The 249,057-nt window shown below is 44.1% G+C and overlaps 2 protein-coding genes across 5 annotated transcripts in view; both read right to left on the reverse strand.

Annotated features, from left to right (window-relative positions):
• Positions 1-59,403, reverse strand: part of LOC111154629 (kinesin family member 1B) — a 142,252-nt gene extending 82,849 nt beyond the window's left edge. For all 3 annotated transcript variants that reach the window (XM_022514365.1, XM_022514364.1, XM_022514366.1), the window contains exons 1-12: positions 59,347-59,403; positions 42,645-42,837; positions 18,732-18,808; positions 17,807-17,986; positions 14,993-15,058; positions 10,441-10,619; positions 9,784-9,895; positions 7,390-7,467; positions 6,629-6,694; positions 2,199-2,274; positions 1,429-1,507; positions 202-344 (exon numbers count right to left, since the gene is read on the reverse strand). In XM_022514365.1, coding sequence (XP_022370073.1) covers positions 202-344; positions 1,429-1,507; positions 2,199-2,274; positions 6,629-6,694; positions 7,390-7,467; positions 9,784-9,895; positions 10,441-10,619; positions 14,993-15,058; positions 17,807-17,986; positions 18,732-18,808; positions 42,645-42,750 — 1,162 coding nt within the window. In that variant the 5' untranslated portion in view covers positions 42,751-42,837; positions 59,347-59,403. The remainder of the gene's footprint in view (positions 1-201; positions 345-1,428; positions 1,508-2,198; positions 2,275-6,628; positions 6,695-7,389; positions 7,468-9,783; positions 9,896-10,440; positions 10,620-14,992; positions 15,059-17,806; positions 17,987-18,731; positions 18,809-42,644; positions 42,838-59,346) is intronic.
• A 23,746-nt stretch (positions 59,404-83,149) lies between these two features.
• LOC111154619 (ubiquitination factor E4B) lies at positions 83,150-206,122 on the reverse strand. Of its 2 annotated transcripts, XM_022514338.1 has the most exons (28): positions 205,785-206,122; positions 167,522-167,708; positions 148,722-148,857; positions 142,254-142,341; positions 141,092-141,236; positions 138,775-139,003; positions 137,927-138,340; positions 129,860-130,001; positions 128,875-128,975; positions 127,609-127,723; positions 123,848-123,931; positions 120,715-120,771; positions 120,024-120,140; positions 119,826-119,924; positions 119,105-119,218; positions 117,309-117,507; positions 114,793-114,931; positions 110,434-110,533; positions 109,076-109,203; positions 108,127-108,225; positions 106,980-107,215; positions 98,944-99,070; positions 97,082-97,226; positions 93,120-93,254; positions 91,342-91,533; positions 85,562-85,736; positions 84,853-84,999; positions 83,150-84,528 (listed from the first exon to the last, which is right to left on the reverse strand). In XM_022514338.1, exons 1-28 carry the CDS (start codon positions 205,806-205,808, stop codon positions 84,467-84,469), a joined length of 3,936 nt encoding a protein of 1,311 aa, XP_022370046.1. In that variant the 5' UTR covers positions 205,809-206,122; the 3' UTR covers positions 83,150-84,466. The 2 variants fall into 2 exon arrangements, with proteins under 2 accessions (XP_022370046.1, XP_022370047.1); XM_022514339.1 differs by lacking the exon at positions 137,927-138,340.
• Positions 206,123-249,057: the final 42,935 nt, after the last annotated feature.

The raw sequence follows: 249,057 nt of genomic DNA on the forward strand, positions 1-249,057 counted from the left end.
GATAGACTACTAGTCTATCTATATTACCTAAAGGAAGATTCTGAGATCATTTTCACTGGATTTTTTTTTTAAATAAAAAACAAAAACAAAAAAAAACATTTTCCACCATCTGACTTCATCATGTGCTTTGAATCTAAGTTTAAATACAAGCACCCTGAAGAGGAACAGATCAGAGTTTGTGCTGACCCTTAATTCACTTACTATCAATAATATCTCCCAGGCCCTGAGCACGGAGAAGGTCCTTCAGCCGCGTCACCTCCTCCTTCAATTCGCGGACCAGTTTGGCATTGGGGTCCTCATTGATAACAGCGTTGCACTTAATTTGTTTTGCACGGTCTGCATATCTATATCCAGAAAGAACATTCATTTTTGCCATTCCTCAGATACTCCACTTCTCCTAAGTAACGTACCATTACTTCTATCTCTAAATCAAACGGCTTGAGCATTTGCACACTTCATGAGCCTTACTAACAGTAGGTGCATCAGAAAGTTTTATAGTATCTTATCGATTTGAGGAAAAAGGCTCAGATGAATTTTAGTGATTTACCCCAAATCATAAAAGAAATAAACACCAGAAAGAGAACCTAAAATGCATTTGTCAGACTGTACAGGATTCTTTCCATCACCAGGAGAAGAGTAGAAAGTTCTAGATTAAAGTAATGAAAACTATTCATATATAGAAATACAGCTGACCCTTGAACGATATGGGTTAGAGCTACATGGGTCCACTTATAATCAGATTTTTTTTTTTATAAATATAGTCCAGTACTGTAAATGTGTTGTCTCTTCCTTATGGTTTTCTTAATAACATGTTCTCTCCCATCACTCACTTTATTGTAAGAATACAGTATGGCATTATATACATATACCTATGTACACGTACAACATACAAAATATGGCTTAGTCAACTGTTTATGTTATGAGTAAGGCTTCTGGTCAACAGCAGGCTGTTAGTAATTCGAGTTTTTGGGGAGTCAAGTTATATGCGGTTTTCCAACTGTGCAGAGGTTTGGTACCCCTAACCACTGTGTTGTTCAACAGCCAACTATATTCTACTAGTGAACAGCCTGTAATTTTTTAACACTACGTACACTCATAGCTGTGTTACTTGTTAAGAGCTGAGCATCTCTATAATGACAACCACCGCAAGGGAACTTCTTTTTACAGAAATGAAAATTGTAACAAACTGAAAGTGAAACTGAAAACCATAAACAGGTCAATTCTATTACAATAATAATCTCCCCCACCCAAAAAAATAAAATAAATAAAAATGAAAATCTCCCCCAACCCATGTTTTCCCTGTTATGAGAGGGATGGATCATTACTTACATAAAAAATTACCCAGATAGCATAAGAAAACCAACGGTGTAACAAAATGACTTATGTGGCACGGTAATCTACTTAGCCATCAAGATCAACTGGGAGTACCTCAGAGTGCTCAAAGTTTCGTCATAGTTGATATCTGCTGGGCTCAGAGCAGCAACCATTGCAGTTCGAGAATTGCCACCTAAGAAGATGAATCATGGTTATCGCAAATCATACACATTTTAGAAAGAAGAATTTTATTAAATTTATGTCCAATTAGACAACACCACCTCGGATCCCAAGATTTAATCAAGAGTCAACAAATGTCTTGCATGCTCCCATGTCGGGCACTGTTACACCGTTAATCTTGGTGTTTGGATCTACTGTGACAGTTTCCCTCTCCCACCCCAATGGAGACTTCAGCCACTCCACCAAAATGCCTTTAGTGAGTCCAAGTCACAGTGATGAGGACAGGCCAGTGGGCCATTCTCAAGCCTCTTCCTCCTATCAGCGACATCTGACATAGCTCATCACTCCCTTCTCATAAGGAGAGAAAGAGGCGAACAGAACAGAGAATAAAGAGAATGACCTGGAGGTCAAAAACCATCAGCAAAAAGGTAACACGGAGTTTCCAAAAGAGGTTTGAAGAAGGAGCGATAGTTTTGAAGCAGATGTGGTTAGGAAGACCACCACACCAGTCCCTGTTCTGAGGTCAACACGATGCGGGAGAGAACCCTGATTAAAGAGTGAGCAAATCCAACCAACTTAAATCAAGAGTAACATGGGTATCTGGAGATTAATTTTCTCCAAAACAAACATAAAAGACAAATAACCACAAAAGATAATCAGTAAACAGCGTTAAACAGATAACTACACACCAGTGATCGACATACCTAGATTTTCTCGAAGGAGCCAAGTAAGTACAGAATCCCTGTAAGGAATAAAATCAGTCTTCTTCTTCTTCTTACTCTATTAAACAGAAAGAAATGGTCTTAGCATTGTTAGGGAGGAAAAATTCACAGGAAAGGCAAACCAGTCTAAAATTCCTAAGTAAACTACAGTAGAACCCCATCACTGTAGAAATTTAACATTCAGGCTTCAATTCTTCACAATACCCAAAGTTCATGCAATAAAACAATTTTTTTCTTTTTATATTTTATTTTGAAAAATTTAGAACATACACAACAGCTTAGAGAGTAGCATAATGACCTACCATACATCCATCATGCAACTCCAACCATTGCAATCATGTTTCTATTATCCCTCAAACACTTTACACTTTTTCTTCCTGAACCATTTTGAATAAATTGCAGGCACCATGCCTTTTAATCCCTAAATATTTCAGCAGATAAGGACATTCTCTTACTTATTAGTCACATTTTAATGACCGAATTCAGGAAATTTAACTCAATATACTATTATCCAATATCGTGTCTATATCATATCTTTTACAGCTGGTAGTGTTTTAAAGCAAATCCAATATTTCACCTATAAATAAATACTTTAGATACATATTTCCAACAGAGAAGAACTTTTTTCTTTTAAGCAGAACCGTAAGACCATATCACACATAACAAAATCAACAGTAATTCCTTAACATCGTTCTCATTTCCAAGCCTCAAACAATGGTATTTCACTTTTGCAGAGGGGCAAATATGAATCCTGGGCATTGCAGGTTAGATGTGTAGGAGCCAAGTCATTTAGTTAACGAATTTACTTGGCCAACCACCAAATCATCAAGTGGACTGCTGCATCTCTAACAACTCTTGTAAAAGTAATATACATTTGGTTTCTTTAGAAGGAAATTATACCCCAAATAAATCCAACTGACAGAGTTAGGACTCAAGGTGAAAAGGTCTAAGACAATGATGTGATTTACTAATCTGAAGATCTGTAAAGGCTGCGAGATGAATTGTCCGCATATACGTATTAAGCGTTTACTTATACAGCTGTGACCCTTCGCATTATCATGAGATAGAGCAAAAGGCACCAATACAAAGCCAGTACTAAAATGGAATTATATCCTTTGAAAGTAAAAATTAATGCAAATCTTTTGCAGATAATAGCTACTGCAGTTTGTTCTGACTGACGACTAAGTCGTAACAATTTAAGAAGCCACTAAAGGAAGCCAGGGTTCACTGATAAAACATCTCTCCCCAGTCCTGGTATAATCTGAGGTTAAAGTTTAAACTAAGGATGATCTAGTTCTTACAAAAGCATGGGTATTCAGAAAAAGAGTACTAAGTAGCTGACCTCTGGTCTGTTGAGGAGGAAAGGAAGTAGGCAAGTAGCACTTTAATTCCATCTCTTATCAAAAACATCCCCTCCAATTCATCCTAGTCCACCCACAGACACACTTTCCACCAATGAGAAAGTCACTTCCCACAGCAGGATCTATTTCTAAATGACACAGACCTGTAAGGAGAATTACCCCTCTGTCTTCCACAGCTTAGTGGGAGAATCCGTGCACTGCAAAATTCCTGAGGCCTGAGACCTCAATTCTTCCTTCTCTAGCCCCTCACCACACCTAAACACTCCACTATGCCTACGGTTAGTACTGAAAATGCTGCAAGAGCTAATTTATCAGTTACAAGGACGGCAAGCAGTACTATAAAAATAAGCAGTGTCTCTTTGCCAAACAATGTTCTATTTTCATTTTGGTCAATTAGACTAAATTAAGAAGGAGTAGCTAAATAAAGAACCATTAACAGAACTTCTACCTTTTCCATTTGAAAATATCTCAGAATTTTAGCCACTTCTTTTCTAGTTGCTCTCTTACATTATTAATCTCATATATTCTCACAAATAAGGGCCTCAGTAATTACCTAAAAATGTTTACTTACTGACATCACTAGCCTCTCTAAAAAGAAGTACTATCAAATACGGACAGTGTAATCCTGTTTCCCTCCCCAGTAGAAATAACAGTATATTTTAATTCACCCAAAATTATACTTATTACATAAAAACTAAAATTTGTCTTTGATCTATTATAGTTATGGCACAGATGCGAAGTTCTAAACTGGATTTTCCAAAACTAATCCTAAAAAAATCATTTGCAAACGATTGTGACACAGAGCAATATGGGAAATATGCAGGTAAATACTTTGTAAACTTATCCTCTGGTTGATAATGAATGTTAAAAATGAGCACATGGACAAGTTAGAAAAACCACTAAATTTTAACAGTTTTCATGTCTGGGGACTCAGATTAGGTATCTGAAGAATATCCACACATACATAAAATCAAACAACAGACTTTTTAAATCTAAGGCAGCTTTTCCAATAAACCAAAAGAAACAAAGCATTACTTTCTATTAAGTAATTTGTGTACAAGTAGAAAACAAACCTATATATTTTAAAATATGAGTATAAAATATTTCTTTGCAGGGACACCTGGGTGGCTCAGGCAGTTAAAGTGTCTGCCTCTGCTCCTTCCTGTCTCTCTCACTCTCAAATATTAAGTAACATCTTTTTAAAAATAAAATAATTCATTGCAGATACTCCCTTTATCTCCAATGTTATTCATGTGACTCAAAACTGTTGAGTGCTCTACTATTAATGCAAAATAGTACTAAGAAATTCTAGAGTATGTGTATAGAAATATAAGGAAAAGTCTATTGTATTTGGATTAAGAGGATGCAAAAGAACTTTTTTCTTTAAAGATTTTATTTATTTGGGGCACCTGGGTGGCTTAGCCATTAAGCGGCTGCCTTTGGCTCAGGTCATGATCCCAGCGTTCTGGGATAGAGCCCCACATTGGGCTCCCTGCTCCGTGGGAAGCCTGCTTCTCCCTCTCCCACTCCCCTTGCTTGTATACCCTCTATCGCTGTCTCTCTCTGTCAAATAAATAAAATCTTAAAGAAAAAGGACTTTATTTATTTATGACAGAAATATAGCGAGAGACAGAACACAAGCACAGGGGATCTGGGGAGAGAGAGAAGCAGGCTCCCCGTTGAGCAGGGAACCCGATATGGGGCTCAATCCCAGAAGCTGGGATCATGACCTGAGCCAAAAGCAGACACTTAAATGCTGAGCCACCCAGGCGCCCCAAAGAGCATGTGTTCTAGAGATGGAGTTTAACTTGATTCTATAGCCTTCACTTTATATATAACCAAAGAGTAGGAAAAAAAAATTTTTTTAACAATTTAAATAATCCATGACTTTTCATGATAGGAAACAAGATTATACAAAGAGGTTTAAGAAAAATATCCTAATACTTTCAAGAAGGCAGTTATGTTTTAGAAGAGTACCCATAAGAAATATCTTCATTGCCCTTTCAAGAGCTTTAAAGGTGACTTCTTCAAGTGACAGTCCCACAGATCACTAGGAGAAACATTAAAAAAAACACAATGCAGACGCTTCCTCATTTTCCCTCTTGTTCCTTTATTCTGCATTCCCTCTCCAAAGCAAATCATGTTCCCTAAATTAGGTTTGGTGTGCAGTCTCATGATTCGTGGTCACTGTGAACAGCAATTCAAAATTCCAGAGCCAGAAAGCAAGTAACAAAAAGTTGTTTTTCAAGGCTCCATTCCTCCTTATGCCTCCATACATCCTGCTGAGGATTCACAATCATCACAATTGATTCTACAGCTAGTTCATTCCTACCAAACCCCTCCGTACCTTGCTGGTGCAGTTGTCCTACAGATGAAGCATTTAAAAGAAAGAACACAGGATTAAGCCTTCAAAAAGAAAGTACTTTAATCAATTGAGTATGACTTTTCAGAAACAAGCAAGGAAGCATCTAATTCTTTTTAGGGATTCAAACGATGTACTAAACTAGAGTATACAATGACTAGTACCTCCTTAGCCTTTAATCTAAAAAATGAAGCCCATGACACAAAACTGTTACAGTTACAGTATCCCACTGTTAAAGAATAGGAAAGAATAACACAACTTTAAAAAATACATTATTGGCCCCCAAATCAACAGCATTCACCAAGGCAAATGCTTAAAAAAACTCCAAAAGGTACTGTAACCTACTTTAAAAAGATTGTATAGGAAAAGATTATGCAACAAAATCCTTGGTTTTGATGAGAGAGCTGAAGGAAGGCTCAAAAAGCAACCAAACCCTAGGTCTTCGTAAATAGTTTTCAGTCTGGCCTCTACAGATCTATGTTTACTTTCACTCTCCTTGATCTCTTTTGTGTTCGGTAGAAAGTCAAAGTGTGTTATACCTAGTATCTTATCTGAAAAGCTCTAAAAGGAGAAAGCAAGATTACACAAAAGGGCCAAAAAAGGTCAGTCTTCATAAACACATAAAATATCATCAAGTACATTTGCTGAACAGACAAGTTTTCCCATGTAATCAAGTATATAATACTTACCACCTCTGCCAAGGCTGAAATGACTTTGCCCAGAGTTGTGAGAGACTTATTAATATTCGCTCCTTCCTGAAATCAATACCAAACATGAAAGAATTATGATGAAGAGTATCTTCTATGGCCACATAATCTATAACGCACAGGATACAACTGAGCTAGCACTCTTTGTTGACTTACGACCACAAATCCTAAAAACCTCTTTTAGTCCACAATCTCCCCTGTTCACATTAATGCCATGCCAGGACCACACGCCTAACTCACAGTCCTGAGTATGGGCAAGATGGCTTGCCCCAAAAGCTTACGGACGCTGCCTTCTTCCCCCAACTCACCAACATGCGATTTCTGCTCTTGTTAAATAGCCATCCCTCTGGAGAGGGCTGCGTGTGTTCTCACATTTGGATTTTGTGTGTCCCTGTCCCTTCAGGGATGCTTCCATCTAGCCTGTTCCTCAGAACACCTTTCAGCTCTCACCTTGACCATCAAGTCCTCCTTAACTATCACCTTACGTTACTTATCTTCCATCGAATTTACAGATCAGGCGTCAGCAAAATGTCTGTAAAGGTTTTGCAGGCCACGTGTTCTCTGTCACAAGCTCTCAGCCTCACCGTTAGAGACAACACACGAACAAATAGAGGGGACTGTGTCCCAGTAAAACTTCATTTACAGCAACAGGTGCGGGTCAGATTTGACCCGCTGGCCACAGTTTGCTGGCCTGTGCTACAGAGCGTTTACTGACTAGGTCAGCTGCTTGATAAAATCAGTACCTTCAATCGCGTCCCTTTGGCGCCAGTTGAGTCGGCTCGCTCGCTGCCCGCCAGATCCACCAAGCTGATTTTACTGACCTGGTCAAGAACAAGGACATTGGGGCAATTCAAAAACCAGCCAGGTAGAACCAGGAAACACCAAGAGGCAGGAAATTAAAAATTAGGCGTGCAGAAGACTACAAATACTTGTTAGAGCTCTTACATACGGCACAGGGAGACACAGCAGGCACAAAAGTTCACAGCAATTACCTTGGTTCAAAATAAGTCATTTTAAGATACACAGGACATATGTTATAACAGTGTGTCATAAAACTCATTAACCCAATAAATGGCACATTAAATATGAAGCCTCCAGCAACTGGAACCCTCACACACTGCTGGTGGGAATGGAAAAGGATACAATCACTCTGGAAGGCAGTTCAGCAAAGTTGTAGACCTACAGAGCTTAACATATGCTACCATAGCCTCAACCACTCCACTCCCAGGTATTTACCAAGAGAAACAAGAGCAAACAGCCACACAGACTTGTACACAAATGTTCATGGCTTTTTCATTTTCATGCTCAAAAACTGTCAACAATTTAAATGCCCCCCAACAGGCGAGTTAATGCACTAACTGTGATCTAGCTATATAATGGAATACTAATCAGCAATGAAAACAAGTGAACTACTGTTGCACAAAACAACACAGGTGAATTTCAGAATTATGCTAAGAAAGAAGCAAGGCAAGAAAACAGTACATTCTATTCATTCCATTCTTATAAATTCTGGAAAGTGTAAACTAATCTGTAGTGACAAAAAGCAGATCAGAACTGCCTAGTAAGTACGAGGGTGGAAGGAGTGACACGGTTATTATAAGGTGGCATGAGGCAGCTTTTCAGGGGAATGGACGTGGCTACGATTTGGACTATGATATTGATTTTACAGGTGCATACACACTAATCCGATTTTATACTTTATGTGTGGTCTATTGTACTTCAACAAATCAATAAAAGTTGTTAAAAAAAATAAAGCTTTGGGAAAGTTAGACAAAAGTATCCAAAATGGATTGTCAAAGGAACTGTGGTTATAGGATTAACATAATTATTTTTGTAGACGGGACATCATAGAAGAAAGGAAAAAATGTTTTCACTCAAGATGTAAATAGCATTAATATTGTAACTAGCTAAGCAATGTCAAGTTATCTGATCACCTATATGAAGGGTGTTTTTTTTTTTTTTAATAATTTTCAGCTAGGGAGGCAAACCATAAGAGACTTAACTCTAGGAAACAAACAGGGCTGCTGGAGGGGAGGTGGGTGTGGGAATGGGTACCTGGAGGACGGGCACTAAGGAGGGCCCTTGATGGAATGAGCACTGGGTGTTCTACATAACTTATGAATCACTAAATTCTACATCTGAAACTAATAACATGGTATATGTTAACTAAATTGAATTTAAATAAAAAAATTTTTAAAAATAAAATAATTTTCAGCTAAAAACAAGTCACCAAGTAAAAGGTGATCCTAGTTTTTAGTGACGTCAGTCTCACAAATTACTCAGTTTGTAAGGCAAAGGATCTTTCATCACTACCAGTATAATAAATCTAACTTCAGGTTTAAAAATCCAGTGGCATGCTACTTAGATACATAGGCAGAGAAGAATTCAACATAAATTTATTACACAGTAAATTCACATTTACTGAATGGTTACTCTGAGACAGGCAGTTACATGCACTAACCTGTATCAATATTTAATCATCTTAACAATCCCATGAGGTTGGGAAAACTGAGGCACAAAGAGGTAAGTAACTTGCCCAAGGTAACAGTGCTGTAAAGTGGCAGAGGCACGATCTAAAGAAAGCAGTTTAACTCCAAAGTCTACTGCATTTAACTACTGTAGAAAAGGAGACAGGAACAAGCAAGGTATTCAAAGAGCATCACAGGCGCTGTGCAGTCCTTTGCTTTCCAAGGAAAAACACACCTTGTCTGCTTAATTGTTGCTTAAATATTTAACCCCCAATAACATTATCAGGGCTCAAAACAAATAAACAAACAAACAAAAATCTACATACCAAACAAGTAATTAAGAGATTCTAGTCAAGAAATAAAAAAGGAAAGATTTTCTCCCCACAGAACTGCTTAATTCTTTTGAACAGAGTAGTTTCTGAGAGAGACCCAAAGTCTCTGTTTTCTCTTAACCCTATTTTCTATCTTGCAATTTCACTCAAAAACCCAAAAAATTTCACTAAAAATTGCTTTTGGATGGGAATAAAAATGACAAGCAAAAGATACAAAATATTCTCTTAAGAAAAAAGGGTAACTTTCTCCGCTCCATAAGCTGCAGAGAGTAGCCAGAGAGACTTCTGAAAATCCCCATTCCATACAACTCAAGCCCGGACACTGACATTGTCCTACCTTCTCAGTGGAAAGGTTGGTCTCAGTATCATGTTTCTTCTGGGTGAAAACAATGGTAAACACAGCATGGGAACGGCTACTTGTTTCATTCATGTTGGTAGCCGCCACCGTCCTAAATAAACATAAAGGTGACATGTGACAATGGAATTCTTAGATGAAAGTTAAAATGGATAGCATAACTATATCAGAAACAATAGCTTTATTCATAGATCACGAGACTGTCACTTGCACAAATTGTTCTCAATACACCTTATTTGTAAGCTTATCAAGTTATCCCCAAATCCAAAGGTCTCCCATCAGAATCATTTTTATACCTCAGTTGTCCCTTTAGAAACCACCGGGGCATTTAATTTGTATTCTTTATTCCACAATTAATTCCACAGGCATATGATTATCCAACATTTTACCACAACCTAATCAAAACCTGATATTTTAACTTAACCAACGTTCTGCCATGTTTCAGCACTGCATTATTTTGATGAGAAGATGCTGAATATGCTGAAGCCCTTTCTTTTTACCCCAGCACAGCCAAGGGATCAGAGGATCTACAATTAAAGCAACTTTCATAAGTATAAAGGTGGTCTCAAATCCTTAACTGGGAACAAAGGACCTGAAAAGGTGCCAAAGCCTTCAGTCATTAGTCTATTTCTACCATACCTGGCTTTGTTCCCAGCATCCATGAGGTCAGCAATGTCTGTGTAGGAAGTGACTGCCAGCTTGGACAGATCCTCCACATAAGGGCCAAGAAGTGGGTGTTCGCGCACACGCAAATGACCCTTGTTTTTTGGATTCAGCAGGTCTCGTACTCTTTCACAGTAAATTTCCATGTAGCTCACCTAAAAATAAATTATTAAGTGAACTGGAGGACTTGGAAAAAGAAATCCTATATATTAAAAATTCTTTTTATACTTTTATTCAAAGCTCTACAGTTGGGGCGCATGGGTGGCTCAGTTAGTTAAGCATCTGCCTTCAGCTCAGGTCATGATCCCAGCGTATTGGGATCGAATTCCGCATCAGGCTCCCTGCTCAGTGGGGAGCCTACTTCTCCCTCTCCCTCTGTAGCTCCCCTGCTGTGTACTCTGTCTCTGTCAAAAAATAAAATATTAAAAACAAAACAAAACAAAAAACCCAACTCTACAATTAGGGGTACCTGGCTGCTCAGCCAGTGGAGCACACAACTCTTGATCTTGGGGTTGTGAGTTCAAGACCCACACCAGGCACAGAGATTACTTGTAAAAAACAGCTCTACAGGGGCACCTGGGTGGCTCAGTGGGTTAAAACCTCTGCCTTCGGGTCAGGTCGTGATCCTAGGATCCTGGGATCGAGCCCCACATCGGGCTCTCTGCTCAGCAGGGAGCCTACTTTCCCTTCTCTCTCTGCCTGCCTCTCTGCCTACTTGTGATCTCTGTCTGTCAAATAAATAAATAAAATCTTTAAAAAAAAAAAAAACAAAACAGCTCTACAACGAGAGATCAGCAATCTTTACAAAGAGAAATGCCATAGGTCTAGTCCATTTCATTCTATTAACAGTCGTACAGACATCACTGTCTAGCTTAAAACCAGCCTTCTGATGGACTCAGGAAAGAAAAGGAGCTAAGAAGGCTACCTCGGCAGTCAGCAGCCACTACCTAAGTCAGAAAAAAATACCATTTTTAGTAGCAACTTACCAGTTACTAATACACTTCTAAAAATGTATGCTGTTGTCAGTAATTGAGGGTTACAGTGAGGTTACTCTAAAAGCTTGGAAATAAAAATTCTATTAGTGTTAACATGAAGAAATACTACCAATGTTCCAGAGCAGGGAAGACAAAAAAGAGACCAGCAACCCCAGTATGGTAACACTAACCACACACAAACCATGTATCTACCACAAGGAGTGAGGACTCGTCAGCATGGAGTCTGACGGCATGGCAAGACCTGTCCACGACTGGTGAGGGGAGAGGAAGCCTCAGCTAATACATTGCTGGAACTCTCGTCCTACCAGCAGGACCATTCCTATCGTGGAGATGAAGGTCTCAGACTGTCCTTTCTTTACCTGAAGCAAGCCAACATCTCACTCATCTAGGAAACTCCTCCCTCTCTAACTCCATGCTCACTAAAAAACCAGCAGGGTTCCAACATAAGTCTGTCCACAGGAAGATAAGATAATATACCAGGCTTGTTAATGTTTAATGTTCTGGTCTAGGGAAGAATAACAAATAAAAGGGAAAGTAACAAATAAAAGTAGTGGTTTCATAAGTCAAATGAGCTTCACTCAAGAGTCTGGCTTTGAAGGTTGCTTCTGGTCCTGATTTATCTGTAAGATCAAACTTCTAGGCAAATAAGGCTCTGGAGTGGGGAATTCACCACAGGAAGACTCATTATGCTCTTCTCTTGTGTATCCTGAGCTATTCAAGCACACGACAGAATTTGGCACTTGTATACTTCACATTTCTATAGACACATTTCCAAGTGTCTGAAACAACAGAACCGCCGTTTCTATTGCTTTTTTCTTTCACTCAGTCTCAGATCTGACTGTATACTTTTCATTTTTATTTTTAAAAAAAGAGTTTATTTATTGGGGCACCTGGGTGGCTCAGTGGGTTAAGCCTCTGCCTTCGGCTCAGGTCATGGTCTCAGGGTCCTGGGATGGAGCCCCACATCATGCTCTCTGCTCAGCACGGAGCCTGCTTCCCCCTCCCTCTCTCTGCCTGCCTCTCTGCCTACTTGTGATCTTTGTCAAATAAATAAATAAAATCTTTAAAAAAAAAAAGATTTTATTTATTTATTTGACAAAGACAGACAGAGGAAGAAAGGAAATACAAGCAGGGGGAGTGGGAGAGGGAGAAGCAGGCTTCCCACCGAGCCGGGAGCCTGATGCGGGACTCCATCCCAGGACCCTGGGATCATGACCTGAGTCAAAGGCAGAGGCTTAACGACTGAGCCACCCAGGTGTCCCACTGACTGTATATTTATACTGCATTTTAGAATCAGTTTTTTAAAATATGGAGAACCCTTGAGTAACTGATCCCCTACGAGATTAAAACAATAGGACAACAAGTACACCTTCTTAAAGCAGGTCTTCCTATAAAGTGAAACGGCACTTTAACATTCCTGTGTAGTACTTAAACTTGGACATACACTCTGGAGTCCCAGAAAGATACTACATCTTTTTGAATGATTTGTTGTCCCTTTTCACCCAGGTGTGGGAGTATGAGGACCCAAGTAACCTAGGTAGGGCTGCTGAGCTCTGCTACTTATTCTCTAACATGCAAACCCACCTAAAGCCAGCACTAGTTCCTTTACTTCCAAGCCAGCCACTACAGCCCCCACGCGGCAAATTCAATTCACTGAACAGCAGCATCTTCCAGGCATTTTCTAGGCACTTGGCACACATCAGTAAATAAAAGAGACAAAAATCTCTGCCCCAGCGAGTTTATGATTCTAAATAAAAATAAGTGACAAATACATAAATAAACAGAATTCTAAAGTAGGTTAGAACATGAAGAGAACTGGAGTGGGGTGGAGGGGAAGGGAGAACAGGACGAGAGAGACCAGGAGTGCTGGGCTGGAGGGCCAGCTGCAGGGTTAAATAAGGTGGTCAAAGTAAGTTTCGTTGAGAGGGTAAGCCTTGGGCAAATGACTTGAAGGAGCTGAAATACTTAGACAAGAAGATATACAAAGGAAGAAAATTTCAGGCAGAAAAAAAAGTAAATGTAAAGGCCCTGAGGTAGGAAAAGTTCCTATTGTTCCAGAAACGGCCAAAAAGCCAGTGTGGCTGGAGAAAATAAAGGAGAGAAGCAGGAGAGAGGGTAGAGGTCCCAACGTAAGGAAGTACAGTATCAACTACACCGCACTCCAAGCAAGCTGTGAACTCCAATATGAAAGGACATGGCATCTTCTTTTATTATCTACAAGCTCAAAAAATTGTCACATTCTATCACTCTGTCTATCCTTTGAATTTATTTAAAATATGTGATATTTTAATAAGAATAAAATCTACTGAATTTTCATTTGTTATACATTTAGTTGTCAAAAAGAATATAGGATGAGACAAGTTATTTAGAGAATTAATTTTAACAAAAATATTTTTAGAGCAGCACATTCCCATTTTGGTGTATGATAGTCACAAGGCAGACTTCTCTAAAATTTATAGATTTATGCAACACTTTATAGGTAAAGAAAAGTTGACCAGCTATGTGGGTCAACTTGGAATTGTGTAAGTCCTATAGAAAATCACAACACATACATTAAAAAAAAGTTTGCTTAAAAACAGCTTCATGTCTCAGAACAACAGGCTCATGTTAACAGAACACTTAATTTCAGTTACTACAGAACTGAGTAGCAAAGCAGGAGGTAAGTGAAACAGCTTCAAAGAGCACATATCAATTAGCAGAAATGTTAATCAAATAAATGAATATATGTATACAATGTAATTCTACAGACCTCTTCTTCAAAAAGCTGGAGTATACACTGGGTGAAGAATAACTAAGATTGTAGGCAATTAAAAAGGGGGAAGGGGAGATCTGATTATACAGAATTTAAAAACTAATGTCTGGGGGGCGCCTAGGTGGCTCAGTCGTTAAGCCTCTGCCTTCGGCTCAGGTCATGATCCCGAGGTCCTGGAATCAAGGCCCGCATTGGGCTCCCTGCTGGGCGAGAAGCCTGCTTTTCCCTCTCCCACTCCCCCTGCTTGTGTTCCCTTTCTCACTGTCTCTGTCAAATAAATAAATAAAATCTTCAAAAACAAACAAACAAACACCAATGCCTGTCACAAATCACTATTAATAAATATGAAAGGGGGAAAGAATTCACACAAACGATTAAGATAAACACTGCAATCTCAAAATGTAAATAGGCATATGTATAATTTACAAAAACAAAAATACTACAAGTTGGCAATGACACAATGGGTACTTACACCCTCCTGATGGGACTGGAAATTGGTACAGTGTTTCCTTCTTAAAAGCTATTTGGCAATTCACATGTATTGTTTGACAACCTGATACGTAAAGGAAATAACTAAAAATAAAGCTTATGAACAAGCTTCTGACTTATGAACAAGGATTTAATTGCAACATTATTCATGATGACCAAAACTCAGAAGTAGCCTAAGAATACAAAACTGGGAGAGTGGTTAAATGATCCACAGTCATCACTTGGGCCCACTGGAATGGAGGCAATGGAGCCCAGAGGCCTGTGGCTTTATTTAACCCACGGTTGTACTCACCTCTACAGAATAAGACATTTCTTCATTACAGTTGTCATTGATTTTCTCAAATAGTTCTTCACATAACTACAGAGGCAGAAGGAGAGAGGTGTGAACAGCATAAACGAGAGAAGTATAAAGATACCCACGAGTGCTAAATGAATTAGCGAGATCCCTTTTCTCTTTCTCAAAATATTAATGGTAACAACATCAAAGGAGAATGCATTGAATGAAATAAAAGGACAGTTGTGAATTTTTATTCTCCCTTGATGACAGCATCTCAGAAATGTTTCCTTAGAAAGCAAGCCACATTTAGGGGAAAAGTTCTGTCTCTTCCTGTGTTAGGTCCCTAGCACATTAAATTTATGTAGAATCCAATTCTTCACACTATCCTAGAGTAACAGTGAATCTACTACTATTATGTAGCAGTCAAACTACTATTAAACTACATTTTGGGGACGCCTGCGTGGCTCAGTCAGTTAAGCATCTGCCTTCAGCTCAGGTCATGATCCTAGAGGCCTGGGATCAAGTCCCACTTTGGGTCCTTGCTTAGGGGGAGTCTGCTTCTCCCTCCGCCTGCCACTCCCTCTGCTTCTGTTCACATATGCTTTCTTTCTCTCTGACGAAAACAAAACAAACAAAAAACCCTACATTTTGTACACATTTTATTATGCTATATAAATTTTATTTTATATTGTCAGTTACCATACACATTACAAATCATACATACGTATGTATAAAGAGAGAATGCATACTATTTCAAGGGAGTAAATGAAGGTATTTAAGAATTAATTTTGATAGTACGGAGGTGCCTGGCTGGCTCAGTCAGTGGAACATGCAACTCTTGATCCCAGGGTTGTGAGTTCAAACCCTACGCTTGGTATAAAGATTACTTCAAATAAATAAATAAAAGAATAATTCTGTCTGTATAAAATTTTCCCCTTTACCTTTGTCTTAAGATTCCAAGCCCTTTATAAGAGGCTATTCTACCTCACAGTGACATTTCCAACAGAAAACATTAACTTTTCTAGATCAGGAAAATCACAAAATTTCACTCTCCCCATCCTTTGAATTTATTCAAAATGTGATATTTTAATGGGAATACTTAATAAAATTCTATTAAATTTTCATCTGCTACACATTTAATGTTTAGGCAATCAGTACAGATTTGGAAAATGAACTCTATGTTGGTGATTCTCTAGAAGTCTAAACAGAATTTAAAAATTTATTATAAATGGAAGTTTCTAAATGATAATCTTGTTTTTAAAAATTAATGCTTTTGCATTAAAATTAAAAATTTCAAAATTCTACAAGAGATATATATGTAATTATATAAAAACAGATTAGGGGCACCTGGGTGGCTCAGTCATTAAGTGTCTGCCTTCGGCTCGGGTCATGATCCCAGGGTCCTGGGATCGAGCCCTGCATCGGGCTCCCTGCTCAGTGGGAAATATGCTTCTCCCTCTCCCACTCCCCCTGCTTATGTTCCCTCTCTCACTGTTTCTCTCTGTCAAAATAAATGAATAAAATCTTTTTTAAAAAAAGATTAAAGGAGAAGGATGGAGAAACTAAGTGTATGATGGAGTAAACAGACTGTTTAGTATAATTTGCTATAATCTACAAAAAATTATTTCATTGCTAAAGAAGTATACATAGTAGTAGAAGTAAGGCCTCCAGAACCACCGTGCCTGCATTGGGATTCTAGCTCTACCCCTCCATTGGGCAAGTGATATGACCTTCCTATGCTTCAGTTTCCTCGTCTTTAAAATGAGGGAAATAAAATAAAGGTAACAACTGCATCTACTTCTTAGGGTCAAACTAGGAGGATGAGCTGAGTGAGTATCTCTGAAACACTTGGACCAGTGCTCGCACATCATGAGTGCTACACAGTATTTTCTCTAATTATTATTATAATTTTTGCTACTCCTATATACAAAGGACAATTCCTAATAGATGTTTTAATATTGACATATATTTTTAACAGAAGAAAATACGTTAGTATGTTCAGTTTTTTCTGAAAAATTCTTAGTCTTTACTGATAGTTAAGCATTTCAATTATACAGCTGAATTTAAAATTATAGTCCAATAATCCATTAGAAAAAGTAGCTGTTGCTCTCTTATGTAACTTATTCTCAGAATACAGAGGTTACACTAGGCCTATAGTAAAAAAAAAAAAAAAAAAAAAACTTTAAAATTAATTCCAAATATCATCAATAAAAGCAAACCACACTTCTGTCATTAATGAGAGAAGTTCCTTCTAAATTCCTAAGTTTCTATGTTACAACTCCTCTCCATTCCAAACATAAAAGGTCAAAAGACACTGCTCTTAAGAATTCTCAGACTATTCAAGCTTACTGTGATAATATTAAATTAGTAAGATAAAAGGAAAATCTCTCTCATAAGGCAATTAAAAAACTAAAAAATAATCATATGCTTAAAAGGTGATCTATATTATGGGATTTGGGAAACAATCTGATCAACAACATCGATCAGGTGTCCCAGGATTCAGAACAAAGCCTGGCACACGCTACCATTTTTTAAAGAAGCTGGTAGCACTGTTCAAAAGATAAAATACCCAGACAGGGGTATGCAGCACAACTTTTACAAAATGCCAACTTCCCACATTTAAAGACAGACATGTATACGTGTCGGTGTTTTCCATTAGACTACTAGATCCTTTGAAGAAAGGAAAAAGTGATTTTTTTTTTGTCCCTTGCATATGATAGTCCCTGTATAAATGTTTGCTAAATAAAAGAAAAATATATATCGTTAAAGCAACTGAAAACTAAAAGTAATATTAAACAGAGGTCTTTTGTTGTTTTTTGTTTTTTTTACCTGTGGAATGATGCCAGCCTGGCTTTCTTCTTGTTTACCCATCATTGTATAAGATTTCCCAGCACCAGTCTGCCCATAGGCAAAAATACAGACATTATATCCCTCAAAGGCATGTAAGAGCATTTCCTTTCCAATGTCATTGTACACACGGTTTTGAGATGCAAAACAGGGATCTTCAGGCTATAGAGATTAAAAGGAGAAATAAATGGCATTTTATTCGTATTCTTTCCTAGGCTTATTTGATTACTGCTATAATAAATTTAAATGTTTGGAATCTCAACAGTCACCTATTAAAATATAAAATTTTTAAATACTTTCTACACATAGCTTATTCTTCTCTTATTTCACACACATACACACAAACACAGTCATCCAGCTCAGCCATACATAAAAATATCTGCAAGAAATTATCTCACTTAATTACATGTCACTTTCCATAACCTTAAAAGTATCACTCTTCCATCCACAGAAAGGTACAAGAAAATTTTCTTAAATGGAAAATGGTACTAAAAGTTCAAAGGTCAAGTCCACATATAAAAATACTTCCCAGCACTCACTCTAGGTAGTATGGCTATTTCTCAATAAACCTAGCTTTTAGTGACAAATGTCCAACCCCTTTCACATGTCTTTCTGTTGGTCATCAGGTTCTGTCAGTAGTTTAAAACCTCTCCTACTCTAGCACAAAACAGAAAAAAAAAAAAGTGTAATGAAGAGAAACAAATGCAAGCTGTAGTTCACGAAAAATCCCTAGAAGCCAGCAAGATTTGGGTCCTTTACTAATAAGAAGAGTACTGCAAAGGGCCCCACTCTCTCCATTTTCCTAGGTGTTAGTCATCTCTGTACTCTTTCTGGACCTTCAAGCTCTTTCAAAACTGTTCACAACCAGCACTGCTCTATTATTACACTGCACCGTAAGGATACTCACCGAGGTGTGAGACCAGTAGGAGTAGTCGAAACTAAAGGACTTTGGAGCTTCCTTTGGGTTCTTTGGGTTAATAATACCTAGAAAATGAAAATGATTTGGTTTTGTAAGTCACTCAGTTACATGTTCTTTAGTTCAACATGATGTTGTTTTAAGTTCAAAACATCCAAATCAGTAAATTCATACCACTGAATCTGAAGAAGGCAATCGAAAAACAAAAATAATCACATTTTTAATAGGCAGGATCTGTACATAGAATTTAGAAGAATCGGACCATCAACATCCACTGGGTGCCACCAGGATTCAGAACACAGCCTGGTACATAGAAGGTGCTCAGTAAATGGTAAGTAAGAACCCAAAATTCAGAAATGGGCCACATAATTATTTGCATATATATTTCAATACATTAGAAATAAAAATCAGGGCCCCCTAAGTGGTTTAGTTGGTTAAGCAACTGCCTTCAGTTCAGGTCATGATCCCAGGGTCCTGAGATTGAGTCCCACATCAGGCTCCCCCTGCTTCTCCTTCTCCCTCTGCCTGCCACTCCTCCTGCTTGTGCCCTCTCTCTCTCTCTGTCAAACAAATAAATAAAATCTTCTATAAATAAATAAATAAATAAAAATTAGAAAATTACTGGATACAACTACCTGAAATAAATCCTTTTTAAAGATCTTATTACCTACTTTAGAAAAGCATTTGATAATTAAGTATTCATTGGAAAGACAGTCTTATTTCTGAAATCCACATTTGATAATAACATTTTATATATATATACACATACACACACACACACACGTGTACTGTGTATGTCTACAGTGGAATCACAGACCACAAATCATCTGCCGAATGTTGTAGGCAACAAAATTGGTTTAAGGATTTTATTTATTTATTTATATGAGAGAGCATACCCATGAGTACAAGCAGGGAGGAGGGGCAAAGGGAAAGGGAGCAGGGAGTCTGACTTGGGCTCGATCCCAGGACCTGAGCCACCCAGGTGCCCTTAGACAGCAAAATTACTTTTTGACAGAAAAGCAAGAAGCCTTACTGCCCCAACTGAAAGTATTTCAGGTGTGACAAACCCAGGCGTACCATACTTCAGGGACCGTCTGAACCCGAGGCTTAGTCTCCCTTCCTTCCTCACACACGGAAAGCCTTAGCGCCTCCAACTGCACATGGAAGAGAATCTTTACAACACGGGGTCATGAAATCTCTTCAAAGACCAGACGTCTCAGCCAATCCACTTCTCTAAGGCACGGCCACATCCCAGGCGATCCGTGAGATCACGATGAAAAAATAACCGTCCAGGGCAGCTGCCGCCCGGGACACAAACAGCAACGGTCGCTACGGCGCTCAGTTCTCCCTCCCGCCGGGCTCCACGGCCGCGCCACACACTTCTGCTCAAACCTCAACTGCTGACAGTGTCAACAGGCTCGCACTGCACACAATCATGTGACGAGGAGACATGGTTCTAGAAAGAACATCTCCCCACACACAAACCGCAACCTAAGCAATGAACCAAAAGGCACCAGGGATGAGATTTACATAATGGCCAACCTCGAGCAGCGCTAGAAGCACGGTAAGCCCTGAGCTCCGGGAACGTCCTGCGGACCAGCCCTCCCGCCACTAAGGCAGACAGAGGTGGTACTACCGTCACTGTACAGAGACACCGTCACAAAGAGGTTCAGTAGCGTCAGCAAGGCTACAGAGCTAGCTAGTGGCAACCCAGGAATGCGGACTCCGCCGGCTCGGCTACAGAGCCCCCACTCGTAGCCAAGGCACCCATCTACAGGCTTACTCTGCCTCTATGTAGCGACTGCCAGGGCAAACACAGTAAGGCATTTTATGCGTATGGATACATATGTGTGCATGTATGCACATGTCTACGACCACCCCCTAAAATTACATCATAGGTGTTGTTTAAAACCTTCTTATCCAGGGGCACCTGGGTGGCTCAGTGGGTTAAAGCCTCTGCCTTCAACTCAGGTCATGATCCCAGGGTCGTGGGATCGAGCCCCGCATCGGGCTCTCTGCTCCTCAGGGAGCCTGCTTCCCCTTCTCTCTCTGCCTGCCTCTCTGCCCACTTGTGATCTCCGTCAAATAAATATGATGAAATCTTAAAAAAAAAAAAAACAAAAACCTCCTTACCCATTGAAAACTAAGAGCTAGGAGGATTACAGTTCCTAAAAGATGAAAGACTACCCACAAACTCTACCAAGCAAATGAAACTTAGTGTCACACTATGTGCACCAGATTCAGGCTTCAGTAGCTCAGCGACAGAGACCAGGACAAGACGCTGGACGTGACCCCTCAAGTAGTCTTCACTGCTCAAAAACATGGTTAATATAAACACTCTCGAACCTCTAGGAAATTTGCTGTTATAAGACCTTGAAGCCATACTTCACTCCATCTTTTAGCTACTCTGGTACCAATTCTGCCAAGAACAACTTAAGATAGTTTCCAGTTGCCACCTCTTTGTTCCCTTTTCCCTAGGACTAAGCATTAGAAACACTACACCAGCAAGCAATTTTCTTGATCCACAGGAAATCCTTTTCCCCTTCCTCAAGATTCCCTCCTTCCAGATCTTTGCAGCTTCTGAATCTAAGTCTCCTAATGTACAGATTTGAACCCAAGCTGCCTTCTAAGTGACTGCCTGCATGTAGACAAAACTTTTTATTTTAACATAAATAAGTAAATCAAAATATAATTCTGAAGAGCTACTTTCATAATAGTTATGTCAAACAAGATGAAATTTACCCACAATATTTAAAAGGTTTTAATTCTTATATGAAGGATATTTTACAGAAAACACATTAGAACAATGTAAAACTCAATACTGTTGTTACCTGTTTGAGGGGGTAGTGTAAGCCCCGGAAGGCATGCATAATTTTTTTTTTTGAAGATTTTATTTATTTGACAGACAGAGATCACAAGTAGGCAGAGAGGCAGGCAGAGAGAGAGTGGGGGGAAGCAGACTCTCTGCTGAGCAGAGAGCCCAATATGGGGCTCGATCCCATGAACAGAGCCAAAGGCAGAGGCTTTAACCCACTGAGCCACCTAGGCGCCCTGGCATGGATAATTTCTATATGTTAGCTGAAGAGTATTTAATAGGATAGTTTGTTTTATATAATTCTTTACATTTATATATGTCTTGTACTATATTGAATATACGAAATGTTTCCTAATAAAAAAATTCGAAACTTTCCAACTCTGCAAACGAAAGCACTGTTATAAAAATAAAATATCAGCAACAGCCCTTCACCTCATCAGAAGCCCACGATCTCTACCATTACTTCCAAGGACAACGAACTAATGTTTTCTAATGTGCAAAGGTTTTCTCTTTCTGAATTAGTAACAGTTGAGATCTAACTTACTTCCTTTAACCTAACTAAGAAACAGGATGTTTCCAACTATGACTAAAACGCGGCGGGGGGCGGGGGCGGGACACAGTACATGTAATGGGAAGGAAATGGGATTTGGATCAAAGGATCATCCAGAATATGTTATTATTCTAAACAGATGATGAACACTTAGTAAATATATTCAAAATTTTTTGTCATCTGGGGTACCACTGCACTGAGTCCTCCCTAAAACTGAGATAATACCTAGCTCACAGGATTAAATGAGTAAAGCACTACACAAATGCTAATTTTCAAAAACAGGTATTTTTTGTTTTTAACTTTCTCAGTGTTTTGGTGGATATGTTAACCCTATTCCATGGTCCTTAAACCAAAGTGAGGAAAGTTCATCCACTAACTGGTAAAATAAGAATTCTATTTCTTGGGGCACCTGGGTGGCCAGTGGGTTAAAGCCTCTGCCTTCGGCTCAGGTCATGATCCCAGGGTTCTGGGATAGAGCCCTGCATTGGGCTCTCTGCTCCGTGGGGAGCCTGCTTCCTCCTCCCTCTCTCTGCCTGCCTCTCTGCCTACTTGTGATCTCTGTCTGTCAAATAAATAAATAAAATCTTAAAAAAAAAAAAAAAGAATTCTATTTCTTGGCAAGAATCAAAGTACTGCATTGAGGTCCTACAGCTGTGTCACCGAATCTCTGGTGTTCCTACCACATTATAAATCCCTTCAGTATATGGAGCATGTCTTGGGGATCCCTCTACAATGCCCTGCACCAAACAGGCACTCAGATGCATGTCCTTCTTTTGTCATGTATAATTCTAATATCATTAAATCCTATACCATTTACAGGAGCATAGAAAGAAAAATGAAAACACTGCATACCTATGCAATATACACGTAAAATATCAGTTCATTTCATCAACTTTCAGAGAAAGAATATAGAGAGAATTGTATTACCATAAGATGTGGCAATATTTGATATGATGGTTCTCTGTATCACAGTCAACTGAACGAAGAAAGCATTAAGAACGAAATAACAGTAATTAATGAATATCTTCAACATATAAACTATTTTCATAACATAAAAGCTGTTACAAATGCAGCATGCCTCCCAGGGCCATGTGTCATCAGTATGCAAGCTTTGTTTAGGATAAATCACCACTTTTTCTGCAACGAATGGACTCCAGGCATATTTTGAGGATTGGAGTCAGAACATAACTCTGTTTTAAATGCTCTACCCCTCATATTGCTTTATTTCCTATAAAACCACCCTTCATGCCACTTTTTAAGGCTCCTTTTAAGCATCTTCCAGACCTAAGGCCTCCCCACTCCTAGTGAGACTCCTCTGGACACACAGTATACTCCAGACCTAGACCCATCTCCGCAAGCAACTTTTAACAGATGATCTTAAGAGTCATCTCTGACTTTCTTCTCTCACACCCCACATCTGACTTATCCTGTCAACTCTACTTTTGAAATGAATCTAGAATCCCATGACTTCTTCACCACCACCACCATTGTCGCCCTGGTCCAAGCCTCCACCTCTCTCACCTGGAAGATGGCACTGCAAACCACAGTCCTCTTCCCACAATAACCCAAATCGTATCCACATCATGCCTCCAGTGAACATTCCAACAAGTTCCCAACATAAACTGAAGACAACTCTATTCCCTCTCTGACCTCCTACCCAGTTATCAGAGTGATTCACCCCTTATTCCAGCCCCACTGCCCTTCTCATGCAGATATATACTCTCATTTCGGGGCCTTTGCACTCTGGCCCTACCAGGAATGCTCCTGTCCCGGCCTTACCTCCCTAACCTCACACAGGTCTCTGCTCAAACATCACTAGAGGGAGCAGATGGTCCTGTTCTGACCATCTTACTTAAACAGTATGCCTTCACTCTCCATCTGGTTACCCTGCTTTGTCTGCACTGCACTCCGGACCACCTGACTTATTCTGTGAGTCACTGGAATATAGTTCCATGATATGAGAACTTCTGTTTCATCTATTGTTATATCCCAGCTCCAAGGAGAGCACCTGCCACATGGTAGATGCATACCAACACATACCCAAAGAACCAATGACTATATTAGTTTTCTCTTTCCTTACAGATTGTTACTTCTTTGTAGCTGGAAACCATGACTCCTCTTTCTGCAGCACTCACAGTGTTGACTTCATAAGTAGGTGACACTGATTTGTGGACTGGTACTTAGATCTCCCAGCACAACCTGCCTCTTGAGTCTTTTCTCCCTGAGCAGCCAACTTACTCAACTTCTGGCCAAGACAGTTCATCAATGGGACAGGAGGAGTCTAAATTTCTATTTCAGTGGTAGAAATACAACTTCTAGGAAACAGCAGTAATGGGTAAACAGGGGACATAAGGAAAGATGACCAGGTTTTAAATCGGAAGATGTTCTAATGGGGGTCACCAGAAAAGATAAGGACAAAGGAAAATATAATGGGAGGCAGAAGAGTGGGATAGCTCTTGGAAATCTCTCTTTTTCCCCAGGTGTTTAGAACTATCTCTTACTGTATACATTTCATAGGAAATATGGACTCTCAGATCAGACACACCTACCACTTTACCACTCAAATTTATTGCTGTGAAGTGTTCTCCAGTATTCTAGATATAACAAGCTTGACCTGCATAAGGATTCTTTTTTTTTTTTTTTTTTTTAAAGAACAAGTCCATCTTCCTGATCTTTCTGCCTGTCTTCCAGCGGTCCCTGACCCTCTGCCTTCTGTATCTTTACTCATTGTGCTTTACTCACTGTATCTTTACTCATTCTGTATCTTTACTCATTGTGCTCAGCTTTCCAAGCCTCCCAAGTTGGAAATAAAGCTAGTTTCCATGCTAGCATTCATCTTTCTCAAAAGAAGCATTCCTGGGGCACCTGGGTGGCTCAGTCTGTTAAGCATCCAACTCCTGATTTTTGGTTTAGGTCATGATTTTATCATCATGAGATCAAGCCCCACGGTGGGCTCCACTGTGGGCATGGAGTCTGCTTAAGATTCTCTCCACCTCTGCTCCCTCCATCCCCTGCAAAAAAGCAGCAGCAGCACTACTGCAAAAGATCCCAAGATCCTATTTTAAGAAAGGAAAAGTTAAACAGCACTTTCATTCATTGGGCACATTTATTAAGCACAAACTATGTGCCAGCAATGTGCTGGGAATACAATGGCAAGCAAACAAGTTATTTTTGCCCTTCTAGAGCTAATAGCCAATGGAGGAGGCAGACATATAATCACACAAAATAAGTAAACACTTTCAAATTGTGATAAGAGCCATGCTAGATAAGCATGGAGTTCTAGAAGAACACAGAAACAGGTATGTATAAAAAGAAACTTTGAAGAGAGGTGATTTCTGAGTCAATAAACTCTGATTTGATAAAACATAAAAGGCTGGCTGAGGATAAATAGAAGACAGCTAGGGAAAGTGGAGATAACCACAGCTAACACTTATTAAATGCCTACTATGTTCCAAGCACTGCGTTAAAGCATTACATGTATTCGCTCACTTAGTCCTTATAATAACGTTATGAGGTGGGTACTATTATCACCTCCATTTTACATTTGAGGCACCACAGAAGAACGCACCTGCCCAAGGCAAGAGGCTGGACTAAAGTTTGGAATATGGGGCTCCAAGGCTCCAAACCACTAGGCAGTGTGCATCCCAAGCCAGGAAGGGAGCCCTGGGGCAAAAAGACACATGTGGCATCCAGATACTGGGCTGGCAGGTGTGCCTCAAGTACAAGGAAAAACAAAGTGCTTAGAAAATCATTTAAAAATCTCAGAGTCAAATCACCGACAGACCTTAAGGAGTTAGTGAACCCTTGGGCAATGAGAAGCCACTGGAATGACTTGATTCTATTTATAGACTACAGTATGGAGAGTGGATTGGAAGAAGGCTTGAGTGGAAGTATAGAGACCAATTACATAGAACACAGCAACCACTGCAGAATGTTTGGGAAATTTTGCTTGCCATTTATAGAATGACTCCCATGACAACTGGATTTGGCATCAGAAATCCATGAGTTCCACTATGTAGCATTCGTGGGGGCAGGGAGAGAGAAAGGCCCATTCCTATAACAAAAACATTGTGTCTCTTGATCCATAACTGAATTTTGTCTTACAGTGTGACTCAATATTCAATGACCAAAATACAAGTTGACCTAGAAATAGAAAATACTTTTAGAAGACATTTTCAAGGACTTTAGCAATGAAGGAAATAGAATACTACAGAGGCTTTAATCTAACCCCCCCACTTAAGTATCCACTATTACCTTAGCATCCATCTATAACTTGAGCATATAACAAGCCTCAATTTTCTTATCTGCAAAATAGGTACAATAATATTACCACCTAATTTTATAAAACTGTTACGGGAATTAATGACTAGTCCACATCAAGAATTCTAACACAAAGCATATGTTCAAAATATTCTTTTATTTAACAAATATCTGATGGGGTGCCCGTGTAGCTCAGTCCTTGGGTGTCTGTCTTCAGCTCAGGTCATAATCCCACGGCCCTGGGATAGAGCCCTGCATCGGGCTCTCTGCTCTGTGGGAAGCCTGCTTCTCCCTCTACCACTCCCCCTGCTGTGTCTGTCTCTTGTCAAATAAATAAATACAATCTTTAACAGCAACAACAAAAAAATTATGTGAGTGTCTACCATTGCCCCAGACCTGAAGTATCTAGTGAAAAACAGTCTCTTGGGGCGCCTGGGTGGCTCAGTGGGTTAAGCCGCTGCCTTCGGCTCAGGTCATGATCTCAGAGTCCTGGGATCGAGCCCTGCATCGGGCTCTCTGCTCAGCGGGGAGCCTGCTTCCTCCTCTCTCTCTCTCTGCCTGCCTCTCTGCCTGCTTGTGATCTCTCTCTGTCAAATAAATAAATAAAATCTTTAAAAAAAAAAAAAAACAAAAAACAGTCTCTTATCTTCAAGGAGATTACGTTCTCATCTGGAAGTCAGATAATTAACTAATACAGATAGTATCGCCTGGAGAAGACAGATAAAGGAGAGTTAGGAGATATAAGATGACAGTGGAGGTGGCAGGGGTGGCTTTCGTTTATTATTTATTTATTTATTTAATATTTTATTTATTTATTTGTCAGAGAGGGAGAGAGGGAGAGAGAGCGAGCACAGGTAGACAGAATGGCAGGAAGAGGCAGAGGGAGAAGCAGGCTCCCTGCCGAGCAAGGAGCCGATGTGGGACTCAATCCCAGGACACCGGGATCATGACCTGAGCCGAAAGCAGCCGCTTAACCAACTGAGCCACCGAGGCATCCCTCATTTACTTTTTTTTAAAGATTTTATGTATTTATTTGACAGAGACAGTGAGAGAGGGAACATAAGCAGGGGGAGTGGGAGCGGGAAAAGGAGGCCTCCCACCAAGCAGGGAGCCAGACATGGGGCTCGATCCCAGGACCCTGGGACCACAACCTGAGCCAAAGGCCGACATTTGACAACTGAGCCACTCGGGCTTTTGAAAGTGAGCAGACTGCCACCCCGAGGGCGCCTGGGTCCTGCAGCTGGTTAAGCATCTGACTCGGCTTTCGCTTTGGTCATGTGCCCAGGGTTGTGAGATCAGATGCGGCCTCGCTTAGAAATCCACACTCAGTGTGGAGTTGGCTTCGGATTCTCTCTCTCTCTACGCACCTCGACCTCTTCCCCACCTGAAATAAATAAATAAATCTTTTCCTTTTTCTTTTTTTTTTAAGGTGGGCTTACTGTTAACTCTGAGAAGGTAATTCAAGCACAGACCTTAGTAATATTTAAAGAAAAGCAAGACCACAACTATAGAAAGAAAAAAAAAATAATGAGGAGATGTAGGACCCCTGGGTGGCTCAGCCAGGTTAAGCATCTGCCTTTGGCTCAGGTCATGATCCCGGAATCCCGGAATCGAATCCCACATCAGGCTGCCTGCTTCTCCCTCTGCCCCTCACCCTGCTCTAATAAATAAATAAAATCTTTAAAAAAAAAAATGATGAGCTGTCAATCAGCTAATTAATCAGAGACCAAATTCTGTGGGGCCCTGCGCCCAAGGTGAGGGTTTTTTGATTTATTCTAGTGACATTAGTCACAGAGGATTTGAAGCACCGAGGTGACAATAATCTGATTTACCTTTCCAAATAGGACTCTGCTGCTGTATAGGAAGAGAGGCAGAAGCAGAAAGACAGAAGCTACTGAGCACTGACTCAGGCTAGAGCAGAAATGGTAAAAAAGCAACTGGAGTCAGGACATACTATGAAGGCAGAGGGGACTGGCCTTACTGATGGACTGTCCTATAAGAGAGACAGACAACCAGAGTGACTCCAGTATTTGGTCTGAGAAACTAAAAAGAATGGGTGAGAATAAAGGAAGGTCCACTTTAGGTACCCAGGAAGGAGAAAACAACAGTTCTACTGAGGACATGTTAAGTTTAAGATACTTCTTAGGCTTTCAAGTAGTGTTAGGTTAGCAGCTGGTGGACAATTCTAGAGATCTACAAAGAGGTCAGTCCAGGCTGGAGAAATTAATCTGGGAGTCATTGCCACTTAAAGTCACGACCCTTTAAGCCTTGAGCCTGAATGAAATAACCTAAGGGATCTGTCTTCTCTGGAGACAGAGGAGAGATGGAAGAAAAGAGGCAAAATCCTGGTGCATTTTTATCCTAGGAGGTGAGGACCAACGGAGTGAGAATGGCCTGTGAGGGAGGAAGGCAATCGGGAGAGCGCAGGGACTGGACAGCCAAGAGAGGAGACAGAAATGTCTCACGGAGGAAGTCAAGCTTTGCTACATATTATTATGACGATGCTGATTAACACAAGCTTCTCTGGCCCCCTGGAGGAATGAGCCTTTGTTCTAGGGATCTCCTGACTTCCGGGCAAACAACTCCGTTCACCCTCACCTCCGTGCCTTGGCTCCCATCACCATTCAGATCTCATCTAGCTTCAAAGCTGTTTTCTTAAGTCCCCTTCACAAATCAGAAAGGCAGCTTCAGCACTGAAAGTCTGACCAGACTTTTTCCCCAGTCCACAGGGAAGAGAATCTTGGTTTCTCTCTTCCTATGCCCTACACGTCTTTCCCCCCTTGTCTTAAAGGTTTTATTCCTCGTGCTGTAGCTGACACTCATTACCTTCAGAGAGCGGAAGAACAGTGAGGAACAGGACAGCCGCTTTCACGTGAGGGCTTACCTGAAGACCCTTATCCAAGGTAAATGGAAATGCCTTGAAAATGATTATCACAAAATGTTCCACAGCTGTTAGTTTACTGATGGACCACAAGACCATCTTCTCTCTCTTAGAGACCCTTCTAGTCAAAATTGGCCTTACAAAGTCTGTTAAGCACCCCAATTTTACCACCTTTTTTCTTTGCCTTCTTCCCAACTTTGTTACTTCAGTATAAAGATGCAGAAATAATGTTTTAATTACTAAGCCCCAGAAAACATGGCAGTCAAAACAAGATTTGTACTTAAAAACCTTTTTATTCTCCAGAATGAATTTGTTTATCTAATTTCTCAAAGTCTCTATGTAGCAATTATACTGCTGTTGGCAAACTATGAAAGATTTTGCCCTCAACTACAATTAACTTATCATTGTGCAACACTGTAACTTTATATTAACTTTTCTAACAGCAATGTTTGCGGCTTGTTAAAAATCCCAGTGACAGCTTCAACGAACTTCCTCTTCCAAAAGCTTCTATACCCAAAATTTTTTTTTAAATTGCACACACTAAAGCCATTCTGTACACCTATTCCAAAACCATAAAACCAAAACCCATAAGCAGTTCCTTCCCCTACTCAGAATAACATATTTCTAGAAACATATGAAAATGATATAAAAGCATATTGCCATGAAGTATAACCGAGCAGAAGAACTATAACCATAAAGTTTCTTCATCATTTAAAATAACAAACTTACATTCCAAATCCTATAAACAATATAAATGTACTATATGTGCTCACTATATACTCAATCCCAAAGTATTAAAAATAAATATACACACTGGGGGAAAAAAAAAACCCTACTAACTGTATAACGCCACAATGCATCAACTGGGTATAAAATATGCTAGCTATAACAAACATTTTGTTTGAAAGATTTCATTTTCTTTAGTAATCTCTACACCCGACATGGGGCTCGAACTTACAACCCTAAGATTAAGAGTCATATACTCTACCAACTGAGCCAGTCAGGTGCCCCAAGCTATAATAAACACTGAACAAACCCCCAGTTAATAACTATTCCTAAGCAAATGTTGAGTGACTGGGAAGGGAGATGCTCTGGAAGGCCTAGATCTCCCCTCAGTCCAGTGGCACAAAGATGGTGGAACTAGTAATAATGCCCTCGTTATTCATAATTACCCTGCATCAAGAAGCGTCATCAAAATAAATTTCAACCTAACAGTTAAGTTCAAATTACACACAGAGTGTACTTCTACACAGAAGAGTAAAACTCACTATTTTGAGAGGCAAGACATACTGGACAGGTATTAGGAGAGAGGTTCTGGAGTCAGCCAGCACAAGTTCATTTTCTAGTTCTCCTAAACCTGTGACCCCAGACAAGTCATCTGTGAAATGGGGAAAATAGGAGTATCTGCCCTAGGATTATTGTGAGGACTAAGTGAGTTAAAATCTGCAAGTGCCTGACTGTGGCTGGCGGAGCTTAAGTGTTTATTACTGTTTTTGTTGTTGTTAATTACTAATCATGGTTTGGTTTCCCCCCACTAACAGGCATTTAAAAAGCTGCTTTTGTTTCTTCCTTCATCCATTCTGCCTCCTCAAGTTTATTCAGAGTTACAAAATGAACTCTTGGTATCAGAGCAGAACAACGTCACAAGGAAACAGTAAATGTGACAGTCAGTCATTCACACAGAGCTTCTGCTAATTCTGGCCACACGGTTTTTTATTCTGCCAAAGCAAAAAGGCTCCCCAGACATTCCCCTACCTTTCCTGGCCTTATCCCTCAATCCTTCAGATGTCTCTCCTAGATGCTTTCATGAGTCACCACACTGCTGTGATTCTTTCTCTCTAAGGCTCTGAGAGCCTAGGGGCCTCCCAGCTTATGTCTGCTGAATAACAAAAATCTAATTTCTTATAGATGCTCTCAAAAACCTGATTTCATATTTCTTATTCTCACCATCTGTATGTACAGAGCATTCATCCCTAAGCAATGCAACTAAGAACTGTTTTTAGCTCACTGGAAATAATTTTGACAAAATAAGCAACTGTTAATATACTACCAAGAATGAAATCTAATTACGCACCTTGCCTACCATATAACCAGATGCTGCAGGCCCTTTTCTGGTCTCACTAACAGCTCTCCGACTCTGCTAGCTCAGTTACAGCACTTCACACTTCACTAGGCAACTACCAAGAGCAATCATCACCATGTTATCAGCATGGACTTTTAAAAATCAACTCCAATACGTCTCAAGGAAAGGAAAGGAAAGGAAGAAAGAAAAGACTGCAGGTGGTTGCTTTCCCTTCGGGTAAACAAAAACAAAAACAAAAAAATCCCGCATATATAAAACCCCCATGAAGTACAGTTTGAATTTAATCAAGACAACCTCAAAAGACTAGAACAATATGATGCAAATCAGCACAGAGAGAGGACTAGGTTTCCTACGAGATTTTAGCTGGGCTTCTTCTCTGTTTCAGAATCTAGATGGCAGATTTTTTAGGTATTTGAAGAAGTTTAAATTATAAAATGTAATAGAAAGCAGTTGTAAATACACAATACCAAAGGTCTCCTCCAACTTGGGAAGAGGTATAATTGTTTCTGCCTTTAAATTTACATTCCCATTGAAAATAACAATTTACATACCAAAACTCACCACGAAAAAAAATGTTGAGTAACTTTTCAAATACCATCCTCTGCAGTATACCTGATTCCATTTGATGCTCACTAGCAACCCTGGGGTATGGGCTAGGCAGGCACTAGCAACATTTCCACTGAATAAACAAAAGACTTAAGGTCAAATGTCTGATCACAGAAGAGGAGCTAAAAAACGCACGCTTCATAAATATAACAGAGGACCATGTAGCCTCTAATATCACATTCTTAAAGAATACATGGGGGAATGTACCCAATACACCATTTAGTAAAAGGCTGCAGGCTTTACAAAGGGAGAGGAGGGGTCAAAGAACAAACTCTAACTTTTATTCTTAAAGAAATGGGAACCATCTTAGAGTTTTGTGGGGAGAAAACAAACAAAAAACAATCTGATTTCCATTCTAAAAGGATTGCTCTAGCTGTTCTGTCAGAGAGGGAGTCCTAGAAAATAAGGGGTGAAGCCCAAAGACTTGCTAGGAGGTGACTGCGGGTAATGGCAGTGGAGGAAAGAGTGGTCAGATTCTGAGTATCTTCTGAGGCAGAGCTCACAGGCCTTTCTGACGGAGGCAAGAAAGGAGAGAAGTCAAGGGCGATTATATGATTTTTGCCCTGAGCAACCACAAAAACAGAATTTCCATTGAGTTGAGGGAGAGCTCAGGCGGAGACTGAAGAGGACATATCAGGAACTAAGTTTTGCACACGCTGAGTTCGACATGTTTATCAGCAGACAGAGATGCCAAGTAGACAGCTGCATATAAACTGCCTTCTAGAAACAATTCCTTGCCTTCCTGTGTGGGCTTACAGTCTTCTTTACAGCAGGCCTAAGAAGCAGTTTTAAAGCTCAATTATTTGATAATAGGGGATTAGATAAATTATGCTTTATTAATATAACAGAACACTATATATCCATGACAATCACGTCCTTGAAGAATACTTAAGAAAAGATGTGCTAGGGGCGCCTGGGTGGCTCAGTCGTTAGATGTCTGTGTTTGGCTCGGGTGGTGACCCCAGGGTTCTGGGATGGAGCCCCACATCAGGCTCCCTGCTCAGTGGGTAACCTGCTTCTCCCTCTCCCACTTCCCCTGCTTGTGTGCCCTCTCTCACCGTCTCTGTCAAATAAATAAAATCTTTAAAAAAAAGATGTGCTCAATAAGTTAATGATAATTTATCTCATCTAAAAGAGGGTACATTCAGGGATACATTGCAGAAGATCAGCTTAGAAGGCAGCCACGTGAGACACCGTTGTGCCAGATGTAGAAGAAAATACAAAGTCTGTTTTGGGCCCGAGGAAAAGGAGGCAAAAGCTGCTCTGAAGGCTGACGGGGGACAGCAGAAGGTCAGGATGTAAAAAGGTACACAGCAAAGTCAGGGGCCAGCAGACGGTGCTAAACTGAGAAGGCCAGCGTCAAAGACCATCTAAAGGTCATTCTAAAGGACAAACTCAACTTTAGTCAACTCCAACTGAGTAAATGCAGTGTCATTTCTGGGGCCCCTCTATTCCCCAACCTTAATCCCCCCCCACACACACATACACACAACCCTCACTGCTGTAACTCCAAGTCTTGATTAGAGCAAAAGTGTTTCATTTCAAATTTTTTTTAAAAAGTTTAATGCCACTGGTACCCACGTGGATTTCAGTAGATTTTACTGAGTTCCTCCAGGGCCACAAGAAGCTTCTCGTTGCTGCTTATCTTCTTCCATGCCAATGACCAAATGAGTGTCATTTAATCAATATGTACATGCCACTTAAAGAGTAAACATGCCTCTCTTTGGAAAAAGGACTGAAAAGTATCTAGAAGGATTCAGAAAGAGGGGGCAGGAGAAAAATTTCATGGGCTTGTCCCCATCACATGAGAAGCCCTGGTCACTGATATAAATAGGCATTGTACATGGTAGCTCTATTTGCAGGGTGAAAACTTCATTTTCTCACTTTGTTTGTATACTTTTCAAATTAAGTACTTAGTATACAAATACTAGATAGATTCATAACGTTTATAATTTATAGGGGCACCTGGGTGGCTCAGTTGGTTGAGCGTCTGACCCGTGGTTTCGGCTCAGGTCATGAGATCAAGTCCCATGTTGGGGGTCTATGCTTAGCGCAGAGTCTGCTTGGGACGCTCCCTTCTCCCCCTTAACCTCCATCCCCGACTCGTGCACATGCACACGCTCTAAAATAAATAAATAAATCTTAATATATACTTATTTAATAAAATGCACAAGCTGTGACAAGAAGACAAAACCCCAGGTACCCACCAGACAGTTACAGAATAGGATTCTCACCTCTGCAGCTCCCCTATCCGACCCTCCCAGATCTCTCTGCCGTCTCATCTCTGAAGCATGCTGAATTTTTTTTTTTTTTAAAGATCTTATTTAGTTATTTGACAGAGATCACAAGCAGGCAGACGGGCAGGCAGAGAGAGAGAGGAAGGGAAGCAGGCTCTCTGCTGAGCAGAGAGCCCAACACGGGGCTCGATCCCAGGACCCTGAGACCACGACCCGAGCCGAAGGCAGAGGCTTAACCCACTGAGCCACCCAGGCGCCCCAGCATGCTGAATTTTGTCATTACTGCCTTACTTTTCCTCATAGTTTTACCCGTGTGTTTGTACAGCATAGAGAATACAGAGAACAGCTTTGCATGCTTTGAAATTTATATAAATACACTGGTTTCTTTTTTTAGTTGCTTATACAGCTACAATTTGTTTATAATTTGTGTGTGTGCACATAGTAATTCTTCTCTACTGTATTCTATTTTATGTAAATCTACCATGATTTATTTATCCATTCCCCTGTTGATGGATACTGGGGTTGTTTCCAGTTTTTTGCTCTAAGAAAAAATCATGCAGGGCACTTGGTGGCTCAATCATTGGGCGTCTGCCTTCGGCTTGGTCATGATCTCAGGGTCTTTGGATCAAGCCCTGTACCGGGCTCCCTGCTCAGCAGGAAGCTGCTTCTTCCTCTCCCACTCCCCCTGCTTGTGTTCCCTCTCTCGCTGTGTCTCTCTGTCAGATAAATAAAATCTCTTAAAAAAAGTAAAAAATAAAATAAATAAAAATTTTAAAAAAGAAAGACTAAGAAAAAATCATGCTGCTAAGACTTTAAATGCCTGGGTATTTGGCGCCTGGGTAGCTCAGTCAGTTAAGCATCTGACTCTTGATCTCAGCTCAGGTCTTGATCTCAAGAGTCGTGAGTTCAAGGCCCATACTGTGCTCCATGCCAGGCATGGATCCTACTTACAAAAAAAAAAAAAAAAAAAAAAAAGTCTAACTGCCTAAATCTTCATCAGCAGTTTTAGTGACTCAGTGAAATGGTGGCAGGTTATAGAGACACATGACTGCGCGGGAGTCAGATATGCAGCTCCCAGAATGCATCCTGAGAAAATGCAGGTTAACAACTACTGAGCAGTCCACCTCTACAGTTAGAGCACATGGTGTGGAGGTGGAGAAGTCCTGCTGAAGATCTGGCCTTATCCTACATCTCCAGCCACACGAAAGCACTCTGGATGCTGTTTTATGAAGTTTACACCTCAGTCTGATCGAACTAATTATGGCTTATCCCAGAAGAGACTTAAGAAGACCTCATTCTGATTATTGGTTAGAAAACACATTCTGATTTAAAAGAATTCCTTTCAAAAGTCTTTCTTTCCAAACCTCCACTTTGTTCCTTCCTCCATTCCAAATTTTCATTAATGGACATGAAGTCATTCTTTGTATCAGTTATGATGTGCAGCATTTCATTTAGAAATGTACATGCGTGAATAAAAAAGCCTTTAAAAATGTACCATGTTAGTAATTAACAGGGGGAAAAATCTGGGTCCCTTCTATTCCACTAAGTTTGGGGCAATAAAACAACAAAAGACCTTGGACAAGAGAAGACTGATAAATACATGAAGGAGACTTAGCAAAAGGCCAGCTAGAGACACATTCCTGTGGTTAAAGGCGAAGCAAACACTTACAATTTAATCACCTAAAGGACCATGTGGGAGCCAGCTTTACCTACCCTCTTGTTTTTCTGAGGGGAATTCATGCGGTTTCAAAGTCTCCACATTTACCATTAATGTGAACAGTTCAACCATTAATTCTGCCCCACTTTCCTTTTTAAGAGTAATTAGACAATAAAAAAAAAATGCTTCCAAAGTGGGAGAAACTTGGAATATAACGGGATTTTTTTTTTTTAATTTATTTTATTTAACAGACAGAGATCACAAGTAGACAGAGAGGCAGGCAGAGAGAGAGGAAGGGAAGCAGGCTCCCTGCTGAGCAGAGAGCCCGACGCAGGGCTCGATCCCAGGACGTGAGCTGAAGGCAGAGGCTTCAACCCACTGAGCCACCCAGGCGCCCCATAATGGGATATTTTTAAACGAAGACATTTGTATGCACGTGGGTCTCCAAAATGTCAAGGCAGTAACATTTATCTGTGCCATGGAAAATATTCTATCTGAGACCAGAAAGTACTTAAATAAAACTGCTACTACTCGGTTTTCAGATCTGGCACGTTTCCTAAAGTACTCTTCACCCCCTTCTGCTTTTTTGTAAGAGACCTTATGGCAGGAACATTCCACTGCATTCCATGTGCAATCAGTTATAATCCCTGTGAGCAACAGTCCAGGCCAGCTTGCCGGCACAGCAGTCTTTTAATACAGCTAACACATGTGGCTACAGCAAATTCATTTCATTTTTTGCAACAAAATGCATGCTTTCTCCCAATCTTGAGCCCAACTTTTTTTAGTAAGCCATTAATACTTTCTAACAAAGCAGTTTGTTTAAAGTCTCTTATATAAAATTATTTGGATTATATTTTAGTCAAATTGCTAAGAAATTGCCATATAAAATTGAAAAGAGAAAAAGAAAACATTAGTAGAAAACTGAAACCACCAAAAAAATCTAGAGGAAAAAGTCTCTCATACAATTAATTAGTTTTCCAAGAACAATACCTTTTAAAGGAACCAAAATTACCGCAAAATTTCTGAGCCGTAATAAAGTAGTTAGCTAAGAAACCAACCCTACTTTTTCCAAAGCTAATTCATCAAATGAGGATTTTTCTTTCAGTACACTAATGTTAATTTAAGAGTCACAAAATTCTGGGGGTGCCTGGCTGACTAAGTTGGTAGAGCATGCAACTCTTGGTCTTGGGATCATGAGTTCAAGCCCCACACTGGGGGTGGAGTCTACTTTCAAAAAATGTTAATAAATCAATTAAATAGAAAAAAAACAAGTGTTGGGGAGCCTGGATGGCTCAGTCATTAAGCATCTGCCTTTGACTCAGGTCATGATCCCAGGATCCTAGGACCGAGCCTAGGATCCTCTCTCGCTGTCTCTCTGTCAAATAAATAATCTGGCTCAGGTTGTGATCTCAGGGTACTGGGACAGAACCCCACATCGGATTCTCTGCTCAGTGGGGAGCCTGCTTCCCCCTCTCTCTCTGCCTACCTCTCTACCTACTTGTGATCTCTCTGTCAAATAAAAAAATCTTTTAAAAGAATTAAAAATTAAAAATTAAACAAGTAAATAAATAAATAAATAAGTGTCACAAATTTCTCCTAAATGTTTATGTGCACAGAGGCAATGTGGTATAGCCAGATGGTCAGGAATACCATATCTAGTCATAACACTAGCAAGTTCTAAAAAGTTGCAATTCAGAAATTTTCCAAAATATACTAGATATTTACTTTAAATCCTCCTGCTCCACAAGGTCCAGCTGAAATGCCCTATCATCTACACATCTTACATGTGTCCTTTGCCAAACTCACACCTGCACTTTTAAAAAACCCTTGTTTTTGGCAATTATCACTTTGATCACTTTTCCTTCGTATTGGGTTTATTTCAGTATATCTTGTATCTTCTTCCACACACTTTTAAAACTCCTTAAAGGCAGGATCCTATAATATACACAACTCTGTGATTCCTACAGACTAACGATAGAGCAAACTCTCGAAAGAGAAAGGAAAATGGTAAGGCAGAGCAGAACCACCCAGCCCGTTTTCTACAACAGTTTTGAACAAAATATGATAGAAAAAACATTTGGTAGTTCAGCATTGTGCTTCACATGGTCCAAAGACTGGTTGTCATATGATCAGTACAATATCCCCAGGCCTAGTGTAACCAAATTACTACATTTAATAAAAACTAGGTATTTCTTTATTAATATTTCATAAAAAGATAACTCAATACATCCAATAATTCTGGAGAGATTTTTGTGGGAGATAAGATTGGTGAAAAGAACTTACATCTTCACAAACTATGAAATTTACAGCCCTATCCTCAAAAGGTATACAATTAGTTTGCTACCTACTATCAATGGAAACATCTGACATTCTTCATCCAGAGTGAGTATCATATTTGGATAATTTTACTTTTTTCCCCTAAATCGACAGTATATTCTCTATAATCAAAACAAAAAGGTCAAAAAAATATCTATATGTCTTAGAAAGAATGCGCTCTAACATCTTTTTTGTAATCCATTAATAACTTCTTAGTGAGTTTTTAATCCGTATGATCAAAAAAATAGCAAAGTCAGAAAATCTAGCAGACTCAGATCCATTTTTCAAACTATCCAGAACTACAGGAAAACTTCCAGTTTTACTACATGCTATAATAGTTTTCTTCTTCTAGATGGTCAGTTATTTTTCTTAATGTTCTATTTAGTACTCAGCATATCATTATATATATAGTAGACATAATTAACTTACACATATATTCTTTCATGCTAAAACCTCAAAGGAAACAACTATTACAAATTATAAACATGAACTATATTATTCAGGTAAAACATACACTGCTGGGGAAAGGGATAAGAAAATAAATAAATAAAACATACGAATTAGTCAAGACTGGAAAATAAGCTAATATTGTAACTTACCACTAATTAAAATGGTAAAAAACTATCTTAGAAAAAGATGTTGCTCTTACATGGTCTCTGGAGGGAAATGAAACACAAGTTGCTTCCGAGAAGAGGAACGGGTTGGTTACATGATAGATAAGAAGAAGTGTTTTAACTGTATATTTTTTGCAACTTTTGAATTTTATACTATGTGAATGAAGGTTCCACTTAATCACAAAAACAAAAACTGTAGCAGGGCACCTGGGTGGCTCAGTCCTTAAGTGTCTGCCTTCGGCTCAGGTCATGATCCCAGGGTCCTGGGATCCAGCCCTGAGTCTGGCTCCCTGCTCAGTGGGAAGCCGGCTTCTCCCTCTCCCACTCCCCCTGCTTGTATTTGCCCTCTCATTGTCTGTCACATAAATAAATAAAATCTTAAAAAAAAAAAACAAAACAAAAAAAAAAAAAAACCATGGGCACCTGGGTGGCTCAGTGGGTTAAGCCTCTGCCTTCGGCTCAGTTCATGATCTCGGGGTCCTGGGATTGAGCCCCACACCGGGCTCTCTGCTCAGCAGGGAGCCTGCTTCCTCATCTCTCTGCCTGCCTCTCTGCCTACTTGTGATCTCTGTCAAATAAATAAAAATCTTTAAAACAAAACAAAACTGTGGGGAAATGAACATAATGTGATTTGACTTTGACAATGAATATAAACTTATAGCCAATTTAAGATGTGGGCGTCTGCCTTTATAAAATCTAAAATGATTTGTCGTCAAGGAAAAAAAACTAGTATCATTTTATATATATATATATTTTTTTTTTTTTTTTTTTTTTTTTTTAGATATAAAATGGGATCATGACCTGAGCCGAAGGCAGAGGCTTTAACCCACTGATCCACCCAGGTGCCCTGTATCATTATTTATATTAACAAAACTTTTCCGTTTGTTTTTGTTACATAATAAATTGGTTTTTGCATTTCATGAATGTGGCCTTTTAATATTTATTTTCTACTTACAAGTTTTTAGTAAGATTAGCAACCCTATAAGGAAAGTTGCAACAGATACCTGTCACACCGGGGATTTCTCCTGGGTAGTTCAGTATGCAAAACATATCACTGAGAAAAGTAGTTCTTTTAGGATTAATTCTGACTCCTAATCCAGGATTTTCTAAAGTCTACCTTTTAAAAGAACTTGTGATATATACCAGCATTTTTAGAGGCAATGTCAATAGCCAAAATGCCTCTAAACTAAGTTATGATTAAACACATTTTGCAGAGAGAAACAAGAGCTCAATAATCAGGATTTACTGGGTTCACTTCAGCAGCACATATACTAAAATTGGAAGGCCACAAATTAGCATGGCCCCTGTGCAAAGATTTGGTTACATACTCTGTAAAATGTAACCATTAAAATGAAGCACAAATAATAACACAGTTTAAATGAGTGACATTTAAGAGCCTAAACATTTATTCTCAGGGCACCTGGGTGGCTCAGTTGGTTAAGCGTGTTCAGCATCTAACTTCAGCTCAGGTCATGATCTTGGGGACTCCAGTGGGGAGTCTGCTTGTCTCTCCCCCTTCCCACCCCCACCCCCCACTCCTGCTCTCTTTCAAATAAATAAAACTGTTTATAAACAAACAAACATTTGTTCTCTAGTTCAATTACAAATCTAGCTCAAACTTTAAGGAGTAAATGATCAATATTGACCTTTCTTAAAACACAATTGTTTTCCTTTTTTTTTTTTTTTTTAAGATTTTATTCATTGATTTGACAAGAGATCAGAAGTAGACAGAGAGGCAGGCGGTGGGGGAGTGGGGGGGAGGAGCATAATCTCCGCTGAGCAGAGAGCCTGATGCGGGGCTCAATCCCAGGTCCCTGCAATCATGACCTGAGCCGAAGGCAGAGGCTTTAACCCTCTGAGCCACCCAGGAGTCCCAAAAAACTTACAATTTTCATACCCTATAAAGTTCACCTTTCACCCATTTGAAGCATACAATTCAATACTAAACTTTGCATCTTTTTCTTTTACAATTACTCATAGGATATAATTCATGGATTCATATTTTTATTAAAAAAAAAAAAAAACTCTAATAAAGAGGCAAAATCATAGTAACAGAGAACAGAAGGCTGGTTACCAGAGGGTAGGGATGGGGGCAATGGGGAGATACTGATCGAAGGATACAAACTTACAGACCGGAGATGAGTAAGTTCTAGAGACCTGATGTACAGCATAGTGACTACAGTTAATATTAAGTATTGTGTTCTTAAAATCTGCTAAGAAATAGATCTCCAGTGTGGTTTTTTAAAGATTTTATTTATTTATTTTTTGGTCAGAGAGAGAGAAAGCACAAGCATGGGGAGCAACAGGCACAGGAAGAAGCAGGCTCCCCGCTGAGCAAGGAGCCCAATGCAGGACTTGATCCCAGGACCCCGGGATCATGACCCGAGCCAAAGGCAGACACTTAACTGCCACCCACATGTCCCAGATGTCCAGTGTTTTCACCACGCACACACAAAAAAGGGTAACTATGAGAGACGACAGATACATTAATTAGTATGGACTGTAGTAATCATTTTGCAATGTATACATACATCATAACATCACACTGTACATCTTAAATATATACAATTTTATTTCCCACTGATAGAATCCTCTACAGAGAACACTGGCAAATGGCCCACAAATAGATAAAATCAGAATGATTTCTCCAACAACTCAGAATTAACTTGTGTGTCTGGAAGAGCAAGGATTCTGCTTTATCATAAAGTTGTAGGTTTCAAGATAATACTACTTTAATAATTTGCCTACAATACTTTAATAATGTAATAATTTAATAATACCACTACTCTAATAATTTGCCTACAGAGGGCACCCGGGTGGCTCAGGCGGTTAAATGACTGCCTTTGGCTCAGGTCATGATCTCAAGAGTCCTGGGATGGAGTCCTGCATCGGGCTCCCTCCTGCATCGGGCTCCCTGGTCAGCAGGGAGTCCTGTTTCTCTGCCCCTCCCCTGGCTTGTGCGCTTTCTCTCTCTCCCTCTTGCTCGCTCTCTCCCTCAGTAAATAAAATCTTTTAAAAAAATAATAATAATTTGACTACAGATCCATATCAAGGCATTATTAATGCAAATACAAAATAAACCAGGTTGGGGCACCTGGGTGACTCAGTCGTTAAGCATCTGCCTTCTGCTCAGGTCATGATCCCAGGGTCCTGGGATCGAGCCCTGCATTGGGCTCCCTGCTCAGCAGGAAGCCTGCTTCTCCCTCTCACTCTCTCCCTGCTTGTGTTCCCTCTCTCGCTGTGTCTCTGTCAAATAAATAAAATCTTTAAAAAAAAAATTAAAAATAATAAACCAGCTTGTCATTTTCACCTAAGCAATTATATATGAAGAAAGATGCTAGAAACCACTGACTTAATTTCAATAATAAATCATCTTATTTGTAAAAAAAAGATAAGCAAATTATTACTTATAATTTTAGTAATAAATTTACAAGTTTATTATCAATTATAGCTATATCTGCTGTTCAACTCGAAGAACCATCGTAAGGGAAGACAGTAAGTTAAAATCGTCTTGGCAAGCCCAAGTACCATATAAAATCAAGAAAGGAAAATAATCTAAGAGCCTCAATAGATACATTTCATATCATGATTAAGTAAAAAAAGAAAACCCTGCTTACACCTTTATTATCATTAAGATTCAACATAATAATTCTAGGTAAATTAGTGCAGTTCTCCAGAGATTTCTCACTCGTAAAGAACAAAATAAACAGTCCATATTTCAATATGCTACAGCAAATATCACAGGGGGAAGCATTCAGTGGATCATTCAGAGCAGCAAAGTTCACAATTTGACTATCCAAATGTTTATTTATTCTGCTCACAGTAAGGGAAAAGAGAAAGGACAGGAAGATGAGATATAACTGACAGAAAATAACATGTACTCACTGGTCGAGTTGCCTTGCATCTGAATGATGCACTTGGACTCTTTGCTGGTCTCCCGAGAATTGAAGGGCCGAACCCGCACAGCCACCTTCACTGAGGCTCCCGACATTCTGATGGTCTTGCTATATATATATGTATATATATGCAGTCCAGAAAGAAAGAATCAAATCTTCTTTTGAAGTTATGTTCAAGTTTCCTTTAAAAAGAAAGCAATCCCACACAGGTAGTCAGAATTAAAGAAAGCATGGGCTACCATGAGCATAAAGGCTACTCTCTTGCCTCAGGACTATTTCTATTTCCATTTTGAAAAACCTAATCCCTATTCTTCTCATAGATCTTACATTCTCAAAATTTCCAAATAGAAAATTAAAGACTGAAACTTATTTTCCTATTCTCTCTTTCCCATACCTAAAAAGTACCTAAGCTTAATAATAAAATAATAATAACAACAATAATAAATATAACTGCAAAGTATCAGGAATCTTTCTTGTTCTCTGTTTTTCTGGATTAATCTTCAGTAATATATGAAAAACACCGTATGTTTATCTGTTAACTTCCCAACTGCAAAACCCCTTATTACCTTCCTTTAAAGAAATGCTCTGAATTTCCTATACTTCAACTGCAGTTTGAAACATTCAGTTACATGATATATAATTAAACAGCAAAGGACACAGATAAGTTTAAGCAGCTCCTTCCACTTCTAAGTACCCAGGGGTTCCTTGAATTTCCACATGTACCTCATGTGACCCTCACAACCATCCTTTACAATGAGCGGAGAAGTTTCCAGAGAAGGTTCTACCCTCAGATGTGCCACTGACTCATGGCAAAATCAAATCATGACATTTCACTACTGAATGAAGCCACAGGAAGAAATGTGAACATTTTTCAGAGGAACGGTTTCCTTCCCAACAGAACAAAACAAACACTCTTTGGTGAAAAGAACCCGTCTACGTAATCTCCACCAGAAACAACAGATCTCAATCTGCACTCTATCCATTATAGAAACGTTTTCAAGAGGAACCAAATGAAAGAAAAAAGTGAAAAAGAAAACCACACATAAGTCCAATTGTCAGGGAACCCCAATAAAACTTCAATTTCATTTTCTCCCACGTAATGCAATAGAGACCTGCAATCCTACACCACAGCTGCACAACTACTAACGCTTTTCCAGTAAGAAAAGGGCAAAAATCAACCAAAACAAAACAAAGTAAAAACCAAAAGCCACTCCCTACCTCATTACCCTTGTTTTCTTAAGGGCACTATTTAAAATTCTTGTTTTTGGGCACACGCCTCTTGTCCATCTATCACACCTCCATCCAAATGCTCAGAGTTCTTGTTCGCTACCACTGAGGCGAGAGCCCAATGGAAGGGCTCAGGAGATGTCTGCTGAGGGAGAGAATTAATGCACCGCAGCTGACCGCTGAACAATATGGGCTCGAAAAGCACAGGTCCATTTGCACGTGGATTTTTTCAACAAATATATTTTCTCTTTGTTATGATTTTCTTAACATTTTCTTTTCTCGTTTTTGTAAGAAAATGGTATGTAACACGTGTATACCATACAAAATCTCTGTTGATCAACTCATTATGTTATCAGTAAGGCTGATACTAGACTAACAGTGGGCTGTTAGCAGTTAAATTTTGGGGAGTCAGGAGTTATATATGGATTTTCCCCTACATGGGAGGAGGGGAAAGGCACCCCTAAGCCCTAAGTTGTTCAAGGGTTAACTGTATATTTCCCAGTTTGAGAAGTATCTGTTCAAGTCCTTTGCCTGGTTTGCTGACATTTTTTGGTTTTGTTTCAAATAACTGTAATATTTATTGGTATTAATCTTTTTGATATTTGCTGTGATGTTTTTCCAGTCTGTTTCCCATTTTATTTAGCATTAAACAGATGGCTCTTGTTTAACATATCAAACATTTATTATAATCACATTTATCAAATGAAGCTTGGAGTTATTAACTCTCCCAGTCAATAGAGCGTCACCCATAGTCACTAGCTGAGTACCCTGCCAAGAGTGAACAGTATTCTGAAAAAGCAACACAGAACACACTTCAATCCCCCCGCCGCAGGGCTCACAGTGATATACAGCCACATCCGAACACTTAACACGCTCCATTATCTTCTCCCCAAACTAACAATCTCTGTCAATCTTCCCATTTCTATCTGACCTCATACCATAAACCTTGCAGTCAGGTGTGGCTTTTTTCTTCTTTGAATCCTTTTATTAGTATTACATCATTGATATACCATATCAAAACTTTTAAAACACAAATTTGCATATTTCTATCAATTCTTTCCTCCCATTCCCATCCCCATTAGCATTACCCCAACCCACTGCCACTGCCTAACCTAGTCCTCACTACCTCATGCCTAGCATACTTGTAATAGTGGAACTGATCTTTGAGCTTTTCATTTGAATCCAACAGTCCTTACACAGGGCTGCACAAAACAACCACACAGGGGTCTTGTGAAAAGCAAATAAGCCTGGTATTTAACAGTTCTGAAATAGGAATTCTGGGTTTTTGCTGCAAATCTCTTAACCTTGCTGCAATATTAACCTTTCTAAAGCATGAATTTCAATTTCACTTCCAAACTCAAGAATCTTCTCTTACTCCCCATGATTACAACATTAAGACCAAAGTCAAGGCACTCTATGTTCTAATCAGGCTCCTTGACCATCCCCCACACATGCTCTTTCACATTTTCTAATAATTTCTCCCTACAGTGGGCATAGGAATTTTCATTTTTCTCCTATCTGATGGGCCAGCTGTAGCCCTACCTCTTCCTAAAGGACTACCCAAATACTCCAGGAATCACTGGTATTTCCTACAGCACGTATAGCCCCAAACACACGATGAGAACCCTGCTATCATTTCATGTGGCTACAGTCTATATTGTACTGTTATAGCTTCCCAAAGTGAAATTCTTATTGCCTTGAAAAATTCTTTGAACTTGGGTTCCTTGAAAAAATGGCTAATTCCAAGGCTGGGCAAGAAATTTCAAAATTATCCTGGGACATATTATTTTGATCACAAGCAAGAAATCTATCAAAGATGAATAGAGTCATGGCAAAAGGACATAAAAGTGCCAACTTAAAGGGCTCCCAAACATGGAGTAATCAGTGCATAAGAGTAAATACATTCATACAAACCACAGATGGATGGAGAACATCAAATATATAAATTCACAAGTTTATAATACTTTTAAAGAGCCTCATTATTCTGAAAACTGGCAAATAAAAGAGATAAGCATGCACCCAGTCTGTATATCCTGAATAAACTATACTCCAGGATAGCCAAATAGCTGGACAGTCAATGAGGGCAAGTTCTTCACACACGCACACACACACACACACACACACACACAACACACACACACACACACACACACAGTCTGGCTAATAATTGCAGAAGAGAGAACAACTGGAATGTCACCATCCTCCAGCCCTACTGAGAGAAAAGCTGTCTGCAACAGTCGTCACTAGCTGCCACGGGGGGGGGGGGGGGGGGGGGGGGGGGGGGGGAGGGGGGTGGGGGCGGGGGGCGGGTTTGGGGGCTTGGATGATGAATGGTTGGTTGATGTGGGAACATTTTATTGCTTGGATTAGGCTGACAGTAACTGAGCCAAATAATCTTAACGTCACTAAAAGTGGGACACGTAGGTGGTCTATGCTTGCACGTGTACTGCTATGGGAAACACACAGCACCACCTAGGAAGCATTCTTATCCTACCCTCTTAAAAAAAAAAAAAAAAAAAAAAAAAGAAGAGCCTAAGCTTCAGCTCGGACTACCAGTTACAGGACACATGGGGAGCAAATGAAAAATTTAAATGACACTTGAAAGATACAATCAGCCAATCCCAGGATATAGAAAAATCTACAGGTCAATACACCCAATAAATAAATAGCATGGGGGAGAGGGGGTAAATAAAAGAAACTTGTGTTAGTTACCAACCAAATGCATGATTTTTTTAATCAAGAAACTCCACCAAAAAAAAATTTTTTTTCTTAGGTATCAGATTAATCTGAACATAGACTGGTATCAGATAATGTCAGGAAATTTGTTAGGGGAAGAGAGAAGAAGTAAGTTTGCGAAAATGACAGTCATTGAATACTGTAGATATTTAAGTTAAAAAAAAACAAAACCTTCGGTGCCTGGGTGGCTCAGATGGTTAAGGACCTGCCTTCGGCTCCGGTCATGATTCCAAAATCCTGGGATGGAGTCCCGTATCAGGCTTCCTGCTCCTTGAAAAGCCTGCATCACCCTCTGCCTCCCTCTCTCTCTCTCTCTCTCTCTGTCTCTCATGAATAAATAAAATCTTTTTTAAAAAATGACTTAAAACAGGGACGCCTGGGTGGCTCAGTTGGTTAAGCAGCTGCCTTCAGCTCAGGTCATGATCCCAGCATCCTGGGATCGAGTCCCACATCAGGCTCCTTGCTCATCAGGGAACCTGCTTCTCCCTCTGCCTCTGCCTGCCATTCTGTCTGCCTGTGCTCGCTCTCTCTCCCTCTCTCTCTCTGACAAATAAATAAATAAAATCTTTTAAAAAAATAAATAAATAAAAATAAAAAAATAAAAATGACTTAAAACAAAAACAAAAACAAACCGTTCTTCTTTTGTATTCTATTCAAGGCCTGCCAAAGTGTTGAATGCTGCTGACTGATTTACAGAGAGACAACAAAGGCTGAAAACGCCCTTGCAGGAATTTAGATACAAAGAATCACGCACTCTTAACTGGGAACCAAAATGCTAAAATCTCTAACACCTGCCTGCTTCTTCTATCCATCTAATCTACTGACAAATTAAACAGCTTCTACCTATAAAATTTCTTTCCATTTCTACCCCTGCCATCCCTTTTAGATCTGCAGTATTTCTTACCCAAGACTGTTAACCTCACCGCTTTCTCTTGCTTCCTTCCACCCCAACTCTACTGCCCATACTGCCACGTTCATCTGCTCCGTCCATACCACGCAGTACTGACACACTGGTCTTCCTGAAGCACAGGTCTGTTCATGTCTGTGTCCACTTAAAAATCCTCAAAGTTCATCTACTCTCTCCCAGGCAATGACTGCACTTCCCACACTGGCATTCAATGTGTCCTTTTAACATAAACCACCTATTTTGACAAGCCCACAAAACACTGCCTTCCATCCACATTCCCTAACAACCACCCACCAGAGGGCTTCCTGAAAGTTTATCATGCTTTTCTGTGTCTTTGCTCCAATGCTCCAGAAGGAACACTGTGCCCTTCTTCCTCTACCATTCTTCTCAAAATCCAACTTATTCTTCTAAGATCTTCTTGTACGCCACCTGTGTCCATAGCCCTCACAGACTCTCCCTACCTCCCACACTAAATTCTAATGCTTCTCCAGTTACTACGACTCAACTCACCGACCTTACCGAGGCCAAAGAAATTACTTACTTTTCTTATCTCTACTATATATTTTAAGTTCCTTGTGGACAAAAACTTAATTTTCATCATGTTTCTAAGCCCCCAGATACAAGGTCTTGAATATGGGAGCTAAGATATTTTGGTTGAACTCCTGGTTATTGTGTCTACAGGCTGATGCCTGAATGGCATGAATAAACCCCGTAAGTTGTTCCAAAATAGACAAGTCATCCGATCAAAAGGAAAAAGGATAAAATTAATTTCAAATTCTTTCCTAACTAAAAAAGCTAACAGGGGAGGATGGGTGGCTCAGTCAGTTAAGCAGCTGCCTTTGGCTCAGGTCATGGTCCCACTGTCCTGGGATCAAGCCCTGCATCAGGCTCTCTGCTCAGCAGGGAGCCTGCTTCTCCCTCTCCCTCTGCCTGCCTCTCTGCCTACTTGTGCTCTCTCTCTGTCAAATAAATAAATAAAATCTATTAAAAAAGGGGGGGGGCGCCTGGGTGGCTCAGTGGGTTAAAGCCTCTGCCTTCGGCTCGGGTCGTGATCCCAGGGTCCTGGGATCGAGCCCCGCATCGGGCTCTCTGCTCAGCAGGGAGGCTGCTTCCTCCTCTCTCTCTGCCTGCCTCTCTGCCTACTTGTGATCTGTCAAATAAATAATAAATCTTAAAAAAAAAAAAAGCTAACAGTAATTCTTTTTTGGAAGTGATAAGTACATTTTTAAAATTACTTTCCCCCCGGGGCGCCTGGGTGGCTCAGTGGGTTAGGCCGCTGCCTTCGGCTCGGGTCATGATCTCAGGGTGCTGGGATCGAGCCCCGCATCGGGCTCTCTGCTCAGCAGGGAGCCTGCTTCCTCCTCTCTCTCTGCCTGCCTCTCTGCCTGCTTGTGATCTCTCTGTCAAATAAATAAATAAAATCTTTAAAAAAAAAAAAAAATTACTTTCCCCCCCAAACAAATAAAATTACTTTTCTCAAACAATTTGAACCTAAATATATATATATATATTTTTAATTTAACTGTCTTAAGTTAAAACTGCAACCATCTTAGGGCACCTGGGTGGCTCATTCAGTTAAGTGTCTGCCTTGGGCTCAGGTCATGACTCCAGGGTCCTAGCATCGAGTCCCACGCTGGGCCCTCTGATCAGTGCAGAGCCTACTCCCACCTCTCCCTCTGCCTGCCCCTCTGCCTCCTTGTGCTCTGTCTCTGTCAAATAAATAAAATCTTAAATAAACAAACAAAAACCAGCCTGCAACCATCTTCACAAGCAAGTTAAAATTTTACACAGGGGCGCCTGGGTGGCTCAGTCAGTTAAGCGTCTGCCTTTAGCTCAGGTTCTGATCCTGGGGTCCTGGGATGGAGCCCAGCATCACATCAGGCTTCCTGCTCTGGGGGGAGTCAGCTTCTCCCTCTGACCCTCCCCCTCTGCTCATGCTTATGCCTCCTCCCTCTTTCTCTCTCAAATAAATAAACAAAATCTTTTAAAAAATCTTTTACACAGTAATAGGAAGCTACAGTTAAATGAACTACAGAAAGTGTTACTTTGCTACTTCTCTACTACTATAAACAGTATCTCTTTAGACCAAAGAATTACAGCTTCAAAATCCCCTGGCTCTTTAAGAAAAATTACAAATTACATAAGCCTGAAATCAAGCTTAAATTCCAGTTGGAAACAGTAGTTACAGAATACTTTCAGGAAGTTATAGGAAAACAATACTTCTTCTAATTAGCATAAAAATTACTCTCCAAGCTTTGAGCAGCCAAAGGAAGAAAGGCTGGTAGGAAACACAATCACACATACTCCAAATCACTTACACAGCCTCAGTTCTAGACTGTTCCTCTGACTGGTTTTCCTTCCTATGACACACAATTAGAAGCATCAGAAAAGCGGAATGGAGCAAAAATTCCAAAGCATTCACTAACAATAAAGGGATAATAAAACAGGCCAAATTTATTTGAATTTTTCTGAATTTTTGCCCAATTGCTTAACTTTGACCTTGTGCAACTGAACTTGCCCTCAGAGGTTCCCTGGACTGTTAGGAACCTAAGGAGAACATTAATTCTCAAACTGACCTTTCAGCAAAGTGAATAAATAGGAATAAAATAATACTAGTTTCTGGTTGGCTTGTTTTTATATTCCTTTTCTATAGAAAACAGCCAGGATTATATTCCTAAAACAGAAGTCAGTTCATGTCATTTCCTCTACTTAAAAAGTGTCCATTGGGGGTGCCTGGGTGGCTCAGCGGGTTAAGCCTCTGCCTTCGGCTCAGGTCGTGATCTCAGGGTCCTGGGATCGAGCCCCACATTGGGCTCTCTGCTCGGCGGGGAGCCTGCTTCCCCCTCTCTCTCTGCCTGCCTCTCTGCCTACTTGTGACCTCTCTCTGTCAAATAAATTAAAAAAAGAAAAAAAAAAAAACTGTCCATTGGTTTCTGCGTCCTCAGAACATAACCTAAAAATTCAAGGGCCTCCACAATCCAACCTCCTTCCCCAGCCTCCATTTTCACTGACCAGCTTCAAGCCTTCTTCTCCACCAAGCACCCTCTTACTGCACCAAACACACTGCTCCTGGAAGCTCAAGCTCCCTTCTCAACCTATCAGAAGTCCACATCTTTTAAGGACAAGGTCAAATACCACCATGAAGCAGGAAGTGTAAAGTCACACATTCCAGCTCCTTTCTGAGCCAAAACTGATACCTTCCCTTTGCTCCTTAAAAATGTTGTGTTGGTTCTTTCTTTCTTTTTTTTTTTAAGATTTTATTTATTTATTTGACCAAGAGAGATCACAAGTAGGCAAAGAGGCAGGAAGAGAGAGAGAAGGGGGGAAGCAGGCTCCCTACTGAGCAGAGAGCCCGATGCGGGACTCGATCCCAGGACCCTGAGATCATGACCTGAGCCGAAGACAGAGGCTTAACCCACTGAGCCACCCAGGCGCCCCTATTGTGTTGATTCTTCATGTTCCTGCTTCTTCCACCTGCCCTGTGTTGTAGCCAGTAGTTCACTTACCTCTCATGCACTGATAAGTATTCAGTACATGTTTGTCACAAGTGAAAATAGAATTTAACCAAGAAATTCAGTCTTTTATATTCAATATTCACACGATTTGCTATACAGCAGCAAATTTATAATAGCAACAAGCAGTCTACTTAAAAGATCATCTTTTCCAATGAATTATGGCTTAAAAAATGAATTATAACTTAAAAAATGAATGGGTTCCCAAAAGTAAGTCTCTGTAGCTAGTGCGCCCGTTCTAAGATGCTATAAAAACTTTGTTATTATAAATTTTGCATCTCTCAGGCCAATAATTTCCACGAGGACCAAGCAGATTTTAGGACCCAACACTGTTTCACTGGCCACGGCTATACTGCTAAAATGCCCCCCACCAAGGTAAGAATTTATTTTTCTATGTGTATGAATTACTTGTCTATTCTCGGTCTTTGACTCAATGAATAAAAACCAGCCATGAGCCAAGCTGTGAAAGCTCAAAATGAATCACATGTTGGAAAAGCTTTTTTCTGCATTCTAACCCAATGCCAAGAATCAGACTGCACAGAGCCTCCTGACAGCTCAGATTTTCAATCTCTAATGGGGTTAAACTAGCTCACCCAGACTCTCCAACTGTTTTCTCTTCACCATTATCTAAAATAAGTTTTAAAATACGGTTTTAGATTTATCAGACACATGTCTTCCTGTCACTGCAATTAATAAATCAAGGATCCTCCTTTTCACCAGTAACATGATTTTACTCATAAACCAAGAGGTACATCAAGAGATAACAGCCGGGTGCCTGAGTGGTTCAGTGGGTTAAGCCTGTCTTCAGCTTGGATCATGGTTTCAGAGTCCTGGGATCAAGCCCCACATCAGGCTCTCTGCTCGGCAGGGATCCTGCTTCTTCCCTCTCTCTCTGCCTGCTGCTCTGCCTACTTGTGATCTCTATCTCTGTCAAATAAATAAATAAAAATCTTTAAAAAAAGAAAGAAAGAAAGAAAGAAAGAAAGGGATAACAGCTCCTAGGCGCACCTGGCTGGCTCCGTTTGTAAAGCAAGTCACTCTTGATCTCAGGATGATGTGTTTGAAGCCCTCACTGGGCACAGAGCTTAAAGAAAATAATAATTAAAAAAGAGAAACAGCTCCTATGGCATAAAATCAACTATTCTAAAAGAAAGTAATTTTTTTCTTTTTTCTTCCAAAATCTGGATAGTTAATACTTAACTCTATCTAGTAAGTCAATTCCGTTCTAATATCTGAAGCTATGTCTCATAACTTTATTCTAGCAGATCTGCTGGGAATTCTGGCATTCAAATCCCACATTCCACTGACACTCTTCTACTGTCAAAGTGGATGACAGACAACACCTTCTTCTGGAATTGTCCAGGCTAAAATGAACTCAGCTCGGCTACAGTGTAGAAATGGTAAGTTTAAATCAGAGGCTAATTAAAATTTGGTAGAAGTTGAGTCCCTGCCCTTAAAGAAACAGCAAGCAAGCAAGAAAGAAGGAACGAATGAATAAATTGGTATGAGCCAAGGTTCCCTCCTTCTGAAACCTTCCCATGACCACACCTCTGCAGCTACCAGCCTGGGACGTAGCTCACTATCTGGGCAAGAATTCAGGTCAGACTTTTCCATGTGTTAACAACATGTCAATCCTGCCACATGATAAAAAGATACAGAAAGTTTAATAGGTATGTTTTCATTTAGGTGACAACACAAGTATCCCAGACTCTCACAAGGGAGACGCTTAACTGACTGAGCCCCCCGGGTGCCCCTACTGTGTAATTTCCCTGATGCTTCTCCATTTATTATGACTCAACTCACCGACCTTACCGAGGCCAAGGAAATTACTTCCTTTTCTTATCTCTACTATATATTTTAAGTTCCTTGTGGACAAAAACTTAATTTTCATCATGTTTCTAAGCCCCCAGATACAAGGTCTTGAATATGGGAGCTAAGATATTTTGGTTGAACTCCTGGTTATTGTGTCTACAGGCTGATGCCTGAATGGCATGAATAAACCCTGTAAGTTGTTCCAAAATAGACAAGTCATCCGATCAAAAGGAAAAAGGATAAAATTAATTTCAAATTCCTTCCTAATTAAAAAAGCTAACAGGGTGCCTGGGTGGCTCAGTGGGTTGAGGCCTCTGCCTTCAGCTCAGGTCATGATCCCAGGGCTTCCCCACCACCGCCCACCCCCCTCCCAGCCTGCCTCTCTGCCTACCTGTGATCTCTGTCAAATAAATAAATAAAATCTTTAAAAAAAAAAAAAAAAAAAAAAAGCTAACAGGGGTGCCTGGGTGGCTAAGTCAGTTAAGCAGAATATTATAATATTCTGCTGATAAATTCAGGTGTATCTTTATATAAAATTACATATCTGAACCATATCAGTCATATCCTGCATAAAAAAGACTTTGGTTATGGTTTAGTGTTGTATTTTCAGTTTGGAAAGCAGGTGGATTACTTTTTTTAAAATGGTCTTTGAAGAATATTTTTTCCTTTTTCTTAAAGACCTGTTGAATACACTTAGTGAGTACATCCTTATATCAGGATGTCTATAACACTTTTCTCTTAGTTTTAGAATTTATTACCAAAAAAAATACTTGATGAACCCATATATATTTTTTCTTTCCCTTTTTACCTTGACTTCTGAAAGTTCCAAAACTAAATTATAATAACCACATTACACAAATTGCTGTAATCTATTTATTTAGTTTTTCCTCCTGTTACACAGAGTTTTCTTATCTATACTTTAACAGCCCCCCTTATATTTATGGTATTTGTGGCAGGCTACGTAAAACCTTTTTAGAAGTGGTAAGTGGTAGAAATTACAAACAAAAAAAAAAGTTCCCGTAACAAACCTATTCTGCTATTTAACATCAGAAATATGTCAAAATCTAGCTCCTCAAAACAAAAGACTTTAAGAATTATATAAAAATTTGTGCTGAATTAATTTGGTAACTGTGAGTGGCCAGAAAGGCCGGCCAAGATCTGAAACCAGATCCACCAAACAGAAGCAGACAAAAGTTCAATGAAGGAGGGAGTGTGAAATAAGGACTTCCACTGCAGCAAAGGCATGAAGTGTGTCCCCTGGTTTCAGCAGTAACAGGCTGGAAACCAGCCGCCAGGCAGGGGTCGGGAAGCAAGGGCCACTGAAGCCAATCTATGGTGGGCTGGAGAGTAGCTAGGAGGCTAGAAAATGGAAATATCAGTATCCTCCTTGCTTCCAGAACTTGGCTGTGGGGAGCAGGAGAGTGAGAGCTAGGAGGCAACAGGAATGAAGGGAGGATTTTTCCCCTGCTTCCCCGTTTTTATTAGGAGAGACAAGCATGTCTCTACACTTTATTCAACAGCTATTTATTAGGGGCCTACCATACGACAGGCAGTTCCAGGAGTCTGGGATAAATCGATGAATGAAACAGATAAACATCCCTGCCACAGAGGAGCTTACATTCCAATTCTAGTACGGGAAGTGGGGACATGAAAATAATAATTTCTACAGAATGCTATGTGATGACAAGCATTACCAGGGAGAGAAAGTGCAGAAAAGCAGGTGGTTCAGGAGTATGGTGGGGAAGGACGCCGTGCACGTGCATTAAGGAGGTCAGGACAGGCCTACTGAGGTGGTGAAGTTTAAGCGAAGACCTGAAGGAGGTGAAGTAGTTAGCCAAGTAGCTTTCAGAGGAAGACCATTCTAGGTAGAAGAGTCAGAGCAAAGGCCCTAAGGTGGGACTGCAGGGAAACAGCGAAAGGGGAAAGAGTAACCAACACAGCAAGTCCCTAAAGACTACAAAACGATGACATCCAGAACACAGGCCAAGGGATTATTAGCCGAAATCTGGAAGAGTAACCTTTTCTCTAAGACTGCAGGAAAGAAGGTAAGAAAGAAGGCAGAGAATTCTTTAAATAGAGAAAGAGGAGGGGGGGAAGTTCATGCCTTTTTTTCCCTATGAGGTGGTAGGTAAGGTTTTAAGCCAAGCATGGGACAGCGGAGAGGCTTGAGTAAAGCAGTCAAAATCTAACTTAGAAGTCACTGTGTAGAACAGGGGAAGGAATGAAAGAGAACTACTTCAACAGATACCAAAGAACCAAAGACAGATTCAGAGGAGACCTAAGGTTACACATTAATTGTGGCACTAAACCCCAGCACTGTGTGAGATTTCTCCAAGGCAGACTTAAAATAGAAGGTATGGCGGGTAGGAAGGATGCAAGGCTGGCATCTGCATAATGGGTCTTGTGGGATAATAAAGGACTAAAGACTGCAAGTGCTGGTAAGAAAAGAGCTGAAGCAGTGCACCCCAGAAGTCAAGTGTACTAAAGGGAGACAAAAAAGTAAAGTCTGGAAGAGGCTGATGGCGCAGGAGACAATGTGGAAGAGCACTTGGAAGGAGACTACAATAGTGAGAGCCTTAAATGATCAGAGCTTCAGATCTGAGGCACAATCTGACATTAAGACAGATCTGAAGGGGCGCCTGGGTGGCTCAGTCGTTAGGCGTCTGCCTTCAGCTCAGGTTATGATCCTGGGGTCCTGGGATCGTGTCCTACATCAGGCTCCCTGCTCTGCGGGACACCTGCTTCTCCCTTTCCCACTCCCCTGCTTGTGTTCCCTTCTCTTGCTGTCTCTCTCTGTCAAATAAGACAAAAAACAAAAAAAAGACAGATCCGAAAGTGATGACAAAGTAGAAGGCAGCACCACAATACCGTTACTGGAACGGCAAGAAGCTCATGTTTGCTTGAGCTGAAGTCAAGGAATTTTATGGTTAAAGGTAATTACAAAAGAAGTTTAGTACAGTGGTTATGCACTTATTTCTAGTAGGAAATTTCTAGAGGAAGTCATTTAGCCTCTGCTTCTTCATCTGTAAAATAGGGGGTAACAGTATCTATTTCATAAGGTTGTTACAAGGATTAAATTACTGAACAATGTAAAGTGCTTGGAAAAGAGCCTAGCACATAGAAAGGGCTCAGTCTGAGCGAGCTATGTTGCCATTATTGTTGTGGTTATTGTTTATACAGTCATTGACATCTGCCGGGATGATGTCAGAAATTCAGACAGAGGGGGAAGTAAGCCAAGTATCAAAGACATCACACAGAACAATGGTGGAGGATGGTATAGCTGAATGATACGCTTTGGAATAAGCGTGATATTACATCTGTGATATTAAATATAAAAAATTTTCTTTAATCCATCAGACATTTACAATCTCGTTGACTTCAAACACATATATGAACAACCACAAAGCAATCATGAAAGTACCGACTGAGCACTAGGTAAGCATTACATGGCAACACAAAAGGGAAAAGGCTCTGACTATAAAAACCATAGAAGCTACCACGATATGGACTAAGTTGTACTAAACCACTAAGTAGTACTAAAGCTTTAAAGACCTAGAGTTAACTTTATCTTACCATGTCTGTATACAAACGGTAAAGTGTAAAGAGAACTAAATCTCTACACGCACTGTCAATAAACTGGTAATGAACATCATAAAAGTAAGCATCAATGAATCACTGGGCCATTAACCAAAAAAATCCACCTCAAAGAGAAGTCCCAGGACAGTCACCTCTGCTTCATTTATCTTCTATTCTAACGAGCTGCACGAAGAAAAGCTCTGAAAGCATGTGTATTTATCCACACTTTCATGAACTCCAGAATTCATCAATTTGTTCCAACAAGGCCATCTTTCAAAGAGAACGACATGAAGTAGACAGGCTATACGTTTCAAATCAGAGCTTTGGAAAATTATATCCGTTTACAAGATCAAAAGGATATGCTTCACCCCTGGGAAAGACCTGCTGTGATTAGCAGCCCAGGAAGGGGTTTATAAACTACAATGCAGGGCCCCATTGTTGTCCTTTACTTTGTACCCAGAACAAGACCATGGCAGGGAAGTGAGCTAAAGAGTTCTGGGCTGGGAGAGACCATTGGCACTCTTCTTGAGAGTTTATTCCCTGAACAAATTCAAAATGAGAAAGAGAAAAAAGGAAAGCTGCATTCATATCTGGTCTTGGAAGGAAAAATGGTCTGTTTAAAGCCTTCAAAGCTGTACTTAATGGATAAATTTTGGAAAAACATTCGATAGAGCAGAGCTGCACAGATCTTAAAATTCTGCCACCAAATCAGGTTCACAACCAGGTCTGATTTTATCAAATGCTGAAATTATATTTAACCACAATTCTTCAGATCTTTTTTTGCTAATAAAGTAACTGTAAATATTTAAAACTTAGAAATAGTTCTTAATCGGGCCATGGAGTTTTAAAACAGACATTCTGTATTTCCCTCATGTCAAAGTAATACAAAAAGCACCAGTTTCCATTGACACCATTTTTGATCAACTAAGTTTTAAAAGGAAAGCTTGACGATAAAAATACAAAAATAAAGTATTAAGACTAATCTTAGAGAACCCTGACTGAAAATTTTCAGATAGCTCAACTTGAGAAGTTACAGGAATTTTTTTTCATTAAGAAATGGAGTTTGGGGCTGCCTGGGTGGCTCAGTGGGTTAAGCCTCTGCCTTTAGCTCAGGTCATGATCTCAGGGTCCTGGGATCGAGTCCCACATCAGGCTCTCTGCTCGGCAGAGAGTCTGCTTCCTCCTCTCTCTCTCTCTACTTGTGATCTCTGTCTCTGTCAAATAAATGAAATCTTATAAAAAAAAAAAAAAAAGAAATGGAGTTTGAAAGCAAAGGGCACAAAGACAGGAATGCCACCCTCCAGGTCCTGTCCACATCACGCATGTAGGAGAAGCCTGATTCACAGGCTCACACTGAATTCAGTTATTGATCATCTCCAGATCTGCTTTACAATCGCAAGGTGTGTGTAATCCTCATACTCCGTCCCCACACAGTACATTTAACTCCACCTGCCCCATAATCCAACAGCCACACCAAGTTAATGAGAAAGCACCACCTCGCTCAAGAGAACACAAGCTAAGATTTTGTTATGACTAAGCTAAGCTCACAAAATGCCAGCCTTTATGTAAAATATCCACCATGATATCACTTAAGAGCTATTCAAATCCAATCGCCACACTTTCGTGGGGCTCAGACAGACCCATCTACGACACAAAGCAGCATATTCAGTGTCGGCAGAGCAGCTGCCTAGAGCAGTGAGAGATATGTGAGCAAGGGATCTGTTGACAATCTAATTCCAGCAACCTCCAGATTCCACAAGGATGACAACCTGCACCCTCAGAAACACTGCTGCGTGCCTCTCCCACTGTCGGAATATGCCAGGCTACTAAACCCTGCACGGTGAGCTACTCTGAAAATCCACCCATCCAACGCAATACACTAACTCGAAGCCTCCGTCGCGGTAAACCGGCCTTAGCAACCCTCGGGTCTGCCTGTGTGCTTGTAAGGGATCACCATCAGGCCTCCACGTCCAGAGCCCCGGCCGCACAAGATGAACAGAGAAACACCGGATTTCACCCCAACAGGAACGGAATCTTGAAGGCACTTGAGCACAGAAGCTCATTTAGCAACTGACCAAGGACAAAAAGTGATTCGGGAGTTCAATCCTGGTTTTAGGGCCGGACTGAGTTGTGTTGTATGAACAATGACTGGCTTGCTCGAGCAGGCTCCCAACCCCCACAACTTGGCTTCTGGCGCGGCCAGTCACCCTGAAAGCTGCCAGGGCTGTCACTCGGTGCCTTCCAGCAACCGGGCTTGGCTGCTAAAGGATTTGTCAGATCATCCTCCCAATATGGCTGCCAGAGTAATCCCGGGCTGCTCCACGCCGAGACCAGAGCAGCCTTCCCCGCGGCTGGCCGGCATCCCACACGCCCCCTCCCTTCGCATCGCGCCCCCCTCCCCGGTCCTCGCGCCGTCGGCTTCCCCTCGGCCCCGCCAAGCCCCTGCCTACCTTCATCTGGCAAAAGGGCACAACCCCGTTCCCAGGCTCGGCTCCGACGCCGACCACAGCGGGGGCGAGGGGGTGGGGGACCCGGGAACCCGGGGCTTCAAAGCGCCCCGGCGTCCGCCGCCCGGAGCTGCAGAGTGCGCGCCCGGCGCCCGCAGCCCACAGCCGCCGCCCGGCCGCCCGCCGGCCGCGGCCCGAGTCCGGAGGCTCAGGGAAGCCGAGGGCTGGTGCGGGGCACTGCGGGCGACCCAGCAGGCCACTGCACCCGAGGCCCGGGCTCGCCCTCCCGGGAGGGTCCCCCGCCCCGCCCCGCGCCCCGGTGGGGCGGCGCGACTCTCGCCCGGCCCGGAGCTTCCTCCGCTCGGACCCCGCCCGGCCCCGGACCGGTCTCCCCTCCCCCCAGGGACCCCCCCTCCTAGCCCCGGCGGCCGCGGCGCCAACGGCCGCCCGCCCCCCCCCCCGCCCCCGCCTTACCTCAGCCGCGCTGCGGACCGACGGGCGGACGGACGGGCCGGGTCAGCAGGCGCCGCGGCGCGCGGGGGGGCGGGGGGCCCGACACCGACGCTCCTCAGCGCGAGCAGCGGCAGCCGCGAGCCATAGGGCGCCGCTCCGCAGCCCCATCACGCAGCGGCCCGGCCCCGCATCGAGGGCCGCGGCGCGGGGAGGGCGGGAGCGCGGGAGGCCGGGCCGCGAAGACGACCCGACGGTGGCAGCTGCGGCGGACGGGGAACGACTCGGACTCGCGCTGGCGCCTCCCAAGGCTGCCGCCGTCTGACTGACCCGCGTCGGTCCTCGCGAAGCTCCGCCCGCAGCCGCCTGCGCCGGACACCGCCCCGAGCCCGGCCGCCGCTCGTCACCTCGGCCCGCCCCGACGCCTGCGATTGACGCGGGAGGCGACCAATCGGAGCTTAGAGTTCGGGGCGGCCGGCCAATCGCAGGATGAGCCAGAGAGGGGACGGGGCGAGGAGCTGCGGAGATGCCGGGGCGCCTCCTGGTGGCACGGACGCCCGCTCAGCTGCGGGGGTGCGGGGCTGCGGGGCTGCGGGGCTGGGGAGGCCGGCGACCAGAGTCCCCTCCGGGGTGACCCGCGAAGGACGTGATTCGGCAGCGGTCGCGCTCGGCCCACCTGATGATCCGCCTTGCAGGGGAACAAAGCTTGGCCAAGTGGGGCGGGGCGGGACTGGGGGGCCTGGCGCCTGCGGAGGGGCTGAGAGGGATATGGGAGGCGGCCGGGTGTGCAGTCATTGTGCGTTTGGAAAGCTGCTCGCTCGGTGAAGCCGCCAAACACGGCGCAGTCAGGACTGAAACACGCAAGGGGATGAGTGTATTATCCCGCAGCAAGCGTCCCTGCCTATTCTTACCGAGCCCGATCACAACACCTCCCACACGCCACCTTGGGAGAAAGGGAGGAATGAGTAATGGAAAAGCATGACTTAGTGGGCATTCAACTCGTCTCTTTGGGAGACCGGGTAAGGACCGTGAGTAAAAGAGCAAAACGCTTTGTATCGTCCCTGAGCTAATGACCCGAGCTCCCCTCCGGGACATGCCCTTGAAGGAGGGTTGTTGGGATTCAGCAGCCCGAGCAACACGAGCACTCTAGTAGCGATTTTCCGAAAATCAGATTTAGATTCAGCTCAGAAGGAAAAGCCCACGACTGTTCACGAGCGGTCCAGTTCAGTACCTAGTGAAATAAAATACTCAACGGCATATATGTGCAATTATCAATGTCAAATGCCGTTACTTTATAAGGTGTGAGATGCTTTTTTATTTCCTAACAGTAAACTTGGATTTCCCCCCCTGAATTCAATATGGGTTTGGTGTTTTACTTATAAGCAGATACTAAAACATCAAAATTAATTTCTGACACTAATGATTTTGGAAAATCTGCATCCCCACTAAAGTCGTCATACGCTCCATCCAGTCAACATTTATCGAACATTTCTCATTTTATTTAGAATTTAAACTCCACCCACCCACAAAAGGATTTGACATAACTTCCATGGAAGCATACACGGAATAAAATTGTATAGCATTAACATAGGAGTAAGATTAATATTAAAAAAATAATAATAAGAGGCTATAGGGTGGGAGAGAAAGGCTGTATGAATAAGCCCAGTGCATAGAAAGGAAATGAATATTAAAAACCAGAGTCAGGGAATGTGCTACCACCGAGCACAAAACTCAGCTCCCAGCTCCCTGAAATCCAGAACAAAAATGAAATTCCAATGGGTTAATGAAGAGAAGCTCATCAAGTCATCAATAGATACCAAGTTGTTCCTAGGTTGGAACTCTTTGTATAAGCACTATGATAAGCACCATGGAGAGTTACAAAAACCTGGATGGTAGGTAGTAGTATTGTTTGAGCTCCCAGAGCTCAGTCTAAAAAGAATCTAAAACTGAGTGAAGGGAATGTGGTGGTAATTGTCACTGAAATTAAGCAAAAGCATACCGAGAAGGGTCAGTAGAGGCAGGTAAAGGCTGTTCTAGGTTTGAAGGCCCAAATAGCCAGCTCTGCATAAGCCTTTGACCCTTTGATAGATGAAGTTACTCTGCAGGGTCATTCAATTTCTCTGTAATATAAATGACAGATTTTGAACAAAGGCACCTTTTAAGAGCTGTCAAGTTCTTGAAAATTGAATTTAGCCATGGCCCCATTAGGTTATCCCTGGAACGCAAGAAAATAATGACATCAAAAGATCTATTAATGTGATGCATGTGCCCACGCTACTACAACTAATAAGGTTTCTGGATACAAGACCAATATACAAAAATCCAAAGTCAGTAAGAATAGCAAATTAGAAAATGTGATTTTAAAAGATCCCATTAAATCATTAAATTTGGCAATAAAATTATAAAATATGGAAGGTTCAGTTGACAAAAAATGAGCAAGACCCTTATGGAAAAAATTTTATAGCTATATTGGTGAAACACTTCAAGAATACCTACGTATCATAGCAACATTATCCTAGATCTCCTGAGACAGGGGAAACAAAAGTAAAAATAAACTATCAGGACAACATAAAAATAAAAAGCTTCTTCATAGCAAAGGAAACAATCAACAAAACTGAAAGACAACCTCTGAATGGGAGAGATATACCTGATAAGGAGTTAGTGTCCAAAATACATTAAGAACTTAAATAAAATGGGCAGAAGCCATGAACAGACATTTCTCCAAAAAAGACATATATAGGGGCACCTGGCTGGCTTAGTTAGTAGAGCTTTTGACTCTTGATCTCAAGACTGTGATCTCATGCCCCATGATGCATGTGGAGATTGCTTAAAAATAAAATCTCTTAAAAAAAAATTTAGAGGGGCGCCTGGGTGGCTCAGTGGGTTAAGCCGCTGCCTTCGGCTCAGGTCATGATCTCAGGGTCCTGGGATCGAGTCCCACATCGGGCTCTCTGCTCAGCAGGAAGCCTGCTTCCCTCTCTCTCTCTCTCTGCCTGCCTCTCCGTCTACTTGTGATCTCTCTCTGTCAAATAAATAAATAAAATCTTAAAAAAAAAAAATTTAGAAAAAGAAGACATCCAGATGGCCACCAACACATGAGAAGATGTTCAACATCACTCATCATCAGGGAAATACAACTAAGAACTACAGTGACATAGGGGCCACTCGGGTGGCTCAGTTGGTTGAGCAACTGCCTTCGGCTCAGGTCATGATCCCGGAGTCCTGGGATCGAGTCCCACATCGGGCTCCCAGCTCCATGGGGAGTCTGCTTCTCCCTCTGACCTTCTCCCTTCTCACTCTCTCTCTCTTTCTCTCTCAAATAAATAAATAAAACGTTAAAAAAGAAAAAAAAGAACTACAATGAGATATCTCACACCTGTCAGGATGGTTAAATAAAAAAAACACAAGAAACAAAAAGTACTGGCAAGGTTGTAGGGAAAAAGGTTCCCTCATGTGATATTGGTGGGAAAGCAAACTGGTGCAGCCACTGTGGAAGACAGTATGGAGTTTCCCCCAAAATTAAAAATAGGATTACCATAGGATCTAGTTATCCCACTACTGGGTATTTACCCAAAGAATACACAAACACTAATTCAAAAGGATATATGTACCCCTATGTTTATTGCAGCATTCTTTATAACAGCCAAATTATGGAAGCAGCCCACATGTCTATCAACTGACGGATGAATAAAGAATACATATATGTATATACACATACATGCATACACACAATGGAACATTACTCAGCCATAAAAAAGAGTGAAATCTTGCCATTTACAACAACATGGCCAGATCTAGAGAATATAATGCGAAGTGACAGAACTCAGTCAGAGAAAGACAAATCCCACATGATTTCACGCATATGCAGAATTTAAGAAACAAAACCAACAGCGGCGGCTGGCTGGTTCAGTCAGCAGGGCATGCAGCTCTTGATCTTGGGGTCATGAGTTCAAGCCCTAGGCTGGGGGTAGAGTTTACAAGAAAGAAAGAAAGGAAGATAAAGGAAAGAAAAGAAGGAAGAAAAAGAAAAGACTCTTAACTGTAGAGAACAAACTGATAGTTACCAGAGAGGAGGGGAGTGGAGGGATGGGGGACATAGATGAAGGAGATTAATAGTGCACTTCCTGCGAGAAGTACTGAGTAATGTATAGAATTGTTGAATCACTACATTGTACACTTGAAGCAAATGTAACAGTGTATATTAATTATACTGGAATTCAAATAAAATGAAATAAAAATAAAATAAAATCAGGGCACCTGGATGGCTGCCTTCCGCTTGGGTCATGATCCCTGGGGCCTGAGATCCTGTCCCACATTGGGCTCCTTGCTCAGCGGGGAGCCTGCTTCTCCCTTTCCCTCTGCCCCTCCCCCCACCTTGTGATTTCTCTCTCAAATAAATAAATAAATAAATCTTTTTAAAAATAAATTAATTAAAATAAAAATTCATTTATCACCAGAAAGTCAAGGCAGAGATAGTCCTTATTTTTGGACAGGAAGAAAATATGAAGCTGTCAATCCTCTCCAGGTTTAATCTATAAATTTAATGTAATTTCAATGAATACTGCAACAGGACTTTTCATGGAATTTGACAAGGTGATGTTAAAACTAAATAATAAGTCTATTCCATGTCCATTTAAAAAAATTCGTATGCTAGAATGAAGCCAGGATTATCCATGACAATTTTTAAGAACGAGATGTGGGGACTTGCCCATAAGTTAGCAAGATTTTCTGTAACATCATTCTAATTAGAATTCTCTTGCATTGGCACAAGAATATACAAGTCCAGAAATGGAACAGAATAAAGTCCAGACCACACGCATGTGGTAACACAACATATGACAGCATTGGTATTACAAATGTCTGTTCAGTGGGAAAATGGTAAACCATACATGATAATAAATGATGCCGGAATAATTATTTAACTATATGGTTTAAAATGTGCTCCTTATACCATATAAAAAATAAATTTCAGGTGGAATACAAACCTGAATCAGAAAAACAAAGCTTTAAATATTTTAGTAGAAGATATAAAATATTTTATGATGTTGAGATAAAGAAATACATTTTTTAAAAGTTTTATTGAGGGGCAGCTCTGGGTGGTTCAGTGGGTTAAAGCCTCTGCCTTCGGCTCAGGTCATGATCCCAGGGTCCTGGGGTCAAGTCCTGAGTTGGGCTCTCTGCTCAGCAGGGAGCCTGCTTTGTCCTCTCTCTCTTCCTGCCTCTCTGCCTACTTGTGATCTCTCTCTCTGTCAAATAAATAAATAAAAATAAAAATAAAATAAAAATAGAAGTTTTATGGATTTACTCTATTGTCTTAAGTAAACTCTACACCATCATGGGCCTCAAAATCACGACCCCAAGATCAAGAGTCACATGCTCCACCAACTGAGCCAGCTAGGTGGCCCCAATGAAGAAGAATATTTTTTTTCTGAAGATTTTATTTATTTATTTATTTGACAGACAGAGATCACAAGTAGGCAGAGAGGCAGGCAGAGAGGGAGGGGGAGGCAGGCTCCCCGCCGAGCAGAGAGCCCAACGTGGGGCCCGATCCCAGGACCCTGGGATCATGACCTGAGCCGAAGGCAGAGGTCCGAGCCCACTGAGCCACCCAGGTGCCCCAAAGAAAAATATTTTAAAGAAGAAACAAAAACCACTAAACAAAAAAGACTGATGAACTTGACTATAATTAAACACACACACACACACACACACTTCTATACAATAAAAGATCCCATGAAACAAAGCAAACAATAAGCCATAGGTTAGACAAATATATTTACAACACATATAACCAGTGTTCAGAATATATAAAGAAATCCAATCAATTTACAGTAATATAAACCAATATGAAAAATACAAGCAACCTAACGAAAAACAGGGCTCAAAAGACCATGAGTAGGCAAATTCAAAGAAGAAAGAATGGAAAGACACTTAAATCATGGAAATGAGAGACCATGCCAAATGCATCAAATTGCCAGCAACGGCAAGCATGACAGCACCCGGTGATGGAAGAGAAGGCAACGGAACAGCGATTTTGGAAAATCTGTTAACAGCCAGAAAAACAGAAGATGAGGACAGCTCTGTAAGCCAGGATGCCAGTACATACTCTAGGGAAACTCTTGCACAGGTGAGTGAGGAAACAGTTCCAAGAATGCGATCTTTCCGTTGTTTGCGATAGGGAAAAATCAAAACGCCCATGGACCAAAGAACGGATGAATCGGTTGTGAGAGGGTCATAGGAGGGAATACTGGGCAACAACTAAAATTAATGCAGCAGTCAGGGCCCAGTTAGAAACCACAGTAGTCATGACAAACACAGGTTTAATGGAGGAATTGGTTATGCAGATGTCCCAAGCTTGGAGAGAAAAAAATAAAAAAGGAAGAAGGGATGATAATTCTGAGACTAGAAACTGCAGGAAGGTGCTAAGCTCCTAGCACTGGGAGAAAAATGAGGATGGAGTGTTCTGGAAGGGAGGAGACTGAAGTAGGGGCCAGGATTGGAGCTGGGGGGCTTGGTGTGGGGTGGGGGGGTTGGGGGAGTAGGGGGCTTGGGGCAGGGAGGAGAGGGGGCAGTATTAGGAAAAAGCACCAGAAGATGGGACGCCTGGGTGGCTCAGTTGGTTGGGCCACTGCCTTCCGCTCAGGTCATGGTCCCAGGGTCCTGGGATCGAGTCCCACATTGGGCTACTTCCTTGGCGGGGAGCCTGCTTCTCTCTCTGCCTCTGCCTGCCACTCTGCCTGCTTGTGCTTTCTCTCTCTGACAAATATATAAATGGATAAAATCTTAAAAAAAAAAAAAAAAAAGCACCAGAAGAAGGGAAAGAGCAAGACAAAGGAAAACTAAGACTTCCCTCCTCCTTTCCATGTCTCCTACTGGAAGAACCCAAAGGGAAACTGACTGGCAAAGGAGCTTGAGGAATAAAACAATATCAAGGTGGGGGGGGGGGCACAGGGCCGAGGAAGAGTAAGCAAACAGCTAGCGCAATGACTAAATCTCAAAAATATAAAGCTGGGCAAAAAAAAAAAAAAAGGTAAGAGTTGCAGAATAATTTGTGCATAAAGTTTGAAAACATGTGCAGAGGAACAGTGGAGCACCCAGGACCACATCCCTGCAGAGTCAAGTAGGAAAACCCGCACGGACAATGATCATCAACAAATTCAAGACAGAGGTTCCCCTAGGAGAGGGGAAAGAAAGGAAGCAGCAAACAAGACACAGAAAGCTTCAACGGTCTCTGTAATATTTTATTTCGGCGGGGGGGGGGGGGGGGGCGTGGGGAGACACTGGATGGAAATGGTCAGAGAAAGGGGAGGGAGCGGTGGGATGAGTGCATCGGTGGGTGCCCGTGATGTTCGTCTCTAGAAGGCCTGTTAGAAAATATTTCATCATTTAAAAATGGTCCAAAGGCATCCCAGCTGCGCTCCCACCAGTAATCCTCTGCGAAGCTGGATCCGAGGGGCCAGGACTCACCCGTGGCAGCTGGGCCAGCCGGAGGGGCTGAGTGAGTGGGAGGCCAGAAGCCATAATCCTCTCTCTGACCTGGTTTTAAGACGCTCTCATCCCCACAGCCTGCCCTGCGAAAGGTCTACCTCTTGGCCATTTGACTCAGAGAGGCCGTATTCCTTTAAAGCTGCCACATGCCGCCACTTGCGCTGATGAAAATGTAGGGAGAATGAAGACCGCAGTCCCCCGCAGGACTGTCCTTGCCCATAAAGAGAATTATCTGCTGGGTATTTTCACCCAGGTCGGGTAGCACATGTACTTAAGTCTTGGCTCATGTTTCGCATTTAAAAATAGGAATTGCTTATATGTTTGGACCTGCGAGGCTACTGTGCTGAAGCTGGAAAGTATCTGTTTTTTAATACAAAGTCCTTGTAAATATTAATGAATGTCCCTTTGATAGACGTGTGTGTGTGTACAGGTTGTATTGAACACTGTATTAAGTAACAAAGATGCGGAGCTGGAGACAAATCAATAAAGGCTCTGGGTTTTTTGGGTTTTTTTTAGTGAATACTTAGGAGGCAATCTGACCTAACTCATTAATATTAAGTTACAGTGACACGACTTCTGCTGAGGTTATGTGGAATCGGAGAATCAAAAGGGGAAGATACTTTAGCACGGGTTCGTCCTCCGGGTCAGGAAACTGATGAGCACAGCAAAGTCTCCAGTTCGCTGAGGACTGATTTTTTTTATTTGGTGGCTTCAACGACCCAGAATCCAGAAGGGAAAAGAAAGGAAAATCAGCCAAAAGAGATGTCATAAAACTCATGCTTCTTACTCATTTGAAACGTTCCTCAAGCCTGTCTTGTTCCTTTTCACCACGAATTCTAACAAGCCCGAGTGCCTGAATTCTTTGCTAATGAGATTGATAGGCACAAATAGGAAAGGGGAAAGTAGGGGAATGAGCTGCTGGGAGAAGCGAGCCTTAGTCCAACAGAGATTAAAAAGTTAAAAAACATGTGTAGGATCTCAGAAAACATAGCCACCTGACAACGTTCGGATCCAAATGACTTCTGGCTATCTCCCAAAGCCAGATGAATACAAAAAGTGAATCCTGAGACTGCCCAGAAGAGTCTGCAGGATAGAAATGCAAATCTGGAAAGGTAATTTCAAAAATGTGTGGAGTAGGACAAAGCTTACACTTTTGAAAAGGAGTTTCTAGTCTTCTCGGGAAGCCTTGAAGAAAAAAAAAAAAGTTTCAGCCTGGATCACATTTTCTGAAGTCCCTAAAGCCAGTAGCAAAATCAATGGGTGTCACTTTCTTTTCTTTGCCTCCTATGTTCAATTATACTGAACTGAGTATCAGTTTATAAGGAATATATACATCACCATGAAATTAAAAAAAAAATGCTGAGGTCCCTGTGGCGAATATCAAACACGGTAACATGCAGAAATAATGAATCAAGAACCAAACACTGATATTTGATATTTTTGTAAAGACTAAGAAAATGAGAAATTTTAATTTTGTGTGTTCCCTTAGTTCCCAGCGATTAGTGCAAGGTTTTGTTTTAATCAGCTGTTGGCGCTTTGCAAACACAGTCAGCTATAATCAGCCTGTCTGGCTGTTTCCCCTGGTCATGACTGGGGACCTATCATTTCAGCCAGATAAGAATACTCCGCATGGGTTCCCCTCTTCTGAATTGCAGTTTATGTATATATCATTTTTCTGTAACAGGCATTTTTTACTAATCAGGAACAACCTTGTATCAATTAACTTTGGTCTTCAAGCCATGATTAAAGAAACCAAATTGTTGTTTCTGGGAATTGCAGTGACAGATGGCCCCGGAACACATGGGCAGAACATGGTGCCTGAAATGGGCTTCCTACGGCTGTGGAGAGTCCAGACGCCAGGAGCGATGCCTGGGACATGAGAATAGGGAGGATCTGGGCAAAACGGAGAGCTGGGAGCACAGTGCCCGCAGCTGACCAGTGCTCAGGAGGGTCAGGGTATCTTAAATAACCCCGCCATTTCCACCATTCCCAAATCCCCAGTCCAAGGAGACGGTCCTGAAGACATAGCCCTCTCCAAAGCTCCAGCTCTCAGCCAGTGTCTCAGGGAAATTGTATTTTCTTACTCCCGCTTACAGGATAACCACTTGAGATGAACACATAACTCAGGCTGAGAAAGCATCTACTGGGAAGAGGGAGTAGAGCGGGGTGGGCGCACCTGGTCTTTATAGTCCAACTGTCTGGATTCTGAGTCTATCACTTGCTGTGTGCCTTGAGCACATAACCCGCCCCCACCCCTGCGGTGTCCTCATGTCTACAGTGGGAATGAAGATACTACCTAGTTCACGCTTCACATTGACTCTTTATTCTCGCTCTCCTTCTCTCTCCCCAAGTGATCCCTGTCATCCCTTTCCTTTGGTTTCCCTATCTACTGATTATAGAATCATAGTAACTGAAATGTTACAATGAGGGGCACCTGGGATTGGGATGTCAGATAAGCGTCTACCTTCGGCTCAGGTCATGATCTGAGAGTCCTGGGATCGCGCCCCGCATTGGGCTCCCCACTCAGTGGGGAGTCTACTTCTCCCTCTCTCTCTTTTTCTCTCTCTCTCAAATAAATAAGTAAATTCTTTAAAAAAATAAAAAATAAAATAAAATGTTACAATGAGGGTGCCTCAGTTGATTGGGCATCCAGCTCTTGGTCTCAGTTCAGGTCTTGATCTCAGGGTCATGAGCTCAAGCCACACACTGGGCTTCATGCTGGGTGTGCAGCCTACTTTAAATGAATGAATGAATAAATAAATAAAATGCTACAACCCAATAAATCTGCTTCATTCTAGCGAGGGATCCTGGGCAATTCAATGCCTCTAGACTTCAGTTTTTAACCCGTATGTCAGATTAGATGAATTCTAAAGTGTGAGCAGGTCCCACTATCTCATCTCAGCATTCTGTGCTTACTGGACTTTTTCATCCTCTCCAAGAGAGGGGAAGAAACCAAGTAGATGATGATGGTAGGGGTAGGGATGATGGCAGCTGATTATTTACCGAGAATGCATGCTAAACCAAGAACTACGGGAAGCATTCCATGTTCATTGCCTCATTTAATCCTTGCCCTGGTCCTGTAAAAGTGGCACTTTTATTGCTCCCATATGAGGAAACTTAGGTTGTGGGGGGCTGAAAAATGGCCGCCCGGTGATACCAGGTCCTTATCCCTGGAAACTGTCAATGTTACCTATAAGGAAACAGGGTTTTTGTAGATGTGTTAAGGATTTTAAGATACGGGGATTATCCTGACTAACCCGATTGGCCCTCACTGCAATCCTATGTATCCTTATAAAAGGGAGGTAGAGGGAGATTTGATGGCATGCACACACGCACGTGCACACACACGTGACGATGGCAGTGTGACCACAGGAGGCAGAGCCTGGAGGGATGCAACCTGGAGCCTAGGAACACCAGCAGCCTCCAGAAGCTGGAAGAGGGAAGAAACACATTTTCCCCTGGAGCCTCTGGAAGGTCAGACAGCCCAGGGGCCCCAGTGATACCGATTATGGATTTCTGGCCTCTAGACATGAGAAAGAATATGAAATTTCTGTAGTTCTAAGTCACCTGGTTTATTATTATTATTATGATTTTTAAGATTTCTCTTTATTTATTCGACAGAGATCACAAGCAGGCAGAGAGGCAGGCAGAGAGAGAGGGGGAAGCAGGCTCCCTGCCAAGCAGAGAGCCCGATGCCGGGCTTGATCCCAGGACCCTGAGATCATGACCTGAGCCGAAGGCAGAGGCTTAACCCACTGAGACACCCAGACGCCCCTTATTATTATTATTTTAAGATTTGTTTATTTTAGAGAGAGAAAAAGAGATCGCACACGCGAGCTGGGGAAGAGGCAGAGGAAGAGGGAGAAAGAGAGAGAACATCCCAAGCAGATTCCCCACTGAACGCAGAGCCTGACCCGGGGCTCCAACACAGGACCCTGAGATCATGACCTGAGTTGAAATCAAGAGTCGGCAACTTCGCGGACTGAGCCCCCCAGGTACCCTGCAAGTGACCTGGTTTATTTTACAGTCGCCCCAGGAAACTCACACAGAGATGACGTAATTCATTCAAGGTCACAGTCATTAAGTTGGGGTGGCGTCGGGATTCAAATCCATGAACATCTGGCTCCAAATGCCATGTTCTTCAGCACAGGACTCTGGGCCCCTTAGAACACCTAAAACAAACAGAAAGGGGACTAAGAATTAACAAAAAAAAAAAAAGAAAAAAAAAAGAAAAAGAAAAAGAAAGGAAGAAAGAAAGAAAGAAAAAGCACTGGGATCCTCTCGACGGCCGGGGAGCATTCTGAGCGGTGGGTTCAACCAGATTCATGCTCCCAGCTGCGAACAGGTCAGCTTCTGAAGCCCGGCTTTGAAAGCTGATTCTCCTACACGCTTGACATCAAAATTAGGTCATACCTGCGTCCCGGCCAAGAATGTGTGCACTTCCACGAGAAGATACACTTTGTGAAAAGAGAAAAGATGATATACTTAGTGTATAGCAGCAATTAGAAACGCAGTCCCCTCCGGGCAATCAGAGAAGCAGAAGCCGCTTATCTTTTCAAAGGGTTTGTTTCCTTTTTTTTCCCTTTCAATTGGGACTCTTGTCTTCCATTTTCTCAAAAGGGAAGTGAGTAAGAGCTAAGAACTTGATTTTTATTCCCCTCACTTGCTACCTTCCTGACTATTTGCGTTCCCAGGCAAAGCATCTCATGGGAAAGTTAGGATTTGGGGTTTGAATTTTATCCTAATCTGCAAATGAGCCCACATTTTTCTCTATAGGAATGGGACTTTCTGTTCATACTCTTAACACTCATTAAACCTTCTAGTTTATACCCTGAGCCTGTGATAGTCAGCAGTCTACCAACTTCATTCATTTTATCCACTTCCCCTCCCCCTTTGGCCATTTAAATGAATATTTGAAAATGAGTGGCCATAATGGGCAATGCTCTTAAATTCAATGTTCTCCTCCCAAATGTAAGGGCATAAGGCAGTAAGTGGCCGGAGAACTGAGGATGGGACCCCCTTGGCTGCCGTAGTATTTCTCAATCATCCTAAAGAAATCGACTGGAAAAGAAAAATGTTTTCACATCACTGATGGCCCCAGTAGGCTGTGGTTTGAAAGGACAATAAAGCAGCCTTCTAAGACAAGGAGTCAGCCTCCACAGAAGAAGCTAAGCATTTAAATCTATAATATTTATATAAACAGCTGACTCTGGTTTTGGCTAGAAATTAACCCTATTTATTTATAATGCGCTTTTCTTTATAGAGCTTGATTTTTTTTTTCTTTAAGAAAAAATCCATTACATCAGCAGTTTCCTTCCAGCCATATAATGTTGACAGGTAACATGGTCACTTTTTTCTCTCTCTCTTTCTCTCACATGGACACACACACACACACACACACATAGAGCCTACACCAAAAGAACCTCAGGGTACCAGGGTCAGAGATAACATGTTTTGTTTTTTCCCTAAATCACAGTCCAGTCTGCCTGTCCACTTTCTACCCTCCAATGAGCAGCAATTTACCCAACATGCTTAGCTTTCAACAAAACAGTATAAATAATTTAAACCTCCATAAAAAGTGATACATGAGACCGAAGGGTGAAGGACTTAAAGGGGACTGTCTCCTGGAGATCGGCAACAACCCCTTTCCTTTGTCCGTCCCAGGATCCCACGGGTTTTGAAATGGCTGAAGCAAAGCCCTCGTCCACACGTCTTTATCTGGGGTACAAACGACTCCGAAGAGCGGGTTCTAGCCTTGCCAGGTGGAGAGGAAGCGATGAGCCTCAGATTTTTGACTTAGCATCTGTGTGGTTGCAGGCAAATCCTGTAACCCGTCTGCATTTCAGTTTCAATCTGGAGAAAGACATGGGGAATAGGATCCTCCACGAGGGTTCTTGGGCGATGGCATGTGGCTGTCATGTACAGCAAGGAACCCAGGCACGGAGCGGCCAGAGTCGAGAGGGAGGCAGGTGAGCCTGCGGAAGTAGAAACGGAGAAATGCAAGAGGCGAGAGATGGTGGTTGGGCTGGAGGAGGCGTGGGGTGGTGATGACAGGAGGGAGCAGATCGGGGTGTCGGCCCCAGGGAGAAGCAAGGCTGGGCAGGGCTGTTGTGTTCCCTTTTCTCCCCGTGTTGTCTCTCCTGGCCCTGCTTGGGCGCAGGAGCTGTTTGCAGGAGGCTGTGGGATGGAGCGGGTCGCTCATGCCGGAGGACTGCCACATGCAAGCCGTTCCCTTCTCCAGTAATCTCAGGACCAGGAGATGACATCCAAGCAAAGAGGCGTCTAAAGAGAAGAACTGCTCGTTGGGACATCAGGCTGGCTCTGTTGGTAGAGCGTTAAGAGAGCATCTTAATCTCAGGATCGTGAGTTCAAGTGTGTGTGAGTTCAAGCCCTATGTTGGGCTGGGAGCCTACGTCAAACCAAGCCAAACCAAACAACTGCTCAAAAGAGACACGGGAAGGTTTCTTGAAGGGCACGGCGACCTGTAGGGAAGGCCCATGGGGACTTATAAGACCTATAATTTAATGCCACCAACTCTACCCTCTGACAGCCCCCCCGGGGGCAGACACTGGGGCCCGAGCTTTAGCCTTGCTTACTACATATTACCACTATCTCCCGGGTAGTTTCCGACCCCCCAGAGCAATATGAGCTCGTGTGAAAATAATTGCACATCTAAGGAGCAAAATGGCCATATTCTAAATCAGAGAAATAAAGGGAAAAACTAATAGCTGAGGAAGCAGAACTAATGGGGAAGGCCCAATAAGAACTTCAGATGTCTTCAAAGAGGTGGCCTGAGAGGCTCAGTCAGGTAAGTGTCTGACGCCTGATCTCAGCTCAGGTCTCAAGCTCACGGTTGTGAGTTCAAGCCCTGCACTGGGCTCCACATTGGGGATGGAACCTACTTAAAAAAAAAAAAAAAAAAAAAAAAATCAAAGGGATAGGCTAGGGGCGCCTGGGTGGCTCAGTGGGTTAAAGCCTCTGCCTTCGGCTCAGGTCATGATCTCAGGGTGCTGGAATTGAGCCCCACATCAGGCTCTCTGCTCAGCGGGGAGCCTGCTTCCCCCTCTCTCTCTGCCTGCCTCTCTCCCTACTTGTGCTCGCTCTCTGTCAAAAAAATAAATAAAATCTTTAAAAAAAAAAAAGATAGGGGCACCTGGGTGGCTCAGTGGGTTAAAGCCTCTGCCTTCGGCTCAGGTCATGATCCCAGGGTCCTGGGATCGAGCCCCGTATCAGGCTCTCTGCTCAGCAGGGAGTCTGCTTCCCCCTCTCTCTCTGCCTGCCTTTCTGCCTCCTTGTGATCTCTGTCTGTCAAATAAATAAATAAAAAATTTAAAAAAAAAAAGAAAAGATGTCCTGTGGAATTTATTAAAAAAAATAAAATAAAATAAAAAATAAAAAAACCCCAAACAGCTAATTGAAGAGAAAGGGTTCGATAGGAAAATGCATACGAAGGAGGAATTCATGACCTGGAAAACCAGATCGAGAAACTCCATCAGAAGACACCAGGAAGGGAACCCTTAACACATGTGTGGAAATGGCATCACAGGTTATAATGCTGAGTCACTGTGTTATGCAACATAGGGATCTGAAAATTGGCATCTTCCCTATGAGATAAGTAAATGGGGAAGCTACTAAAACCAGAAAGAGATACTACAAGAAAAGATAATTATAAACCAATATCCCGTAGGACACAAATGGTAGATATACAGACAGGTAAAAATTCTTCAAAAAATTTTAGCAAATTGAGGGCGCCTAGGTGGCTCAATCAGTCGAGCTTCTGTCTTGGGCTCAGGTCGTGATCCTGGGGTCCTGGGATCGAGTCCCATGTTCGGCTCCCTGCTCCATGGGGAGTTTCCTTCTCCCTCTGCCTCTCCCCGACTTGTCCTCTCAATCTCTCTCTCTCTCTCTCTATCAAATAAATAAATATATATTTTTAATTTTAGCAAATTGATTCCAACAATATAGAAATAGAATAATATATGATATTCTAGTGGGATGTCTCCCAGGATTGCAAGGTTTGTTTAACTTTCAAAAATTAATTGCTGTTATTTCACCATAGTAGCCTAAAATTTAAAAACCATATTACCATTTCAACAGATGCAGAAAATGCATTTGACAAAAATCCAAAATCCAACATCAGATGGATCCTGAAACATATTCAAGAATGTTCACAGCCATGTTAGCTGTGATAATCCCAAGCTGGTAACAACCCAAGGTCCCTCCACAGTGAAAGGGCTACATGATATTCTGGTATATTCAAACAATGAAGTCTATCTAGCAATGAAAGTGAAAGACCCACACAGGTCATGCAGAAATACTGGTTACTCTTATGACATAAGATCAAAACAAGAAAAGCCAGATTTAAATTATTACCTTTAGGGGGGCGCCTGGGTGGCTCAGTGGTTTAAGCCTCTGCCTTTGGCTCAGGCCATGATCTCAGGGTCCTGGGATCGAGCCCCGCATCGGGCTCTCTGCTCAGCAAGGAGCCTGCTTCTCCCTCTCTCCTCTGCCTGCTTTTCTGCCTACTTGTGATCTCTCTCTCTCTGTGAAATAAATAAATAAAGTCTTTAAAAATATATATATATTACCTTTAAATACGTATATATATTTTTAAAGTTTTTATTTAAATAATCTCTACAATGTTGGCCTTGAACTCACAACCCCAAGATCAAGAGCTGCACACCCTTCCAACTTAGCCAGCCAAGTGCCGTACCTTTGTTTATTTTTTTTTTTAAGATTTATTTATTTATTTACTTGACAGACAGAGATCACAAGGAGGCAGAGAGGCAGGCAGAGAGAGAGGAGGAAGCAGGCTCCCTGCTGAGCAGAGAGCCCCATGCTGGGCTCGATCCCAGGACTCTGGGATCAAAACCTGAGCCAAGGGCAGAGGCTTAACCCACTGATCCACCCAGGCATCCTGTGCTGTACCTTTAAATATATTAATGTAACATTTCAAAAAAGGCAAAATTAAACTATGGTGTTTAGGAATATATACCTAAGTGACAAAACCATACAGAAAGGTTCTGGTTATCGTAAAAATCAGGGTAATGCTTACCTGTGGATGGGGCTGGGCATGGGAAGAACAGTAAATGGGCTTCTGGGATAAGGAAATGTTCTGTTTCTTTGCCTAAGTGGTATTACACCAATTTAAGCTTTATAGTAATTAATACATTTGTATGTCTATGTTTTACGCATTTTCTAAATAGGTATAATATTTCATAATAAACAGGCAGGGGGGAAACAAGGACAAAGAAATATATACTAGGCAAATATCAACCAAAGTAACACCAAAGTAGCAATTTTATTTTATTTTTTTTAAAGATTTTATTTATTTATTTATTTGACAGACAGAGATCACAAGTAGGCAGAGAGAGAGAGGGGGAAGCAGGCTCCCCGCTGAGCAAAGAGCCCGATGAGGGGCTCGATCCCAGAACCCCGGGATCACGACCCGCGCCAAAGGCAGAGGCTTTAACCCACTGAACCACCCAGGCGCCCCCAAAGGAGCAATTTTAATATGAAAAACTTCATCACAGACAGAGAGATGGCAAAAGGAAAGGTAATCAAGAAAATATAATTACAGGTGCCTGGGTGGCTCAGTGGGTTAAGCCTCTGCCTTGGGCTTAGGTCATGGTCTTTCTCAGGGTCCTGGGATCGAGCCCCGCATCGGGCTCTCTGCTCAGCGGGGACCCTGCTTCCCTTCCTCTCTCTGCCTGTCTCTCTGCCTACTTGTGATCTCTGTCAAATAAATACATTTTAAAAATCTTAAAAAAAAAAAAGAAAATATAATCATGAGTGTATCCTTTACCGCATCGGTTCAGAAGACACAAAGCCATTAGTGATAAAACCACAGGGAGAAGGACGAAAGTGAACAGCTGTGATCGACATTTGTCGTGGAGTCTTGAAATAAACAGATCAAGGCGAGGCCAGACAAAGAAGTAAGCAAAAATAGAGGGGATTTCAGTAATACAATCAATAAGCTGTAAATAATAAATGCAAGTAAAATTCTATACCTCATAAACAGAGGACACACACTGAGCTACGAGGGTCACAAAACTTAATCACATGCCAGATAGATTCCCAAGGAACACCACCACCTGGACAATTGTCCTCAGAGCGTGGTGCCGTAACCCGGCAAATACTTCTCAAATGGACTGAAATACAAGTACAGACGCGTGTATACTCTTGGATCCTCCAAATCCATGGCTACGGGTTTAACTTCACGCATGTTTGCACGCGCGCCGAGATGATATGTTCGCGAGTTTGCTGGCCGTGGAGTTGCGGGAGCCAGTCCCAGCAGCAATCAGCTGACGTCTTACCAGTAAATGGCGTGGTAATAAGAGGGTAGAGGTACCGCTGGGAGAGTGGATCCTGAGGGGTATTTTACGTGAAAAGAAGCGAGGTGCAGCCGGGCGTGGGACTGCCATTTCCCCTGAGAAAGGAAACCAGGAACAGGGCAAGGGCATGGGAGGCCGGGGTGGGGTGGGGTAGAAAAGAGGAGGCAGTCTTTTCCCTCAGTCTTCTTTAGGTTTTGGGTTTTTTTTTTTTTTTTTTTTTTTTTCATCTTGAACTATGTGTACCTGTTTCTTGTTCAAAATATTAAATTAGGGCGCCTGGGTGGCTCAGTTGTTAAACGTCTGCCTTCGGCTCAGGTCATGATCTCAGGGTCCTGGGATCGAGCTGCATAGGGCTCCCTGCTTAGCGGGGAGCCTGCTTCCTCTTCTCTCTCTCTCTGCCTGTCTCTCTGCCTACTTGTGAACTCTGACTGTCAAATAAATAAATTAAAAAAAAAAAAAGCAAAAAACAGATCACAACAAAGTTATCCGAGAGAGAACAGATGGCAAGAGGATATTCCCAACATCTAAAATGGACTAGGGAGTAAGTTCTAGAAAAATACACAAGAATGCCTGTAAAACAGCAAGAAAAGGGGCAGGAAAACAAAAAGGTAAGAATTGCCCATTTACAGAAGGGAGGGAGAAACCCTGTGGCTGATGCCTGTTTTCTAAGACTCTGCAACGAGATCTCTCATCCACTTGCTGCTCTTGAAACGTGATGCTGACATTCCTCCCTGGAGCGCTGGGGTCTCTGCTCCCTCCCCCAGAACCTGGGCGGGCCTGTGTCTGCCCCTGGGCTGTCAAGACCAGCTTCTGCCTGGCCCTCTTGCGGCGCTCGCTCTTAGAACCTGGACACCAGGCCGCGTCGGGAAGCCAAAGAGCCCAGAGAGGCCCCAAGTAGACGTTCCAGCCGAGGGCCAGATGGAAGGAAGCGTTTCAGGTGACTCAGTATGGAGTCCCGGAGTGAGAATTGGCCGCTGAGCGTAATTTACCCCAGAACCATGACAATTGATAATGAATTAATAGTGGGTGTTTTAAGCCATTAAATTTGGGTGATCGTTTAGCAGCAGGAATTAGGTCCTGGAAGCAGGTGAAACAAAGCTGAACACATGTGGCCTTGGCTTTGAGACTGAACACTGGACAGAAGACGGGGGTGCCTTGAGGCTGCTGGTAGTTGGCCTAAAGGGCATCAAAGAGGCTTTAAAGGAAAGTGAGTAAAAGTTATTGGAAGCCAAAGGAAGGAGGCCCCTTCTCATGCGATGGTGGAAATCTTGGCAATGCCGTCGTCCAGGCCAGAGGAAGAGTATACGTGGAGGAGGGAACTCAACGATCGAGGTCAGGAGATTGCCAGGCAAAACCCTGAAAGTGTCGCTTGGCTTCTTCTTGTTGCCTCCAGAAGCCACTTAGATCTTTAGAAACCATCACATACACGGACAAGAACGTGACTACAAACCCCTGTAACATCTCAGCAAGATTTAAGGACTTCACGAGAAATCCAAAATAGGGAAGAGTTGATCCGGAAGAGGTCTGTGGGTGTAGCTTTTAATAGAGTCAACTCCAAGGAGATTCATACCAAACCCACCAAATCCTAAGGGAATTGTTTTGGAGAATGTACCTCTGACTTAGAGGGAGGGCGGCAGAGAAAGCGCGATGTAGAAAGAGACTTCTGAACCCAATCTCTGTTTACGGACAGGAAACAGACTGAGACGTGTACTGCATACTTGGTCGCAATTTGGTTTTGTTATGGACAAGGGAGGAAAGGTTCAGGGGCAAAACCCAAGAGCCCAGAGGGCGGAGCTGAGAGGCTCGGTGAATAAATAGTAGGTTGTAGGACGGATTCCTCTCTAAGGAACTGCGACAGGTGCCAGCGGGATTTCAGAATTACGACGGACCAGTGACTCTGGGGTTCCCATTTTCCAATGTTTGGAATAGGAGCATCTATAAGGATTTTTCCATATCTGTCCCATCATTGTGTGGTGTGTGCGTGCGTGTGTGCGTGTGTGTGTGCGCATGTGTGTAGATAACTTGTATCTTTAGTTCACAGAACTTTAAATCAAGAGGAGTAGCCCTCCAGGGACTGGACCTAAAGAATCACATCAGAGAGACTCCCCTGCCCTTGGACTTGTTCTGGATGATGAGACGTCGGACGTCAAGGGGATGCCATAATGGGATGAAGTCTGGGAGTCTTTGGGGGGAAGAGATGGATGTATTTTGCACATATGGAGACTGTAAATTGTCGGGGGGAGGGAAATGTGGTCGATCTCATTTTGCAAGGAGACCAGAACAGTATCTCCCATTTCAGAAGCTGTTCTTACAGTGTGAGGCTAACAACCTTCCTGTCACGTAGTGGCTTCTACATTCCTTCCCTTTACATCCAGGCCGGCTTATGACTAAGGCAGAAGTCACACTGTGTGACTTCCAAGCCTCCATTGTAAAAGGTGTCACAGCTCCTGTCGGGTCCTCTTGGACGCTTGTTCCTGGGACCTCCAGAACCAACGGAGATAAAATCACCGTTACCACATCCCGCTACTAAATTTGGGGTGATCTGGTTCTGCAGCAGCAAATAAATGGTACAACTGGAATGACAACTACGTGAAGAGATCATTCATGCAACACACGGACTGAGCACTGACCCTGTGCACCAGGCGTCCTTCCAGGTACTAAAATCCTGCCCTCCTGGTAGTGGTAGTGGGAGGAAATAGATTGTAAAGAAGTCATATCTTAATTTAGTGAATGATAAATGTTAAGGTGAAAATGCAAAGAAAGGGAATAGCAAGGGACAGCAAATAGTGCAATTTTATTTTATTTTTAAAGATTTTTTTTATTTATTGGACAGACAGAGATCACAAGTAGGCAGAGAGGCAGGCAGAGAGAGAGGAGGAAGCAGGCTCCCTGCTGAGCAGAGAGCCCGATGTGGGGCTCGATCCCAGGACCCTGGGATCATGACCTGAGGCCGAAGGCAGAGGCTTAACCCACTGAGTCACCCAGGTGCCCCAAATAGTGCAATTTTAAACAGGAAGGACAAGGAAGGACTCACGGAGGTGATAGTTGTGCAAAGACCTAAAGCCATAAGGGGTTTGTGTACTAGGTGGCTATCCATGGGAAGAGGATTCCTTGCAGAGGGAGCAAATACAAGGGCCCTCGCAGTGTGGGGGGCATGCCTTCCGGTTAGGGAGAGCAGGAGGCCAGGGAGGCTTGGCAGCTGGAGGAAGGGGGAGCTGTAGGATGTATGTTCAGAGAGATGATGGAGAGGGAGCGTGCCGCCTTCTAGGTTACTATAAAATCTTTTTTATTTCTAGGGGACTGGGAAGCCATGGGAGGTTTGAGCATGGACACTTAGTCAAGTGGCTTTTGTTTGTTTGCTTCTTGGTTTTAGTAATCTCCACGCCCAATGGGGGGCTTGAACTCATGACCCGGAGATCAAGAGTTGCATGGCCCACCAACTGAGCCAGCCCTGATCTTAGGCAAGTTTTAACAAGACCGCTCCAGCTGCTGTTACGAGAGAGGAGAACAAGGGGGGAACAGGAAGAGCAGTCAGCAGGCTATCGCGGCAAGCCAGGTCACTGCTAATGCCTCAGACCAGTCACACCCGTGGGCCTGGTGAAAAGTAGCTGAATTCTGGGTCCATTCCGCAGGTAGAGCTGAGAAATCTGTGGGCAGAATGGGTAGGAGAAGAGCACAAGAGAGGAATCAAGATGACTCCCAAGGTTTTGGTCCAAGTGATCGAGAAGGATGGAGTTGCCATTTAGCATGATGGGGAGACAAAGAGGAGGGGGTTGGGGGTGAAACAGGAACTTAGTTCAGAACTCGGAGGGCATCAGAGAGGACTGGTGTATGCAGCACGGGAGAGAGGCCTGGGCTGGAGATACAAACTGGGGCTCGGCGGTGAGTGGCTGGCAAGCCAAGCACTGGGACTGACGTTATCTCACCAGTTCCCATGAGGGTTAGGTCTGGAGCTGACCCCAAGGCCAAAGCCCCTTGCAGAAGGGCATGCTGCTTCTCTGTAGGTCCTTGGGCATTCTGAGGCTGGGCCATTCTGGGATACTGCCACACAGCAGGAGTGTTGGAGGGACCAGCCTCTGAAGTCACGTGGCTTGGTGCCGCGTGCCCGTCTCACTGACACCATCTCCGCCGGACAGTTGTTGAGGATTAAGTGAATTATTACATGGAAGACTGCCTTGTGCCTAGAATATGCCCACAAAAGACAAGTTATCTACAACCAACGTGGTTTCCTTTGGCCCAACACCAGTGGATATCAAAGCCAAGTTCACAGGCCACTGCGGAGGTCTCCTTCTACTGAAAACTTAACCTCGTCAGACCAGGCCTCTTTATGTCTCCTTTCCACGCCAAACAAAACACGGTTAAATCCACTTCTTTCTGCATCAAATCCAAAGGCTGCAAAACGTGCACAAAATAACGTGCTCGGCTATCTTTTTCAAAAGGTATTTCATCAACTCTTTTTAAAATCCCACAGAAGAGTGAGTCACAAAACGAGTAAGAAGTTATTTTAATCATCTGTCAAGGATTATTTCTCTTCGGCTCATCTGATACTTGGATCTTCCTTCATATCTGACCATCTTTCTTGTAGCCAAGGCCTGCTTTTTAAAATATTTCGGAATTTATCTTAATATCCGTAATTAACCGATTGCATCAAACACAAGTTTCTATAAAATAGTAACCTTGCAACTCTGAAAAATAGAAACATGAATTATCTTGCCCCTAGAAATCGTACAGACAGAAAATATGTCCTACCCAGTGGAAGATCCTTGAAACCTCTGAATTCTGAGTATTCAAAATGCTGAGGGTACACGGAGGGATACAGCAGTGTCTTATCACATTCACTGGGACGTGCAAACAACAGAAACTGTGCTGTGAAGACTTTATAATCTGGTTAGAGAGGATATAATAATACATATTCGTAAGATGGATAAACGATTAGGCATAGAAGCCCCCAAAATATAGTTGTTGTTGTTGTTTTTTAAGATTTTATTTATTTATTTGGCAGACAGAGATCACAAGTAGGCAGAGAGTCAGGCAGAGAGAGAGGAGGAAGCAGGCTCCCCACTGAGCAGAGAACCCGATGTGGGACTCAATCCCAGGACCCTGGGACCATGACCTGAGCCGAAGGCAGAGGCTTTAACCCACTGAGCCACCGAGGCGCCCCAAAACCCAGCTTTATAGATGTATACATATGTAAGTTTAGTAAAAAGTGAACTAAATTAGTGGAAGTATCTGCATGGAGGGATAACGAATGCATTATATATTTTGATTTACTATCCGTCTGCTCAAGAGAAGTCATACGGGGCTGGGGGCACGGACTTTGGAGCCTGGACATTTACTCTTCCACTAACTGACCGGGTGACCTTGAGCCAGTTACCGAACCTCTCTGCACCTCACACCCTGATGCGCTTATAAACCACCCAAGACAATACTTTCGTCTTATTTTTTGAAGATTTATTTTAGAGAGAGTGTGCACGCGAGCAGGGGAGGGGCAGAGAGAGAGGGAGAAACTCCTCAAGCAGACTCCCCCGCAGAGCTTGGGGCTTGATCCCAGGACCCTGTGGTCATGAGCTGAGCCAAAATCAAGAGTCAGCGGCTCAAGCCTTGGAGCCATCCAGGCACCCCAAGAGAATCGCCTTCTTAGAGGGCGAAGCCATATGTGGGCAGAAGCCTCTGTGTGGCGAAGGTAAGGCTCTGCAGGTGCCCACTTTCTGCATTGCACAGGTGCCACGGGCTGGCCTTGAGGGAGTACTGGAGAAGTCAGGGGAAAGGTACTGGCGATGGGGACCACGCTGGGGACAGCAGAGACCAAACTCGACACAGCTCAGCCCCTCGCACACGCAATCGGCGAAATGAGAACCGAGACTGATACAAACGCGAGAAAGTTTTATTTTAAAAATAGTGACTCTTAATTGGCTGCAGACGGGATTCACCACGGGCAGGCTCGCTTGGCTCTGGTTCCTCACCCACCCCTCTGCTTTCCACAAAAAGAAGAGACTCAAAGAAGGTTCCTTCTGAATGCGTATCACCATTTATTGTAGTTTGCGTTAGGAATCGAACAGAGGACATTGTCTGTGGAGGGGGAGGAAAAAGGAAAAAAAGAAAGTCTGTTCTCGTAGCTTAATTTCCTCAAAACACTTTATGGTTTCAGATCCTTTTTTAACCCACAGGAAATGCGAGAATTCAAGTATGTTGAAGTCGGGAGCAGTAATACAAAAAGTCTTATGGTTCTGTGCGTGTGTGGGTGTGTCTGTGTGTGTTTACAGGGAGACACGCGTCCCCGTTTCCTGTGCCCCATTTTTGCTTTGGTAAGGGCAAGCCCCAAAGGATACGTCTTATAGATGACCCCCTTCCTCGAACTCACAGACTCCGGAGTTGAGGAATTTCTTTTCCCTCTTAGGATAACTGTAACGGTTTGGAACTGCCACCCCCCCCCGGCGTGCGCCTCCCCCCAAAACCGTAAGTCTTGTAAAAATCCTGATATATGTGAATACTTTTTCCTGCCCTGCAGCTGCTCCTCGGGCTCCTACGAGAGGCCTATGCCAAGGACCAGAGCAACAGGTTCTCTTCATTTTGTTTAGAATAAAAAAACTTTAAAGGGACATTTCAAAAGAAAAAAAAAATAAAAACTGAAATTCGAATTCTGAAAATATCTTGCCTTTTTTATTAATCATGTCATCTAACACCAATTAAAAAAAACAAATATGTGAATATGATATAAAAATACGATCCCAGGATTAACACTTTGTCGCAGGCACGGTTCTCTCACAGAGTATATGTCTGGAGGGCCGGGGGGAAGGAGTATATTTTTTGTTTTTGCTTCTCTTAAAAAAATCCACAGCAGTGCAAGTCGGGTCAGGAAGGGAGGAGGAGGGGGAAGGATTCTTTAGCAGCAAAATGTCCAAGGTTCTCTAATCACAATCAAATCAATGGATATTGGGCTTGGGGTGGGGGTGGGGGGAGATGAACTTGGGATGCTGCCCAGACCCACTGGTCATCAATCGCTAAAAGACTTCCGTTGCAAAAGCCCCAAATGGTGACATAGGAAGACGAGCTTTATTACACAAGCAATCGTAAAGTGTGTCCCTCAAGCTTTTGACCACGTGTGTCACTTAAATATATGTACAGGAATGGGGTTCCTCTTGCCGTCCATGTCCTCGAAGGTCTCCACCGTCTGGTCACTCTGGGGGAGGGGGGTGGGGGCTCTTGGCGTCTCCTGCCCGGCGGGGCTGAAAAGCATCGAAGGGCGTCTCCACCGCCGATGCTGCTCCCGCCTGCCTGGCCGGCCTTGGCTGTGTCTCGCGGAGGGTGGGCACGGGGACGGTTTAGTGATCACTGTTTTGTTTCTCTCTCATCCAGGCGTGAATCTGTTCTTTCAATTCTGGCACTGGGAGAGAAAAGGAGAGGATCAATGGCCCCGGCTGGAGGCCTCCAGCTAGGAGATGGAGCCCGAGGTTCTATACAAACGGAGAGAAAAGGCCATTCACTCCCCCGGACAGGAAGGCGGAGGAAGAAGCGGGACATAAGGACCAGCCTCCCACAGTGAATCAGAGCCAAGCATGCTTTGTGTCTTTTCCATGAAGTGCCGTAAGCTATGGAAGCTTCTGGATTTGGTACATCGGCCCCTTCTGATGGCTCTCTGACAAGGGACTCGGGCGCCACGGCTGGGCCAGGACGTGGGCCCGGAGCCCGAGGCTGCGCCCTCCTCTACCTGGTTCCAGCATGCTCTCGGTCAGCGTCTGCCGGTTGAAGGGGTCTGTGGGGGAGTTGAGCAAGTGCCGCAGGATGATGGAGCGGTCCATGATGGTGCCGGACGGCAGCCGCACGGGGTCGGTCATCAGGGTGTCCATCAGAGGGTCTGCGGAGACAGAGCAGAGCGAACTGTCATCTCAGCGCCCAGAACTGAAGGTGACAATGAGACAAAGACCCTCCTGTCAGGGAAAGGTCTAGATCCACAGACACAACAATCACCTGGCCCAACCAGGCCCCCAAGGGCAGCCAGACGTGGGCATAAGACAAAGACACCCACGGTGCCTCCGGGGGAGGGACGCACCCTTGGCCAGCTAGAGCTGGGACTGGGAGGAACAGAGGCAAAGGACCAGGGCTCTGCAGGAGAGACAGCGGCCGGAGCCCCTCATCTCAGAACCTCCAGGATTCTCCTTTGGAAGTACAAACCCCCTCTCCCAAAGGCAAGGCTGGTCTTGGCACGTTCGTGGTCGTTACTTGGTTTGATATCAAGATAAGGACCCACCCTTTTAATTTATAATGGAACTAAAAGTAGGCAAACGTAATTTCAGACACTGCGTCTCCAGGAGTAACTCTAGCACACACGAAAGTGAAAAGCACAGACCGCTGTCTCTTCATGTTACGTGTCTCCAGGTCATTCAAAGAATTCAGCAGGAGGAGAGCGGCCCACTTGCCTCTGAACTCGTCGGGGGCGTCGCTGTAGTCGATTTCCGCGCGTGCGTTCTTGGCCACGATCTCCTCCACCTTCTCCGCCAGGAGCTTAAACTTCTCGATTGCTATGGTCGATTTGATCCCGGCCTTCCGCATCTTCGAGATCACTTCTTCAAACAACTCTTTGCTGTAGGATCTCTGCCAACGAGGAAAGACAATGTGAGCCATCAGTGTATTTTAAGTAGGAAAAAAGCGGCAGAAAATGCCCGGAGTACGGAGTACGGTCCATTTGCGTCTTTCTAAAAAAGCCCAGAGAAGGTACCGTGTATCTAAACACTCTCACGTGGCTACAAACACAGGCTATACAAACCGGAATAAACCGGACCAGACCGCGCAAGGTCAGTACCGCGGAGCAGGACTTCAGGGTTGAGGCAAAGGAGGGGCATTTTTAAATTCTGGAATTACTTTTACAGCAAACATAGATTCTTTTAAAATTTAAATTTCTTTATGAGACAGGGAGAGAGAGAATGAATGGGCAGGGGAGGGGCAGAGGGAGAGGGAGAAGCAGACTCCCTGCCGAGCACGAAGCCCGACCCAGGACTCGAACCCAGGGCCCTGAAATTATGATGCACTGAAATCGAGAGTCACACACTGAACTGACTGAGCCACCCAGGCGCCCCTAAAATTTAAATATTAAAAAGAGAACGAAAATCGCGTCTGTTTGAGGCTTTGAAAGGCACTGTGGCCTGCGACAAGTGTCAGCTCTTTCCCCTAAAGGTCAACACGGGAAAACAACCCAACACGGCTCGTAATCAAAAGGAGCTTTATCCTGTTCATGGTCAGTCTTTCTTCCAGAGCTCTCAGCTCCACACTGTTAAATGTCAGGTGCTCTGCTGAGAGGAGCACAGGGGCTGGTGGAGGACAAGTGCCCATGAAGACCCAGATGAACGGGGACTTGAATTCTGGCTCCACTGTCTACCTACTGGGCGGTCTCAGGCAAACCCCTCTGGGTCCCGGTTTCCTCCGGCATAAAACGGGGGTGTAACACCCACCTCACAAGTGCCTAGTTCAGACACATCGCTGCCGTTCGGAAATACCACAGCACACCCTAATCTGCATTTACAGCGAAAACGCTGGCCACCTGTTAATTCAGTGACAGTGATGCAAACAGAGGAGGAGATGGACCGAGCTTAAGACTCCGCACGAAGGCCTGGTCACCCCTGAGCGGCGCTTCCCATCCAAGGATTCAGACGAATGTCTATGGGGTGAATTCATGTCAATACCCGTATTCTTTCAGAGCACGGGGTTGAAATTCCTCAACCTTTCTTCTTTAACTTCAGTTTCTAAGTAAGCGTACACGCTCGCTTTCTCTCTGTACGCACCCACGCGCAGAGAGAGGAAAGGGCATGCGCTAGTCTCGGCCTGGCAGAAATCCTAAAAGCCATCCTGTCCAATCCTGGAAAGTTCAGAGAGCCTCCAGTATAGTTTTCTGAAACTAAATTACTACACGGATTCAGCAAATACCTTCCTTGACATCTCTCCTTCTTATAAGCCGGGAAGCCAAAGCCTCCATCCATCCCTTTGGGGGAGAGGCACAGGGGTAAGTGGCCAAAAGATTATAGGAAGATGTTGGGAGGCCAAAATTAAAATACTGTGCACAGGCATGTATTGTGGATTGGGCATTGCGACTGAGACAACTTCACCTTGAGCTTCTCTTTGTAACAAGGGGCCACTTGCTATCCTCATGAAACATCACCTACCCTATTTCGCAAATGACGACGATGAGTTTTTAACCAACTGACTTGTGCTTACTTCTAAGTCAACTTCTAAGAGCAGTGTGGTGGGCATTATCAGAAATCAAAGGCAACCCATGATGAGGGGACATGGCATTCAGCCTCCTGGAGCAATGGCATCAATGCATGGAGCAAAGGCACATTACTGAGCTGCTGCTTCGAGTCTCATGTGGGTTGGGTCAGAGATGCAGTAAAGATGCTGTTCTTGTCCTCAAGGATCTTACAAAATCATTCTAAAATTAAACACGGAAATACCTACAATCATGTATCTGATAAAGGTCTTGTATCCAGAATATATGAAGAGCTCCTACAATTCAACAACAAAATACAAACAACCCATTTAAAAAACGGTGAAGGACGTGAACAGCCATTTCTCCAAAAAAGACATACAGATGGCCAAGAAGCACATAAAATTTGTTATGAAAATGTGAATCAGAACCACAGTGAAGTACCACTTCATTCCCACTAGGGTGGCTGTTAAAAAAGAAAAGAAAAGAAAAGAAAAAATAACAAGTGTTGGTGAGGATGTGAAGAAATTGAAACGAGACCCCTTGTCCACTGCTGGTGGGAATGGAAAATGGTGCAGCCACTGTGGCAGACAGTGGGGCAGGTCCTTGAAAAGTTCAACATCGTATTACTGCTAGGATTCAGCAATTCTACTCCTGAGTGGATAGCCCAAAGAATCAAAGACAGGTATACAAATACTTGGTCACCAATGTTCAGCAAAGCACCATTTCTAACAGCCAAAAAGTGGGAAGTACTCAAAGGACCACCGATGGATGAAGAGAGAAACCCATCAGGGGAGCTCCACATAATGAGACCATCCAGCCGTAAGAAAGGAACGAGGTACGGGACACTGATGAAACTCAAAATATTATGCTAAATGAAAGAAGCTAGACACAAAAAGTAACATATTGTATTATTCCATTTATAGGAAATACCCAGAAGAGGCAAATAGGTAAATCCCGAATTAGGTAAAATGAAGAGACCAAGCAGATCAGTGGCTGCCCAGGGCTGGGGTGATGGGGGGCGGGGGATGGACGATGCCTGCTTCGTGAGTGTGGCATTTCCTCCCGGGGGTGGTATTTGGATGAGCTGTTAGAACTGGAGAGCGGTGGAGGTTGCATAACACTGGGAATGCACTAAATACCACCAAACTGCATGCTTCAACGTTAGGTGAATTTCACCTCAATTAAAAAAAAGAAACAAAAAACAAAAAAACAAAAAGGAAAGATGGACAGCAGAAGTGTGACTTCAGATGGGCTTTTTATTCTTTATTTTCATTATTTTACTTTTTAAAGATTTTATTTATTTATTTTAGAGCGAGGGCCCTCGCGTGTGAGCAGGGGGAGGTGCGGAGGGGAAGGGAGAGAATCTTAAGGAGACTCCGCACCAAGTATGGAACCCAACACAGGGCTCCATCTCATGACTGGGAGATCATGACTTGAGCCGGTTCAAGAGTCACGCGCTCACTTGACTGAGCCACCCACATGCCCCTCTTTATTCTTTATTTTTTAACAGACCCCAGTGCTAACGGACGGCAGTAGCAGTCCACACAGAGTGCCCGTGAGAGCCCGTCCTGCGTGGCCATCAGTGTGGTGCACGGTCTCCCTAGGGCCCCCCTGTCCCGGGCTCCCTCAGCTCCAGGATAGCTGCCCTCCAGTCCTGCTCTGGCGACGGGCTCTCTCCTCCAGTTTGTGAGTATAAGACTCAGCGGCTCTTCACGCCGGTCCCCCTGTCCCCTTTTCCGGACAGTTGTCTTTAGCCCATTCTTGGCTGACTGGGAGAGAAGCTTCTGAGTTTCTTTCCCTGCTGGGCCGCCATTTTCTTCTTCCTTGGTCTTCCCGGACATCCCAGATCAAACCAAGACCACTGCTCCCAAAGGAGAAAACAAAATTCCCCTACTGTTCCTCTGGAGCTCTCTGGACTTCCAACCTTCCTTCCCAGCCCCCCAAACCCTCTTCTGAGACGATCATCAGGACCCGAATCAGCTTACAGCCACTATATATGGGAAATGCCCAACAATCAGAACAAACATCACACTTAATACGTTTTCCTGTCCATGGTGACAATGGCACATGCGTATTTGCTTTCCGAGTCTAGCAGAGCGGGGCTCTTTAGAAATTCAAGAAAAGGGGCGCCTGGGTGGCTCAGTGGGTTAAAGCCTCTGCCTTCAGCTCAGGTCACGATCCCAGGGTCCTGGGATCGAGCCCCACATCGTGCTCTCTGCTCCGCGGGGAGCCTGCTTCCTCCTCTCTCTCTGCCTGCCTCTCTGCCTACTTGTGATCTCTGTCAAATAAATAAATAAAATATTAAAAAAAAAAAAAAAAAAAAAAAGAAATTCAAGAAAAGCTATGGGCCACGGTGCAGAAGCTGCGGTCTACGATTCAAGCCTGGTGCCACCACAGGCCCCACCACACTCCACGGGCATCACCGGGCGCTGTCCCCCACTGGGTCTTCACCATCTCACGGCCGTGCTGTGTTTATCCACACGGCAGGACGGTCCTGTTCCCCACGCCTGAGCCGGCAGCCACAGCAAGGCCTACCAGCAACGCCCCGCGACTCGACTCTTCCAAGCCTTTTATGGTAAAGAGTGGAAGTGTCTGGGGACTTCTCACACCCCGGCCTCTGGGCGGACTAGTGCAGGCTGGCTCTATGCGGCCTACCGTCCAAGCAGACACCCCCACCCAGATGGGGGCATGTCTTCGTCTTTCTCCATCGGACTACAGACTGCCACTTACCGTCCATAGGTCAGGATGTGCAGTATTGCGGAGCTGTAGTCGAGAAAAACATCTTTGCAACCCCCCACGGTAACTGCAAACTCCTAACCCCTCCTATACCACCACTTTTTACGGAAAACCCACTTTAGACCTATGTGGTGTTTCCCCTTGTAGGCACTCTGCCAAGACCGACTCTCTTGCTTACATCCAGAAGTACCCACATATGTGAATTATATCTCAGTAAAACTATTACTAAAAAAATAGTACCTAAAACTCCTCTACTTTACTATCATTCCTTTGGATGAGAGATGGGTAAAGAACCTCCTAGAAGCCCTACTGCTGGTTAACCTGAAACGTGAGAGATATCTGGACAGATAGGGTGAACCAAGATGGAGAGACAGATGAGCATGGGACTTTTTGGGTATTTTAAGTAGAGGGCAGAGAGGCTGGGGGAGCACCTACTCCGGGTCAGACAGCCCGGTATGAACCCTGCCTCTATTCCATACTCCCTGTGCCACCTGGAGCAAGCTGCTTCAACGCTCTGTGCCTCAGTTTCCTCATGTGAAAATGAGGAACCTAACAGAACCTATACCAGAGGATTTTGTGAGGATTAAGTCAACAAAAACAAGCCAAGTGGCTAAAACTTGGTATTCAACGGATAAGCGTCAGCTCTGAGGACACCGCCATGATGCAGGCCAGAAGCACATGGCGGATGGGGGAGCCCTTTATGAGACCTCCAGAAGTCAGGGGTGGGGAGGTGCTTGGACTAGCTGTGGAAATGACAAAGAATGGGTGTCATCACAGCCGACATGCAGAACAGAGCAGAGAGAAGCCTGGGAAGACCACGTGAGGTTTGAAACTGGGAGTCACAGTAACAGCAGCACTGATGCGGGGCGCTTGGGAAGCAGACCTGGTCCCCTGCGAAGGCTGGACCCTGGTGGGAAGGTGACGGATCTGTTGCGTGAGGCCCTTGGCAGGATAGGCTAGGACCCCGCTGCAGACGGATCTGGGAGCCAAAGCAGCGTTTTTACACCCAAAGGAAAGAGCTGATTCAGCTTCATTTATACCAGACCAGTTCCCCCGGCCCACGCAGTGATTATTTCCATTTATGTACTAAAAACTTCCCAAACCGCAAGCTGGAAAGTGTCGCCTTCCCTGACTCCAAGTGGGGAAAACCCTGGGACAGATGGGTCTGCCGGGAAGTCCAGAGAGACACGAGCTCCGGCCAGCTGGGTCGGCAGTCCGAGGCCCAGGGTCCCCCCAAAACGGCCTGCTCGCCCGGGCACTGACCTGGTCGTCGGCAATGGCTTTGGCAAACCGGGCACAGTCCAGCTGCAGGTAAATATCCGTCAGTTGGTCCAACAGCTTCTTTGGTTCAAAGCCGTACTTCTCGGGGTTTTCAACTTTCAGGTCACGGCACTTGGGGCCACAGAGTTGCTGAAGATTAAAGTTCAGCATTGCGGCCAATCGGGGTCCAAGTTCCTAGGGAATCACAGGGTAAGAGGACATTTCATGCTGTTGAGACAAGCGGGAAGGACCAAAACTCCCATTTCAGTGGAGGAACAGGAATTGGCTGGATTAATCTTTAAAGAATCCCTGAGAAGTTCTGTGAGTCATAACGCTGAAGGACATTTATATTCAAAACTTTCTTTATTCTCCATCTCTAATCTAGTAATTCTAACACTTAATAATGTCACAGGTTGGTGGAATATCTATAAATATGAGCAGAACACAACCTTTTCTTTAAATTCATGCTTTCCATGAGAAAAACAAGCATCACTCCAAATTCACCGAGAAGCAGGTAAGAGGGAAATCACTCACAATTCCATCTCAAATAATTTATCATAGTTTCCTAATAATCAAAGCCTCACTGAATTAGGAATTCCTGAACAGAAAATAAGACATGTTTTTAAGTGCAGGGATTGGCCAACTGTTACCTGCAGGCCGAACCTGGCCTGACGCTTGGTTTTATAAAGTTTTATTGAAAAAGCCACACTTAGTTGTTTACATACATTGTCTGTAACTGCCTTCGTGCTACAACAGCCAAGTTAAGGAGCCGTGCCAGACGGTGCGGCCCACCATGCCTAAGTGTTTACTATCAGGGCTTTGTAGGAAAAGTTTAAAGAAATTCCATTTGCGAGCCCCAGGGAAGCAAGGGTCTGAACTGTCTTGTTTAAATTAGTTGTGGTGTTTGCATGCTTTCAATAATGAGCCCGGTTCTGTTTCACGTTCCACCGCTCTTTCACGAAGAGCTGTGAAATGGAAAATAGACAGAGGAGAGAGGCATCGCTGAGAGGCACCCAGGCCAGGGTGTGGTGAGAATGGGGGGCAGAAGGCTGAACGTGGACACTGGAAGAAATGAGAAATAAAATGACGTTCCACTGTAAACCTGTCTCCGTATCTCCAGGCAATTAACAACCAGCTCCCTGGCCCCTTCCTTGCCTTCCTCCCCACCCTTGTCCTGGCCACACCATGAAGCACCCACCCTGTGCGGCATTGGGAGAGCAGGGGGCCAATGCAAAGCAGCAGTCTTCCGTCAGGACACTCGGTTTCTATTTCAGAAGCAGGACCCAGGTCTCACTAATAGCACAAGGCCAAATATCCTGACTACCTTCAATCTGTCATAAACCCGAATCATGGCTCTCATTACCCTCTGGCTTCTTGAGCGTAACAAAGCTACAACCAGGAGAACCAAAGCTCTTCCCATTATCAATGATTTCTACTTACTATACTCTAATTTCCAACGGATGCTACTTTCTACTTTTCCTACGAAAAAAATACAGGCATCAATAATGATAAAAATATGTCACAGCTTCGGCATTAATAATCCCATGTGCTATGTAGGCAGAAAGCGAATTACGTTATCTTGGAAGAAAGCGTTAGCAGACTTCGGTCTCTCCCCAGAGCGCCAGAGCACTCAGAACTGGGAACAAAATCAGCATCGAGCTTTCACTTAGCAACTTGGAGCTGAAACGTCCAGGCTCTCAACGACTACTTTTCGCGACAGAGGCCGGAACCTGACCATGAAATCTGATACCCAAAATAAACACCTCGAAGTTTCTACTCACCGGCCTGAGGAAGGGCTTCTGGACCTGCTTCGTGAGGATATGGAACATGTCCACGGTTTCTGTTGCCAGGGCAAGATAGGAGCGGGACACACGCTCGTCCTGAGCCAGCTGGGACTGACGGGCTTGCTGCTGATCCTAGGAAACACGGAGCAGAGGCCAGGCCAAGGTCAGCCCCAGCCGGGAGCTCACCAGCATGCCAAGTGTGAAGGAAAACAGGACAAGTGCACAGCAAAACCCACACGCTGAGGGAATGAGAAGAACCCAAACCAGAGAATTTTCCAGGTAACTGAGGTTTATTCTTTTCAGCATGAGAACTCTCAGGAATCTGGGTAAGGTGACCCTGGCACATTGTTTCACTTACATGAGCCCCGGTTTCCCCAGTGATAAAAGAAGTCACCTTCAGCTTCCGTGTGGGATGAAGTAAGTGGACCTTCCCTCTGCCCGATACACGCGGTTGCTTATCAAGGATAGTCCGTCTCCCTGAGTAACAACTTGTAGGCACTATTATTTTAAAAACATGAGTTGTGCTATGCTAGGATCCCAAGGCCCAGAGGTTTTGCCTCTACACCAAGTGCCTACAGAGTGCTAAGATTTTGAGTTTCGTCTCGCCCTGCTCTCAAGGCTGTCTCCCCCGACAACGGTCAGCATGCTTGCCTCTGGCACCGTCCTCCTCCTCCAATTCTGCCCTGGGCTGGGAAACAAGATAATAAGGTGTGTTTGACTCCTGGGTAAAGCCAGGTGGAGCACTGAAGGCTCTGAGATGGAGAAATCCCCAGAAACAGCAGTAAAGATGGAAATTCTTTTATCCCGGCTCAGAAAGTAACTAGAGCAGCTGACTCCCTGCATGGGGACCCTGGGGTAGGGCCGTCTGAGTGGCTGCGTGGGGGGAGGTGGTGCAGCGATGCTGGGTAACCTGCCCACTGCCCCGTTGGCCCAGAACGCGCCTACAGAACACATGTCTAAGCAGGAAGACACAAGAACAAGGTGAGAAGTAGTGCAGTGCGTGTCTGCGCATCACACGCATTCCTCCGCACATGGTCTCCAGGCCCCGGTCCAGGCCAGGCCCCCCTTCAGACGCTGGAGCGCGGAACACGACCAGTGAGCTCGCGGGCCTCGTGGAGCCTGGATCGCAGGCCCGGAGAGAAGCAATCAGCAAACAGCCACACGGACACATAACAAGTCTGACAGCGACAGAGAAAAAGAAAGCAGGAAAAGAAGAGAGAAAGAGTGGCCAGGGACAGCCTCCAAGGAGGTGACACGCAGGTGGTTGGTCTGAAGGAGGAGACTCGGCAGAAATCTGGGGCGACAGTGCTCCCAGCCAAGGGACGAGCACGCGGGTCAACAGAAGGGCGAGGAGGCCCACGTGGTTCGGAGAGTGACAGGGAAAATGGTGGGCCAGGGGCCCGCTCTAATTCGGGACCGGACTCAGTGAGAAGGGAAGCGTGGCCAAGTTCGGAGTCAAGTGGTGATAATAAGCAGACACGTTTTAACAGCGTCCCTGCGGTATGGACCCGGACAGCAGTGGAGGCCGCGGGGCCAGTCAGAGAGGCTACAGCAGGCCCCGTGAGAGACGCTGTGGGACAAGAGTCAGACACGGGTATCTGAAGATCGAGTCTTGAGGCGTTTGTTGAGGGAGAAGAATCAGGAAGACTCCAAAGTGTCGAGTCCAAGCATCTAACAGAGTGTGGCTGTCCCTCAGTGAGGCGGGCAGACCCGAGGAGATGTGGAGGACACCATCAAGGGACCCTACTGGACCACCGGGCAGAGGGGCAGGTCAATGGCGGGTGGGTGCGGCAGGTCTGGAGTCAGGAGAGATAGGAGCTGAGGAGACACATTCTGGAAGCTTTAAGACACAGACCGTTAAACAGATGAGATCCCCTCGCAGTGACTTTGAGCCGGGGGCATCAGGTGTGTGGGAGTGTTTCTGGCTGCCTGATGACTCTCGGGAGGAGGGAACCTCATTGGCCAAAGATGTCAAATGTCCTGCCACGGATGGTGCAGTCTCTCAGGATAAAGAAGGCCTGCCACCGCCGAGTCCCAACCAGCACCCTCGCCGAGAGACCCCAGCCTCAGCAGCGAGCGTCGGGAGGGGAGGGGGCGCCGGAGCGGAATGCTCCAGCGTTCGGAGCACAGGGCAGTGAGGAGCAGGCAAGGCAGGGAGGTGGACGGCAGAAAGGGACTTCAAGGTCTACATGACTTTGGGAACAGCAATCGTGCAGGACTATTTATGACGTCTCTCATCCATGAACATGGAGAAGTCAAGAGGAATTGTTCGGTTGTCTCATGAGCAAATGCTAGCGTGCACGGACTGTGGGTAAGGTATCAAGCCACAGGCCTGTCTCCCACTGTCTCTGGCATGAGCCGGTCTGAGCCGAGCATCACGACTAGCATAAAGAGGGTACAGAGGTACCGAGAAAGGTGAGGCCCTCAGCTGCACCGACTGGGGTAGTCCTACCCTGAGGGACGATCAAGCCAAGACCTTACTCAAAGAATGGGCAGGATTTCAATACAGAAAAATGGAGAGTAGAGAATTGTGGACAGGAGTGTCTCAAGGCACACAGAAAAACAGGGGCTGAACAATCCCGAACTACATGGTAACTTTCAACAATCCTCCTCACTGCTCTTCCGCAAAGCAGGGATTGTCTCTGGTTCACGGACAAGGATACAGAACTCTGAGGGCATGGCAGTGTCCGTTTTCAAACCCGGGTAGCCTGGACTCCAAATCTGGAGCTCTTTCAACCGGCCTCATCTGTTTCCCAGACGGTTCTGCAAGGGCCTGGGGACTGGTCCCGGCAGGATCCAACGGACCGGAATGCGAGGTAAGCTTGGAAGGCTCTCTTAAAGCTACTGTGTGTAGGGAGGCCACGGAGCATTGAGCCTGGGCTGCCTCCTGCCTGTGGGACGTGGGGAGGCACGGGAGGGAGGTTTTGGAGGCATAGTAGCAAAACAATTCAATGGGTGTTTAGACATAAATACGAGGGTAGAGGGTAGGCCGGACTCGGGCAGGTGCCAGAGCAGTACAGAGGACAGAGAGGACAACGACCACGTTGTCTCAAGAATGTGATGAGAGGGGTTCCAGCAGCGTGGAAGCTCGGACTCAGGGAATCCAGCACTCACGGGCCCTGGGCAAAGCCCCCAGGAGGTTTCAGTCTATGGTGTAAGATGTGAGCTACAGCAAGATGTAAACTTCCCATCAAAGCCGCAGGAATACTGGGAATGAAAACCTTTCCGAAACGTGCTTTCTTATGTGCTTACCTTATCTTAAGCGTTAGAAGCTCGATAGCATTTTTGTTTTGAGGATGCTATTGCTAGTCAAGAAAAAAACAGTCCTCCCTACTTTTCCAAGAGAACTCTTTCTGGAAAGCAGTTCTGATCCTGAGCCCGAGAACACCAGGCACAGAACAGACCGTCTACACGGCTGCAGTAAATGTCAGAAAAGCGTGTCAGCGTGCCATCACCGGTGCGGCAGGAGTTTCTCACGCAAACTGGCAAGACGACCCTCTCTTCCATTAATAACTGAACACAAAAACCAAGATCAACTGGAAGGAAAAACCTCCCACGGGAGGCACACCGTTGTCCAAAGGAAACCACACGAGCAGATCAAGCGCCTGGTCGGCACCGCATCCTAGGGATTCACTTCCTACTTTCGGAAATTGACATCAACACATTCAGACAACAAAAGCGCTTCTCCAAGAAAGCCCTTTGACATCAAGGAGGCAAGAAAGTTTTCAGGACGCATTTGACAAGCCTTCTCAGTTCATTTCTTGGCTTTAGACCAGGTGTCTACGTTTATCCCTCCCGCAACCCTCGGAGGGAACCTCTCGGAAGCCCACAGGTGGGAGGGGACAGGTAGCGACAAGTCAGATCTAGGTCACCAGGGCCCCACGAGTGCAGCCCAGGAGCAGAGCTCTGCCCGGGGCCCGAGGCAGCTCCCCGGCCACAGCTGCCCCCCGCGTCCTCACCCGGGGCAGCTGGTCCCACTGGTCTTTGTTCTTCATCTCTTCCTGCACTTCGTGGATTCGCTTCAGAGACTCCAGACTTTCATCGAGCAGAAACGTCGTGTCATTTATCAGCATGTTTATGTAGCGGACGAACTGCTTCCCCGAACTGAAAAGGCAATTACGGTAGACACGGTCATACAGCGCCCTGAGGCCAAAGGTGGCGGCAGACCCCAAAGAAAACGGGCCCCGCCCAATGTACCCACCACGTGGCCCCGGAAGCTTGCCCACTGCCCTGGCACCACTCCAATATGGCGGAGGTCAAGGTCTGTGAAGTCTCTCCTTGGATGTTACCCCTTTTAGCTAACTGTGAGACGCTCACTGCAGCGGTGCACTGGGGGGGACCCTGCCTGGTCAAGAGAGCCAGTTGCTAGTACTTCACGATTCTGTGAGCAGATTCCCATGAGAGCTTCAATCTGGCACCAATGTGAGTATGTACAGCCTGAAAAGCCAGCAAATGCTGAATTTCTCCCCCCCTTCTTCAGAGAGCAGGTTTGCCAGCACGTCCCTGGCTCATTGTCTCAATGACTTTAAGTAGAAAAGACACTCCTCCAGACTAGAAAATAGGTTTAAACTCACCAAGAAAGCACAATTACCCACATATAAGAGACAAGAGAATTACCAATACAGTGATTCCTTATTATAAAGTCGCAGTGAAGGAAAGCTAGAAGCTGCGATACTGATACAGGAGATTATTAACTCACTTTCTAGAACCTGAAGCTTCCAGCCTATAAAACTGTCCTGCATCTCTCGTCACAGTGGAGGGCTCACTGGCGCACTCAGATGCTGGTGCACCATGAGGCTTTGTAACCGTAAGATTAGTAGAGCAAAGATCTCCATACACTTTAGGATCTACTGCTGTGTAATCAGGGGCGGGAAGCCCATGCCTGGGGAGGAGAAGTTCCTGCGAACAAGGGTGGGAAGCTTGGATCTCAAGAACAAGCAAAGTTCAGGGCGAGCACTCCCACTCAGCACCAAGCAGACCAAGACATGGGCCTGTGTGGTCTAAGCTGGTGCCAGGGTTTGTGGGAACGTAATTCTGACCATAACAGAAATTCTCAGAAAGAGAATTAACTTGAAGAGCTTACTTTACAGAAACCTATCTAACAAATGGTTCTCCACTGGTAACACGAAATCATACTGACTAGTAACTCAGCTAACAAGTGACAGCGAGACTTGCTCAGTCATCTAGCAGGAATGGCAAAAGATCCAACCAGACAGGATAAAATTTCTCCTGAAGAACAATTCAAGAGTTCAACGTTTTCATCTCCCTTCTTTTTAAAAGCATCTTTCTTTTTACGGTAACTTAGATGAAATGACTAATGTCCAGATTTAAGGAGCCACTAAAATTTCAGGTAGGTAATAAAAAATCCTTAATCAAGATTTAGGGCCTTATTACAAAGAATGACATTTGAAATAACCCCAACCTTCCTTCCAAATCTAAAGTCTTCCTAACATTTTGCATCTAAAGCTTGACATCATATTCCAGAACACTCTACAATCTCATTCCAGTCCTCTGACAACTTCACTTAACACTGTAATCGCAGAAACACCAAAAAACACTTCATGGATCATCTCAGAATATTTATAGATTCTTTATGTATACAAACCATCCCCAAAGTGTCTTGACAGCTCTAAAGCTTGGCGATATCTTGCAAGCACAGACATTTAGTTAACCCGCTCACATGTAGCAGAATGATCTAGAAAACTTAAAGGAGGCTGAGACCAAGCCAACGGTCCAGAAGAACCAGCTCAGAAAGATTTAAGCGTCACCCTACCCGTGATTCGCAAGCGACAAGCGGTGACATCGGGCGCCCAATACTCACTTGAACTCCTCCATGAAGGTGCCATGGTGAGCTATGTTTTGCCAAAGGCTTTTAAAAATGGTGCTGATGTGATAGCGGATGGTGAACTTGTCGTAGAACTCACTGGTGGCTCCGGTGTGCTCAACGTCTAGAGAAGAGAGAGAGAGGGACTGAAGCATGGGGACCATCTACCTTTCTAAAAGCAGTCACTGCGCCCAGGATATTACCGAGTGCATGCAAATCTGTAAATACAGGACGTGACAAGACTGTGCCCCTATCTCTCACACGTAAGGCAGGACAGAAATGAGGAGGCGGTTCTGGAGAAACAGGCTTCACAGTGAAGGTCTGGCAAAGACACACCACCAGATGAACTGGGCTCGCAAAGCGGCTTAGCACCCCTGGCACAGCGCCCACTCATCAATGACCAGGAAAAAAAAAAACGGGTGGAATTTTCTTAAGGGTCACATACCTATTAAATGTGACTACCAGCCTACCTCATTTTACTGCGTTGTTTTTTCTTTTCTTTCTTTTTTTTTTTTTTAACGAATTGAAGGTTTGTGGTAACTTTGCTTCAAGCAAGTCTATCGGCCCCATTTTTCCAACAGCGCTTGCTCACTTCGTGTCTCTGGGTCACATCTTGGTAATCCCCGCAATATCTCAAACTTGCTCATTATCATTGTATTTGTTACGGTGATCTGCGATCAGTGATGATGACTCGCTAAAAGCTCAGATGATGCAGCAATAAAATACTTATTTAAAAGATTTTGAGAGTGAGCAAGTGAGCGAGCATGAGCGAGGGGAGGGGCAGAGGGAGAGGGAGAAGCAGCCGGGGAGCCTGACGCGGGGCTCGATCCCGGGACCCTGGGACCATGACCTGAGCCGAAGGCAGATGCTTAACTGATCCAGCCACCCAGGTGCCCCAATAAAATACTTTCAAAATAAGATATATACATCATTATTTTGGACAGAACGATAATGTACACTTAACAGACCACAGAGCAGTGTAACCGTAACTTTCATATGCATCGGGAAAGAGAAGAATCCATCTGACTTCCTTCATTCTTGTATTTGCTTTATGACAGAGGTCTGGGTCTGCATCTGCAACATCTCTGAAATATGCCTGTATTATTTTAAATACTTTTGTATAATTAACATTTTCGAACATGTACCAAAATAGAGACAAGCTCAGTAAAATCCCATGTGCTCGTCACTAATTTACCCATCACCGACATTCCCGTCCTGCTAATTAAAATGGAACAAAGGTTAGACTTAGGTATCCGAAAGACAAAGGGCTGAAGTGTGAGAAGTTCCTGAGTTTACGACAAGTTTTAAAAAGAGGGAGGGGCGCCTGGGTGGCTCAGTGGGTTAAAGCCTCTGCCTTTAGCCCAGGTCATGGTCTCGGGGTCCTGGGGTCGAGCCCCGCATCGTGCTTCCCTTCCTCTCTCTGCCTGCCTCTCTGCCTACTTGTGATCTCTCTTTGTCAAAAAAATAAAATCTTTAAAAAAATAAAAAAAAATTAAAAATAAAAAGAGGGAAAGTTGTCAAATTAAGACAATAAGGCTCAAGAAAAAGATAAAAATGTAAATTAAAATAAGATACCATTTTTACTTCGCAGGTTTTACAAAAATGACCAAACTGCGTGTGAGAATCTGGGTGAGAGGTACCTTCTGACTGCTCATGAGAATGAACAGGGACACAAACTCTTGAAGGCAATGTGACAATTTGGATCACAAACCACCAACGAGCCCATCTCTCTGACCCACCAATTCTATTCCAGAAAACACACGCAGGCAGGTTCGAAGACTGATCTCCCAGGATACTCTCTACACTACTATTTGTATTAGAGAAAAAACATAAATGCAAGTGCCCAATGGAGAACATGAAAAAATATTTGTCATACAGGAAGTGAAAAACACAGGTTACTGAATGGGGCCAATCATATTTAAAACCACACACACACACACACACACACACACCATATACATACATACATACACATACATACTGGCTGGCAAAAATACAGACCAAAATGTTAACAGAGACTCTGAGTGCAGAGACTATCAATAACTTCTTTTTTCTTCTTGGTATTTCCTACATTTTGCAGTGAACATATTGTTTTGGTGACAAGAAAGGTTATTTAAAAATGAGAGGCATAAGATAATTAACACCTATCGCACAAAGACCTAAAAGCACACGTGCGTATTCATCAAGTCAAGCTTTCTTTACAACGAACTAAGCATCACTTTGTTAACTGCAGGAAAAAGTGTGAACCGGGGCGTCTGGGAGGCCCAGTCAGTTAAGCGTCTGACTCTTGGTTTCGGCTCAGGTCGTGGTCTCACGGGTGGTGAGACTGAGTCCTGCATCAGGCTCTGCGCTCAGTGGATAGTCAGCTTGAAGATTCTCTCCCTGCTCGGGTGTGCCCTTTCACTCTCTCAAATAAATAAATCTTTAATGAAAAATAGTGTGAACTGAAGTGTGGAGAGCCGATGCAAACGGAGTCTACTTGGGAAAGACACTGGGGGGCTGATACAGAGCCTCTCATATCCTCAATATCGCCCATAATACCTCTACCACTTCCTGGGCACAGCAGAAGCCAAGTACTGCCAACATTTAAAAAACTTCACTCCTCATGCTCCCTCGAAACTGTGGCAGCCCGAGTTCGACTTCCCAAGTCCGAGTTCTAGAAGGCCTGAAATGAACTAGATCCTGGGGGGCCTGATGCCCTGCTACTCGCTGTGCTCCCTCCTGTAGGTCTTCTTGTTCGATTTCACTAAGCTGCCCAGGCCTCAAGGCCTTTACACTTGCTGTCCCGGTTGCCTGCCCATGCTGTGGCTCAGATCTTCATATGATTCACTCTTCCGTCTCATGTTACTCCAAAGTCACCGTCTCAGAGACCTTCCCTGACTGCGCTCCTTAAAGCAGCATCGTGCCCCTCCCACACCCACCGTCTGAAAGTTATCTTATTTATTGATTCCATGTCTATTTCTCAACGAGAACACTGGGCTCACGAGCCATCTGCACCACCTTAGCATCAAAACCAGGGCTGACACACAGTAGGAGCGTTGTAAATAATTGCAGTCAGAGACTCAATCTACTTGGGTTAATGCTGGCTTTGTTGATTCAGAGCTCAGTGTTCTTCTAAGTTCTGAGTAGCCAGGTTGGGAAAGCTGTTCTTTAGGGAACTGACTGCTGGTATAAATAAAGTACTCTGATTTTGGAACTTAATTTTATTTTTGAAACAAAAATTTGATCTTAAGTATTTCCAAAGCTAGGATATTCTCTAGGGGTAGAAAAGAGGAGCCTGGTCCTTATGCCCATCTCTAGTTCACGTCTGAGACTCTGGACCTCAATCAGCAGGACTTTTTTTTTTTTTTTTTAAGATTTTATTTATTTATTTGACAGAGATCACAAGCAGGCAGAGAGGCAGGCAGAGAGGGGGAAGTAGGCTCCCTTCTGAGCGGAGAGCCTGATATGGGGCTCGATCCCAGGACCATGAGATCATGACCTGAGCCAAAGGCAGAGGCTTAACCCACTGAGCCACCCAGGAGCCCCTCAGCAGGACTTATTATGGGGTTGATGCACGAGTGGCGGGCTGTTTGTGGTGTCCCACTGGAGGGCTCTCTGGGGACTGGTCCCCTGCTACCACAGCAGTAACAATGCATCAGTCAAGAGCACGTACGCTAAGGCCCACCTGCTGAAGTTGCTGCCATGCACTAGCTGTTGACCTTCAGCAAGCTTCTGGACCTTTCTAAGCTTCAGGCTCCTCATTTGGAAAACGGGATTTATTCATAGCACCCATCTTGATGATGGCTGTGCCGATTAAGTGAAAGGATTAGTGAGGATTCAATGAGTGGTGGCTATTATTAGTATGGTATCATCTCTCTAGGACTGCAGACGTGGTCCAGGGCCAGAGGGTACACCGCTTGGTGGCAAAGGGGAAAAGGAGCTTCTCAGATCTTACTAGTGGGGCTCTGCCAGACCCAGCACGCATTTGCCAAGAGGCCCACCCCCCTGCACCCCCATGCTTTATTCCAAAGCCACAGTGACAGGCCCAGGGCACTTACTGAGTATAAAATACATTTAATTAGGGGCGCCTGGTGGCTCAGTGGGTTAAAGCCTCTGCTTTCAGCTCAGGTCATGATCCCAGGGTCGTGGGATTGAGCCCCACATCGGGTTCTCTGCTCAGCAGGAAGCCTGTTTCTCCCCCAACCCCCGCCAGCCTCTCTGCCTACTTGTGATCTCTGTCTGTCAAATAAATAAATAAAAACTTTTAAAAAACACATTTAACTAAACACTTTTTACTTTTAATACTAACAATACATGTTTACTGCAGAGTAACTAAGTTCAGATTTTTTTTTTTTTTTTTAGATTTTATTTATTTATTCATGAGAGACTGAGAGAGAGAGAGGCAGAGGGAAAAGCAGGCTCCCCAGTCCTCTGATACGGGACTCGATCCCAGGACCCTGGGATTATGACCTGAGCCGGAGACAGACACTCAACTGACTGAGCCACCCAGGTGCCCCAGTTAGATAATTTTTTAAAAAGGAAAAGAAATAAATCCATTCACAGTTCTACCATTCAAAACGAACCGTCTCTCTGTTACTATTGTGGTATACGTTCTATCGTACAGATGTCTACCAACACGAGGTCCTACTGTATATACTGCTTCATTACTTGGCATTTTCTTTACTTCTGATGATTTAACCATTTAATGTAAATAACATTATTCTTCACAGCTCATATAGACCCACTTTATGGATAAACTGTAATTTACTTAATTCATCCACAGCTGGAAGAAATTTAGGCTGTTTTTAGCATTCCCCGCACTGCATTATAAATGATGCTGCAGCATCACTGCAAACATGCGCACGCATTCGTAATTACCCCCACGGAACAGATGACTAGAGATTAAGTTTGCATGCACAAGGGTGAGCTATTTATTTAGTTGCTGTCTCTCGGCCCCCAATCCGCCCTTTTTACTCAGCTTCGCCAGGCTGGGGCTGGGGCTCTGCAGGCTTCCCCTTGCCAGCAGGCCCTCCGTTGGGTTCACCAATAGGGGGCGCTGCAGGAGAACTGGAAAACTACAGGCGAGCAGGGACCTGGTCCCTGGCCAGAGGCTGGCTGCTCCTGTCTGCAACAGTGGTTCTTTCTCCCCGTAGCACCAGCCGCTTCCAGTTTCCAGCTCAGGTCCACCATGGCAGAACCAGTAAGCCTGCGCTCCTCGGAGACACCAGCTGCCCAGCGCCCTTCCTTGGAGACCTAGGTCCCCGTTCTGTCCTGGTCCTCATTTGAGCTAGTTTACTAACTCCAGCCTCTTCCTTGGGTTCCCCCAGCTCTGGAGACAGATGATGGCAGCTTCCTGAACTCGTAACCTGCCTTATGCCAAAGCTCTCATTTGCCTTTCTGTCCTCCAATATCTACTTGACTAGTTCTTTATATGGCTGCTCCCTGAGCAACACAGGCTTGAACTCCACGGGGCCACTTACACATTTTTTTCAATAAATATATACACGGGACCATAAATGTATTTACTCTTCCTTTTTTTTTTTTTTAAAGATTTTATTTTTATTTATTTGAGAGCGAGCAAGTGAGCACGAGTAGGAGCAGAGGGAGAGGGAGAAGCAGATACCCCACTGAGCAGGGAGCCTGATGTGGGGCTCGATCCCAGGACCCTGGAATCATGACCTGAGCTGAAGGCAGAGGCTTAACTGACTTTAGCCATCCAGGTGTCCCTCTTCCTTAAGGTTTTCTTCATAACGATTTCCTTCCTCTAGCTTACTTTCTCTTAAGAATATAGTGTGTAATACACATAACGTACAAGGGATGTGTTAACTGATGGCTGATGTTACCGATAAGGCGCTACACAGCAAATCTAACATTCTGGTCAAGAGCAGGCTGTTAATAAATCTGGGGGAGTCAAAAAGTGAAAGTGGATTTTTGGCTGCACGGTGGGGGGGAGGGGTCTCTAACTCCTACATTGCTCAAGGGTCAACTATTTTCCTTACTGGACCTTGATTGATACATAGGATATATACATTTTTAGGGCTTTTGGTGTGGACTGCCAAACTGCCCTTCAGAAGGGTTTTAGCGGGTGCCTGGGTGGTTCAGTGGTTGGGCATCTGCCTTCGGCTCAGGTGATTCTAGGGTCCTGGGATCGAGGCTCCCTGCTAGGTGGGAGGCCTGCTTCTCCCTCTCCCTCTCCCACTCCTACTGCTTATGTTCCCTTTCTTACTGTCTCTGTCTGTCAAATAATAAATAAAGTTTAAAAAGAAAAAAGGTTTTACCAATTTACATTCTCAGAGAATTTCATAGCGCTGATTCCGCACACCAGCTAATGGGGAGATGAAACAGTATTTGTAGATTAGTGTAGTTCGCTACAACTATGTTATAAGCACTAGGTATTCTCATCTTAAAAAATAAGTTTAAAAAGAAAGAAACAGGACGCCTGGGTAGCTCAGTCGGTTAAGCCGCTGCCTTCGGCTCAGGTCATGATCCCAGGGTCCTGGGATCAAACCCCGCATCGGGCTCCTTGCTTGGCGGGGAGCCTGCTTTCTCTCCGCCTCTGCCTGGCACTCTGCCTGCTTGTGCGCTCTCTCTCTCTCTGACAAATAAATAAAATCTTAAAAAAGAAAGAAAGAAAGAGAGAGAAAGAAAGAAATGGGTAAAAAGAGATAACCTTACTGTTATTTTAAGAAATGCAGAGTTATCTCCAACTAAGCCTGATATGTGCAAGACACTGAATGAGGTCGTGTCCCGTACACATGTGACTCATCATTTGTACCTGAATGGCTCTCTCTACCAGGGAGGGAGGTCCTCCCTACCAGGACTAAGGGGAGCGAAGAAGAGGTTTTTTACCCAGGAGTGTTCCCTCTGCTGTTGCCAAAGCAAGGATGTTAACGAAACTTCAAGCGCTTGTCTACTTGCTTTAGCATTAAGAGGAAATTGGTAGGCTGGGAAGAAAGAAAAACTTTTTTTTTTCCTCATTTTTTAAAGTAATTTCTATACTGAACGTGGGGCCTGAACTCAGAACCTACAGATCAAGGGTCACATGATCTCCCAACGGAGCCAGCCAGCCAGCCAAACTCTTACTAGACGTTACAAAGCAGTGGTGACAAAGGACAAAGGAGGCAGACGGACCATTGGAACCCTCAGTAGTGCAGAGAGAGGGGATGGCACCAGCTCCAAAGGAGCAGGAGCAGGTCTTGGTCAACAGGGAAAGGATGGTTAACACTGAGGGCTGTCATGACACAGTGGAATCCTCAAACTTCTGCGGCTGCAGGAACAGCGAGCAGCCGCACTCACGGACAGCCAGTGTTTCTCCCAAGAGTATGGCAAGTACACTCTACTAAATGCTAAAGACACCGAGTGCCCAGAATGTGCTAGGTTCGACAGAGGACAGACAAGGCGTACTTCCTTTCCTGCAACACGTACCAGCTGGAAGGAAAATGTGCCATTAGTACAATCCTATGCCTTTGCTGGCAGACAGGTCAACGGGTCTCAAAGTCATCACCTTGATGAAAGCAAACTGGTAGTTCAAAAGCCAAACGAAGCATAACAATTCGGAATCCGATTCATCCAGCAGTGGAGGACCTCCCTGCAGAGAGTCTGATGCGTGCTCTGTCTGCTCGCCAATGGGACCCAGCGCCTGGCCATCGGCAGGTGCTCAATAAACCTTCATAGATTTAGTGAATGAGAGAAGACTCCCTGATATCCTGATTCCACTGATCTGAGTGGGGCTCAAAAATAAACATTTTTAACAAGCTCCTTGTTTTACTCGTGCTCTAGAAACTCTGAGTTAATATGACAGATTTTTAAAAGTAGCTACAAGTGCATCTGACTTACAGTGGATCCTGCCCCATCATCAGGGACCAGCTCGTAGAATGGTCCACGGGATACGTCCACTGATCTAAACTAAGCAACAGTGACCTGCTTTGCCAGTGGCAGGGTTAAACAGGTTACACTTGGAAGAGACCATCAGGATATTAGCTACCAGATTTAGAGCAACTCCCACCCACTGGCTTTAGAGGGCCTTGCCTACCCAAATACCCGGAACCTACCTGTATAAAACTTCATCAGTGAAGGGACCAACAATTTGGTGGAGAGAGGATGGTTTTCGATCATTTCAAAAAACTTCTGGGTTCGTGGCTGAACAGCAGGGTTGGTCATAAACATGACTTCTACCAGTTTGGCCACCAGATATGGATTTCGGATGTAGTTCTGGTTACACAACATCACAACAAGGAACGTCACAATGTCCTGAGTACAGGGTTCATAAAGCACCTGAGGAGAGTATCTGGAGAAAGGCAAAAAGAGTAAGAAATGAAGCTCCCAGAAGCTCTAGCCGGGTAGATGCTGGGGTCATCAAGAAGGGAAGGGGCCAATAGGTCTACAAGCCAAGATGCTGAATTCCCTTGAACTTGCTGAGTTTCAAATGACTGTTGACTTTACAACTAGACAGACTTTAAATCTACTGTGTCTATTGGCTAAAGCATGCTACAGTAACTTACATTATTTTAGGAAATAAACCAAAGCCACCATGATTAAATTATGGGGTAAGGTTCATAAAAGAGGTTTTTTTTTTTAAACAAACAAAAAAAAACTTAAAAAATTTTTTTTAAAAAGATTTTATTTTTAAGTACTCCCTACACTCAGTGTGGGGCTCAGACTCACGACCTTGAGATCAAGATCACATGCTCCACTGACTGCGCTAGCCAGGGGCCCCTAAAAATTTTTTCTGGTAGTTGTTTTAATTAAACAAGCAAGCAAACAAACAAACTTCAAATGCCAGTTATAAACTCAAGCCATTTCCTTGTAAGCTTTCTCCAGTGTTATAATTGAGAAAAATTTCAGTACAAAATATAGATGTGGGTATTTCTGGCTTCTGAATGTTCACTTAGATATTTATAAACTGTTTGCTCCTTCTGTTTCTCAGAAACACATACTCAATTATTAGAAATTCAACTCAATTTTCAGAGAGTACATTCTTATCGGCATTGTTAATCCTGCTCCTGTCTTGAAGATATTATTGGAACTGGCTTAGTGCCAGAGCTGGATTTATTTTTCCAGTCTCCAGGCAGCATTCGCTTACAGCAGTTACACAGAATTTCAGGCATAAAATGGAGGGCTGCAATGTAGTTCGTAATACAATGTACAAGCCATGTACAAAAACAAATTAGAACCATGTAGTATGTCAAAGGCACTTACTGTACAATAAAAAATAAAAATTCAGCAACATCTTCTACATAAAACTCAGGCAATGCTGCAAATACCTTGGGGACATCTGAGTTTAAAGGCAGTGTTATACTGTCAAAGAGAATAAAAGCACAAGTTACAGAACAAAACCATGGCACCTGGAAACCACCCTCTAACCCCCCGCAGAAAACCCCAACTAACCAACCGACCAACCAAAAAAACACAAAATCCTGGCACCTGAAACCCAAAGGACTATGACACGGCCATTACAAGTTAAATATTTTATTGGGGGGAAACGCCTCCTAGAACACAAATACGGAGAAGGTACATGAGCCAGGAGACCAGAGCCTGAAACGAACAGGGAAGAATGAAGACAGTGGATGGATTAGGGTGTGCAGGAGATGTTTCTCCTCTTACTGCTTTTCCGTTAAGGTTAATATAGCAAAATAGGAAGGAAACAGAAGGGTCATATTTGGTCCTTTTATGCAATTCAATCTGTTTTGAGACAACAGAGCTGCACAATATTTTCGGCTCCTGCAGAGGGCGCTGGGCCAAACTTACCAACATCAGTCGATCCAGAGACTTCAAAGAAACAATAAACTAGTAAAACTGGCTGGGTATCTTCCTGCGCCCAGTCCCTGAAAGGACCTAATACTCTGTTATCTCCAGGTTTTAGTTTCCAACTTATAGATTTCCTTTTCTATCAATCTAGCCGATTTGTAAAAAAAGGACCAGGTCAGAATTAAACTAGGAGGTGCTGACATTCCTTTCTTAACTGTAACCACTGGGAAAACACTTATTAATATTATGGATTTTGTAGTCTATACAGGTACAACCTAGAAACTGAAGAACAGATTCTTGATAAAGTAAGGGTTTGGGTTTCATCTATCGACTGAGGGACAGTGAAGACAACACAGCCGAGACAGGGAGGGCAGAGGGGAGGAGGGGGGGGCACACTCACTCGGGATAGGCGGGGTCCAGGATGCGGAGCAGCAGCTGGATGAGAAGGCCATAAAAATTCAAACATCTTCTCAGAAAGCTCTCATCAAGTAAACCAGCGTCAGCACAGGCCTTGCACCGTACCAGTTTCTGCAGAAGGAGGTACGCCCCCACCCACAGATTAGTCGGTGGCCAAGTGCTGGCAGTGTCGACTGGCCAGGGAACGGGCCAGGAGATTTGAGGATCTAGGGTTTTCGCGAACTTCGTCTCTAATTAACTACAATATGCTGGTCACGTCCCCAAAGCTTTCCTTGTTCTGAGAGATACAGAAGTACGCCATGCAAACCACTGGGCGGAAGGCTAAGCACATAGTTCAGGTTCAAAGAGGAGTTCTTCCTGTCAGATTGAAATAGCTTGACTGGGGGACAGGGTTGATGGGCGTCAGACAGAGATGGTTAGTGGACAGAAGCCAGACAGATCTGCATCTGAATTCCAGGTCACCACTTCTGCCCCTGGACAAAATGCTTGTCCACTGATGGTCCCGCACCCGCCTCAGAGGACAGCTGTGAGAAGGAAACCCAGGCATGCATGCGCATCAGCGTGTCCATTTCAACAGTTTCCAGGCTCCTTCTGATAGGTCTGTGGGGTGCTCACGGGGGTCTACAGACACCAGAAAAGGGCTCCTGGTGTACTGTGCACCTCAGCAGGTCTTGTGTATTAGTAAATAAAGCAAATCTACCTTAACTTGCACCAGAAATCAAAGTTTAAATGTCCACATATCCTCCTACTAACCAACAGAAACCAGAATCCGCTAATACTCAGTTTTAGAATTTGAACAAAAACACAAGATAAATGCGTAAGTAAGCGGTCTACACTCCCTTGTACAGCCTTTGCTCAGCATCCGTCTCACCGGCAGAAATCTTCCTGTCCACAGTTAGGTTCTGTGCAGTGGATCATTTTTAATGACAAATGAAGGAGGGACAAGGCGGGGGGGGGGGTCCTTCCCACGGCCACAAATCCACTCGGTTACACACTGTGAAAATGCATGGCTGGGACACTGGGTCACAGAGCTGGGGGGCAGTGGAGGGGGAGAACCTCGCAGAAGGGTTAAGTGAGGCAGGTGGAGGCCAACCGAGGACGATAAAACCAGGAAGAATTCACACTGCCACTGGCAAAGCACCTGCAGATTCTGTCCTGATTTAAATCCTGCAGGGAGACCGGGGTGAGATCATCAACTGGTTTGAAAGTCCTGTGTTTTATCTTCAGGGGAAAGAACGACAGAGGCAGAGGGACACTAGTGGCTCAGCCCAGGCACACATTCTGGTAGAAAAACGGCTGCTGCGCAGCTGGGCTGTGACGATTCCGATCAGCCGTACAAACCTTAAGCTGAGTTTTGCAGCGCTTCAGCATCTCGCGGTGTCTAGTTGCCAGCGGGGAATCTTTCCATTGGCTTTCATTGTTTTTCAGGTCTTCCACGGTTCTGAAACCAAGGACTAAAGGTCAAACACAAGAAGACACGCGGATCCTTATCTACTTGTTCTGACCATGTCGAGGACCGTCAGACATCTCCTCCCACCCTTCAGCACCTTGAAAGTCAGAGTATTTCCTGTCATTCGTTGGCAGAACCTTTCTTAGGGTTCCTGATCTAATGAATGTCTTAAAATTGATGGTACTTTACATTTAATGACATTTAGTCTTTTCTTTTGGAAAGAAATACATTATTTACATCGTTCCCTTATTTTCCTAGGAAGGAGAAAAAGAAGTCCCACCTGAAGGTTCACGGTTACTAGGCCTGGTCAGTTACCCCAAACCAAAGGCTGGTTCAACACTGCCAGTGCCCTTCCCTCTTCTGCGAGCCTTCCCTCCGCGTGGAATGCTCTCCTCTGAAATGATCTTTACGGCATGCTCCTTCACTTCCCTCCTATGCCCACCCAAATATCAGCTGCCAGTCGGGCCATATGCGGCATATTTTAGAGATTGGCTCACCTAATGCTCTATCAACCCCTCTCTGTTAAGACAATTATAGAAAACTGGAGGTTGGCAAATTTTTGGGAACTACACTTTCCCTGACTCCCTTGCTGCTGGTGAATCTGCCCACGACCTAAGCTTCCATCGAGAGGTGACCCCTCGGTGGAGGCAGAAGAGCATGCTGGGGGTGGCAGCCACACAGTGTTTCTGGAAGCACAGTGGTGGAGGAGTTCTGCCTGAGGCAGTGACAGAGGCTCTACAGTCAGGATGAACCGTGCAGCAGCTTCCTGCCAGGTCAGGTTCAAAGGCGAACTCTGGGTACATACCTGAGCCCTCCCCAGCACTGCGACGGTCTGACAGACTGACTGCAGCCACGGACACTGCTACATGGCACCTGTCTCTGCAGCCTAGGGTGAGGGAGGTGGGGCTTGAAGACGCTCAGAAGCCCCGTGGACGGCTGACTGGTCTCAGCCCGCCTCTAGGGAGCCGCACGGGACAGGCTTGTGACAAAGTGCAAGGAAGCCTTGTTTAGCTTCCAAGTGAGTGGTAACGACAACCAGTGTGGAGACAAATCTGTTTTTTCCAAACAAGCCGCTACAGATTTCAAAGCACTTGGACATACTACTTCCCTTTCTTACCCTTGGCTCCTTACCATGGAAGGTAACAGATCTACAGGTTTAATGGGCTGGGACGCGAGCATCTCTGGGACATCGTTGTTCTACCTACCACATTTGTGGGGAGAGAATGCGGGAGTGTGTGGGGAACAGATCCTGGAGATGCTTGATCCGCAACAGTGAACTATCCGAACACCCTTCTGTGTAGGACTAAATTCACCGACACCACTACATCCACCAGAGACCCTGGATTCAAGATAGTCGTTGAGTAGCTGGGAGGGGTTTGAAATGTGCACCCAGCTAGTGGACTCAAACTTGGCAATGACGGGGACCTATGCTGAGTGAAGCTGGGCTATCTGGTATCCCTTGACAGAATTCAGAGGAAGGAATCTAAAGTTTAAGAAGCTGAGAATATTCAGATAGATACACCACGGGTGACTGGCTCAGACAACCCCTCCTCCCAAACCTGCCTCTCGCCCCCCGTATCCTAGAGGACATCTCTACTATCACAGTGTTGGAAAGCACACAGGTGAGGGGAACATCTTTGAGCACAAGAGTGACCATCCACAGTCGCCTGGGAGTGAACGCAGTCGATGGTACCATTGAAACGGATCAACCAAAGTCAGTAAAGAGATGGGATCCCAGGGCTCCAAGAAGAAGAAACAGACAAATTCAGGATCACAGCTTGACACCGCATAAGCCTTTCCCAATAACTGATATTATAAGCTGATAAAATCAGCAGATAGGAAGAAAATTTGAATAAAAGATGAACAAGCCTGACCTAACCGACAAATGGAGTGTGCAAGAAGTGACACAGAAAGCACATTCTTTTCAGGTCCCCACGGAACATTTACTCATGTTCCTGTTGGGCTATAAAGCAAATTTCAATGAAGTTCGAAGGACACAAATCAGACCATGTCCTCTGACCACCGTGAAATTGAACTAGGAATCAATAACAAATGATAAACAGACAAATCCCCCAAGAATCTGGAATTTCAACAATGTATTTTTTTTTTTTAAGATTTTATTTATTTATTTGACAGAGAGAGATCACAAGTAGACAGAGAGGCAGGCAGAGAGAGAGAGAGGGAAGCAGGCTCCCTGCCGAGCAGAGAGCCCGATGCGGGACTCGATCCCAGGACCCTGAGATCATGACCTGAGCTGAAGGCAGCGGCTTAACCCACTGAGCCACCCAGGCGCCCCAACAATGTATTTTTTAATAACCCACGGGTCAAATAAGAAATAATAAAAATTAGAAAATATTTTGAACTGATCAGTAAAATGTGACATACCAAAACTGAGAGCTGCAGCTAGAAATGGGCTTTGAGGGAAAGGAACAGCCTTAAATACACTTATATAAGGGCTGAAAATGGATGATATATGTACCAATCTTAAGAGGCAACAGAAATATCAACAAACAGCAAATTTAAACTAAAAGTATATAGAAGGAAATAATGAAGACCCTGCAGACATTAAAACGATAAAAAGATGTTATGAACAACTTCAAGCCTAGAAATTTTGAAGCTTTAGATGTCACAGAAATACTGACACAAGATGAAATAAAAGTGTAAATAGTCATATATCTAATAACAGAATAAAACACATAATCAAAAACTTTCCCATAAAGAAAACTCTAAGCCCAGATAGCTTTATCAATGAATGTTTCCAAACATTTAAGAAAGAACTAACTGTTATAATATAAACTCTTTTTTTGAGAAGATTTTATCTGTTTGAGAGAGAAAGAGAGACAGACAAGCAGGGGGAGGGGAAGGGAGCCCAACGCAGGGCTCCATCCCAGGAACCTGGGATCATGACCTGAGCAGAAGGCAGATGCTTAACAACTGAGCCACTCAGGTGCCCCTAATAAACTCTTCCAAAGAACATAAAAAGAGAGAATACTCCCCAACTCATCATTGGCAAGCATGATACTAAAACCTGAGGAAGACGTACCAAGAAATGAAAATGGTAGGCCCATCTTTCTTTTGAACATAGACTCAAAAATCCTAAACAGAGTATTAACAAACTGAATATCCAATGAGTTATAAAAGCAATAATATAAAAACTGAGTTTATTCCAGGAATGAAAGACTGGTTTAGCATCAGAAAACTAGTTGATATAATTCAACCACATTAACCGAATAGAGGAGAAAAAAATTTCTGATCTCTTCAATAGCTTTGGAAAAAGCATTTAGTAAAATTCAACTTTTGTTAGGAATAAAAAACTTTTAAAATACTAGAAATAATGGGAAATGTTCTTCATCTGATAACAGAGGACATACAAAAAAAACCCTCTCCCCTATTGAATTAGAATAGAAAAATTAGAAGAAAGCTGCCTCTAGTCAAGATTTTACTAGAAATTATAGCCAGTATGCTAAGGCACAGAAAAAAAGTGTAGGAAAGAAAACTGACATCATTTACCAACGACACAAATAAGTGTAGAAAGAAAATCTTAAAGCATCTACAGAGTAACCATGAGCATTAACAGGTGATTAGCAAGATAGATACACAGAGATACAGAGTTACAGATAGAGATATGACATACTTTTTCTCATAGCCAGACATGTACATAGGTCCTGGACCAAATGCAGTGGCCACACTATTATTATTCCAAAGGACCTGCTCGAAACGTGTTTGGTTCTTATTTCTGTGATTTGGAGGCATTGGCACATGGGGAAAAATGCTTAGGTCAAGAAACACAGCAATGGTGCTAATGAATGGGAAACTGATGGCTACTACCTGGCCATTCTGGGTTCCTTATGCCACAGGCCAACATGCAAAAAAGGGAATTCCATGATGGCAGGAGTCAATGATCTTTTTTATCAAGGGAAACTAGAGTTACTGTTTCAGAGTCCAGAGAAGGAGGAGAATGACTGGAACTCAGGAGATCCTTTAAAGGGCCTCCTGGTCAACACCACACTCAGTAAAAAAAAGTTAAGGGAAGTCTAAAACCACATACTGAGTATTGAGATCTCTCTGAAACCAAGGCTGGGTCACTCTGCCACATAAAGAACTCTGGTGGACTGAGGACCGTGGACAGGGAACCAGAAGCAGATGGTTCACTGCAACATATTCACTCCCGGCATTCGAATCCACTGGTCACAACAGAACTGCTTGCTTTGTACCTCGGGCAATCCCAGGACATGGGGTCACGCACGTACCTATTGAGCTCCCGGATGGCCCGGAGTCTGCGGATGTAGCGACGGCAGCTTGGCAGAATGGAGAGGTGGTGGGCGTGCAGGGTAAGAAAAAAGCATTCTGTAGGGAATTTCGGCTCAGAAAATGGAGGCTGATCTCCATCTAGGAAAAATAACATGATTCCCTAAATAAAGGCTTTACCAAGACTAAATCAGGGGAAAAGCACAATTAAGTCAGAATTACACTTGAATTTTCAAGAAGCTTAAGGATGCTTTTTAAAAAATATAGACTAAGTTATAAGCAGCACGAGCTCCATTGAATGATTAGGTATTCTGCCCCGTCTGATTAAATGTTTGCATAGACGTACATCAACAACCTGTCGTTACGAGTCTTCCTGATGTATTTTATATAACCATTCCCATAATTCAACACAGGCCATGAAACATCACCTTGAATCTCAAAATACTGATAGACTATGTTAATCTACAGATTCCAAAGCCGTTTCCGTACCGTGGGCATGTCTGCCACTTCTAATTCTTCTCTATTATAAATAGTGTTTGGAAGATCTGTATGAAAAATCACTCCTTCACCCCACTCCCAGAATTGGCAGTATATTCTAAAATGTAAAATTATTGAGAATGACAGTATTATAATTTTTGGTATAAATTAGAATTCATTAAATAAATTGATTAAATTCCATCTATTTCTTCACAAACTTACATTCTATCTTATCACTTTGTTTTTTGGATTATCTATTTATTTTTAAAGACTTTATTTTTAAGTAATCTCTACACCAAACAATGTAGGGGCTCAAACTCACAACCCTGAGATCGAAAGCCCCAAGCTTCACCGACTGAACCAGCCAGACGCCCCTGTTTTGGATAATTTACAGATACACAACAATAACCTGAATTTCTTTCAATTTGTATCTAATTCCTATTAGTATGTGTATTTTTTCCAGCAAGTATCTTTTATTTTCTATGATATATACTGCTTACATTTTTGTCCCCCAAAAGAAAACTGTCTCTTGGTAGAATTCAGTTTGGGCCTTATACATTTATAACGGGTTTACATTGTAAAAGACATGATTCTATCAAACATAAGACATACTTTGCTTCATTCTTTAATTTTGCATACTCATTTCATCTCACTCTACAAAAAGCATATTTATCTAAGATACTGTATATACGTATCATCTCTGATGAGATGCTTCATTTATTAAATCATTATAAATTTCTGTTTCCTTCATGGCTGGGTCAAATCCTCTGTTCAGTTTTTTCATGTTTTCTTTATTTTTATATTATACGTATAAAATATAAAAATACATATAAAATAAAGGATATATATGAAGAATATATATACTATATATATATATTTTAAATGTTTAACCCTTTGATTCTTCTGGAATTTACTAGTCCATGATATGATTCCAAGACGATACTAGTTACTACTTATTCAAGTGGTACTAATCAAACACTAACTTTATTGCTCATCAGATATTTAGTTCTTATCATAGTTTACATGTTTCTCTAGAATGTGTGCACCCAGCTGATCACGATGCTGCCAGGCAGGCATGGAACCCTCATCCTACTCCGTGAAGGATTTTATAATATTTAAAAAATAAATGCCATAGGGTTCTGATATCCATCAGTAATATGTCTTATCACATAGAAAGGAAAAAGATCAACAACTTAACACTTTAAAATATTCATATTTTAATACCAACGATGCATCAAGATCTATAAAATATTTCAGGAGAACTTTAATTGGTATATATAAAATCTATATTATAATTAAGTCTCTGCTACCATTTTTACTATATGAGTATTTTTAAAGATTTTATTTATTTATTTGACAGAGAGAGAGAGAGAGAGAGCACAAGCAGGGAAGTGGCAGGCAGAGGGAGAGGAAGAAGCAGGGTCTCCACTGAGCAAGGAGCCCAATGAAGGACTCGATCCCAGGACCCTGGGATCATGACCCGAGCCCAAGGCAGCTGCTTAACCAATTGAGCCACCCAGGCATCCCTATTACATTTCTTTTTCTTTTCTTGTTTTTTTTTTTTTTTTTTTTTTTTTTTTGGTTTTAGTCTGAATAGTGTATTTCCTTCCACTTGTTCTATATATCTATTTGACTTTGGCTAAGCCAAGTAAGAAGTTTTTTTTTTTTTTTTTTAAAGATTTTATTTATTTATTTGACAGCGAGAAAGAGAGGACAAGTAGGCAGAGAGGCAGGCAAAGGCGGAGAGGGGAAGCAGGCCCCCACTGAGAAGAGAGCCCGATGAGGGGCTCAGTTCCAGGACCCCGAGATCATGACCTGAGCTGAAGGCAGAGGCTCAACCCACTGAGCCACCCAGGCGCCCAAATAAGAAGTTTTTAATGCGTTAATTTTTATTGTGTATCTCTGGCTCTTAAATTAATTTTCTGGAGAGAAAACAACAATTTGTGAGCAATCACTAGCATCCAAACAAAATAAATCTACGAGACGTGTTTAAATAAAAGGGCAGCGTTTTAATGATCTCACAATGAGCAACGTCACTCACACAGCTCCGCCAGCCAGTCGTTCACGTCCTCCATTGTCGCGTTCACTCTCGTCTCATCATTAGGGAGAGTGATCCGGCACCTTGGGTGGAGTACATACGCGGGGTCCACCGTCTCTAACTTGATCTTTGTACTTAGCTGCTGCAGCACCCAAAGGAAATTCAGCATGAATCCGTCCGTAGATACCAATCTATCATCTGTCTGTGGAGTACGGAAAAAGGAATTTAAAATAATGATTTAAAAAGAAATTTGGGCACAAGTGTGTAAGAAAGGCAACCAGACATTCACCCTAGAGTCAATGAGAGGAAATATATCATCACCATTGTCATTCTATCAGAGGGGGCTCTTTACGGAGTCTTAATCCCATGTGAAGCATTTTATACATTCCCTGAATCTTCAGAAGAGCCCATGGAAGTCAGTGATACTGCTATTCACATTTTACAAAGGGGGAAACTGAGGCTCAGAGAGCTAAACGACTTGCCTAAGATCCTCAAAATGAATTACGTAGAAACACAATTAATGTTGCTTCCTTTCTCTTATTTCCCCTCAAGAGCATCAAACCCTAGTTTCACTCAGCACTGTTTGACTAACAGCCGTTTTTTTTTTTTTTAAGATTTTATTTATTTATTTGTCAGAGAGAGAACGAGAGTGAGAGAGTGAGGGAGCACAAGCAGGGGGAGCGGCAGGCAGAGGGAGAAGCAGGCTCCCGCTGAGCAGGGAGCCCGATGTGGGACTCGATCCCAGAACCCTGGGATCACGACCTGAGCCTAAGGCAAACGCTTTACCGAATGAGCCACCCGGGCGCCCCTGACTAATAGTTTTTCTGGTTGACGTCACTACAGAAGTCCTGTGTTAATGACATAACAATTATAATAATGGTAGTTCCCATCAATTGTGTGTCCATGCCACACCAGGCACTGTTCTAATAGCTTTATGGATAGAAACCCCACAGTTAGGAACTATTATTACCCCCATTTAGCACTTAGGAAACTGAGGCACAAAGAAATAAACGGCAAAGGTCCCACCGTTAGTAAATCGTGGGACCAGAGAAGGAAACCCAGGCAGTCTGATGCAGGGCCACACTTTTCTCTATACACTTTTCTTCTTCTCAATAGAAAGGTCACATCATTCATTCATTACTTATTAGTAATATAGGAAAGATGCCCTTTTAACTTCTCTTCCCTTGCAAGGTAGTCCAGGCCACCAGGCTCCCCACCAGATCTCCTCGGGTCTGCTTCTGTCGCTCCTCCCACCTTAGCCCGTTTTCCACACAGCTACATCTGGCGGTTTTCTTGCTGCAAAACCCCCAGGGGCGTCCCATTCTAGTTCTTACCATGTCAGCCGTAGCCTGATGGGAGTCCCCGACCCGCCATCCTCCTTCCTGCACACTATTTTCAAGCCACTGAACTCTGCATATGGGGCTGTTCCAAAGCTAGATCATTCCCACTTTGGGTCCTTACAAGAGTCTAGAAAATTCTTTTCCCAGCCTTGTCATGGTTGACTTTCACATCAGTCGGTCTCTGATCAACCGTCACCTCCTTAAAGGTGTCTTCCCCACCACGTGATCGAAACTCACTCCCGTACCCTCCTTCGGGTACCTCCACGGCTACTTCCAGGTTCTCTACGTGCTTTATTTGCGTCATAGCCTGTGGAACATAGCTGCACAGCAGTAGGAAGATTCTCTCCTGCTCAACACCGTGTCTCCATTTCCTAGAACAAGGCCTGGCAGATGCCGAGTGAAGACAAGCCAGATGAGTGACATTAGCCAATCAGTGAACGCGGGCTTCTTGAACCCTACCTGCATCTGTGCTTTCTTCATGTTGGCGTTGACGACGGCTGCCATGTAACTGAGAGCAGCCTCACGGGTTTCGCCGTTTAACAGAATACTGTGCAGAATCTTGAAAAGCTCTTGCTGGAATTGATTTTAGAAAGGGAGAAGAAAAAAATTAAGACTTGACTTTAAAAATGATTCCTTTTGACTTCAAGAACAGCTGGGCTTCCTCTCCCTTCCTCTCCTCTCCTCCTTCCACTCGTTTGAAGAGAGCCCGACCACCAGAGGAACAGGGGTGTCCACATTCAACTGTGTCAAGACCATTTGCACGCAAGCAGTTTTAAAACTACATTTAGTTTTAAACTACCGTAGTTTAAAACTACTACAAATACATAAAACTGTATTAAAACTACAGTTTTAATAAAATAACCGTTTCTATTCCCTTTTTGGGACAGGATCAAAATTACCTTAATTATGCTACCGTTAGCCTTTAATTTTGCTCCCGAGAAGTCTCAGAACGGAGGGCATGCCAATCCACACCTGAGAGGCACGAGTGTGCAAACGAACGGTGCTCGCTCACTCTCAGGTTTTAAAGGCCTACGAGTGGGCTGGAACCGTAGCTTCCAGGCCGAACCAGTTCTCAGGGAGGCCACATACTACTGTTACGGCAGTTGTTACTCAAGACACCGGTTACTCATACCCAGCCCCTCCACTACTCATCCTCTGAACTCACTCCCTGAACACCTACCCTTCCCAGCTCCAGGTAATGCTGCAGTGACTGGCTGACCACACGAGTGTTCTCCAGGGTAATGGCGGGCCCTGAGAAATATTTTTCAACCACCTTAGCCTGGGAAGAGAAGGGGAAAATTCCATCAATATACAATGTTCATTTAAGGAAGGAATCTGAACGTCAGAGCAGCAAAGTACAAATGGCCACTGTACTTACATCGTCTTCTGCAAAGACCGAGAAGCTGAAGAAAGCCCCCAGGTAGGACAGTCTCTGCAGCTCCCGCCCAGAGCCGGGGCTTAAGGATTTAGGCAACCACAACGGCAAAGAAGCCACCTGGGCAAGAAACGGCAGAGGCAGGTCAGGCTGCTACGCCGGTAAGTGAGGGGGAAGCGTGATGAGCAGAGTTCTGGACAGCCAACCTGTTCTCAGCGGGGTCTCAGCCCCCAGGACCGGGCAGACAGTTAACACACAAGACCCCAAAGCTCACGAACATGTTAGGACCCCTATTGCCTTTTCTTATCTCAGATAGAGGCGGAAAACCCTCCAGACTCCTCTATGCTTTCACAGGACGGTCTTTTGATTTTTTATGTTTCGAGAAGCTATTTGATAGCGCTCGGACCAACTATTTTTACACTATCAAAGGACTCAAGTACATTTTTCCACAGGACTTGTTTTCCTCCTTGCACGATATTTATACAAAGATCATGGAAGGACGTAAGTAAGTCTATCCCAGGCAATCACGTGTAGGGTTAAGCAATTTCACTACTGAGAGTCACCCAGACGTGTTACCTGCATCTAACCTAAATGTCCTCTAGGAGATGTTTTTTTCACACAATGTTACTTAAGGGGTATCTTCAGAGTTACACATCCCTAGAACCGGTGCCAAGTCCATCAGGGAGTCACTCACCAAATTGCACACAGGGTGGGTCTTCCCAAACTTGGTTTCACAAAGCTCACCTAAAGCCTAGAAATAAGATCAGAAAGTGTCATTTTAAATTTTATTTTTAAATATTTTTTATTTATTTATCTGACAGTGAGATACAAAGAGAGCACACGTAGACAGAACAACAGGGAGAGGGAGAGGGAGAAGCAGGCTCTCCGCTGAGCAGGGAGCCCATGCAGGGTTCAATCCTAGGACTCTGGGATCATGACCTGAGCTGAAGGTGGCCGCCCAATGGACTGAGCCACCCAGGCACCCCCAAAAGTGTCATTTTAAAAAAAAAGATTTTATTTATTTATTTGAGACAGGGGCAGAGGGAGAGGGAGAAGCAGACCCCTTGCCGAGCAAGAAGCCTGATACAGGGCTCGATCTCAGGACCCTGGGATCATGACCTGAGCTGAAGGCAGATGCTTCACCAACTGAGCCCCCCAAGCACCCGGCAGAAAGTGGCATTGAAATGTATTCCATCTTTTTTTTTTTTTTCAAAGATTTTATTTATTTATTTGACAGAGAGAGATCACAAGTAGGCAGAGAGGCAGGCAGAGAGAGAGGGGGAAGCAGGCTCCCTGCTGAGCAGAGAGCCCGACGCGGGGCCCGAACCCAGGACCCCGAGACCATAACCCGAGCCAAAGGCAGAGGTTTTAACCCAATGAGCCCCCCAGGTGCCCCTAAAGGTATTCCATCTTGAACTGACCGCCACATGTAATACCAAGAAGCAGCTCTGATGCTGCCATAAGTACATGAGCGTTCCTTCCAAAACACTGAGAGCCTCACTACTCTTTGGATGTACCTGCACGTTGTTAAAAAACTCAAATGAAACAGAAATATAAAATGAAACTAAGAATCACTCATAAACCTCACCCGAAGAGATGACCTCTGCTGGTATTTTAGTTAACAGCTTTCCAGCCATATTTTTGTGCTGATCCACACTGAAATACATGTGTTTAGTTTTACAAAAAGTGATTTTTTCACTTAACATCTTTCCATGTCAAAAAAAAGATATGCTTCATCAACTTGGGACGGCTCGTCTTGCCAGTGCTGAAACAGGACTATTTATCATTGCAATCTAATAAGCTACCACATTCAGAACATATTTAAAAGCCTTACTTGGCTTCAAGATCTCGGATATTTCTGAGAACTCCAGGGTTTTCTCCTTTGGAGCTGCAATCATTCTCAGAGAATCAGGAAAAGTAGGTTTAAGGGACATAAACACAGTTTAACATAGCCGGCGTGTTCCAATCAAACACTGTTTGAACAGTGAGCTCCATTTTCTGTGATTTGAACATAGCTACCAAAGTTCCCGAGCTGGCCCGCGGAAGCTGCTTGTGAGTCATGCAGGGAGGCCCTGACAGGTCTCTGGGGTGCACCGAGAAGGAAAAGTTCTCACCGCACAGGGCAGGAGTTCCCAACCAGTGCTGCACACCGGGATCACCGGGGGAGCTGGAAAAACCCAATGCTAGGCCCCATCCTCACCATACCCGTGACCAGTGGAACCACAGTGTGTGGGAGGCAGGCACCAGGTGTTTAATTTTAAAGATCCCCAGGTGATTCGAGGGTATGGCAACGTGAGGAGGCACTGGGCCAGAGAACAATCACAATTGTTTCTGGTTCCAGCTCCGGTGGTCTTCCTCTTCCTGCTCCCATTATCTCTCCTCGCACTGCACCCTCCCCGCTGGACAAGCATCAGTGATGGTATAAAATAAAGCTATTGTCTGCCATAATGGAGGTCTTTGTCTTTTGACCGAGAAGAACATTTTGTTGCTATCTGACACTGAAAGCTCCTTCCTGAAACATCGAGCCGTTCATACCGCCACAGAAAAGCTAACAGTACCGCGAAGGAACATTTACATCATTCGTTGAGAACAAATGTGCACTCGAATATTTCATCACTGGACTCAAACAATCAGATGGTTTCACTTCCTCTTATCTGGCACAGACAGAATAACGCGCCAAAGGATTAACAGAATTTTATTAGAAACCCGAACGGCAGGGGCAGTAGAAAGAGCCCTGACATAAATCCATTCAAAGCTGTTTTTTAAAAAGAATCCCATTTCGCTCTCTAATTTCCCAACACTATCTTTGCCTCTTAGCTCCATTTTGATTGATTAAAACAGAGACAGGCCCCCTTCATGTTCACCCGTGTTAGCATTTATCACGGTGTGGTCATTTGCACTGTTGTGGACTTGAGTTCTGTAGTGGGTCAGGGGCAATTAGTAGAAAGGTGCCTTGTCTAATTAGCCAAGTATCTGGCACAGAAGAGGTCCTCAGTGAGCACTGACTTAATGTAAGACGGAATCAAGTCCGTAAAAAGATCGATTTAATCAGGGCCTCAATTTATACAAGATTGTATTCATTCACTGAGTTAGCTAATTTCGTATTTTGTTATTTTTTTCCTTCACATCCTAGACTGAAAAATATTTAGTCATATGTCCGAGTATTTTTCTCTCCAAATTTCCAAGGAGCCAATTCAGAAAGAAAAGGGCCTTTTCCTTTCTTTCTGGTTCCAGTGTGTTCACAGCAGTCAGGGCCCTCCATGAGCATCTAGGGAAAGGTCTGTCCGATTTATGCTTGCTGTAGGTGCGTGAATGAGCTAAGCAGTCTGTTTCCCACAGGAAGCCTGAAGGAAATGGGGAGGGCGAACAAGAAAACTACTCTGAGATTTTTCTATAGAAAGTCACTTCATAAAGCTGGGTTACTCTTCCTAGTATAACTCTGTCCTTCTCCTTGTATTTGTAATAGTTTTGTTTTTTTTTTTTTTTAAATAACAAAATTTCATCCCGATTACAGCATGCCTGTTGCCAGGAGGAGAAGGATCCACCAAGAATCGTCTTTTTCCTAAGCTACAACGTCAGGCCAAGTGCATTCCGGCGCTTGTGTCACTGACTCCTGCCTAAGCTCGCATGCATGGAATATGTCCTGGGCTGCTACCTCCCTGTCTTCACCGACGCATCCCTGCACACCAAACACTATGCGGCCAGCACAGTGCTTTAAGGTTTTAAGTGTGAAAACAAGGCTGATAACCTGAAAGAAAAGTCCATGTTAAAATCATCTGGGAGAAAGCGTTTACTGAACGGCTTAAAGAGAAAGAACAAAGGTTTACCATGAGGGGGTACTTGAAGTAGTCACTATCGAGGGAGCACTCTTTGGCAGCGAGGGCCAGGCCTTGTAAAATGGGGATAAAGATCTGTAAGAAAAAAAAATCAGAAATGTAAGTTTAGGAAAACGTAAGAACAGGAGGCGTGCTAAAATAAAGTGCTGAGTCTGAATGTCTAAGCATTTCCACCTTCCCCAAGGAAAAGCTGTTTTGTTTAGAAAGGAGTCTGGTATCCGGCCACAGAGTGCGGCTCTGTCCTTCCACAAGGCTAATGATAAAGAAATATATATAGCTGGATTTTCCGGAGGTAACAGGATCTGGGGAGCCCCGATTCTCTGGCAGGACGCCGAGTGACTCAACAGAAACTCACAATTTTTGAGCCCGCTATAGGAGTCCCCAAGGGTCCTTACTCTAGTCTACTGAATTCTCCACATCTCGACAATGACTATGTTTCTGATAACGAAGCACCTACAATCTATAAAGAAACTGGACTAAATGTTCCAGTATCTTCTCAATTCTATCAGTATTTAAAAATACTCTTCCACTTCCTTCTGATTCTTTCCATCATTCCCTATTTTGAAGAGAACAGGAAAAACACACCAGTAATGGATATTATCATCATTTCGTTAACTTTAATTACACAGAGCAAAGAGGTAGCTGGTAAATGTGGAGTATGCAGAAGAAAACTTGACTGGAATGACTTATCTCCATTTGTGGTAAAATGTATGCACGGACATGACGCCAGAGCTCGAGGGCACCCGGATTTATTTTCCCAAGTTTACCATCAACACCAGGGCACGCTGTCACCATGCACAATTTGCTCAGCATAGCTCATCTACAAATGCCACCATGCACTCACTGACCAACTCACTTAGGGAGTTGGTTGGGATTCCAGACCAGTAACATTAAGGAGAAGATGGTATAAACAACAGGTGAAAACCCAAATGTCAACAAGTTGACATGGGAGTGCTCTATAAAGCCCCTAGGAAATCTGAAAAATTCCCTTTCCTACTAATTTCATCCCACTGTACTGTGCAGCCTGGTCATTTAAGGAGCCCAGGATTTAAAAAAAAAAAAAAAAAAAAAAAAAAAGTGCCCTGGATTACAAAGTGTCTGTGGAGTGTCTTGAGATAAAAAGATAGCTCTGGAAGAGATCACCCCAGTTTTTGCAACTCAAAACCATCAGGATAGAAGTAATGTGCTGTCAGAAGTTAACTAAAAATGGACAGGTAAAGCTTAGGTGTGGTGATGGGGGAGTGACAGTATTACAATCAAGAAACACAAAACTGAACTTCCCAAATCACCAAAATAAATTTCACAATTGGTCAATCTAGAAAAATCTTAATACATTTTTCCAGAATGCTATGAAGAAAACATCTTAGTGTTTTCTAGAAGACTTATCCTCTTTGCAGGTAGGATTTAATTTATAATAGACAAGATTAGCTATAATATTTTTCAAATAGTCAAGCATTATAATATTCATGTGACTTAATTTTTTTTAAAGATTTTTGTTTATTTATTTGAGACAGAGATGAGCAGGAGGAGGGGCAGAAGGAGAGGGAGAAGCAGACTCCCCGCTGAGCAGAGAGCCCGATGTGGGGCTTGATCTCAGGACCCCGAGATCATGATGTGAGCTAAAGGCAGATGCTTAACCACCTGAGCCACCCAGACGCCCCTGACTTATGTATTTTAAACGATTCTCTTGTTTTCAAATAAACGCTTTTGAGCAATGACAAAAAACACAAATGTTCATCTCCAATCCTAAATTCTAGCTACTGTTCTATTTATCTGTGAACATTTCCAACATTAAAAGAAGACTGAAGTTTCAGTCAAAGATTTAAGAGTTCAAATCTGCCCAACTCTTCAGACAAAAAGGTGAAGTGCTATTTGCCACTCACTCATCACTTTTCTCTAGAAAAAAGCACATGGTAATACGAAGATAGACAAGGAGTGTTCAGGACTGAGTGGCAGAAGAGGAATCAGAATGCCCTGATTAAAAAGAAACAGTGGGGGGCACCTGGGTGGCTCGGTGGGTTAAGCGTCTGACTCTTCGATTTTGGCTCAGGGCATGATCTCAGGGTTGTGAGATCGAGCCCCACACCCGGCTCCACACTCCCTGTGGGGCCTTGCTTAAGCTTCTCTTTGCCCCACTCCCATCTGCCCCAGCCACCGGAGGAAAATAAAAACAAACAGCTGGTGCACAACACTGTGAATGCACTAAAAGCCACTGGATTGGTTCGTTTTATGTTATGTGCAAAGGGGTCACTTCACAACATTTGTGTCAGTTCCTTTATGAATAAGATAAGCATAACACAGCCCTTTCAGCTGATCACTGGTCCGATTTTATAGAGCTAAAGCTACTCTGGGTTCCTCAAATGATGTCTTGTACAACAGGGAGAGTGTTCTCATTTTTTTTTTAAGATTATTTTTTAAGTTATTTCTACCCAATGTGGGGGTCGAACTCACAACCCCAAGATCAAGAGTTGTACGCTCCACTGACTGAGCCAGCCGGGTGCCGCAGAAAAGTACTCTAATTAATGCACATCACGTACACAACAGACGGCTCCCCTTAAACCTTCCAAGATGGTTATTTATTCTCTGTTTTCTTTTTCTTTTTTTAAGTAGGCTCCATGCCAGAGTGGAGGCCGACCTGGGGCTCGATCCCACAACTCTGAGAGCAAGACCTGAGTTGAGACTGAGTCAGACGCTTAACTGACTGAGCCACTCAGGAGCCTAATGGTTGTTTATTTTCATCAGAATTCACTTTTCTCTCTGCACATAGGAAAAGCTCACTATGCTGCCTTGAGTATTCCTGCAGTCAACAAGACCATCATCTAAGAGAAGGAGTCGATGAATTCCTAACACGGTCATGACACTTAACTAGGAGTTTTGCTTCTGGATTCTTCTTTTACTAACATTTTAGAAACTGCTAAAAACACAATTCCTGAGATTTCAAATTAATAGTTACAAATAATATTAGGTATAAAAAAATTAATCATATCACTTAGAGCTACTGCCTCTGTTCTGTGTAGAAAGAAACAATCATATGGTAAATTATAAGAAAGTGTCATAAAAATCCTTCCGTCACCGGAAACAGCTTGTGTGAGAGCTGCTGTGGCCAAGTGCTCATGTCATGACACAGGCCGGAACACAGCGACCAAGCGTGATGCCAAAGTTTCACCTCAGAAGAAACCTTTCAGACTAAATAAATAGCTTTATTCCTAAATATCCCAAATCTGCATTTTCACTTGACTTCACACAGTGAGATATAAAAACTGCATGAATACTTAATGAAAGAAGTAATTAGCAAGATATGAGACATCGTTCCCAGTTGAGTGGCGAGAAGACAAAAGATCCTGTGTGGTACGCAGACTGCACTGAGCTAATTCGGTCGCTGGTTTACTAATCTCCTTTTTGCAAACTTGGAGAACTAATTTTCGACATGACTCAACTGGCGAATGCATGTCATGTCGCGTGCCATCTCTTAGCATGCCTGTGTTGAAAGCACCTTGAAATCAGGGACAGAGCCTCAGGTGACTTCTTACCTCTCAGGGCACTCAGCACTGCTTACAACACTCGATGCCTGACGGCTTGAAATGGACAAACGATCTGAACCATGCAGCTGTCAATCTGGTTATCTCAAGAGAGAAATCTCAGGTAGATCTCTCCGAGCAAAGAACAAAGTGTGTTCAAATTCTGAAACCAAAGTTTTCAGTAGAGGGTGTCTTGAGAAATCAGCCTTGGCACAGAAGCTCCCAAAGCCTCACCTGCTTGAACACTTCTTCATCCTGGTGAGTGGTCCGCACCAGCTCCTGCATGAAGCCATACGGGAGATTCCTGCACAGCATATACGGCACCAGGAAGGACGGCTGCTGCATGGACCTGCGAACCCACAAGAGGCAAACCGCGATGGCTCAGCTCATCAGTGTGCGACAATACGGCGCACGGGCTGTCACGCCGGCAGAAGTGTCCAGTCAAACGTCAAACTTTAAATCTCTCAAATATTCTACACAACAATTCTGGCAAAAGACCAACCTTCTTAAATTGTTCATCATCGCTTTTTGGTCTTTTGAATGAAGAGACTACAGAAAGTTTCAAAGAAGCCATCTTTTCCTACAGTCAAGCCCTTCAAAAATAAAGCATTACCCCAAAAATGAAGCATTATAGGTCTCTTTTACTTATTTGTTTATGGCGCAGCCAACTGAAAAGAAAAAGATCAGCGATGGGTGAGGACTTTTAAATAAAACTCTTGTTAATTTTAACCACAGAATATTTCTTGAGGTTTTGATCCATGTTTATCCTTTCTTTCTTCTTCTTCTTCTTCTTTTTTTTTCCTTTTTAAGGTTCATTTATTTATGTAATCTCTATACCCAACTCGAACTCGAACTTGGCAGATCAAGAGTCCCCCGCTCCCCTGACTGAGGCAGCCAGGTGCCCCCACCTTTTCCTTCTTTTTGACAAGTTTCACACACAGATGGTTCTGGAACAGAGAGTAATATAAGAGCACCAGAACAAATAAATGTTGTGACTTTGCCATTTCTTCCTTAGGTGTTTTCGCATCACTTTTCCTTCAGATATTTAAGTAAAAGAAATGGAATACATAAATACTCTTTCATTGAACTCGAAACCTTGGTGGGACCCTCCGAAACAATCAATAACGTAGTCTGTACTTTGGGGGATTCCAGAACGAACTGCTCTCCCACTATTATTTATCACTGAGTAACAGAAACAGACTGTAGGGCACATGGAAAGTGAGAACCTGCACATTCTTTTCAAAGCTCTCCCCTGATTTCAAGGAGCCTTGGTGCTGACCTATGTCAACAGTGGTCTAGAGGTAAAGCAGACAGAGAGTGTTTCATTTTCCTAGTGTTACAGAGAAGGAACGGGACCTCCTGGGTCATCCAGTCAACCCCTTTCATCTTGCAGGTGAGAACGTGCATTATCCAAGGTGAGGCAAGTCGGCCGGACGCCCGACGTCTGCTGACAGACAGAGTCCTCTCCCGGCTACCCCGGGCGCACCCGGTTCCTCCTACCTTGGCTGCGTGAGGGAACCTTGCAGGACTAGCGCAGTATGGGATATGCACTGCGAGCGGATGTTGCTCAGAAGCTGGCTGACCGCCGGCTGGCTGCACGTCTGAAAGAGAAGGCCAAGGTCAGGACGGCAAAAACCAACAGAATAAGCTTGCGCTGTTGAAAACGGACAAGAATCAGGAGACGTCCATCTCCAGGACGCGGCACGCTTTTCTCTTGCTTGACTCGTGACAAACAAACTAGAGTAACTATATCGTCCACGTGTGCTGCCTCCGCCCAACTCCACAGTCAGAGCAGAGAGAGCGGGAGAGTGAGGCGCCCATGTTCCGCTTCCGCTAAGGTTCAGTGCGACAAACCCCGGAGAGGCCCGTCACAAATACGTGACTAACAGGGGGACAAGTGGACTAGTCTGGGAAACCAGAAGTGGACAACGAACAGGGAATGAAATAACAATAAAGTCGGCATGAAACAGGAGAAAAAGCATAGCTTCTGGAGTTTAAATCCCGTTTTTGTGACTTTCATGTGACTGCAGACAATCACTCAGTGTCTCCGAGATGCATTTGCTCCTTCGTACAATAAAAACAATTCCTGCCTACACTAGGTCAACCGAACAACCGTGAGATCTGAGCTCCTACAGACGGAGCCCAGGGTCGGCGGTCCCTCCGTGAGCAGTTATTACCACGCTTGTCACAGTCTACCGGAAACTGTGAGGGCCATGTAAGACCCTGGTGGCAATGGCACTTGCCCCCATCACTTCTTCCTGCCACGAGGACGTGCGTTCTGTGAGGGTTCTGTGAGTTCTTTGTGTGTTTTGATTCACTGCTAATGCCCTGAGCTCCCAGCACGGCGCCTGGCACATAACACATGCTGGAGAACCACTTTCCTCACTGAATAAGGGAAGAAATGTTGCCAAAGGGGGCAAATGATCATTTATCAAAAAATAACCAGGTTCTGATGGGTTTTTTAACTGGATCTGTTTCGTATTACCTTTGGTGCTTTTTTTTCCTCTATCCCAACTCGGTCAAAACACTCGATGAGGTAGTTCAGCATGTCTGTCTCCTTGCAGGTCTCAATGGTGAAATGGTCACTGTAGGAATCCCAGGTACTTGCCCCACCAGAGGCTCCCAAACTTCGGAGAAGAGAAAAGAAAATTGGTGATTCTTACCTCTTCTCAATGAATCATTTTGACAGAGTTTGCATTTCTGCAGCAGAAAGCCCGTTAGGATCCCTGCACCCACGACAAAGCACAGACACCCATGCAGCCGAGGCCGGAGCGGACTGCTCACCGCACCTGCTCCAAGTCCAGCAACAGGAACTCCTGCTAAACACCGTACTGACCTAAGAAGAGAGTTGGATCAGAGACCCAACACCTTATCTTACTGGGAATGGCCACTGACAAAGCCAGGAGGACTAGGAACTGTTACTGGGCTTGGCATTAGAAGGGCTAGTACATGGATTTAAATCAAACCGGCCAGCTTCACTCAAGCTGACTCGGAGGTGGAGAAAGACGATGCTACTGCTGTCACTGAACTCAGGAGGCGTAAAGTAATGAAGGCGAACAAGAAGACCCCTTCTCACGACTTCTGGCATAACCTCAAAAGCCTTCAGCCAGCCTTTGGCAATAGGACCAGAGGAGGAGAACCGTCCAGTTATAGAAAGAAACATAAACCTACTTGTATTAACGTAAAAATTTCCAAAACTCTCCATGAAAAAGGCAAAGTTGTACAGTAAACACAAACAAAACAAAAATCCTGTGTAGGGTTATCCCAACTCGGGTTCTATTCCGGCTGTGCTGCTTGCCTGTCACCTGACCCTAGAACCTTCTCTTCTCCTCTGCAGGGAGGCTTAAAGGAAACCTAACTGAAGTGCTTTGTAAAACAGAATCAGGACATGGCACGAAGCACTGTTATGATTAGCAATTAACTATTCACCGAGACCAAAGCCAAACGTTCTCTCAAGGGCTAGGTGTGAGGAAATCAAAGTGGAGATCAGCCATCAAGAAGTCACATACCAAATCTGATGTTTAGCTCACAAATTTATTTGATACACACGAAAGATACGAAGAGAGTAATCATGGCAACCAGAGAGGCTAGGAATTTTGAAATGAAAAGGAAATGAGAAAGCATAAACTTAACAAAAAAAATTACCTGTGAAAGATGACAAAGGATGGGAAGAACAGCATGACCTTGAAAAACCCACCCATGCCCACTTCGACTGGGGCAGACAATTAAAGGCTAGAAACCAACAGGACTAATAGGGATTGAGGTATTAACAACACATTATGCAGGTAGATGCATAGATATACATGACTAATTCTGGAATATATGCATAACTGACCTCAGAATTTTAAAAAAATACAGCTGACCCTTGAACAACACAGGGTTTAGGAGTGCCAACTCCATGCAACTGAAAATTGCATTTAACTTCTGATTCCCCAAAAACTTAATGACTAACAGCCTACTTTGCCTTACTAATAACGTAACAGTCTATTACCATGTATTTTGTATGTGTATTATATACTGTATTCTTACAGTATATTCTTAAATATTATTCTTAAGCTAAAAAAACCAAAATACTGTTAAGAAAACCAGGGGCGCCTGGGTGGCTCAGTGGTTTAAGCCTCTGCCTTCGGCTCAGGTCATGATCTCAGGATCCCAGGATCGAGCCCCACATTGGGCTCTCTGTTCAGTGGGGAGCCTGCTTCCCCCCTCTCTCTCTGCCTGCCTCTCTGCCTACTTGTAATCTGTCTGTCAAATAAATAAATAAAATCTTTAAAAAAAAAGAAAAGAAAAGAAAACCATAAAGGAGGGGCGCCTGGGTGGCTCAGTGGGTTAAAGCTTCTGCCTTCGGCTCGGGTCATGATCCTGGGGTCCTGGGATCGAGCCCTGTGTTGGGTTCTCTGCTTCATGGGGAGTCTGCTTCCTCCTCTCTCTCTGCCTGCCTCTCTGCCTACTTGTGATCTCTGTCAAATAAATAAAATAAAAAATCTTAAAAAACAAAAACCATAAAGGAGAGAAAATACATTTACAGTACTGCACCATATTTATTGAAAAAATCCACATATATGTGGATCTGTGCAGCTCAAACCCCTGGTGCTCAGAGGTTTGACCTTGGATGAAAGTATGGTATTAAAACTATAAAGATGAAAACAATGCCAGTTTTAAATCCAAGGCTTTCAGGCCAGAGTCTAGTAAATCTGAATTCCAACAATCTGCTCTACAGGTCTGATAGAACGGAAGAGAGAAGAAAGCATTGTTGGGGGGGGTGGGGTGGGACAAAAAAGCAACCATCAGAAAGAAACAGCAAAACTCACCCACAAATATGAGAAGTGTGGTGAATCCCCAAAAGTAGAAAGGGGAATGGGAGATATTTTCTTACTGCACCATCTCAGTTTTAAGCTCTCTGTGATTCTTTCCTCTTCTGTCTGATGTCAGCCCATTATTCACTGCACTTCCAAAGATGAACTTGACCAACACAGGCTTTCCCCAGACCCAACTAAGGTTAATTTTCCTTTGAGTGCTTCTTGCAGAAAACAATGAAAACCGATCTGCCTCATGTTTAAAATGAAAATTTCAACCATACATTTCCTTGATAATAAGACCCAAATTTTTCACATTTTTACACTTCTGATGAAAAGCGTCTTACATTTGATGCCGGTAAGTCCTTGCCAGCTGGGTCAGTACCCACAGCCAGCACGCAAACACCTGCGTGAAGTCAGCGGGCTTACGCAGTGGCCACTGAAACTAGGGTCCATCCTCAGCTGACACATTCCACTGAATTTTAACTTAAAACACTTCAAAGCCAGGGCGCCTGGGTGGCTCAGTGGGTTGAGCCACTGCCTTCGGCTCGGGTCATGATCTCAGGGTCCTGGGATCGAGTCCCGCATCGGGCTCTCTGCTTGGCGGGGAGCCTGCTTCCCTCCCTCTCTCTGCCTACCTCTCTGTCTACTTGTGATCTCTGTCAAATAAATAAATAAAATCTTTAAAAAAAAAAAAACAACAAAAAAAAAAACACCTCAAAGCCAACTGAGGTATCTTCACAGCTGTTTCACTGAGATATGAAAAGTGACAATGTATGTAGAAGATTGTCTCATTCCAGGCAATGCAATGAAAGGCACCCAGAATATATTAGAGAATTTTCATAGCTAAAAGAAGTTGGTATATTTTGGGGATCATCTGTCAGACACCAAAAAACACTTCAGCTAACTCTCAAGAACTGAAGACGACGAAAAAAATGAAATAAAATTTAACCAAATAGGAAATGCAGACTAAACTCCAGCATTTGTCCACAAATTACCGATTTTAAGATTGGCCCTAAAGGTGGGGAAGTAAACCACGATCCCCTGGCATGAACAGTGGCCGGTCTCAACAACACTTCACACAGGTCTCAACGATCAAAACGCACAACGATCTTCAGGTTGAAGGTGAGAGCACCGGACTCCAATTTTGAAAGCCACGCGGAAGGAGGCAGCGGCGTAGTGTTCGTGTGCGTGTGTTCATGCTAGAGATAAACATCCTTAAAGTTTTAAAATAACATTTCATTTTTCCCTAAACAACTTATTCTGAAAGTCATGATGCTTTTAACAACTGTGACACATGGAATACCACATTGGAAATATGTCACATTCCAGTCCTGTGAGTCTCTACAAACTTATACCTCCTTCTGGGACAATGTGAGAGCCGTTTTCTGGTAACCACATTGACAGTCCAATTTAACAAAGTGATTACGTCCCATAATAGAAATATACCTGAATCCTTTTGGAAACACAATGCAAATCCTTCTGGGGAGCCAACATGCATGAGATCTGTGCAAGCCGAATCCCATTTGAAATGCAGCGAGAAAACATGTTCCTTGGTAATTTCTTCTATAATGGCATGAATAATCTCTCTCCTATGTAACCCACTTTTTTGAATGCAGACTTGAAAGTGTTTTCTCAGTGCAAGGCAAAGTCAGAACAGTGGGATTCGAGCAGTGTGAATTCATTGAACAAAGGTTCACGGCGTGCCGTGTATTCCAGGCGCTGTTGTAGGCTCTGGGGCCAGCACACAGAATGGAACAGAGCCTGCTGGTACGGCGATTACACTCTAGAGCGGGGGACAGTCCAAAACAATACAGGAATGCTATGAAAACAACGAAAGCGGAGCATGGGGACAGAGAAGGGCAGTAAGTGTGCGTGTGTGCTTTATATAACGTGTAATATGACCCTCTGGGAGGATGGTCTGTAGACAGGGACCTGAGGGCGTCAGGGGCACAAGCCATGCAGCCATCTTGGGGACAGCTGTCCAAAGTGAGGAAGTAAGCGCAAAGGCCTAAGGCATCAGGGATGATGCTAAGTGATGTCAAGAACAGGGTGGCAAGGGGCACCTGGATTGCTCAGTTGGTTGGGCAAGCCTTCGGCTCAGGTCACTATCCCAGAATCCCAGGACTGAGTCCCGCACTGGGCTCCCAGCTCCGTGGGAAGTCTGCTTCTCCTTCTGACCTTCTCCCATCTCATGCTCTCTCTCTCACTCACTCTAATAAATAAATAAAATCTTAAAAAAAAAAAAAAGAACAGGGTGGCGAGCAGCAGAAGGTGTAGGCGAGGGGAGGCATGTGAGGTCGGAAAGGAGGAATGCACGCGCGTGTGGTGTGTGCACGTGTGTGTATGTGAGACCAAGGGTCTGGTGGGTCTGGGCAAGGCTCTGTGTTTTATTCTGTGTGAGCAGGGACGTCACTGGAGGGTTTGGAGACACACATGGTGGGAGTGTGTCCATGTTTCATCTCCAAGCAGTGACGGGCAGCAGAAACGAGAGGGTAAATGTGACCATCTTTTACCATTTGCTAATTGTCCCTTTCTCTATTCACACGGGTTCCCGACCCTCCTTTGCTGAAATATCTGAGCAATTACAAATAGATTTCTTTCCCAGCAAACACTTGGAAAAACTTTCCTCAGAGCAAATGCTATGTTATCTTCATTACAAGACGATTCTCTCACTCTGCTCGTTTCGCTCCGGCATCAGGTCGATCCTCAGAATTCAAAAAGCTCCTCTCACAGAGGGCTATAGGACGTCACAGGAGCCATGTTCTGCCTTTCTTAAGTTAATCCTCCTCGTCCCCACCATAGATAATTAACATATGAACGTGTGTCCCAACCACTTCCAAAAACATCTGTAACCTGTCAACGTCACCAGGCGAGCAGGATGGGGGGCCGGAGGGGGACAGACGCGGCCCCTGTTGCTCCTTCTACAACACTCATCTCACCGGGTAAGGCGCAGGTGCAGAAACTGCTCACCTGAATGTGAATGAAATTCTGGGAAGATCGATTGGCAAGAAAATACCTGGTACTTCCTGATCACTCAAATTAACAAGTGTTTTTGTGACCTCCTCTTGGTTTTGGCCCTACGCACTCTTGAGTGCCTATTTGCTTAATCAGTTATGTATTTTTCTACATCCTCTCACATTCTGCTTGAAAGCGATTCAGAAAGTTATGAAGTTGCCAAAATCTGGAGAGATCAGATTCCATTTTAACAGCCAGCAAAGGACCTGCCAACTGAATGGAATTTTGTAATTACCGAGTAAAAGGCTGGCATTTCCTTGCCAAGAACAGAGTAAAAGCATAAACACTCAGGAGTGAGGTAGCCAGTGAGGGACGAGAACAGCACGAGCGCTACCGCGAGCACAGCGTGGTGGTGCGGAGACTCTGGCCTTGCCGCATACTTAGTTACGCGACTGACCTCCCTGTCCCCCAGGTTCCTTATGGTAGCTGGGAGGGCCGCTGTGAGGACAGAGGGATAATGTGTGCAGGGTGCTGGCACGGGGTCTGGCCTGCGATGCTCAGTATTTAGAGCTATCATTACACAGTTATCTCTCCATGTAACTGCAGAATCTAGATCAGAGACGAGGCCGGGATGCTAGGAGCGTAGTGCTAGTAAAAGCAGCACACAATCTGGTATCTTCGTGAGCGCAAGCTGGAGATAGGGAGAGAGGGAGAGAGAGCATTTCTCTCACCATTTACAGTAAAACCAATTAACAAAGCACTTCCATCATGTACGGAAACAGATTCCTAAAAAGGATGCCGTCTGCATTACCGTAATCACGCAGTAGGATTTTATCCATGTGAAAAAGACACTTCCACCTTCGGGAAATTTACTTGAGAAACAGTAACACAACATTCAACCCAATACAAATATCAACCTTCCTGAATCGATATCCAACCTTGCACGAACATTCCTTTCTCTCTTTATGTACTCTCTCTAATGATTCTTCTGAACGCTGTCAAATTTAATGAAGTGTACCTAAGGCCTAGTGCCGGCTCTATTTATAACCTGGAGTTATTTTTGAACAGTGCTGAGCACAAATACCAAATCAATCCAGTGGAAACTTCAATTTAAGAGCAAAATCGTAAGACAATGAGTCAGAGGTTCAGAAAGAAGGTGCTATTATATCTTCTTGCCCAAAGTCACCTAGAGAACCCAAGCAGTCTTTTTTCACACGGCTTCCGGGGGTTGGGGGGAACATTCAGCAGCATCATGAACTAAGTGTCAGCCTTGACTGTCATTCCAGAGGCTGTCTAAACAAGGGTCTAGCTTCACTGTGGTCAAGGAGGTGATCAGTGAAATTTAAGGTTAGAAGTGAAAGCAGAATCAGTTATACCAGACGGGATGGCCCCACACACTCTTAAACAGATTGTCACACCGGGCTGGGGCAGGAGAGGGGGAAACACACACACACACACACACACACACACACACACCCGTTGCCATTCCTAAGTAGCAGCAGTCCATGCAACCGCACGTAAGGAAACATGCCCCCGCTGTGTACGGTTTGCTCACATCTGGCAGTTCAAAAGAAAACCCGCCATAGATGAACGAAGGGTCCCTCATTTCAGACCTTAGGCTTGATGACTCATCTTTAATCCGCTGTTTGTGTCTCTGACAAATGATTACACATAAGTGTTCCTCCAAACTTACCAGGCAACAATGAGGAAGACTTCCCTAGGTGCCACTTTACCCCGGGATAAGGTCCTAACGCCTCACTCCATGCAAGCTCTCCACATCCTGCCTCTCCAGCCGTCTCATTTCACCTGCCCTGTTTAGATTCGAAGCATGCCCGTAGTGAGGGCTTATAAAAGTTAGTTCCTAAGCACCTATGCACATGCAGGGGTGAGACTCCATTCCTCCGATACCTGGACCCAAACTGGACACAAGAAAACTCATCACCACCACCACCACCTTCATCATCACCATCACCATCTTCTTCTTCATCTTCATCACTACTGTCGCCAGAAAGCGCGAGGAAGAGGAAGGAGAAAGGACTGTCGTACATACTACCACAACAGAAGCAAAAAAGGTCATCAGGGAACAAAGGAAAAAACAAGAAGTGGAAATCTTTTGTAACTGCTATCCCTTTTTAATTAAATGTTATGCTAAAAGTTCTGGTTACGGACATGCAGAAAAACAATTCACCTCAATGACAGAAGCACGCAGGTACATGGCGGGGGGGCCGGGCACATTGGATTAGTGGCATTCTGTTAGGGCTCCTCTCCAACAGGCTCAAATCAGAGGGTCAAGGTACAAGCACGGGCCCAGACCAGTGGTCAGAAGTAAGAGGCACAGGCCCAGACTTGCTCCCACCACCCCCGGGGCTAACTGTATTCCAACTATGATCGACCATAGTACGGAGGGCTAAAAAGTGCTCTGTGAGCCCCAACTCTCAAGTCGAACTGCCCACAGCCTCTGCGCTTCATCTGTAATGAGCAATGACACATGAACTAGATAGATTTCAAAAACCGGAAAGTGACTCCTTTTTTTTTGGACAGGAAGGAGGAAGAGTGAGGGGTAAGAACAGACTAAGGGACGCACAACGGACACCCACAACTTCTAGGGTTATCGAAGCCTGGCAGAAGCACGGACTCGGGCGCGAGCCTACCAGACTGGTTACACACACAGGTTAATAACCCCAAACAGGGAAACACACGTAACTGAGGTCAGCGTCACACACCAGTCCTTCCAAAGCGAGTTAATCGCCTCTCCCTGCACTGCAAACACGCACCCAGCTCTCCTGCTGAATAAATACCTAGGAGAGATCCTTAGAGCTGAGGGACGTCTGCTTGCGGCACTGGGCGATGCGGCCAGGGAAGGTGGCCCTAGGCTGCTGGGTCTCTGTCTGGGAGAGCTGGCGGGCACCGCTTGAAGGCTACTAGCGAGGGCGGGGAGGCTGGGCGAGCTGGACAGAATGGAGATGCCGGGGGACCGCGGGATAGGAGAAGTTGAAGACCCCCACGGGTGGGTGACGGTGTAGGGGCGATACCGTGGAGATGAGGGCTGGCTTCCTGCGGCAGACCCAGGAGCCGCGGCATGGGGGCCGAGGGAAGTGGCAGGCCCAGCCATCAGGCTGGCTGCACGGGCAGGGGAGGAGGCAAAGGACGGACTCATCACTGGCGCCGCGCTCCAGAAACTTGAACTGGGAGCTGGGCTAGTTTCATAGAGGCTGAATCGGTTGGGAAAGAGAGGAAAGAAGAGAAAATTGAAGACACACTTGAGGTAAATCACGAAAATGGAAACTACTCACGCTTTTCAAGAACAGTACGGTGACACTTCGTATCTCTAAGCATTCAGGTGTACGAATCTCTCAGATACTCATCTAAATGGTTATAACCCGACCACCGTGCCCATCTTGAGGCTACATTTACAGTACACGAAAGCCTTCTTTCCAAAGAATAATGTGCTATATCCAGCCATTTGCCTAACCACGGGAAGCCAGACAACCCCATCTGGAAAAGGCACAGCCACGGAGTGCCCCCGCCCGAACACAACCCACGCCGCCATGTGACTGAAAGGCCCGTGAGGGAGCGGTCCCTGCCCTCACGCGCTTCCTGGCTGTTCTACTACCGAGCTCTGCGCTGCACAAGGAACCGCACTGACCTCGAGAAAGAGCTGGCGCCGAAGGACCCCGCGCCGCAGAACATGGGGCTAGTTCCTGGGTTGGAGCCGGTAGCGAGCATGAGATTTCTGTCTGGTGACCAAGCTGCCGCTGCAATTGGCTGAGACGTGGCCGTCAGACTGGCAAAGGGGTTTTCATCTCTGGTCTGAGCAGACATCATTAGCACTTCCATTAAAATCTGGCCAATCAAGTCCTTAAAATCAGAGAACACTGTTGGAAAGGCAGAATAAAGAAGAGGTTACAATGCTTCTTCATACACACAGTCCTTGAATCAGCCAAATGGAACCAGAGGGTCAGTGTGGCGTCCGGATTGGATTCTGGAACAGTAAGAGGACACTGCGGGAAAACCGGTGAAATCCAAACGAAGCCCGAGTTCAGATAATAGTAATATCTTAGTTCTGACAACTAAACTATGGTTACATAAGATGGAAACATTAGGGAAACTGGGTGAAGGGTGTATGGGAACTCCTGCCACGATCTCCAAAACTCTTCTGTAAATCTAAAATCATGCCGAAATACAAAACATACTTAAAAAAAGAAAAAAGAAAATTGGAGCGCACCCAATGAGAATCGCTGCTCATATATATTAACTGTGTGACTACAGAGATTTGTTTATCGTACTAGAAACAAAGCTGGGTTCACATTTCTTCACCAACCTGTGTATTACGCACAGTAAAACTACTAAATGCCATGTTCAAAATCTTTTATGAAGGTTCTAATATTTAGTCACCATCTGGCCTTCTGGAACAAATTCTATTTTCTAACTCCTTCCTTATTCTTTGAAGCTCCCAAATGTTTTACGGCAGGTCTTCAGATACATTTTAAATATCACTAAATACACGAGAGCTGTAACACTGTAAACCTTATCTGATCTGGCTATTAAAAATAGTCACTTATATATGTACAAGACAGATTTAAGAATCTTAAGGTTTACAATAAGAAAAATAACAAGGGGGGGGCGCCTGGGTGGCTCAGTGGGTTAAGCCTCTGCCTTCGGCTCAGGTCATGATCCCAGGGTTCTGGGATCAAGTCCCACATCGGGCTCCCTGCTCAGCGGGGAGCCTGCTTCCCTTCCTCTCTCTCTGCCTGCCTCTCTGTCTACTTGTGATCTCTGTCTGTCAAATAAATAAATAAAATCTTTAAAAAAAAAAAAAAAAGGAAGAAAAAAAAAAAGGAAAAATAACAAGGGGACGCCTGGGAGGCTCAGCCAGCTGAGCGCCTGACTCTTGATTTTGGCTGTGATCATGATCACGGGGTTGTGAGATCGAGCTCTGTGTCAGGCTCCTTGCTCAGCAGGGAGTCTGGTAGAGAGTCGTGCTCTCCCTCTCCCTCTTCCCACCCTCTTCACTCCTCAAATTGCTCACTCTCTTGCTCTCTCTGGAATAAAAATTTTCTTAAAAAGTAGCTGTTACTCCCCAAAAAAAAAAAAAAAAAGAAGAAGAAGAAGAAGAAGTGGCAGGCTTTTGAAACACACAGGTGCCAGACTCACATCTACAGCCATAATAATAATAAGATCCTAGTAAAATCAGAAGTGAACTATCCATCTCCCAGAACATGAGGGACTTTTCCTGCCAGGGAAGATGCGCAGCACAAAAAAGGGAAAGACAATCTTCTTTTCATTTCACTCATTTAAAGTACCTCTATAGAGGGATTATTAAGTGCAAGGCACACTTCTAGGCACCGGGAATACATCAGGGAGCAGGGTCATGGTCGAGTGACACGAAAGGAACACACAGCACACCACTCCATCTCTTCCACATTCCAAATGACTTCTGTAAAGAAGAGTGTCAGTGCCCGAAATGCTGCCATCTTGCTAGACGTTTTATTGCTTTGTTATAGAAGTACGGTTTAGGGTAGCCTCTTAAAATAGAATCCTGGAAACACAGCAAAATATCAATGTTTTAGCCCGCTAAGCAATTTGATCGAGATTTACTCTACGGTCTGCACATGACCTGATCGGCACTTCAAGCAAGTACAGGTCATCCAAGCACCTCTCCCAGCATCCCTGGAGACCGTCCAGTGGACTCTTATTTATTAGAGACATTAACTTCAACTTAAATAATGGAGAACGTTAACTTATTTATATAGTTTTCTGCTAGAGAAATGATGAAAGTTGAAAAAAAAATAGTCTACAGTAAGATCTGTGGACAGTGGCCAAACAGCAGTGTCCTCATCAAGAACTGTATCTATAGTCAAAACATTTAACCCCAAAGCAAGAGAAAGTGAGTGTGGGTAACAGAAGGGCAAAGATCTGACTGACACTCTTGTTTTCTCTTAACAGTGAAGCTAGATTCCTACCTTCTTTTGGGTTCTGCTTAAATTGTGCAGAAAGAGAAGAAAGAAAGATGACATCTCTGTCCCGGTCCTTCCAGGAGACACGGAAGATCTTACAGACCAGCTGCAAGGCCTGCTCTTCGGACACTTCTGAACCCGAGGAAGGCTCCTTGTGAGGGAGAAGATTTGCAGGTTAAGTTCAAGTCGCTCATTTATTAATCGGGATATTTTAGAAATGCATACGACTGTTCACCCACTGACTAAGGGGAAAATAAGCTTGTTACTCTGACTTCAGCACCACATGGAGGTTTCATCCGCTTACAACTATCTACGGGGGTGGACAAAGGAGCAGGGACATTACTGCAATCACCAAGGGAGGAATTAGATAAAGGATGCATATACATCCTGTTTGTTTACTTTCCCGAACGCCAAAGAACCAGGATAACATCAGCACAGAACTCATTTTCATCCAAAAACTTTTCCAGAATTTAATGTTACTCACTAGTTTCTGTCACAGATAAAATATCACGTATATAAAAGAATTCTGGAAACACGTAAGAACTCTACAAAATAAAGCATCGTGCCACTAGAAGGCCCACAGTCCAACAGGTGACCACCCCGTGCTACGGAACACTCCTGATCACCACACCGGAAGTGACGCAACGGTCTCTGCCAGGTCTACCCCCAGGACACCCGCCAAAACAGAACAGGTCTTTTTGTCTAACTATAGGGAATTAAGCTCAGACGGTAACAAAATATGAAGACCTCATATTTTATATGAGCTTCTAAGTGCTACTGGACTTCACGTATTCTTGCTTCAATTCCCAGCCATTTTCCTCCGAATACTACGGAAGATCTGATGACATACTTGCATAAGCAAAAGACCAACAGAAAAAGTTCAAATTAGCGCTAAATTCCTTCTCATTACCAACTCCATCTACTGACAGAAATATGGATCTGAAACCAAGCTAACTTCAGGATCTGCCCGGATGAAAGAAGTGAGCTCTCCTTCCATTAGAGCAGTCTTAGCTACCCATTTTTCCTCCCCCCAAAACAAAGAGTCACCTCAACGAAATTTGCTGACCTGGGGCAGCTCACTCTGATCAACCGTGCAGATGGGAGAACCAAAAGGGCATTTATATCACCTGTTCTACAAACAGAAGCAAGGGCTTCGTCTCTTACCAACCTTATCGCTGAGGCTCCTCTTTTCTCTTCGATCGTTTTCATCAACCTCCATGTTTTCAATTCCTGAATCCACATCCACCTGGGACATGCTTTAAGTATAAAAAACAAATAAGGCTTTTACCTTTCATAAACCCACCCAATGTCATAGCTCCTGGTTGAGGAGAAGTTCTTAACTACCGGTCAAAATCAGTCAAGAAGACAAAATAACAAAGCAAAGAAGTCAAAATCAGTCAAGAAGGCAAAATAATAATAAATATTTTCTCTGATTGACTTTTAAGGGCTCTTCATATACTAGGATGTAAACATTCTGTTTTTACACTTGCTGGAAAAACTTTTCCTAAGTTGGCATTTTCTTAGGCTCACTTTCAAAAGCAAATTAGAGGTTATTTTCTGTACATATCATTTTTAAATGACACACATACAATCAGAGCCTGATTACAAAAATCTGGTTAAGCACATATATTAATTTTTCCCACATTAAATAAATAATTTTCCCAGCACCATTTACTGAAAAGAGCATCCTTTTTAAGCTCATATGAAATCACCTCTCCCAGGTCCAGTGGCCATGTAAACACGTATGGGTCTTTTTCTGGATATTCATTTCTGTTCCATTAGATAATCTGCCTGTCCCGGAACAAAAATCACTCTATCTTACTTCTGATACTTCACAGTCAATCTTGATATCTGCTGGGTCAATGTCACCACCTCACTCTCCTACTTCAGGAGAGTCTTAGCAATTCTTGGCCTCTGGCTCATCCACACATACTTAAGAATCAGCTTCACAGATTTCCTAAAAATCCTGTTGGTATTTTCACTAGAATTTTACGGACTCTTGAGATCAAACTGGGAGAAAGGATATCATTACGTTATTGAGTCCATAATAAGCATCTCTCTCCAAGTTTTTAGATCTTCTTCGAGGTCTTTCAATAAATCTTTTCTTTGAAGCAGGGTCCACACCTAGCACGGAGCCCAGTGCAGGGCTTGAACTCACAACCCTGAGATCAAGACCTGAGCAGAGATCAAGAGCCAGCCATTCAACTGACTGAGCCACCCAGGCACCCCTGGTCTTTCAATAAACTTTCACTGTTTTCTCTCCAAGTCTTTCACTTCTTTTGCTAAATTTATACCTAGGTACCATATGTTTTTAAATGAAATTGGGAATGGTACCTCTTAAAAGTTAAGTTTTCTAATTTCTTGTTGCTAGTCCATAGTAATACAACTCTGAGATCTCTGAGAAACAACTTATTTACTTACACGTAGGATTTACTAGGTAGAAAACCATTTCTTCTCCAAATAGTAACTACTTCATTTCTTCCACTCTAACCCTTATTTGATTGCACTGGGTAGGATCCCCGTGTTGATGAGACATAAAAAGAGCGAGCAGCCACCTTTGTTCTTTTTCCTGATTTTAAAGGGAGTGTTTCTAATTTCTCACCCCAGACTATGAGAGTTGCTGTAGTTTCTTGAGAGACATCCTTTATATTAGTCAGAATACGGTAGGCTATGCTGTGGTTACACACACACATTTGGAAATCTTAGAGGCTTAACACTATAATGGTTATTTCTTGCTTACGCAAAGTCTGGTGAGAGTGAAGCATCCTTACTCCATCTTTAATCTATGCCATCTGCAATACACAGCCTCCAAGGTCACTGGAGCAAGAGAAGAGAGGGATGGAGGAGGCATCGGCTCAACTGCCTTCACCTGAAAGTGACACATGTCACTTCCACTCACAGTCTACCGGACAAAACTAGTCGCTTGGCCCCCGTCTACTCGCTGAACTCTGTCTCTGCCATATTGCTAATTCAGGAGGCACCTTTCTGTTTCCTGTTTGCGAAGATTCTTATCACGGACTGAGGCTTTTATAAAACTTTTCCAACTACCAAGATTATACGGCTTTTCTCTTCCATATACAATGTGTGGAATAATATTCATAGATTCACTAATGCTGTACCCTTGCATTCTTGAGATAAACCCAAGTTGCTCACGTTATGTTATTACTTTAAACTTACAACTGAAATATCCGTACAGACCTATCCATGGATGACGTTGCGTGTTTGGCTGAATAAAGCTTCACAAAAGAAACATACTGATGTAATCAGCACTCGCATCAAGAAACAGAGCATTACCAGCACTCCAAGAGCACCCGGATGACCCTTCCACAACCAAGCAAGCCCACAGTAACCACTATCCTGGCATCCAGCCCCACAGAAGCTTTGTCTGCTGTTTATGTGTTATAATATTTGATTTATCAGTATTTCAAGATTTTTGCAAGTACGTTCATGAACCTGATTACCATGTAATTTTTTTCTTTTATATTATTCTTGTCTGGTTTTGATATTAAGGTCCTACAAGCTTTGTAAATTGGGTTGGTAACTATTCCCTATTTTTTAAGATGATCAGGAAAAATTTGTGTATAACTAGAATGGCAGAATCTGCCCATAAAATTATATGAGCGAAGGGCTTACTTTGGAAAATTTAAAAATACTGATTCAATTTATTTCATTGGTTTTTGATCATTCAGGTTTTCTCTTTCTTCTTGAGTCAATTTTGGGAGAACGTTTTTCCAGGAATTTGATTTTCATCCAGATTTTCATGTTTATTTGCATGTTGCGCATTTATATTTTTTTCACGGAATTCTTTTTTAATAACGAACATTACCGAGATCCCCTTTCTATGCAGACATTGTTCTAGCTGTCAGAGAGGTTGAGGGGCCAACAAAAGGGACAAAACGACCCCTGTGTCATGGAGCTTACCTTCTAGTTAGGGGGAGAAAGACACCAATGAACATAATAAGTGAAACATATCATACAATGATAACTGCTATGGAAAAATTAAGGAAAGGGCAACTGAGGGTGCAGGCCTTTCCATTTTTTTTAAAGATTTATTTTTTTATTTATTTGACAGAGAGAGACATCAGAAGTAGGCAGAGAGGCAGGCAGAGAGAGAGAGGCGGAAGCAGGCTCCCTGCCGAGCAGAGAGCCCGATGCAGGGCTCGATCCCAGGACCCTGAGATCATGACCCGAGCCGAAGGCAGAGGCTTAACCCACTGAGCCACTCAGGCGCCCTGGGCCTTTCCATTTTAAATGGGGTGAGCCACCCTAAGAAATGCCGCATGAATACAGACCAGAGAGGGGTCGGCCATGCACATATGCAGGGAAAGAGTCTTCCCAGAAAAGGGCTTTTATTTCTGAGACTTATTTATATTCTCTTTTTCCCTGTTTCATTTATAATATATTACAGCTTTCTATTTTCTTCTGAGGACCACTTTAGCTACGACATACAGCTTATAACATGGAATATCTCTTACTGTTCAGTTCTAGATCCTTTCAAATTCCCATGATTTCTTCTTTGATCTGTATTTAGAAGCGTGCTCTGTTTTAAAAATTGCCAACTGTGTGAGGAAATTTTTAGGATTTTTCCTTCTATTAATCACCTAATTTAATGTCCTCGTCAGAAAACATGATCTATGTGACGCATCACACAGAAACTCTCCGGTCGTTGGGGATTAGGGAAGAATGTGTGTTCTCCAACTGTAGAGTGCCAAGTTCTGTATCTGTCAATTACATCAAGCTTTTAGCTGTGTGGTTTAATTTGTTCATATGCTTACTGATGCTCATTCTTTCTGATTTATTGATGGATGAAAGGAATGTTAAAATCTCCCATTATGATTATGTGTTGCTTTCTCCTAGTTTTACTGTTGTGTGCTTTACTGCTGTTGCTGTCCTCTTACCAAGTGCATATATTTTGGAAACTGTTAAACAGTACACAGTGCTTATTTCTAATATACTTTGTGCCTTAAAATCTAATCTATGAATATGTTTACCCCAGTCTTCTCTTGTTTAGTATCTGTGTGGGATAGGCTTTTCCCTTTCTTTTGCTTTCAGTGAAAGGTTGAAGATCTAACCTAATGTTTCAGGTGTGCCTTCTGTAAACAAGGATAAAGCTGAGTTCTGTTTTGTTTTTACCCCAATCTAAGCCTTTTCACTGTGATGCATTATGAGACTGACCAATTTTCATTTCTTTTGATCTTCTATTCATTTGTCCCTTTTTAAAAACTTGTGTTTCTTTCTTCCCTCCTTTTGAATTGACTTAAATTCTCCCAAGCTCCCAACTCCCATTCCATATTTTCCCTTGACTGGCTTGGAAGACATACTCCATTCCCGTTCTTTTAGTGGCTACCCTTGAAGTTTTACCAAGTATCCTTACATCAAAATGTAAAAGTTGGCCAAGTACCTTCACCCCTCTCCTAAGTGCCCAGGGACATCAGAGCTTGTTCTAACCACCCCGCTCCTGGCTTCCCTGCTATGCTGTGCAGCACATTCCGTCTAACTCACTGTTTTCCTTCTCTCCCCCAGTGTTATTTTCTGTACTGTGACTCCTGTTTTACACTGCTGGTCTTTGTTTCGATTCACATTTATTGTCCTCATTCGCTCTTCCGGCTTGCATCGCAGATATCAGTCCTGGGGCCACTCTCCTTCCTTTTCAACTACATGTGCTAAAAGCTGGGCTCTTCTGGGGGCAGACTATCAGGTTGTTTTTGTTTGTGCATTTGTTTTTATTTTGAATCGATAAATGTCTTTATTTCACCCTTGCACCTGAAACACAGGTGCACGAGGGCACACAAGTCCCAGCGGGCAGCTGATTTACTTTTCAGCGTTTGGATACTATTATGCCTCCATGTGACCTCCGTCGTTCAGGCATCTATCATTCCTTGGTAGCTAAACTCTTTGCTCTCTCTGACTGCTTTAAAGCTCTTTTGTCTTCAATATTTGGAAATTTTACTATAGAATGTCCAGATATGAGCTTCCCTTGGTTTAATCAGCATGGGAGTTTCTGGGCTTTTTGAATCAGAGAAGTCATATCATTTATCAACTCTAGAAAAATTCGTAGCCATTTAGCTTTTTGAAAATGGCTTCCCAACCAATAGAGGAAAAAAAGCATAGAATAAAGCAAGGTGTGGGGAGTTGCTCTAAGTCTCCCTACTCTCTCCTTCTGAATTTCCATGAGGTCTAGCTTGGCTGTGTGTCCATTATGTCTCTAAATACACTGCACAAGTTTCATCATTTTTTTTTTGTGGCACACTCTGGGTAATTTCTTCAGCTCTACCAGTCGGTACGTTAATTCTCTAGCTATGTCTAATCTAGCTATGTCTAACTCTTGCATCAGGTTTTCAATCTGAGTGATCTTTTCATTTCTAAAGATTCAACACGATTCTTTTTCAACTGTGCTTGATTGTTTTTATGGTTGCTTTCCCCTTATTCATGTTTTCAGTTCCCTTTGTAATTTATTTAAACATGTGTGTTTTGTATTCCACACCTAGTAATTCCAAACCCCCAAAATCTCCAGGTGAATACTTCTGTCATTTCTGCTCTGGGTCCCTTACTCATGCTGGCTTTTATCTAGTGCATTCTGTGATTTCTGACCATGAGCTCACACTTCTTGGCAATTTTTCTAAGGAAATTCTCTGAAGACATGGATGATTTATGTTTGCTTCTGCTAGGTGCCTTTCAGACAGCATAGGCCTGGCTCCACTGTATATGACAGTAGTTCTCATCTTGAGGCTTTTCAGACTATAGCAAGAGCATAAATCCAGGTGCTCAACCCAGTGAAGTCACCCACTGGCCATGAAACTGCAGAGATGACTTGGCTTTTTAACAATTTATCTACTCAGAGCTACGGTAATAAGAACACGATTGTTTTTACTCTGTGGGGTTGGATTTTTTTCCTACTTGATCTTTTTCCTGAGAATGCAGTCCTTTCTGAATTCTTACCTAATGTAAGGTGATCTCTGATCTGGTTCCTCAAACCAAGCCCACCAAGTGCCAAAGCCCTATGCCACTGCTTCTTAACCTTTTCTACCTCATAATGCACATAGAAAATAGTATTTGTCGGTCCACTGACATGAACTGTGGGAGCTGCTTCAGGGCAGAGGAGCTGGGTCCTGGGGTGGGAGGTGGGGGGTTCTGGCCTTCCCGAGCAATAAAGGACTCAGTACCCAGCCACTCTGTCACCCACTCATGGCACTATGACAGCACAGACAGACCCTATTCCTGGACATCCTGACCCTTATGGAGCTCCTAAGGTACGTGGCTTACCTGTCTGTACCCTTCGAAATTTAAAAATTTCACTAGTCAGTAAAACTTTGAAGAAATTTTTAGGGACTGACATACGCCCACCAACACAGTGTGTACAAAATACGGACATTAGAAAAAATTTAAAATAATTTTTTTTACCACTTATACCATTATTTCATAAAAGACATTTCAATGCCAAAACCAAAAAAACTTCCATAAAGACTATTTCCGAATAATACGAAGACCTATAAACCTCACAGATCTCGCACTAATTTGCTAAGGACTGGCATAAATCTCTGGGCTGGCACTTGGGACTAGCGGACTAGAGACCAAAGTGACTGAATCTCTCCCTTTCCGTAAACCCGACAGCTTATTGGAAAATGGCTTACTTTACCTTTTTTCACAAGAGACGCCATCGATATCCATGCTCTGGGAACGTGAGAGAGACTGAGACTGGGTTTCAAGGCTATTGGAGGGCGAGCTGCTGAGAGAACTGACTCCTTCACTGCTCTGGCTTCGATGCGCTACTCCTGGCCAGAAAAGACATGAAAAGTTAAGTTTCCCACAAAGTAACATTAGAGCCATCTGTAATGGCGTCAGTAAACAAACACAATCAGCACTCCTACCATCACGACAGTCAGCAGATAAGGAATCTCCATCGGGAGATCATGCTCATGTTTAATATTAAAATCACGAAAACATTAGCAAGAAATCATAGTTTATCCATGTATGTCATACGAGGTCAGTGACACAGCTACATCTGAGAGCCGAGCCCGACTCCGCATCACTTTCTCTTTCACTGATTCAAACATGGCCCCTGATACAAATTAGCTTCTGTGACGGTCCAGAAAAATCCTTGAAATGCACCAAAAATAAGGTAAATTAATAAATGGCTGTAGAAATACACAGATAGATATGTGCCACAGTAAATACACCAAAATGTTAATGGTAGGATCTTTGGTGTATATACAGGTGTTCATTGAAAAATTCTTTCACCTTTGGTTTAGGCTTAAGATTTTTACAACAAAATGTTGAAAACATGCCAACAGAGCCAATCTAAGCAATGTCCTTAAATACAGATCAACTCATTTGTTGACTGAACATCTCATCAGATGATCTGGGGAAAATAAAAGCCCTGACACTGAAACCGTCCTTGCCTTCGCAGAGCCTACAGTATAGAGAATAACATCCATGAGTACAGGGCAGATTATTTCTTACTCATGTCTTTGAAACCATGTTTTTCTCATAAAATTAAAAAAATACTCCAACTCCACAAATACCTTTCCATGAAAAAACAATGTTTTACCCAGGCATTTGTAAGTACTTTAAAAAATACATACTTACGTTGCGGAAAAGAAAATGAGATTGATACTAATAACACATTATATGTTAATTAACTGAATTTAAATTTAAAAATGAGACATTAAAAACAAAAACAAAAAACACAACAGCAACTTGAATTACCATTTGTAGCTGAAACAAGAACCCAGCGGATAAACTTGAACAGTCCCAGAATCACAAGAAAGTAGACTTGCCGCCCTTTTCTGTCGCTCACTGAAGAGTATCAGAAAACATTCACCCATTCCTGATAGTGGGTTTTAACACGTTTCTGTTTGTTAAAGCCTCTGCAGGACTCATGCAAGAAAAGAGAAACTAAATCCTCTATTCTGAAATAGATTCAAGGAGAATACAGAAAGAACCTAACATGGCAGAAACTCAGAAATAAATCTAGAGAAGACAGAAAAACTTTCAATTCCCAAATTTAAGAATGTAACCCAAAGTAAGTTCTCAATAACTATTTACTGAAGGAATCAATAATACAGCCTCAATAAGGTCCTTAGGAGAATATTATTTTACCTAGCACGATGAAAGGTCTAACAATTTTTTTAAAGAATTTATTTCTTTACAGAGAGAGAGTGTGCACATGAGTGAGCGAGCGTGAGCGGGGGATGGGGGGCAGAGGGAGAAAGAGAGAGAGAAGCTCAAGTTGACTCTACACTGAACCCAACGTGGGACTCCATCTCACAACCCTGAGCTCATAACCTGACCTGAAACCAAGGGTTGGATGCTTAACGACTGAGTCCCACACAGCTGTAAATAAAATTAATCAGTAATAATAAAGTCCAACAATTTTTATGGAATAGCAATTAAGCAACTTTAAAACTTCTACCTTGTAAAACCAATTTTAAAATTAAATAGAGTGGGACGCCTGGGTGGCTCAGTTGGTTAAGCAGCTGCCTTTGGCTCAGGTCATGATCCCAGTGTCCTGAGATCGAGTCCCACATCGGGCTCCTTGCTCATCAGGGAGCCTGCTTCTTCCTCTGCCTGTGCCTGCCACTCTGTCTGCCTGTGCTTGCTCTCTCTCCCTCTCTCTCTCTGACAAATAAATAAATAAAATCTTTAAAAAAAATAAAATAAAATTAAATTAAATTAAATAGAGTAAGTTGTTTAAAAAAACCTGTATTTGTAACACAGCATACTAAACTACACTGCAAGTACAATGATCCTACAGTAATACAATCCCAGAGTACACCAGACAGTACAGAATACTGTTTGTAATATTTTTTTTAAGATTATTTATTTATTTATTTGGCAGACAGAGATCACAAGTAGGCAGAGAGGCAGGCAGAGAGAGAGGAGGAAGCAGGCTCCCTGCCGCTCAGACAGCCCGATGGGGGGCTGGGTCCCAGGACCCTGGGATCATGACCTGAGCCGAAGGCAGAGGCTTTAACCCACTGAGCTACCCAGGCGCCCCTGTGTTTGTAATATTTTAATAAAACATCAAGGATATCATCCGAATTCTTTTTTTCCAGAACCCTCCATGTGATCTTTAGTGGGGCAATTCGCCCTGGAATTTATTATGTATCACAGCCTTCCTCAATCCCATCTAGGATCTGGAGTGACCCCTCTGCTTTCTTAAACTTAAAAAAATGGATGGGGTCTTTGAGTTTATTTAGAATCAATATAAATTAAATATTGTGGCTAAAACCTAATCCAAGCAACAGCACAAAACATCACTTTGTTTCCAAAGCGCGCCCTCTCTCCAGCTCCTAACTTGGGAAACTGTTGTCAGGAAGCCAAGTTTCAAGGAACAGAGATTTCCCCCACTTCATCTCCATAAAGGCAGGTATTAAAGAATTAAAACAGACATAATCTCCTCTAATCCTCCTTTACAAGATGAGAAATTCTGTGCATTATCAATTTAAAAATGAGTCTTCGGGGTGCCTGGGTGGCTCAGTCGTTAAGCGTCTGCCTTTGGCTCGGATCATGATCCCAGGGTTCTGGGATCGAGCCCTGCGTTGGGCTCCCTGCTCGGCAGAGCCCTGCTTCTCCCTCTTCCACTCCCTCTGCTTGTGTTCCCTCTCTTGCTGTTTCTCTCTGTCAAATAAATAAATAAAATCTAAAAAAGATAAAATAAAATAAAAACAAGTCTTCAAAAAGTGAGGGTGTATGTAACAAAGAATGGAGAAAGCCATGTCTGCTTAATAGAAGATGAACCACTAACTTTCAAGATGGCCGCTGTCCAAACTTTTATCACTAATAAGAGCTTGTTAAAGGAAAATTATACATTCTGTGTGGGAAGGCCATAATTTTAAAGGAAATAATAAGGAGGGTTTTAAATCTCTAAGATTTTCCTCCCAGTACCACAGTATTTTCCTGAATGCTGTAACACTAGATCTAGTCCGGTATTTTACACACACACACACACACACACACACACACACACACACACACACAGAGTGGCTTGCTAAATTCTAGTATAAAAAGAAAGAGAATTGCCAAATGGAACCTTAAAACCCCAATAAAGCTGTTAAAAAGGTTTGTGTGTGTGGTGGGGGGTGACTTTAAAGGTCTTGGCCAATCCTCTTCTCCTTTACAGATGAGAATACTGAGATCTATGAAGTCTAAGAATTTCTCTTATTAGCAAGTTAAAAACAGAGGCAAGATTAAAATACATGTCTCTTGACTCCAAAGAAAATGCTATTTCCACCATCCCAAACTGTGGAACACTTCTGTGATCACAGCTATTTTACACCAAAGCTATATGTTTCATGTATTCTACAATTATAAAAGCAAACCTTAAAAAGATATTAGTGTTATAAAAAGAACCATCGTTCTACTACTAATTAAAATTCTAAGGCTAATTTACACAGATCTTGACAATGAACTAAGCTGAAGGGTTAACTAACATTCCCAGAAAACACAAAGTACGCTCGTAGTTTATCTGGCCAATACCAAACGTGAGCCCTCAGAAGTGCTTCTAATGAGCATATCCTACTCCATAAAGCCGACGGATACATTCAGTCAGCAGCTCACTTCCTAGTGAAAACATTTTGTTCTTGTGAATTAACACAAATAGAAGAGCATTTCAAACCTGCAAAGAAATACAGTGGTACCTAAAATATTAAGAGAAGAAAACCAATGACACAAATTAGAAAAATGATTTAATCTTCTTATTTATTTATTTTTTAAGATTTTATTTATTTTACAGACAGAGGTCACAAGTAGGCAAGAGAGGTAGGCAGGGAGAGAGAGGAGGAAGCAGGCTCTCCGCAGAGCAGAGAGCCCGATGTGGGGCTCGATCAGAGGATCCTGGGATCACGACCTGAGCCGAAAGCAGAGGCTTTAACCCACTGAGCCACCCAGGCGCCCCTAATCTTATTTAAGAGATAGTTTCCCTTCCTTCATATCAAAAGGGTGAATCATGCAAAGAATCAAAAGACCTTGACAGCTCCTTAGAGAACTGGTTGAGTGGAGGGCCAGTGCAAGAAAAAACAGGTTGAGCCTGTAGCATTTTACAGCGCCGAAGAGACAATATTCAAAAAAATGAAAAGATAAGCATGTCAAACACAGGAGTCAACCCAAAAGAGCTCCCAATGGCCAACGCTAGAATGATTTGTGTAAAATAATAATGCAAAAAGAAATACAGCAATTTGAATTAAAACTCAAAATACAAAATAAACATACATGAGTTCTTACTGCTGTAAGTAAGGAGAAGAGACAAATGTCCCTTACAGAAGAATTCCACCTAAACTTATCTCCATGTACCCATTCCCCATTCCAAAAGGTAAAGCTTAATTCTCACTGCCTGGGTGGGGTGGGCTGGATTTAGGAACTCGATTTCGAAGAACTGAGTCTGGAAGGGGAAAAAAGTCATTAACTTCACGGTGGAGAGACCCCAAAATCACCAGCTTAACCAGGTGGTGAAGGTGACCACCAGCAGGGGTGCGGTATGGACAGTGTGCACACAGAGAGGAAGTGATGAGAGGGCCCTTGGCATGTGTGATTTTCTTCCCTCAAAACCCCAAACCCCAGTCTAATCATGAGAAAAACATCAGACAAAGCCAAATTAAGAGAAAATTCTACAAAGCTCTTCAAAGCTGTCAAGATAATGAAAACCACGGAAAGACTAACAAACTGTCAGAGACCAAAGGAGACTCATATTTAGTTAACAGAAGTACCCCAAAGATTTTTTTTAAAAAGATTTTATTTATTTATTTGACAGAGAGAGACACAGCGAGAGAGGGAACACAGCAGAGGGAGTGGGAGAAGGAGGAGAAGCAGGCTTCCTGCTGAGCAGGGAGCCCGATTCAGGGCTCGATCCCAGAACCCTGGGATCATGACTTGAGCTAAAGGCAGCCACTTAACAACTGAGCCACCCAGGCGCCCCAAACCCCAAAGATTTTTATGGTTTCAGGTCTCACAGTTAGGTCTAGTTCTTCATATATTTTAAATATTAACTGCTTATGAGATACATGATTCACAAATATTTTCTCTTATTCTCTAGGTTGCCTTTTCATTTTGTTAATGATTTCCTTTGCTCTGCAGAAGCTTTTTTACTTTGATGTGGTCCCACGTGTTCATTTTTGCCTTTGTTCCTTGCTTTTGGAGTCAAATCCAAAAAACCATCGCCAGGACTGACATCGACGAACTTACCGCCTATGTATTCTGCTTGGAGTTTCATGGTTTCTCGTCTTACAGTCAAGTCTTTATCCATTTTGCGTTTTCATGTATGGTGTAAGACAGTCGAGTCTCATTCTTTCACACGTGGGTGTCCGGTTTTCCCAGCATGGTTTACTGAAGAGACTGTCCTTTCCCCATTGTACATTCTTGGCTCCTTTACTGTAAATTAACCGACCGTATACAGACAGGTCTATTTCTGGGCTCTCTGTTCTGTTCCACTGATCTATGTGAATGTCCTTATACCAGGCCATATGACTTTGACAACTATGGTTTTATAAGAGTTTGAAACCAGGTAATGTGATACCTCCAGCTTTGTTCTTCCTCCTCAGGACTGTTCTGGCCTTCTGTGGTTCCCTACAAATGATAGGATTCTTTGTCCTGTGAAAAACGACATTGAAATTTTCACAGGGACTGCGCTGAATCTAGATTGCTTTCGCTTAGTATGGACATTTTATCAGTACTGATTCTTCTAATCCATGACCACAGATCGTCCCATTTATTTATGTCTTCTTTAAATTCTGTCATCAATATCTTGTAGTTTTCCGCGTACATATCTCCCACCTCCTTGGTTAAATTTATTCCTCGGTATTTTCTTCTTTTTGATACAACTGTAAATGGGATTAGTTTATTCCTTTTTCCCACAGTTTGTTATAACTGTATAGAAACACAAGAGATTTTTGTTGGAGCGCCTGGGTGGCTCACTCCGTTAAGCATCTGCCTTCAGCTCAGGTCACGATCCCAGGGTCCTGGGATCGAGCCCCATCTTGGGCTCCCCGCTTAGTAAGGGTACTTCTCCCTCTCCTTTTGCCCCTCCCCACTGCTTGTGTGCTCTTTCTCAAAAACAAATAAGTAAAATCTCAAAAAAAAAAAAAAAAAAAACCAAAACAAGAATTTTTTTAAAGAATTTATTTATTTGATAGAAAAAGAGATCACAAGTAAGCAGAGAGGCAGGCGGCGGGGGGGGGGGGGGGGGGGGGGGGGGGGCAAGCAGGATCCCTGCTGAGCAGAGCTCAATCCCAGGACCCTGAGATCATGGCCTGAGCCAAAAGCAGAGGCTTAACCCACTAAGCCACCTAGGCACCCCCAAATCAAGAAATTTTTGTATATTAATTTTATATCCTATAACCTTCCTGAATTCATTTATCAGTTTTTTTTTTTAAGATTTTATTATTTGACAGACAGAGATCACAAGCAGACAGAGAGGCAGGCAGAGAGAGAGTGGGAAGCAGGCTCCCCGCTGAGCAGAGAGCCCGATGTGGGACTCGATCCCAGGACCCTGAGATCATGACCTGAGCCGAAGGCAGCGGCTTAACCCACTGAGCCACCCAGGTGCCCTCATTTATCAGTTTTAACAGTATTTTAGTGGAGTCATTAGGGTTTTATACATACAGTATCAAGTCATCTTCAAATCTGAAAATAGTGACAGTTCTACTTCTTTTTTCCAATTTGGATTTTTTTTTTTTTTTTGGTGCCTAATTGCTCTTATAGGACAGACTTCCAAAACCATATTGAATAAAAACAGCAACAGTGGGGACCTTCTTTTGTTCATAATCTTGGAGAAGAAGCTTTTGGCTTTTCACCAGCGGGTGGAACATTAGCTGTGGACTTACTGAACTCGGCCTTCATTATACTGAGGTCCATTTCCTCTACACCCACTTCCATTGGGAGTTTTTCTCATACATGGACATTGAGCACTTGTTCTAAAAGCTCATGATTTTTATCCTTCGTTTTGCTAATGTGGCCATCACCCTGACTGGTGTGGCTATCACCCTGACTGGTGTGCCCACAATGAACCTTCTCTGACTCCCTGAAATAAATCCCACGTGATGACAGTGTACGGATGTTCCTTTTATGTACCGTTGATTTTGGTCAGCTAATATTTTGTCAAGGATTTTTGCACCTATATTCATTAGGGATACTGGTCTATAATTTTCTTTTCTTTTATTAAAGATTTTATTTATTTGAGAGGGAGAGAGACTGAGAGAGAGCATGAGAGGAGAGAAAGTCAGAGGGAGAAGCAGACTCCCTGCGGAGCTGGGAGCCCGATGCGGGACTCGATCCCAGGACTCCAGGACCATGACCTGAGCCGAAGGCAGCAGTGGCTTAACCAACTGAGCCACCCAGGTGCGTGGTCTACAATTTTCTTTTCCTGTGGTGTCCTTTTCTGATTTTGGCACCAGGGTAGTGGTTGGCCTCATAAAATGGAGTTTGGAAATGTTCCCTCCTCCATTTTTTTTTTAATTAAAGATTTTATTTATTTCCTTATTCGTCAGAGAGAGAGACAGAGAGCGAGCGAGCACGCACAAGCAGGCAAAGTGGCAGGCAGAGGCAGAGAGAGAAGCAGGCTCCTCACCAAGCAAGGAGCCTGATGCAGGACTCGATCCCAGCACCCTGGGATCATGACCTGAGCTGAAGGCAGTGGCTAAACCGACTGAGCCACCCAGGCACCCCTCTTTTTTTTTGTGGTGGGGGGAGACTTTGAGATGGATCAGTATTAATTCTTTGAATTCACCAGTGAAGCTGTCTGGTTCTGGACTTCTGTTTGTTGGAGATTTTTGATTAATTACTCAATCTCTTTACTAGTAATCAGTCTATTCAGATTTTCTATTTTTTTTCATGGTTCAGTCTTAGAAGGGTGTATGTCAAAACATTAATTTTTCTTAAACGCACTCCCTCAGACTCCATTTGGGGGACTGGAGACAGATGGTGAGAAAAAGTGCCAGCATATTCCCAAATCAAAACCAGAGAATGACTTCCTGGACACATACCTACTATGAGCTCAACAGAGAGAAGGGAAAATAGAAGACAGCTCCATCTAGTTAGGAAAACAAGATAAATGCACACGAAACTAAGAATGGCTTGTGCAGCACAATTCCTAAGGGTTCTCCGTGTCTCCATTGTGATGGCGACGAGAATAGGAGCAGAAATGCTCTGAAAACAGAATGTGGAGTTAAATGAAGGGGGACTTGATCACAGAGGAGCCAGAAAGCTCCCGGACTACACTGCAGTTGCAAACACGGAGACAAGACTTCTGAGCAGGTGACGTGTCTGATCTCTCCAACACGACTGACCTCTGTGCCCTCCCCAGACTTGCAAGCCTGACTTCAGCAGGGAGAGCAGGAGTGCCACAATGTTCGTGTCCCACCGTGTGGGCGGAGTGCTAGTGGGTAGTTTGGAGTCCGATGCAACAGAAGTTCAAGGACCAGGTTAGCCTAAATGGGGACAGAGAAGGAGAAGAGAGGGACCGATCCCAGGCTGAAACAGGAAGTTGTTTCCCAGCGCTACATATCTCTCACTGACAAGCTGTCAGCACTTTTTCCAGACTCACAAAGTAAGGATCAGGACCCTAGGAATGATGCTACATAACGCAGCCCATTATAATAACAAAGCCAGCCCAATGTAGAGAACATTCTGCCCCCCTTGGTAGCCAAAATACATCTAAAATATCCCCCCTTGGGTGACCAAAAAGCCGCTCCAGTGAGATGAGCTATCCATGCCAGTAAAGGATACACCTGTTACAACAAAAGCGAAAAGGATTTCAACCACCACCAGGAGCCTCCTGAGCTGGGCAGTCTGCAGGGGTCTCACTGCAGCCCACTGGCCTTGAACTTCTGCCTGAGCCTCTGCCTCCAGTTTGCTTCTGACTCACCCTCAAGCCCTCTTCCCTGCTCTCTCCCAAGCTGTAGACTGAGCAGGAACAATAGTGCTTCTTTCTGAAGAAGGAGGGAAAAAAAAAATGATTTAAATACCAGATCGGCAATCAAGGATAGGATGAAAGGTTCTATCATTGCTAACAGCATTCTTAGGCAAAGACAATTAACTATAAAAGTGTGATTTTGTTGGAATTTCTACCAATGTACTGTTATTTAATAATATGTTCTGTATCAGAACTGGAGGAGGAAGTTGAGGGGAACTGAAGATGACTGTGCCATCCCAAGCCTTACATCAATCACCACCAAGCCCATTTCTGCCCCAGGACCTTTGCATTTGTTTTTCCTTCTGTCAGGAAAGAACGCCTAATAGATAACCACTTGGTCTGCTCCCCAGCTTCATTCAGGCTTCTTTCGAAATGTCATCTTCTTAATGAGGCCTACCATCGACTCTCTAACTGAAAATAGCAACGCCTTCCTCCCTTGGCAACATAACTCTCTAGTTTCTCCACAATAATTCTCACCACCTGACAGATTTTATAGTTCTTAAAAATCGTCTGTCTTCTCTCACTAGACCATAAGCGATGTGACCTAGCACAGAACCAAACAGACACATGAGAGGATTTAAATAAACAGGTAGTAAAGGAAGGCTACATGAATTTACAGCGTTCAGTAGATCACTGATAACAACTGATAAAAAACGAAATGTAAAACAGATCATAATTAGCACATTGAACCAATCTGGGGGGTTTAGAATAACAATTGTAATGGGATATGGAAGGAAGTTCCCTACTTTCAGAAGTAATAATCCTGTGTTGGTGTTGTTGTTTTTAAGGCACAATTTTCAATCAGATAAATCCTTGGGGGAAAATTCTCCCAAAGAGTTGACCACCACAGGCCGGAGTTTGGGGCAGACAGAGACGACTGCAGGCGTGCGGTGTCAGGGGTGGTGCGCGAGCCTCCGTGAGGACGTCCCCTCCTGCCGGACCAGGGGCCCTCTGAAATGCCCCCATCTTGGCTGGCAGTCCTGGCTCCTAACCCAGTGCCTAGCACACAGAAGGCATTAAACAAGTGTCCAAATGCATAAATGGAAGCAGGACAAAGACCATTTTCAAACACAAGAATTTAGGTTAAATTATTATTAAGTATATTAAAGACCAGCAGGGAGACCGAGGAAATGGCTTTTGTGTTTCTAATCCAAACCCTGGAACTAGCCCAGAGGCCAAACATATCATTTGGCTTCTGTCTCATTCCAAACAGCCCCCCCCCACCCCGCTTCACTTCTGATCCCAGAGGAGAGGCTCGTCACAGCAGATGAAAACAGAATTCAGAGGGGTCAAAATTATAGTAGCTGTTTGATTAGCTGCTAGATCTTTTATTTAAAGCATTTAACACAGATGCACATAAATTACTATGTCACAATCTTTAAAAATATTGTGATCACTATATTTCTATATAACTAGTTTCCTCTGTAATCTTGTGTTTTATTATCTGCATTTAAAAATATACTTTGAGATGCCGACCCAAGGCTTCATCGGTTTGCCAGAAGAGCTCATGAAAAGACCAGGAAGGGAGACAAACCGTAAGAGACTTTTAATCTCAGGGAACAAACTGAGGTTTGCTGGAGGAGAGGAAGGTGGGAGGGATGGGATGGGAGGGCTGGTGATAGACACTGCTGAGGATATGTGCTATGCTGAGTGCTATGAATTGTGTAAGACTGATGATTCACAGACCTGTACCCCTGAAACAAACAATTATATATTAATTAAAAAAAAAAAAAAAAAAAAAAAGACAACAGTCTTAAGAACTCCAGCTCAAGGGCACCTGAGTGGCTCAGACAGTTAAGCATCTGCCTTCAGCTCAGGTCACGATCCCAGGGTCCTGGGTTCGAGCCCTCCATCGGGCTCCCTGCTCAGCGGGAAGCCTGCTTCTCCCTCTCCGTCTGCCACTTCCCCTGCTTGTGTGCTCCTGCTCTCTCTCCGTTAAATAAATAAATAAAAATCTTTAAAAAAAAAAATTAAAAAAAAAAAGGGAACTCCAGCTCCAGAGGGTAAAAAAGGCATCCAAGGAACTTGCTCCACTAGACCTAAGAACTCTGTTAAGATAAAACCAGCTGATAAAGGATTCACTGAGGAACTCTTGTGCAAGAGTGGCCACATCTTTGGAGAGGTCAGGACATCCAGGAAGGCTATACGCACGATGTCAGAGGGGTGGACATCAAAGGGAACAGAAGGAAGAGAAGTATAATTTCAAAAGAAGACTGTAAAATAAAAATCATCCAAGGGGGTTAAGAATTTCTGAAGGCTGGGCAATCATGAACCAATCTAAGGTTGGGCAGCGGGGGGAGAACTAAAAACCAGTTTGTCCTCCTGGGAATTGAATGAGCACAGATTCTTAAAAGAAAATGAAAGAAGACCTTCTCCGGTACTAGATGGTAAGCTCTTCCAAGAAAGAAACTGAGCCTCACTCGCTCGTCTTTGCATTTCCATGACCTAGCACTGGGCCCAGCCTGCCACAGGCCCTAAATAAACACAGGCCGAACTGACACGTAAAAGCAACGTAATCAATGACGACTGTAAAAAAAGAGGCAATCAGCTGGAGGAAATTACTCATACTTACAACGTTTTCAGGCAGGCAAAAGCAATGTCATATTAACAGTGCACAAAAAAAAAAAATTAGAAATATCTGAGGATAATAAATGCAAAATTCAGAACAGTGATGGCCTGCTGGTATGGAAAAGAGGTGTAGAGAGCCAGAGATCCTATCAGGGGTTCACAGGTGGTGCTAGGTCTCGTGAAAGTTATCGATCATGTATGTCCAGAATGTTCTATAAAAACTTCTTGGTAACATTTTAGTAAAAAATAGGCTTAGGGATTTTTAAAATTTTGTTCAGGGTGCCAGGAGAAGCAAAGAGACAGCTAGAGCTGGTTATGGTGAAAGAGTAATGTTATAGTAAATGTTCTCTAGACTCGAGGGGTGCCACGCTGGCTCCGTCCATGGAGCATGCCACTCTTGATCTCGGGGTTGTCAGTTCGAGCTTCACATTGGGTACAGAGATTAGTTAAAAGTAAAATCAATCAATCAATCAATAGAACTGGAGTTTTATTTTACATCTGACATTCCCAACACAAAATATTTTTTCACCCATTCAGTCGTTTAACTAGTGGCATTAACTAGTAGTACCTACTACCTACCAGCATGGTTCTGGGGATAAGGGAATGAACAGCACTGACGAGGTCCCTGCTCTGACCTTATGTTTTAAAGGGAGGACGGGATGGTGATGGGGGGGGGGATAAAAAGTCCATAAATGATATTTCCCCTGGGAAGCAGGGTCTTTGCAGACGTCACAAAGTTAAGATGGGGTCATGTTGGCTTAGAGTGGTGCCTAGTCCAATGACTGGTGTCCTAGCAAGAAGAGGGAAACTTGAGCACAGACACACACAGAGGGAAGGCCATAAAAAGACAGAGGACACTGGAGTGGTGTGGCCACAAGCCAAAAAACACCAAGAACAGCCAGAAACCAACAGAACGAGGCAAGGAGTTTTCACTGGAGCCTTCTGAAGAAGCGCAGCCCTGCCTACACCTTGACTTTGGACGTCGACCCTCCGGAATTGTGAGAGAATACAATTCTTGTTCCAAGCCTCCAGGTCTGCAATACTTTGCTATGGTGGCCCTAGGAAAGGGGCTGTTGCAAGAAGCTGGGACCGCCCGATGGGAGAAGCAACTAGAAGAACGCGCTGCTGCTCCCTAACCCTTGCTCCAGTTACCTGTAGCGGCAAAGAGCTTAACTAAGGAGGGGGCCGCCACGCCACTCCTGGGCCAGGAACTCCTCAACGTGGTGCCAGTCTACCCAGGATTTGCGTCTGCAGAAAGCACTTCTTGATTCTGGAACAGAAGTCTCTCCTTCATATTCAGCAGACAATCAATCTACCCACTGGCCCTCCATCTACCAGCAAGGAGCACAGAAAACAAGCACTAGCCTTCATCTTCATGGCAACGCCTTGCATTTTTTTTTTTTTTTTAAGATTTTATTTGTTTATTTGACAGAGAGAGACAGCAAGAGAGGGAACACAGGCAGGGGGACTGGGAGAGGGAGAAGCAGGCTTCCTGCAGAGCAGGGAGCCCGATACGGGGCTCGATCCCAGGACCCCAGGATCATGACCTGAGCCGAAGACAGATGCTCAATGACCAAGCCACCCAGGTGGCCCTTAAAAGATTTTATTTATTTATTTGACAAAGAGAGAGAGATCATAAGTAGCCAGAGAGGCAGGCGCGGGAGGGGGACCGGGCTCCCCGCTGAGCAGAGAGCCCGAGGCGGGGCTCGATCCTGGGACCCTGAGATCATGACCTGAGCCGAAGGCAGAGGCTTAACCCACTGAGCCATCCAGGCACCCCACTTTGCATTTTTTTTTAATAGAAAGCTATCAAGTCTTCTTGAGATTTTCTTTTAAGTTATGTATGCTTATGTTGTTTTGGCATTTTCTCTTGTGAGTCACTTACTAATTCACTAGATGCACAGATTTAACATGCCCGGCACTATTAAAGGCACGAAGATACAGCAGTCGGTAAAATGGATCCAAGTCCCTGCCCTGTGGCTCACACATCTTAAGGGCAAGTGGAGAAAAAGGGATCTACAAGTCGTGTAGGTCCTGCATCAGCTGGGAACAGAGCTCAAAGTAGTAGCATCCATGTCAGACAGAGGCGGCACCTTCACAGACCATGGCCAAAGAAGGTGCCCCTTGCACAAACATCTGAAGAGTTGAACAAAAAAGCCATGTGGATTTTTAGGGTCCGGGCCTTCCAGGCAGAGATAGCAAAAAGGCAGGTTCCAATAGGGCTCATGGCCGGAATGTTCCAGAAAGAGCAAGGAAGCCAGTATGGCTGGAGCCAAGGCAACAAGGAGGAGGCTCGCAATGGGAAAGGAGGTCAGAGACAAAACATGGCCATGTCACACAGAGCCCCAGGTCAGGGTGAGGACCGTGACTTTCATTCTTGATGAGGCAGGCAGCCAATCGAGGGAGCCAACAAAAGACAGATGCGGCCTACCTTATGAGGTGCTTGTTTTTGGTTTCTTTTAAACTGTTTCTTTAATAAATTCGTGAAAATCTGTTTATCCAACCCGCCAGGCACACAGCTAAGAATATCTACCTCACTGTGATTATGAATAATGGTGATTATGTGAGAAACACAAGGACTTCACAGCACAGAGGTGCGCTGCCCGGAACTAACCATCTGGAGCTGTCCAAGTCTTCCGGCAGTTTGTGATGGCAACATCAAGAGCTCACTGTGACAAATAACCCTGCTGGAACACAACGTTGTACTTGCGCTTCAGGGGGACCCAGTCTGGTGCTACCCTAAGAGACTGAAGTGAAGTGAGGGTAGACACGGAGACAGTAGTCAGGAGGCCATTTCAATAATCCAGGTGAGCTGTGGTGGTGCCCTGGGCCCCGCATTTGGCCCTCTATCTGTTTTTGCAAATAAAGTTTTATTGAAACACAGCCATGCTCATTATATATTGTCTACGGCTGCTTTTGTGCTACGGGGGCTGAAACAAATAGTTGTTGACGGAGACTGTACGGCCTGCAAAACCGGAAATATTTACTACCCGGCCCTTTACAGAACATTTACTGACCCCTGATCTAGAAGATGAGATCAAAAGAAGAGGTACTGTTGTAGGCTTAAGCAACTAGAAAGAAATGAGGTGCCATTTATTGAGATGGGATTCTAGGAGATCAGATGAGAGAAAATACCAGACACTCAATTTCAGACGTGGTAACTGTGAGATGCTTCTCAGACGATGTAGGAGTCTGAGGCTCAGGGAACAGTTCCGGGCTGGAGAAATCAACCTTGGAACCAGCAGCATAGAGACAGTAATTAAAGCTGAGAAACCAGATAAAATCAGTAAGGGAATTAACACAGATGGAGGGGGCAACAGCGTGAAATACTGAGCCCTAGACCCCTGACACTTACACGTCAGAGAAATGAAACAGAACCATACGAGCAGCAAGAAGAAACAGAGACAGGATGAAAGCCATGAGAATGCAGAGCTCTGGAAGCCAAGAGAAGAAAGTGTTTCAAGAAGAGGACCAGGGGCGCCTGGGTGGCTCAGTGGGTTAAGCTGCTGCCTTTGGCTTAGGTCATGATCCCAGGGTCCTGGGATCGAGCCCCGCATCGGGCTCTCTGCACAGCGGGGAGCCTGCTTCCCTTCCTCTCTCTCTGCCTGCCTTTCTGCCTACTTGTGATCTCTCTGTCAAATAAATAAATAAAATCTTTGAAAAAAAAAAAAAGAAGAGGACCAAAGCCCCATCCATTGAGGCTGAGACGATGACTCAGAGCAGACCGCAGGAGGCCTCACTCGGCTGGATTCGAATCAGCAGTGGGTGCAAGGACAGACGAAGGAGACAGAGGCTAGACAAGTCGCTCCGGAAGTTCTGTTGTGATGCAGAGCCAGTGGGGTGGAAGCTGGCAGGGGAAATGAGATCGGAAGAGTTCCTTTTTATGTATTCCCATGATGGGAGAAGGAACAGCATGTATAATGACTGCTAAAAAAAAATAAAAGTTTTCCACTTGAGGTAGAAAACCTGACGAAGCAGGAAAGATGGGAAGTGCTGGAGCAATGGCTCTGAGTAGGACAGAGGAGGTGGGATCTGGGGACAGAATTCAGTAAGGGGGGGGGGGGACAGTTCAAGCTTAACAAGAACTGGCCACTCATACAAGCAGGTAGGAGGATGCGACGATGGGGATCTTACGGAGATTCTCGTTCACCTGTGTCTGTTTTCTCCATGAAACAGGAAGGCAGGCCCTGAGCCCAGAGCTGCACGGAGAACGAGGTGCTGCCCACCGAAGGAGGGCAGACCTGGGAGGGGGAGAGTAAACTGGAAATATGCTCTAACTCCCTGTGAGAGTGCGTGACCACAAATCTGAAATGAGACAAACAGCATGGTTCTGGATTTTTCTCTAGTCTTGTTCCACGGCATGAGACAGCAAGAAGCCAGGAAATGGGATCTGAAACCAGAAGCACAGACTGGGGCGCCTGGCTGGCTCAGTCAGTAGAGCATGGAACTCTTGATCTCAGGGTTGTGAGTTCAAGCCCCACATTGGGTGCAGAGTTTGATTAAAAATAATATCTTTACAGGCACTTGGGTTCCTCAGTCAGTTAAGCATCTGACTCTTGATTTCAGCTCAGGTCATGGTCTCAAGGTCGTGAGGTAGAGCCCTGCATTGGGCTCTGCACTCAACAAGGAATCTACTTGGGATTCTCTCTCTCTCTCCCTCCGCCCCTCCCTCTGCCTATGTATGCACCTGCAGTCTCTCTCTCAAATAAATAAATAAATCTTATAAATAAATAAATGGATGAATTAATGAATAAAATCTTTATAGAGAAAACCTAACAACTAGGAGCATGGTTTAACCAAGGAAATAAGACAAAACGAGAGGGAGGCAAGAGAGAGGAGTGCAATGAGTGACCGTGGAATTTAAATGGGGCAAGGAGGGAAGTGGGGACCCCAGGGGAGAAGAAGTGAAGAAAGTGGCATAGAGGGGGGAGCCAAAAAGCTGAAGGTGGGGCTCAGGAAGTCACTGAGATGGAAGGTCTAGAGCACGACCATGGCCATAAGTGGCTGTTGTCAGATGTAAGGCAATGTCACTAAGGGAAAGCAGTGCAAAAAAGTGAGAGGGCAGAGTCCTGGAAGGTCATCCACATGGCTACTAAAGTCACCATGAATCACGATACAGGCAGTGCTGAGGAGAGAGTGGACCACACAAGGCAGGGAGAGTGGGGTCAGGGGACAGCTGTGACAAGGACAGGAGTGGGGAACACAGTCTGATGACACAAGGTTCAAATCAATGTGTTCTTAGAGTGGAGGAAGACTGGTCTAGAAGAAGAAATGAGAAAGCAACAGAGGAGGGGTATAAATTCAGGAGAGCCCCAAGGGGAAGGACTGTCCACAGAGAAGGAATCTGCCAGGGACTGACCGTGAGCATTTCAGAGCTGGAGGTGGGGGAAGAGAGGTGTATATAGCAAGCCATACAGAAAGGAGAGACCGAGAAGCAAGGGATGAGGACCTGGGAGTCTCGGTGGCTGACAAGCAGGACAGGGCACAGGTCGTGATGATTCCTGGTAGTCCCAAAGGGGCATGGTGCTGTGAGCAGATGCAGTGAGCAAGACACACACGAGCTCGGGTCTCCGGTCTGCCCACCACTGATGCGGTGCGCTCTAGGCCCCTCCCCACCCCACTAGCTCTCCCCCAACAATCTCCAGCATTCCAGGTGGGATCTGGCCATGGTAAGACAAACGACACTGATGGAAGCACTGTTTCTAAGGAAAAGGTAAAAACCCAACCAGAATCCCAAGCCCATCCCCTACCAGAAGACCATCACAGCTTCTCAGAGGTGTACAGGAAGACCCTTCAGGCAAAGGCATTTTTTAATTACTAACTGATGATGTGGCCTAAACATCTCTCACTTTTACAATCAACAGAAGGATGGATAAGCATTTATATTTACATGGAGGAACGGTCCACAGTGGCGCCTCACAAGAGCTATGGCAACAGAAACTCGGCAAATGCTTTTAAATGACGAGTTACCCGGTTCAGAAAGACGGATTATGCAGAAGGCAATGAAGGGAGTGCATTACATGACTGTAAGAACGAACAATCATATTAAATAATAAATAAAATAATAATAATAATAATAATAATATTTTAAAATATAAAATAAAATAATAAAACAATCATGTCAACAATCATCATTATTCAATGACATGGTGATGAATGCAGATCTGAACGCACCTGCTTTTTCAAAATTAGAATCCCAATTATAATACTCATTATAATGGTAATAATTCTTAGGCTCAGTAGAAAAGTTCACTTGATAAAAGACAGATATTTTCAAATATACAGTATGCATCAATATCACTGTTTTCCAACAAAGGCAGTCGTGGATATCAACTGTGAGCCCATTAATTATAAAGAAAGAAGTTTTCACATTAATTAACTGTCAATGAGATAGCTCTAAAACATCCCGCCATGTAAACTTTTATACCCTGAAAGTTCAGAGAAAGACTTACAAGACAATGTAAAATGGAGCCAAAGTAATGAAATGTAAAATGAAGTAAAATGAAGACAAAGTAAATAAGAAGGAAATTCATATTTCGAGGTTTGTTATTTTGGCTGTTATTCTAATCTTGCATTTTCAGATGATTTTATCATAAAAGAAAAGCACCAACCAAACTCATAAAATCAGCTGAGCCAAATTAAGCCTTAATGGCTTTGCCATCAGAGACGAAGACCTGAGCCGCCTGTATGAAACAAATGACAAAAGTTATGGAAAGGAAAACAATTAGTTTTAACAGATGACCATCAAAATGAACAGAGATGAACAAAACACGATATAATGATCTTAATCTTTTAAACTACTCCTTGCAGAATTTTTGTTTTGTTTTGTTTTTTGCTTGCAGGATATTAAAAAGTTGCTGTCCTCAATTCATTTCACCCTGCTGTGAAAATGTCACCATCGCAAGCTTCCTAGAAAGCTATGACGGAGATTATAAACGTGGCCCATGTAAGAGAGTAAGGCTTACCTGATGCACCTATTGGGGAGGTAGCTGGGGTCATGTTGTGGACACTGAGACCAAGGCTCTGGGAGGGGCCTGGGGCTGATGCTGCTATGGGAGGCCCCAGAGGGTTCTCCCTCTGGGGCGAGGTGAGCGGGGTGGTCGGCTGGGAGGTCTGTCCACCAGCAAGTCGTGCAAGGCGCCTCCGTCGGATCTACAAGAGGGGAGAAAAGACATTCTGTAACTCAACCGTAGAAACGTAGTTCTGCCCCAGGACAACATTAAGGCTGTCAGTAAGCATCGAAAACCAGGCTGGCGCTTAGCGGCCAAACAGGTCTTGAGAAAAAAGGGCTCATTCAAAACAAGTAATAACTTGGCATACCAGTACCTTCACTGACTACCACCTCGCTTTTTAAAAACTGCATTTCATTGCCTTATGATCCCCATTTATCACACTTTCTTAAGTGATAGCGTGAATCTGCCACAAGCATACTACACTTTTAAACACACCGAAGCTTGTTATTTAAATAAAACCACGTAACTCGATTATTTCAAAATAGGTCAGTTGTTTGGGGGGAGGTTTTTTGGGTTTGTTTTTGTTTTTTAAGAGAGGGAGAGAGAAAGAGAGAAGGGGGAGGGGGAAAGGGCAAAGGGAGAAGGAGATAGAATTCCAAAAAAGCGCCACACCAATGCAGAGGCCAATGCAGGGCTTGATTTCATGGCCCTTGAGATCATGACCTGAGCAGAAGTCAAGAGTCAGATACTCAACCGACTGAGCCACCCAGGCTCCCCTAAACAGGTGAGATTTTAAATAAATACCCAATTTATTTATTATTATTATTTTTGAGAGAGAGACACAGTGACAGAGGGAACAGAAGCAGGGGAACCAGGAGAGGAAGAAGCAGGCTTCCCACGGAGCAGGGAGCCTGATGCGGGGCTCGATCCCAGGACTCTGGAATCAGGCCCTGATCTGAAGGCAGACGCTTTAATGACTGAACCACCCAGGCGCCTCATAAATACCCAATTTAATTTACTAAAGCAAAAGTAACAAACATTACACTAAGACACAAATTTTGTCCTCACTTTCAGGAGCAAAACAATTCAATTTTTCTTACTTAATTGCAATAAAAATATAATCCGCTACTTCTTCCCTATAATAATATCCCAGAGTTATCCAGCGATTAAAATATTTGCCACAAAATCCCAGTGGGTTCCGAAAATGCTTCCCTCACATTTTGATAATCATTAATTTACAACCAGGCAATAAACTCTCACTGACCACCTGCTGTCCCATGCAGTGAGGACATCTAACTACTGTGATAAGCTTCTGGCTCTACGCAGCCATCCAAGAAGCAAACCAACTAGGCTGCTACACTCATTTCATCACTAAAAAGGGAGATGAAAAGGTCAACCTACGACAGTGCTGACCGGGACGGACCGCACCTGAGCTAAGTATCTGTCATCCTGACACTGCAGACAACCTGCTCCTTCTGTTGTTCAGACAACCGAGGACACCCTGATTCTTTTTTTTTTTTTTAAGATTTTATTTATTTATTTGACAGAGATCACAAGAAGGCAGAGAGGCAGGCAGAGAGAGAGGGGGAAACAGGCTCCCTGCTGAGCAGACAGCCCGATGCGGGGCTCGATCCCAGGACCCTGAGATCATGACCTGAGCCAAAGGCTGAGGCTTAACCCGCTGAGCCACTCAGGCACCCCAGACATTCTGATTCTTGACCCCAAAGTTGAGGAGCCCATTCCTATGTCCCAGCTGCAAATACACCTATCAATGAACTTCCACAAAATCCTGAAGTTGTCTGGTTGTTCATCTATCTACTTCATTATATTAAATCCCTTGAAGGAAAGATTAGGTCTTACTGATTAAAAATAAACATTGAGAGACGCCCGGATGGCTCCGTTGGTTAGGCATGCGACTTGATCTCAGAGTTGGGAGTTCAAGCCCCATGCTGGGGGAAGAGATTACAAATCAAAAAAATAAATAAAAAATCGGGGCACCTGGGTGGCTCAGTGGGTTAAGCCTCTGCCTTCGGCTCAGGTCATGATCTCAGGGTCCTGGGATCGAGCCCCGCTTCGGGCTCTCTGCTCAGTGGGGAGCCTGCTTCCCCCTCTTTCTCTGCCTACCTCTCTGCCTACTTGTGACCTCTCTCTCTGTCAAATAAATAAATAAAATCTTTAAGAAAAATTAATAAAAAATAAAAAATAAACTGAAAAAATAAAATTAAAATAAACACTGACATAGCACTTTGTCTTCTGGCAATGTTCTCAACACTTTATAAAGCCAAACTCATTTAATCCTTATAATGAGCTTTTGTGTGCACTTATGCCCATTTTACATCTGGGCAAACTGAGGCACAGAGGTTACATCCTTGCTTAATTAGTAAGTGGCAGAGCTGGAATGTGAGCCCACACTATGTGGCTGCACAGCCTGTGCCCTCACCACTACTCCAATAGTCTGGGGATTTCTGGGGATCTCCGAGACCCTTACAAGAGGGCATTCTGAGGCCAAAGCTATTTTTACAATATCACTAAGACATCTGCCTCTTTTGCTCTCATTCTCAATGGTCCAGTGGAGTTTTCCAGAGACCATGTGACATGTCATATTGCAACAACTTAAATACAGAATTTAATATGAGAATTCAGCTGTATTCTAGTAAACTGGACATTTAAAAGACTTGCAGAAGTGAGGATAACATCAACCTTTCTCACTAAATATGTTTGTTTAGGGGTGCCTGGGTGGCTCAGTTGGCTAAGTGACTGGCTTCAGCTCAGGTGATGATCCTGGAGTCCCCAGACCAAGTCCCGCATTGGGCTCCCAGCTCCACGGGAAGTCTGCTTCTCCCTCTGACCTTCTCCCCTCTCATGCTCTCTCTCTCTCAAATAAATAAATAAAATCATTTAAAAAAAATATGCTTGTTTTGGAAAATGTGGTCTTTTCATTAGAGATACATTATTTACATTAACATACAATGTTTTTATTATTTTTTAGTTTTCTCACTTTTTATTTCTATTATGGCAAATTCAATGGATAGAACCCACCTGAACAAAAGCTCCTTGAGATCTTCACCGTTTCCTAAGAGTGTAAAGGAGTCCTGAGGCCAAATCTCTGAGAATCAGGAGGCCCTCTAGTCTTCATCCTTATCTCCCTACTGTCAAGCCCCACACCTGCTCTGTTAACAGATGAAAGAAATTCCTGAAGTGTTTCTCTCATGAACACTTAACCTGGGGTAGAGGGTGGGGAACATGGCCCAGAAATTTCCGATCCAATTACTCAAGCCACAGACCCAGGATTTGTGTTTACTGCTTCCTCGCTTCCCTTCCTCTCCTCAAACACCCAGTTTGTCACCAAGCTCTGCTCCTTCAACCTGGGTCCACCCTCTCCCCTCAGCTCCTCAGCCACCACCCTACCTAGGCCACCACGCTTTCCCACCAGGCCCTCTGCCAAAGGGCCCAAGGAATCCATGTCCGCTCTGGCCTGGTCAAAGCAAAGGCTCCACATTCCTTTCTTTAAAGACTTTCAAAGTTTCAGATTTCGGAAATGAATGCAAATCAAACCACGGTGAAGATAACACCTCATACCCATGAAGACGGCTGCCATGGAAAAAAACAGAAAATAACAAGTGTTCGTGAGGACGTGAAGACACTGGAGCCCTCATGCACCAGTGGTGGGAATGTCAAGTGGTGCAGCCACTTTTTAAACAGTTGGGTGGGTCTTCAAAAAATTAAGACCAGAATTACCATAGGAGCCGGTAATTCCACTACTAGGAAGTACCCAAGAAAACTGAAATCAGGGACTCAAACAGGGAGCTATTCCCCCAGGTTCACAGCAGCTCTGTCAGTAAGAGCAACCCAGTGTCCATCCGCGGGTCAACAAAATGTGGCACACAGGCACAACGGAACAGTACTCAGCCTTAAAACGGATGTCCTGACACGTGTGGCAACACAGATGCACCTTGAGGACATGAGGCTATGTGGGATCGGCTAGTGACAAAAAGGCAAACACGGTATGATTCCACTTACAAGGTATCCAGAGTAGCCAAATTCACAGAGACAGAAAGTAAAATAGTAGTTGCCAAGGGCTGGGGCGATTTTCAAAATCTAAGTATAGAATAAAATCCTAAGTGGTAAGAAAGCATGTTATCCAACTTTTTCCTACAATCTCTTCTCCATGCAGCCATCACAGTAATTCTTTAAAAACACACACCACCCTCCCCTGCTCAAACCATTCAACGGCTTCCCACTGCACTTGGAATAAAAACCAAGTCATCACCATGTCCTGGGGAGCCCCTGGAGGTCTCTCCAGGCTCACGGTAAACCACACGAGGCACCAGCCACACCGGCCCCATCGTTAGCCCTCGTTTACCTTCAGCCACTTGCAATTCCTTAAGCCTAGACACAATTTTCTAATTCTTGGCATGGCTGGTTCTTTCTCTTCCTTCCATTCTCAGCTTAAGTATCACCTCCTCTTAGAGGACTTCCCTGATCACTTACTTACCTAGCATGATCCTTCCCTCCACATGCACTGATGCTGTAGCCTTCTGATCACACGCTCCAAGCACTCTGCAAGGTCTATAATTACATTATCTATTTCTTTTGGTTTTTCCAAGATTTATTCATTTGAGAGAGAGGGCGTGCATGCCCATGCACCTGTGGTGGGGGGCAGAGGGAGAGGGACAAGCAGACTCCATGCTGAGCGTGAAGCCCCATGTGGGGCTTGATCCCATGACCCCGAGATCATGACCTGAACTGAAACCGAGCTGGATGCTTAACAACGGAGCCATCGAGGGGCCCCTGTCATTACATTATCTATTTCTTACTGTCTTGCTTACTATCTGTTTCCTTATTAGAATGGAAGCACCATGAGAAAAGCACGTCTGTGTTGTTTTCACGGATATATCTCCAGCACCGAGCACAGTGCCAGGCACATAACAGGTCTGTACATACTGAACAATGGGAAAAAAGAATACATCGAATCAAAACAGACGAAGTATTCAAGCCACACAGAAGGATGTTTAACTGAACAGTCAAAGCTCAGACAGAGTTTCCAACGTCTGACATTGACTCCTCTTCAGACAGCCACTCATTCAACAAATAAAATACTCATCAAGTACAGGAGAGTAAACTAAGAGTTTCTGCTCTCGTGGCGCTCAGATTTTAGCAGAGGCCAAAAGGACAAGAGCCAAGCGGGCAAAAAGAATGCCAGCGGGTTATGAGCACCGTCAGGGAGAAATAAAGTAGGGGAGGGAGGGACAGCAGGGCACGTGGGGAGAGGGTGCTGCGATTTTTACGTAAGATAGACGGAAAGGCATCTCTGCTAAGGGGGGCATCAGCAAACATGAAGGAAGAGAGGAAGGCAACCAGGTGGGGATCTGGGAAGTATGGGGGGGGTGTGGGTGGCTCATGTTCAAGGTCAGCAAGCCTTGTGTGGCTGGGGCAAAATGAGTAAGAGAGAGCAGATGATGAGATCAGAGGCATGAAGGGGCCTCGTAGGCCGTGGCGAAAACACTGGGAAGCCGCCAGGGGGGTTTGATCAGAAAAGTGACATAATTCAACTTACATTTCTAAATTATTATTTTGGCTGCTATGGAGAATAAAAGAGTGACATAATTCAACTTACATTTTAAAGTATTATTGTGGCTGCTAGGGGAGAAAGGGAATAGGCAGTGAGGGCACTTAGGAGGACGCTGACACCCTGAACTTGGGTGGGTGGCCATGAGGACCGTGGTGGGTGATCAGCTGCGATACGCTTTGAAGGCAGAGCACAAGCTCACGGGATTTGTGGATGGACCGGGTGGAAGCGGGACAGAACCAAAGGAGGTAATAAGGCTGACACCGATGTCTTGGGCCTGAGCAACTCACCAAATCGGTTTACTGAGACAAAGACGATGGTCGGAAACATGGAGGGAGGGAGGAGATAAAAGTTATTTTAGACACATGATTATTAAACACGTAGACGACGTTATCTTCATGTGAATTCTATGACTTTTAATTGAGTATAAGATAGTAATTAGGGGGCGGCTGGGTGGCTCCCAGCCGGTGAGGCGTCTGCCTTCAGCTCAGGTCATGATCACAGGGTCCTGGGATCAAGTCCCCGGTTCTCCTGCTCCCCCTGCCTCTCCCCTGCTTGTGCACTCTCTCTCTCAAATAAATACAATCTTTTAAAAATAAATAAATAGTGATTAAATAAATAGCAATTAAAATGAAAACAGGGGGCACCTGGGTGGCTCAGCGGGTTAACGCCTCTGCCTTCGGCTCAGGTCATGATCCCAGGGTCCTGGGATCAAGCCCCACATCGGGCTCTGCTCGGCGGGGAGCCTGCTTCCCTTCCTCTCTCTTTGCCTGCCTCTCTGCCTATTTGTGATCTCTGTCTGTCAAATAAATAAATTTTAAAAATCTTAAAAAAAAAAAAATAAAATAAAATGAAAACAGGATCTGATGTACAGGACAGAGGGCAGGTTAGGATGACCCTTGCAGAGCTGTTGGCTTCCAGACAGCACAGAGAGCCGTGAGCAGGGATGAGGTCACCAAGGCAGCGCGTGCAGACGGTGATTCAGGAGTCCGAGGACGAAGCCCGCCAACACACCAACAACTGGCGTGGGGGAAGGGAGGGGAGGTGACACCAAAGAGGAGACCGAGAATGGTGTCGGGAGGCCTCCGGGTTCACCGGGAGGACTGACCCTGCCTTCCTAGAAACCAGTCAGAGACTTGCCGTGGCGAGTAACGTCATGCTGTGGACAGGCGAGCCACACGAAGAGGGACAGGTGCCCGTCGGAACTGGCGAAGAGGTGGGAGCTGAAGGCCTTGTCAAGGCCTGTTTGGAGGAATGCAGGGGCGGAAAGCTTGACTGCCGCAGCTCCCACCAAGCCTGGGAGACTGCGAGCACTGATTTTGGAGACTTTCTACCGTAAGGAAAAAAAAAACCAGAAGAGCAAAAGTGGGGAGGGGAGGGGAGTGAGCGCACCCTGCTGAGGAGAGCAGGAAAGATGCAAGTGTCTGAGCGCAGGGGGATGCAGGCCCCAGTGGTGTTACACGCACGACGCGACAGGAAAGGTGGCTGCGGCGGAGGGACGGGAACCCACAACCCGGCAGGATGCCTGCGTGCTGGTGTCCCCCCAGACTGGCCGTGCTCGCTGTCGTCTTGGGTAACATGCTTAACTCCTTCCCGGAGGGGAACGGGGATAATCAACCCCCTACAGAGCTTGCCCAGGCAGCTGTTACAATTCGAAGGGGCGGCGTGTGTTTGTAGAAGCGCCCTGACAACTCCAGCTGAGGACAAAGTAAGGGTGGTGCATCCCACTCTGGAACCCGGGGGCGAGCCGGTGAGGGTGTCCGGCAGTCCGGGTGCCGCTCGCGACAGTATGAAGCAGAAGCAGCGAGATGTAAACCAGCACAGACCGCGTGATTCCATCTGTATCAGGTTCACGGACGGAGAGAAGAGGTGTGGGCAGGCGCCCAGGCTGCGGCCGCCGGTCTTGTTCTGTAACTGACGCCGGTTGCGCAGGTGCGCGCGCGCGGTGTGGAAATGCCCTGGGCCGCAAGCCTGCCGTGTGGGCAGTGGCTTCCAGGTATGTACCTGGCTCCTCACAACCTCAGTGTCCAATGGAGTCTTCTCTATGTTTCGAACGTGACGTAATTTCATTTTTTTAAAGACATTATTTATTGGGGCGCCTGGGCAATTCAGTCGGTGAGAAGTCTGCCTTCGTCTCAGGGCATGATCTTGGGGTCCTGAGATCGAAGCCCATGTTGGGCTCCCTGCTCAGCAGGGAGTCTGCTTCTCCCTCTGTGCTCTCCCTCTCTTTCCCTCTCTCTCAAATAAATAAATAAATAACATCTTTTAAAATAAATAAATAAATAAATGATTTTTTAAAAGATTTTATTTATTTACTAGAGAAGAGACCGAGCAAGCAACAGAGAGAGGGAGGCAGGGCAGAGTGAGAAACAGGCTCCTCTCTGAGCAGGGAACCCGATGTGGGGCTCAATCCCAGGACCCGGAGATCATGACCTGAGCCGAAGGTAGACGCTTAACTGACTGAGCCACCCCAAGTGCCCCTCAAACATGATTCAATTGTTTTTAAAGATTTTATTTATTTCTTTGTCAGAGAGAGAGAGAGTACAAGCAAGGGGAAGGGCACAGAGAGGGAGAAGCAGGCTCCCCGCTGAGCAGGAAGCCTCATGTGGGGCTCTATCCCAGGACCCCAGGATCATGCCCTGAGCCAAAGGCAGATGCTTAACTGGATGAGCCCCCCAAGTGTCCCAAACGTGGTTCAATTTTTTAAAAAATTAATCATACTTGTCCTTCAAGGCCTACAAGTGCTACATTTTTGGTGTGGATTCTGTATTATTTTTCATTTAGCATAAGAGAATAAGTAAGTAGTAATTAAAATATCTTGCATATCTGATACTCAAATTAAAGTAGTACTTTAATTTTTTTAACTTTTTTTTTAAAGATTTTATTTATTTTATTTGAGAGAGAGTGAACATGAGAAGAGGAAGGGTCAGAGGAAGAAGCAGACTTCCCACCAAGCAGGGAGCCCGATGCAGGACTCGATCTAGGACTCCAGCATCATGACCTGAGCTGAAGGCAGTCTCCTGACCAACTGAGCCACCGAGGCACCCAGTACTTTAATTTTTAAAAAGTGTTTATCTAGGGGCCCCTGGTGGATCGGGTGGTTCAAGTGTCTGACTCTTGGTTTCGACTCAGGTCACGATCTCGGGGTCATGGGACTGAATCCCACGTGAGCTCCCCCCTCAGTGCACAGTCTGCTTGGAATTCTTTTCCCCTCCCTCCCCCTCTGCTCCTCCTCCTGCTCTCTCTCTCCAAATTAAATAAAATCTTTAAAATGTGCTTATCTATACACACCCATACAACGGAAGGCCTGATGAAGGGAGACTAAAATTTTTACAGAAACCAGCATTCGGGCAGATCTGCCTGAAGCTGAGCTTCAGTACCTTAAAGGCAGCTAACTTAGGAGCCCATGCTTGGTTTCAAATTCAAGTTCAACTTTTACTACTTACTACCTAGGTAGGATCAAGATAAGTCACTTAACCCTCTCTGGGCTTCAGTGTCCACGTCTGTACAATGGGGGTAAAAACTGTAGCCTCCACAGAGTAGTGGGAAAACCAGCATCCGTGCCCTGCGCCCTACTTTACTTTTCTCCACAGCTCGTATCTGACCTCCTATACACGTGATGTTCTTTTTTTTTTTTTTTTTAAGACTTTATTTATTCATTTGACAGATAGAGATCACGTAGGCAGAGAGGCAGGCAGAGAGAGAGAGAGGAGGAAGCAGGCTCCCTGCCGAGCAGAGAGCCCGATGCAGGGCTCAATCCCAGAACCCCGAGATCATGACCTAGAGCCGAAGGCAGAGGCTTAACCCACTGAGCCACCCAGGCGCCCCTACACGTGATGTTCTTTATGCACTGCTCATTCACTGTTCCCCGACTCTAGGCTTCTCGAAGCAAGGACTTCTCTCAGTTTCCTCTCTGATGCCTTACCGGTGCCTAGAAGAGTACCGGGTACACGGAAGATGCTCTCTGAGCAGCTGCTGAATTAATGAAAGAATAAATGAAAAGTGCTAGAAAATGTCTTGCACATAAAATTTACTGTTCAGGAATTAATATTATCATTACTTTGAAAAAGCACACATGGTGTTTTTAAAAATATATATATATATATAAAGCCACTTTTCAATCTGGTGTCAAGTTCAGCCTGAGATATTATATTTAAATGGTTCTTGTGGGTGAACATAGAATAAACGTCCTGGCTCATGGCAATATATGGGCTTGGAGGAAGGAAGTTTTCTAAGAAAGATTTCCACTGCGCTGGCGTTCCCCAATCCCTACCCCCAGCACTCCGCAAACACAGGTCAGAAAGAAAGAAAGAGAGAGAGAGAGAAAGGAGAGTGAAGAATCAGGACTTTGTGAAATACAGTGTGGACTATTAACAGAGACAGAGGAGGGCAGTGAGGGACATAGGCAGGTCCGTGCATGACACGAACTGGTAGGAGATGACTGATAAAACCAGTCCTCACCCGCCCCCATCTTAAAGACCTACTGGGAAGAGGAGAAGGAGCCACAGAAGGGCCAGCGCTCTGGGCTGCCTACACCGTACTCCATGGAGGACCATGCCCTTCGGGAGATGGACCACTTTCTAAGACAGGGGTGGCCATGGATTGGTTTAGCAGCCAGAAGACCCAGGGAATATCTAGACAGGAGACTGCTGGGAGATGGCTGTAAGCATCTGAAGGTATGAGGGCTCATCTCATTACTTTGACTATTAAGAGATGTGACCTCACTTTTATCACAAACAGAACATCACAACATGTGAGACACAAACTAAAAATAGCTCGGCACATCAAAATATTATTGAACTTTTTTCTCTTTGCTTAGTCTACTTTTTAACAAACTAAGCATGTAAGATTGGTATAACCTCTCTTAAATAAGAATTCAGTTTTCCCAGATGTCACAAAAAGAAAACAGCAAAAGCATAAAAAAGGAGCTTCCAGTTCTGCAACTTACGTCCTGAGCCACAATTCAAACCCAAACATACAGATCATGAAATCTCATTTCTGGAGTTTTTCTGGTCTTGACCATGTGAGTTCTCATTTCACAAGTGGCATTAAAATAGGGCTTTCCCCAGAATTGTTCGATTCGGATGCATTTCCTACTCTCACGTTCCTGATCAACTAAAAATAGATTCAAAACAGCTACTGTTCAAACCAGCAAGGGCCTCTGCAGTGACGTGGGGCAGAGGCTCTGACAGGATGGGCCCAACTCTTCCTCTCATTTTTAACGGGGTCTTCTTTTGGGGGGGGGGTAAATCCAAAAAACATTGCTTTAAATTTAGTAAACAGTCATTCCACAGAAGCATCTTTCAATACTCTTAAAAAATTAAATTCCAACATAAACACGTTTGAATATTTACTCCTTAGAATGGTGCCCTGGAGATGCCACTGATTTTGATTATTGCTGATTTTGTATCTCAAAGTAAATGCATTCAAATATCAACATCAGGGCACCTGGGTGCCTCAGTCGTTAAGCATCTGCCTTGGGCTCAGGTCATAATCCCAGGTTTCTGGGATCGAGCCCAGGATCAGGCTCCTTGCTCAGCGGGGAGCCTGCTTCTCCCTCTCCCACTTCCCCTACTTATGTTCCCTCTCTCACTGTCTCTCTGTCAAATAAATAAATAAAAATTTAAAATCTTAAAAAAAAAAAAGTGAACATCACACCTCTGTGACCCAAAATTCACCAGCTGCCTTTTAAAAATTCACTATTTTAAATTAATCTTCACTCAAAAGCTCCAAGACTCTTGCCATCTAAATCTCTCCCCCCATTTGAAAAAATGTATCAAGTTCAATCTGCTGTCACCCTATACATTAGGCCAAAAATACAGAAAAATCCTTTCTTTTTAAATAGGCCCCATGCCCCATGTGGATCTTGAATTCAGGACCCTGAGATTAAGGGTCCCATGCTCTACAGACTGAACCAGCCAGGCGCCCCTGCAAAAATTCTTTTTGCTTCAATCTTAACATTATGGCAAGAAGTGACTTAAATTCTCCTTCAGAGATTTCAAATGAACACAAGTAAATCTCTTCTTACTTCTCAATACAATCCCATCAGCTCTCCTGCGGACAGGAAGCTAACTGAGCACTCAGATAATAAAGTTTTCAAGGTTAGTCACTGACAACGAGATCCAGAAGGGTGCTGGAAACTCAAAGACAAAACAATAATTTTTAATAATATGACTAACACTTACTCGGCCCATAAACCATGCGCCAGATGCTATTCTAAGGGCTTCACAGTTTATAAACCTAGTTAATAACCCAAAGAGATCAGTCCATTTATTTATCTTTCCATTTTACAGATGAGGAAACTGAGCTCAGAGAGATAAGGTGACTTGCTCAAGGTGACACAGCTAGAAAATGAAAAAGGAGATAAGAGCCAGGACAGTCAGGGGGAGATAAGAGCCGGGACAGTTGAGGGGCTTGGGTGGCTCAGTGGGTTAAGCCTCTGCCTTCAGCTCAGGTCATGATCTCAGGGTCCTGGGATCGAGCCCCTCATCGGGCTCTCTGCTCAGCAGGGAGCCTGCTTCTCCCTCTCTCTCTCTCTCTGCCTGCTTCTCTACTTGTGATCTCTTTCAAATAAACAAATGAAATCTTAAAAAAAAAAAAAAAAAGAGCCGGGACAGTCTAACTCTGGAGTGCCCCATATGAACCACACCCCACTGATCTTTACAGCAGAAAATCCCTTCTGAAGTGGCAAGGACCTGCACATAGAGGCGGCCTCATTCTGCTGAAGACCCAGTACTTGTTCATTATCAGTTATGAGTTAATGAGCGTATACATTAACATTAGTATTTCAGATACTGTATCCAACTCTATGAACACTGGACTATTTGTAAGCTCCCTCTTTGATGAGCGCCCACACTGAAATAAAGAACATTTCTATTTTCTGGTCCAAAGTATACAGATTACCAGCAAATAAAACAAACAAAAATGACACTTTGTGAACATAATCTTGCTCCCCCCCAGATTCAGTCCTTTATTGGCTGATTAGGTGCTCCGAAGTCACTGTAGCAGGTGCTCAAGAGCGGACCACACCCAAGGAGTAAGCCCCACCCTCAAGGATTTCCAGATCCACGCGGGAAAAGACATGGACAAAAACCATCAATTGGGATACAGCACAGTAAGGTCTGCACGAGACCCAATGAGAGCAGAAAAGACACAAAGGAGGGCAACTCAGACCCCAGCTCAGGCTGGGGTATCTGTTATCACTTCATGTGGACGTTACAGGTACGTACACACACACGTGCACACACACAGTGCATACATACACACGTGCACACACAGGGAGCTCAATAATGCTGTATCTTTAAAAGAAAACAATGTGTTTTCTTTTTTTAAGATTTTATTTATTTATTTGAGAGAGAGCGAGTGAGCACAAACAGGGAGCGGCAGGCTGAGGGAGAGGAATAAGCAGGCTCCACCCTGAGCAGGGAACCCGATGCGGGGAATGGATCCCAGGACCCCAAGATCATGACCCAAGTCAAAGGCAGACGCTCAACCAACGGAGCCACCCGGGCACCCCCAACGTGTTTTCTATTTACTTCAAGATCTCCTGCTCTTAAAAGGAGGATTTTCTTTCTTAAAGATTTCATTTTTAAGCAATCTCCACACCCAATGTGAGGCTCAAACTCACATCCCGAGATCAAGAATCACAGGCTCCACCCACTGAGCCAGCCAGGCGACCCAAGGGGAACTATTTTTATGCACTGTTTTACCACAGTACTTTTTTTTTTTTTAAAGATTTTATTTATTTATTTGACAGAGATCACAAGTAGGCAGAGAGGCAGGCAGAGAGAGAGGAGGAAGCAGGCTCCCTGCTGAGCAGAGAGCCCGATGCGGGGCTCGGTCCCAGGACCCTGGGATCATGACCTGAGCCGAAGGCAGAGGCTTTAACCCACTGAGCCACCCAGGTGCCCCATTACCACAGTACTTTTGAAAGTTAAGTTGGAAACGCAGGTTGCAAAAGGACACACACAATAATTCCATTTGGGCATATTTACATTACAATGGATATTATTATTAAGTGCAAATTACACGTAAATGAAAATGGCAAGGATACATAATAAGTTTCTATTTTTTCCCCTCTTCTCCTTTCCCACAATCTCTGAAGAAGAAAACGATATCATCATTATTTCCTGCCATGCCTATAAAACTGGAAAACATTCCGGTGGAAGTGCAGCTCTGCTCCAGATCACCCTCGTTCCGACAGCCAAGATGGCGGAGCCTCCACGGGCCACAGGCTGGACTGGCCGGAAGGGACCCGGTCATTTCAGCTCACATTTCATTGGCCAGAACAAGTCACATGGGCACAACTTAAGGCAGCTGGGCAGAGAAAGAGAGCCCTCCCCCAGGAAGGGGCAGTGAATATCCCAACAAGAACACCGTCTGGTACAGTAGAGTGTATTTAATTCACTGCATACGTGATGTTACGGTCACTTACCGCACAGGCCCCCCAAGTAACTGCCCAGCATCCCCTCTTCAGCTCTTGGCTCAAATGCTACTTCCCAGTGAGGCCTTCCCTTGCCACCTCCTATCTCCCATCTCTGCTTTATGGTTCTCCACTTTCAAACAGTCCTGCCAAAACCAACAGGTATGTGTACGTACGTACATACACACGAACACACATAGACAGGTCCAGGTGTGTGCACACATGTATACATGCACGTTCGTACCGAGAGCACTGAAGTGAACACGGCAAGAAGGCAACACCAAAAACTGATGCATCTGGGTGACTCGGTCAACATTTCTGCAGATCTGAAAATTCCCGGAGTAAGAAGCTGAGGGGAAAAACGAGATCCACCAGCACGGCTCGTGCTTTCTCTAGCTGGGCTCGGCTGCACAGAGCAGGCGCGAGGCCGGAGTCTCCGGGGCTGCTGAGTGAGGACGGGGAAGGTCACGGACAGTGTGCACAAGGCACTGAGTATCACGAAGCAGAAGCCAAGGCAAAGGCGGCATCTGGATTCCAGGTTCCGGTCTCTTCCTGTGGCCCAGCCATCCTTCCGTCCTTGGGCTCAGAAAGAAGACCTCCGCACCCTGAAAATAAATCTCATTTTCCGCTTCGGCTCGTGAGTCGTTCTGTTACTTCCTGTGTGTACGCGTGTGACTACTTCAGCTCCCCAGGGGCGCTCTCAGTCACCTGCCTGCGCGGGAGCATCACCCCGCTTTCCTCCCGAGTGGGTTTTCAGGATTCAAATTCAGTTACGCCGACTGTATGTTAACAGCATGGCAAATCATCCGAGGCAGTAATTCTGAAAATCGAGCAACATACAAACTCGTACGCTATGCACGCACGTCACCGGACTGGAGTTTCAAGACAGGTCGGAGGAGTTCGTCAGGTGACGGGACAGAGGAGCACTGTCGAAGGCTGGGAGGCTCGATGAGAACACACGGCATTTTGGGGAATTCTGAGTTGTTTAGGGGTGAGTGTGTGCGGCCACGGCACAATACAAGGCAGGCTGAGACAAGCCCGTGGTGAGGTCTGATACTATCCTGAGACTGACTCTTCCATAAAGGCGAGGAAGAGACGTTGATGGATTCAAGCAGGGGAGTAACTGGGTCAGATTTTCTTTTAAAAACACATCACTCTGTCTACTATGTGGAGAACGGATTGGAGTGGGACAAAGCAAGCCTGGGTGACGGGGACCGTGGCAGGGACAGTTCCAGGGATATTTCATGTGTTCAATCAGCAGAACTTGGTCATTATTTGCGAGTGACATGTGAGGAAGAACGGAGTCTAGATTTCAGGCCTAAACAGATGGTACCATTCCCTAAAACTGAGAATACAAAAGGACATTTTGAGAAGAGAAGGTGAGTTCCGACTGCACTCTGCGCTGAGGTGCCTGGAAAAACGCCCAGACAGAATACTACCCTACGGGCAGCTGACCCGGGGAGGTACGGATGGACGGACGGACATGGGTTTGGATATGGTTTCTGTTTCCTTGTTCTAGCAACTAGATTCAGGATTAACAACACATAAGACATATTTTCAATTTATCTTAAAATCAAACAGACAAGGACATTAGGACAGAAGTAAAATGAGGACACAAAAAATAACACTAAGCCAGAAGAGAGGTTCGTACACGTTACGCGCGTGTATCAACACAGCGCGTGACTGACAACACAAACCACATACCCGCAGAGGCTTCCTGCCCCAGGACGGTTCAGAGAAAGCAATTTTAGAGGGGCCCCCATGAGGAGACCCACACATCACCCTTGCTGCTGTGGACTGATTTAAGATAGAGTACCAAGGGCAGGTTCAAGACCGGAGGGTCAGGAGGGCCTCCGGTTTTCATTAGCTTTTCAAAGGAGTCCCTTTCTAGAAAAGATTAAAAACTACTCTCTCAGGGCATGCATGGGCTGCATAGTCTTCATTCAATCCGCTGTTAAAACATGCCCCCAGCATTACTCTCCATAAGCACTGAGCCACTGAGGGGAGGTTTAGTGGCTTTCCAGTGGCCCCCCCTCCCCCGCCCTGCAAGCAGAGCCATGCAAGGAAGCACGGCAGGTTGAAAAGCCATGTTCTGTCCACCACGCTGGGGAAGCTGGAGATCTGTGTGCACATCTCAAGCAGGGGACAGGACCGGCAAGGGGACTGGAGGGTCATCAGTAAGTACTCAGCAGGTACTCAGTACAGTAGGTACTGGCAGAAACTCTAGGTACCAAGAGGGCAGAACTTGGCTACCTCCTGAACACTCAGAACCACAGAGCCCAGAGAATAAATAAAACGAATGCACCCAAACAGGCTAGTCATTCATTCATTCAACAAATGCACCTGGAAGGTAGGAAACAAAAGGAGAACCAAGAACAGAGTCCTGAGAAACATCCTTTAGGGTGTATTGGGAAAGAGCAGTCTGCGATGGACACAGCAAAGTAAGAAAGCCATATACCCATGGCATCCAGAAGACGCTTGCCAAAAAAACACGATCACCAGGGTCAAAGAGATCAACAGGCCAAAGAGAGGTTAAAGGACATGTTCTGAGAAGTGCCCAGGGTCTGGCAATCTTAGCGAGGGCAGTATGGATGCAGCAATGAAGGGGAAATTGTGCAAACTAGCACATGGAGGAAAGGCTCTGGGAAATGAGGGGGCCGGGAGATCCACTCTTGTAAGGGTCTGGTCTGTGAAAGGGGAAGACAGGGATAAAGCAATAGCGAGAGGAGAGGACAGGACCAGAGGGGGCATCCTGCTGTTTTTACCACCAATGTGAGCTGGAGAGCTTCTGAATCAAAAGGGATAGAGAAGGAAGACAGAAGACTGAATGATTACCCAGAAAGCCAGGCACAGGGCAAAACAGGACAGAAAAGAACACCGATGAAGATGCTGTGCTACACAGAAAACACAAAAATCCAGCACTCAGGGGTGCCTGGATGGCTCAGTGGGTCAAGCCTCTGCCTTCGGCTCAGGTCATGATCTCAGGGTCCTGGGATCGAGCCCCTCATCGGGCTCTCTGCTCATCGGGGAGCCTGCTTCCCCCTCTCTCTCTGCCTGCCTACTTGTCATCTCTCTGTGTCAAATAAATAAAATCTTTTAAAAAAAATCCAGCACTTAGAACAGGGGTTGGCACCCCATAAATACTTCCCCTCTACCACTACCACAGTTATTATTTTTATCAGTAAGAGGCAGGTTTCATGACCGGAACATGGAAAGTAGTGAGGACCGAGGAGGGAGGTAAAAGGAACAGGGAAAAAGTGCCTGACTACTACGATTTCTTTGGAAAGCAGAAGACAATGTCACCTAGTGGGAATGTGGAGGGGCTGTCCCTTCAGCCAAGTGGGGGGGGGGGGGGGTACTTCTAATACTTCTGGAGGGCAGCAGACCAGTCTGGAGGGCAGTGGAAGGGCAAAGACACATCCCTCGTGTGTTCCTAGGTAACTCTGGCTGCTTAGGACTGCGTTTGCTCAAGCAAGACCCCTGTTTTCTGGACATCGGGCAGGCAGGGAGAGCTCAACCGGCCCTGGGCCTGTGACTGAGCATCGCCCTCCCTGTGCACATATAAAGTGAGAACCCTGACCATACCGTCCCTTCCTGAGGTCCCACGGTTGTCACCCATGTGAAGTGTTTAGCACATCCGAAGTGCCGGACACCTTGGCTACCACTGTTGTCATTATCACCGTTTCCGGCGCGCCAAAAAGCCAAAACATGTTTTTCAAGAAAAGACCAAGAAAAAAAAAAAGGTAATTTGTTATAGTAAGTGCTGGATTAGAAAAGATTAGTAAATGGTTTAAAAGAAGGAAAAAGAAAACAAGTGACAGAGCGAAGTCTGTCATTCTGCAATTACCGTACAAAGAAAAGTAGCCACTGACGCCCGCGCCCACTGACACCACACTTCCCTTCCCATTATTTTTCTTCACATGTCCTCACAGCCTATTCCTTACCCTAACCCGACCGAGACTCAGATGGAGCCCCTTCACGTGCAGCACTAGGCCCACGTCGCGGCAGCTTCAGAAAAGGACGATGGATCACAGAGGTGACCTCAAAAACACCAGCCCTCTAAAACACTACCCACCCTCTTGACACTGAGGTAGTAGCCCTACTGATCTTCTAGAAGGTAATCTGGCTACATTTTAGAAAAGTCCTTAAAGATGACCACACTGTCGGATCCAGAAACCTTAGGGTTTCTAGACTTAGGGATTCTAGAAACCTTAGGGAAATTACCAGAAAATCAGAGGCACCTGGATGGCTCCATCCATTGAGCAGCTGACTCCTGGTTTTGGCTCAGGTCATGATCAGGGTCCTGGGACGGAGCCCCACACGCTCAGTGGGGAGTCTGCTTGAGATTCTCTCCCTCTCCCCCGCCCCTCCCCACAATGCGCGCTCTCGCACATGGGCACCTCCTCTAATAATAAGTAGTCTTAAAAAAGAAAAAAAAGTCAGACAAAGACTCATATACAAAGCTTCATCACAGTCAGATATATTTAAAAAGAGGGGCTCCTGGCTGGCTCAGCTGGTAGAGCAAGTGACTCTTGATCTCAGGGTGGTGAGTTTGAGCTCCACGCTGGGAGTAGAGTTTACTTAAAAAAATAAAAAAATAAAAATGAAAATATTTTTTTAGAAGTTCAAAACTAAAGAAATAACATTTAAAAACATATATATATTAAAAAGGAAAAACTGGGGCACGTAGGTGGTTCAGTTGGTTAAGCATCTGCCTTCAGCTCAGGTCATGATCCCAGGGTCATGGGACTGAGCCCCGAGTAGGGCCCCCTGCTCAGCGGGGAACCTGCTTCTCCCCCACCCTCTGCCCCTCTCTTCCTCACTCATGCTCTCTTGTATGCTCTCTTTCATTTATTAGAGAGAACACACGAGAGAGAGAGAGAGAGAGAGAGAATGCGCAGGAGCAGGGGCAGAGGGAGGGGGAGAAGCAGGTTCCCCGCTGAGCAGGGAGCCCGATGTGGGACTCGATCCCAGACCCCTGGGACCATGACCTGAGCCGAAGGCAGAGGCTTAACTGACTGAGCCACCCAGGCGCCCCAAATAAAATCTTGAAAGAAAGAAAGCCAGCCAGCCAGCCAGCCAGCCCTAACAACTACCTGAATTCCCTACATTTAGGGAAAAGCTTAATTAGTACACCTAATGATGGAAAAACCTGCAGCCATTAAAACTGGTGTTTTAATTTGTAAGGATACAAGGAAATGCTTGTAACACGAGGTTAAGTTAAAATGCAATATATATATAGCCACACACAATATGATTCCAATGATTTATTCACTGGTTCCACAAACTTTCACCAAGTCCCAGTGTTTCAGGCAGAAATAAATGGGCTTTGAAAATTAAAAATGAATGTGACTTGTTCTGTGCTGTCACTCTAGCAGGGGAAACACACACAAAAGCAGACTGCTCTAATGCAATATGGTAAGAGCAGAAGCCAAACCAGAGTGGGGGTCTGCGGGAATGTGGGGTGTTGAGGGAAAGGCTCCAGGGGAAGGTGACAAGGCAGCTGAGTCTTACAAGAGGGCGAGCTTGTCATGCTCAGGGAGGGAGGGCTTCAGGAAGAGCGGAGATACAGGAGTAAGGAACAGTAGGGTACCTCATATATACACAGTGACAAAAGAGAGACAAGAGGCCCATAATTTTGGAGTCACTTGTGCTAAGCCCGGTATCAGCAAATCAAGACTTAACACCTCGCCTAACAGTTTCAACCTCTGCTGGGAGCATAATCTCAAACCAGTCAATCTGGAATTTCCTGACAGCACTAGGGAGGTGATCTGCCTGACAGACCCTTTCTGGCCCCCACAGAAGGATGAGGTGCTCTACTCTTTCCTTGTTCCTAAACCCCTTCTGCCCATAAATGTTTGCCATTTTGTTTGGCTCTTGGGAACTCCTTTCCATTTGCTAGATGGCATGCTGCCCCATTCATGATTCATTGAATAAAGCCAACCTGATCTTTAAACTTACTCCATTGAATTTGTTTTTTAACAACAGAGAAAATAATGGAACGCCAAAAAATAAAAGCCTAAAGAAACTAACAGTGATTATCTCTGGATAACAGGATTACAGGTAATTCTTGCTTTTGCCTTAATTCTTAATTTGGAAATCTTCTTATGAAGAATCATACAGAATTCAGTGTATCTATGCTACCAAATCTGTAATAAAAGAAATCAATTTGAATGAAGGTAGGCAGGCTACAAAGATTTCTAAAATCTTTTCAAGTTCTAAAACTCCGTGATTCTAAGAGAAAGAAAGGACATTAGAAGATTTAGCTTGGAAAAAAAGAAATCCTAACCTAGAAAAAGAATTGGTATCCTTGGAAAGTGTGATTTGGAACAAAGATTTTCTTTTTACCTTCTGCGTCCTATTTTCCTTTTTATTTTTGCCTCCTAATACGATGAACCTAAAGTACATTTCCTGGTAGAATGCAGAGTACTCTAATCCTGCCTCCACTAGCATGAAAGGGAGACATCAGAACAGAGGAACCGGCTACTGGTTGTCATCAAGTAACCATGCACTGTGAGTGTTGACACACAAGAATCTGACAGCCTCGACCCCCTTGCCCTCGCTGACAAATGAAGGACCAAGCCCTCCAGTCAGCTGAGAACTGCCACGGGGCACATCAGGGCACAGTGGAAAGAGAAGAACACAGGAGCACTGTCCCCTCTGCAACCCTCATTTTCCAATCATCTGCCTCCCTTTCCAGATTACTCACCCAGCTCAAAACAACGCTGACTCGAAGTGACAAAGAGCTTGATTTCTTCTCCAAAGGATATTATGACCATGTCCAGGCCTGACCCCCAAGTCACAACATTTATAAAGCAACTAATGCTTTGACCCAAATGCTTCCCACCACCCCTGAAGTGTCACAGAGGACAGGGGGACTCTGGAGGCTCCTGTCTCATTCTCCCTCTCAGAAGAGTTCTAGTTTGGATGTGAGCATTTCACGGTCACCCTATATCCATCTGCCAGTGCCCCCGTCCTCCAGCGCCTCTCTCTACCCCCATGCCCTCAGCTCCTGGCCATGTTTCCCTTCCCTGAGAAAGGAGAACAGAAAAGGCAGGTTACCTTACTTCCTCCACAAGCCCTATTCTAGTATAGCCCTATATTCTCTCAAAAATAAAATAAAAAATTCTTACAAAGGCCAAGTTCTAGCAATTACTAGCCAACTACACAACTTTCAAACTTGTCATCTTTTGAACTCCTTCTGCCTTGGCTGCAACAGAACCAAAGAAATGGTTCTACTGTCATCAGAAACAAGACTATGAACTGCTATTTTCTTAGAGAGCCAACAAGGCTGTGGTCCTCAGAATTCCCCCATGTAACCCAGTGATTCTATTTTTCCCATTACAAGGAGTTTTATAAACTGCAACAATTACTCACCCCAATACTTTCTGCCTGATCAGTAACATGGAAAACAGTAAGTGGGCCCAACCACACTCTGCCAGTGGGCAAGAGCTAAGAACCAAAGGCATAACCCGCCTAGTCACCAAAGGTGCTTTCTTGAGTCACCTGTAATGCTTGGTTAGTTATTCGAATTAGTTCAAATTAGAATAATAAATAGCTTATAAGAATAAAGACTTATTCTAGACTCTTTATCAACATCTGCCATTACAGCAACCTTTTTTTAAAAAGCATTCCACTTACAGGTGAGACGAGGGGCCAAGCAGCGGATGACTGAATTGTCGCCGTGTGGCACCATCTACACAAAGTCTTCTACACGACACGCTCTCATGGGGCCAGCTCCGGTCACAACCCCAGCTGTACCCCTTTCTCACTGTGTTACCTCTCTGAGCCTTCCCCATTTAGAAGGCGATGACATAAACATCCCTTATCTAGCAAGAGTCATCAGAGATAAAGGGAACGGAACCTACTACCTGAATTTTTATCCGTCTACAGTCTGTCTCCCCCAAGCACAATGTAAGCTCCAAGAGGTCAGAGGCCTGATGTACTACATTCATGGCCATCTCCCCACTAACTAATACGATGCTCAGTGCAGACGGCCACAGTAAATATTTGTTGGACAAATGACAAGTGTCTACCCGACACACAGTAAACAGTCATTACTTTTCTTCGTAACTTCAGCCTACAAGTTTTCTCATCCTTTTGCTCTTTCCCATCTTTAAGGCCAGACATTGTTTTCCTTGGGCTCAGGGCTCTGTCTCACCCAAGCAGTAGGAATATGGAGCACAGCTACTAAAAATTAGCATCGGACCTGTTGACCGACTACGAAACTGGCAGGAGAAACTACTAAAAGCAGGAACCTAAGTCCGCCAACATCCTAAGTCCACAGAGACGCATCCTGAGAGGAGAACTGTTTTCATTACACCTGGTTTTTGAAAAAATGATTCTTGCAACTACAATTTTATGTCCTCACCAAAAATATCCCAAGTGATAGAGATGATGTGGGTAACCCCATTCTCATCTTTAATCCCAACTGGTTAAAGAGACAAGATGACAAGCCCAAGCAGCGGCTACTTCTGGCACATTCCATAAAATGGATTCTGGTCACTCAAAAGGGACCAAGTGGAACTGATAGCATTAAATATTTCTAAAGAATTTTTTTAAACCCAGGTATACGGAAAGTGTCTTAAATTCACCCACAAAATAATTATTGCTGAGACCCAAGGGTACACTCTTCTGCAGGAAGGTTCACGCATTTCCTGTGATCACTACACCAAAGCTCTGCATTCCCGCCCAGTCTGAACACTCAAAGCCAATATTCTAGCAGATCTAATCGACAGTGTGCAGTGCGCTCTTTCAGGGAGAGAGAATGTCCCTCTGGGTGCCGCGTGCCCATCAAGTTCTTGGTGTGAATGCAGGTTTCCTTCCTAATGTGAACTGTCAAGGTTAACTTCCTCCTGCAGGTTCTGCATCATCACTCGGCCAAAACCAACAGGCCCTTCTAAAAATCAGAAATGGTGGGGCGCCTGGCTGGCTCAGTCTGCAGCATACAACTCTTGATCTCAGGGTCATGAGTTCAAGCCCTACATCGGGTGTAGAGCCTACTTAAAAAAAATTTTTTTAGGGGCACCTGGGTGGCTCAGTCGGTTAAGCGTCTGCTTTTGGCTCAGGTCATGATCCCAGGGTCCTGGGATTGAGCCCCACGTAGGGCTCCCTGCTCAGTGGGGAGTCTGCTTCTCCCTCTCCCTGTGCCCCTCTCCTCTGCAACTGCACACACTCTCTCATTCTAATCTTTAAAAAAATAATCTTTAAAAAGATGTTTTTAAAATGTTTTTTTATAAGTAAATAAAATCAGCAATGGCCACATTTTCACACGACCATCTCATTCCAGGCTGGGTGAATGTGCTTACTGTAGGCGATTAACAGAGGAAAGGATGACAAGCACTTCTTCCACTCAGGCATTCGCTGAAGTTCTCCCAATCACAAGCCATTGTAGTCAGACCATCTCAAGGCAAAAGACTGCTTTACTCCCATTTCCCTGGGCCATAAATCCGCAAACTTTTTTGAGCGTGAGGACGTCTGAACAAAGTAAACATGAATGAACAAGCACAGCCCTCACAGATGACCACCTCATCTGCCCCAAACTGTCCTTGAGGGAAAAAAATGTGGCCCTTCTTTCGATGAAACTCCACAGAAATGATATCAGGTCAGTACCTATCCTAAGTAGAAGATTAACTAATACAAAGGTAAAAGGTTCATTCATTCATCAATATTCATCAAATTTGTGTTTGCATGCTGTCACTTGTCAGCATCTTAAAACAAAACATGGAAAACAACAGAACATCTCTACATAACTGGCCTCTGAAACGCAACGGGGCTACAATTTTTTTAACTGGCCCACGAAATAATGACTGCTGAAACCAACGTGTTAATTCCTCTGGCAGATCTATATACAATATGGAAAAAGCGGTTGGGGGTTTTTTGTTTTTGTTTTTGTTTATTTTTAGCATAGTTTCCCTTGATCTCACCTCAAAAAAAAATTTTTTTTCTGGTTTTTCATATCTCTCAATACCCTAAACATGATAATTTAATGAGTAAATCAAATCATAAACAGAAAGTTCTACTGAGTAGATTATAAAGGTTGCCAGGTATTTTTAAATTTTCCATCAATTTTAATTTCTTTCTTAGAAATAAGTTTCCCCTACTAGGACATACATATATACAAAATTGTCCAGCTCGAATATTAAATGTACTTTATTCCTTTTGAAAATTGGTCACCGGTACATGATTATTTTTGGTCAGTCTTAATACCTGATCGGCCAACACAGATAAACATTTACAGAGAAACACTAATACTTTAAAAAAACAGTCTTTGGAGGGCATTTTTTAATATAAAATTTTTAAAATGTTAAAACCAACAGGAGTGGCAGTTTTACTTTTTTTCCTTTTCTCTTTAAGTAGGCTCCACAGCCAATGTGGGGCTTGAACTCACGACCCTGTGACCAAGAGGCCCACGCTTTTCTGACTGAGCCAGCCAGGTGCCCCACATGAGTAACAGCTTTAAATACAACAATCCATATTTCACAAAAAGAAGGAAGTGTTTTACTGTGAAAGCATGATCAAGATACATACCACACTGGGTAAAATACAAAAGAAGTCCTATTGAGATTGGAGAGATAAGATGTAGAACATGAAAAGATAACACAAAAGTAAATGCCTCTGTGTCAAAAACCCTCATTTAAAAAAAAAAAAAAATGAATCCACTGGTTGAAGTGAAATAAGTTATCCAAAGATGCCGTATCACACAGAAGTAGAAAATTATTAAAGATCTCAAGAAACTCTATTAATGACGTGGCATCACAGTCAGACACACACTGACATTTTCTGCATAAGAACATGAACATCTCTCTTCGGTCAATTTTCGTATGGTTTCCTATAATCTTGGAATCTGGGCAAACTCTTCTCAGACGTTTATCCACCGGCACAGAGAAAGTCAAGAGACAAAGCAGGCCCGGCTACAGAACTGGCGGGACCTGACACCAAATGAAAATGCAGGGCCTCCTGCTAAAGATTTATTAAGAATTCCAAGACATCAACAACAGGGCACTGAACCACGTGTGCATTAAACCATCTGACTGCAGGTCACATGCCCGGAACGCCAGCCCTGGTGACGAGTATAGACACGGGTCTAACAGAAGACCCTGACCTGATATGCTTCTAGAAGAACGCCTGGTAGGTGACAGGTGTTCACTGTGCTCTGCTTGGAAGCCAGGAGCTCAGCTCCCCAAAGACCCATAAAAGCAAAGTACTACTTTATCTGCTCAGAAAATTGGACTAATTAAATCACAACACTAGTACACGTCTAGAGTTTACACCAAACACTGACAGGGAACAAAGAAACAGTGCGCACTAAATACATTTCACAATGTTTAATTAGAAAGCTAATTAAGTCAAGGCCCAGCACTTCTTAATACTACGCCCCCAAAAGATACCTCTCGTCCCAGCCGGACTATTGTCTTCAAAGAACAGGACAAGATGCTCAGGATGGAGCGGCTGGTGAGCAGTTAACCCCACGACCTCCAGTTCAGAGATCCACCCCCACTTCCCGGCACTGCAGGACCAGCAGGCCCTTCAGAAGACTCAGTCAGTCCTCCGGTTTAGGGAGACTGGGTCACTCTGGGTTATTATTTTTTAGGTCTGATATGTGACATCGCTTCTGGGACTCCTCAGGTCCTGTCTGCAAGGCTCCCCCCCCGCCTTTCAAACCTCCTGGCTCCACTCTTACCCCCTAGTTCCTTCAAGCCACCCGATCACTCCTGATTTTAGAAAAAGGCAGAGGGGAGGCAGGGCGCCTGGGTGGCTCAGTCAGTTAAGCGTCTGCCTTCATCTCAGGTCATGATCCCGGGGTCCTAGGATCGAGCCCCACGTCAGGCTCTCTGCTCAATGGGGAGCCTGCTTCTCCCTCTCCCTCTGCTGCCACTCTGCCTGCTTGTCAAATAAATAAATAATATATTTTAAAAGTGGGGGGAGAGCCCAGTATGGCTGAATACTGGGTGAGAAGAGAAGTTTAAGGAATCGAGAGAGAAAATTCCGACCCAGCCTTCCATACAAGCCAGGGCCTGTTCATTACCATAACCTGGAAGATTCGGCCTTTTACACTCTTGGCATTATTATAGGCAAACCTCATTTTACTGCACACTGCTTTCCTGCGCTCTGCAGATACTATGTTTTTCAAATTGAGCGTCTGTGGCAACCGTCCATCGAACAAGTCTACTGGCACCATCTTTCCAACAGCATTTGCTCACTTTGTGTCTCTGCGTCACATTCTGGTAACCTGTACAATAATTCAAACTTTCTCATCATTATTATATTTGCTATGATGATCTGTGATCAAGGATTACGACTCACTGAAAGCTCAAATGATGGTTTGCATGTTTTAGCAATAGTTTTAAATTAAGGTATATATATTTTATGCTATATTTATATGCCTATAGATATACATACTTTTAATGCTGTTGCACACTTAACGGACTACAGTGTACTGTAAACACACTTTTACATGCACTGGGAAACAAATCTGTTTGACTGGCTTTATTCTGATACGTGCTCTGTTTGGCATCGCTTCCACTGCGGCGGTCTGGAATAAAACCTGCAGTATCTCCGAGATGTGCTGTGCATGCAAGGAAGTTTCTAGATATTTTATGGGCAGCCACTAAAATTCTAATGTTGTACAATTCAATCTTACGTATGTCCCAGGAATCCAGCCTGCCAGGGCACCGTGCTGGGAAATTTACATGTCGCTGCAAGTGTTCTGAAGAACAATGTCACGAGACAGGTGTTCCTACCCCCAGTTTTACAAGCTGAGGAAACTGAGGCTCAGAAAGTACTTTGCTCGGGGTCCTCCAAATGGTTGGTCTGCTTAAAACTCACATTTATCTGACTCTAGTTACAACTGCCTACCTTTACCTAAATGATGCCCGTTAATGTACTAACAACAAAAAACAATCATGCCTGGGTCTCTCAGTTAGTTAAGAAGCCAACTCTTGGTTCTGGCTCAAGTCATCATCTCAGGTCGTGAGATCGAGCCCCAAGCCAAGCTCCCTGCTCTGCGTGGGATTCTCTCTCCCTTTCTCTCTGCCTCTCCAGCTCATGCTTGCGCGCGCGCTCTCTCTCTCTCTCTCAAAATAAATAAATAAATCTTAAAACAAAAAAAAAACCCCTACAACAAGAACTGGGACTCACAAAAAGGCACCCTGTATTCAATTCATGCATTCAGCAAATATTTTCTATTTAAAGATTTTACTTATTTATTTGAGAGAGAGAGAGAGACAGAGCGCATGAGCAGGGGGAGGGGCAGAGGGAGAGAAAAAGCAGACTTCCCCCCGCTGAGCGGGGAACCCAATGCAAGGCTTGGATCCCAGGATCCTGAGATCCAGATCTGACCTAGGAGCCGAAGTCAGACACTTAACCAACTGAGCCACCGAGGAGCCCCTCAACAAATACTTACTGTGGGCCACCGTGCGCCAAGCCCTGTGATACGAGCTGGGTAAGAAACAGTGAACGAGGACGGTCAGGAGCTTGTGTCACACCAGCTGGTACATTACACGCACAGACAATTCCAATGCAGTGTGACTGGCATCAGGATAGGAGAAGCAATTTTAATGAAACACCTTTTCTGTTTTCTCTACTTCTCCCCCAGCCACCCGTCTCTCAGCTTCCACCCATACTGTAGTGGTTTAGGGGGTGACATCTCTGTCTGGGCCTGATACACCCTAAAACCTCTGAGATCAGCAAATACCGACCCTATCAGATTTTTTCACCATCTCTAATTTTTCCTCAGTGGTTCCAGTAATTTCCACAATTAACTTCAAAAGAATGAATGTTAACTGAGTTTGCTCAGAGTAAGAGATAACTGAAACACTGACCCTCACCACAGACTTTTCTCAATGTCCAAACTCCTGAGCATCTTTAAGGACTAACTCGATCCTCCTGGAGGAAACAGTCAGCATGACCTGCTCCCTCCACAGAACTAACTCCCTTCACTTAACCATCTGGGGCAGCACCTGCACTCCAGCTGCCTGTGCCTGGTCTCTCCACTGGACTATGAGTTCACTGAAGGCAAAGACCAGGTCTTACTCGTAGTAGGGATGGTGTATCTCCAGCTGTGTGCCCCTCAGTACCCAGCACAGAGTAAACATCCTACCTATACTTGTTCGAAATAAACAAACAGAATTGGTAATATTTGCCATCTACATATTTACCACTCCTTTTTTTATTAAAGGTTTTAAAAATTAACTATAATATGATCTAGTGTTCTTCTGATTATAGTTCAAAATTTCTTTGCAACACTCTTCAGGCCCCAAACACCCTGCTAGGAACAATATACAAAATGTATCTCTACGCCTTTCCTTCCTACTTCAGGGGAAGAAGGGAGCAGAGGAAACACTGAGTATCTACTGCCTGAGGAAAGGCATTGATGATTGTTAATAGAGAATGGTAAAAGGCAAATTTTGAAAGATGTGCTCACCAAGTACTCTCTCCCCACTTCGTTTTTTTTTTTTAAGATTTTATTTATTTATTTGACAGAGAGAGATCACAAGTAGGCAGAGAAAGAGAGAGGGAAGCAGGCTCCCCGCCCGACGCGGAACTCGATCCCAGGACCCTGAGACTATGACCCGAGCCAAAGGCAGTGGCTCAACCCACTGAGCCACCAGGCACCCCTCTCCCCACTTCTTAAATCCACACTTCTACCGTTTTCTGAGGACTCCTTGGCCTCTCCCTGGAGCCTCCTCAGTTATCTATCCCCTCCTCCCATCCTCCCTTGAACCAGTTCTGGTCAGCCGTGAAACTGGCCTTGTCAAAGTCACCAACCACCTCCGCATCACCAAGCCCTATCATCAAGGTCTAGTCCTCCTCTAACTTATTTTACTGAACACTAAACAGAGTTGAACATTCCCCTCTGGCATGAAACACTTTCTTCTGGACGCCAGGACTCCATGATCTCTTGACCTTCCTCCTACCTCAGTGGCTGTCCCTCAGCAGTCCTTCTCTGGGTCCTGTTTATCTCCTCCCCACCTCTAACCGCTGCAGCGGCTCAAGACTCAGTCGTCTCACTTCCTCTCTTCTCTATTTACACTCACTTCCTATGCAATCAGTTCATTCTCATGATTTTTTAAATTTTTTTTTTTTTTGAAGATTTATTTCTGTATTTGGGAGAGAGAAAGCACAAACAGAAGGGGAAGAAGGAAAGGGAGAGAGAATCTAATCTAAGAGAGATCTCCCTGCCCAGTGTGGAGCCCAATGTGGGGCTCCATCTCATGACCCCAAGATCATGACCTGAGACGAAACCAAGAGTCAGCAACTTAACCGACTGCACCACGCAGATGCCCCCATTCTCATGATTTTATATATACTGACACATCCCGATTGGTATCCCAGCCCCAACCTCCTCCTTGAGCTGCAAACCCAACACGTATCAACAACCTACGTAACATCTCCATGTGGAGAATTGCTAAGCAATATAGTCATCATACGACTGAAACATAACTTAGTTTCTTCCTCCAATCTTCTTTCAATATTCCTCATTGCAGTAGGTGACAACTCCATTCTTCAAGCTGTGTAGGCTTAAACTCTTGATATGACTGTGGTAGAGCCTGCTAGCTGCCTCCTTGTTACACAGTCAGCCACCATTTGGTTGGGGCCATGCGACTAAGTTCTGGCCAAGAAGGTGTAAGCAATGATGTGTGACACTTTCTGATCATGTCCTTAAGGGACAGGAACATGTCCTCCCTCCCCTTTAGTCCCTGAGTACTGGAACACAGATGCGTGAGCAGGTGCTGGAGCCACCATATTGGACTACAAGCTACATGCCTCACACTGGGGATGAGATCACAAAACGGGATGAGTCTGGCTCCCTAGGAATCGTGAAATTACTAAACCAGCTCTCAACCACCCACTCAGATTTTTACTTGAAAGAAAAATAAGCTTCTACCTTGTTTAAGCCATTACTGTTTCGGACGCCGAGGCTGCAGCAGCTGAGCCAGTATCTTGACAAACGCACAGAATTTGGAATCTGGAAGTAGTCAACCTAAATAGACTACAATTATGCGGCAATGGCTTGGGGGCCAGCATGGGCACAGACATTGCAGGACAGAAGGTTGATGACCCTTGTTAGGCCACAACAAAATATTTGGTAAAACCCGTGACATCTTCCAAAATCGCCTGCAAGCCAACATGGCCTGTAATTCTAGGGGAACTGGTTGAACAATTCAGAATTTGGGAGCTTACTGGCTTCTTGCCACTTTTTTAAGCAAGAAGTCCCATGAGAGTGAGACAGATTCAAGCTACAACCTGCCGATTTGCATGCAGAGATAAAAGGGAATACAGGTCTGCCTAAGGCATGTCCATTGCCTACAGTCTAAACCAACTCAGAATCTGAAAATTTGGGGGCTAAAAAGGGCTGATAAAGCCAACTCCTTCCATATCCAGCAAGAAAGAAGCTAGAGAAACTATTCATCCCCTGGAAGGGGATATTCTCCAATGACACGTCCCCAGAGGAAAACAGATACTGAAAAACCACCACAAAGGACAAGGGACAAGGGAGTTCCTCCAAGAGAGCAGCAGACCAAGGACTGCTAAATGAGCAGTCAGGAACTCCTACCACTGCCAAGACAGGAAGTCCCCACAACATGGCCTGGCAGGAGCTAATAATGACTAAGGTCCAGCGAAGGGTCTGTACTCCCTATTCTTCCATAGCCCAAACCGGAGTTTTAGTTCCGTTATCCTATCCTACCGAATCACAGTACAGGAGGCAGGGGACACCAGTAGGTGTCCCTACACCAGTAGGGGAACACCAGTAGGTACCTTGTATTTCAGTCTAAAGCTTCCTAGGCTGTGTATCAATGAGCCAGAGATTCCGAGCTCTGAGGCTAACTGAGGGCTGTCTCCTTTGGAAAGGTGTAGTGTGTTCTAGATTTGGGAAGAAAGGTCTGGAAAGAAAGGCCTAGACTGTCCTCCCTTTCTAACATAAGAGAACTTTTTGGCGAACATATGGCTACCCAGGAGAACCCGTACTTTTCAGCGTCTCAGCAAGGAGCTGTGGCCACATGCCTTGGGTTCTGCCTGTATTTTTCATTAGCCAACGGGTGGCGAGCAGAAATGATCATGCAGCTTCCAAGTTGTGCCATTCAAGCGAAGGAATATGATGTCTCCTTCCTCTCTCCTCTCTTCCCTCCTGCTAGAATGCAGACATGTATAGCCCAAAAGATGGAAGCCATAGGTTAGGCAAGTTGGAACAACGAGATAGAAGGCACCTGGGCCCCTAATGAACACAAAGCTGCCTCAGGAGCCCCAGTCTCCTATTTAGAGAGAAATAAACCTCAATCTGGCATAAGCAGCCACGACAGCAGGTCCGCCCAGTGACAACCCAACTACTGCTATTGCCATTCTTGACTCCACTCTTGCACACCACGTCCCCCACCATCCCCCGGTGAGACGGGTTCCCGCCCCTACCTGACCAGCCGCTCTCTGACCCTTTGTTACTTCTTCATGCGAACCCTGCCCTGGGACTCCTGGGACCGCCTCCTTTCTGCTTTCACTCTTTCCCCCTTTGTCTATGCACTGCACAACATATGATTCTTTTAAAACATAAATCAGAATGGGGCGCCGGGCTAGGACAGTCAGTGGAGCGTATGACTCTTGATCTTACGGTCTTGAGTTCAAGCCCCACGCTGGGCATAGGGATTTAGTTTTAAAAATTTAAATAAATACAGTAAAAAAAAACATAAATCAGAACTTAAGAGTCATGAAGGCAAGATTTCTGCCTGAACTTTTCATTGGTATACCCTCATAGTCTAGAACAAGACTGGACATATATTTCACCAAATTTAAGATGTCAGTGATTGGTGTGCCTGGGTGGCTCAGTGGGTTAAAGCCTCTGCCTTCGGCTCAGGTCATGATCCCAAGGTCCTGGGATCGAGCCCTGCATGGGGCTCTCTGCTAGGCAGGGAGCCTGCTTCCTCCTCTCTGCCTGCTTCTCTGCCTACTTGTGATCTCACTCTGTCAAATAAATAAATAAAATCTTAAAAAAAAAAAAAGATGTCAGTGATTATAATAAGCTGCACTGTTATTTTTTGCACTGCCAAGGAAAAAAAGTGTTGCCCATTAAACCACAACGAAATGGCTTAGCAACAGATCAGGACAGAGTTGTAAACAGTTACACCTGCCTCCCGTTACTCTGCGATTTCTCTCTGAGGAAGGTGGAGTGTCTGTGATCTTGAGCCGCGCCGCCTAGGTAGGAAAAGCAATCCTTCCAGCTGTATGTTCAATTTCAAAATGTCGCCCAGCTTCATAAAGGTACAGACTGCTGCCTTTCTAAGGCTCCCTAATACATTTCATTCGTGCTTTGCAATAAAAGATGGAATCATGGTCATTCCTCCAACCACAAACATTTTCTTTACTAGTATCATACTGACAGTGCTCAGCTGATCCTCCTGCATACAAAGTAACATTTGCTTTTTCATCACTGCTGATCAAGGTGTGATTTGGGGGAAGGCAACTGCAATGGCAACTAAATTTAACACCCACGGCACTGCCACTGGACTGAAGGGGCAGTAGTATAAACAGGTAGAACCAGGTGTGTACACACACAGGAAATGACAAGTGTGTCGGACCTGCCGCCTGGCCAACAGTGATGATACCATTGTAACAAGCATCCCAATGTCAATAGGTGTTAAAACGCGAAGGAAAAAAAGGGGTGGGGAAGGGCATCTCACAACTGAACCCCAGTTAGAAGAACTCGGATTTTTGCCCAACGAATGACTGACGGACTCCTCCTGCTCCTGTGTCCTGGGTCAGCGACCTCCAAGCACACCGTGCCTCCCTGCTGTTCCCGGAGCAGACTAAGGATGCGCCCTGTTTCCTGCTATTCTTTGTACCTGGGAACACTCCTCCCCTCAGATGGCTCCCTGTTATCCCTGCATTTTCTATTCAAAAGCCACCTCCTGGGGCACGTGGGTGGCTCAGTTGGTTCAGCAACCGAATCTTGATTTCAGCTCAGGTCATGATCCCATTCTGGGATGGAGCCCTGTGTTGGGTTCCACGCTCAGAATCTGCTTGGGATTCTTTCCCTCCCTTTGCCCCTCCCCCTGCTCATGTTCCCTCTCCCTCTCTCTCTCTCCAATATATAAATACAATCTTGGAAAAAAAAAAAAAGCCACCTCCTAAAACTGTACACGCTCCACGTCTGCATTACTCTCCACCCCTTTTGCTAATCTGGTTTTTCTCAGCAGTCTTACCGCCACATGACATTCTTTTTTTTTTTTTTTTTTTTTGTTTATTTTGAGAGACAGAGAGACAGAGTGAGAGAGAGCATGAGAGGGGAGGTCAGAGGGAGAAGCAGACTCCCCATGGAGCTGGGAGCCCGATGTGGGACTCGATCCCAGGGCTCTGGGATCATGACCTGAGCCGAAGGCAGTTGCTTAACCAACTGAGCCACCCAGGCGCCCGCCACATGACATTCTAAGGGTACATGTTTGTTTATCATGTTTCCTCCCACCGGAATGAAGCGCCATGTGAACAGGCTCCTGCGGCAGCTGACACGCAGCAAGTAAACAGCAAATACAGTTCAATGAGCTGCTGATGGGAAGACAGTCCACTTACACGTAGTCTAAACACTGTGTGAGCAAACGCAGTCTGCACCAAGCAAAGGTCTGAGACCCAAGGGCCTCTCGTCACAAGTTGTTCTGTCTTCTTACCCTACAAGAATAGGGGGCCACATGATGAGCTCCATTTTTAGCAATAACTGGGGCTTCCACTTCCCATCTCAAAAGGAACAGTTAAAATGCTATTAACATCATAAACTTGCTTAGATTATTTGTTTTCAGGTAGTTTAGTGAAGGGATTAAGAACTCTGGAATCAAAGGCGCCTGAGCAGCTCAGTCGGTTAAGCCTCTGCCTTCAGCTCAGGTCACGATCTCAGGGTCCTGGGATTGAGTCCCCTGTCGGCTCCCCACTCAGCAGGGATTCTGCTCCTCCCTCTCCCTCTGTGATCCCTCTTGCTCTTGCTCTCTCTCAAATAAATTGATGAAAAAAAAAAAAAAAGAACTCTGGAATCAAACTCTGGATTAGAATCCAGAATCCACTTCCTAGTTGTGCATCTTTTAGCAAGTTAGTTAATTTCTACCAGCCTCAATTTTCTTATCTGTAAAATGGAGTGATATTACCAACCCTGCTATTAAATGCTTAGCACATATTGAACGCTCAGTAAATGTTAGCTGGTATCATAATCATTCTCTGTCTCTTGGCTAAGGTGGACAGAAAGGGTGAAGTGGGGGCTACATCCCACTTTCCTACCAGGCTACGGGAAGAAACCTAGTTATAGAGTGGCAGCAATCACCTACTGGGAAAAAAGTAAGCTTAGGTTCTGAGGCCTGTTACAAAAAAAGAAAAGGTCACAGAGATGGAGAGGTCAGAGTGGAAAAGCCAGGGGTGGGGGTCTCTATGTTGGCTCCTCTTTCAATGTTCCAAACATCTGCTTGTTCCTTGTCTGCAATTCCTCATTCTCCCTCAATCCGTTCTTCTCTCAAGCTAGAAACCAAGGAATCATCTTTTTCTCTCCTCCCCCACCCCCACCTCCTTTTCATCAACCTGATCGTTAGAAGTGGGTTAACTCAGATCCTCAGTATTTCTGCTGTCTGCCCTCCTCCATCCCCACTGCCAATGCCTTCCTTCGACTCTACTGCTCCCTTTAGAGGACAACATAAGCCCCTAATCTGTCTCCCGGCCTGCAGCCGCCTTCTTCCAACCCACGTTTACACCTTGCCAGTCACCTTTCTTTTTTTTTTTTTTTTTTTTTAATTTTGCCAGTCACCTTTCTAACCCCTTCACATTCCTCAGAGGCTTCTTAACAGTCCTACTGTCAAAGTGCAAACTCCTAAGTACTTCTGAGACCCTCTGAGATCTGGTGCCTGCATACCTGCAGCCACTCCCCTAGCAAAATCCTGCCTCCAGGCCCTCCAGGCCCTTGCGTTTTCCTGGGCTCCCGCCTCTCACAGCCACTTCTAAGCTCAGCATTACTTTTTCTTGAAAGTCTCCACTACAGCCAGCACTGCCCCACCAGGGGTCCCTTCCTGTTTTTCTTACTGTCTTGTGCATCCCTCCACAAAAGCACTTAGTACCCTACACCATAATTGTTGGACTTCCTACCTATCTCGACCTCTACCACACCTCCTGGTTAAACTACAATTTCTGTAAGAAAAAGGACTTTCTCCTAACCTACCTAACACATCACTGAGGATACACAGCATCCTTAGGGGGAAAAAAAAAAGTTTGTTGAGTGAACAATTTTGGAGGGGGCCTGGTGAAGGGTTAATACCGAAAAGACTATAAATTCGATCACATCATGAATGTATTCATGAGAAACAACACTCCTACAGAAAAACTATGTAGATCAAGCACGTTGGTAGGATATGTACATGGAAGCTGCAGTGAATTTACTGGCACTTGTTAAGCAATAAAATGTAGCAAAAAGAGTTTTTAGATCAGGCACAAGATCTAATTTTTAGATCAGGTTTGAATTCCAACTCAACCAATTCTATGCCAAATCACTATGGACAAGTCAGTTAACCTAAATCTCAGTTGCCTCATCTATAAAACAAGGAAAATTCAAGGATCTTCTTGGTCACACTGTTGTATGGAATGAGACAATGGTTGTAGAGTGGCTGGCCCCGAGCAGGTTTCTGAGGCTGTTAAGAAATGCAGCTCCTGTTCCACTTAAAGAACACGGCTAAAAAGTGCAAGGTCACATATTCTGCACTTGGGAAGGAAGACTTACCACTCTTCTAAAACCTTGACCACACCCTAACTATCCCAGCCAGCCATCTTGAAGATGAACTAGGTCATAAAGAAGATTTAGCCCAAAAAAAAAAAAAAAAGGAAAAAGAAAGAAAGAAAGAAGAGGAAAGAGGAAAAAGCAAATCATTTCCATGCAATTTCATCACCACAGCTGAAAAACAGTTTAAAATACCTGTCCTGCCCTACTCATAGCATCATTTCGTTAGGGAGAACACAGGAGTAGGCCACGGACGAAATGTAATGTACATAATGAAGCCTTGGAATGTGGGTTCCTGAAGAGAATGAACTTAGTCATAGATCTGCTCCCCAGAGCAATGAACTCACTGTAATGTGCCACATAAATAACAAGCACCAAGGAACTTAAAGAACTACTCTACACAAGATAAGAGAAGTGTAAGAATTTCAGGTGATCTATGAGAGGGACCCATAATCTAAAATCCTCTAAAGCTACCAGTCTGGTTTGGACCCACCTCTATTTTGCAGGGACTGTATCTGCAGACGTTTTCATTTTGTTTGAATATAAAACTCTCCCTTACCTAATTGCCTAATTTAGATCGAAAGATCACTGTCTTACCTGTTTTCACACTGAGATGTATTTTTGAATTTTCAGCAAGAGAAATGTCTTATTTTCTAACCAAATGAATGCCACCTACCATATCTGTGACACAGTTTCCACCAAGAGAGTCACAATACAAAGGCAAAACCTCTGGAAATGTCTTTGTTGAGAACCGTTCACTCAATCCCAGAATTAAGGAAATGAATTAAAAACAAAAACGAAAACAAACACTTAATTTGTTCTAGGTTCAGCTGAGACTGAATTACCAATTATTGAACTGTTCCTCTTTGTTCAGGCCACGTAATAGTTGAAAGTAATTTTATGTTGATCTAATATTAGTAAATTTAATTTTTCACATTGATTTCACTATTCCGTTGACCTTGAAAATCTCCTCCACAATGATTACATTTGTTCCTATACAGTCACAAAAAAGTTACAACTCCCTCCAAGACTGGTTAAAGTGAAGTGCCACAGTGTAGACTATGCAGTATCTTTAACTGGTCTCTACACTTTATTTGTCTGACGATTTCTTGGTATGAAAAACCTCTGAACCAGCAGCAACTTCGAGAACGTTGAGAAAAATAAATAGTTTCTGGAAGCAAAGGGCTACTAAAAAACAGAAGCTCTTTGCCTTAATTTACCCATTAGAATTACTATTGAAGAAGGGGGGAGCAGATTTTTTAAAATTACCTAAAACAAAGTGCCTTTAAGGGGATCTCTTGAGAATTCCTACCGGAATGAAAGAAACCGTTCAATATTCTTCTAATTTTAGTTAGATTACATTCCTGATGTATTTGAGAAAACAAAGTCCATAACACAGAATGAGCACTCCTGACTCTCCAAATAGCCAAGCATCACAACCCACAAAATTATTTGTTTCCCCTCCCACGTGACATCTGAACTCACCACTTGCAAGTCCCATCTCTGGATAAATTTAGTCCCTAAGTAAATATATTAACTACTCTAGCTAAATCTGAAGCATGTAAGTCTTGTAGTTTAGCCGACCGGATGGATGGCTACTTTCCCAGTACTCTAAGGAAGTTTTTTAAGAACTAGTGAAAGAAATGAGGAGGTAGATGGAAGAGAGGGAAGCCAGCAGGGGTCCTGAAAGGGAAGCTCCTCATCTGGAAAAAGGAAGGGAAAAGTGAGTAGAATCACAGAAAATTCCTTGTACCCTAATTGCCACTGTTTTCATGACAACCTTAATAAATAATCTTTAAAATATGAAGGAAGAGATCTGTAAAACTCCTTTCAGAAATGATAATAGGGGAAGTTTACAAAGTCATTTGCTACCATTTGCCTCCTGTTCAGTGTCTGCTACAGCAAAAGACAAGTTTGAAAGGGCCAAAAACTACAAAAAGGCTGAATGAAAGAGAAGTATGCCAGGGGTCATCAGTTCTTGTTATGTTACAGATTTTAAATGGAATTCACTAGGCTTTTGAGAAAAAATACATTTTGTTACATATCAAAGAATCTGTCTGTAGGCCACCCCCAAACACATATGTTTAATCAACTTATACAACGCAACAGCCACACATACTGGGGATTTCAAATACTGCCTTTAAAAACATACACCCATACACTGTAATCCCACCCAAAATTGTTCTTTAAATCTCTGCAGTAAGGCGTGCGTGCACGCACACACACGTGCACACACACACTTAACTTGATGTAAATCTAGCCCTTCTTGCTTAAACACCCCGAGGAAAAGAATGAACGCCTCAATATGCTCTCCTCTTCTTCAGATCCTAAAAGACTCGAAAAGAAGCAAATGGAGTTCAAAACGAAGAAAGAAGGCAAGGTAATACAGGAGAATACAACTGGAGACCCGCTCGGGGGCTCATTTTATTCCTGGAAAATGTCATCTCCATTCTTTCCCCAAACCCAAAGGCCAGGCACCACTGGCGCACTATCATCCCTGTCCAAAGCGCCAAAGAGTTGCCAACTAATCTCCCAAGGTGTCCCCCAACCTCCTCACCTCATCAGCGCTCAGCTCCTCCATCGCTTTCCTCTTAATGGTGAAAGGCGTTAGGGAGAGATCCTTCTGTTCTTGAGACCAGGGCGGGAGGAGAGTGGAAGGTGTCTATCGGGCTGTCTGGTCCCCCGAATGGGGGAGGTTTCAGAATTGCATAGTCAGAGGTTAAAAAATAAGAACACGAGAGGCACTGAACCGCCTTGGCGTCGGTCACTCCAATCGCCCCACAGACTCCTACAGCTGCTTGTGGCCCGAGCAGCTTCCTTTGGCCACCACCGCGGCTGCTCTACAGGGTTATCTTAAGGCGCCACTATTGCCCTCTGCTTCCCAGGTTACCCAGACCAGGGACTCGGGTCTCCAGCACGTCTCGTGCCCTGAGCCTGCTGTGTCTTCGTGGTGGTGGCGCGGCAGGTGCGCTTCCTCCAGCAGATCCTGCTCTCCTTCCTACCCTTTGCCCCAGGCGGGAACTGTTCGACTGCAGAGTGGATGCCCCGAGGTAAGGCGACCCCAGAACCGCCGAGGCAGAGCCCAGCACTGAAGAGGGAAGCCCCTCCCCTCCCAAAGCAGGCCGGCCACGCCCCGCCTCCACGCCGGAGCCCGGGCAGGGGGGAGGGGGAGGACGGGACTCGCGATGCTCTGGATGGAAGAGTAAATCCTCCTACCCCTCCACCCCTACTCTTACCCCCTCGCCCCACCAAGTATTATTCATCAAAACAACAGGGCGGCCATCTTTGAAAGGGATCACGTGACCCCGCCACAGAGGCGGGGCTCCTGGCCCCAGGACGAGGCAGCCAATGGGTCGCGGGCGTCGCGCCGCCGATTTCCTCTCGCCTGCGTCTCCTCCCGCCCCCGCCCCACCCCCTCCCCCGCAGCAGCGCCGCGCGGGGGAGGGGCGAGCGGGGCGGCGGGCGGGCAGGGGCTGGGCGGCGCGGTGCCATGGCGACGGCCCGGGGGTGGCGGGCGCGGCCGGCGGGTCCAGGTAGGCTCCCGAGAGAGCCTGGCGGGGCGGGAAGCTGGGCGACTGGGGGACACTGCAGCGCCTCCGTTGTTCCCAGGCGCTTGCTTTTTGGCGACTCCACGATGCAGACCAAGTAAAGGAAAAGGGAGGACGTCTTGCTTCTGGGGCCAAGGTTCTCTAACGTTGTCCGCTTACGGCCTGAGAAACCCTTGGACACTTGTCCACGTCCGCAGAGAAAGCCCGTTTGGAGGAAAACTAAGACGAGTACAACTTCATTTTATTTGCCTTTGGGCTTTTCGAGAGTTCCTGCTTTGGCTTTTTTTTTTTTTTTTTTTTTTTACGTGTTCCAGAATGATGGTGAAATTTGGAAGTGCAAATGATCGGGAGACCTAAAAAATGTTGGAGTATCTGCGCACGTACAAGAAAGGCTTTTCAAGCCAATGGAGAGAAATCATCCTTACCTGCTCAAGTTTTTAATTGAGATATAATTGACATAGAACATCCTGTTCGTTTTAGATGTACAGCATAATGATTCGTGGGGTTTGGGGTTTTTTCTTTCTTTTGTTTTTAAGTATTTAAATTCCAGTTAGTAAAAATAAATAAATAAATAAATCCCAGTTACTTGATATACAGTGTAATGTTAGTTTCAGGTGTACAATATAGTGATTCAATACTTCCATGTAACACCCAGTGCTCATCACAGGTTCACTCCTTCATCCCCATCACCTATGCACCCATCCCCCCACCCACTTCTCCTCTGATAACCATGGAGGTAAGAGTCTGGAAAAAAAAAAAGGCTGGTTCTATCTTTGCCTTTCTCTCTCTCTTTTTTTTTTTAAACTTTGCTCATCTGTTTTTTAACTTAAATTCAACACATGAGTGAAATTATATGATATTCGTTTCTCTAACCCACTTAATATAATACTCTCTAGCGCCATGTTGTTGCAAATGGCACGATAACATTTTTTTTTTTAAGATTTTATTTATTTGACAGAGATCACAAGTAGGCAGAGAGGCAGGTAGAGACAGAGGAGGAAGCAGGCTCCCCACTGAGCAGAAAGCCTGATGCAAGGGCTGGATCCCAGGATCCTGGGCCTGAAGGCAGAGGCTTTAACCCACTGAGGCACCCAGGTGCCCCATAACATTCTTTTTTATGGCTGAGTAGTAGTCGTGTGTGTGTGTGTGTGTGTGTGTGTGTGTAAATATATACCATCTTTTTTTTTTAACTTTTTTTTAAAAGATTTTATTTATTTATTTGACAGACAGAGATCACAAGCAGGCAGAGAGGCAGGCAGAGAGAGGAAAGGAAGCAGGCTCCCCGCTGAGCAGAGAGCCTGACTCGGGGCTCTCGATCCCAGGATCCTGAGATCATGACCTGAGCCGAGGGCAGAGGCTTTAACCCACTGAGCCACCCAGGCGCCCCTATATACCATCTCTTTATCAGTTCATCAGTGGATGGATTCTTGGGCTGTTTCTATAATTTGGCCATTGTAAATAATGCTGCTATAAACATCAGGTATCTCTTTGAATTAGTATTTCGTATTCTTGGGTAAATACCCTTAGTGCAAGTACTGGATCCTAGGATAGTCCTATTTTTAACCTTTTGTGGAACCTCCATGCTATTTTCCGGTGGCTGCACCAGTTTGCATTCCCACCAACAGTGCAAGAGGGTTCCTTCCCCTTTGTCCGCATCCTCATCCACACCTGTTTTTCTTTGTGTTGTAAATTTTAGCTGTTCTGACAGGTGTGAGATGATACCGCATTGTAGTTTCGATTTGCATTACAACTCAATGATTTGGCATGTGTATCCATATATTGCAAAATGATTACCGAAATTATTTAGTTAACATCTGTCACCATATATAATTACCATATTTTTTCTTGTGATGAGAACTTTTAAATATTGTCTTAGCAATTTTCAATACAATATACAATGCAGTATTGTATACATATAGCAAGTCTATGATACAGGTTTTTAAAAAAGATTTTATTTGTTTATTTGACAGACAGAGACACAGCGAGAGGGGAACACAAGCAGGGGGAGTGGGAGAGGGAGAAGCAGGCTTCCCACTGAGCAGGGAGCCTGATGCAGGGCTCGATCCCAGGACTCTGGGATCATGACCTGAGCCAAAGGCAGCCACCCAAGCACCCCAGTGATACAGTATTGTTAACTATAGTCCCCATGCCCACATAACATCCCCAGGATTTATAACTAGAAATTTGTGCCTTTTGACCCCCTACCCATTTGGCCCAACTCTACCCCTCTCTGGCAATCACCAATCTGTTCTCTGAAGAATACAAATATTTTGTAATATAAAAATCTAAACTGAGCGGTCCGAATAGCAGTATCATGAAATTCTAGATTTTGCCACATCCTGAAGAATACACTATATTGGATTTACTAAACCATAATCTTAAAGATTGTATTATAGAATTAAATGAATTTCTTTTTTTTTTTTTTTTTACCCCCTTTGGTACTTGCTTAGAATAGTAACCTGACAGCTAGATATGCAAGGAATTTGTGAGTAAAATGAGACCACTGCTGGCTTTGCATATTATCTGCTCTCCAGGAAAGGAATTCTATGTAAGCCAGAATTTGAACTCACAGTGACATTGATGTTAATACGTTCATGTCTCACTTCTTTTTTTAAACATCCTTATTGTAATATAATTCACATACCATACAATTCGCTCATTTAAAGTATACAAAGATCAGTATATTCACAGTTGTTCAACCATCACTAATTCTAGAACAATTTTATCACTGCCCCCCCCAAAAGACTACATACCTATTAGCAGTCACTCCCTAATGTCTCCTCTCCTCCCTGTGGGCAACCAGCAATCTGCTTTCTGTTTTGATTTCTTTTCTAGATTTTATTTAGTTATTTGACAGAGAGAGCACAAGCAGGGGGAGAGGCAGGCAGAGGGAGAGGGAGAAGTAGGCTCCCCTCTGAGCAGGGAACCCAATGCCGGACTCAATCCCAGGACACCAGGATCATGACCTGAGCTGAAGGCAGACACTTAACTGACTGAGCCACCCAGGCGCCCTTGCCTTCTGTTTCTGTGAATTTTCCTATTCTGAATATTTCACATGAATGGAATCCTACACTATGTGGCCTTTTGTGTCTAGCTGCTTTCATTTAGCATATACTTTCAAGGTTTATCTGTGTTGTAGCATATATCAGTATTTCCTTCATGCCAAATAATGTTCACTATATGAATACGTCACATTTTCTTATCCATTCTTCAGTTAATGGACATCTGAGTTGTTTGCACCTTCAGGCTATTATGAATGATGCTGCTATAAACATTCATGTACAAGTTTTTTATGTAGACGTGTTTTCATTTCTTTTGGGTATATATCTAGAACGAGAATGGCTGGGTTATATATTTAGCTTTCTTTAAAAAAAATTTTATTTTTAAGTAATCTTTACACCCAATGTGCTCGAACTCACCATCTCCAGCTCGAGCTGCGAGCTCTACTGGCCGAGCCAGCCAGGTGCCCTGTAGATGTTTAACTTCTTGAACAACTGACAAACTTTTTGCACAGCAGCTGCACCATTTTGCATTTTTTTTTTAAAGATTTTATTTATTTGACAGAGAGATAGAGAGCACAAGTAGGCAGAGTGGCAGGCAGAGGGAGAGGGAGAAGCAGGCTCTGTGCTGAGCCAGGAGCCTGATGTGGGACTCGATCCCAGGACCCTGGGATCATGACCCGAGCTGAAGGCAGCCGCTTAACCCACTGAGCCACCCAGGCGCCCCCCATTTTGCATTTCTACCAGCGATGTATGAGCATCCCATTTATCAACCTCTCCGGCACTTGTTACTGTCTGTCTTTTTTATTACAGCCACACTTGTAGGTGTGAACTGGTGTCTTATTGTTGTTCTGCTTTTCAGCTCTCTAAGGGCTGATGAAATTGAGCCTCTTTTTGTGTGTTGAGTAACCATTTGTCTATCTTCTTTGACCAAACAGAGTTCACTTTTCATTGAGTCACTTGTATTTTTCCTGTTTTCAGAAGTCAGAGTTCTTTACGTATTCTAGATCCCAGTCCCTTATCAGATGTGCAATTTGCAAATCTTTTTTGAGTACAGCTGACACAGTGGTACTTAATTTCAGGTATACAATGCAGTGATTCGACTGCTCGGAACGTGATGCTGTGCTCACAAGTGTGACTGTTGCTTGTCACCATGCAATGCCATTACAGGACTGATTGTATTCCCAATGCTGTACCTTTTGTTGCTGTGACTCACTCCATAGCTGAAGGCCTGTATCTCTGACTCCCCTTCACCCGCTTGGCCCATCCCTTCATCCCCCTTGCCCTACAGGTCCGATTGCAATTTGCAAACATGTTTTCCCAGTCTGTGGGTGGTCTTTTCACTTTCTTGCTGGTGTCATTTGCAGCACAAAAGTTTTTATTTTGATGTAGTCCAGTTTATGTTTTTTCTCTTGTCGTTTTCACTTTTGATATAACATTCACTTGTACAAGGCACGTTTAATCATTTAATGTTGTCTTAGCCAGTTTGGGCTGCTGTAATGGGACACCACAGACTGGGTGGCTTTAGAAACAACAGAAATGTCTTTCTCAGTTCTGGAGGCTCGAAATCCAAGGTCAGAGTGCCAGCGTGATTGGGTCTGGTGTAGACTGCGAATTACGGTGTCCTCACGTGACTGAGAGCAGAAAGAGGGAACAAGTTCTCTAGTGACTCTTATGAGGGCACTAAACTCATTCATGAATGCTTCACCTTTATGACCTTATCTAATGCGAATTACCTCCCGGAAATACAGCTGACCTTTGAACAAGGGCTCAAACTGTGCCGGTCCCCTTTTATGGAGATTTTTTTCAATGAAAGCGCTGTTAAGTGTATTTTCTCTTCCTTATGATTTTCTTAATAACCTCATTTCTCTAGCTCACTTTATCGTAAGAATATAGTAGGGGTGCCTTGGTGACTCTGTTGGTTGGGCACCCGGCTCATGATTTCGGCTCAGGTCATGATCTTAGGGTCCTGAGATCAAACCCTGCAGCCAGCTCCGTGCATGTGCTCTAAAATAAATAAATAGATAAATCATGGGGCACCTGGGTGGCTCAGAGGGTTAAGCCTTTGCCTTTAGCTCAGGTCATGATCTCAGGGTCCTGAGATCAAGCCCCGCGTTGGGTTCTCTGCTCAGCGGGGAGCCTGCTTCCCCAATCTATCTGCCTGCCTCTCTGCCTACTTGTGATCTCTCTGTCAAATAAATAAAAAATCTTAAAAAAAAAATAGATAAATCTTAAAAAAGAAAAAGAACATAGCATATAATACACATAGCGTGCCAAATGTATGTTAATCAACTGTTTATGTTATTGGGAAGGCTTCTATTAATAGTTCAGTTTGGGGGGGGTCAATAGTTGTACATGAACTTTAGACTGGGGGTGCTGGTTGGTGCCCCCTAGCCCCTACATTGTTCAAGGGTCAGCTCTGTAATACCATCACTTTGATGGAGTGGGGCTAGGGTTTCAATATGCATTTTGGGGGACACAAATATTTAGTCCATAACAATATTGAAATACCATAAAAACTACCCTTCCCGTTTTGCAGTTGGAGAAAGTAAAACTTTTAGGGTTAAAGGGCCTGCCCCAAGTCCAACAGGAAAATGATTAGGAATCTTGCTTCCCTTGAAATCTTTTTTTTAATAGGGTTTTTTTTTTTTTAAGACTGCATTTATTTATTTGAGACAGAGAGGGAGAACATAGAGGAAGAGGGGAAGAGGGAGAAGCAGACCCCCCAGTGAGCAGAGAGCCTGACATGGGACTCAATCCCAGGACCCTGGGATCATGACCTGAGCCAAATACAAATGCTTAACCGACTGAGCCACCCGGGTGCCCCTTTCCTTGAACTCTTGCCCTGCCACCCAAATATCTCTCTGTGTTACAAGTACACAATATCTATGTTTTTACCATTTACAAGGGAACTCTACTCCCTTTCTCTTTCTTCAGCTCAGCAATACTTCCTGCCAATATAATTTTGTAGAATCGCAAAAATTAGAGATGACGCTTCTTTGGTCACATACCACTACATTCCCAGGGTGTTTTATAGGATGAATACAGTTTTTTTGTGCTTTTTACATTTGTGTTTTAACCTAAGTGCTAGAGTCCTACCACTTCCCTTAAGGGACGCTTTCCCACTGTAGCGTAAATGACAGGGTCCCAGAGGTGTCCCTAATACTTACCCCATATTTTCATTGTTTTGTTCAGTGTCTCTCATTTGAACATTACATCAGCCCCTTTGCACCATGCAAAATAATGTCTCCCTCCCTTGGGAACTACCAAGCATCAGGGCCCAAGACAAATTAGTTCTTAGAATTACCTGGAAGTAAGCAAAAATACCTGTTGTTGGTTTTTGGGGGGTTTTTGTTGTTGTTGTTGTTGTTGTTGTTGTTGTTGTTTTTAAGCTTTTTTACTTATTTCACATAGAGAGAGAGATCACAAGTAGGCAGAGAGGCAGGCAGAGAGAGAGGGGGAAGCAGGCTCCCCATTGAGCAGAGAGTCCTATGTGGGGCTCGATCCCAGGACCCTGAGACCATGACCTGAGCCAAAGGCAGAGGCTTTAACCCACTGAGCCACCCAGGCACCCCAATACTTGTTGTTTTTAAATAGACTCTATGCCCAGTATGGAGCACAGTGTGGGGCTTGAACTTACAACCCTGAGATCAAGACCTAAGCTGAGATCAAGTGCAATACCTAACCAACTGAGCCACCCAGGTGCCCCACAAAAATACTTTTTAATGCCAGTAACAGATAAAGGAAGAGACCATAGGACATACTGAAACATGAAACAGAATAAAGGTGTACTGTGGGCAGATTTTGTTATTTTATAAAGGGAGAGGGGTTGTGTAAGGGTTTTATTTTACTTTTCCTGGAACTTATGATCTTTTAGTGCAGCATTTATTCAAATGCCAGAACATAGACAATTCACTGGATCAAAACGTAGCTCCCTAGTGATCTGCAAAGCTAGATGTGCTCCTAGGTGACCTCCCTTTGTATCTGCAAAGCTACCTACGTCTGTCAGTGTATTCCATTTTCCCTACTGCCATCGAAGACCAACCCCTTCACCTGGACTCAGGATTCCTTCCCCTTCCACCTTCTTAAGGACTTTGGTCCAGGATTTATTCCCTTTGTTCTGCACCATCGCTCTCTCCCTCCCTGCTGGACACATTATCTGCTGTAGGAAGATGAACTTTAAATAAACCAGAATTGGGGAACCTGGGTGGCTCAGTCTGTTGAGCGACGGGCTCTTGATTTCAGCTCAGGTCGTAATCTCAGGGGAGTGAGATCGAGTTCCACTTCGGTTGCAGGAGCCTGCCTGGGGTTTTCTCTCTGCCTCCTTCTACCCCTTCCCATTACACACACACACTCTCTCTCTCTCTCTCTCACACACACAAATAGACAAACAAAAAAACCTACCTTGGCTCTACACCTCCTTTGAGCTATGCCTTCTTTCTTTGTCTCCTTGACAATAAAATATCTCAAAAAAGATATCTTTTATTACTCCCACTCCCTCCCTTACTCCTATACCATTCTGAGAAAATTCTCTTGTCAGAAGCACCAACGACCTCCATGAGGCCAAAACTAGTTCCATTTCTATGTCTGATACTCACTGGCCTTCCCAACACAGGTGAGCACTTGGTTTGCTCAATACACAGAGCCCCACACACTCTGGTTTTCCCCCAGAAGCTCTTCCTCAGGTTCATTTGCTGCCTCGTCTCCCCAGACTTTTAAATACTAGAGAGCGTCACCTGGCTGGCTCAGTCAGTAGAGCGTTATGACTCTTAATCTTGGGGTTGTAAGTTCGAGCCCCACATTAGGTGTAGAGATTGCTTAAAATCTAAAAACAAAACAACCCACAAATGCATAAAAATAAATAAATAAAAATATAAATAAATAAATAGGAAAACTAGGAAAATAAATAAATAAATAAATATTGTAGGGCCACAGGGTGCAGTACTGAGGCCCCTCCCCTCTGATGACGCCCCTTCCCTAAGTCTCGGGGCCGCGGCTCTAAAGAGCATGTACGGATGCCGAGTGCCAAGTATGTACCTATAGCCAAAACCCCTCCCCGAATCCCAGTTCTGTGTCCAGCTGCATATTGATATCCATATTGGGCTGCCTAGTAGATGGCCTCCACAAACCTGTCCTCTCCTCCTCCCCCAGAACAAATGTCATCAGTAGCCATCCAGGGCCCCAAGCCCAAAACCTTGGCATCATCCTTGACTCCTCCTTCCCTCACACAGTCTGTCAGCAGATTCGAGTTGGACGTACTCCAGAGGCTCAGGAACTTAACCGTTCTCTTCTCTCCAACTCCCCTGTGACCCTAGAACCCAAGCTACCATCATGTCTTGTCTGGCGATTTCACTGGTCCTATTTTGCTCATTTCCCTTTTCAACCTGCACGTCAGAAAGCAGTATGACCTTCTTAAGTCATAGATCCTGTCCTTTAACTCACTCACAATCCCTCAGCGATTTCCATTGTTCATTGAATGAAACCCAAGCTCCTTGTCATGACCTGTAAGGTCCTATGGCATTTGGTCACCTCTGCTTTGCTTGTCTCATCTTATACCACATTCCCCTTTCCCTTTTTTTCAACCCCACTGGTTTTTGCTCTTCACTAAGATGAGCTCTTTCTTTCCTAGAGGACTTTGTACTCGGCATCTTGTTTGCCTGAAAAACTCCTCCCCTGGCCTTTTGCATGGCTGGTTCCTTCTCATTCTTCAGGTCTTAGCTCAAATGTCATCTCATTTATGCATTAATTCATTTAACAAATATTTATTGAGCACCTTGCATCGTACATACACCATGCATGTTTGTGTAGATCTTCTGAGAAGCAGACCCCTGGATAGAATGAGATGTGTAAGAGATTTATCTGGGGAAGTGCATGTGCAGGGTAAGGGGTAATGGAGGTGAGGAGAGCTTTCAGACTGCATACGGGTCCGCTACCATGGAAAGGGGAGAGGAGAGTGATGAGGTTTGGGAATATAGGTGAGGTTTGGTGGGGTGAGGTCCGGAGCCCATGACCAAGAAAGAATTCTTTAGATGTCTTTGGTGCAAAATAGTGGTTTATTAAAGCACAGGGACAGGAACTGTGGGCAGAAGTAGCTGCTGCACCGAGGTCTTGAGGATGGTGATTATACACTGGGGTGGGGGGGTGAATAAAGAAAAGGGAGGTTTCAGGGATGCCTGGGTGGCTCAGTTGGTTAAGCAGCTGCCTTCGGCTCAGGTCATGATCCCAGCGTCCTGGGATCGAGTCCCACATCGGGCTCCTTGCTCGTCAGGGAGCCTGCTTCTCCCTCTGCCTCTGCCTGCCATTCTGTCTGCCTGTGCTCGCTCTCTCTCCCTCTCTCTCTCTGACAAATAAATAAATAAAATCTTTAAAAAAAAAAAAAAAAAGAAAAGGGAGGTTTCAAAAGAATTTTCATATGCTAAAGAGGACCGACCTACAAGATACTACAAGATATCAAAGGTCTTCTGGGGCACCTGGGTGGCTCAGTGGGTTAAGCCTCTGCCTTTGGCTCAGGCCCTGATCTCAGGGTCCTGGGATGGAGCCCTGCATTGGGCTCTCTGTTCAGTGGGGAGCCTGCTTCCTCCTCTCTCTCTGCCTGCCTCTCTGCCTACTTGTGATCTCTCTGTCAAATAAATAAATAAAAATCTTTTAAAAACATTAAAAAATAAAAAAATAATAATTTAAAAAAAGATACCAGAGGTCTTGGCATTGTCAAGTTAAGGCTGGTAACATGTAGTTGGGACATCCCTGGAAGAATGTCACATGTGTCCCTCCCAGGAGTGGGGGGAGGGGGGAGGTTGCAGGGGCTCAGCGTGTGCTTTGTCTTCAGCTAGCCTTCTGCTCCCTCATCAGAAAGGAAGTAGCATCAAGTAGAGTAGAAAGGCTCACACTGCAGAGCAGTTTTGAGAGAATTTGGCCAAGCTGATGGGTCAAAGTTGTCCATTGGAAAAACCCCACCTCTTGCAGGAGAGGGCCTGAATGAGCATTGCACCCCGCAGGTGGGATGAGCCCAGGGAAGCTTGGCCTCTTGCAAACACTGCTGTGAATCCAGAGGGCAACAGCTGGAGTCCTCAGTTCCACTTCCCTCCCCTCAGCAGGGAATCTGAGTTTCCCTGTTGCCACAGCACGCTAGCAGGAAACACTCATGCTCCCATGGAAGACAGAATGTGAGTGCCCTTTCCAGCTGCACTCTATCGTCTCAAGTCCCTCTTGCCCAGGGCAGGAAGAAGTTAGCTGCTTGTTGAATTTGGAGTGACAACTGCAGATGCTAGACTCAGTGCCGCGTGGCTCTTCTCTCCAATACCCTAGTGCTCGCCTGCCTGCATGGAGTGGAAATGCTGGTCTGCTCTCCGTCAGGGAAGAAGCACACTGGGGCAAGCTCTGTCCCTCTAGGGAGGCCTGTGGTTGGCCAGGCGCTCCACTGACTCATTTAACATTAGCGTTTTTATTTAGGGGTAAAGTTTTACCTTATTTTATTAGTAATAATGAGTTTTTTTAAAAGATTTTATTTATTTATTTATTTGACAGAGAGAGATCACAAGCAGGCAGAGAGGCGGGCAGAGAGAGAGGAGGAAGCAGGCTCCCTGCCGAGCAGAGAGCCCGATGCGGGGCTCGATCCCAGGACCCTGAGATCATGACCTGAGCCGAAGGCAGTGGCTTAACCCACTGAGCCACCCAGGCGCCCCGATTTTTTTTTTTTTTTTTTTTTAAGTAGGCTCCAGACTGGGCATGGAGCCCAATGCGGGGCTTGAAGTCACCACCTTGAGATTAAGTCCTGAAATGAAATCAAGAGTCAGATGCATAACTGACTGAGCCACCCATGGCTCCTGATAAAGATGATTTTAGGGGCGCCTGGGTGGCTCAATGCGTTAAAGCCTCTGCCTTCGGCTCAGGTCATAGTCCCAGGTTCCTGGGATCAAGCCCCACATCGGGCTCTCTGCTCAGCGTCCTCCTCTCTCTCTGCCTCTTCTCTGCCTACTTGTGATCTCTGTCAAATAAATAAATAAAATCTTAAAAAAAAAAGATGATTTTAAAAATCTCTACTTTTCCAACACTTAGGTCCTGTATTTCATCAGGGTCCAAATTGAGAAGCTCCACCCCCACCCTGGAAAATCCCATCACCACTCTAAACAAGATAGGCAAAGTGGGAATATTTATGGGGCTTACGTTCTGACGATGAATGAGCGAGCCCTCCTGACCAGCCACTCCTAAGTCAGCTTCTTTTCTCCCTCAGTCCTTTATTATATCCCACTTAGTTCTTTCATGGCACTTAATCAAAATCTGAAAAACATTTCATTTGCTTGCTTACTTATTTATAGCCTTCCCTCCTCCCCACACTATCTTCCACCAAGAGAATGAAAATCCTCGGAGGTCAGAGACCTGGCCTGCCTTGTTTATTGCTAAAATTCCAGTACCTAGAAAAGTACATGACTCTTCAACAAATGTTTATTGATCACTGACGAGGTACAGAGGTATGTCCGTGGGAAAACATAACAAAACAAAAAATTCCTGCCCTTGTGGAGCTTACATCCTATAGTGGGGAGACAGACAATAAGTAAATAAATTGTATAGTATATTTTTTTAAATTGTACGGTCTCTTAAAAGGTGGTAAGTGTCCTAGGTTAAAACAGATGCGAAAAGGGGAATAATGCTGGAGCTGGGTGTTTCCGTTTTAAGTAGCATGGTTAGAGCAAGTAACATTTGGAGAACTTGAAGGGAGTGAAGAAGTGAGCCAAGTGGGTACCGGTGGGAGAGCGTTCAGAGCAGAAGGAATGGAAGGCCCTGAGTCAGGGATAAGCTTGGCAGGGCCAGTATGGCCAAAGCAGAATGAGTGTTAGGGCAAGTAGAGGATGGTATCTGTGGCTTTTGACTCTAAGATGGGAGCTGCTGGGGAGTTTTGAATAGAGGAGTGAACTGATCCCCTTAGGTTTTTGGGTTTTTTTTTAAGATTTTATTTATTTATTTGACACAGAGAGAGAGAGAGAGATCACAAGTGAGGCAGAGAGGCAGGCAGAGGGGGATGGGGAAGCAGGCTCCCTGCTGAGCAGAGAGCCCGATGCAGGGCTCGATCCCAGGACCCTGAGATCACGACCTGAGCGGAAGGCAGCGGCTTAACCCACTGAGCCACCCAGGTGCTCCATGATCCCCTTAGGTTTTAGAAGGACCACTCTGCCAGGTGGAAAATAGACAGGAGAGGAGCAAGAGAAAGAGCACAGAGACCAGTTATACAAAAGGCGCAATGATCCAGGTGAGAGGAATGGTCCAAGGAAGAGATGCTGGGGCTCAAACCAAGGTGGCAGCAATGAAGATGGGGAGAGGTGGTTGGGTTCTGGATATATTATGAAGGAAGGGCCAACAGAATTTGGGAGTGGATGTGAGAATGAAATAGAAGAGAGAGGGGTCAAGGATGCCCACAACTATGAGTGGTGGGATGATGTTGCCATTCATTGAGATGGGGAGGACTGTGGGTGGAGTAGAATTGAGGAGAAGATAATGGTTGCAGTTTTGGCTGTACTAAATCTAGGCTATGTATGAAAATGTGAAGCAAGGATGTCAGGTAAGTAGCTGGGTATAACAGACGTGGAATTTTGGGGGCAGGGGTCCGCACAGGGACATCAGTTGTTTGTCTTGGTGCATAAATTTAAAGTCATGAAATGGAATTCAATCACCACAGGGGTGATTATAGCAAGAGAGGAAGTCTGACCTGAGCCCTGGGTCCTCCAACATTAAGAAGCCAAGAGCGGTTAAGTGTGCAGCAAAGGAGACTGCGAAGGACTGGCCTTGACTAGGAGGAAAACCAGGGGACTGCGTTGTTAAGTTCAGTGAGCAAAGATTTAAAGAAAGAAGGAGTGATGCAGTGTTTCAAATGCTGCTGATCCTCTGAGATGAAGACAGAGACTGTCCACTGAATTTAGCAACAAGCAGTTCTTTGGTGACCTACAGTGCAGGTTGGTGGAATGATGGGCAGGAACCTGATTGGAGTGTGCTCAAGAAAGAATGCAAGGATACACAGAAATCAGTTGCATTTCTGTACACTAACAATGAGACAGAGGAAAAAGAAATTGGAATTGATCCCATTTGCAATTGCACCAGAAACCATAAGATACCTAGGAATAAGCCTAACCAAAGAAGTAAAGGATCTGTACTCTGAAAACTATGGAACACTTATGAAAGACATTGAGGAAGACACAAAGAATTGGAGAAACATTCCATGCTCATGGATTGGAGGAACAAATATTGTTTAAATGTCTATGCTACCTAGAGCAATCTACACATTAGTGCAATCCCTATCAAAATGCCGTCAACATTTTTCACAGAGCTGGAACAAACAATCCTAAAATTTGTATGGAACCAAAAAAACTCTTATAGCCAGAGGAAAGCTGAAAAAGAAAACCAAAGCTGGAGGCATCACAATTCCAGACTTCAAGCTCTATTACAAAGCTGTGATCATCAAGACAGTGTGGTACTGGCACAAAAATGGACACATAGATCAATGGAACAGAATAGAGAGCCCAGAAATGGACCCTCAAATCTTTGGTCGACTAATCTTCAATAAAGCAGGAAAAAATGTCCAATGGAAAACAGACAGTCTCTTCAACAAATGGTGTTGGGAAAATTGGACAGCCACATGCAGAAAAATGAAACCGGACCATTTCCTTACACCACACACAAAAATAAACTTGAAATGGATGAAAGACCCAAATGTTCCTCAAAAAGTTGAAAATAGAGCTACCCTACAACCCAGCAATCGCACTACTGGGTATTTACCCTAAAGATACAAATGTAGTGATCCAAAGGGGCATGTGCACCCAAACGTTTATAGCAGCAATGTCTACAATAGCCAAACTATGGAAAGAACCTAGATGTCCATCAACAGAAGAATGAATAGAGAAAATGTGGTATACACATAAATGGAATACTACACAGCCATCAAAAGAAATGAAATCTTGCCATTTGTGACAACGTGGATGGAACTAGAGGGTATTATGCTGAGCAAAATAAGTCAATCAGAGAAAGACAGTTATCATATGATCTCCCTGATATGAGGAAGTTGAGAGGCAACGTGGGGTGTTTGGGGGGTAGGAAAGGAATAAATGAAACAAGATGGGATCGGGAGGGAGACAAATCATAAGAGACTCTTAATCTCACAAAACAAACTGAGGGTGACCAAGGGTAGGGGGATAGGAGGAGTGTGGTTGGGTTATGGAATTGGGAAAGGTATGTGCTATGGTGAGTGCTGTGAAGTGTGTAAACCTGGCGATTCACAGACCTGTACCCCTGGGGCTAATAATACATTATACGTCAATAAAAAAATAAAAAAATAAAAAAAAAAAAGAAATGCATGAAAGACCTAAATGTAAGACAAGACTCCATCAAAATCCTAGAGAAGAACACCAACAGCAATCTCTGTGACCTGTGTGGCAACAACTTTTTGTTAGACATGTCACCAGAGGCAAGGGAAACAAAAGCAAAAATGAACTATTGGGACTTCATCAAGATCAAAAAGCTTTTGCACAGCAAAGGAAACAGTCAACAAAACCAAAAGACAACTGACAGAATGGGAGAAGATATTTGCAAATGTCTTATCAGATAAAGGGTTAGTATCCAAGATCTACAAAGAACTTATCAAATTCAACACCCAAAAAACAAATAACCCAGTCAAGAAATGGGCAGAAGACATGAACAGACATTTCTCCAAAGAAGACATCCAGGTGGTCAACAGACACATGAAAATGTGCTTCACATCACTTGGCATCAGGGAAATACAGATCAAACCAAGTGAGATAACACCTCACACCAGTCAGAATGGCTAAAATTAACAAGTCAGGAAACAACAAATGTTGGTGAAGATTCGGAGAAAGGAGAACCCTCTTACATTGCTGATGGGAATGCAAGCTGGTACAGCCACCCTGGAAAACAGTATGGAAATACGTCAAAAAGTTTTTTAAAAAAGAGCTACTCTGTGACCCAGCAATTGCACACAAAGATACAAATGCAGTGATCTAAAGGGACTCTTGCATTCCAATGTTTATAGCAGCAATGTCCACAATAGCCAAACTATGGAAAGAGCCCAGATGTCCATCAACAGATGAATGGCTAAAAAAGATGTGGTCCTGTGTATACAATAGAATATTACTCAGCCATCAAAAAGAAGAAGAAGAAGAAGAAGAAGAAGGAAGAGGAGGAGGAGGAGGAGGAGAGGAGGAGGAAAGAGAAGAAGAAATCTTACCACTTGCAACAATGTGGATGGAACTAGAGGGTTTTTTTTTTTTTTTTAGGATTTTATTTATTTATTTGTCAGAGAGAGAGAGAGAGAGCAGAAGCAGGGGGAGCAGCAGGCAGAGGGAGAACCAGGCTTTCTGCTGAGCAAGGAGCCCGATACAGGCCTGGATCCCAGAACCCTGGGATCATGACCTGAGCTGAAGGCAAAATTCTTAGCTGACTGAGACACCCAGCTGTCCCAACTAGAGGGTATTATTAACGCTAAGCAAATAAGTCAATCAGAGAAAGAATTATCATATTATTTCACTCATATGTGGAATTTAAGAAACAAAACAGAGGATCTTAGGGGAAGGGAGGGAAAAATAAAATAAGACAAAAATCAGAGAGGGAGGCAAACCACAAGAGACTCTTATCTATAGGAAACAAACAGGGTTGCTGGAGGGGAGGGGGCGTGAGGTTAACTGGGTGATGGGCCTTAAGGAGGGCACATGATGTAATGAGAACTGGGTATTATATGCAGCTGATGAATCATTAAACTTTGCCTCTGAAGCTAATAATATGCTGTATGTTGATTAATTGAATTTAAGTAAAATTTAAAAAATAAAAAAAGAAAGAATGTGATGGGGGGGCACCTGTCTGGCTTAGTTGGTAGAACATGTGACTCTTGATCTCAGGGTTGTGAGTTCAAGCCCCATGTTGGATGTAGAGCCTACCTAAAAATAATAATAATATAATAATAATAACAACAACAAGGATAGACAACTCTCTCAAGAAGATTTGGGCAAACAAAACAAAACAAAACAAAAACATGAGACATTAGAAGGAAGTGGGTAAAGGTAATTTGTTTTTAAGATTGGGAGAAATAATAACATATCTTGTATGTTATCAAGATTTATTAGTAGAGAGGGGAAAAATATGAAGATTTAGGAAAAAGTAGAGAGAAAACGGAGCACTGCTAGATTCTGTGCACTATTGGTGTCTTTGAATTCTTTACCTCCGAAGAAGTATATCCTTATCTTATAAATTGGAAAAGGCTATTTCCTCTTAAAAGGAAAATAGTGCAATTTTTTTTATACAAAGCCTTTAAGTACTAGATCTTGTTTGCTATTGCTGCTGACTTGATGTTAGCAATTTTCTGGGTGTCTAACTTTCTTCTTGCATAAAATGCTGCAGCGTGCCTTTTTTTCTTCCTGTTTGTTGGCAGCTCTCTGTCCTTTCTGGCTATCATCACAGGGAGTGCCTATGATTGACTGAATGCCTCTAAAAGTTAACTATTCTAAATCTGTCTATTCTGACTCTCACTTGGGCTTAGGATTCAGAATTCCTCTTACTTGGCGCAGGATTTGATCTCCATGGGATTACACAGCCATGCCTCTTGTCTGGGGTTGTTAGATACACTCAGCAGATGTGGTCGCCAAAGCCAGGGGGAAAAACGCCACTGACTCAGTCTCTCATCTATTCTCCCGTCCAGTAACCACTAACTGGGCAAAGCATTGTGCCAGACACAAAGACGGACTGGAGAATCAGGTTACCCCAGGTCTTACCCGGCCCATTAGATACTTACAGTCAGGGAGTCAGAGAAAATACATACAGAACCGTAACACACTGTAGAACGTGGTAAGCGCCATAAAAGACATTTAAGGGAAGCACTAAAAGTCCAAAAGAAAGAAGAGATTATTCCTTCTGGTTTGGAGGATGGAGCTCTGACTCACTGAAGCAGGCTGGAAATCCGAAGGAAACCTACCCATCAGCCTCCTTACAATGATCTCAACTTGTATTGGTATGTACCCACATTTTAAAACATGATGATTCATTTTTTTAAAGATTTTATTTATTTGAGAGAGAGACAGGGGGAGAGAGAGAGAGAACACGAGCTGGGGAAGGAGCAGGGGGAAAGGAAAAAGCAGGATCCCCGCTGAGCAGAGAGCCCAATGTGGGGCTTGATCCCAGGACAGTGGGTTCATGACTTGAGCTGAAGGCAGACGCTTAAACTGAACGAACCACCCAGGTGCCCCCCACCCCACTTTCATTTTACAGCCAAATGGACTGATTCCACCGCTTTTTGATAACATCTTCCCATTAATATTATATCTAAAATTTAATATTAGAAGAGTTTTGTTGAGTTTTTAAAACCTAATGAGTAGTTGCAATTTAATAAAAATAAGATTGAATGTTTTTAATCAGGTGAACCCACTCACCAACTTATCTTTATTTCCTTATTAAGTGAAAAGAAAAATGTTATCTGAAGGAAACTCTACCTCTTGCTATATTTTCATAGGTCACCTACCTTCCTCTCTCTTTTCGCTTAAAAAAGATTGATAAATGTGTCGGCTAGCATAAGGAAGGGACACGGAGGAAGGTCACTCCCTCACATGGAAGTAAATCCATTACATCAGATTCGAGGGGTCTGGAGAAAGAAGAGAGGTACCTATTATCACAAACAAACAAACAAACAAACAAAAATACTAATTGTGCCTCTTTCCCCTCCTCTCTTAATATTTCCAGGAGCTTCAAATGTGACATGACTGATGTCACAGCAGATCCAAGAGAGGAAGGAAGAAGTTGTACACTGAATTTAGAAAACTACCAAAAAATATAACTTGTTTCATTTTAGAAGGTTATAAGTTGGATGGGAGCAAAAGGACAAAGAGCATATTCCTGGCACCCCCAGCTTTCAGCATACTGTGTGTGTGTGTGTGTGTGTGTGTGTGTGTGTGTGTGTATGAGAATAACTGGAAAAAAAAAAAAAGGAAGAACTGGAGAGGTGATACAACTGTTTAGAAGACAGTGAGTCAATCATGTAAACTCCAAAACCTAAGGTACACTTCTATTTTATGCAACCACATAGAAATCGAAAGTTTTGGAGCACCTGGGTGGCTCAGTTGGTTGAGCATCTAATTATTGATTTGGGCTTGGGTCATGATCTCAGAGTTGTGAGACTGAGCCCTATGTCGGGCTCCATGCTGGGTGTAAAGCCAGCTTAAGATTCTCTCTCTCTGGGAGCCTGGGTGGCTCAGTCGGTTAAAGCCTCTGCCTTTGGCTCAGGTCATGATCCCAGAGTCCTGGGATCGAGCCCTGAGTTGGGCTCTCTGCTCAGCAGGGAGCCTGCTTCCCTCTCTTTCTCTGCCTGCCTCTCTGCCTACTTGTGATCTCTCTCTGTCTGTCAAACAAATAAATAAATAAAAATCTTAAAAAAGAAAAAAAAAGATTCTCTCTCTCTTGGGGTGGGTGCCTGGTGTCTCAGTTGGTTAAGCATCCGAGTCTTGGTTTCAGCTCAGGTCATGATCTCAGGGTTGTGAGATTGGGGTCCACATCAGGCTTAATGCTCAGCAAAGAGTCTGCTTGAGATTCTATCCCTTTCCTTCTGCCCCTCCCCCCAATAAAAAAACCCCAAGTTTTTATCAATGTTTTATATATGTATAAAGAGCCATTAAAAAAACTTAAAAATTAACCTATGTTATTTGAACACCGCTAACCATTGCTATATTTAGTACCTGTTTTCTTTTATCTCTAGCTGACATGTTTTTTCATTTTTTTTTAAATTTGAGTACAGCTGACATTGACAACATATTTAAAATGAGGTTCTAGAATGCAGTTCTAGTCTCCACTATTCTGAGAAACGTGTTTCCAAATGATATTCTGGTACGTTTCTGTTCAACTGGACTTCATCACAGAGATATGTCTTTGTTTCTGAAAAATTATACCAACAGTAAAATAGCAGAGCAAATAATCACAGGAAGATTTTTAAAAATATTTTATTTATTTGAGAGAAAGAGAGACAGAGATAGTGAGAGAGAGCACATGTGGGGAGAAAAGGGAGAAGCAAGCTCCCAGTTGAGCAGGGGCTCAGCCTGGGGCTCGATCCTGGGACACTGAGATCATGACCTGAGCCGAAGGCAGATGCTTAAGGTGCCCCTTAAGCCGCCCAGGTGCCCCTCACAGGAGGATTTTCAACTCTTGCCTGTTTCTCTAAGGATATCCTTTTCTCGCTTTGAAAAAAAAACCTTCCTAGTGAAATACAAAACACATACAGATATGACACAAAAGTGATCATAAAGTAAAACCTGTGTATTCATCACCTTGGTCACAGAAATAACATTACCAGACCAGTCACCCACTCACCTTCACACCCCTGTCCCTTGTGTCTAGAGGGTCACCATCCTAACTTCCACAGTGATTATTTCCTTGCTTTTCTTCATAATTTTACCATTGATGTGTGCATCCCCAAACAATAAACTATGTTTTGCCCACTTTTGAAGTGTCTATAAATGAAATTATACTATAGTATTTTTCTGTAATCTTTGTTGTTCAACATTATAAGATCCATCCATGTTATTTTATTGGGCCTGCATAGTCCATTCATATTTATTGCTATTAAGTGTTCCATTGCACGAATAGTACGCCACAACTTATTCACCCATTTTACTCTTTTTACGATTTCTCAGCTTGTTAATCTGCTCCATGAAGCGCGGCACAGTCACCGCAGAATTGTTCCTGCTCCTTGCCAGCACCAACATTGGCCTTGACTTTCTTCCTTCTGTTTTAGCGTAAAAATTCACCGTTTTCTTGAGATCTTTTTCTTCTCATGCAGCCCAGGTCTTGCAAATCTGGGTTAGGTTCATGTTACCGTTTCACCTAGTCCAAGAAATCGTAAATCATGCTGAAGCCAGCTGTCCCTGCAACTCACCAAAATGGGTGCTGAGTCCCCATACAAAGATGATATCTGATCTTGTACGTTTTGGCTGGCTTCCCCCGAATTTCTCTTTTAGGTACTGCCGCTTTTGCAGGAGGAGGGATGCCGATGACTGATTGTTTCTGCTGAAACAGTGGTTGGTCATGAACTTCCATCTGGACACCGACTGCATCATTCTTGATGGCAGGCTATCTATCCTTAGGCAGCCAGAGTGGAAAAGAGCCATTTTATCCTTTCCAGATTTGGCAATTATAAACAATGGTGCTATGAATATTTTTGGTTTTGTATCCTGGCACACCTGAGCATATGCATCCCTTTTTTCTTGACTCAAAAACAACAGTCTCTTCTTTATAATGGAATGATTTTTTTTCCTGGCAATTTCTCATATATTTCTTAGTTTATTTATATTCATGTGCTTGGATAGGAAGTTTCTTAGTTTATTTATGTTCATGTGCTTGCACTCCAAGTTACATATTTAATATATGGAATAGATATATCTTGTTTGTTCAATCTGGGGATGGTATCCAGCATCATTCAATGTGCAGAAAACAGCAGCACTTACACAGGTCGGGAGAACTACTAAAGCACAGTGGTAAATAACATGGGCTCTAGAATCACGTCAATTTTTTAAAGCAAATTTTAGGCAAATTAAGCTTCTCCAATCTTCAGTGTTTTAATCTATGGAATTTGGATACTAATACTTACAATGTTATTGTAAGGCATGTCCTCAAGGACTCCTTACAATGCAAGTAGCAAGTCCAACCCAAACCACGTTAGATACCAAAGGACTTTATCGACCCACCTGTCTTGAAGAAAGAGTGGAAAGCAGGGAATGGGGCATAGAGGGAGAATAAAATTTCTTCCTACCATCAATAAATAAACATCTTTCACTCTGAATGGGTCAACTGTGCTCCTGTTACCCAACCCTGAACCAATCACTAGGGACGTGGAAGATGGCAACCACCATCAAACCAAGCACGGCCCTCTCTCAGACCTAGGTGGCCAATCCCATTCTAAGCCTGTGGCTGTGACACAATGGGAAAAGGACAAAATGGGTATTAGGGAGGCAACCACAATGTCCACTCACCAGGTTCAGGAATAACAAGGGGGAGGGCTCAGTCTAAGGCTTGGGGCTCCATGCCCTCTGTCAGCACTCATTGTTCTAGGGGCTGCCAACACCCACTCTGCCGTGCTATTCTCAATATATATATATATGTATATGTATATATATATATATATATATATATATATATTTTTTTTTTTTTTTTTTTTTTTTTTTTTTTTTTTTTTTTTTTTTTTTTTTTTTTTTTGCTATTCTCAATATTAAAGGACTTTTTAAAGTGGTAAGATAAATGTATATGTCCTCATGGGAAAAAAAAAAAGGTTATCCTGTGATTTCATGACTGGTGATTCTTATATTTGCAGAAAACATTTTCATGGCATGGAGAGGACTAGGAATGTACCTGTTCTTTATACACACAACCAAAAGCTGGTTTGTTGTTACCGATTAGAAGACTATTCTACAGGGGCGCCTGGGTGGCTCAGTGGGTTAAGTCTCTGCCTTCGGCTCAGGTCATGATCTCGGCGTCCTGGGATTGAGCCCCGCATCGGGCTCTCTGCTCAGCAAGAAGCCTGCTTCCCCCTCTCTCTGCCTGCCTCTCTGCCTACTTGTGATTTCTCTCTCTGTCAAATAAATAAATAAATAAATAAGTCTTTAAAAAAAAAAAAAAGAAGACTATTCTACAAAGGGCCCAAAATGTTGGACCCCAAAGATATATTGAAATGCTAATGAGCACACGGAGTAAATACTAAAAGTAAAGCTGTCGTCTGTGGAGAACTAAGAACCTTTCAAAGGAAGGGAGGGTAAGAAAATTAGGGGAAATAGTATCCTACAACAGATCTCAGGGGAAATAAAGTAGGTATTCTTGCCCTGGGCAGAAACAAAATGAATATAAAAAGCATCCATTATAAGTATATTCACTGAGTTCACTGTCTGAGACTCCAAACAAAGAGGTTATAAAATAACAATAGTCGACAAACAAGCTGGAAGGAACTTCTGGAATGATGGACGTTCTCTGGAATGTCGGGGTATGTGGGGATGGTTGCACACCTGTATAAATTTACTAAGAATTATCGAATTATAATGGGTGGATTTTATGGTATGTAAATTATAATTCAATAAGGCTGTTAAAATGTTCAGAAACACAAGAGTCACATTCCAAGAAATTACATTTTTATTACCAGCAAAATTAAATGCTGTTTTTCCTCCTTCTACTCATCTTCTTCTCTTTCTTTGTTTTTAATTTTTGTTTGTTTGTTTGTTTTTCTTTTAAGTGCATTCGGAAGGGGTAGATAATGGAGATGCCTGCTAGGAGACATTCCTTTGCTAAAGATGAGCCTATCCAGCTAGTTTTCTGAAGGGGCCAACATCTGGTAGTAATTTTGTAGAAAGATCTTTCATCATTGCTCTTCGGAGCCAAAACACGAGAGACCTAGACAGAGTCAAAGTCTGTGAAGCTTCTTTATGAACAGCAGAAGCACCGAGCTTGTACATTTCTGAACCAGGGCTATTTTGGGGGATGGGTTTTGTTTTTTGTTTTTTTTTTTTTAAACTTCAACCTTACTGAGGTATAAGGGACCTCTATAACAGTAACCTTAATCATGTTATTGATTTGACCTGCGTGGTTGGCAGATCAAAACCAGAATCTGGGGGTGTGGTGATGGTTCAGTCAGTTAAGCAGCCCACTCTTGGTTTTGGCTCAGGTCATTCTCTCAGGGTCATGAGATGGAGCCCTGATGAGGATACACACTCAGTGGGGAATCTGCTTGTGGATTCTGTCCCTCCCTCTGCTCCTCCCCCGCACTTGTGCTCACACACACTCTCTTTCTCAAAAAAACAAATAAATCTTAAAACCAACCAACCAACCAGATTCTGGTACATCTGTCAGGCCCTAGTCTGGGAGATGATGGGGTGAAGCTACCACGTGAAACCTCAAGAAAGAACTTGGAACTCACAGTATCCAAAGATGGGGAGTTGTGTTTTCAGCTTCTTTGTTGTCAAGTTCTTTCCTTATATCACTTCTACAGTCAGAACCACCACCTCTGAATTTGGGAGCAGTGACCTGGAATAGGGGGATGAGATTGGCATATGCAGGGAGCTTTGGAATTTGCAAAGCATAACTCCCTAGAAACGTTCAGTATCCCTAGGCTCCAAACAGCACACCTGAGCACATAGTAGACACAGGCTCTACCGAAGGAATGAAGAAATTAATAATTGAAAACTTTTCTCAGGGCACCCGGCTGGGTCAGTCAGTAGAGCACGCAACTCTTGATGTCACGGTGGTGAGTTCAAGCCCCACGTTAGGCATGGAACCTACAAAAGAAATAAAGAAGGAAATAAAGAGAGAAAGAGAAAAGTTTCCTCCATAGAAATGGTTTCCTGGTGTTCTGGTGGCCCAAATAGCAGAAGAGAAACATCTATGAGGAACAAAGATGCAACATTTTATGAAGCACAGGGTTGACCGAAGATGAAATGATTCATGACATGGAAGATATGTTCAGCAAAGGACTACAAATGCACACTCCAGAGCCAGATTACCTGATTTCAAACTGACTTCCCCATTTTACTAACTGGGACCTTGGACAAGTTACTTAACGTAAGAAAATCTGTGTCCTTTTTTGGGTCCTGGACTCAATTCTGAGATAAGAGGAGTGTTCCCATGCACACAACCCGAGGAACTCTCAGACACCAGTAGGGTGTCTGACAACTCAAGTCCATTCTGACACCATTCGCCAGAGATAGCATCAGATTCCACAGGTTAAGGGCTCAGTCCTTCAAGACTCCCCCCAACCCACCCCACACCCTTGCCCCAACTCTTCAGATGCCAGATGTGAGCCCCAGGCTGTTGCCTGTGCCTCTGACTCAACTGGCTACAGATAGGACATTCCAACGATCCCTTCCTCGGGTTCTTTTAATTTACCAGAGCAGCTCACAGAACTCAGGAAAACATGTTTACCAGTTTATTAAGGATATGAATCAACAGCCAGACAAAGAGATGCACAGGGTGACATCTGGGTAAAGGGCACAGAGCTTCCATGCCCCCTCCAGAAGCACCCTTCTTTCTACTCTCCATGTGTTCACCAACCCAGGAGCTCTCCAAACCCAGTCCTTTGGGGTTTTTATGGAGGCTTCATTGCAAAGTCGGGATTGACTAATTGACCGATTCAACCTCCAGTCTCTCTTCCCTCCTTGGAGGTTGGGACACAAGACTGAAATTTCCAACCCTCCTATCACCTGGTTGGTCACCCCGGTAAGCAGCCCCCCACCTTGGGTGAGATCCAAACATCACCTTCATTAATGCTACAAAAGACACATTCATCACACCCAACACTTAGGAAGTTCCAAGGGTTTGGGAGCTATGCTTCAGAACTGAGAATGAAAACCAAATATATATAAGAAATCTATTTTGGTCATCTGAATGACCAGATATATATTTCTTACAAATTGCAATACCCAAGTTTTCAATTGCTTATCTATGAGAGTAAGAATAGTAACTATTTCATATATTGTGAAAATTAAATGAGTTTGATCTCTGTAAAGTACATTGAAAACTGCTCGACCCATAGTAAGCCTTATAGAAGTGTTTTATTGTCATTGCCTACTTTTTCAACTTTTCAGCCTTTCTTTATACACCGTACCCTTCCCCACTTAGACCCATCCTTGACTATCAAAGATATGTGTACGTAGCTGAGATGCTCACTTCTGAATGTGAGTCATGCCTGACTCTTACCCAATCTTGCAGATTCCGACTGTCTACAGTGGAAAGATCTGATCATCTACAGCAAAGGACATTAATACCGACTGCCATGATGAAAACATTAAGCCAATCCAGGACATGTTTAGTACAGAAGTTAAAGCCTGTGATTCTTCTCTCAGCTCTGTCACTAACCCACTTCGTGGCCCTCCTAGGAAACCACTTACCCTTTCTGTAACTCAGTGTCCCTCATCTGTAAAACAGGGCTAACACTTCCCATGAACACTTCACAGGATTTTGAGTCTCCTCCCATTAGCCAAGCATGATTGTTTAAACCAAAATATTTTCTAGTTACTTATGAAATATTTTAGATAAACAAAAATGTGCAAAGAATATGGACCAACGGGAGTGCCTGGATGGCTCAGTGCATTAAGCCGCTGCCTTTGGCTCAGGTCATGATCTCAGGGTCCTGGGATCGAGTCCCGCATCGGGCTCTCTGCTCAGCAGGGAGCCTGCTTCCCACTCTCTCTCTCTCTGTCTGCTTCTCTGTCTACTTGTGATCTCTCTCTCTGTCAAATAAATAAATAAATAAAATCTTTAAAAAAAAAAAAAAAAGAATATGGACCAACTCCCAGGTATCTACCAGTCTAACAAACAAAGCATGACATGCAGAGTGGAAATTCTGGCTTGAAGGATTTTAATTGGTCATATTTGCACTCCTCCCCATGTTCCAGTATTGAGAACATATCTGTATTTTTATCATGATCATTACCCTTATCAATATCTGGGTCATATAAACTAAGACAAAGAGGCCAGGAAAAATAAGAATCAGTTACTGCCTATTTCTCACCATTTATATTCAATAATGCTTAGGAATTTCCAGGTGCTTCTCTGTAACCGCACTGTGTTTCATTTTTAGGACACCTTCTATGCAAGGAAAAGAAAAGCACACCTATGGGGCACCTGGGTGGCTCAGTCAGTTGAGCATCTGACTGCTGGTTTTGGCTCAGGTCATGATCTCAGAGTGTGAGATTGAGCCCCTGTTGGGCTCCATACTCAGCACGGAGTCTGCTTGAGATGCTCCCTCTCCCTCCCATTCTGCTCTTCCCCTGGCTCCTGTGTGCACACTTCTCTGTCTCTCTCTTTCTCTAAATAAATCTCTAAATTTATTTAGATTGTATCTAAATAAATACAATCTTAAAAAGAAAAGAAAACATACCTCTAATTGCCTTCAACAATAAGTGAATCTTACTGATTTACAGAACTAGAGTCCAGAAGTAGACTTTCAGGTTGGGTTTGCTCTGGAAGCTGAACAGTGGACCCAAGTTTCTTCTTGGCTCCCTCTTTCTGCTTTCTGCCATATCTGTTGCTTCTCCTGGCTGGCTTCCTTCAGGGTGTTCAAATGGCCCCCAGGCCGGGACATACTCAAGCCCTGCAAGGAAGAGCAATCATCTTTTCCCATCATTCCCAGCTGGAATCCTAAAATCACTCAGATTAGATCACCTTGGACCACATGTGACAACAACAAGAAGCACCATGGGACTTAGTCTTGGTCACATGTCACAGATTTCATGTCCGGAGCTCAGGTAGAGTTAACTTCAGCAGAACCAAGTACATACCTTCCTACCAGAAGAAAGTCCCATCATCCGCCTCAGTGATTGCTAGACAGCTTTGTCTGAGAAATAAGTTGCTAAACAAATAGTGTTAGTAAGATGCTATTTTAGATGGTACCAGGACGGGGACGGACCTGGGTTTTGTAGGACCTAAGGCATGAATTGGGAGTCGCAATCTCCTTTAAGAAAATGAATACAAGGGGTGCCTGGGTGGCTCTGTCGGTTAAGGATCTGCCTTTGGTTCGGGTCATGATTCCAGGGTCCTGGGATCAAGCCCCACATTGGGTTGCCTGCTCAGCGGGGAGCCTGCTTCTCCTTCTCTCTCTACCTACCTTTCTGCCTACTTGTGCTCTCTCTCTCCCTGTCAAATAAATAAAAAATATATATATGTATACACACACACACACATACATATGTATATAAATAAAATCTTTTTAAAATGAGCACAAAATTAGTTTCAAATATGAATATTTAGAATGAAAAAATAAACTTAAAAATTCAGAAGGACAATTTTATTAACTGCCTCTATAATAATTTTTTTTAAGATTTTATTTGTTTATTTGACAGAGAGAGACACAGTGAGAGTGGGAACACAAGCAGGGGGAGTGGCAGAGGGAGACACTTTAACGACTGAGTCATCCAGATGTCCCATAACTGCCTCTATAATAATTCTCGTTTTTTCATTTTTTTATTAATTTTTAAATTTTTAAATAAACATATAATGTATTTTTATCCCCAGGGGTACAGGTCTGTGAATCGCCAGGTTTACACATTTCACAGCACTCGCCATAGCACATACACTCCCCAGTGTCCGTATCCCCACCACCTTCTCCCGACCCCCCTCCCCCCAGCAACCCTCAGTCTGTTTTTTGAGATTGGGTCTTTTATGGTTTGTCTGCCTCTATAATAATTCTTTCTGCAGTTTTGCCTCTCCATATGACAATTTCATAAGATAATTTTTAGGTTCAAAAATTAATCTTTCTGCTAGCATGGTTGAGCAAAACTTACTCGTTATTACTGATAGTTTCCAGAAAGCATCTTTTAGCTCCAAAACTCACTATTGGTGGGGCGCTTGGCTGGTTCAGTCGGTATGGTGTGTGACTCTTGATCTCAGGGTGGTAAGTTCAATCCCCACATTGGGTGTAGAGATTACTTAAAAATACAAAAAATGGGGCACCTGGGTAGCTCAGTCAGTTAAGCATCTGCCTTGGGCTCAGGTCATGATCCCGGGGTCCTGGGATCAAGCCCCACATCGGGAATCCCTGCTCAGTGGGGAACCTGCTTCCCCCTCTCCCCTTCCCCCTCCCCCTATGCATGCTCTGTCTCTCAAAAACAAATATCTTTTAAAAATAAATGAAAATAAATAAATAAATAAATAAATAAAATAGCCTTTCATTATTGGTAAGGACATGTATTTTTAGGACTGTTTGAAATTCGTGGATATCTCTATGAAGTTTCAGAGATGAACTGTAAGATTTCAGGGCATTTCAAGTTTTTTTACCCTGTGCTTCGCGGTAATGCTCTGAATTGACAACAGGCATCAGCCATTTTGGTTTTGCCGCCCTGGCATCGTGTTATGGTTTCTATGAACTCACTGGCATATTTTATGCAAATGAATAAAAAATTTAAATATTTTCATTCATCCCTTGCCATTCATTGGGTCATCAGACACCACCAGAACCTATTCATCACACTTATTCAACATGAATTCTCGTAATGAATTGCTGCTCTTGGTATGACTTAAAATATTTTTTCTGGTTATAATTCATTTCTTAATGGGAGAATAATTTCTATTGAATTTGTCATTCATTTTTCATGGCTTTTGTTTCATGTTCTCTAAACATTCTGAGTCTCTTTGAATGTCTGCTGAATTGAATTCAGTCTAAGCAGTTGTGATAAAATGCTTCCAATAGTTAACTACAGTAAAACACCATGAAGGTAGCCTCTCGCACTTTTTTTAAAGATTTTATCTATTTACTTGAGAGAGTGACCACGTGAGAGAGCACAAGCATGGGGAGGAGCAGAGGGAGAAGCAGACTCCCCGCTGACTAGGGAGCCCAGCGTGGGGCCCGATCCTAGGACTCTGGGACCACGACCCTAGCTGAAGGCAGACGCCCAACTGACTGAGCCCACCCAGGTGCCCCAGCCTCTTGCATTTTAAGATGACTAGGAGATCCTTCACATATTACGTTTTCTCACTTGTTTCACTGGCTAGTTCTGATACAGGCTGGCTGGGTCTGAGGACCCAGAGGGGGATCTGGCAGGTCCAGCCAAAAGGGTCCCTGGCTTCACACGGGATAGAAATTGAATGAGAGGAAGTGAGAGCAGAGTTTATGAATGATATAGAGAGTGTGTAGATATGGACAGAGCGTCTGGAAGACCAGAAAGAAAAAGAAGAAGGTCTTGTCTTTGCTTGGGATCCAGGGTTTTTATTGAGGATTGTGGTCTGATGACGTGTCTCCTCAGGCATCCAGGAAAAAAGACCAGTTTTAGGTGTTCTCCGTAAGTCACTTAAGTCTTGGTGAGTCAATGGTCTGGAAAACGCTCGCGGATGCTGCCTGGTCACACCTTGGCTGTTATCCACTGTGCTGGGAGATATTGTGAAATCCTAGTCCTTTACAAGGAGGACACACGTTATCTGTGCTACAAGGCAGTGTAAGGTGGGCATGTAAGTCCTAGCAAGAAGAGAAGCAGGAAAATGAGTGGGGGAAAAAAAAACAGTTTTTCATGGAGTCCCTATAGTTTTCCAGTCTCCCTTCCAAAATGCCTTTCCGAACTGAGGTTAGAGCAGTGGGATATAAAAATATATATTTAGTCTCTGCCCCTGGTTCCTGGCATAGCATTCCTAAACCCTTGGAATTTCCTGAATGATAGGAGTGTCTATCATCATTCCTACGGGGCTCCTTTTGAGCCCATCTAAGTTTATGCTAAAGAAGTGACTTGGAGTGAGTCCCAGAGATAGCCTCAGAGCAGGGACAGCTCCCACTTCACTAGAGGCTGGAAGCCCTCTGTTCTACCTATTGATCTCCAGGTGAAGGTGGGGGACTGGAGTTGGAGGTCTGTAAAAACTCTGGAGTTTCGGGAGAACTTCCAGTGAACACATAAAAGTGTTGGGAGGGGGGCGCCTGGGTGGCTCAGTGAGTTAAGCCTCTGCCTTCCGCTCGGATCATGGTCTCAGGGTCCTGGGATCAAGACCCACATCGGGCTCTCTGCTCAGCGGAGCCTGCTTCCGCCGCTCTCTCTGCCTGCCTCTCTGCCTCCTTGTGACCCTTCTCTCTCTCGTCAAGTAAATAAATAAAATCTTTAAAAAAAAAAAGTGTTGGGAGGGTAATACACCAGGAGAGGACATGGCAACTGCATGCCAGCCCACCACCCCCAGTACCCAGCCCTAAGCATCTCTTCCACTCGGTGCTCTAGCATTTCTAACAAACCAGTAATAGTCAGTAGAGTGCTTTCTGAGTTCTGTGAGTCATTCCAGGCAGCTGTCATGGGCCCCTCCACATGTGTAGTCAGCCGGGCAACGTGTAGGCAGCCTGGGCACCCCATTTGCAGCTGACATGGGAAGTAGAGGCAGTCCCACAGGACTGAGCCCTTTAACGTGCAGAGTCTGATGCTCGCTCCAGGTCGATAATATCAGAATTGAGTTGAACATTTGTTGTACACCTAGTGAATGTCAGAGAATCTGAGAATGGGTTGTTGGTGTGGGAAAACACTCCATATATTTTGTGTCAGAAAGAACCTCACAAACAATAAAATGCACAAGAGACTGCTGTCTACAAGCCAGGAAGCAGGCTCTAACCAGGCACCCAATCTGCACCTCGATCTTGGACTTCCCAGCCTCCCAAACTGTGAGAAATAAATGTCTATGGTTTAAATCCTATGGTACTTTGTTATAGCAGTCCAAGCTAAGACAGAAATCAGTCCTGGGGCACCTGGATGGCTCAGTCAGTTGGGCTCCTACCTTCGGCTCGGGTCATGATCTCGGGGTCCTGGGATTGAGCCCGACCCTGTTCGGCAGAGAAGCCTGCTTCTCGCTCTCCCAGCCCCTTGCTCATGCTCTCTGGTGCTGGCTCTCTCTCTCTCTCTCAATAAATAAATCTGATGGGTGGGGTACTGTTGCAGGAAGTACCTACAAAAGCAGGAATGGCTTTGAAGCTAGAAGTCCAACTGCCACAGAGGGACCGCTCACAGCGATTCTGGTGGTGAGAGCGTAGGAGGGAAAGAGGTGAGCTGGAGAGAAAGCCTCCACATTCTCATGAGCAAAACGTTGGTGGAAATATGTGTGGACAAGGCCATTCTGATGAGGTCTCAGGCAGAAATGAGGAACATGTTTTTGGGCAATGGAGAAAAGGTAACCCTTGTTATACAGTGGCAAGAACTTGGCTGAATTGTGCACGCTTTCTAGTGTTTTGCCAAAGGCAGAACTCGCTGAGTGATGGAATTGTTGGCTATCTAGTTGTGGAGATTTCTCAGTGAAGTTTTGAAGGGGTGGCTTGGTTCCTCCTGACGGCTTTGAGTAAAACACAAGACGAAGGAGAAGAGTTGAAGAAGGATTGCTAGGTAAGAAGGAACAAGAACTTGAAGATTTGGAAAAGTCTCACCTTGTCATATTGCAACAGACAAGAAAGTGCGTAATAAAAAGAAAACATCAAGGATGTGGCTCACTGGCCGTTTGACAAGATTAGTGTGGGCTGTGAAGCCTGGACCTAATCAACCATCTCAAAAGAGGTCGGGAAATAGAGAAGGGATTATGCCTGCAAAGGCACTTCCGATTGGAACTAAACGGGACAGAGGAGGCAGGACCACTGGAAGGAAGGCTGTTGGGTTCTGAGATCCTACAGGACCAGGTCATACTGCTCTGCAGCTATGAGCAAGAATGGGGTGCCTGGCTGACTCAGCCCATAGAGCACATGACTGTTGATCTCAGAGTCATGAGTTCAAGTCTCATGTTGGGACATAGAGCTTACTTAATGAGAAAAAAAAAAAGGAAAAAAAAAGAAAAGAGAGCACTGACTCTAGAGGTTATTTAGATGTCATCAGAGCTCCCTTCTTGGGGTGGGGTGGGGGCAGTTGCCTCAGTTCTAATAGCCCAGAGCCTCAGGACTTGGGGCCACTCAGCAGAGCCTTGGGGTTGGGGTCTAGAGGTCAGAGTATCTAACCCAAGAGGATTACTCTTGAGCCTTAATATCTCTTGGAATTTGTCTTGCTAAGTTTCGGACTTGACTGGGATTCCTCACACCTTTCTTTTTTCTGATTTCTCCCATAGGGAATAGAAATGTCTATCCTATGCCTGTCTACTGCTCTGGGTATTGGAAACCCATAACTCATCTGATTTTACAGGTTCATCGCTGGAGAGGAATTTTGCTTCAGGATGAACATACCACAAATCTCACCTCTAACTCATTAAGATGATGGCCCCGTGTGAGATTTTGGACTTGAGACTCTGCAGTTGATGGTGGAATGAGTGAGGAATTTGGGGGCTTTTGAGACGGAATAAATGTATTTTGCATGTGATAAGAACATGGATTGGGGGAGGGGCCAGGAATAGAATGCTGTGAGTGGAATGTTCTTTTGTTGTTGGTCTGTTGTTCAAGCCACCAGTCTATGGTGTTTTGTCATAGGAGTCGGAGCTATGAAGACATCCAAACCATGGAATATTAGTCAGCCATAAAAAGGACAGAAGCACTGATACATGATGCTACAAATGGATAAGCCTTGAAAACATAGTGTCACATTAAAGATACCAGACTCAAGGGGAACCTGGTTGGCTCAGTCGGTTAAGCTTCTGCATTCCACTTGGGTCATGATCCCCAAGTCCCGGGATCGAGTTCCACATCATGCTCCCTGTTCAATGGGGAGTCTGCTTCTACCTCTCCCTCTGCTCCCCTCTCTCTCTGTCAAATAAATAAAATCTTAAAAAAAAAGATACCAGACACAAAAGGCCATGATTTTCATATTGTATGATCCCATTTTTATGAAACATCCAGAATAGGGCATTCCACAGAAAGAGAAAGTAGATTAATGCTTGCCAGGGCTTTGGGAAGGGCTGACCACTAATGGGTAAGGGGTTTCCATTTGAGGTAATGAGAAAGTTCTGGAACTGGACGGTGGTCATTGTACACCATTGCGAATGTACTTCTGCCACTGAATTCTACACTTTAAAAGAGTTAGAATGGTAATTTTTATATTATGTGTATCTTGCCACAATTTTTAAAAATATTTTGTTTTATTTATTTGAGAGAGAGAGAGAGAATGAGAGAGAGAGAGAAGATAAGTGGAGAAAGGTCAGCGGGAGAAGCAGACTCCCTGTTAAGCAGGAAGCCGGATGCGGGACTCGATCCAGACACTCCAGGATCATGAGCCTCCAGGATCATGACCTGAGCCATTACTGTAAGGGCCTACTTAGCCACAGGGAGCCATTTTGTTGTTTATGCAGTAAACTTAGATTGACCATGCCCCTCCCAGAGGAACTTACTTAAAAGCAAGTCCAAGAATCCAGTCCCAAGTAGCAAAGCCCACGTACAAGGGCGGGTTAGGCCAGGTGGAGACAGCCAATCAGTGGGGCACGCATACTGTCTCCCTAGCTACCAAGGAATGTGGGCCCCGCCTTTTGGGCGCCAATTCTGACCAAGGTGATAGGCTAGTTCAAATAGCTACTATGGGGTAAATTGAAATTCAATGGCCACCCGTGTGTGACCTAGCATGACTGTGCAGCTTTCTCTGTGTGTTGCAATCTCATTGGTCACCTGTGTGTGGCCAGGCTCAACCACATGGCCTTTGCTCTATAAAAGTTAATCTGTGAGGCTGGGAGGGGTCGCCTCTTTGTAAGAGATGGCCACCACCAGTCGGTTTGATTCTCAATGCTTGGCGCAAGATAAAGCTTTGCTTGACCTTTGCTTTGTATCAGTCTCGCTCCTTTGATCACAGACCCATTATTGGGGGACCTATCATTTACCACAATTTTTTTAAAATGGCACTCATTTTGATGGCTATTATCCCCAAACAGAAAACAAGTGTTGGGGAGGACGGGGAGAAATGGGAACCCTTGTGCGCTGTGGGGGAGAACAGTGTGGCAGGTCCTCAAAAAGTCAACCATGGGATCACCATATGATCCAGAAATACCACTTGGGAGTTGATACCAAAAAGAGTTGAAAGCTGGGATTCCAATGGACACGTGTACAACCACGCTTACAGCGGCGGTATTCACCATCACCTCAAGGTGAGAAGAAGGCAAGCATCCAGAGGGGTGAGTGGATCATGGAATCGTGCTGTCTCCCAACGGTACAGAAGAGTATTACTCAGCCTTTAGAAGGAAGGGAATTCTGACATATGTTGCAACAGGATGAACCTTGAAGATGGGAGCTCTACAAAATTAGCCAGCCACAAAAGACAAATACTATGATTCCACTCAGATGAGTAGTCAGAGCCAGAGGTAGAGACAGAAAGCGGAATGGGGCTGCCAGGAGCTGAGAAACACGGTTATGGGGGGTTATGTTCAGCGTGGACAGAGTTTCAGTTTGGAAGGTGGAAAGGTGGGGCGCCTGGGTGGCTCAGTGGGTTAAGCCTCTGCCTTCTGCTCAGGTCATGATCCCAGGGTCCTGGGATCGAGCCACGTGTCGGGCTCTCTGCTCAGCTGGGAGCCTGTTTCCCTCTCTCTCTGCCTGCCTCTCTGCCTACTTGTGCTCTCTGTCTGTCAAATAAATAAATAAAATCTTAAAAAAAAAAAAGGAGGTGGAAAAGTTCTGCAGGTGGTTGGTGGGGATGGCTGCACTGCGAAGGGAGTGTATTTCAAGCAAATGTGCTGTACTCTTAAAAACTGTTAAAAATGACAAAATTTCATTATGTGAACAAAACACTCTAAATCTAAAAACTAAAAAAATAAAAAGTTAAAAAAAAACAAAAGAAAGAAAAAAGAAAAAAACAAACAAAAAAAAACAGACCAAGGGCCCCCTTCCCCCCTCCGCAATGGTCCGGTAGAGGAGGTGCGGCTGGGCCAGGAGGGGGCGCTCTCGGCGAGGCCCCGCAGCGTCGGAGCCGCCTAGGAGCCGTCCGCAGGAGCCCGCACTGCACCTGCACCTGCAGCGCGTGTCCCGCAGGCGGCACAGGGTGCCCGGCAGCAGCGGGGGGACAGACAGCTTGGGGGCCGCTGCCGCCACCAACCAGCAGGCCTCCGGCAAAGCCTGAGCAACAGGGCGAGCAGCGCAACCCCGCCCGGGACTGCGGTAGACGGGGTGGGGCGTCTGGGCCTCGGGCTGGGGAGGGGGCGGGGAAGACCCCGGCCAAGGGTGGGGTGGGGTGGGTCGTCAGGGCACGGGGAGAGGGGGAGGGTGGAGATGGGAAGATGGGGAGGGTGGAGATGGGAAGATGGGGAGAGGGGGCGGTGGGGGGGGCGCGCCCCTTGGGGCCAGCCCGGCTGGAGCGAGATGCGCCCACTGAGTGCCCGGTATCTGGGGCCAGCTGGAAGGTGGGTGCCCGTCCTTTCCTTGGAGAGCGAGGGCAGTGAGAGTCTCAGGCATTTTCCCACTTGATTTCTAACGCCGAAAATTTTCCTTAAAAAAAAAAAAAAAAGCCCAAAGAAACATCTCAGCAGTCCTAAAAGTCCTAAAAGTTTGAAAGAAAACAACCATGCACTTTGATTTTGTGTGCTGCTTAAGGGAGGAATTGTTTTTATTTTTTTTTAACTTTTTTTTTTTTTTTTTTTTAAGATTTTTATCCATTCATCTCAGAGAGAGAGAGAGAGAGTACAGAAGCAGGAGCACAGGGAGAGGGAGAAGCAGGCTTCCCCCTGAGCAGGGAGTCTGACCAGGACTGAATCCCAGGACCCTGGGATCATGACCTGAGTTGAAGCCAAGAACTTAACTGACTGAGCCCCCCAGGCGCCTCAGTGAGGAATTTTTTTTTTTTTTAAGATTTTATTTATTTATTTGACAGACAGAGATCACAAGTAGGCAGAGAGAGAGAGAGAGAGAGGAGGAAGCAGGCTTCCTGCTGAGCAGAGGGCCCGATGCGGGGCTCGATCCCAGGACCCTGAGATCATGACCTGAGCGGAAGGCAGAGGCTTTAACCCACTGAGCCACCCAGGCGCCCCAGGAATTTTTTTTTTTTAAGGAAACATTTTCTTGGGATGCCTGGCTGGATCTGTGGGCAGAGCACAGAACACTACATCTCAGGGTTGTGAGTTCAAGCCCTACCTTGGGCATAGAGATTCCACACATTCAAACAAAAATATTTACAAAAAATAAGGGGCACCTGGGTGGCTCAGTGGTTAAGCATGGGGTGCTTGATTTCTGCTCAGGTCATGAGCTCAGGGTGGTGAGACAGAGCTCCTTCAGCCTCCTCCCTGGCGCTGGGCATGGAGCCTCCTTAAGATTCTCTTGCTCCCTCTCCTTTTGCCCCGCCCCCGCCCCAAAAACAAATAAAAAAATAAAATCTTGAAAAAAATTCTGGACCTGAGGAGGAAGAGAGGAGGGGGATGAGAGAGAAGGGACAGAGGAAGCAGTTAAGGGAGAGACACGGAGAAGGCTCTCTGGAGTCTTTCCAGAACACTGATCCAATAGGGTCAGGACCCCACCCCCCTGATTTCCCTTCCTCTTAATCACCTTATTAAAAGTCCCATCTCCAGGGACGCCTGGGTGGCTCAGTTGGTTGGACGACTGCCTTCGGCTCAGGTCATGATCCTGGAGTCCCGGCATCGAGTCCCACATCTGGCTTCCAGCTCCACGGGGAGTCTGCTTCTCTCTCTGACCTTCTCCTCGCTCATGCTCTCTCTCACTGTCTCTCTCTCAAATAAATAAATAAGATCTTTAAAAAAAAAAAAAAGTCCCATCTCCAAATACAGTCATTCCATGGGTTAGGGCTTCAACATGAATTTTGGGGGACACAATTCTGTCCACAGCACTCACATACACCCAGTTCCAAAAAATTATTAAAAACTCTGCAACCCTGTTTCATCTATACGCATAATATTTTGCCTTTTTTTTATTATTTTGCTAGAATATTTCAAAGGAAATTCCAGACGTATAATTTTACATGTAAATATGTCACCATGTTTTTAAAAGGTAAGTTTAAAAAACATGCCCCATTAACACATGGAGAAATCCATAGTTTTATATCATCTAATATCCAAATTTCTGAAAGTATCTAAATACTTTTTTTTTTTTTTTTAAAGAAACATGAAGAGGTGCCTGGGTGGTTCAGTGGGTTAAAGCCTCTGCCTTTGGCTCAGGTCATGATCTCAGAGTTCCAGGATCAAGCCCTGCATCCCACATTGGGCTCTCTGCTCAGCAGGGAGCCTGCTTCCCCCTCTCTCTCTCTGCCTGCCTCTCTGCCTACTTGCGATCTCTGTCAAATAAATAAATAAAATCTAAAAAATAAAGAAATATGAAATCTTTGTTTTGTTTATTTATTTTTAAGTAATCTCTATACCCAATGTGGGGCTTGAACCCACAACCCGGAGATCAAGAGTCTCATGCTATTCCAACTGAGCCAGCCAGGTACCCCTAAGCTAGGTCTTTTTCTGTTTGCTTTATTTTAAGCAAGACATACACAAGCTCCCCATATTGCATTTGACTGATAAGGCTCCCCCTTCTTTAATTTAGAACACTTCTCCTTACCCCTGTTTTTTATCATGCTATGTTACTGGGTGACGTCATTGCTTATTTGTCATCTAGAATTGAATTCTCACGTTCTGGACTTGACGGACGGTGTAACACACCCCACTTTCTCCCCACATTCCCTACGAACCAGTGCTTAGATTTACAAGCTGGTTTCAATTCAGTTTCTTTTCTCTCTCTCTTTTTTAAAAGATTTTATTTATTTATTTGTTTGTTTGTTTAAGAGAGAGAGTGCACGTGCACAAGCAGGTGCCCAAGTTGGAGCGAGGGGAGGGGTTGAAGGGGAGGGAGAGGGAGAGAATCCCAAGCGGACCCCTCACTGCGCTGGGAGCCTGACTCAGGACTTGATCTCACCACGGTGAGATCATGACCTGAGGTGAAACCAAGCGTCAGCCACCTAACCTGCTAGGACACCAGGCACCCGTCTCTTCTTTCTGGAAAAGGATTGACTCCCTTATTTAATAATAAATAATAAGAATAACACTACAGAATAATAACAACAGGACCCGGGGTGTCAGTGGCGTTCTTCAGGTAAGATGGTTAAGAAGGATTCAGAAAAGTGTGATGTTGAGGAATTTATTTATATTATTTATTAGTATTATTCTGTATACTTTATAGTTATGTATATTCTGTATATATATATATATTTTTTAAAGATTTTATTTATTTATTTCACAGATAGAGACACAAGTAGGCAGAGAGGCAGGCAGAGAGAGAGGAGGAAGCAGGCTCCCCACCGAGCAGAGAGCCCGATGCGGGGCTCGATCCCAGGACCCTGGGATCATGACCTGAGCCGAAGGCAGAGGCTTTAACCCACTGAGCCACCCAGGCGCCCCTCTGTATATTTTTAAATTATTATTATTATGTATATTTTTAAAAGATTTATTTATTTGAGAGTGAGCAGGGGGAGGGGCAGAGGGAGAGGCAGTCTTTTTTTTTTTTTTTTTTTTTGGGAGAGGCAGTCTTATGTGGACTTCTCACTGAGTGTAGAGCCGAATGTGGAGCTCAGTCCCACGACCCTGAGATCATGACCTGAGCTGAAAACAAGAGTCAGTCACTTAACTGAGTGCACCACTAGGTACCCCTGATTCTCTGTATTTTTTTTAAAGGATTTTATTTATTTACTTGACAGAGAGAGAGATCACAAGTAGGCAGAGAGGCAGGCAGAGAGGGAGAGAAGAGGAAGCAGGCTCCCCACCGAGCAGAGAGCCTGATGCGGGGCTCGATCCCAAGACCCTGAGATCATGACCTGAGCCGAAGGCAGAAGCTTAACCCACTGAGCCACCCAGGCTCCCTGATTTGCTGTATTTTTAACTTACATTTTTATCTGTTTCCTTCCATGGGAATGAAAGGTCCACGAGGGGAGAAATTTTTCCTTTTGTTCACTGCTAAATTCCAGGAATTCACACATTTATTCATATTTGGATAAATTAATAAACGCCGAAAAAATTTTGCCTCCCACGAGAGTCTGTTGTTTCAAATTGCCTCAAAACAATGACCTTATGTTGGGGAGGAGATTTCTGGGAAGGGGAGCCCCCACCGCCCCCAGCCCCGGATTCAGATTACTCACCACAGGAAGCTCTTTCTGCCCCCAGGTCCTGACCCCATGCTTTAGCAAACCACCATTTTGCACCAAGGACGTCTCCAGAATTCTTTCTTGGTTGGCGGCTCCCAGCCTCATCCCGCTGAACCTCACCTGTATTCCCAAACCCCATCATTTGGCATCCAAATGAGGGGCTTTGAGTCGTTATGTCTGGACTCAGCTTCGGTGCAAAGTTGGCGAGTACTTTCTCTCCTCTTCCTTTCCTCTCGTTTCGGGGGCCCCGCGAGGAGTGTGGTCTTACTGGAAGCTTTCATGCCGGTTGCTCAGGCAGCAGTCCTCTAGCCCGTGGCTCCTCTATGGGCTGGAAGTCAGCACCCTGGCCGGAATGGTACCACGACCCAGAAACTTGATGCCCTCTCTTTACTGCTGTCCTTATACAAAGTCATCTGTCTTGGGTATGGGACAGCCACCTAAGCCACCAGGACAGCTGCCCATTTTAAGACTCCCATGTGAGGTTTCCTCCTGATTGATCTAATGTGATCCCCTCCACATCCCTGGTCTAGCCCGCTTCCCGCTGGGGGGCCTCCACTGGGAGCCGGCCGAAACCAGTACCCGATTGAATTAAAACCCAACCGGGACATTTCCTAGGAAAGCTGGTTGTTAGGACCACATGTGTTGGAATGTCACTTAGAATCAGGATGGATTTCTGTCTTCACTGTTTTGTGTCAATGTCCTCTACTAACTACTTAAATCACAAAATTCAGTGATTTCCCCTTGTAAAACTTTTCTAGTGTTCCCCATGGGTTAAAAATGGCAGGCTCTTCAAAGCAAGGTCAAGGTAAAATACCTTCAAGGCAGGTCAATGTGTGACCTTCACGGCAAGTGCGGTATTTCAGTCCATATGCCAGGCACCCAGCTGCACCCCCGGATGCAGTAGGGAAGCAGGGGGGACACAAGCCTCCCTCCTACAGGGGCCTTTAATGGTGGCAGTGATCACAGCTTTTGTTCAGGGACGCATCGTGTAGCTTTGGGAATCGAGGTTGGGGGAGGATTTTCTACGTAGTGCACCAACTCTTTTCTTCGGTTCCCAAAGACTCCCCCTTGGGGTGCGTTTTAACCCCCTGGAAACAATTCGGATTGCAAAACTTAGGAAAGGACTGAGCTACTGGAACACTGCATGGCCTCTGTGGGATCTATTGGTGAGGTCTCCTCCGCAGGAAACAGGGCAAATGGGCCCTGGGCACCTTCGTTGCTCATAGTGAGGCCTTCATTGCTCTGCACCAGGACCCCAACCTAAGGGCCTCTTGCAGAAAGTGTCGGCCTGGAAAGCCCCCCACCTCCGACATACCAGATGACAATTATCTCTATAGGCCTCCTCCAGGTAAAACCAGGCTGCTGGAGGACACACCATCAGTCCCAGACAACGGACTCTTGACTCTCTCTCTTTCACTGTTTTTCCTAAATAGACATGGAGGCTCCTCCCTCACTCGGTTCCCGGGTGAATGACTATGACTGGAGTCATCTGGGTTGTCTTCCTCGGGACGGGGACTTTAGGGAATATTCCCAAGCAGGGGCCAAAACTCCCTTTGTTTCAGGGAAATTCCTGTCTTCTCTGTCTGGACGTGGAAGGCCTATTCCTCCTTGTTGGCGGGAAAACATGGCGTCTGCTCCTCTGTTGGAGCTGAGAGCTCCACAACCCGGAGCCCTTCTCTGCCTTCTGGTAGCACTTTGTCTCTTCTATCTCCCCTTTGGGTGCGGCCTGCATAACTGGCTTCTAGACCATTCTCAGCCTCGGGCCCCATGGCTCCATTCCCCTTCACTGCCAAGGAGCAGGAAGAGCCCTGCCCGGACCTGACACCCCCCACTCCGAATTTCCCCACCAGGGTCTCAGGTAAAAACTGAAAACAGGGGTGGGCCCAGGGGAAATAGAATTCAGTATTTAACGTAAGTTTGTTGGTTTAAGATAGACATGTCTTAAAAGTTATTAGCACTAAATGTAAACCCTTCGTTCTACCAAGATTTACTGAAGGTCAGATAAGCTCGTGTGATCTCTGTTGCAATTTGTTAGCAAAAAGATAACTAAACTGGTGGTTAATTGTCTCCAAGTTTTCACAGGTAATTGTTCGGAGAGCTTTCCAAGTCTTTGGTAACCTGAGACTTAAGGTTTTGCTTCAGTGATACATGGGATTAAAGTCACTGCACATCTAGGTCTTTTCCAAATAAGATGAAGTGTTGAATCACTGACAACGGAATGCGGGTTTGTGCTTGTGACCACTCATTGCAAGAAACGAAGAATATCTGGTTCTTTTGGTAAACACGCTTTGTGCTTAACCAGTTCCTACATTTGCCACCTAAAGAATTCTGGTGTTCTTAGTTTTCCCTGGAGACTAAGGCTTCTAGGAGAGCTAAATGCAGTTGAGACTGATAGAAATAAGGGAAGCGACTCTGTATAGAGAAAATTAGGAGACATGTAAGAAAGATATAATGAATGGGGATGCATTTTTTAATTAAATTTAATTTTTTTCAGTGTTCCAGAATTCATTGTTTATGCACCACACCCAGTGCTCCATGCGATATGTGCCCTCCTGAATACCCACCACCAGGCTCACCCCCTCCACCCCACTCCCAAACCCTCAATTTGTTTCTCAGAGTCCAGAGGGGGAGACAAACCATGGGGACGCATTTTTATTGAAAGTTAAAGAAGGTAATTGTGTTCTAAATAAGATGGTTATTTGGGGGGCTCCTGGGTGGCTCAGTGGGTTAAGCCTCTGCCTTCGAATCAGGTCATCATCCCAGGGTCCTGGGATCGAGCCCGCATCGGGCTCTCTGCTCAGCAGGGAGCCTGCTTCCTCCTCTCTCTCTCTCTGCCTGCCTCTCTGCCTACTTGCGATCTCTGTCTGTCAAGTAAATAAATAAAAAAATTTTTTTTAAAAGATGGTTATTTGGAAAGAAATGGCTTGGGACAAAAATCTGAATGCGAAAGAAAGTTGTAGAAGGTTTGTGAAGGGGAATCTTTGGAAAGGAATTTTAAGTGTGGTCAGGATGGACTAAGATTGAAATGAATGGATTTTTTTTTTAAATATTTTTTTTATTTATTTGCCAGAGAGAGAGAGATCACAAGTAGGCGGGGGGGGGGGAACAGGCTCCCTGCTGAGCAGAGAGCCCGATGCGGGGCTCGATCCCAGGACCCTGGGATCATGACCCGAGCCAAAGGCCGAGACTTTAACCCACTGAGCCACCCAGGTGCCCTGAAATGAATGGATTTTAAAAGCGCATCGGCATTAGATTGAAAGTCTGCTTTCTCTCTGTTCAAAGAGACAAGTTTTCTGGAATTATTGGTCTGCTCTTGCTAAGAAAATGTAAACAAAGGTTTTTTCTCTTTTGTCTGTCGAGAAAAGCAGTTTCTAGGTTGTGCCGTTATTAGGTCTTTGATGAGCCCTAATCCTATTCAGGCATGTGTTTTAAAACTTTAGCAAACTCCTCCAAGATTTAAATCGTAAAAAAGTCTCTTTGACTCATTAGGCCTTTTTATTTGGTATGTTAAGTTACTCTTTTTTGGGGGCGCCTGGGTGGCTCAGTGGGTTAAAGGCTCTGCCTTCGGCTCAGGTCATGATCCGAGAGTCCTGGGATCGAGCCCCGCATTGGGCTCTCCGCTCCTCGGGGAGCCTGCTTCCTCCTCTCTCTCTGCCTGCCTCTCTGCCTACTTGTGATCTCTGTCTGTCAAATAAATAAATAAAATCTTTTTTTAAAAAAAGTTACTCTTTTTTTTTTTTTAGAGATTTCTTTCTTTCTTTCTTTCTTTTAATTTATTTATTTGACAGACAGAGATCACAAGTAGGCAGAGAGGC

Source organism: Enhydra lutris, unplaced genomic scaffold (genome assembly GCF_002288905.1).
Source record: "Enhydra lutris kenyoni isolate GAN:26980312 unplaced genomic scaffold, ASM228890v2 scaffoldscaffold38, whole genome shotgun sequence".
Lineage (NCBI taxonomy): Eukaryota > Metazoa > Chordata > Mammalia > Carnivora > Mustelidae > Enhydra > Enhydra lutris.

Bases quoted from the DNA above. Each gene is read 5' to 3' on its own strand.
- LOC111154619 (XM_022514338.1), bottom strand. From the start codon at position 205,808: ATGGAGGAGCTGAGCGCTGATGAG. The intron at 119,219-119,825 runs GTAGGTGTTCAG...AATCAATTCCAG, and splicing joins ATTACCTGGAGCTGGGAAGG to CAAGAGCTTTTCAAGATTCT. The intron at 85,000-85,561 runs GCAAGTGGGCCG...CTGTCTCCGCAG, and splicing joins CGCCCCCGACGAGTTCAGAG to ACCCTCTGATGGACACCCTG.